Source organism: Schistocerca gregaria, chromosome 3 (genome assembly GCF_023897955.1).
Source record: "Schistocerca gregaria isolate iqSchGreg1 chromosome 3, iqSchGreg1.2, whole genome shotgun sequence".
NCBI lineage: Eukaryota > Metazoa > Arthropoda > Insecta > Orthoptera > Acrididae > Schistocerca > Schistocerca gregaria.
Genome location: NC_064922.1, coordinates 606,815,964 through 607,049,796, shown reverse-complemented (window position 1 = coordinate 607,049,796; position 233,833 = coordinate 606,815,964). Strand labels below are relative to the sequence as shown.

General features: G+C 41.6%; 2 protein-coding genes across 3 annotated transcripts; both read left to right on the top strand.

Moving 5' to 3' along the window:
• Window positions 1-89,760: 89,760 nt before the first annotated feature.
• Window positions 89,761-163,831, top strand: LOC126355769 (UDP-glucosyltransferase 2-like). 2 transcript variants are annotated; one of them, XM_050006174.1, is made up of 7 exons: window positions 89,761-90,038; window positions 122,279-122,460; window positions 127,958-128,139; window positions 129,925-130,381; window positions 132,432-132,654; window positions 145,153-145,372; window positions 162,843-163,830. In XM_050006174.1, the coding sequence occupies exons 2-7, from the start codon at window positions 122,287-122,289 to the stop codon at window positions 163,117-163,119; spliced, it is 1,533 nt and encodes a 510-aa protein (XP_049862131.1). In that variant the 5' UTR covers window positions 89,761-90,038; window positions 122,279-122,286; the 3' UTR covers window positions 163,120-163,830. The 2 variants fall into 2 exon arrangements, with proteins under 2 accessions (XP_049862131.1, XP_049862130.1); XM_050006173.1 differs by having other exon boundaries at window positions 89,976-90,071; window positions 162,843-163,831.
• Window positions 163,832-172,693: 8,862 nt separating this feature from the next.
• Window positions 172,694-223,413, top strand: LOC126354631 (UDP-glucosyltransferase 2-like). Its single transcript, XM_050004401.1, has 7 exons — window positions 172,694-172,769; window positions 184,061-184,249; window positions 186,977-187,155; window positions 211,319-211,775; window positions 211,854-212,076; window positions 218,343-218,562; window positions 221,781-223,413. The coding sequence occupies exons 1-7, from the start codon at window positions 172,764-172,766 to the stop codon at window positions 222,055-222,057; spliced, it is 1,551 nt and encodes a 516-aa protein (XP_049860358.1). The 5' UTR covers window positions 172,694-172,763; the 3' UTR covers window positions 222,058-223,413.
• The last annotated feature ends 10,420 nt before the right edge of the window (window positions 223,414-233,833 follow it).

The window sequence follows — 233,833 nt, the reverse complement described above, 5'->3', positions numbered from 1 at the left end:
CTTGATTTTCTGCATTGTTTTGTCCTTTTTTTTCAAGTCCTGTTGGTTCAATAATTTCACCGAGTGTCTGTTGGTTTCACCATAATTAGTTTTAAGTTTTGGAATGTCTAACTTAGAGCACATTAATTCAGTCTTCTCAAAGCAGGGCAATCTTCTCTACACATTCTTTGAGGGGCTCGATTTGTTTTACTGTAGTTTCTCCACTGTCGGTTAGAATCGCCAAATCTGGGAAAGCTAAGTATGGAACATTCAATTTTCGTTGACTTCTTCCTAGCTCGACTGATTTCCAAAAGTTTCGTTTTCTTAGTTCTATTTCACATTCTTTCATTACTTTGTCTAAAATTATGTTGAATAATAGTGGCGAGATCCCATTACCTTTTCTTATTCCTGTTTTCACTAAGAATGGATCCGAAATTTCGTCTAGGAATTTAATTTTTGATTTCGTTTCTGACAGTGCTTGCATCTGTTTTTGAGTTTTGGTGTCTTGTTCGAGTTCTTCTAGAATATTGCATAGAGATTGTGTATCTGTATAATTGTAAGCTTTTCTAAAATCAACAAATGTGCAGACTATTGGTTTGCACGTGACTGCTTTAATTTTTTAAATAGTTTCAAGAGTAACGATCTGTTCTGGGCATGGTATGTTTGGTCGAAAGCCTGCTTGGTAATCTGAAATTATCTATTCTAGCTGTTTTTGTGCTCTCTTTACAAGAGAAACGGATAAATCTTTGTAAGTGACCTGCATAAGTGAAATGCCTCTGTAGTTATTTACATCTGATCTCTGTCCCTTTTTGTGCAATGAGTGAATTAGTGCACATTTCCAATCCTCTGGAATTTTTTCTGTCTGTCAAATTTCTTGGATGACTTGAGTGATCTCTTTTAAGGAATTTGGACCAAGGTTCTTCAGCAGTTCAGCTACAATTCCATCATCTCTCGATGACTTTTTTTGAGCTTTTTAATGTGACTATAAATTTCTTCTTGAGTTGGTGGTATGAAGTTCCATTCATGTGTTCTGGTTGTAAGCTAGGGAATATCGTAATAGGTTGTTAGAAATTTAGAAGTTTTGAGAAATATTTGGCTAATTCTTGATAGTTTTCTTTGTTAGTTAGTGCCAATTTTCCATTTTATTTACCGAAACAGAGGTTCCGTGGATCGTATCTTTGGATTTGATTTGAAAACGTTTTGTAAAAGTAGCGTGTTTTGCGGTTCCTAAAGTCTTCTTCAACTGAGTTTAGTTTTTCGTTAATATATACTATTTTAGTTCGTCTAAGTATTTTAGCTGCTTATTTTCTGGCTTCGAAACATCTCTCTTGTGTGTTTTCTGATATGTCATAATTATAGTTTAATAAGGCTCGCTGTCTCTCTTCTGTTACATTATCTCAGTTTGAATTCCACCATGGATGCTCGGAATTTTTCTTTAATGGGATCAGTTCTCTTGCTTTCTGTATAATTTTTGTTTGGAACTCTCTCTAGTTGTTTGTAGGTTGTTTTTCCCATACTTCTGTAACTTTTGATTCTTGGATTTTTTCAAATCAAATTTGGGAATTAGTGGTGTTTTCCTTCGGCATTTCCTTTCTAGTGTGAATTTAATTTTGACTCTGGTAAGATAATGACCAAAATCTATAACTACCTTCTGCGGACTTCAGAGTCGTGTATTTCTTTTTGGAAAACAGGAGACTGCTACATGGTCCATTTGAAACTCACCTAGCTGAAGGATCGGGGATCGCCAAGTTTTCTGCTTCTCAGGGTTCTTTAAAAGTGATATTGATATGATTTTGAGACTGTTTTGTTGGCACAACTCGATGAGCCTGACACTGTTGTTCGTGAATTTGTTTTCAGCGTAATTTCCCACTGTTTGTTTTAAATATTTCCTCTCTTTGCTAATTTGAACGTTGAAATCACAGAGAAGAATTTTTGTGTCCTCCTTAGGAATTTTGGAATTTTGAACATTTCGGTATCTAGTTTTTCCCAAATTTTTCTGACTTTTCAGGTTCTTTCTTGTTGTCAGTATTATCAGATGCGTGAACAGTAACAAATCAATTTGTTTTGTTGGTATGCTCAATTCGCATGGTCCTTAGTCTGTTGCTGATTTGATTTACATCTGTGACAGAGTCCAAGATAGCATTAGTCACAATAAAAGACATACCAAATAATGCAACTTCTTTGGATATTTTCTTGTCTGTTTTGTTGTTAAAGATACTATAGTTGTTATAGTCTGTTGATTTCGAATCAGTGAATCAAATCTCTTGAAGTGCGAGGACTTGAATTTTCTGTCTGCTGAGTTCTGTTGTACGATTCTGAAATCTGCCTGCCTGAATAACTGTTTTAATGTTAAAAGTTTCAATATATGTGTGATATCTTCATGGAAATTTGCCAGAGAACTCCTACTTTCTCTCTCGTACGAGTCCAAGCTCCCCAGACTCCGACAGCTTGGTTATAATCACAGGGCGAGTGGATTCACCACCACTTGTACGAATCATTTCGCTTGTGATTTTGTTCCAGCTAATACTGGTTTGGTAGAAGCAGAGATTGTTAGTTCCTGGAGCCCAGTGTTCAGCCGCACCTTATATGGTGAACAGACGCTGGCCAGTGTGCCGGTGCATGCCACACAGACGTGTCTAGACTTTTAAATACGCAGTATATTGTTTATAAAGCTTGCATCTTACACCAGTACCACCGTTTCGATGATCTGCATCTCCGCTTTCACTGCCATTGAGGTCTTCACCGTTATCCTGGCAAGGAACCCTTACCACGTACTATCACCCGGGTCCGGTGAACAAAGGTTTTTCTAACGATGTGTTACTCCTCCCCATCCTCCTTTTTGAACTGAAATTGGGACTTGCTTAGGCAGGGTTATCAAATTACATAATTATTAATTTATAATAATTAAATTATATAAATTATTATTTTAATTTAGATTTAATTTATAGAGTCCAATTCCACTATTTCAATATACTTCCTGCTCAGGTTAACGCACGTTAACTTAGGCTTCGATTAATCCTTTGTCACATGCAATTGTAAACTGTGTTGCAGCTTGCGACACCAATAGGCTCAGCGTTTTTAATTATCTGTGCTGTAACTACAAGCATAATTTACCGACATTGGCCAACCATATGGCTCAAATAATATCATTGTCTACCTTTCAGATTCATCGTGTACTATATTTTCTGGCGCTACCATCCTTTCACTAATTTTTTTCTTTTTCTTGTGCCATTTTATTAAGAAAGGTATATTGCTCTACTATCATATTTAGCCAATTCACATTTCACAGTTTTATTATATTTTTTATGTTGCACTGTTGCTACATACAATTGTGCACATACTTTTAGACTCCCATGTTTAGGTATGAAGAAGTCTGTATTTGTGTAACAAAATAACTCATTAAATATCTTGCTATTGCAGATATATAAATCTCACCATTCATGCTTGATGGATATGTGCTATTTAATTACAATTCATTTATTATTCACTTTATTATTCACTTGACAACCCCACGAAATTCTGTTCTGGCGAACGGACTAAACTGCTTCACCCAAACAACTTTTCACTAAAAATAAACATAGTTTGCGATACACATCGCAAACAATTTGCATACTAACGTGTAAAGAGAACAGTCTCAGGAGCTGACAGCATGCTTTCTGCAAACATCTCCACAGTAAACAATGCCTGCCTTCTGCAGTTCCTGATATCATAACCAATGAACACTAGGTATCCCTCTACAAATGACAAATAGAAAGGTAAGCTACTTTAGATACATGTGACAAAAGCCTAGATCACTTTATGTTCATCAATGTATTAACGAGTGAGTGTCATTGATGAGACGAACGTCAAACAAAAGTTGTGAGGAGTACACATTCATAGTTTCACGGAGGGCTGTCTTATGAAAATACTTGGTTTCCAAGAAATGTATAGTGAAATACTGCTGACTACTTTATTGTGCCTCAGAAATAAAACATTCTGTGACTTTTGAATGAATTAGTAACGACTTGGCTATTTTTTTCATACTAGTAATTGGGAAAAACGATGCAGGACAGTTACATAGATAAACTAATTTGAATACTTTATACTATCAGTAATATGCTGCGAATACGTTGTCTGTCTGCCTAACAGATTTTTTGTACATTGGATAATACTTCAGTGGATGACGTCTCTATAAGGTGAAAGTAATAGAAAATACTGTCTATATATAAATACAAATAAGAGTATAAATGGAGATGCAACGTTTGCATCGCTCACCAGAGAGTTACAAAAAAGTTCTTGAAAACTTGCTATAATGAACGTTCATCGCCTGTTTGAATGAAATGTGTTAATATTGCAAGTGAGAAGTACAGACTGTGTTTCACAAATAACGTTTCAGTGTATCAGATACATGATGCCTCCTGCGATAAGAAAAACAGTTTAATTGCTATGAACATAGAATTATTAAATTTTTTTCGTATTCGTCATATTGTCCAGATATCTGAATAATTCATTAAAAATGGTTGAATGTTTCAAGTATTTCCTTGGAAACTATATTATTTGTGCAACACTACAGAGTACTTTCTGTAGGCTTGTTAGTTGATATTATAGAAAAGTCGTCACCACGGAAACACGTAACATCGAATTCTGTCTATTTTTTGAACTTAATTTGCTTCTGAACAGAGCTCTGTGGTTGACTGTCAGCTGTCTGTCATAGACGAACTTCCTTCCTCTACGATCTAGCGGAAAATCATTTGTGCGCACTGGAAGAACTGCATAACAAGGCATACCAATTACGACTTCGAAACTAAGAATACCCTCTTCATATGGTAATGAAGCAGCTACTATTATTATTGCTAATATACGAGAGCTAGGTAGCAAATCCTCAAGAGTCCAGATGGGTAATAATAAGCGTCGTAACGTGCTTCATTACAATTTTTTTCAACTTATTATGGTGACTATTGTTGTTGGGACTCCACTAATAAAAATTTTACCTCATGACAGACCACCTATCGGTACAATATGAGCACTGTGGTGATGAACGTAAACACAGCAGTACATTAAAGTGGAGTGTACACTGAAGGACCACAGATTATCCTGAATTACTTTCGGTCGGATGGAGGAGCACATGTGGAAGTTCTTCTCCAAATTGCCAGCAGAAAGCGCTGTTCCGATTCCGTTGAAAAATCTTTCACGAAGTTTTGTAAAACGCAGATATATTGAGAAGTCGATAAACACAAATATCACAATTGGAAGGATGTACAACACAATGCGACGAATTACAAATACAGTACCGCTGTAAAACCGAAAGCGCTCTGAAACAAATGAACCACAAAAAATGGAAAACCTAACTCAATCCATTAATCACTTCAAACTCTCACTAATTCTAGAGTAGAATGGTTTATCGTACAATAAGGAACAATAAAAACTTAACAAGGAGTCCGATATCGTATTTTTTATGTTCTTATCTGCAATATGGAAGACACTATAGAACAAAGATGTCGATGGACGAGGAAAAATGTGGTCACCATATTTAACAGCGGGAAATACTAACACCTCTAGAGATACAATAATCACAGACGACACATAGTTTCCACAAGCACAATGGATTGGGTACCGCTGATTGTAGGCCATTAGCACTAGTTACTTAGTTTGCAGGAAAGGAAGAACAATCCTACCAAATTATTAACACTACCGAACAACAGAGCACAATAAGCTAACGCAACTTCCGTAGTACGAAACCCATTATGCACGTTCCTTAACAGCACCCTACTGAACAGAAAAGATGAAACACAAGCAGATGTTTAGGCTTCAAAATTCCACAGGACACTAACCGTTTCATGGTAAAATAAGATTCAGACAAAGAAACCTTAAAATGACAAGAAAAGAAGAACATTCTTTTATAAATACAGTAAAACGAAAAATACGAATCAATACAATGATTTATTACTGTTCTTGTTTCTTCTTTCAACTACTCCAGAATATATAAATAAATGAATAAATAAATATAACACTTTCTTGCTAAGTTGCTGGCTGTTCTTCATTAACAATGAGTCTTATTTTATTAGTTTTAGATAGAAACCGGTCAAAGAAAGGACACTTGGAGGGTTTAACACTGGGCTAGAGAGGATCGAGGCAGGTTCTATAAAAAATGGGTAAGAAATGTCAAGATTTCTGGTTCCAGTCACGATCTGGCATTTAGTTTTAATCTTGTTGGAAGTGGTAAATGAGCATATCCTCACGAGATTTGAACACCGCTTGCACCAAACGAAATCCGATGTGGAAAATATTGGTAATTTTATGGGTGTGAACTATCATTTTACCGGAATGCAAGGTTAATTACTTCCCGGTGGTTTTGTTACTCACTATGAAGAAACCCTATCGGTAATGCAGCTAATTCCTAATTTCATTCAAACAAGTCGTTTCTAATGCAACGCACAAAGCTTATTACAAAACGAATGTTTATACATATCGTATACTGCATCTACATATACACTCCGCTAGCCATCAAGCGGTGTGTGGCGGAGGGCGCAATTCGCACCAAAGTAACACCCCCTCCCCCCCCCCCCCACCCTCTGTTACACTTGCGGATAATTTGAATTATGATTATTTGAGTCAGAAACACACATAGATGTTAGATCTGTCGAAGGCGAAAGTTTTTAGGTCTCAACTTTTGCTTCCAGATGGTGGAATAACAAGCCTCAGTTATTTAGCGCCCTAGATAACTAACGCATTTGACGTTACCCTTTTCCTCCCGTCAAGACCTCATTCTTACCTTTCCTCAAACAAGACAGTACGAAGTATCAGTATTATTTTATAAAGATCTAAGGCATAACAGCTGTAGGACATCAGAAATTTAATTTCTTAAATAACGTGAAATGTAATTATAAACACCAGGAATAACGTCACAATTGCAAATTTATTAAGTGTTATAATTATGTGTACTCAAAACTGTATGAAATGTGCAGTGTAATAGTAGCTGCAGTGGTGGACTATCATTACAATACATTTCATACAAGAAACAATAATGTTATCGGCTGTCCTTCAGCTACCATGACTGCGTTCAGCCGCTGTATCAACGCCAGTTTTTAAATACATCTCTGTCTCCGGTAACAGCTTCGTAGCAAAATCGAAATTTTTTATTTGGTTGAAAACAAACTGAAAGTAGCGGATTGTTACAATCAAAGTGCAGCTACTTACAGAGGTCCAGTCGTGCTGTAGTTGTTGCATGGCAGAGAAACTTCCTAGATGTTCTGATGCGTAAATGTGGAACCGAGCTACGCTGGAAAAAGAATTTGTACCAGTTTTGGCCACCACGTGCCAATCTACTGCTGTGAATACAAGAAAGACGTATAGAGATATTTCCATACCTTCTGGATTACGAATGGGACGTGTGCAGAAAAGGTCAAACAACCGAGATAGGCTTAATATTAATTTTATTATTAACAACCGCTTACTCAGTTTGTTGATTATGGGCACCAGGGATGTTGGCGAGATGCTGCATCTGTCACACTGGCCTTCAGATCAGATAGAGGCCGAACGGCTTTCTGGTAAATGCATCCTTTTAGATATCACCAGAGTCAAGAGTCATACGGTTTCGGATCAGTTGATTCTGCGGCGATGCGTTTAGAAAATCTTTGGAGAAAAGGCGTTCTTGGAAGGTTGCATTGAGCAGATCTTACATTGGGCGAGCGACATGAGATGTTGTCCCATCTTGTGTGAAGACAATGGTTTCCACACAGCTGCGCACTCCAACGCCAGGAATCACCTGCCGTCCGTGAAGGTCTCGACATAGTGCAGACGTTACGGTACAGCTGATAGGCCCTCTGAGTGTATTCTCTTCAAAGAAGAACGGACCGAGAGTAAAGGTGTTTGTGAATCCATACCACACAGTCCCACATGGCGAGCGCAATCGCACTTCGTGCGCAATACGCTGTTCAACAGTAACCAAAATTCGGCGATTCTGTGTATTCACTGCACCCAGTAATGTGAAATGTGTCTTGTTACTCCATAGGATATTGGCCAGGTACATGTCATCAACTTCGATCCGAGCCAAAAACGAAAGATAAAATTCAGAGCGTTGCTGCAGATCACGAGCTTTCAGTTCTTGCACCATCTGTATATTCCACGGTTACCAGTGTAATACAGACAGCAAAACTTTCCATTCTATTGACCATGGGATGGACAATTCTTGTGACAGTGCGCGACCACTATCACTTACCGCGACACTTGCTGCATGATGAGTTACAGGAAGAACTACGTTTCTAACTGCCACCGGAATAGGACGTCTTCCTCTCCCAGATGCCCCACCAAGCTTACCCGAATTTTCGAATTTCATTATCATCTTCTTCAAATCTCTTAAAGACATCGGGACTCCTCGCGCATCTTTCAGTCGGCGATACTCTCTCAACACAACACTGTAATTACTGAAATCCACATAAAAGTGTTTCACTAACAGCGCAAGGTCTCTCTTCTCGAAGCCGAATTGACACTCACGTTATGGCTTCTCAAATGACAGCATGGACAGCATACCGTCATACAAACAGTTTAGTGCGCCAGATTTGTACATCGTTGCCAAAGTTAGAACGATTTTTTTCCCCAACGTAAATCGGTTCCGCATTAGCGCGTTGGTATATATCTACCAACTTTCGCTGCCATACGATAGGTGCAGCCCACCATGGACCTCTGTGAGTAGGTGCTGTTTAATTACGACCTCTGGGTATTTCGTGGTGTTTGTACAGCATAAGAGCCCTTGTACGGCATGGGATTCAGAAGATCTACAGATCTGTAAGATAAACCATCAACTTAAAATGTAACTGAAAAAAGAAATAAAGAAGCTTACAGTTTATGTCCAGTCAAAGCCTATGTCATCAAAGATGGAGTACACTCTCAGACTGAGGAAGCTTCTGGAAGTCAATCAGCAATCTCTTCTTCACAGGGACTGGTGTGGAATTTCCCTTAAGCGATTCAGGGAAACAATGTAAAGCCTAAATCAGGGTGGCCAGGAAAGAATTTGAGCCGCCAGCCTTCACTTGTTTTACAACTGCGCTACTCCGCTCGATAAGTGGCGAGGATGAATGCGTGAACTGTTAAAAAGAGTTCGATGCGCTTGCCACACATCCACCCGTTCCTCCAGTAGTGAAAACAATAATCAGAAATCAAGCTTATTCGTACTATCACAAGCAAATTAAAGAAAACACATTGGAATTGCAAACAATAGGAAATTACTCTTAATATATACAGGGTGAGTCACCTAACGTTACCGCTGGATATATTTCGTAAACCACATCAAATACTGACGAACAGATTCCACAGACCGAACGTGAGGAGAGGAGCTAGTGTAATTGCTTAATACAAACCATACAAAAATGCACGGAAGTTTTTTTTTTAACACAAACCTCCGTTTTTTGAAATGGAACCACGTTAGTTTTGTTTGCACGTCTGAACATATAAACAAATACGTAATCAGTGCCGTGTGTTGGATTGTAAAATGTTAATTACATCCGGAGATATTGTAACCTAAAATTGACGCTTGAAAATTCCCACGTTCAGTTGCGTGTTGTAACAAACACGGGCCACGGTCGGCGAGCAGCATCTTCAAGGACATGTTTACGATGACAAACCGTGTTTACGAGTGTGGCTGTAGTGCACTGTTGTGGTTTGGTCTAGCTGTCGTAGTGTTCGCATGTAGTGCTTGCTGCTATTGTTATTATGCATTCGTCTCCGGACGCAGACCAACTGTAGTACCCCGTGTTACCAGACGTCTGTGATGGCGAAGTGTTGTAGGAACTGTGACCATGGTGTTTTCGAACTCAGAAAAGGCGGAGATGATACTCATCTATGGCGAGTGTCGACGAAATGCAGCTGAAGCCTGCAGCGTGTATGCAGAACGGTACCCGGACAGAGAGCATCCAACGTGCCGCACATTGCAAAACATCTACCGCCAACTGTATGCAACCGGTATGGTCGTAGCACGCAAACGGGTCCGTAACAGGCCCGTCACAGGAGAAGCGGGTGGAGTTGATGTGTTAGCTGCTGTTGCCATGAACCCACACATGAGTACACGGGGCATTGCGAGAGCCGGTGGACTGAGTCAAAGTAGTGTCATGCACATACTGCATCGTCACCGCTGTCACCCGTTTCATGTGTCGCTACATCAGCAATTACATGGTGATGACTTTAATCATCGAGTGCAATTCTGTCAGTGGGCATTAACAGAGAATGCGTTGCAGTTCTACCTGTTTACCGATGAAGGGGGTTTCAGAAACCACGGGGCAGTGAATCTACGGAACAGGCATTACTGGTCCGTGGACAATCCTCGCTGGCTCAGACAGGTAGAGCGACAGCAACCGTGGACTGTAAATGTATGGTGCGGAATCACTGGTGACCACCTCATTGGTCCTCACTTCATTGCAGGAGCCCAAACAGCTGCAACATACATCGCGTTTCTACAGAATGATCTGCCAAGGATGCTCGAAAATGTCCCACTGGAAACGCGTTGACGTATGTGGTATCAGCATGATGGTGCACCTGCACATTCCGCAATTAACACTAGGCTGACCCTTGACAGGATGTCCGACGGGCGTTTTATAGGACGTGGAGGACCCACAAATTGGCCAGCCCGTTTTCCTGATCTTACACCTCTGGACTTCTTTCTGTGGGGTACGTTAAAGGAGAATGTGTACCGTGATGTGCCTGCAACCCCAGAGGAGCTGAAACAACGTAATGTGGCAGCCTGCGGCGACATTACACCAGATGTACTGCGGCGTGTACGACATCCATTACGCCAGAGATTGCAATTGTGTGCAGCAAATGATGGCCATCACATTGAACATCTATTGGCCTGACATGTCGGGACACACACTATTCCCCTCCGTAATTGAAAACGGAAACCACGTGTGTACGTATACCTCACCCCTCATGGTAATGTACATGTGCGTCAGTAAAAAAGACAAATAAAAAGGTGTTAGCATGTGGACGTAATGTTCTGTTCCAGTCTCTTCTGTACCCAAGGTCCATCACCGTTTCCTTTGGATCCCTACGTAATTCGGTGCTCTCCGATACACACGATCGAACAGTAGGGGAGTGGTACTCAAGCGTCAACTTTTGGTTCAGTATCTCCGGATGTAATAAACATGTTACAATGCAACAAACGGGACTGATTACGTATTTGTTTATATGTTCAGATGTGCTAGCAAAACTAACGGGGTTCCATTTAAAAAAAACGTAGATTTATGTTAAAAAACATAGTTCCGTGCATTTTTTTATGGTTTGTATTGACCAATTACACTAGCTTCTCTCCTCACGTTCGGTCTGTGGAATCGATTCGTCAGTATTTGATGTGGTTTACAAAATATATCCAGCGGTAATCTTAGGTGACTCACCCTATATAAAGCACTATTAAAATACACCTTGTAGTTTTTAAAGTTCTGTTGGAAATACTAGCGCATGGCGTTACATGTACGTGATATGTGATGCATGCATGACCGTACGAGCAATGCTTTTATTAAATGTGCATCACCAAAGAAAACAACTAACAATTAAAGGGGCAAGAGACACCAGCTGTTCCAGTTTTTCGAATTTAAGCTCAAAATTTGGCACCCCTTACATCTCTGTGCCGTAGAAATCTTCTTGGTTCGCTTGTATGGTGGATCCAGCGCTCCAATAAAGTAAAAGCCGGATGACGCTGGTATTGACTGAGGTGACAAAAGTCATGCGATACCTCCTAATCTGGTGACGGACCTCCTTTTGCCCGGCTTAGTGCAGTAAATCGACGTGGCCTGGACTCAATAAGCCAGTGGAAGTCCTCTGCAGAAATGTTGAGGCTTACTGCCTCTGCAGCCGTCCATAACTGTGACGGCGTTGCCGATGCAGGATTTAGTGCACTAACTGACTTCTCGATTATTTCTTATAAAAGTTCGATGGGTGTCAGATTGTTCTTCCGACATGCTGTCAGCAATTGTGGTCCGGTGAAGCGGCGCATTGTCGTCCATAAAAATTTCATCTTTGATGGGCAACATGAAGTACACGAGTGGCTGCAAATAGTGTTTTACAAGCCAAACTTAACTATTCCCAGTCAATAATTGTTTAAGCTGGGCTAGAGGGCCCAATCCATTCCAGGTAAACACAGCCCATACGATTATGGTGCCACCGCCACGTTGCACAGTGCCTTGGTGATAATTTGGGTCCACTGGTTTGTGCGGTCTGCACCACATTCGAATCCTACCATCAGCTCTTACCAACTGAAGTCAGGACTCACGTGACCCGGTCACGATTTTCCAGTCGTCCGGGATCCAACCGATAAGGTCAGGGCACTCGCGTCTGTCTGCTGCCATAGCCTATTAACACCAAATTTCGCCGTTCTGTCCTAACGGATGCGTTCTTCGTACGTCCCACATTGATTTCAACAGTTATTCCAATCAGTGTTGCTTGTCTTTTAGCGCTCACTGATAACTCTACGCAAACGCCGAGGATCCTTGTCGTTAACTGAAAGCCGTCGGCCACTGCGTTGTCTACGGTGAGAAGTAATGCCTGACATTTGTGCAGTACAGTGCAGCGAATCGTGATAAAATGCTTGACGTCACAATACGTGTGTTGCAGTTCCATCACACGAAACTAGCAGAGTAAGAACTATGAACTTTGAAACAAGAAATTTTAAAAATTCTTCTGCTAAATACCCTGTAAATATATGCACGCAGACTGATTAAATAAAATTCCAAACCTCAAATTTCACACACACGAATGTAACATTCCAATATAAGAGTAAGTATGACATGTGAACTGAACTTTACCTAAACTGACCCTGATACTGGTTTTAAAATGCGAAGCCTGACTGAAAGATTTTACTGTGTCCTGACTGTAACATTAAATTGCCCCTGACAAATTTTGTGAATTAACTAGTGGACACGGAAACTCAGTACTTCTCGAAAGTGATGACTGTCAACCAGCTAAAGAAAAGAAATCGTGCCCAAGTGCAATGCAAGGAAAGGCATCGATGTGTGCTGTGTCGAATTGTTTGCATGTGTTCTTGGTCTACTTATCGTCAGAACATGTTTGCAAAGTTCTACATCTACATCTACATCCATACTCCGCAAGCCACCTGACGGTGTGTGGCGGAGGGTACCCTGAGTACCTCTATCGGTTCTCCCTTCTATTCCAGTCTCGTATTGTACGTGGAAAGAAGGATTGTCGGTATGCTTCTGTGTGGGCTCTAATCTCTCTGATTTTATCCTCATGGTCTCTTCGCGAGATATACGTAGGAGGGAGCAATATACTGCTTGACTCTTCGGTGAAGGTATGTTCTCGAAACTTTAACAAAAGCCCGTACCGAGCTACTGAGCGTCTCTCCTGCAGAGTCTTCCACTGGAGTTTATCTATCATCTCCGTAACGCTTTCGCAATTACTAAATGATCCTGTAACGAAGCGCGCTGCTCTCCGTTGGATCTTCTCTATCTCTTCTATCAACCCTACCTGGTGCGGATCCCACACTGCTGAGCAGTATTCAAGCATTGGGCGAACAAGCGTACTGTAACCTACTTCCTTTGTTGTCGGATTGCATTTCCTTAAGATTCTTCCAATGAATCTCAGTCTGGCATCTGCTTTACCGACGATCAACTTTATATGATCATTCCATTTTAAATCACTCCTAATGAGTACTCCCAGATAATTTATGGAATTAACTACTTCCAGTTGCTGACCTGCTATTTTGTAGCTAAATGATAAGGGACCTATCTTTCTATGTATTCGCATCACATTACACTTGTCTACATTGAGATTCAATTGCCATTCCGTGCACCATGCGTCAATTCGCTGCAGATCCTCCTGCATTTCAGTACAATTTTCCATTGTTGCAACCTCTCGATACACCACAGCATCATCTGCAAAAAGCCTCAGTGAACTTCCGATGTCATCCACCAGGTCATTTATGTATATTGTGAATAGCAACGGTCCTATGACACTCCCCTGCGGCACACCTGAAATCACTCTTACTTCGGAAGACTTCTCTCCATTGAGAATGACATGCTGCGTTCTGTTATCTAGGAACTCCTCAATCCAATCACACAATTGATCTGATAGTCCGTATGCTCTTACTTTGTTCATTAAACGACTGTGGGGAACTGTGTCAAACGCCTTGCGGAAGTCAAGAAACACGGCATCTACCTGTGAACCCGTGTCTAAGGCCCTCTGAGTCTCGTGGACGAATAGCGAGAGCTGGGTTTCACACGACCGTCTTTTTCGAAACCCATGCTGATTCCTACAGAGTAGGTTTCTAGTCTCCAGAAAAGACATTATACTCGAACATAATACGTGTTCCAAAATTCTACAACTGATCGACGTTAGAGATATAGGTCTATAGTTCTGCACATCTGTTTGACGTCCCTTCTTGAAAACGGGGATGACCTGTGCCCTTTTCCAATCCTTTGGAACGCTTCGCTCTTCTAGAGACCTACGGTACACCGCTGCAAGAAGGGGGGCAAGTTCCTTCGCGTACTCTGTGTAAAATCGAACTGGTATTCCATCAGGACCAGCGGCCTTTCCTCTTTTGAGCGATTTTAATTGTTTCTCTATCCCTCTGTCGTCTATTTCGATATCTACCATTTTGTCAACTGTGCGACAATCTAGAGAAGGAACTACAGTGCAGTCTTCCTCTGTGAAACAGCTTTGGAAGAAGACATTTAGTAATTCAGCCTTTAGTCTGTCATCCTCTGTTTCAGTACCATTTTGGTCACAGAGTGTCTGGACATTTTGTTTTGATCCACCTACCGCTTTGACATAGGACCAAAATTTCTTAGGATTTTCTGCCAAGTCAGTACATAGAACTTTACTTTCGAATTCATTGAAAGCCTCTCGCATAGCCCTCCTCACACTGCATTTCGCTTCGCGTAATTTTTGTTTGTCTGCAAGGCTTTGGCTATGTTTATGTTTGCTGTGAAGTTCCCTTTGCTTCCGCAGCAGTTTTCTAACTCGGTTGTTGTACCACGGTGGCTCTTTCCCATCTCTTACGATCCTGCTTGGCACATACTCATCTAACGCATATTGTACCATGGTTTTGAACTTTGTCCACTGATCCTCAACACTGTCTGTACTTGAGACAAAACTTTTGTGTTGAGCCACCAAGTACTCTGAAATCTGCTTTTTGTCACTTTTGCTAAACAGAAAAATCTTCCTACCTTTTTTAATATTTCTATTTACGGCTGAAATCATCGATGCAGTAACCGCTTTATGATCGCTGATTCCCTGTTCTGCATTAACTGATTCAAATAGTTCGGGTCTGTTTGTCACCAGAAGGTCTAATATGTTATCGCCACGAGTCGGTTTTCTGTTTAACTGCTCAAGGTAGTTTTCAGATAAAGCACTTAAAAATATTTCACTAGATTCTTTGTCCCTGCCACCCGTTATGAACGTTTGAGTCTCCCAGTCTATATCCGGCAAATTAAAATCTCCACCCAGAACTATAACATGGTGGGGAAATCTACTCGAAATATTTTCCAAATTATTCTTCAGGTGCTGAGTCACAACAGCTGCTGAGCCCGGGGGCCTATAGAGACATCCAATTACCATGTCTGAGCCTGCTTTAACCGTGACCTTCACCCAAATCATTTCACAATTCGAATCTCCGTCAATTTCCTTCGATAGTTACGTAAATAATCGTAAATTACGGAGTAAATTAATTCAAAATTGTATATAGATAATTGTTTATAGATTTGTACTAAAACCTATTATAGAAATCCGGTACGAGGATGGCTGCTTCCGAAAAACCGACACAGCAAAGCAAAGAGCGAGGCATGAATTTACCTATTGTAAATGTCTCTGACTTTAAGCGAACAGGTTCCTTTTATGTTTAATTGGGAATGCTGGTGCGTGATAGCTCATGCTGTAGCTAGGGAGATCTTCTTAAGCGTTGATGTGAATAAGTAGATTAATACAAAAAGTTTAGTTTCTGCAGTTCTTACTAATTCCCGGTCTTTTTTAAATATCGATTGTTACCGTGGTTTTGGTCAGCCGGAGTATTCGATTTGTTTCCTTTAAAGTGAAGCTAGAGGATCTGTTGGCCCACTCAAAAGGAACTGAGTGTGAACTTTCTTTTGATTCAATGACTGATGGAAGTTTGGGACTACTCGAGCAATATGACGTCTCGAGGCACGTAAGTGGTTATTGTATTTGATATAACAGTTTGTAGCAATGAGAAAATTAGGAAACTAAATTATGAAATACTACGGAAAGCACCGAATAGTGGTACAGCTGTGATCTTCCCTAGCTGTGATAGCAATTTGGAACCATATTCGGAGACTGCATGTGTCTGTGCTGCAATTTCGTGACAGTGACGAGTGACCGTCATTAATCTTGAGTTCCTCAGTGAGATTCGCGATCTGTCAACGCCTGAAGAGGCTTAGCTTTGTCTATGAATTATCGTAAGATTAGTGTAAAGTTGTGGTTACACTTAGGGTTTTTGATTTATATCTGTTGTCCTTTCGATTCCGTTACAATGTATTAAATTAATTTGATGGCACTCGGTCACTACCTTTTGCAAAATGTGTAAAATACAGAACTTAACTGTCAAAATAAACTATAAGCACAAAGGAGACCACATAGAAGTTAAAAACCCAAATCAGTATTCTTATTTCAGCCCAAAAGTTGCAAGGAAATTTAGAGTGATATATTTCGAGTTCTTTACGTAGTAAAGTGACACACTACAATGTAATTTATGTGGCTTCTTTAATTACGACAAATGAACTCGCGTGGAGAAAATCGAATATCTTCGGAGGTATCAGAACAAGATCCCTCACGATAATTAGTCCTAAATAAGGGAATAAATTCAATTGTCTCATTTTCTTCATAATACATACTCAGCGGTCATAGATAGTATTGGTTTCAGTGAACAGAAGTAGAGAAATATACTATTAACATCGCTGATATAAACAAAAGTCAAAGAGAAAATTTTCATTCACAGAAGTTGAGGATTTCTACGAAGCTACTTAATATTACATTATCAAAACTAATCTATTTACCACAGGGAGACATCGGTTCTAACACGGTAGAGAGTTTAAAGGAAAATATTTTAAATTTCTTTGTTTATTAGCAACAGAGATGAATAACTTACAAAGTGGTCATCGAAATTCGACTAGGTACTCTGAATTTAGACTAATAAAAGGAAGATTTAAGGTTGTACATGAATTTTGTAGTAACAAAAACATTTGTAGGTTTTGCAATGAATTATTGATAACTAGTTGATGTTACAGTATATTTTACTTGGATTAATCATTCGCCGCGCAGACGGGGTTGCAGGGATATGTTTGATTCTGTAATAAGCTTAACGAATTCCGAAAGTGCAGTTCTAACAAAAAGAATAACTAGAAAAAATAGATTAAGTGTCCTCAGCTAAATCCATACCAAAAACTAAATGGTTCAGATGTTTGATTCTGTAATAAGCTTAACGAATTCCGAAAGTGCAGTTCTAACAAAAAGAATAACTAGAAAAAATAGATTAAGTGTCCTCGGCTAAATCCATACCAAAAACTAAATGGTTCACATGGCTCTGAGCACTATGCGACTTAACTTCTGAGGTCATCAGTCGCCTAGAACGAAGAACTAATTAAACCTAACTAACCTAAGGACATCACACACGCATCCATGCCCGAGGCAGGATTCAAACCTGCGACCGTAGCGGTCGCTCGGCTCCAGACTGTAGCGCCCAGAACCGCACGGCCACTTCGGCCCGCACCAGAAACTACAAATTATTCTACTGCGTACTGGAATCTGTGAAGTATTTCAGGTCTCTTGCCCAAATTATTTATCAGAGAATTTTTTTCTGATGTACGTGGTGCGACTTATTATAGTTGAGTGCAGTGTAGGTATTGTTCAATAACACCGTCGTTAACATCAAGGTACGGAACTACATAAATCGTATTAAACGAAAGTTGAACTTATAAATTTCACTCAATAGACAGGGCAGGTGGACTCAATACATATGTTAACCATATCATACATTAAGCATGAGAAAATGTATTCTGCTATGTACAGCGTGGTAACTCACGATTTAGAAATAAAACTTTAGTGAGGAGAACGTGGTAGCAGCTGAACGTACTGAATGTTGTAGAAGGGACTAGCATTCATATATGTATTCTGTGTTACGCAACTCATTCCTTAATAATTACAACATTCTTCACAAAATTGATTTCTTATTAAAAATATTACTCTACCATATATACGTTACTGAAATGGTAAAGGAGTGATGAAACTATAGCTATGAGTCGAAGCTATGTGAGAGGGATAATTTCGTTTAATCACGTCTCGACATTCAAACTAACTGACCCGAACGAATAAGGGGAAATCATCTTAAGTCTTTTTCAAAATCATGTTCAATTAAGCGCGAGCAAGTATATAGCAAGCAACATTACCTGAATATGGCCACACTTCTCAAATGAATCGCCAAAAAGGACATCTTCTGCACTTGCAGCTCTGCGTTATTTTCAAACCGCTCAGCAATGTGACCAATATCCGACTCACTCACTTTCTTCTCACTGAATGCTGCACTGCCAACGACAATACTAACGACAACAAGATATCAAGTTGCTTGTACTCATAATCTCTGTGGTCTAACATATCGACTATTGAAGACTTCTGTTTGAAAAGTATCCAGTGTAGAGATACGATGTATGACACATCGGATAAAAAGAGAGCTCATATCACTTTCAATGAATACCAATAATAAGCTATCAACTTCAAAAACGTTTAAAAAAATCTCTCAAAAATAATAACAGTAAGTCGCCATTTAAGTCCGAGTTTGATAACGTGAATATTTTTTGTGTTACTTAAAATCCGAAATGTTCAGTCTTTCATAGATAATGACTTCCTGATTCACTAATATAACAATGTAGTCATACCATTTAGAGACCACTTTATTATAAGGTTGCCACAAAACTATTTAACGGGGCAGCGAATTCAAGTAGAAAGAAAGTAATGATGTCATATGTGTCAACGTGTGAATGATGTTATGTAAAGTGTGTCACGTATACAGGGTAGCGCAGTTAAATTTAACCTGCCTGCCCTTTGAATGTGAATACAGTATTTCGACATCTGAAATAAACAGTTACAACAATGGAGAGACATATGGAAATAATCGTTTGTTAGGATTCTTCTGTCAGCACTTCAGTTTATTTCGTTAGGGGAGTTAGATATTTCTCTTTGCGTTTTGCAAAATGACTTTCGATAAAAGAAAGAATTGACTCCGTTCGGGGTAGCCGTTCAGTCTTAGGCGCCATGTCACGATTTTCGGGGCCCCTCCCACTGGAGATTCAAGTCCTCCCTCAACCATGGGTGTGTGTGTTGTTCTTAACGTAAGTTAGTTTAAGTAGACTGTAAGTCTAGGGACCGATGACTTTAGTAGTTTGGCCCCTTAGGAATTCACACACATTTGAGGAATTTTTTTGTCTCAATGTAAGCTCAGGATGGCTTGCCACGAAGGGTAGCAAAACTGACGATCTAATGTGCCAACTCGACAGCTTTTGGCACGATACCCCTCAGGTGGTTATCCAAAAACTCTGTCAATCAATGCCCAATCGAATAATTGCTTGCATAAGGACCATAGGTGGATCAAGCATTCATTGATTTGCTCAAATTGTTAAGCTACTTCACTTGAATAAATCATCCAGTTTCTCCAAAATTTTAATTATTGGTTAGTCTTTCCATGCCATTCGAATTATTATTTCGTGGTGCATCTTTTTATTTATTTATTTTTCTTCTTTTTTTCTTAGAATGTGTTATCACTGTGCTTAAAATGTGACAAGACCACTAGAGACGCCCTAAAAATTAATTGGCACCTATAAACATGTAGTTACACAATTATGTAGTTACGTAAATGTTTTCAGGTCTATGTCCGCTGTCTTGATACACAGCAACTTCACAGTGTCATAGTACAGCAGCATACTCACTAGATCCAAAAGGAAATGGTTTAGCCCATTGACAAAGTGGAGTACTGCGCGCTTGGAGGGCAAACTTGCTACACTCCTTGTGAATTAGTGGAACAAAGCACCATGTCTCAGTGGTTAGGTGATGCAGACGATCCCAGTGTCATTAAACAACTATGAATGACGAAGAACGAAGTGGCAGACGATCTATTTGTGACACACTGGGAATAACAAGAGAAGTGGAGGTCCTGGTGCTCGAAGGCTGACGTATGGAAAAGGTGAAAACGTCGCCATCCGCTTCAGTCCGCAAGTGCTCGCAGCAATTCAGAGGGCCCGCCGAAGTTCGGCAGCAGCAGACACGTCCCAGATGTGTCAGTCCAGATGGCTTCTTTAGACGACCAATCACCGTGTAAGACGGGTGTTGTATGTACGAGGTTCATTCAGTATGAAATGCAATACATTCATCTTTTTCTGAAAGGAAATTGGTTTTATTCAGCATTCCAATACACCACACTATTTCCTCTTCCCTCTTTTTCAATCTCCGTTCAATCCGATAACCATTCTATTGATCGACGTTGGAGACATCGTCTTGCTGCACCAATAACCTCCCCACCATACATCATCCACTCCTGTGGGCAGACAAATGTAAGTCTGAAGATGTGAGACCCGGGCTGTAGGGTGGATAAGGAAAACAGTCCAATGACGTTTTCTGATGTCCTCTTGGGTGTTCAGACTCTTGAGAGGCCTTTCGTTGTCATGGAGACGCAGAAGCACATTTGCATTTTTGTGGCGACCAACACACTGAAGTTGTTGCTCCAGAATCATGAGGGTTGATTCCTGCGCCGTGAGGAATGAAATAAAAAAAAAAAAAAGAAAATCCTTTCAGATACCCAGAAGACGGTCACAATGACTTTACTGGGTGAGAGTGCGACTTTGAACTTTTACTTCGTAGGAGATGCAGTGTGGCAGCACTTCACTCATTTCCATTTTGTTTGTGATTCGAAGTGACAGACCCATGTTTCACTGCCTGTGACGATGTTCGACAAAAATTGTCAATATCAGCCTCGTAAGGCGCAAGCAACACAGTACAGATGATCCGTCGTTGCTCTTTAGGTCTTCTGTTAGTCGGCCAGGAAGCCAGCTGGTATACACCGTGAGTACACCAACTGGTGGACGAGTGTGTCAGAAGTGCCAACAAAGACGTCCAGTTGTGCCGCATGGTGTTTGATTGTGATTCGCCGGTCAAGTCGAATGAGAATGTCCGCACACTCGATTGTTTCAAGAGTCACAGCTATGACGGGCCGGCGGGCACGTGGGACATGGGAAGGGTTTGCGCGACCTTGTTGCGGTGATAACGGACGCCCCGCCCAACGACTCATCTTGATTTTTTTCACCACCAGGTCTCCGTAGACATTCTGCAAGCGCCTTTGAATATCTGCGATGCTCTAGTTTTACACAAAAAAAAAGAAAAAAAAATCAGAATGCATCTCCGTTTGAGACATCACTTTGAAGGTCATGTTTAGCGTCACTACCTCTCGGAACTTCATGAAACTATAAGGTCTGAAGTGGGAATATTCCACGACATCCCACATCTTATTCAGCATTTTTTCGACCGAAACGTACCAAGAAAAACATGTTTTGTATTACTTATTGAGCGACACTCGTATCACTATTAACTCGAGATAAATGAACAAGTCATACAATGGAATCATGTGGATTCACGATGGCCGAAAAAGTTTGAGACCTAACCATCATCACGCAAGCTGATGTCGAGTGTTTTCTGGTAATAAAAAGTAAAACGCTAACACAGTATGCTCGTAATGGACAAACAAACACAGGAGCGTACTACCCATACCTTTTGACGGTCGTATGGGAGGCTGACAAGACGAAACATCTCGGGAAATGATTCAAAGCTCCAAGACAAATCCCAGCTCAGTGGGACCAAAAAACACTGTCACACATATCTCCCTTATGTTTACTTGTCTCTAGGAACCTACTAGTACGATTTTAGACCTCAACAAATCATTAAAAGATTCCATGCGAAATCCTAAGTTGGTCACACTTAAATGTTTCATACTTGACCAGATGTCTAAAGAAACAGGAAAAACGAACGGTTTCAAGAGATGTTTGATATAGTACTCTGGGGGAATTTCGAAACACCAATATCCTAATTGCTATTTCCCCCTCCTAGATTACTATCTTTCATCAGTAAGTATCTGTACATTCGTCGAAGTGATAATGTTACCGTCAAAACCCGTTAGAACGCATTCTTACTACTTAAAACTAGTCCATACTGAGCCACTTCGTCAAAACGCCTTTTGCCTTGTTGAAACTAATTTTAACTGACTTTCGCTTTTGAGCAGCTGTAAATTCAAGTTGTAATTAAGGCTATCAGTATCATCTACTTTCAAATAGTAAGAACGCGTTCTAACTAAGCTAGACAGAAGTAGTATTCACTACATTTATTTAGGGGTGAATATTAAAATTAAGACCACTTACGTATTGATTGAAATAAAAAACAGCAGTTTTGTATTGTGCAATGCAATATTTGTTGGAATATTGATCATACATCTAAGTCTTTAAAGTTAACTACAGTAATACAAAAATAACCTACACTGAAGAACCATTATAAGGGACATTAAAGAGACATATTAACAGTAGTAGTTACATAAGTGGAAACGAAATAACCATACAGTAAAATTATATTAATTACTCATACATTTGACAGAAGTTGCTACAGTCTCAATAAAAGAGAAACATAACAAAAAAATTTAACAATTAAATTTTGATTACTTCTTATTTCAAGGCAAATTGTCGTGACATTTTCAGTTACCAAATTTTCCCTTTTTCCTACAAAAGCACCTTTTTGAAATACATACCTTCTTACACACACAGCTAACAAATCCTTGTCCTAATCTTAAAGCTGCCATCTCGGCAGTTCTTTATGATACCTCTGTCTCTGGCACGTCTTCCAGCAGCAAGAATTTTTCTTTGGTCACGTAGAATTCAGATCTGAAAGAGAACTTTTAATTAGCTTGTTTGAAAGGAGATTAGGTACTTAACATATATTATAAAATATATTACAATGTAAGTATTAAAACTCAAAATATTAATTAATTTCTTGAATAGTTATCAACATTTTCAGTGAATTACATCAATGAAGTAATGAATTTGTCTGACATTTGTCCTTAATTATTGAAATCTATTCAGAATTTCATACCTGCAATACAATTTGTCGAGTATCCTATATTTCGTTCCAGTCTTGTGCAAGCCATGTTCATCTTTCTGAAGAACAACTCCCATAATATTGGAGAGATATGTTTGGCTCTGTCGATAACAGGAATCGGTATAATTATATTGTCACTGGTTTCTACAGTGGCATGTATTGAATCTGAAGCCATCTTCATTCTTTTGGCCTGTTTCGTCAGGTTTTCATGAGCGTTTTCTCTAGCTTTTCGTACTTGTCGTTTCGTAATAGCTTCAGCTTCTGGATCTTCGTGAGAAGCTGGAGTTATTTGAGGCTTTGCACTCGTACTAGCTACGGCTTCTGGATCCTCTTGATTGGCTGCTTCTGTTGTTGGAGACTGTATATTTGTACTGGGCAAAGCTTCTGCATCTTCTTGTCTGGCTACAGCTGTAATCTGTCCATTGCTACTAGCCATGACCACAATCTCCTCTAAGTCGTGTGATATTTACAGTTCATCAGGTGTCTCATTTACTGCCTCTACCACATTAATTTTATTTAAATACTCTTTAAGATCATCTTCATCTTGTATCTCCTTAATAACATCTAGAGGCAAACTCGAAATCAAAAGCCCTACTCGTGGTTCTGTACCAAACATGGCTTTGTAAGATGTTTTCTTGATACCAGAATGATATGCCCGATATTTCATGAACTGTACAAAGCGAAGACCGTTTGACCAGTTGGTGGTAATGTTGTTTTGCATCCATGGAGCCAATATTTTTTACAACATCTTGGTTGGCGCGTTCGACAGAACCTTGGCTTTCGCTGTGCCTCTGTTTTTCGTGAACCAGTTTACACTCTGGCAAATATACGAAAGAATTAACAAATTATCTGCCGTTGCCACAGTGCAAAATACAAGGAGCACCAAATGTTAAAAATATATCTTCTAAATGATGTGCCACTTCCTCTGCCCTCTTGCTCTGCAGTGCACGTGTCCAAGTGGTCCTGACACACCATTATATACTTAAATCTTCTTGAGTTTGCATGTCGATCAGATCAACTTGGCAACGACTGTTCATTTCTGAATGAAATATGGGTTTTGAAACACGCCCCCTTTTCTTAATGCTCCTTTTGCACTGACAGGTTTCACAAATAGATAAATGTTTATCATCTCCACTGTTGAGTTTGCATATTTTCTTGATGTTTCAGACTTAAATCTGTCTCGACCTCCATGACCAACGGCCTGATGAGCTGCTTCAATAATGTCGAGAATATTTCGACACCTAAGTAGTAATGCACAGGCTGTTTTCTTGTCACTAACTTCCGGGTCCCACAAATATTAATAACCTTGAATCGATTTGATCTTCTCTACTGCTTCTGTGTCTTTTTCTCAGCTGATATTTCGTGTACTAATTTATCGTAAGATTCTTTTGTCATAACATTGTAGTGGTTTTCTCTTTTGTCGTGTTCTTCAGTCTGTAACATCCTTCTCACAGTCTTCTTTCCATCGCTTTTCTTGATCTGCCATGACAAATACGTACCAGCTGATCTGCACGTGCGTAACCCCTTGACCGTGTTGTTTGTTGTGGAGAAAAGCGCCCAGTGGCGGGCTATTGTCGGCCGCTGCAGCGATGCTAAGGCGAGGAGTTTTGGCGCCTAGAAGTGTTCCCGCGCGTGTAACTCTTTCTGCGACTCTAGCGCTTATTGTTGCGGCGAGTATTTGACTCGCTTATGTGCGATTGTTGTGGGGGCAAGTTATTATCTAACAGCTAAATACCTAACAGTTCGAATGTTTTCACAGTAGTAACGCTCCTGCAGAATTAAAAATGATTTATTATTAATTTTTATATAATGAGGAAAGGGTTTAGTGGTAGATCTAAAGGAAACACGGGTTCTTGAAAAATATGTATTAGAAATGACTGTTTGTATGGTACAGCTCAAAGCATGGTATTGCACACAATCCAACATCGCACTCTTCACAATACACACGCGTTTATCTTCTTACGTTTTTCCCGTTGTCATCCAGTTTGCAGCAACACACGCGATTTTCATGTCGGCGCCTTCTTGTTTTCACTATATGAAATGTATTTGGATGTATGATCAATATTCCAATAAATATTGCATTGCAAAATACAAAAATGCTGTTTTTTATTTCAATCAACACGTAATTGCTCTTAATTTTTATATTTGCCCGTAAATAAATTTAGTAACAACTAGTTCTGTCTAGTTTAGTTAGAAATCGTTCTTACTAGCTGAAACTAGTTGATACTGATAGCCTTAGCTACAACAAGAATTTACTGCTGGTCAAAAGCAAAAGTCAGTTGAAACTGGTTTTAACTTGGAAAAACGCGTTTTGAGGCTCAGTAAAAATTTGTTTTAACTAGTAAGACCGCGTTCTAACTAAAAACGGGTTATGACTGTAAGAATAATATATTTGAGCGAGACACGGAACAGAATGTGGGCTAACCGCATCAACTGATGCAGTTGGCGTTTAAATCATGAGAATGACGCACCAAGAGTGATAAGGAGCCATAACTTTGCGAATTCGCAGTCGACCTCATTTCTATTTTTCACACACTTTCAAATGTACCGCCTGTCGTGGTGCGATCCATTTTTGTTCATAGTACACGTACCTGAGTGAACTGCACAACCCCGCTATCACATCATAGCTAATGTAATTGATTCAAGGAAAGGCTGAATGTATCCACGGTGTCCTTGAACTGCTATCTGTTGATAGCTAATCTATTGTAAATTTGTTTTCACTACGTTTCTAGGTTTACCAGCAGACTGAGGTAAACTGAGAAGCTACTTCAAAAACATGCATTGCATTTTAGTGATGGATAATCTAAATACTGCCACCAAGTCCACATTGAATAACAAAGATACTTCCCCAATGCACAGACTCTGGTAGAAATATTTATGTTTACCAGTTTTTTTAAATTTTCACCGAACTCAAACTACACACTCTTGCTAACACCATCCACACACAACAAAAAAAGTTTTGGATAACCTAGGTTCCGAGAATTGCGGAACGTGTACAGAAAATTGGAATAGAGATCGATATAAACATCATTTCCGCCCTTTTTATTGCTAATGAAAACCACACACAGCTTGTTGTACCACCATACAGTGAAACCTTCAGAAGTGGTGGTCCAGATTTCCGTACACATCGTTACCTCTAATACCCAGTAGCATGTCCTCTTTCATTGATGCATGCCTGTATTAGTCCTGGCATCCTATCAACATGTTCATCAACGCACTGTTGCTACCGATTGTCCCACTCCTCAACGGCAATTCGGCGTAGATCCCTCAGAGTGGTTGGTGGAGCACGTCGTCGATAAACAGCACTTTTCAGTCCATCCCAGGCACGTTCGATAGTGTTTGTGCCTGGAGCACATGCTGGCCACTCCAGTCGAGCGATGTCATTATCCTGAAGGAAGTCATTCACAAGATGTGCACGACGGGATCGGGAATTGTCGTCACGAATTTCTCCCCAATATTCTGCTGATATGGTTACACTATCGGTCAGAGGATGGCAATCACGTATCATACATCCGTTAGGGCGCCTTACATGACCACCAGCGGCGTACATCGGCCCCACATAATGCCATCCCAAAACAGAAGGAAACCTCCACCTTGCTGTACTCACTGGACAGTGAGTACAGCCCTACCGGGGTGCCTGTAAATAGGTCTCCGACGACCGTCTGGTTGAAGGCACATGCGACACTCATCGGTGAAGAGAACGCGATGCCAAATCATTAGACGTGTTGTTGGGCCCATTTGTACTGTGCTGCATGGTGTCATGTTTGTAAGGGTGGACTTCGCTATGGACCTCGGGAGTGAGGTTGCGCATCATGCAGCCTATTGCACACAGTTTGAGTCGTAAAGCGAACTCCTGTGGCTGCACGAAAAGCATTATTCATATGGTGGCGTTGCTGTCTGGGTTCTTCCGAGCCATAATCCGTTGGTAATGGCAATTCACTGCAGTAGTAGCACTCGGGCGGCCTGAGCGAGGCATGTCATCAATTTCCTGTCTCTCTGTATCTCCTCCTTGTCCGACCAACATAACTTTTGCTCACGTCTGGACACTTCCCTTGTTGAGAGCCCTTCCTGGCACAAAGTAACAATGCGAACGAGATCGAACGGCGGTATTGACTATCTAGGCACGGTTCAACTACAGATAACACGAGCCGTGTACCTCCTTCCTGATGTAATGACTGGAACTGATCGGCTGTCGGACCCCCTCCGTCTAATAGGCGCTACTCATGTATGGTCGTTTATCTCTTTGGTTGGGTATAGTGACGTCTCTGAAAAGTCGAAGGGACTGTGTCTGTGATACAAGATCCACAGTTAACGTCTATCTTCAAGAGTTCTGGGAACCGTGGTGATGCAAAACTATTTTTATGTGTGTATATCGAATCATTGGCATTCCGATTAGAAACTGCAACGAAAATCGGTCTAGTAATAGTCGGATCTTCACACGAAGTTCAGTAATTAGGTTTACTGGCCGAAATGTTACACATTTCCCTACTTCTCAGAGAGCCAGTGCCTCTTAGCAAGGCCATACAATACACCATAATGTGTTACGGCTTTAAGTAAGAGAAGCAAGTTTTTAATTTAACTAAGAAGATTCAATGGAACGTCATTCAGATCGAACGTCGGCTTTACACTGATCTCTAACACCCCATTCCTCACCTAAAGACCGGTGTGAACAGTTTACTGAAATCCTCAGAGTAACAAGAGACACAAGCTTCCTTTCTGACAACTAGATTCTCTCTCATTTGTTGACGGGGCCACGACGTCACAGCTTGTTGCAGAGCTCCCTCAAATCAAAGTTAAGTCGCCGAAGGTGTTCTTGACGTTTTGGAAAATTATGACAATCGGATGCGGCGAAGACGGGACTGATATGTTCAGATGCTTCAAATGTGACAAAAATTTCATAAAAATCTTTGACTTTGTTACACTTTGGGACCACGAGCATTGAGAAATGCACAATATTCCCCTTGAGGATCAAATCATTTGCTTTGATAACTTAATGAACTATCAAACGAATTCTTACTTTCGGCAATCGCGTTACACGGCGACGTTTACTTGGTACAAATGACGCACTCCGTGAATGACTGTCTTCTCCTCGCGACATATTTGCTATTGTGGGCTGTAACTTTCCAAGTGTAGTGTTCTTTAAAATAAATGTGAAATAATAAAACATTACGATTACGTTGAATGAAGTCTTAACTGTGGAAAGGATACAGAACTTGAATTGTCATCTTGCGTTTTGCAACTGCGAGTTGTGTGCTACTCTGTGTTATTGTTAGCAAAACTTTACGAATCGACTGAGCAATGCAACTCCCAGTACCAATAACGAAATACAGTCACTGCAAAATACATTCAGCCCCTTAAGCACTGAACCCTAAGGCACCGTTCACATAACAAATAAATTAAATTGTCTTACCTCTAAAGCAGCAACGGAGTAACACGATACATTGTGGTCTCTCACAAAAATTATGAGTGTTATGTACAGGCTCAGCAGTGTGCAATGCCGGCCGTAATACTTTAAATGCACCTGAAATTCGTTTGGCTGATAAACGAGAACATTTAAGAAAATTCAACTTCCTTGAAAATTATATGACGTGGCTTGGGAAGCGGTACTGATTACGGTGAATTACTAACATTCACTTTTTTTTCAGCAAAATTATATTGCCAGTTAAGTTTGGCTTTTCACAAACATCTGACTATCGCAGTTGCATTACTCACAATTGATTCTCAAACAATGAGATTTAAACAGCAAGTATTATCTAGCTTTTTTAATCAAACATAAATGCAAACCATCAAATTACACATAGTTCGGTTAACAAATCTTAAAAACATTACAGACATGAAATATGAAACTAGTCTTTTTCTCAAAACAGTTTACGTACATTCTTGGGTTACTCAACAATTACAAACTATCAGCCAACTCATCTATACTAACGCGCTGGAAAAAAACAGAAATCATAATTATTTAACAAAAAAATGGTTCAAATGGCTCTGAGCACTTTGGGACTTAATATCTGTGGTCATCAGTCCCCTAGAACTTAGAACTACTTAAACCTAACTAACCTAAGGACATCACTCACATCCATGCCCGAGGCAGGATTCGAACCTGCGACCGTAGCAGTCGCGCGGTTCCGGACTGCAGCGCCTAGGACCGCTCGGCCACCCTTGCCGGCAATTATTTAACATCTTTACCTTATTTGCCTGAAGACTTCTGCTTCCATGTCCAACAATATTGACGTACCTACATTAATGTAACTCTTGGTGGCTTCACACAGCAAACCACAGAAACTGCCTACTCATGGTCTTTCGCTCACAGGCACCAACTGTGACCGGCGCTCTTTTACTCCAACAAAGCACTACAGTATCTTTGGCTCTCTGGTCGCGCACAGTCAGCGATTCACATTATCGTTCCCATCAGAGATATTCATTGTTTATAGTACACTAGTTTTATTTTAATTTATTAATATTCTTATCCTATTCTGGTGTCACTTAGAAGTGTGCCCCATTATACTACTTTCAGGGCATCAAAGCTTTTTGCAAATAATCGCTGCGAAACTAGTCCTCTTTACACAATTGCGGCTTTCTCTAACTCGTATACACTTGGAGATTGTATTGTTACCGTACCACGGCCGCTTGTACTTCAGCTCAACAACCGTCAAGTGGCGCACTCACACTTTAGTTGCTTACCCAGGTCGGTGGCAGCCTTCGAACGAATGTTTTTCACGGGAACGCCTGTGTGCTCGGCGGCCAGTACTGCGACGCCGGCGGATGGGTTGCCGGCCGATAGGCGCGCCGCAGGGCGGCCGTCTGTGCTGTAACTCAAAACACGTCAAGTCATCGCCAGTGCAAGGGCGTACCGCCTCAGCGTAACGCCAAGTAAAATCGGCTCCGTGCCAACGTGTTAAACATTTCTAGTATTTTGTCAAACTATGGTACCCTAGAGAGATAAGTAAACTTTAAATAATTTTAAAAGTATGAAAAATTGAAGTAACGAAATGGGTTCCATAATGTAAATAACGCCCGTTTTACTAAATGGCCCCGACGTAGAAATGGGTGACGCAGGTTAAAACAGCCTGAAATTATAAAGGGAATGCAGTGAAATTACAGAAAGTAAGAGCTAAAATTGACTTGAAATTTATTTACGGTGAAAAATACAGTGAAAAATACATTTATAGAAGATGTTGAAAACTACCCCCTGCAACATCAATACACAGTTGCGCGAGTCTAAGCATATTCAGATAAACCCGGTGTAAAGTTCGAATATCGATGGCGGCAACTTCACATCCGATGTCGTTCAGTACCTGTATTGTGTGTGAGTTTGATTGCAGACCTTGCTCTTCAAGTGTCGCCACAGCAAAAAAAAAAAAAAAAAAGAAAAAAAAAAAATTTAAATAAATAATAGACAGAAGGAAGGACAAGACATGTAAAACACAGTTCTCCCCAAAAGTGTTATTAATGGGATGTGAAGATTGCTTAATTCACCAGCGTATGGGAGATCCATCTTTTGCATTGTTGAGGTTACATGTAATATATACAAATAGAAACTAGAAGAAACAGTTGGTTTCCCATATAACAACCAGAATTTGGTATCACTGCTTATTAAATAAATAGTGGACAGAGGTAAGCACATGTGTTGCTGTTAGAATGTGAAGACTGGATTTCCCAAGCATACATCTAGAATTTCAAATAAATGTTTATTAAATAAATAATGGACAGAAGTAAGCACTTGAGTAAAACACAGTTTTTTCCAAATCTATTGCTGATGGTTTGTGAAGACTCCATATTTCAACAGACTATTTCTTCGGTCACATCTAACATACAGAAATAGAAACTAGAAGAAACAGATGACCCGAAAATGTTAGTCATCTTGTAATAAGTTGGCACCGTTCCATTGAACAAACTACGATTAATAACGTGCATCTCTAATGAGATGAGCGCACGACAGTCTGTGTCATAACTAGTATAGTTTGTAAAATAATATTTACAGTTGTAAATATATTTAATTTAGGTACCTAAAAAATCGCCGATTCCCGATCTCTGTCTAAAAACACGACCCAGAGCATACCACATAAATATCGGGACCATCGTTACAGCTGCTTCCATCTGAGACAATAGTACCAAATAGGGGTTCCATGTGAGAACACCTAATTATCTGAGTAACAGCAACATCTGATGCATCCTCTGCTGAAGTCAGGCCTGGAATAGTCCGTAAAGAAATAGCCCAAGTTACAGAGGACGATGCTGATAAAAATATGCAATAGCTCACATGTTTTATCTTCGGATTCAGTTGTTAGGTAAAAATCTTGAAAATGATCCACGAAACTGTAAGTATCTCAATAAGTAAATAACTAAGGCATGTAGAACAGGTTAGTTACCAAGACATGTATACATTCTTTGTTTGCATATATGATTGCATGATAACAATTTACAGAATACTAAACATCACAGTGTCTGAAACTTAATGACTATGAGTACGGTGATCCGTGCTACTAGACAGGCTAAGAATGAAACAAAAATTAAGTGACAAAGTAATTGCAACTCTCTACGAAGCTATACATGGCATTAGTGGCTAATTAACTATTCATACATGGTACAAAATGAATTGTTCAGGAGAAATAATTTCCGACTAGATTTAAAATTTGTTTTCTTATTCCTTGGCCAAATAATCGAAGATTTTTGTAGCTAGGCGTTGAATCCTTCCTCGAGCCCCTGACAACTTTAGAACTCATGTACGATATTAATTGTTTTTCTCTTATGTAGATTTGATGTTTCCTATGAATATTGGTATATGTGTGTTAAAATGTTCTTTGACTAAATGCATATCAAAACAAATATTCTTCTTTTATATGAAATTATTTAATAAGAATTATTTTGTGAATGTATATCTTAAAACTATGTTCTTTCCTAATGTAAACTTTTTGAATTAATGTATGTGTGAGTGGTTCATGCGCAGGGCATGTAGGATTGTATCACAAGTAAATCCTGGAAGGAAATCCCACCGCAACGAAAAGCTATGTGTGGAAGAGTAAAATATGGATTGGCGTGAAGTAGCACAAGAGTTATTTGCAGCAGATGTAGTCTGTGGCCAGCATCCGACCAGCTAACGTCCTAAGTAGTTAATGGGACAATAAATGTAGCAAAATTAGATTAAGTATGAATTTATATGGTCTACTAGAGAGTGGCATTTGTTGGTTTTCTCTGAAGCTTAAAATTCCGACACCAAGAACATTGTTTATAGAGCATTTACATCAAGAGCTATGATTACGTCTGACGAGTTTTCTTTTGCCACAGAAGATCGCCACTGTCACCATCTTCACGACCAGTAAAGTTTAGTATTATATTCATTTGCATGGACCAGTAATTTACTTAATGTTCAAGTAATACGTGTTCTAAATTCAAGCCTGTATGGAGAATACTCAGTCATTTTCCTATACAGATTCCTCTTCGTAGTGCTGAAAATATACCAGTGTCCTATTATAATGGTCTATAAAATTATTACTGTTTAAAAGAATTATTAATCTCGGTAGAGTAATAATTTTCTCATGTGCTTAGTTGTTTGCATGAAATATTCCACATGGTTAGTAACGTGAATACCAAAAATTCTACAAAAGAATAAGTGTTTGAAGAAAGCCTTATTACAGTACTACTTTCAATCTCATTCAAAGCTTGGCTCAATGCTTAATCTAACATAATAGGACACTGACTGAAAAAAATGAAGTACAGGCCATAGCAGTTAAAGAGTCTGCACTTATCTTATTAGTGCTACAGATATTTAATAATGTATAACCTATTCGAAATAAGTTTCTTTCGACAGTGAAGATTAAAGGCACCTAATGTCCAATTTATCCGCTTTTATCTCATACTAAATAGTAATAGGTAATGATCTTTATGTTTCGCAGTTCAAAACAGTGTTTTTTAGTGGGAGAAAGTTTGTTGCCAACACATTTAAACTTTTATCTTTGTTGTTCATAGTTAGCTGCTTTACCGGTACAGGGTACGGTGTGCTGTTGTTTACGTGTCTGATTTCCAAAACAGATTTATATCCCGATTCATACTGTACTTAGTTTACTTTATTAACAATATATTGTAACTACCTTGCCTAATAAGTCTGGAGTCCGATTTGGTTTATATTATCACACCATTACTTTATCAACTTTAATACTGTTGGTTTGATCCCCACTAGTATCACTACTGCGCCCTTTCAATAAGCAATCTTTCTGCAAGACGAAACACAATTCATTTGCTTCTCCATTTGTAAACACTCAAGCTCAGACCTTTGATTTCTATCAAAGAAGTAACGTTATGGGGGGCTTGCTCTTGTAGTAATAACCAATAACGTTATATATAAGTTTTCTCATTTATTTACTTATTTAGCGTGTGACATCAAATTACATTTCAATGTTGAATTGTATTCATTATTTCTAAACACTTAACATTTAGTCACAAACAGGCATCTAGTCCTCGTATAAAGGGTGTAACTAAATTCCACTTACACACTTTGAGGACGGGTTCCTTACACAACAAATGTCTGGTTAACATGGAACCTAAATTGCAAACCTTAGAGCTACGAGCACTTGTTCATCTTCGATACTGTGCAACACATTTTTTCTTCTGATAGCTCGTGGTTTTCCATAATTTTTAGTTGATGTGAGATTGTGTTCTCGAGTGATACAGCTAACTTCCACTAATTTTTTAAGCAGGGATCATATTTATATAACGAATACTTAGAAATCCATTGCATAAGTAGTTTCCGTCCATTTTTGTTGTCGCGCAATATCTAGGCTGTGTATCAGATCGTATGAAATTTCTTTGTAACCGCTATTTTGAGAATCATTACAGACTTCTTGACATTTCTCATCGCAGCCTCGAATGTGCTCTTTTCGATATCCGTGAGTTCTTTTTGATGTTCTGATAACTGCTCCTACATCAGCAGTTGGAGGACGTACTAACCAACCGATGTTGTTGTTATCTGTGACAAAACAAATGTCTGGGTAGTACTCTTGTATCCATATTGTGGACCTGAAGGTGAATGTTGTTTCCTTTTGCCAAGTTTACTGAGGCTGCACTATTGGTATGAGTTGTTCTACATCACCAGTGCGTGTAGTTACCTAAACTCTCACAAAGATTATGGTATATCGGCATATTTGAAGAACATGAGTCGGCCTAGGACAAATTGACGGTTTGTAGATACTTCGTATTGTCAGATCCCCGATTTTGATTGTTACTAATTGAGTACTGTCTTTTGTGGAAGTGGGTATGAGGCGAGTGTTCTCTATTTTATTCCGGGCGTATGTGGCTATTCCTTAGCCACGCGGTACGTTGCGCCAGCGATATCATATTTTGGTATTCTTGCTCTATGGCGTACCTGGTATTCATTAACCGTATGAGTTTGCTGTAGGGCAACCACGTGGATGTTGCTCTTAATCAATAACTTTTGTAGTATGTGGCATTCGGTTCTGCTAACGCCCTCAATGTTCGGTTGACGTAGTTTAATAATTGATCCAGCTTCTCTCTCTGGATGTTCGGTAATTAAAACCGTGTTTGACGCAGTGTTGAAGGTCTAAAAATTTCTATGGCAGCCAGTTGATTTCTTAGCACTACCCAGGGTCTCGTGTAGGCCACAGTGAGGTTTACACTCATGGAAATGAAGCAACATAAACTCAATTTTTTGTTCTCTAGTATCGTAATTATGGGCATTACTATTCTTATGAAATATTGATTAATTATTTATGACTACATTCATCAGTAAATACACACTAAAACCAAATAACGACGCACCACGAACGAGTTATGGGGATTAGCCACAAACTGATATTCACACAGGTATTGACGGAAAATGCAAAACTGTAAACGTTGGTGGCCGATGGATGGATGTTTGACGCTCGAGCGGATCTTCGCCATGCAGCTGGCAGGATACTAAACAGGGATATATCAATAACAGGGCATAAAGTCTTTACATGTTTCTTTCCGTGTACCCAGTTGTATAGTAACTTTGCTAGCAGAAAGGTACTTGATGAATCTACACACATATGAGCATTTGAAAGAGAACCGATAGTACTCGTGGTTGTGCTCAAAGAAGCCAGTTGGAGTAATCAGCGAATTGTTCGAAATTTAAATAAGAGCGATGCCACTATTCAGTGTTGTTGGCAGGAATTGGTGAACTATGGCCAGACACAGCATCAAGAAGGAAGTGGTCAACCCAGAGAGACGACAGAACTTGAGGCTCGAGCAATCGTCAAAGAGGCACTCAGAGTCTCGGATTCATCATTATCGTCGATCCAACGTGCAGCTCGTGCTTCAGTGGTAACAAGGGCTATTTATAGACGGCTCACAGAAAGGAGGCTGATCTCATGGTGCCCCTTGCAGGGACTACCATTGACATCTGTACACCAACAAGGGCATTTGCAGTGATGTGAGCCACATTGGTCCTGGGATCTCACCGACTGGAGTAGAACTGTCTCATATGATGAATTCCGATTCGAACTGAGCCTCGATGACAAGCGAAGACGAATCAGGAGAAGTACCAACTTTACTGTCACCCACCATGTGGCCCGATGACCAGGAGTGATGATATGGGGTGCATATCATAGCAGGGCCCTTTGGTTGTCAGCCGTGGCACCCTCACTGGACAGCGATATGTAGATGATATTCCTTGCCGTGTTCTGTTGTCTTTCATGGTAATCCATCCTGAACTTACATTTCCATAAGACAATGCCTGGCATACACAGCGAGAGTTTATACTGTTGTCTTTGTGCTTGCCAAACCCTACCATAGCCAGAAAGTTCGCCAGATATCCCCCCAACTGAGAAGATTTGGAGTATTAAGGACGGAGTCTTCGCATTTTGACATGCCAGCTGGACAAAATTTGAATCGATACCCCTGAGGACATTCAACAACTCTACCAATCAATAAGAAGCTGGACTACGATCACTCAGCGAACGTTGCTGCATATGGGTCTCAGTAGAAGACTCCAGTCTCATGCACCCTTGCTCACTTCTGTTCACCGTGCCAAACTGGATGTCCTGGAATGACATCTTCTGTCACCGAACGTATCTGGATGACCATATGTAGCAGGAAAAGGTAGAAGGTACTGTATTAAGACTCATCTGAGCTTTACAAGCAGTTTATTGTTTACAACTACAGTGCCACCATTCCTCTCGATCTGCGTCACTGGTTCCCTCAATGCTGAGGACACAATTTCTCTTTCTGTGAAATGGCTTGGTGAGAAATGGCTGCCTCAGCGAGCCGTGCACACAATGCTGTGAGTCGGCCTTGTACGGCAGCGGAGTTGCGACGTTGTCAGGATACTGGCAGTCGACTCAGCAGTCTGTGTCCCTGCTGACTCAGCACTTGTCAGTGTGAGTAGCAGGCGGCCAGCTGCGTCCTTCTCGCAGGCGTGGCTAAGGTCGCGGTGACTACAAGCGCCCGAGATCCAGAGTCCGAATCTGCAGCTCTAGCCTCATGATGCCTCCAACGTATGTTGGAAGCCAGGGCGACTGCCTGCGGTCACTCCATCAATTATTGGCTATCTTCCTGAGTCGTCATCGCTCGTGTTTGTGATCCTGGCATTCGTTCAAATTCTATCACCAAAAATGCTATACACTTCAAGTACGCAGAAATTCAAAGATTGGTATTCAGGTATAAGAACAAGAAGAAATGCCTACAGTCATTATGGAGAATACTTAATCACCTCGACACCCTACACTGATGCACGTTTTGCCCATAACATCAGAAAGTAATACACACTGTTGGCACCAAATGCTTATTAGCCAACCTGTGGCCTGCCATAGTACAATGCTGGTATCTCACTGGTCCTAATTAGTGTTTCCTATGTTTCCGTAAAATGATACACAAGCGTGGTCCTTCTGGTTTCACAAATCACACCTGCAGCTTTCTATGTCCCCTCATAGTTCTAGAAATATTCCTAGTATTATTTACCTTAAGTGATACACACAATAAGAATCAGTTACTTCGTGTTGGTTACCTGCAGCAAATATTGTTTCTTATTTGACTTATCCTACATCCAATTGGATCATTTCTTTTATGATCCATAGAAGGAACATTAGCCTATCATTTTCCTTGTAAATATGTCTCAGGTGTTCTTGTATTATGACACGACCTAGTTCCCTAAGGCTTTCCAAATTACAAATCTATGGAACACAAGTGTTTTTAATTTAATATAATATAAATAACAACATTAATAACTTCAGAATTTCAGTATTCTATGTTTATCTTGCTGTGTCCCACTCTTTGTTTGTTAAGAATACTAACAACACTCTCACATGGGGACAGTGCATTTACTTAAAGATAGGTAAGGTTTGTTTGAGGGTACAGCGTATTTCCTACAGAAACTAAAGAGGAGAGGAGTAAAGACGACAGTAAAATTACCGACAGTAAAATTACCGACAGTAAAATTACAGAATATGAACCATCAGCAGGAATTCGGGACGAATGTAGCAATGATTTGGCCACAATGTTCTAGATGGAGGTATTCTCCTATTTTCCTCTCGGTGAAGAAGAATACAAAAGGTTCAAGACAAAATTGGTTTACTGAGAAGGTGAAGCTAGTAGATTCCGTAAACTTCTCAGTTTACGACTGAGCTATGTCACACCCTTCATTTCTCCATAATTTTCTGCTGCTCATGATGAACTGTCGTCTGTTATTTGTCTCTCCTATTACAGTACTGATGTATCCCAGGCTTGGTACCATTTAACCATACAAGTTCACCGAACAAAAATTGTTGGTAGTGTACAGATGGGAAGGAATGAAAGACAGGCCATCCCAAATTCGTCCACAATGAGTGAATATATTGTGGTTAGGTTTTCGCGAGGCTACAGCTGACAATGTGGCGAATTCTGTAACGTGCACAAGCAATTTCTGACCTTGATAAACTCTGCAGTCTTACACCGGTTTGTTCTCTTTTTTTTTCTCGTTTTTTAAATGAAACTAAGTACATGCTCCCATGGCACTTTAGAGTTCAAATAGGACTTCAGTGACAGAATATGATTAGAACTTGATCACTCGGTAACAAGATAACAACGCCGCAAACTGAACTGCTGTCAGACGATTTCCAACAAACGTCTGCCTTATTGAACCAAATATAAGCAAGCACTTACCTGAGACGATTCGTTTATTATTTTTGCTGCCATATCAACAGCTCAAAACGTTTGCTTTGAACGCTGAACAAAGCCATAAAACAATTCAGGACAAACAATAATGGTAGCCGAACTCCATCTGCAGTTATCACAACATAGGTCTGTGTTATACTGTATTCATGTCTTCGGGAGTCTTCGAAGTTCCCTTGTAGACAATTGGCGTCTTGCAATTTTAAGCGTAGGGAATGGCAAGTCTGTTTCAATACGTATAAATGCAAGTACCAACGACTATGAAGACGATAGTCTCCTATTACAGGAATGTAATGAACTCCTAAAGTCTCTCATACAGTGATTTGGCGTGATTTTAGGAACCCAAATTATCTGGACTGAACACATCAAATCAGTTGTAGGGAGGTCGATTGAAGGCTCTGTTTGGTTGAGAGGTTTCTGGGAATCTGTGGTTCTTTTGTAAAGAATATCACATGAAACGGAGTAGTATTACGTATTATACAGTACTGTTCTACAGTATGGAGTTCTTACTAAATAGGCGTGACGGAAACCACAAAAGATCAAGAGACGCGCTGCTAGGATTGTAGCACGTATAGTGAGTATATGAAACATTAACGAAGATGCTTAGTTAACTTGAATGGGTGTCTTTCGAAGAAAGGTGACATTTTCTCGAGTAGCTGCTGGATTAATTTACAGCTCGAATTATACGACTTCATTACTGACAGATGACAGACGTCGGCGGCAGTATTGCCGACGTGCAGCCAGCCTCGCCTGACACGCTGCATGGGTACAATAAGTACAAAACAGAACCAATCCAAAGAAAAAGTTGCGCTCGAGATAGAACGATCTACCGATTACAAATCACAAAACTATTTTCATCGAAGTATTGAGGATCCGCGTGCGAGGAATTTTGCCCTACCATTCTTCGTTGTTTATTTCTGTTAGAGACCATGAAAAAAGATAAGAGAGGTTAGTCCGTCAATAATGGCATACAAACAATCAGCCAATTTTATTACACCGTGTGTTGTGTAGAGGCTTTTCGGTTATATATGTAGACAGAGTACACAGAATGGAATCTGCTGCTCGTTGGAAACACAAATTCAAAATTTCAAACAAGGTGTTCCTCGCTTCAGGCAATTTCTTTCAGACGTCTTGTGACAGAGTAAACAGCTGAGTAGGCGGCATTTTATACAAACAACTTGTAAGACATAAGACTAACTAAATTAGGAATACTGTAAACGAAGCACATAAGACGTTGAGTTCAATCCGTTTACCAATGACACATTGCGGTTTAAAAATATAACAACTTTTGGGGGGCGCTACGATACAATGTTGGGATACCGTAGAGCAATTGAGCTTGTTAACTGCTGTTGAGCGTAGAATGGATGGTAGCTATGCTTCTCGGTCTTGTTGCCGCCGCTGTGGCCGAGCGGTTTTAGGCGCTTTAGTCCGGAACCGCGCAGCTGCTACTGTCGCAGGTTCGAATCGTGCCTCGGGCATCGATGTTTGTGATGTCCCTAAGTGTTAGGTTTAAGTAGTTCTACGTCTAGGGGAGCTATGACCTCAGATGTGTAGTCCCGTAGTGCTTAGAGCCATTTGAACCATCTGAACCTCGGTTTTGTTGCATACATGTTGTGCGTTTGAGTACGCATGGAGTACCACGTGCAAGGTGTGACTCATATCCGTCAGTGTCGTAATCGCACAGGCACATACAGGTAATCCGGCTCTTAGGCAGCACGGATGTTGATAACGTCCATCTAACGTTCTGTGGGCTCTAGAACGCGTCTTCTTGCAATGTCACTGCCGTTCTTGTTAAAACTGGTTTTCAATACCACAGTGTTGAATGTAGCAATGAGAGAACGTATTACTATCATGCTACCGAAAAACTGAAGACAGTGTTTAATGTCAATGGCTGTAGTCTGAAACAGTGATGCACCTGAGTATTTAATTCGCCAAGATATTAAGTGGAATACCCTCGTATAGAAATGTATGCAATATGGGAACATTTGACGTATTTTCTACTTACGTTGAGAAATGGACAAACAAACGAAAATCCTCGTGCTACACCTGAGAATACCCACGGCAGTTCCACATCATTCCCTCCGTTAGTTGTAGCAAATAGCCTAAGGAGCCTACACGATCAGTAGTACGATCTGCAGCAACGTATATTACACCACAGTGAACTTCCGGAGTATCACACAAATGCATTCTTCATGTTGCTGAGCTGTAGTAAAACAAGGTTACATTTTTAAAATATAATATGCGCTCTTATGAATAGTATTAAATCATGCACTATACCACGATGAAACATTAAATACTTTGAAGATGCGTTGAGTAACTTTTCATAGATCATTTTTAGAGGTCTTACCTCTCGAAAATAATAAGTGATGTAATCACTCTGTGTAAATATTCTTCTAGTATTTATTTAGTCAGATCTCGCATCTATCATTAAAAACAGAATTCAACAGGTTTATCTTGTTTTATTTGACGACATCTGTTACATCTTAAAATCCTCAACTGTGGGTAAAATCGTTGTTTTCTGGCAGAATGAATGATGCTGGGGGCATCAGGAGTCGTGTCGGAATATGTATCTGAAAATATTTTATGTTTCGACGGAACTTCTGCTCGCCATGCTCATGTGATGTTGCGAGCTCAGTAGGGCGTTACTATCGTATCGAAATACGAGAGTTCATGTACAAAGCAAAAATCTTCAGCTGCGAGACCATATTGGAAAGCAGTAAAAATAAGCTATCCAGTTTATTTTAATATATTTACATATTTCCATTTATTAACATCATATGGAGTAATTGTCTGGGGTAGCTCACAATTTAGGAAGAATATATCGTTTAAACAAACACGAGTAGTAGGAGTAACACACATTAATGTGAGCACCTGTTAAAAGCCTGAGTAACGTCCTTCTGCAACAGAGCCCGCTGGGAGACGTGCAGGAAGGGCTTCAGTGAGCTTATGAAGAGTACCGACAGGGATGTGGAGCCACGCAGACTCCCGCGACGGTGCAGGATGTTGTGCGCGAACTGACCTTTCAATCACGTCCCATTATTGTAACATCTCCTCGAGTTGATGGATGAATGAAGGACGCACAAAAGTTTTCAGGGAAATTCAGAAATAAAGAAATACAACCCGCTGAGGAATGAAATAAAGAGGAAGTGCATGGAAGCTAACAGGAAAAGGCTGCATGAAAAACGTGTAGAAATTGAAAAATAAATGATTGTTTGAAGGACTGACCAGAATATAGAAAATTCAAATGGTTCAAATGGCTCTGAGCACTATGGGACTTAACTTCTGAGGTCATCAGTCCCCTAGAACTTAGAACCACTTAAACCCAACTAACCTAAGGACATCACACACACCCATGCCCGAGGCAGGATTCGAATCTGCGACCGTAGCGGTCGCGCGGCTCCTGACTGTAGCGCCTAGAACCGCTCGGCCACTCCAGCCAGACACCGTGCCGTGGCCACCTGCGCTAGGTTTCTCGGGTGAGGATCCGAGGCGCGAACAGCCCAGTCGAGGTCATCCCACATATTCTCGATTGGCTTTAAATTGGGGAGTACGGTAAACCCACCCTGGTGCTCTTCGAACCCCGCATGTGTACGGCGAGTTGTGCGACAGGTCGCGTTGTCCTGATGGTAGATGACATCTTGCCGAGGAAAAACAAGCTGCTTGTACATGTGCACATTGTCGCCAACACTAGAGGCATCCTGCTGTTGATCCATTGTGCCTTAGAGAATGAATAGATCACCCAGGGAATGCCCTCCTGCTTGAACCGTCCCGACTGCTATGGCTGGGCTTTTGTTTTGAGAAGTTTCACGCCATACATAACAACAGCCATCTGACTGACGGAGCGTAAAACGCGATTCATCTGAAAAGGGCACCTCTCGTCGCCCAGTGGACTGTAGCAGCTCCACCATTTAGAATAGGGAAAGTTAGTTTTGTGCAATATTTTGAGCACAAGTCACAGCCAGGTGCGGGCTGGATTGCACTAAGTTACGCATACCAACAGTTGCGAAGTGGAATAGAGGCCATAGGGCCGTCAAATCCCTGAAAGAGTATCAGTTTTGCATGACACAAATCACAGGCAGATGGGCCCACAGGCCAAACTAGCATGTAACGAGTACGTGATGTGAAGTGGCACATATGGCAAAACAGAGGCGCCCAGCCGCTTATAAATAGGTGCGTGTGTCGAACGTGATTCATTCAAGTGTGGCAGCTCTCCTGGATTGTGGGACGAGTCACACCACTAGCTACATGCAGCAGCAGATGGTGTGCAAGCTGGTACGACCCTCTGAAACCGACGTAGGGTCAGTAGCCAGCCAGCGGCGGTCGACTCCACGAATGCCAGGATCAAAAACACGAGCGCTGACGACTCGCTGAAGATAGCCAATCATTGATGAAACAGATAGCTGATCTGAAGTAAAAATACTGCTTTGCAATGGCAAATGGATATTTCGACGGGAGGCTTCGTGGGTAGTCAGGGTGTACAAGCTGGGGTGACAGAAACAAAAGTTCCTTCACCGTACGCACGCCTTTCTTGAATTTGGCTGCGGATAGTCTAGTGACCCCTTTGTCGAGTCTGGGTAATTAGGATGTGTCAGCATTTATTCTGGAAGCTGCCACCAGTCCGGGTGGTTGATCGGAAGAAGTATGTTTGCAGATGGACAGGATATGGCTAACTGGTGAAGCAAAGACGTACCATGAGGGATTGAATAAGGAGCATACATTTCTGCATCTCAAAATGGGAGTCATTCATCGCTACCATAAAGAGAACACTGTCAGATTTCTTAGGGAGCAGCTGAAGGAAATACCCTGGTGATGGGAAGAATCTCTGGAAATATTGTCCCATAGGATTACGAAGATAATGACCAAATTTATGAATTGACGCAGAAGGATGTGATGGACGAAATTATCCTCCAGAACATGGGGCGAGAGTATGATATGTTTTTTTAAGGGGGGGGGAGGGGGAGGTAGCGACTTCGATAGAAAATTCGAGGGAACTCCTGCGATTAAGGTTACTACGCACCCACAGGATGTGGATATAGCAACATGAGTGCAGACTAACCAAAGTGTTTCTTCCTCGGAGATAAAATGTTAGATATATGTACCTGTGGGCCACATTTGGAAAAAAATGCTGCCAAACACAGTGCTACGATTGGCAGGGCTCCGGTTTCGGGAGTTTAGCACTAAGAGATAAGGTGGAAGAAGGTCTTTAAACACTAATGGGAATTACGCAACCGGAAACAGCGTTCGATGTTACGAGGACATATGCGGAGGCGGAAAGTTGCTTATCTGGTATGTTGAACGGTAAAAACACAAGTTTTTGGCGGACATAGGGGCTCATGTGTCGGTGGCGAGTCTGAACCTCATGCGTAGGAAGAGACTTGAGTTGTAGATTCTGTTGAGTAGGAGGCAATGAAGAGCATAATTAGGATCAACGTTCCTCTAATTGTGAATTGGGGTTAGAAATTTTTGGAATCACATGGATGTGTAGCCACGTGTTGGTGGATGTACTGAATGATCCTGGGGTTAACATTGTTCCAGATGGGAGAAACTGCTGCAGATGATACGCTGACGCATGCGTCACCCAGCACGTAAGCAGAACCGATTACAATGCTTACTCATTCATTAAGAATAACTCTGCATGATGAGGTGCGAAAAGATACCTGCAAACTACTTTGAGTAAGCTTAGCTACTAGTTTACCGAGTGATGTTTTGGGTGTTATAGAGCCGTAGCAACACAATGACGATTTGGATATGTCACATTGTTTTTTGTGTGGTAATGTGAGACATGTGGAACTGATGATTGGTGGAAACAGGGTTCCAGTTGGTATGGATAATTTTGGCACCAATAAAGTGGTTTTACTGAAGGGTGGTTAATAGCCAATCTGGATGTCCTGATCCTGACAGGTCAGGCGTAGACCTTTGCAATAAAAAGTACTTCAGTGCATCTGCGTTACGTGATAAAAAACAGCGTCTGAAAGAGAAAGATAGCGTAGCCACAGAAACCCTATTTTTGCAGTACGCGGACTTAGTTAGTTGTAGCGCACCATTGGCAGCGATCTTCTTGCTACAACGCACGATCCCCATGGGAGACAGTCCTTCTGTCTATCAGAAGCCATACAGAATACCTCATCACCTGAAGTTGATAATGGAGGAGTTCATCAAACGATAGTGGAGGGGTAACATTGTTGAAGAGTGTGTCTGACCCTGGATAGCTCAAAATTCAGCAGATGTGATGAGGAAACTCAGATTCCGTTGGTACTATCATTACTTAAATGCCAGAACTCTGACAGTCGCACATCTAATACCAAATATCACAGAAACATGACAACCTAGATCAGTGCTAGCATTTCTTAACAATGGGTCTGAAAAGCGGTTCCCATGGGGAGATTACGAATATTAGTGGCCACCGTTTGCACTTCTGAATACACCGGCCACAGTTTAGCGATTTTTGGATGGAGCGTTGTTGTGTTCTTCAGTCCTGAGACTGGTTTGATGCAGCTCTCCATGCTACTCTATCCTATGCAATCTTCTTCATCTTCCAGTACTTACTGCAGCCTACATCTTTCTGAATCTGCTTAGTGTATTCATCTCTTGGTCTCCCTCTACGATTTTTACCCTCCACGCTGCCCTCCAGTACTAAATTGGTGATCCCTTGACGCCTCAGAGCATGTCCTACAAACCGATCCCTTCTTCTAATCAAGTAGTGCCACAAACTCCTCTTCTCCCCAATTCTATTCAATACCTCATTATTAGTTATGTGATCTACCCATCTAATCTTCAGCTTTCTTCTGTAGCACCACATTTCGAAAGCTTCTATTCTCTTCTTGTCAAAACTATTTATCGCCCATGTTTCACTTCCATACATGGCCACACTCCAAACAAATACTTTCAGAAACGACCTATACTCGATCTTAACAAATTTCTCTTCTTTAGAAACGCTTTCCTTGCCATTGCCAGTCTACATTTTTTATCCTCTCTACTTCGACAATCATCAGTTATTTTGCTCCCCAAATAACAAAACTCCTTTACTACTTATAGGGATTAAAATCACGCCAATCTATAGTCTACTTAAAGTACATGATTGTTTTTTCATAAGGATCAGAAGGATAACAAAAAGCAGCTAGTTAATTCCATGTCCCTTCGTCCTCAATTATTTGCTGGATGTATTCCAATCTCTATCTTCCTCTACAGTGTTTTCCACAAACTCCTTTATTCACCGATTCTTCGGAGAACCTCCTCATTCCTCACGTTAGTCCACTTAATTTTCAACATTCGTCTGTAGCACCACATCTCAAATGCTTCGATTTTCTTATGTTCCACTTTTCCCACAATCCCTGTCTCACTACCATACAATCTTGTCCTCTAGCGTACAGTCTCAGAAATTTCTTTCTGAAATTAAGACCTATGTTTGCTGCTAGTAGAATTCATTTAACCAGGAATTCTCTTTTATGCGGTGCTAGTCTGCTTTTGATGACCTCCTTCTCCGTCCGTCATGGATTATTTTGCTGCCTAGTTAGAAGAATTCTTTAACTTCATCTACTTCGTGATGACCAATCCTGATGTTAAGTTCCTCGCTGTTCTCGTATCTCCTACTTCTCATTATTTTCGTCTTTCTTCGATAACTCTCAATCCATATTCTGTACTCACTAGACTGTTCATTGCATCCAGTAGATCTCGCAGTTCTTCTTCTTCAGAGTATAGCGATGTCATCAGCGAATCTTAACATCGATATCATTTAACATTTTTTATTTCCGTTACTGCTTATTCAACGCATAGGTTGAACAACGAGGACGAAAAACTACAACCCTGCCTTACACCTTTCTACACTCCTGGAAATGGAAAAAAGAACACATTGACACCGGTGTGTCAGACCCACCATACTTGCTCCGGACACTGCGAGAGGGCTGTACAAGCAATGATCACACGCACGGCACAGCGGACACACCAGGAACCGCGGTGTTGGCCGTCGAATGGCGCTAGCTGCGCAGCATTTGTGCACCGCCGCCGTCAGTGTCAGCCAGTTTGCCGTGGCATACGGAGCTCCATCGCAGTCTTTAACACTGGTAGCATGCCGCGACAGCGTGGACGTGAACCGGATGTGCAGTTGACGGACTTTGAGCGAGGGCGTATAGTGGGCATGCGGGAGGCCGGGTGGACGTACCGCCGAATTGCTCAACACGTGGGGCGTGAGGTCTCCACAGTACATCGATGTTGTCGCCAGTGGTCGGCGGAAGGTGCACGTGCCCGTCGATCTGGGACCGGACCGCAGCGACGCACGGATGCACGCCAAGACCGTAGGATCCTACGCAGTGCCGTAGGGGACCGCACCGCCACTTCCCAGCAAATTAGGGACACTGTTGCTCCTGGGGTATCGGCGAGGACCATTCGCAACCGTCTCCATGAAGCTGGGCTACGATCCCGCACACCGTTAGGCCGTCTTCCGCTCACGCCCCAACATCGTGCAGCGCGCCTCCAGTGGTGTCGCGACAGGCGTGAATGGAGGGACGAATGGAGACGTGTCGTCTTCAGCGATGAGAGTCGCTTCTGCCTTGGTGCCAATGATGGTCGTATGTGTGTTTGGCGCCGTGCAGGTGAGCGCCACAATGAGGACTGCATACGACCGAGGCACACAGGGCCAACACCCGTCATCATGGTGTGGGGAGCGATCTCCTACACTGGCCGTACACCTCTGGTGATCGTCGAGGGGACACCGAATAGTGCACGGTACATCCAAACCGTCATCGAACCCATCGTTCTACCATTCCTAGACCGGCAAGGGAACTTGCTGTTCCAACAGGACAATGCACGTCCGCATGTATCCCGTGCCACGCAACGTGCTCTGGAAGGTGTAAGTCAACTACCCTGGCCAGCAAGATCTCCGGATCTGTCCCCCATTGAGCATGTTTGGGACTGGATGAAGCGTCGTCTCACGCGGTCTGCACGTCCAGCTCGAACGCTGGTCCAACTGAGGCGCCAGGTGGAAATGGCATGGCAAGCCGTTCCACAGGACTACATCCAGCATCTCTACGATCGTCTCCATGGGAGAATAGCAGCCTGCATTGCTGCGAAAGGTGGATATACACTGTACTAGTGCCGACATTGTGCATGCACTGTTGCCTGTGTCTATGTGCCTGTGGTTCTGTCAGTGTGATCATGTGATGTATCTGACCCCAGGAATGTGTCAATTAAGTTTCCCCTTCCTGGGACAATGAATTCACGGTGTTCTTATTTCAATTTCCAGGAGTGTATAATCCGTGCACCCGTCTTTTCCTACAGCTTACCCCTATTTTCTCAGAATTTCGAACATCTTGCACCATTTGACACTGTCTAATGCTTTTCCCAGGTCGACAAATCCTATGAACGTGTTCCTGTTTATTACATTCCTAAGAGACTTGCAATTCTGTTTTCCTGAATTTCCTTGAACATTTATGCACATCCTTCTTTCGTCGATCAGTTGAAGTATTTCGTCTGTTACCCATGGTTTCCTCCCAGTGTCCTTCCCTGTGCCTATGTTTTTCCTTCCCACTTGTGCGACTGCCCTTTTCAGAGATGTCTATTCCTCTTGACAGGAACTGCCTACTGAGCTGTTCCTTACAGCAACATCTATTGCCTGAGCGAAGTTCAAGCGTACACCTTCATTCCTTAGTACTTCCGTATCCCACTTCCTTGTGCACTGATTCTTCCTGACCAGTCTCTCTAACTTCACTCATTTCTTCATCTCTACTAATTTGTGATCTGAGTCTATAGTTGCTCCTGGGTGCGTCTTACAATACAGTATCTGATATCGGAATCTCCGCCTGAGCCGGCCGTTGTAGCCGAGCGTTTCTAGGCGCTTGAGTCTGGAACCGCGCGACCGCTGCGGTCGCAGGATCGAATCCTGTCTCGGGCATGGGTGTGTGTGATGTCCTTAGGTTAGTTAGGTTTAAGTAGTTGTAAGTTCTAGGGGACTGATGACCACAGCAGTTAAGTCCCATAGTGCTCAGAGCCATTTGAACCACTTTCTTCTCCGCCCGACCATGATGTAATGTAGTTCAAATCTTCCCGTATCTCCCTGTCTTTTCCAACATACCTCCTCCTCTTGGGCTTATTGAACAGAGTATTCACTATTACTAACTGAAATTCATTGCAGAACTCAATCTGTGTCGTCCCTCATTCCTTGTACAAACCCCATATTCTCCCATAACCCTTTCTTCGACTCCTTCCCCTACAACCACATTTCAGTCCCCTGTGAATATTAAATTTTCATCTTCCTTTACGTACTGACTTACCCGTTCAATATCGTCATATGCTTCCTCTATCTCTTCATCTTCGGCTCGTGATATCGCATGTAAATTTTAACTATCGTTGTCGGTGTTGGTTTTCTGCCGATTCTGATGAGAAGAAGCCTGTCGCTGAACTGTTCACAGTAACTAACTCTATGCCCTACCTTCCTATTCATAACAAATCGTACTCGTAACATACCATTTTATGCCCCTGTTGATATCACCCTATACTCATCTGACCAGAAAGTCCCATGTTCGTTCCATTGCACTTTTCTGACCGCCCAACTATATCTAGATTGAGCCACAGCATTTCCCTTTTCAGATTTTCTAGCTTCCCTATCACGTTTAAACTAATGACATTCCACGACCCAACTCGTAGAATGTTATTCTTTCGTTGGTTGTTCAGTCTTTTTGTCATGGTCACCTGTCCCTTCTCAGCCTCCTCCCGGAGATCCAAAGGAGGGACTAGTCGGAATCTTTTGCCAGTGGAGAGATCATCATGACACTTTTTCAGCTACGGGCCACATGCGCTCTGGATCACGTCATGTGTCTACAAAGCGGTGATTTTCATTACCTTTTGACTCCTCATGGCGTTTATTAATGCTGCTTTTTCTGTCTTTAATAGCTATTTCTCACCACAAGGGCAAGAGAGTGCCCTAAACCTCTGTTCGCTATCCTGCACTCTTTGACAAGGCCGTTGGCAGAATGAAGGTGACTTCTTATGCCGAAAGTCCTCGGCCATCAGAATTTAAGCGGAGGCGGGAGTGAACCTGGGACTGAGAATATTTTAATTGTAAATAAAAGATGCCACCCCTTTTTCTCACACGCGAGCGGTGGCCTTATAATTTCTTTATTTTTTACTTATTTATTTCCTCAGACCTCTTCCACTTACGCCGTCGGCTCCTAAAACCCATACTACCTCCAAAAACCTATCTAACCTACAAACAAAATCAATATCTAGTGCCACCATAACTTTCATCCTAGAAGGTAACCAGGGTGTGCGTTTGCCATCACATCATGTTCCGTCCACGAACAAAAATGGAATACGCCTCTGATAGTTTTGTGAAAAAAAGGGGGATAAAGGAAACGGAATATATGACATGCAACATACAAGCACCAAAGTTTTTGAACACGAAATATGGGAAAATAAAAAGAGTTTCTCATTTTAAATACTTGGGGGAAATCGTACAAGGGAACGGTCTGGAAAAAGCTACAAACGAATTTCGCTATCAAATAATGACAGTTGCATTCAGATTGACACAAAATATTTATAATAAAAAATCACTTTCTAAATTCAGTAAACTTAGGCATTACAGCACTGCTATCAAATCTGAATGTCTTTATGGAGCAGAAACTTTAATTTTAAATAGAAAGTGGGGTACTGAAAAAGAAAACAAAAGAAACAAAGAAAGATTATTAGGAAAATATTAGGGCTCAGAACTACTGATGGAGAAACTTATGAGCTGAGAATTAATAAGGGAATACAAGAATTTAAGAACTCTCAGCATTGCAGCGCGTCAGCAATAGTAAGTATAGAAATAATTATGAAAAATCCGCCTCAATTGCACAAACTTCCTCGTGTTTACCTAGGTTTCAGCGTGTGTAACCACGCCTTCTTCAGAACAAATGTGAAATAGCTTGCCTAAATAGGCATAGGCATAGGCAAGCTGTTTTATATTTGTTCTGAAGTAGGCGTGGTTACCCACGCTGAAACCTAGGTAAACACGAGGAAGTTTGTGCAGTTTTTCACAATTATTTAAATACAATAATACACAGACATACATGGTGACATGAGAAAACGAAGACTTAAATTTTATGGACACATTAAAAGAGTGGCACCAACTATGTAGACAAAACAAATGGTAGAATTCTACGAAAACGGAAGTAAGGCCAAAACAGAGGGAATTGAATGCATCGCAGCGTTTAAGGAGAATCTTAACCCTTGCACTGCACACCGGGGTCCTAGGGACCTCAGAGTAATTTTTGTTGTGTATTACAAGGAGTATGTTGGTTTCAGTTTGTTAAAACTTAGTGTATATTAATTTAGCAACGTTGCCTACTTGTTTGCGATGTTAACTCAAACATTTGCATTGTTGTTGCGGTAGTGTCAAGCTGTAAAGATTGTTCTACGTCGCTGAGGTCTTGATTACCCCAGTGTGCGTTCCGTGTAGCTCATTTATGCAGAATGAAAATAATAACTTGGTAAGAATACAATACTGAAATACATATAGTGTGTAACTTATGTTTCCTTTCAGTGTAGCCCTATACTATTTTATTTTATTTCTCAGGGACAATGAGTAAAAACTCATAACCGATGACGATATATACAATGCACTTATGGACGAGATGTACCAGGAACACGATTCATTCGGAGGCCTAGAGTATGATGAAGATCCTGATTTTGTCGAAATACAGGAACCATCAGCTACGGAAGAGAGTGCAGAAAACTATGATGATAGTCACGGCAGTTCTTCCAACTCAAACATATTTCTAGGTAAGAATTGCTATAAGTGGTCTTCAGCTACACCATTTAAGAGAGGAACAACTAAATCAAGAAATTTAGTTACTCACCTCCCAGGACAAGAGAGTCAAGCAAGGTCTATTTGTAGTCCAATTGAAGCATGGCAATTATTAGCGACAGACGAAATGGTAGACATGATTTCCACTCACACGAACGAAGAAATTACTCGGAAACGTTCTTCAGTCGGAAACCCGGAAACTTACTATAACACTACAAATATTGTAGAGATAAGAGCTGCCATTGGACTGTTACATCTCTGCGGTGTAAACACAAATCTAGAAGTACTCTGGTCTCCTAAATTTGGCAATGCCCTGTTTCGCGCTACAATGTCAGAAAGACGATTTCAGTTTTTGACTGGTTGTCTAAGATTTGTTGACAAGCAACCATCATGCAAAGGAAACAAGAAGACCAAGTTGCACCCATTCGAGACATCTGGACAAAATTTATTGATAACTGCTAAACCCCGTACACCCCTTTCGAATACTATAGAATAGATGAGCAGCTATTGGGCTTGCTTGGCAGATGCCCACTCCGAATATACATGTCTTCAAAGTCGGACAAATATGGAACTGAGATTTTGATGTTGAATGATGCTAAGACTTATTATTCGCTGAACGTAATTGGGAAGATAGTAACAGAAAAAAAGAAGATACCCTGTCGTATTACGCCAAAAAAGTTATCAGAAACCATTCATGGCAATAACAGGAGCCTGTCTGTTCACAACTGGTTTCTGTCACTTCCTCTTCATCAGACAATGACTAGAAAGTTTGGTTTGACAATGTTGAGAAAAAGTTAACCTGAAATACAACAATCATTTTTACATTTTGAAAATGTCGGAGAAACACAATTTATCTTTTATGTGAATAAGACGGTACTGTCATATGTCCCAAAAAAGAATAAAGTTGTACTCTTGCTGTCTACCATGCACTACTCAAACGACATTGACAAAACAGCATGAAAACCTGAAACGATAATCTCATACAGTAAAACAAAAGGTGGTATTGACACTTTTTATCAGCTGTGCAAAAGTTAAACCACTGCACGTGCAACAAGAAGATGGCCTATGAGGGTTTTCTGTTACATATTGGATCAAAGTAGGATAAACGCCATGGTTGTGTTTACCCTTTCCAGCACTGAAGTAAAGCAGTCACAAAGAAAATTTCTGCGTGAACTGGCATGGAACGTAATTGCGCCTCTCCTAAGGGCTAGATTGAATATAACTACATTACGAAGGAATATGAAAAGCACTATAGAAGAAATATTGGAAACAGATAATGTGTCACCAGACAGACCAGAATCTCTAACCAGCAAAGTGAGATGTTCACTATGTTCAAGAAAAAGGGACAGAAAAACAAAAATATGCTGTGAGGACTGTAAAAGGGCGAACTGTGATGAACATGGGGTCCTAATTTGCACCGAGTGTACTATCTGAGAATACGAATGGCGACTGATATATTAGTTACAGTTATTCATTTGATTCTAGTATACATTAGTTTCATCCTTCTAATGCGTTTTTGCACGAATATACTATAATAGTTATGTAAACACCCTATAGCAAAATATCCTGTAAAAATCAAATAAACCATTATATTACACTACATTATATTACTTTATATATTCAAGTTCAGACTAATGTTGAATTTATACATTAATAAAAAAATATATAAAAACTCATTTTCAGTATAGTATGGAAGTGTAACATGGATCAAATTTGTAAATACCGTTTGTTACTCACTGTAATAACTAAGTAAAGTCAAGTAAGACATTCTGTTGCATTATACACTTTCAAATATGAGAAAGATAAACATAAAGAAGTACAAAACATTATTTATTAATAATACTACTCACATTTTAGAACTACCATGGTTCAAATGGTTCTGAGCACTATGGGACTTAACATCTTAGGTCATCAGTCCCCCAGAACTTAGAACTACTTAAACCTAACTAACCTAAGGACATTACACACATCAATGCCCGAGGCAGGATTCGAACCTGCGGCCGTAACATACCGTAACAGACGCGGCTCCGGACTGCAGTGCCTAGAACCGCTAAAACTACCATGTGTTACTCATTGTTGTAGTAACAAAAAATCACTACAGGTAACTACATAATTATTTACAACGTCCCATATACATAAGACAGTCCAATGTGTATATTAATGAGTTTGGAACACATATGATAAAGTATTACTGGGGTCCAGCGGCTCCTAGTGTGAGGTGCAAGGTAATTCATATCAAGTGTGCAGTGCGAGGGTTAAAGCAGTCAGTATAACTCAGGCTGACATTACAGACAGAGAAACATTCAGACAAAAGAGGTTTGATTAGAAAATTTGTCAGAGGGAAATTACAAAAACGGACTTGAACAGCGTAGTCTGATGTAAGAAAGAGAGTTCATTCTGAAAGAATGAAACAAATTTATACACAAAGGAAGGCGAATCATCAAAACCGAGCTTGATTAACTGTACCTGTTGGGCTCATAGGTCAATAATAATAATAATTTTTATTTAATTTTATTCGTTTAACTTTTTTAAACTTTCTTCTGGCGGTGACTGCAGATGCCAGACGGTGTTGGGTCCAGATCGTCGTCTCGTTCAACGGAAGTTATACACCCAATAATTACCTTTGCCGTATCTCCTCAGTCCATCCTGCGCTATATCTTCAATCTCTTCTAACACCTGGTACTCCCCAATATTCTGGAGGGGTGCGTAAACAAATACTTCAAGAAGTTAGCAAAGAGCAAACCATACGAAGCGTAAAAATCTAACAAGTCTGCAATGCCCTCAATAAAAAAGTATGACAACGTCGTACCTTCAACCCACACCGTCGTGTTGTGAGAGTTGTCTGAAGTAGTGGAGTGAGAACGTTTGGTGGGGCTTACTGAAGACTACATGACTGGCCCTTACTTCATTAAAAACAATTTGTAACTGATAAAATATACACACAATTTCGTATTAAAATGCCACCGACTTGCCTAGAGGAAGTACCATATGAAATACATACTTGTGGCAAAGAAAACACTTATCCAGCTAATTCGTTGGATGAAAGCGTTATCATTTGACCTGCATGTTCGCCTGATTTGACGCGTCTGGACTTCTTTCTCTAGGATAAATTCAAAGATGAAATCCATGCACACCTTCCGATGGCTGCAGTCGATTTAAAACATCGCATTGTTGCAGCATGTGTGCAGTGAATCAAAGGAATCTCTTCAGTCCTTGCAGAAGTCCTCGCACCAGCGACTGCAAAGGTATATTGCAGTAGAAGGTGGACAGCTCCAATAGTTGATGACACATGGAATTTTAAGCAAGTGTTTATGACTAACAGTCGTTTTCAATTCCCTTCCTGTTGCTGTTGCTGATGTAATTCAGACATAGTACAGAGATTTACGTGTGCATGAATATATGTATGTATGTATGTTCCATGTTTCACGTCTCTTGCTATAACAATGGAACGAAAGACACACCATTTACTGTCTGGAATGAATCGCTGTGGGGGTAAGACCCACTCACCTATCAAAGCGGTGGGGGTGTCGGTGAAAAATAACTATACTCCACGACCCGCGAATATCCTAGTTTTATTAATCAAGTAAATTAGAATATGAGTAGTGCCTTGCAACGGATTTCACACATAATTCCAAAACCTTTACGAAACCTTTCACGCTAACGACATGTACAAAACTATGAAAGAAAAAAATTATCGGTTGCTCCTTTATTGTTGCACATGCGATAAAACTGCCGCATCACGCAAGACGTTTAAATTTATTACTGCTTTATTACTAACTGTGCTTTTGACACATTTTTTCAGACAGTATCACTGAATATAACTTCAAAATTATATTGTGGTACGACACACAGTTCACAAGATATGACGTCATAAACACTAACATGTGTATAAAACTGCTGTATCCTTCATGACGTTACAATGTGATACTTCTTTTCTTCAATATCCGTTTGCAAAGCGTAATGTAAACAGTCTCCAAGTATGGCACCGAACATACCTACGAAAATATATCACTGTTCAGGAGATATGACGTCATAAAGTTTCAAACAGAACCTTTCTCCACGTTTCTTCTTTTAAATGTATACTACGTGACGTTAAGAACTGTGTTATGCAACACACAGTGTAACAGTATATTTTATTAGAACCATCGATTTCGGTCTGGGATCAGATCATCACAGGACCCAAAAACCATGTCAGCTATGGATTTGCATAATTCGAATAACAGTTATCAGATTTGCGTTGTCACTGGTAGTAGCGCAAATATTTAGCGTTACATTCTATACGTAACATTATGTCCATTTAACCTAATAGACGTTTGCGTGTGGTATACTCACGCAGTGAACAGTCTCTAATCAATACATGAGTACATTGCGCAGAAACATCTATGAGGTTAAATGGACATAATGTTAAGTATATGCAGCTGCTGTAAGGATTACTCTATTATTCGAATTACGCAAATGAATACCTGAGATGGTTTTTGAATCCGATGGCTTTTTCACTTAGACCAACTTGTCACTTCCACAATTGTTACGAGTTTTCCTTATCGCTTCTGCCATCATTATTCTCTACAGTACCTTATCATTGCCCAATTTAATCGTACACTTAGTTATTAACAATTACTTTAATTGTCTACTTAATTATTAACATTCTTCTGTAACACCATATTGTAATACTTCCCGGTTTTTATTAAACTTTTCAACGGCTTCAAATGTAGTTCCCAGTAGAACAAACCAATTTTATTATTTAATGGTGATAGACGTAGTTCCCATGAGTTTTTATCAATTTGCTTTCTACATGCAGCTAACAAAATTGTTTGCCCTCCAGCGTGTCTTCCACAATTTTGAAGCTTATCGAGTCTTTAAGCAGCTTTTCCGTATTTTTCTGTCATGTTAGTATTTATTTTGCTATCCATAACCCAAAATGTATCTTACTGAAATGACAAGATAGCCAGGAGCTATGTAGTGGAATAGTGAGAAGCTGGATTATTAAATAAACACATTTAATACAGATAAAATTTCTCAGGTGATAAACAGGATCTTAATTATACCTTTAATTCATCATGATCACAATGGAGTTAAACAGACAAGCATTACAGAAAAAACTCAATCTTAATTTCTCTTTTAAGCCCGAAATGCTCAATTGACTTTAAACTCCAGAAAATGACTGCCGCTACAAGCCAAAGGGTTCAACAGTGACAACATTTGCCAGTGACTAAAGTAAAATTGCAAAATTAAAAACCAGTTAAAACATCACACAATATTCCATTAAATGACGTACTTTCTGAGCTACTAAAACAATTAAATTTTACAGATCAGTTTGGCTGTAGTATTTCTTAAGAGTTACAGTAACAGCTAACTTAGGCGTCACACCCAAAATCAGCGGACGTAGGTACTGGCATCAGCTGGTATGATGAACACACGTAACGGTAATAAAGAACCACCAAGTCATCACACACGTAACGCTCGTCAGCCGTCAGTACAATCTCTTGGATTTACGAACAGGGTCGTTAAGCTACCTAGAACACATGAAAGAAATGTAAGCACAGGCTCAGAACAGACGAACGCATTTAAAAAGGAACCCATTTAAATTTCCACAAATGAACAACTTGTAACTACTTGGACTTCGGCAGCTATCGTGCTGATTAAGGAACCATCTCAAAATAACTATTTAAAAGTCGCAACGGCTCCGAACAGTCTTTCGCAGTAGGTAATTATTCAACCACAAACTAGCCCGCGCTCAGTGCGCTTTAAGTACTTCACAAATCTCAGGACAAATTTCGTCACAACCCAGATAAATACACTCAGCTTGATCCCGGATTCTTCCTTTTTTGAAAGCCTCACGATGGCAGACAACAACAGTGCGTTCAGGCTGGTAGGGAATCCCGCAGTAACCACAACTTTGCAAGAAAGTCTATCAGAGCCTACCATTAAACTAAGCAAAATTCCGCAATAAAACTAGATCCACAGGATGTGTACGATCAAAGAGAGAAGTCACGGTCGCACTGCTGTAACACAACAGCACTGCTGGCCCCTCCCAAGGCGTGCAATAGAAGCTTCCGTCCGCTGTGACCCAGGTCAGCGAGGTCTCTCGGCGCGACGCGCTTCGACACACCACGGCAACACAGGCGTTCTACACGCTATCGCCGCTGCAGTCTGTAGCGCAGGAAGGAAGGCATCCAATATTCGCTCGCCTCTCCGTCGCTCACCAAGTGGGCACTCCTGAGCATTCACTCCTCTTCATCGTATCCTCTGTTCGCAACCAAAGAGTTTACCACAATCGATATATATTAAGCATGCCGCATTATAGCACAGTTATCTTTCCTTTCAGTTACTTTCAGCAGTACGTTTTGATTCTTTCTTCTAGGCAGGTGGTGCTTTCCGCGAACAGTAGGATCCTACCTTTCCTTACTTATGCTCTAACTATTTGGCCTACCTTCCTAGACATATTCCTAAGATGACAGTCTGTGGGTGCACCTATAAATGTGTTTCGAGCGGCAAGCGAAACTATCATTTCCTTGTCTGTAGAGAACAAGACGAACAGGTGGACTATTTTGTTGTATCTTTAGTCCAGCATCTTTTCACTGTCAGGCGGCCCCATGACCTGATGACTGTTGCAAAAATCTTCGCCTTTTCTACTTTAGTGGATTTCTGCACCACTCGGAGTCACACACACACACACACACACACACACACACACACACATACACATATGGCCCTGACATGTAATTTAATATATGAAAGTATTTAGATCCGATATCTTTCTCCAGTGAATCGCTTTAAGCACATGCTATAGCGGCACTATAATTTAATAAAAAATTCATCTATTAATATCATAATTTATTAGTAACAAATTAGAAGAAAAATACTTTTCAGTGAAATGAGACAGTGGAAGGAGAAGATGGAACTGAGAATTAACAGATATGAAACTGAGCTTCGTAGACATTTTCTTCGATCGTTGATTAATCGATTGCGGTTGTAACAGTGGCCAAACTGTTATGGATCAGTGATTTAATGTACGCTGTTTTTCATAAATAAAAGCTTTGCTGAGCATTTTATTAATTATGGTATATCTGCTTTATTTTGCGTCTAAAACAACTAAACAAATCAATACACGTACAATGTGTATGTTTCGACAATCTTTCTACTCCAAGTTTTTTTGTCGATAAATAAATACGGTTAGTTATCTGTGAGAAATATCTCGATTATCCGATGTCTACTCCTGTAAGTAAACAGTATATACAGACGACCGTCTTCAGAGTTCTTACTCAATTTGCACCTAACGTCGACAGAAGGACTATGGTTTTCTGTATGTGCCACTTTTACGCAGTACACATTTATACTGTTAAATTAGCCTTCATAGACATTATATGTCATTAATGTAATGTAATTTCACTATGGTCCATAGGTAGGTGTTAAATCTGGGACATTCATGTAAATGACGTAAAGAGGTTGTTTATTGTCTTTTCATCAGCGTATGGTGCAGCGTCCCCCCCCCCCCCCCCCCCCTCATGAACCATGGACCTGGCCGTTGGTGGGGAGGCTTTTGTGCCTCAGCGATACAGATAGCCGTACAGTAAATGCAACCACAATGAAGGGGTATCTGTTGAGAGGCCTGACAAACGTGTGGTTCCTGAAGAGGGGCAGCAGCCTTTTCAGTAGTTGCAGGGGCAACAGTCTTGATGATTCACTGATCTGGCCTTGTAACACTAACCAAAACGGTCTTTCTGTGTTAGTTTTGCGAACGGCTGGAAGCAAAGTGAAACTACAGCCGTAATTTTTCCCGAGGGCATGCAGATTTACTGTATGGTTAAATGATGATGACGTCCTCTTGAGTAAAATATTCCGGAGGTAAAATAGTCCCCCATTCGGATCTCCGGGCGGGGACTACTCAAGAGGACATCGTTATCAGAAGAAAGAAAACTGGCGTTCTACGGATCGGAGCTTGGAAGGTCAGATCCCTTAATCGGGCAAGTAGGTTAGAAAATTTAAAAAGGGAAATGGATAGGTTAAAGTTAGATATAGTGGGAATTAGTGAAGTTCAGTGGCAGGAGGAACAAGACTTTTGGTCACGTGAATACGGTGCTACAAACACAAAATCAAATAGGAGTAATGCAGGAGTAGGTATAATAATGAATACAAAAATAGGAGTGAGGGTAAGCTACTACAAACAGCATAGTGAACGCATTATTGTGGCCAAGATAGACACGACGTCCACGCCTACCACAGTAATACAAGTTTCTATGACAACTAGCTCCGCAGATGACGAAGAGATTATGAAATGTATGATGAGATAAAAGAAATGATTCAGATAGTGAAGAAAGACGAAAATTTAACAGTCATGGGTGAATAGAATTCGATAATAGGAAAAGGAAGAGAAGGAAACGTAGTAGGTGAATATGGAGTGGGGGAGGGGGGTGTAAGAAATGAAAGAGGAAGCCGCTTGATAGAATTTTGCACAGAGCATAACTTAATCATAGCTAACACTTGGTTCAAGAATCATAAAAGAAAGTTATATACATGGAAGAGGCCTAGAGATACTCGAAGGTTACAGATAGATTATATAATGGTAAGACAGAGATTTAGGAACCAGGTTTTAAATTGTAAGACATTTCCAGGGGCAGATGTAGATTCTGACCACAACCTATTGGTTATGAACTGTAGAATAAAACTGAAGAAACTGCAAAGGGTGGGAATTGAAGGAGATGGGGTCTGGATAAACTGACAGCATCAGACGTTGTAGAGAGCATTAGGGAACAATTGACAGGAACGGGGGAAAGAAATACAGTAGAAGAAGAATGGGTAGCTTTGACAGATGAAATAGTGAAGGCAGCAGAGGATCAAGCGGATAAAAAGACGAGGGCTAGTAGAAGTCCTTTGGTAACAGAAGATATATTGAATTTAATTGATGAAAGGAGTAAATGAAGCAGGCAAAGAAATACAAACATCTCAAAAATGAGATCGACATGAAGTGCAAATGGCTAAGCAGGGATGGCTGGAGGACAAATGTAAGGATTTAGAGGCGTATCTCACTAGGGGTAAGTTAGATACTGCCTACATCAAAAGTAAAGAGACTTTTGGAAAATAGAGAACCACTTGTATGAATATCAAGAGCTCAGATGGAAACCCAGTTCTAAACAAAGAAGAAAAAGCAGAAAGGTGGAAGGAGTATATAGAGGGGTCTGTACAAGGGTGAGGTACATGAGAACAAAATTATGTAAATGGAAGAGGATGTAGATGAAGATGAAATGGGAGATACGATACTGTGTGGAGAGTCTGACAGAGCACTGAAAGACTAAAGGCAAAACAAGGCCCCAGGAGTGGACAACATTCCATTAGAATTACTCATAGCCTTGGGACAAAGCTCAATCACCTGCTGAGCAAGATGTGTGAACAGGCGACATACCCTCAGACTTCAAGAAGAATATAATAATTCCAATCCCAAAGAAAGCAGGTGTTGACAGATGTAAAAATTACCGAACTATCAGTTTAAGAAGTCACAGCTGCAAAATGCTAACGCGAATTCTTTACACGCGAATGGATCAACTGGTAGAAGCCGACCTCGGGGAAGATCAGTTTGGATTCCGTAGAAGTGTTGGAACACGTGAGGCAATACTTACCCTACGACATACCTTAGAAAATATATTAAGGAAAGGCAAACCTACTTTTGTAGCATTTATAGACTTAGAGAAAGCTTTTGACTATGTTGGATGGAATACTCTCTTTCAAATTCTGAAGGTGGCAGGGGTAAAATACAGGGAGCGAAAGGCTATTTACAATTTGTACAGAAACCAGATGGCAGTTATAGGAGTCGAGGAGCATGAAAGAGAAGCAGTGGTTGGGAAGGGAGTGAGACAGGGTTGTAGCCTATCCCCAATGTTATTCAATCTCTATATTGAGCCAGCAGTAAAGGAAACAAAAGAAAAATTCGGAGTAGGAATTAAAACCCATGGAGAAGAAATAAAAGCTTTGAGGTTCGCCGATGACATTATAATTCTGTCATAGACAGCAAACGACCTGGAAGAGCAGCTGAACGGAATGGACAATTTCTTGAAAGGAGGATATAAGATGAACATCAACAAAAGGAAAACAAGGATAATGGAATATAGTCGAATTGAATCAGGTGATGCTGAGGGTATAGGATTAGGAAATGAGACACTTAAAGTAGTAAAAGAGTTTTGCTATTTGGGGAGCAAAATAACTGGTAATGGTCGAAGTAGAAAGGATATAAAATGTAGAGTGGCAATGGCAAGGAAAGCGTTCCTGAAGAAGACCAATTTGTCAACATGGAGTATAGATTTAAGTGTCAGGAAGATGTTTCTGAAAGTATTTGTATGGAGTGTAGGCAGGTATGGAAGTGAAACGTGGACGATGAATAGTTTGAACAAGAAGAGAATAGAAGATTTCGAAATTTGGTGCTACAGAAAAATGCTGAACATTTGATGGATAGATCACATAACTAATGAGGAAGTATTGAACAGAATTGGGGAGAAGAGAAATTTGTGGCACAACTTGATTTGAAGAAGGGATCGCTTGGTACAACATATTGTGAGGCATCAAGGGATCGCCAATTTAGTATTGGAGTGCAGCGTGGAGGCAAAAATTGTAGAGGGAGACTAAGAGATGAATACACTAAGGAGGGTTCAGAAGGATGTAGGTTGCAGTAGGTTGAGGGAGATGAAGAAGCTTGCACAGGATAGAGTAGCATGGAGAGCTGCATCAATCCAGTCTCTGGACTGAAGACCACAACAACAACATGGTGCAGCTAGCAACTACGTGTAAAAAGACACAGACCACAGAATCGCTCATAACAAACAGTGATAACAGATGTAAGCAACTGGTAAAACAACGAGAATTATTAAAGAAAAGTACAAATACACTAATTTGTTCTGAAAATTGCTACATTATCTTATGATAACGTAATGAATTTCATTATCTACGTCAGAACCGCATGACAAACAGTCCACGGAGTGCTCCCCTGCACGTCTATGGCAGACCAAAGACAGTTTACGACTTGTGGGGGGAGACGCCACATAAAAATGCACAAAATGTGGGAAGTGGTTATGTCTATCATGAACGAGGAGGAGCAGGGGATTAGTGTTTAACGTCGCGTCAACGACGGAGCACAATTAGTTCAAATAGTTCTAAGCACTATGGGACTTAACATCTGAGGTCATCAGTCCCATAGACTTAGAACTTATGAAACCCAACTAACCTAAGAACATCACACACATCCATGCCCGAGGCAGGATTCGAATCTGCGACCGTAACAGCAGCGAGCTTCTGGACTGAAGCGCATAGAACCGCAGGGTCACAGCGGCCGGCGACGGAGTGCAAGCTCTGATTAGGGAGCCATGGGGAACGAAGGGGTTGTGCCCTTTCGAAGGAGCCATCTTATCATTAACCTTAAGCGACTTAGAAAAATCATGAGAAACCTAAATCAAGATGGCCGGCCTAGTGTTTGTACCGTTGTACTCCAGAATGCGACTCCAGTATGCTAACCAATGCGCTACCCCAATCGGTTATCATGAATGACGCTTGGGGTATTGCACTACATCATCACTAGAGGATCTGGACGGCGGGAGAGACCGATTGGAACCAAAGAAATTATTTTCTTAACTGGACTGACGCTTAGAGTCTGTATGAATATCTTTCTTTTACTCTGTGACGTTTACGAAACAACCTTGTGACTAATATGAATTTTACCAATAACATATGACATGATACGTACAGGTCGAGTCTAGAAGTGCAACATCTACACTCCTGGAAATTGAAATAAGAACACCGTGAATTCATTGTCCCAGGAAGGGGAAACTTTATTGACACATTCCTGGGATCAGATACATCACATGATCACACTGACAGAACCACAGGCACATAGACACAGGCAACAGAGCATGCACAATGTCGGCACTAGTACAGTGTATATCCAACTTTCGCAGCAATGCAGGCTGCTATTCTCCCATGGAGACGATCGTAGAGATGCTGGATGTAGTCCTATGGAACGGCTTGCCATGCCATTTCCACCTGGCGCCTCAGTTGGACCAGCATTCGTGCTCGACGTGCAGACCGCGTGAGACGACGCTTCATCCAGTCCCAAACATGCTCAATGGGGGACAGATCCGGAGATCTTGCTGGCCAGGGTAGTTGACTTACATCTTCTAGAGTACGTTGGGTGGCACGGGATACATGCGGACGTGCATTGTCCTGTTGGAACAGCAAGTTCCCTTGCCGGTCTAGGAATGGTAGAACGATGGGTTCGATGACGGTTTGGATGTACCGTGCACTATTCAGTGTCCCCTCGACGATCACCAGAGGTGTACGACCAGTGTAGGAGATCGCTCCCCACACCATGATGCCGGGTGTTGGCCCTGTGTGCCTCGGTCGTATGCAGTCCTGATTCTGGCGCTCACCTGCACGGCGCCAAACACGCATACGGCCATCATTGGCACCAAGGCAGAAGCGAGTCTCATCGCTGAAGACGACACGTCTCCATTCGTCCCTCCATTCATGCCTGTCGCGACACCAATGGAGGCGGGCTCACGATGTTCGGGCGTGAGCGGAAGACGGCCTAACGGTGTGCGGGACCGTAGCCCAACTTCATGGAGACGGTTGCGAATGGTCCTCGCCGATACCCCAGGAGCAACAGTGTCCCTAATTTACTGGGAAGTGGCGGTGCGGTCCCCTACGGCACTCTGTAGGATCCTACGGTCTCGGCGTGCAACCGTGCGTCGCTGCGGTCCGGTCCCAGGTCGACGGGCACGTGCACCTTCCGCCGACCACTGGCGACAACATCGATGTACTGTGGAGACCTCACGCCCCACGTGTTGAGCAATTCGGCGGTACGTCCACCCGACCTCCCGTATGCCCACTATACGCCCTCGCTCAAAGTCCGCCAACTGCACATACGGTTCACGTCCACGCTGTCGCGGCATGCTACCAGTGTTAAAGACTGCGATGGAGCTCCGTATGCCACGGCAAACTGGCTGACACTGACGGCGGCGGTGCACAAATGCTGCGCAGCTAGCGCCATTCGACGGCCAACACCGCGGTTCCTGGTGTGTCCGCTGTGCCGTGCGTGTGATCATTGCTTGTACAGCCCTCTCGCAGTGTCCGGAGCAAGTATGGTGGGTCTGACACACCGGTGTCAATGTGTTCTTTTTTCCATTTCCTGGAGTGTATTTTGAAGCGCCTTTTGAGGTTCTGTCGCTACTGCATCTTCTATTTAAATGGACATTAGCGTTCATAAGATCAATAAAAGGGATCAGAGTCTATCAACTTAAGAAGTGGAACTCACACACAGATAAGTATGACAAAGTTAACAGCTGTAATGGTCTGATTAGTACCCATGCCATGTCTCTGCTTCGATTTGAATACAGTTTTAGTATTACACATTTCAATTCATTTACACAATACTACACGTATGGCTCATTTTCAGTAAATAATTACGAATAATATATGTAAATATATACTTAAATGAAGCCATTGTTTTTCTGCAAGCATTGAATTCTAACAAGCTACAATTCATGAAAAGTGTCCGCAGCTGCGAATTCGAAAATCCATCAGCTGTATAACAAATAGTGACAATGCCTTCTATCACATGTGTTTCCCTGTATGTCGCCACGAATATGTCACCAAGTATGGACAAAGTGAAAGTCTCACACCACCCGTTACACTTCCTGTCATGACCTTAAGTGCGGAACTTGATCCTAGGGTGACAAGACGCATGTGAAGTTTTCCCTACGATGATCTGATGGAGGCGTGCCTCGGATATGAGTGCGAGCTCCCCCACAATAAAACGTCGAGTAATTTCTCCTCCTGTCCGTACCGGAGCGGGCATACACTTTCACGATCCTGAAGGCCTGATATGTAATAGCAAGTCCTTGTACAGACGGGATGCAGGTCACACCACGTCAAAATGCCTTCCTTTGCAAAAATGGCGCTACCGCTGGTGTTGCCCATGTATGGCGGCTGCTAAATGCCGTGTCCATAAATAGAAGAGAAACTGGTAGAAGCACACTTCCTGAAGGAGTGTGACGTCTAGAACCCTACCCGCAGCATGTCGTGAAACATCTGCAGCTTGATCGTGGAACTGGAGGTATTGACGCTGACGGTCCTAAATCGGTAGGTGTGGCAAGGGGAGGCGGTATTGTTGGCTCCCGTTGGGATGGATGGAGGTGGCAGACACAAAGAAGGCCCTGCCGTAGATAACGGATCCCCTCGTATGTCCATCGGCATTTAAATGTCCTGATATGAATCAACTGCAGTCACTTTACCTACGCCAGAAAATGTCGCGTTCTCGTCATCGTCGTCACACGTAGTTAAGCTTGTGCAGTCATTACCTCTCGGAATTAACGGGACATCTGGAGGTTGCAACACGTCCGTGATGTGGGCAGAGACGGAATCCGTCTGCTGTCCATCATCCAGAAGCATGACGGTGTGAGAGGTCTTCTGCGAATCCCCTGCCGATCGAATCCCACGAGGGGAACCGACGATAATACCATTCTGCTGGGGATTGTCGCCACCATTGAAATCTTTGTACGTCGCCGACATTACCTGCAGGTATCAGATGGATCGTATATTCTGTCTCTTCGGAGAACGTTGTTTTCGAACATAAATGTCAGTACCCAACAACGACTGGGGGTCGTTGCCATCAGGGACAAAAGTGTCGGTTCTCCCAATCAACTCTGCAGCTGCAAACCTCTCCTGTGGGCTATTCCCCTTCATGTTGTAAGACCAGTGCCAGGGGAGTTTTCTGGCAGTGCTCACTGTCCATCCGTAGTGCCCTGTCGATGCAAAGGGTGGTACTCATTGTCGATTGGAGATGACAGTTCTGTCGAAAGTCGATGATCAGATGTAACAGATTGAAGAGTCGTCACATAAATCAATGGGAGCACCATTAGATTGGGTGACATCTTCTCTTCCTGCATTGGTATTTGACTGATGCGACGGTGTATACAGCTTGATCTGAGACGTCCCTCTTTCTTCGATCCTGAATGACTTATCACAACATCATAGGGTGCCACTTCTGCGATCACCATCTCTGTTGGCGCCTCAGACTGCAGCTTGAACACATAGGAGGTCATCTGGCTGAGACATATATGTTCCACTATCGCAGAGCCAATGTGTCCATCCAAATATTTGAATTGAAGGTCGCTAGGCTTATGATCCTTTCACAAGCCACGTCGTCCGCCAGTTAAACGTAGACCACGCTACTCACAGTGAAGAGGTGAATCCCTGTTACTTCATGACAATCGATGAGAACATCATATCGTAAAAGTTGTTCAGTTTAAAACACTTTTGGTTGCTCATACTCGGCTGTGAAACTAAACTTCAATGTCTATTTTCGTTGTGAATATGTCATGGTGCGTCGAAGGAAATAAACTGCTCGGAGACGACTGTTATCGGCAACAAAAGCTTACGTGCATCAATGCGGCAGAGACATAAACAAAACGTCCTGGCTGCTCCACTGCCTAAGGCCGACTGCTTTGGCTATTGATGCAAGGCGCTCTGCCAGACCCAAACTTCACTATGTTGCCGTTCATGAGTCACAACTGATACTCATACACACCTTATGTAATTCCCGTACAGAGGAGTGCATTTTGAATGAATACGATATTGCAGTACCTGTATTATTGCGAATTACGATGCAAAGTTACTTCGGACATACATGCATGTCTGAAGGAACAGGCACTGTGGCGACTACAGCCATTATGAAACACATGCAATGTTTTCACAGTTGCGGATATGGACAACCATCAGCTGTATAAGGAAATGTTTACACTGAAAATTTTTGCTGGACCGGAAATAGACACCGAATTTCCCCCCTTACACAAGTGGCGGCCTTAACTGTCTTGGCTATATGTAGATGAGTCACGGCAGGACGACCTCCCATGTATGGGGATTACATAATGTGTGTACAAGTTGTGAAGCAGGAATGAAAGAAATATGGAAATTTACATCTGGCCATAAGTCATGCACAGATACCCAGAGTGGTCAAGGCATCCGCACGCATAAATCGGGAAATCCCGGTTCGAGTCCCAGTCTGGCACGAATTTTCATTGTCGTCATTCCCTTATACAGCTGATGATAGTTCTTTCAGACACGTTTGTATGTCTGAAGGAACACGACATTGTTCTTCTTAACGACACGGGCACTGCCATATCTTAACTGACAGGCAGAGTTCGTACTCTTCGCTCATCACTATTGTTACAGTTATAATGCCTTTTTTTACCGAGGACAGTGCCATTGTGGATTATTCCCCATGAAAACCATAACAATTTGCATCGATCAAAGCATACAGCCATTAATGTTTCTCATCTTTCAGTGCAACTTTTAAGTTAAACCACTTGAGTCACATAAAGCTAGACACTACTTCGGTAACAACAGGTTATTATCATCTTTTCCATCTCTGTTACTAGTCGAAATTCTTCGTTTCATCACCTTTCCTCCTATATATTCGTTGTCATCATCAGTCTCACATTCGCATATTCATTAATATTGCATGTAAAACCGTCCCTCACAATTGTGGCACCCACTGACTGCGTGAAAATGCTCTCACACGCGTTTGAATGTAAAACATCGCACTGTCAATAATGCAGAGACCAATGAACGTGAGTTTGGCTACCAAAGAACCTGTGAAACGTCCCCTTTGAAAAATTATACAAGACTGTGCTTAAACTGACACGCAATATTTTTAGCGCAACGCAATCTGACTTTCAAAAATCCCTACGAAAGAATGGCCCTGACTAACATTAACCTATACGTTTCACAAATCACTTACCTCACAAAAATCTTCGTTACTCAAGCTACTGCAAAACAGCGAGCACCACTACTGCCAGCTAAATAAAATATTCAAACTACTGAAGGCACTAACTACTGACAGGCATAGTTAGCAAATGAAAGATTTTAATACAGAACAGACAATGTATTTACCTTAATAGTCATAATATATAAATCAGTTCGTGACACCAATTCTTACAAATTTCAAAACTCCGCCATCTCTCTACCCACGTCCACCACTGCTGGCGGCTCACCTCCAACTGCGCAACGCTACGCGCTGTTAGTATCCAGCTGCCACTGCCCAACACTACAATGGCGAGTATTACAACAATGCCAACCAGCCACAGACTGCACACGGCACAGCCAGTGATTTTCATACAGAGCGCTACGTGGCGGCAGCGTTACCAATAAAAAAACTTAATCAGCCTACTTACACCTGGTCTCAACAGATATGATGCGATTACAGTGTCATAGCGTAGTTTATTCAGCATATTCTCAACATTCCTCGCGTCACAGACAAAAGTGTGAGTAAATATTGGAGATTCTATTTGAACCTTCTATGTCTCTTATGTTAAATTTGTTTTGCGATTCGATAGTGCTGTAGACATATAAAACGGGTCAGTGTTTCTTATAAGGTTTTAATGAATTTCCCTTGTGTTCGTCTTCGCAACGTCTGCCATCATAAATTTCTTTTGAATAGAGGATACGTGCTTCTGGAAGGTGCGAATGTTTCACTACCATCTTCGTCACTTCTTTAAAACAACATTTTAGTCATTGATTTTAGCATTCACAGAAGGTTTCAACTTTGTGATGAAACGGTATTCGCGCTGGACATTTATGTTTTTAGAGGGAGCGCTTTCCTACCCGAATAGTCAACATGCACCTCCTGGGGAGACTTACGACCTCAACGTGCAACCCTCTGACGCCTTCCAAGCTGAGATCAGCAGAGTCGTTGTGCTCCGCTGCCTGACTATCGCTGCTGCCCCCTTTGCTCCCGGCTGCCCGTGCTCTAAGGTGTGCTTGGCGAGAAACGACTGCGTCGAGTTTACCAAGGAAGGAGTCAAGTACTGGCACACTGGTGTTCTTTCTCCTCTCTTCGTGTCTGTCCTAGGAACGTCCATGATCACCAATGTGGTCCACAACATCTCAACTACCTTGAGTGACGTGCTCCATACACACCTTACGTAATTCCTATACAGGGGCATGGAAACATGCTAAGTACCTAACGTACCAAAGGCTGTCAAAAAGCTAGCGACCAGTCTGCGCAATTTAGTGTCATATCTAAACTATTTCAGAAGTTATGCATTTATATTAAGCTGGTCATTTTTGAAAAGCCACTTAATTTTCAGAACGGTCATATCCAAACACTTCGGCACAAACTTCATCACAGTATCAATACAAGGTAGTATGTATGCTGGTACGATAATCAGCGCTACTAATGAGAGTTGAGCAAGTAATAACGAGAGACAGTCAGCATTCTGGAGCAGTATTTCACGCGATCCAGATTGTTTTGCAACAATATGATTTTGCTGCACGACATAACTACACGACGGTTGGTAAAGGAAACACGTCTTTTGCAGTCCCGGATCAGCCTCTTACATTCATACAGACATTTATATTTTTTATCATTTCATTCTCTGTACGAGGAATATTGCAATCTTGTTTGAAATCTGGTCGATTAAAGAGATTAATTTTTATCAGCGAAACCTAGCTATCCTGGAGTGAAGCAACGGGGTCCTAACTGGCGTCAATTTAGGGGGATCTCCAGTTCTTGCATTTTACTCATAAATGTCGAAAATTGCTGAAACAGCTTAGTCAGAAATAGGAAATTGGTACTATTTTCAGTCTTTTGCTAGAACTATATGCCCCTGTCAAAAATATGAATATCTAATATGTGCAAGTGTAAAAGGGTATCATGTATTCGTATAAAAGGATACAGTCGAATATGGCTCGATATGTTTAAATATTTGCGTCTATCGCAAATTAATATGCTTCATTTTCTTTTTTCCCCTTCAGGGCCCCATCGAAAAGCAGGCTGTTTGAAACCTTATACCTTGTAGAGCTAGGTCCCATCAGCGAAAGCAGTGGAAGTGGAACGGTAGCCTCATTAATGGCAGACTTTCAGACAGATCACTGACCTTCCAGCCCTATACTGAAAGCAGCTCTAGGCAGCTTCAAGTTCTGCTACTGTGGGAATGAGGACGTATCTAACTCGCTGTTTCATCATGATTCATATTAATAGCATCTCCAGTTATCTGTAACTAATTATGTTATGAAAGTTTTCACGAATATGTAGTAGACTGGTAAGATTTCAAAGTATAGTTCTAACTGATAATGTGCCTAAAATGTTTTGAAATGTAAAATTTTACGCCTTACTACACCAATAAACTTCTGACTAAAATATCAATTAGGAACAAATCAGTCAACTCATACAAACATATTCGTGTGACATTTTGTAGGGAAATGAAATACAGTTACACAGGCGCAGTGGTGGATGAAGCACATGGTAGACTTCGGTTCATTGGTACGATACTGGGACAATGCAGTAAGTACGCTGAGGAAATTGCCTAAAAAACACTCGTCTAATACATTTCAGTTTTGTATCACACAAAGGTTCATTATAACATAAACCTTGCTACAGTGTGAAATACTCATTTCAATCAGTCACTACTTTACAGATTTTCGCATTCAGTTATGTACAACCTGCGAAGATCACGACACAGAGAAAATGGTCAATTGCGGTGCTCTACCAAATTTCGCATGTGACCAACGATTCCGATAAGTAACCCTCACCATTGGATACACCGCCGATACCACAACCTCCCTCCCCCTACATCTACCTCTACATATATACTCCACAATCCACCATACGCTGCGTGGCGGAGGGTACCTCGTACCACAACTAGCATCTTCTCTCCCTGTTCCACTCCCAAACGGAACGAGGGAAAAATGACTGCCTATGTGGCTCTGTACGAGCCCTAATCTCTCTTATGTTATCTTTGTGGTCTTTCCGCGAAATGGAAGTTGGCGGCAGTAAAATTGTACTGCAGTCAGCCTCAAATGCTAGTTCTCTATATTCCTCAGTAGCCATTCACGAGAAGAACGGCTCCTTTCCTCCAGAGACTCCCACCCTAGTTCCTGAAGCATTTCCGTAACACTCGCGTAATGATCAAACCTACCAGTAACAACTCTAGCAGCCCACCTCTGAATTGCTTCTATGACCTCCCTCAATATGACCTGATAGGGATACCAAACGCTCGAGCAGTACTCAAGAACAGGTTTTATTAGTATTTTATAAGCGGTCTCCTTTACAGATGAATCACATCTTCCCAAAATTCTACCAATAAACCGAAGACGACTATCCCCCTTCCCCATAACTGCCATTACATGCTTGTCCCACTTCATATCGCTCTGCAATGTTACGCCCAAATATTTAATCGACGTGACTGTGTCAAGCGCTACATTACTAATGGAGTATTCTAACATTACAATATTCTTTTTCCTAATCATCTGCATTAATTTACATTTATCTATATTTAGAGTTAGCTGCCATTCTTTACGCCAATCACAAATCCTGTCCAAGTCATCTTGTATCCTCCAACAGTCATTCAACGACGACACCTTCCCGCACACCACAGCATCATCAGCAAACAGCCGCACATTGCTATTCACCCTATCCAAAAGATCATTTATGTAGATAGAAAACAACTGTGGACCTACCACACTTCCCTGGGGCACTCCAGATGATACCCTCACCTCCGATAAACACTCACCATCGAAAACAACGTACTGGTTTCTATTACTTAAGAAGTTTTCGAGCCACTCACATATTTGGGAACCAATCCCATATGCTCGTACCTTAGTTAGGAGTGTGCCACCGAGTTAATTGCTTTCTGGAAGTCAAGGAATATGGCATCCGCTGATACCCTTCATCCATGGTTCGCAAGGTATCATGTGAAAAAAGGGCGAGTTGGGTTTCGCAGGAGCGATGCTTTCTAAAGCCGTGCTGACGCATGGACAGCAACTTCTCTGTCTCAAGTAAATTCATTATGTTCGAACTGACAATATGTTCGAGAATCCTACAAAAATCCGATGTTAAGGACATTGGTCTGTAATTTTGAGGATCCGTCCTTCTTATATACAGGTGTCACCTGCGCTTTTTGCCAGTCGCTCGGGACTTTACGTTGGGCAAGAGATTCGCGATAAATGCAAGCTAAGTAACGAGCCAATGCAGTAGAGTACTCTCTGTAAAACCGAATTGCAATCCCATGAGGAACTAGCGATTTATTTATTTTCAACCCATTCAGTTGCTTCAGAACTCCAGGGATGTCTATCAGTATGTCCTCCATACGGGCATATGTACGAGACTCAAACGACGGTATGTTTGTACGATCCTCCTGCGTGAAAGGTTTCTCAAAAGCTAAATTTAAAATTTCAGCTTTCGTTTTGCTGTCTTCCGTTGCCAAGCCAGACTGATCAGTGAGTGACTGAATGGAAGCCTTTGACCTGCTTACCGATTTTACGAAAGACCAGAATTTCCTTGTGTTTTCAGCAAGATCTTTTGCTAAGGTATGACGGTGGTAGTGGTTCAATGCTTCGGGCATCGCTCTTTTTACAGCAGCACGAATCTCTTCTAACTTTTGCCTGTCCTCATTCTCCCGATCTTTCTTGTACCGTGAGTGCAACAGCCTTTGCTTCCTGAGCATTCTCCGAATTGCTCTGTTAAACCACGGTGGGTCTTTTTCGTCCGTAGCCCACTTTTTCGGCACATACTTATCCAATGTGTGATTTGCAATGTGTTTAAAATTTGCCGATAGTTCTTCCACGTCCATCGTACGGGAAGTAAATGAAGTCGATTCATTTACTAAGTGGGATGCTAACAACTGCTTATCTGCTGTTTCTAGTAAGAATACTCTCCTAGCCTTCTTTAACGACTTTTTAACTTTCGTAACCATAGTCGTAATGACAACATCATGATCACTAATCCCTGTCTCAACACTGACACCGTCGATGAGCTCTGGTCTGTTCGTGGCTACCAGATCTAAAATATTTCCATTACGCGTTGGCTGTCGATCGAGCTGCTCAAGACAGTTTTCGGATAATGTGTTCAAAAGTAATTCACACAACGGCTTGTCTGTACCACCTGTAATGAATCCATAGACAGCCCAGTCTATACAAGGTAGGTTCTGCGATATAGAATGTAGACTTTCTTTGAATGATTCTAGAACTGTCACGGTGGAACCTGGTGGCCGGTAATAACACCCTACAATTAACTTTATTTCTCCTAGCCCTGTTAAACGTGTCCAGATAACTTCACAATCACTCTCTACTTCGACCTCAGTAGACACAATATCTTTGTCAACTGCAATGAAGACACAACCTCCTACGGTGTCTAATCTGTCTTTCCGATACACGCTCCAACCCTCACTAACTACTTCAGAACTTCCTATCTCAGGGTTCAGCCAGGTCTCAGTCCCAAGAATAATTTGCGCGCCACACGCTTCCTGGAGGGCAGTAAAATCAGGAACTTTATTCCGAACACTCTGAAAATTTACTGCTACTATCTTGATAGCTGAAGTGTCATTACACTGAGCGCGTCCTGATTTCCTCGCCTGCACGTCGACTGGTGAGTGTTCAACAGGACACCTCGCACTACTGCGTAGCCTAAAAAAAACCCCATGAGCACGCCACAAGTACTCTGCTACCCGAGTAGCCGCTTCCTTTGTGTAGAGCACACCTGACCTATCTAGGGGCGTCCTACAATTCTCCACCTAACAGCGCAAGTCTAGGAATCTGCAGCCAAGACCGTCACAGAGTCGACGAAGTCTCTGGTTCAGACCCTCCACTCTGCTCCAAACCAAAGGACCCCGATCCACTCTGGGAACGACGCTGCAAATAGATAGCTCTGCTTGCACTCCGTGTGCGAGGCCAGCGGTCTTCACCAATACAGCATGCCCAACGACCACACGAGCAAAGGGTAAACTTTGTAGAACATAGGGGGATCCCTTCATAGCGTGGTCCGACGAGACTAATTATACCAACTAGAACACCGCCTTCCTCTTTCTCCAAGGGGCTCAGCTCCTACATTCGACAATTTCATAGATTCAGTCAACAGAGTGATGCCAGGACTAGTTTAACGCAACAAAACCAGGACACACATAAGGAAATGGCAATGGAATTTCTGTGTCACTATCACCGATGCGTTGTTTGTACAGATGGGTCCAAGTCTAGTAAGGCGCGGGTAGTTTTTATTGGGTGCCCCGAAGATAATAACAAGGCCTGTACAATTTGGATCCACACTTCACTTACACGATAATCGAGCTGATTGCCATTTTGGAAGCCCTATTATTTGCACAGAAGTCTATAGCAGACGCAATAGTGATCATCTCTGATAGTAATCCAGCCATACAGCTCAACAAACACAAATCACAACACCATCCCCATAGTTGCAGCAATTTTCGATGTTGATTTTAGGGTGCACAGGAAGTGTCTCGACATCGTAATGATATGGATGAAAGACCACGCGGGATGCCTGAAAATGAACAAGTAGATGCCTTAGCAAAGCAGGCATCTTTGCAAGGAGCTATTAAATAATATCTCACAACTATGATACCGTTACTCAGAAAGCGGTTGTCCTCGCATTGGCAAGAGAAATGGTAGCGGACATTTAAAATTCAAACGCAATCATTATGCACTAGGTTTTCAGAAATTACTGCAACCAGTCGCCTTTTATGTAGATGTATTTTATTTAACCATGACCGGTTTCGAGCTGCCTAGCAACTCATCATCAGATGGTATATACATTTAGTGCTTTTTTTGTACCCATTGTGTGGGTGGTTGAGTATCTGTGGAGATAAATCTTTCTGCAGGTATATATATCTCTTTTAGGATCTCTTTTAGGCAGCTCGAAACCGGTCATGGTTAAATAAAATACATCTACATAAAAGGCGACTGGTTGCAGTAATTTCTGAAAACCTTTTCACACCACAGTCGCAGTGTTCCACATCCACAATGGATAAAAGTCTCATTATGCACTAGTTCATTCCACGATTTCAAGAGAACCATGGTATAATAAGGCACAAGCATCTGGGAGTTACACGACAGTTGTAGCATGGCTGAAATTTAATCATTGTAAGTTCAACAAACACCTTTTTCGGTTGAAACTAAGTACCATCCGTCTTTGTGTTTGTGGAAAGGTGGAAGATCCAAACCATATACTTCTACAGTAACTTTGGAACAAATATTACATAGACGTCTTTGCAAGTACGAGTTCGTCAACAATTCCAACATCAAGATACAGTTCCCTGCGCTGTTAATCTAATGTTCCTGGTACTTACAATTCCATTGGAAGGCCAAAACTCAGGTAATTGACTATATATCCCCTCCTGCTAGTTCTGCAGAATATGTAACGCTCAAGCTTGATATGTATATCATTATGTACCTCCTGTCTGTACATGTCTGATTACTAGTGTATCTGTACGCTTGGCTCTCAGACATGACTCTCGTTCTTGTAAACTGTTATCCTGTTCTGTCGAGATGGTATTTAAACACCTTCACAAATATTGAATTCTCTATCCATAGCATTTGAAGCAATTTTCATAGAACATATGAAGAATATTTTGTTGTTAATTTAGATATATAGTGATTAATGTGTGGTAATTTGAGAATAACCCATATATTTACCAACGACGATTTATCGTTTCTTATTGAATTACCAGTAGGCTTTTAATAGTATACTACCACTGTGTATGCTGTGTTCCATTTTCGTCCTGTTTAGTTGGTTTCGTACACTCTGATTGTAAATCTTGTTTTATGTCTTTTGTTAATTCCATGTTACATGGTATCATGGTACGACTTAAAATAATATCTACCTCGATTTGTTAAACCTAAGTGTAATATAATATTTCCTGTGTTGTTCTGGGATATTTTCTGTTTTTTGTCTCGGATGACTCTCTACCGAGAAATTGCATTTCATTTGTTTTCTTGACCCCATTAATTTTTTACTTACACATGGAAAATATCTGCGCAATAATGTACATATCGACAGTATGCACTGTGTCTTGCTTGGAAACAAGTTTGTTTCAGTCACTCAAAGTACATGCTAACCCCCGCGTATAGCCGAGCTGTCTAACACTCCCCACCGCGCTGGGTAGCCGCGCGGTTCGAGGCGCCTTGTCATGGTCAACGAGCCTCCCCCCCGTCCGTGGTTCGAGTCCTCCCTCGGGCATGGATGTGTGTGTGTTGTCCTTAGAGTAAGTTAGAATAAGTAGTGTTGAAGGTTAGGGACTGATGACCTGAGCAGCTTGGTCCCATAAGATCTCACCACAAATTTCTAACACGCAGCTTCCGGAATACGGGGTGAGGGGGGAGGGGGGCATGGCGAATTTTACCGGATCGAATCCACTTGCGGACTGACAACAGGGCCTGTTTAGCTTGCCAACCTGGATGTGGTTTCAAAGCGGTCTCACATATCTAAGTAGGTAAATTCGGGGCTGGTAATCATGTCCAGCCTCAAACACACGCCAGGCAAAGACCTGTAAAGCGTTATCTCACTTGAAAATGAACTAACGACTATCACTAACATTTTCTCTAACTGTACAACAGAGCTGACTCCACAGCAAAACTGGGTAAAGCAAAAGAAGAAGAGGATTGGCGGTACTTCCTATTAACAACTAACAATGCCCATTTTACTCTTCGCCTTACAGCTTGCATTCAGTGCTACTTGGTAATGTCTCGGGTTTGTGTTTCTTGAAGTTGTAGTTGTATTTAAAGGTGATACTCAGGAGAGTGAAAAAGTTTACTAACGAAGCGTTGGTCTAAATGCACCTGACGTACGGCTTCTCTGCGTGCCATGGACGAGGGACACAGCGACGCTCCTGCGACCTGTTGCCGCGGCAGTGGCGTCTCATCACAAGCCTCTGGTATCTCTATGTTTTGCCGCTCTTCAGCAGTAAACCTGTCTGTACCAGTGTGTGTCACTGTTAACGTACAACGGTCAATGATACGAAAACAAACATAGACACTACAGAGAAGTACTCAAGACGATCTTGAGGGCGAAGTGTAAGATGAGCATTACTGTTGTCAATAGCATTAACGTGACTGAATGGAACAAGTTTGTTCCCAAACAAGTCATACAGGGCACACCTTTGATAGTTTGTCTGTTGAGCACATTTTTACAGTTCAAAACGGATAAAATCGTAAATGCGGGTAGGAAATGAAACTCTGCAAAAAATCAGAAGCAATTCAGGAGAAAGTTTCTGTTCTAATTTTGTCATGTTACACGACATGGTGGGTAATAGCAGATATTCTGTATTTAATTTTTATATTCGGAATATCGGATTTAGTACTCTATGGTTGATTAGGTGTGAGGCAAGGTCTCATGATCCCACTATTACTGAGTCGAGAAACTCACAACCAAGCAAGTGTGCAAATAACTACATCGTCCGTAAATTTCACTGACGATGTGGAATCCGATAAAATTCTTTTTCTCGGACTGTAGAGCTATTAAACTTCTTGGCACACAGTTTTAATCTGCCAGGAAGTTTCATACCAGCGCACAATCCGCTGCAGAGTAAAAATTTCATTGTACAGCTGTTATTGTAATTTAAATATGATCAACAGTTCCAGTACAGCACTCGTGGCTACCTCATCGAGGTCGCTAAGTGGGGCCGAGGCAGTTCCGGATAAATTTTATAGTCTGACGATAATTTATGGATTTGTAATTTTAGCTTGACGATGTCCACTATGGACAAACGGTAGTTAGTGTTATTCACAAGAAGGTTGGGTTATCCTGACTGAAACCTAGGTAAATTCTGAGCAAACGGTGCAACTGAGGCTGTTAATTATTAAAATTAAAATTTTAATTTTGCTGACCCTCTGATTTATTAACCAAACAAGCGTTGCCACTAGGTCTAAAAATGCAAACTTTTTCTACGAGTAGTATTTGTAAGTAACAATTTTAGTTTGTCAGAAACTAAAGCGCCTATTGGAGGTCAAATTACACGTTAGTTCAGAAACCGAACTGTTTATGACACCCCTCTGTTGTATAAAACTGATCTTGGATTTCCAAATAAAGCTCTGTGTTGATCTAAGTCACAGCTATCGACACGATTATTGCGCTCCGTCGACAGATATTAATTGTACATCATAGATGCTCAGTGTTTATTACTGAAGGTGTCATGTTATATATGGACGGAACTAAAGAGAAATCGAAGAGATCCTCAGACTTCTCCCCATGCGAAAAAGACTTGTTCCTGGAAACCGAGATCGTGACTGGAAGAGCTTGAAAATATGTTATGCAAAATTAAGAGAAGGATGAAGAAAGGATTAGCAAATGAAAGAGTATAATTTTAGGATGGGTTTTAAAATTATTACATGTCATCTTTATGTAACTGAATGTAGTGTGTAAACTGTAGCAGAAACAATATCAAAAGTTTTCAAGGTTGAAACGCATAAAACTGAAGGTTGTAATTTCGTCAAGCCTACTGCTATGGAAAGTGGACTCCAGATAATTGAAGCCCTGAAGCCACAATTTGTTGTCATTTCCAATCCCCGAAGTTATAAGCGTTGCTTTGTATACATTTTCCTACGCTCTGATTGAAGTTTTGAGACATACTTGTTGCCTATAAGACAGTTTATATTATTATTCATGATGTTGTTTTTCATTCATTTTTCTGATGAAGAATTAAATATCACTGCAGATAATAGAGAATTATAACTGAAAGAAAAGAAATTCATAACTTCAAAATTGTAACTTGTTAAATAAAGAGTTGCGTATTAACATCACTGAGCATCCAGCTAGACTACTTAATGACTTCACCTAAAATTCTGTGTCTTGTCCACATAAGGCACATTTCCATCAAAGATCAGCCATCCCCCCCTGACATCCGTCATGTTAATATGATTCATTTGCTTATTAATAATTACCACCTGAAGTTATACATTTTTTGCGGAAGTTTCTACGATCTGCTAAGGATCAAGGGCAGAGCCTTGTACTGACTGAAATCTTCCCACCCTCTGGTTCCATGTGTCTCGACCGTCCATCTGCCACAATACAATAGGTAAGCTGCCTCCTACCTTGTGTGACATCCATAGCCAGTTTAGTTAATCTGACTCTGTGTCGATATTAAATTATGATTCATCACATGGCCATGTGGCATAATCTCATGCATAAAAACTCTAATAAAGAGGATTCTGAGGAGAGTTCAAAAGATGGAGAAGGATATGCTGCGTGAAGGTGAGTTTTTATTCAGAAGGGGATTAGGAACAAGAGTGATGATTCTGTCACTGAGGCTTCTTATCTGAAGCCAACAGAGAATTAAAGCAGCTTACGTTGCCGCTCTGGGCCTGGAAAACGTATCTGCTATTGTTGTCTGGCATGAGATGATATAAAGCTGAAGAATGTCGGCCTAAAATACAAAGGCATGCAGGTGAAATTCTCTTATGGTGGGACCGAAGTGCTATATTAGGGAAAGGAAGCAAAATTACCCAAACGCGTGAAATACTGATGTGCTCTCTCTCCTCTTACAGGGTGTTTCAAAAATGACCGGTATATTTGAAACGGCAATAAAAACTAAACGAGCAGCGATAGAAATACACCGTTTGTTGCAATATGCTTGGGACAACAGTACATTTTTAGGCGGACAAGCTTTCGAAATTACAGTAGTTACAATTTTCAACAACAGATGGCGCTGCAAGTGATGTGAAAGATATAGAAGGCAATGCAGTCTGTTGGTGCGCCATTCTGTACGTCGTCTTTCTGCTGTAAGCGTGTGCTGTGGACAACATGGTTTATTCCTTAGAACAGAGGATTTTTCTGGTGTTGGAATTCCACCGCCTAGAACACAGTGTTGTTGCAACAAGACGAAGTTTTCCACGGAGGTTTAATGTAACCAAAGGACAGAAAAGCGATACAATAAAGGTTCTGTTTGAAAAATTTCAACGGACTTGGAACGTGACGGTTGAACGTGCTGAAAAGGTAGGGCGACTGCGTACGGCAGCCACAGAGGGCAACGCACAGCTAGTGCAGCAGGTGACCCAACAGCGGCCTCGGGTTTCCGTTCGCCGTGTTGCAGCTGCGATCCAAATGACGCCAACGTCCACGTATCGTCTCATGCGTCAGAGTTTACACCTCTATCCATACAAAATTCAAACGCAGCAAACCCTCAGCGCCGCTACCATTGTTGCACGAGAGACATTCGCTAACGATATAGTGCACAGGATTGATGACGGCGATATGCATGTGGGCAGCATTTGGTTTACTGACGAAGCTTATTTTTACCTGGACGGCTTCGTCGATAAACAGAACTGGCGCATATGGGGAACCGAAAAGCCCCATGTTGCAGTCCCATCGTCCTTGCATCCTCAAAAAGTACTGGTCTGGGCCGCCACTTCTTCCAAAGGAATCATTGGTCCATTTTTCAGATCCGAAACGATTACTGCATCACGCTATCTGGACATTCTTCGTGAATTTGTGGCGGTACAAACTGCCTTAGACGACACTACGAACACCTCGTGGTTTATGCAAGATGGTGCCCGGCCACATCGCACGGCCGACGACCAGGTGTACCGCCAGAATCCAGAAACAATTGAACAGCTGAAGCAGTACATCTGATCTGCATGTGAAGCCATTCCGCCAGACACGTTGCCAAAGGTTTCGGGTAATTTCATTCAGAGACTACGCCATATTATTGCTACGCATGGTGGATATGTGAAAAATATCGTACTATAGAGTTTCCCAGACCGCAGCGCCATCTGTTGTTGACAATTAAACTACTGTAATTTCGAAAGTTTGTCTGCCTGAAAATGTACTGTTGTCCCAAGCATATTGCAACAAACGGTGTATTTCTATCGCTGCTCGTTTAGTTAGTATTGCCGTTTCAAATATAGCGATCATTTTTGAAACAGCCTGTATATTCAGTGCTTGCATCGAGGAAGCTGTAGATGAAGTCCAGGAAACAGATCAGGTGGGGATCAAAGTTAATGAACAGAAGATATAGACGTACTGCGTTACACAGATGGTACTGATGTGGCCAAGGAGACGAAAGGTGAAGGGAAATTTCTCAGCAGAGTGGAATGGATTATTTGGAATCGTTGTAGTAAGATAATAAACTAAGAAATACCAAAGCAGTGTTATGCAATAATGAAGAAGGATATGATTCTCTAAGAATGATAATCGGAAGAGCGAAGTTAGAAGCAATAAAAGAATCTACACAATTGATAATGTTGAGCACAATTTATTGTAAAAAGAGCAAAGAAGTTGAGAGCAGAATATCACCGGGCAGAATTGCATTTCATTTAAGAAACAACGCACTCACCAGCAATAAACAACAGTATGAAAGTAACGAAATGCGTTAAGAAATCATTTGTTTGAAGTGCAGCCCATTTATGTACTTATCGTATGGCAATAGACATACAAAGATTACAAAACTAGATGTCAATATTTAAACACAGATCTATAGCATAAAATAACATAATTAACAACAGTTATGTTTGGACATCAAGGTTTTTTGTGTATTTTATCACATCATTCGTCGCTGCCATGAAATCTTCGAAAGGACCTTGGTAGGTGCACGTGGGACATGTTGAGTCAGCGTGAACAACTGTCTATAGTTCTGCACCGCAGCCACACGATGGTGATGAAAATTTGCCTCCTTGTGGATGATGTCTCCACATCTTGCATGGCCTGTTCGGTTGCCGTTCAGGGTAGTCCAAATAGCCCAAACTGCCATTCTGGATGCATGGCAGTTCCAGGCATTGGTATTGAATTCAGTTTCCGTGTGCTCTGGGTGGTGCTAAAGAATTCACTTCATGGAAAATATCTACAGCCAAGTAGCAGAGGCAGCCAGATAATCTCAATGATCTACTGACTAAAGCAAATTTGTCACAAGACTTGGATAGTGACAATATGTGGGTGTGAAAACTTGACACTACGAAATCAAAAAGAGAAAATGGATAGAAGTCCTGGAGATATGGTGTTACTGAAGGATTATGAGGATCGGCTGGATAGACAGAACCACCAATGAAGCAGTGCTGAGAAAAGTACAGAAAGTCAAGTCGCTCTGGCGTCACATCAAAACAAGATCACGTAGGACACACTTTAAGATACAATAACATCATTGGAACAGTACAAGTAAGAGCTATTGCGGGATGGAATCGCTGTAGACGACCAAGTACGTCAGACATGCAGCAGAGTAAGAATGATGTAGGATGCTCTACAAATGAGGACATGAAGAAGAAAGGAAAGATACAAATGTGATGGAGTGCTATTGTAAACCAACTTCAGGGTTCAACAGCGAAGAAGATTTGAGCTAAACAACACACAGTGTCTCATCACTCTGATACCTCGCGTGGTAGTTGAGGAAACGGTTACCGCATAGCCCAAAAAAGAGTACTCGCTGTGGCGAAAGACGAGCTCTATCTGCTGAAAGTGTAACGTTATTGCCGTCTTTCAAATTCTTGTTGTTGTTGTTGTGGTCTTCAGTCCTGAGACTGGTTTGTTGCAGCTCTCCATGCTACTATATCCTGTGCAAGCTTCTTCATCTCCCAGTACCTACTACAACCTACATCCTTCTGAATCTGCTTACTCCATTCATCTATTGGTCTCCCTCAACGATTTTTTCCCTCCACGCTGCACTCCAATACTAAACTGGTGATCCCTTGATGCCTCAGAACATATCCTAACAACCGATCCCTTCTTCTAGTGAAGTTGTCTCTCCAATCCTATTCAATACTCCTCATTAGTTGTATGATCTACCCACCTAATCTTCAGGATTCTTCTGTAGCACTACATTTCGAAAGCTTCTATTCGCTTTTTGTCCCAGCTAGTTATCGTCCGTGATTCACTTCCATGCATGGCTACGCTCCATACAAATACTTTCAGAAACGACTTCCTGACACTTAAATCTATACTCGATGTTAACAAATTTCTCTTCTTCAGAAACGCTTTCCTTGTCATTGCCAGTCTACATTTTATATCCTCTCTACTTCAACCATCATCAGTTATGTTGCTCCCCAAATAGCAAAACTCCTTTACTACTTTAAGCGTCTCATTTCCTAATCTAATTCCCTCAGCATCACCCGACTTAATTCGACTATATTCCATTATCCTCGTTTTGCATTTGTTGATGTTCATCTTATATTCTCCTTTCAAGACACTATCCATTCCGTTCAACTGCTCTTCCAAGTCCTTTGCTGTCTCTGACAGAATAACAATGTCATCGGCAAACCTCAATGTTTTTATTTCTTCTCCTTGGATATTAATACCTACTCCTAATTATTCTTTTGTTTCCTTCACTGCTTGCTCAGTATACAGATTGAACAGCATCGGGGAGAGGCTACAACCCTGTCTCACTCCCTTCTCAACCACTGCTTCCCTTTCGTGACCCTCGACTCTTATAACTGCCATCTGGTTTCTGTACAAATTGTAAATAGCCTTTCGCTCCCTGTATTTTACCCTTGCCACCTTCAGAATTTGAAAGAGAGTATTCCAGTTAATATTGTCAAAAGCGTTCTCTAAGTCTACAAATGCTAGAAATGTAGGTTTGCTTTATCTTAATCTTTCTTCTAAAATAAGTCGTAGGGTCAGTATTGCCACACGAGTTCCGACATTTCTAGGGAATCCAAACTGATCTTCCCCGAGGTCGGCATCTACCAGTTTTTCCATTCGTCTGTAAGGAATTCGAGTTAGTATTTTGCTTCCGTGACTTATTAAACTGATAGTTCGGTAATTTTCACATCTATCAGCACCTGCTTTCTTTGGGTTTGGAATTATTATCTTCTTCTTGAAGTCTGAGGGTATTTCACCTGTCTAATACATCTTGCTCACCGGATGGTAGGATTTTGTCAGGACTGGCTCTCCCAAGGCCGTCAGTAGATCTAATGGAATGTTGTCTACTCCCAGGGCCTTGTTTCGACTCAGGTCTTTCAGTGCTCTGTCAAACTCTTCTCACACTGTCGTATCTCCCATTTCATATTCATCTACATCCTCTTTCATTTCCATAATATTGTCCTCAAGCACATCGCACTTGTATAGACCCTCTATATACTCCTTCCACCTTTCTGCTTTCCCTTCTTTGCATAGAACTGGGTTTCCATCTAAGCTCTTGATATTCATACAAGTGGTTCTCTTTTCTCCAAAGGTCACTTTAATTTTCCTGTGGGCAGTATCTATCTTACCCTTAGTGAGATAAGCCTATACGTCCTTACATTTGTCCTCTAGCCATGCCTGCTTAGCTATTTTGCACTTCCTGTCGATCCCCTTTTTGAGATGTTTGTATTCCTTTTTGCCTGCTTCATTTAATGAATTTTTATATTTTCTCCTTTGGTCTATTAAATTCAATATATCTTCTGTTACCCAAGGACTTCGACTAGCCCACGTCTTTTTGCCTACTTGATCCTCTGCTGCCTTCACTAATTCATTCCTCAAAGCTACCCATTCTTCTTCTACTGAATTTCTTTCCCCCATTCCTGTGAATTGTTCCCTTATGCTGTCCCCGAAACTCTGTACAACCTATGGTTCTTTCAGTTTATCCAGGTCCCATCTCCTTAAATTCCCACCTTTTTGCAGTTTCTTCAGTTTTAATCTACAGTTCATAACCAATAGATTGTGGTCAGAGCCCACATCTGACCCTGGAAATGTCTCAAAATTTAAAACCTGATTCCTAAATCTCTGTCTTACCATTACATAATCTGAAACCTGTCAGTATCTCCACGATCCTTCCATGTATACAAACTTCTTTTATGTTTCTTAAACCAAGTGTTAGTTATGATTAAGTTGTGCTCAGTGCACAATTCTACCAGGCGGCTTCTTCTTTCATTTCTTAGCCCCAATCAGTGTTCACCTACTACATTTCCTTCTCTCCCTTTTCCTACTACCGAATTCCAGTCACCCATGACTATTAAATTTTCGTCTCCCTTCACTATCTGAATAACTTCTTTTATTTCATTATACATTTCTTCAATTTCTGTGTCATCTGCAGAGCTTGTTGGCATATGAACTTGTACTACTGTAGTAGGCGTAGACTTCGTGTCTATTTTGGCCACAATAATGCATTCACCGTGCTGTTTGGAGTAGATTATGCATTATTAAACCGACTCCTGCATTACCACTATTTGATTTTGTATTTATAACCCTATACTCACTTGACCAAAAGTCTTGTTCCTCCTGCCATCGAACTTCACTAATTCCTACTATGTCTAACTTTAACCTATCCATTTCCCTTTTTAAATTTAGTAACCTACCTACTCGATTAAGGGATCTGACATTTCACGCTCCGATCTGTAGAACGCCAGTTTTCATTCTCCTGATAACGACGTCCTACTGAGTAGTCCCCGCCCGGAGATCCGAATGGGGGACTATTTTACCTCCGGAATATTTTACCCAAGAGGACGCCATGATCATTTAACCATACAGTAAATCTGCATCCCCTCGGGAAAAATTACGGCTGTAGTTTCCCCTTGCTTTGAGCCGTTCGCAGTACCAGCACAGCAAGACCGTTTTGGTTAGTATTACAAGGCCAGATCAGTGAATCATCAAGACTGTTGCCCCTGCAACTACTGTGGTTGTTGCACCTACGGTACGGCTATCTGTATCGCTGAGGCAGGCAAGCCTCCCTACCAACGGCAAGGTCTATGGTTCTTCGGGGGGGGGGGGGTCAATTTGATATCCCTTTTGAACCTTTGTGTCTAAAAACAAAAGTCGTATACAGAGCTGTCTCAACGCTGAGACCCTGCCACACAGATACATGCAACGTCGCGTTGCGTGACTGATTGTCGCAAATGCATGTATCAGTCACGTTAAACTGCAAGAGCGCTGTTGCAAACAGCCCGTCTCCGTGGTCTCGGTGTAGCTTCGCTTTCTTATTTAACGCAGTCGGTCTCCCCTCTCGCGTTTCAAATGACTGGCTCTTGTTACACTTTTTCGTCTCTACTAAAAAAATGTGTGTCAGCTCCTAAGGGACCAAGCTGCCGAGGTCACCGATTGCTAGACATTCACACTATTTAAACTAGCTTAAACTAACTCAAGTGAAGGACAACAAACAACACCCTTGCCGAGGGAGGACTCGAACCTCCGGCGTGAGCGGCCGCGCAAGTCGTGACACGGCGCCACTAATCGCGCGGCCGTCTCTACTGAATTAAAACGCATTGGTATGTGACGAGGAGAAATACCAGCGGTACAAACTCTTAAGTAGCAACGTATAACGCGTCGACTGTCTGTATCAGGACTTTGTGCTGAGTGAATAAAGTGTTTGCGTTTATTGCAAATTTGACGTCCAACCGCACCATCCGCACCTGTCAAACTTACCTGGCGCCCCATTCTGTGAATTCTGGGTACAAAAATACTCCAAAATTAATACTTTAGGGAAGTAGTTAAGTTCGTCAATAGACCACAGAAAAAACTGGTAAAATCTTGATACACTATATGACTAAAACTATCCGGAAACCTGGAATGAGATTTTCATCCTGAAGTGGAGTGTGCGCTGATATGAAACTTCCTTTCACATTAAAACTATGTACCAGACCGAGACTCGAACGCGGGACCTTTGTCTTTCGCGAGCAAGTGCTCTGCCTGTTCGCAGGAGAGATTCTGTAAAGTTTGGAAGGTAGGAGACGAGGTACTGTCGGAAGTAGAGCTGTGAGGACGGGTCGTGAGTCGTCATTGGGTAGCTCAGTTGATAAAGCACTTGCCCTCGAAAGGCAAAGGTCCTGAGTTCGAAACTCGGGCCGGCACACAGTTTCAATCTGCCAGGAACTTTCATATCCGTGAACCGTGCAGAAAATGACATAAATTCGTGCGCACTCCACGGGAACGCTGAAGTCAATACGGTGTTGGCCCACCCTTAGCCTAGATGACAGCTTCCACTATCGCTTCCCACGCACGGGTTCCCGGGTTCGATTCCCGGCGGGGTCAGGGATTTTCTGTGCCTCGTGATGGCTGGGTGTTGTGTGATGTCCTTAGGAAAGTTAGGTTTAAGTAGTTCTAAGTTCTAGGGAACTGATGACCATAGTTGTTAAATCCCATAGTGCTCAGAGCCATTTGAACCTTTTTTTTTAACCACTATCGCAGGCATACGTTCAGTCAGGTGCTGGAAGGTTTCTTTGGGAATGGCAGCCCATTGTTCATGTAGTGCTGCACTGAGGAGAGGTATTGATGTCGCTCGGTGAGGCCTGGCACGAAATCGGCGTTCCAAAACATTCCAAGGGTGTTCTATAGGATTCAGGTCAGGACTCTGTGCAGGCCAGTCCATTACAGGGATCTTATAGTCGTGTAACCACTTCGCCAGAGGCCGTGCATTAGGAATAAGTGCTCGATCATGTTGAAAGATGCAATCGCCATCCCCGAATTGCTCTTCAACAGTGGGAAGCAAGAAGGTGCTTAAAACATCAATGTAGGCCTATTCTGTGATAGTACCACGCAAAACAACGAGGGGTGCCAGCCACATCCATGAAAAACATAACCACACCACAACACAACACCACCGTCTCCGAATTTTACTGTTGGTACTACACACGCTGGCAGATGACGTTCACCGGGTATTCGCCATACCCACACCCTGCCATCGGGTACTGTAAACGTCACTAGACACAACGTTTTTCCACTGTTCAATCGTCCAATTTTTTGGTTTTTTACACCGAGCGAGACGTCGTTTGGCATTTACCGGCGTGATGTGTGGCTTATTAGCAACCGCTCGACCATGACATCCAAGTTTTCTCACCTCCGGCCTAATAGTTATAGTACTTGCAATGAATCCTGATGCTGTTTGGAATTCATATGTGATGGTCTGGACAGATGAATGCCTATTACACATTACGTCCCTCTTCAACTGTCGGCGGTCTCTGTCAGTCAACAGACGAGGTCGGCCTGTATGCATTTGTGCTGTACGTGTCCCTTCACTTTCATATCGGAAACAGTGGATCTAGGGATAATTAGAAGTGTGGAAATCTAGCGTACAGACGTATGACACAAGTGACACCCAATCAACTGACCACGTTCGAAGTCCGTGAGTTCCGCGGAGCAACCCATTCTGCTCTTACGATGTCTAATAACTACTGAGGTCGCTGATATGAAGTACTTGGCAGTAAGTGGCAGCACAATGCACCTAATACGAGAAACATGTGTTTTTGATGGTGCTCTGACATTTTTGATCACATAGTGTACATTGTGTACACCCAGTGTCCTCCAATTTCTCATGTATACATCCGTTACAGCACTGGTATAAAGTATCAGCTGCTTCAATCAGATTCACAGTTCACTAGCGAATATAACCTTATCCTCTCGCCCCGAAAGTACCGAACACAAGACCAGTTACTTGCACCATTAAGTACAATAATAATCTCTCCTCATTCTACTCTGTTTGTGCCTGCTACACGTGTCCTGATACTATACACTGGAGGGATGGTTTTAGATTTCGTGGTACCTTTGCAACGAACACAAAAGGACTGAAATATTTCCTATCATAGTCTAATGATCATCAGCGACGGTAATTGCACAACAAACACTGAGACAGCACACAGTGAAAACAGTAGACAACCAACTTAAGTACTTTCCAGCCTTCGGACTGCCCAGAAACCGCATCTGCACCCATGCACAGATGACTTGCATTTCTCGGCCGGCACCGACCCACGCCGCGACGGTTCCGCCTCCTGCTCTTTCCGCGTACCCACGAAGTAAGGTCGACCAGCCGAATAATAATGTAAATATCTTGTAGTAACGGCTCACGTAGCTGTTTCATCCTCCAGCAACCTATTAAAATTCTCTATGTAACTAGATTTTGTTTGCTTATGATTTCTTTAATTATTTTAATTTACTTATATCTGGACGAAGAGTACAATGAGTACGGACAGCGGACAGAACAGAACTAACTGCCCCACGTCTTAATTGGATCCCACATGATGCATCTGTCTCGCTTAATATACTGTTCGGCAGACTACAGATATTCGTAATCTATTTTCAGTAACCGAATTGTCATTACGGCTTCATAAAATAACGAGTATCGTGTTTGTACACTTATTAACCACCGGGACGTGCGTATCAAATTAGTTTCTCTTTCTTTTGCTTGCAGAATGTGAAACCTGTTAGTCAAGGGACGGCAAGATTCGGTTACGATTGTGGACGCGGCCGTTTACGACGAGGTCGTGCACCCTCGTGACCACAGCCCTTCCATCCGGCAGTCCATGCGCGCCGCCAGCGGTCCCGGCGTGTTCTCGCACTGCGCGGACCTGGCTCCTCCTGAGTCCCCAACCGAACTGCCACACTCACACGGCATGGAGAAACAACAACGTCGCCCCAAAGATAGGGCAACAGTTACTGCCGCTGCTGCCACTAGCGGACAGACTATGCTTGCGAAACGAGTGGCGCCAGTCAAGAGGATAAGAAGACAAACAACCGCAACCATGCCAAAAGATACGGTCTGGCCTCCAACAGAGGGCGCAAACCTGCAGACAGCACCACCCTGAGCTGCAGCACGGCTCAGAATGTTTGTTATAGATGTGTTCTACACTCTTTGTGCATTATCTACAAATGAGCACAGCGTCCTCCTAATTCTCGTGGCAGTGACAGTTTCTGATTTTATTGTTAATGATACAATTGTTTTAGGGAGTAGAGATAGATGAATCCAGTAACAAAATTTAATGTTACTAGAATCATGGTGTGATGTAAAATAAATGTAGTTGTCATTTGAAACGACCTTTTAGTAGGTAATCTGTATAGTTTCAGTCCAAGCAATACGTTACACTACTGCTTTTGGAGAGTGCGAAGAAGCCAAATTACCTTCAAGTGACTGTGCAGGTATATTTGGAAAACGTTATCTCTTTTAGCCATTACCAGACACATGAAATGCAAACGCGCAACAAATAACCAAGTAGTGTGTTTCGAGAGCTGAAAATATTTATGTTGTATGCGCTCGGTATCACTCGTGTTGAGAGTTTGCGTTATCGCTACATGGAATGTCGAGCGATTACTGGAACAGCTGAGGCGCGCGAGAAAGCACTCAAGTAGTCATTCTTCCCAAGGCAAGAAACGCGAAAACGGCATATAATGCAGATGTAGATAGCGCCAAGCGTCCAGTGCCGTATCCAGTCTGTAGCGTCTGTATCTCGGCCAACGCCGGCAGGCGGCTGCCGTCCGCTGACTGAGTTCCTTGCTGTTGGGGGACTCCTGCTCAAGGCCCCTTGCGTTACGTCACTGCGGTCGGCGCGGACCGCCGGCTCTTCCGTTTTTGTGAGCTCGCGCCTGTCAGTAGTGCAGGCGCCTCTCCCGCTGCAGCCTGGCTTCCAGGTAACAGCACTCAGCACGTGCTCGCTGCTATTGGTACGTAAACTTTAAAATTTGTGTTCTGTATTAACTGGAATACAAACCCGGTCGTAGGCTCTCGATCTTAGCCCTGCTTTTAGCTTGCGCTCTGACTTTCCCCATCATGGAACCATTCTGAAGGGCTGTGCTAGTGAGGCGGCTGTATACTACATGCCACCACAAGCGGCCAACAGCAGAACTGTTTGTAAAACAGAGTCGCTGTCTCTAGGAAGTGCCACTGGAATTTAATCAGTTGAATTGCTTTCAACCTTTTATATTTTTTGAGCGTTCTACAAGTACCCCTTGATTAAGTACTTAAAATATGAGTTACAAGTGATCTGACGTGTACATGTTATCTATTACACAAAACAGTTTACATGCAGACATTTAAAACTGCGTTATGGTGTTTGCAAGTACCTAATATATCTGGAACAGTGATTTGCTCTGCAGCCAAACAGGTAGGGTTTAACAGGTCAAAACTTGTTACGCATAAGCACTGGATGAGCTTTGCAAATTTCATGACATAAATGAAATATTGATTCACATACATGTAACCAGATATTGAAATAACTCTAGCAAATTTTCTCTGCAGCGGAGGGTACTGCGACTGCGAGATAATTTTATTTGAGCCATGTAAATTCTGGGACTGAACAAGTAGGTCATTAAGCTAGATATCGCACTTCAAATACATCGACTCGAGCGGAAATTAAGGAATACGTTCGCAATGAAAAACTACAGTCATCTGTTCGCCTAGCAGACCCTGAAGGCAGTCTGTCGGCCGCCATGTTAATGCCGTGTGCCTTGACTTCCAGAGTTCATTCGATGCAGTTGCATACTGTCACCTAATGATAAAAATACGGGCTGCTGGAAGATCAGCCGAGCTTTGTGATTAGATTTAAGAGTTCCTAGCAGAACGAACACAGCGTGTCATTCCGTCGGAAGTTATGCGAGATTGCTGTCGCCGGCTGCGTGTACCTCGCGATAACACCAACAACGTAAAATCATGGAGATGGAGCCCACACGAAGGCTGACCAGGAATCGTTCTTCCCGCGCACCAGTCCGTTCGGAACTGGAAAGGGGTGTGGTGAAAGTGTTGGTGCACTCGTTACGAACCTTAGAATTCCTTGAAGATTATACATGTTGCCTACGCCTAAGTATAAATCAGTCACTGAACAAGTACAGTGTTTCAGTTACAGAATCCTGATGGGTCATGTCTGACCGACAGCTGACTACCTTGATAATCTTTGGCAAACATATTGAGCATATCAATGAACACAAAGAACAGCAATAAAAGGTTATGTAGAACGGTCTTCATCCCATAAAAACATATGTTTATTAGTGGTGATCAATTTCATCTCAATGTGTATCACCTTCCGACCAGACTCTGTAATTTAGAATAGAACAGAGTAGAGGGAAACATATAACAAATACTAGGATAAAAGTACGTTATAATATGATATACTAAGTAATGACGTGTGGAGACGTTGACACGGAGGACTGTGGATACCATCTCAACTGTGGATACCATCTCCTGATGTCGACTGTTGATAGTGTGGCGGTATCACATGCCCCGCCCCTTGCCTGTCACCATACGTCCTTCTTAGTCAGCAGGGTACAACGTATGCCAAACAGCATAATATAAACCTTAATACTATGCTCGGCATTTTCGTTAAGTTATATCTGAATAACAATTTATAAATAACACAATTAGAATTGTACATAATATAATGTGAAAAAGTGTAATTGACCAGCCATTGACATCAGTTAACATATTGGTGAATTGTCCTCTGTGGGGCTTCGTGTACATCGAAAGTGTGCTGCAGGACGTCTCCGGTTGCCTGGTAGCGCGGACGACTTACTATCAGCACCCATAGATGCTAAGCCTCTGCCATATTGCATCCGATTCGGTCACGTATGGTCTTCAAATTCCGCTTGATGCAAGTCGTCTTTCAGCGCTAAGTGTTGCCATTGGCTTGTCAATTATACTTCTTCATGTTATGTTATATTATATAAAACATATAGGCCCAAACTTTATTTAGATATAATTTTGCGATAACACCCGGCATAGTATGAAGGTATTCATGGTGTTTGACATTTGTCGCTTACGTCGTGTTCTATGGGCTAAAGATGATGTATGGTGACGGGTAAGACAGGGAACTGTATGAGATCGTCACATAGTCAGCAGTCAGCATCCGGTGGAGAGTGGGGGCTACCAGCAATTCCTGCCCCATACCATTGTCTCCATACGTTGACCCAGGGTGTAGCGTCGTATAACTGAATTTAACAAAGTTTTTTTTTTAATTTATATATTTTATTGTGTCCTGTTAGACTCTGAATTACAGAGTCTGGTCCGAAGATGATCGACATCGGATTGGAACTGTCACCAATTGTGAATAAAAGTGTTTTTACGCGGTGAAGACTGTTCTTTAAAATATTTTGAGATCCGGTAATTTCTTGATTTCGTGGGTGTATAGTTCATTTTCCAATAGTTTAACTTTTATAGTAATCGTTATTAGTTATTTTGGTATGTAAATGCGAAACAAGTGAACCACAATATAAATTGCATGAAAGCAGCTCGAGTGAAGTTTTACGATACTGAAATGCAAAAAATAATAAATAAATCAAAGGTCAAATGTACAAAAAGGAAAAAGTTATAAAAAAACAAATTTTGAGAATTAAATGAAGGGTTCTTAGGTTTCAAACTTTGCTTGCTGTTCTCTACAAAAACATGTAAACAACAGTTGTAAACGCTAGACACTAATTGTTGCGTCGTGCCAACTCATCTAATTCAGAGTGCATTGGAACCCTGCTCACGCATCGCTAGACAATAATTCAAGCAAATCGTATTAATGAATTTTTATTACAGTAAGATAAGTGACAATACATAACTCTGGGACCTGACAAAGGTGTGTCGCAAGCAGTTGGCGACAGTCAAATAAGAAGTCTCTTCAGTGTATACAACTCCTAATACAAGTGAAACAAAGCAGTTCAAAGTCACTGCTTTAGAGCTAGTTTATCGGCTAGACTTCAACTCTTTCGAGGCAAAAAATAGGGAAAGCGGCCTTGATGTCATCAAATTCCATCAATACCTGTATGGCAGAAAATTCTACTTAGTAACGGATCACAGGCCATAGCATTCATTATTTCATCCGACGAAGCCGGTTCCTGTACGGACTGAGCAAAAATCGCAACGCGCCATTCGTCCACGAGACTCAAAGGGCCATAGAAACGGGTTCACAGGTGGATGCAGTGTTTCTTGACTTCCGCAAGGCGTTCGATACAGTTCCCCACAGTCGTTTAATGAACAAAGTAAGAGCATAAGGACTATCAGACCAATTGTGTGATTGGTTTGTAGAGTTCCTAGATAACAGAACGCAACATGTCATTCTCAATGGAGAGAAGTCTTCCGAAGTAAGAGTGATTTCAGGTGTGCCGCAGGGGAGTGCCATAGGACCGTTGCTATTCACAATATACATAAATGACCTGGTGGATGACATCGGAAGTTCACTGAGGCCTTTTTCAGATGATGCTGTGGTGTATCGAGAGGTTGTAACAATGGAAAATTGTACTGAAATGCAGGAGGATCTGCATCGAATTGACGCATGGTGCACGGAATGGCAATTGAATCTCAATGGAGACAAGTGTAATGGGCTGCGAGTACATAGAAAGATAGGTCCCTTATCACTTAGCTAAAAAATAGCAGGTCAGGAACTGGAAGCAGTTAATTCCATAAATTATCTAGGAGTACGAATTAGGAGTGATTTAAAATGGAATGATCATATAAAGTTGATCGTCGGTATAACAGATGCCAGACTGAGTTTCATTGGAAGAATCCTAAGGAAATGCAATCCGAAAACAAAGAAAGTAGGCTACAGTACGCTTGTTCACCCACTGCTTGAATACTGCTCAGCAGTGTGGGATCCGTACCAGATAGGGTTGATAGAAGAGAGAGAGAGGATCCAACGGAGAGCAGCACGCTTCATTACAGGATCATTTAGTAATCGCGAAAGCGTTACGGAGATGATAGATAAACTCCAGTGGAAGACTCTGCAGGAGAGACGTTCAGTAGCTCGGTACGGGCTTTTGTTAAAGTTTTGAGAACATACCTTCACGGAAGAGTCAAGCAGTATATTGCTCCCTCCTACGTATATTTCGCGAAGAGACCATGAGGATAAAATGAGATACATTAGAGCTCACACAGAAGTATACGGACAATCCTTCTTTCCACGAACAATACGAGACTGGAATAGAAGGGAGAACCCATAGAGGTACTCAGGGTACCCTCCGCCACACACCGTCAGGTGGCTTGCGGAGTATGGATGTAGATTACGGAGCAAAGGTGGCCCCTGAGGGCCGGCAGCCCATATTACAACACAGAGCATGAGGTTGTCTAAGCCCAAGGCGTACCAAGAGCACCATGGTAAACACCGACTATTTAAATACAAGACAAAGGAAAAAGACATTCCGAGCACTACTTCCTGCAGGGGGAGCTCGAGCCACGGCCTGCAGGAAGTATCACTACGCCAAAACCTGGTTGCCTGGAGTCAGCTATTTAGGGGCTAGAACCAGCCCCAAAGTTCAGTTCACGCCGGATGCCGACCTCGTGTACTGCGACCGTTGAAGATTACTTCTTTGTCTCTGAAGGGGACTGTTACTAGTGTGTGCAGGAACGTTTGTGGAAAATTAGCAGTGAACTTTTGTTTGCCTCAATTAGGATACTTTTACTGGCATCGTTATTGTTACCTTTCGTTTGTTGTTCAGTCATCAACCTAGTGAACTTATATAGAAGTTGTGTTTCTGAAAAACTGCGAATTGACAGTCACAACAATGGACTTTCTTGTTGTCTCAATCGCAGTACGACATTGTGTATGGTCCGACGGCTAAACATGGAAATGCAGACGCACTTTCACGTCTTCCGATTGGCCCTGATACGGACTTTGACGCTTCTGCCGCATCTTGTTGTCACATTGATGTTCATTATTCTGAATTGCTTCAGTCTTTCCCACTGAACTGTCGGAAAATCGCACAAGCCACGCAGGCTGATTCAGATTTGAAGAGTAGGCAGGGTATAACACTAATCATGATGCTATGTCAATAAAAGCACCTGGTATAACACTCTTTTAAATAGCAGTACACTGAGACGGAAAATAAAAGGTATTTAACAGCTGCTGCGGATGATGTTATCCAGATAATCATGTTTGAAAGTGCTGTCGTCAAATGTTTCTCCGCATACTTAGCGTTAAGAAAATGAAGTAGCTGTTACTCCCAACTTAAGAGCGAGATCAGAAATCCGCCGAGCAGCTTGGGTATTCTTTCTCACTTTCCTACAGCTCTACAAATGTTGAAATTTTGTCCAGTAGACACGTATATCTTGTCGTCTCTCTCACGGTATTAAAATGGTATTCCAATGAGTGACTTTTCGCTAGAACATAATAGTATTATGGTATATTAACATTAAATATTAAGAGTACTCTCCACCTCACTTCCGCTTACGCACGACACACTTGGCAGGAACACGGCCGGTGCACTTGCACCCGAAAAACGTAGTTTGACTTGGCGCTATAGTTTCATTTACCTACTTTTCGTTTTTCTAGGGTTTATGCAATATTACTGTCAACAGCCAAAAGCATGTTACAATTATAAAAACATGCATACAGAGACACCACAGTACATAGGGTGCCCTAAGAGAAATGGCTAGTATTCATGGATACGACAAGAACGATCAACTGAAGCAAAATGTCTGTTGAACATGGGTTCTAAAATGCGTACCTTAGCAGCTATGTGCACTTCTTCACCTTAGGTACGGTGAAACACATATCGTTTACAGGACAATTGCTCATAGGTCTTAATGTAGGCATTTTAGGGTTCATGTTTATCAGACTACTTTGGTTTTTGGCTCAGGTGATATTCATGAAACTTGATCATTCCTCCTGGGACGCTGTATATAGGATCTGAACAGTTATTTCAGATTAATTTACAACATTTACATAGTTACAAGACGTCTAGCTAAAGAATCTTGAAACGAAGCGAAATGTAAAAAAAAATAGATATGAAAAAACTCAACAGAAATTAAAGAGTACAGACCTAAAGATTAAAGTGTTAATGTAGCCACTGACGGTATAAGAGGCTATCAAAAATTTGCAGTTTGAGGGCGTTTCTATAGCGTATATACAACATATCCCGATTCCGATGCGGGTATGTAAGTGCCGACTTGTAGACAAAGGTTTAGTGTGGCCCTCTTGTCTTTCGACGTGCACATGGTAAATGCGGTAACGTGAGCTCTGCCGACGTCATTACCAAACGCGTCCAGGCTGGGGCAATGTGCTGCTATTCTTTTCTTGGCTGTCGAACTACAGGCACCGGTAGACATCCACGGAGAATGAAGAATGTGTTTGAGACAGCATATCTGAGGAAAAGAATCTTAACCCGTGGTCTAGTAGTATCGTCTTTGACTAGTAACCAAAGCGTTCTCGGTCCTGGGTTCGAAACTCGATTCCGTTTAAATTCTGATTAATAATCGGAATGGCAGCCGAAGACTTCCGACATAAGAAGTCACCCTCATTCTGTCAATGGCCCTGTAAAAGAGGGCGGAGAAGCGGACAGAGGTTCACGGCATTCTCTTGCCCTTGCGGTGGGAAGCTGGCCCTAAAGCCGGAAGAATCAGCAATGATCAACGGCATGAAGAGGCAATGGAAATCACTCCATTAAAGATGCATTGCTTGAGTCCACAGGACATGGGGCCAGTAATTTAATAATTGTCCTGATGATCTCTCCACTGGTAAATGATTCCTGGCAGCCCTCATTAGCATCTCTGGGAGGGGACTGCCTAGGTGGAGGTGACCAAGAGAAAAACATTGAATAACCAAAGACAAGATAACGTTCTACGAGTCTGGAAGTGGAATATCAGATGCTCGAGCGTGGTGGGGAAGCCAGGAAACCTGAAACGGGAAATACAAAGGCTCAATCTAGTTATTGTAAGGGTCAGTGAAGTAAAACGGAAAGAAGACATGGATTTCTGGTCAGATGAATATAGAGTAATATAAACAGCAGCGGTAAATGGTATGATGGGAATAGGATTTGTTATTAATAGGATGGTAGGGTAGAAAGTGCGTTACTGTGAATAGTTCAATGAAGGGGTTGTGCTCATTAGAATCGACAGGAAACCAGCTCCAACAACGATAGTTCAAGTATACATGCCGACGCCGCAAGCTGACGTTGAAGAGGCAGAGAAAGTATGTGATGATGCTGAAAGGGTAATAGAGTACATAAAAGGGAAATAAAGACCTAATAATCGTGGCGGACTGGAATGCAGTTGTAGGAGAAGGAGTATAAGAAACGGTTACAGGAGAATATGGGTTTGGGAAAATGAATGAGAGAGGAGAAACGCTAATTGAGTTTTGCAATAGGTTTCAGCTTGTAATATCGAATACCCTTTTACGTATAGCTCTCACTGTAGACAAGACAGTTCCTCACTTTCTTGATCGTTCGTGTTAGTTGCTCATCTTAGTGGCTCGGTGATTCATACGGGAAACAGACTAGGGTTGTGGAAGCTCAGGGTCCAACTCTACGACCGGCCATCCAGATATCGGTTTTCCGTAGTTTCGCGATTTAATATGTACTTCTCACCTAGACGCCTTCGAAAACGTGCACACCTATCAGTTTTCACCACGGACAGCCTTCACTCGTCTGTGTGCGTCACAGGACCCTTTAGTGAAGTTGCCGTTTGATATGTGCAGATATGGAAAAAAAGGAGTGATCTACGTAATGTTCCCAGCTCGCACATGGCAGATACTCCGACAGGATTGTTCGAAAAATTTATCTTACCGCGCTGCCGAACACCTTGGTCCCAGTGGCTCAGTGTGTGATGCTGTTGCTGCTCGCTGACACAGCTGAATAAAACGGGCATCACGGGGCCTCGTCCAGCTGTCCTTGTGACGTCGTCTGTTTATAGTAGCGAGTCCACGGTCCAGAAATCAAACATGTCGACACTCTGATATGTGCGGCATCGCGACCAAATGTCTACCTGTTCTGGACTTAAGTAACCAGTTTTGCCACTTGCCGGCCAATAAAATGATGCTTGGCATATGTTACACTGAATGCACATTACACAAATAACTTTAATCTCTCTAAAAACTTTCAATACTCTTCCACATCGAGAGTCGCTTTGTTCTGCCGCTTCATATGTAACCTTAGAAAGGTGGGAAGAGTACTTTTAAGTCCTCTAAGAGGGGGAAGATTTGTTAGATGTGATAGAAGATGGAACAACAGTCGATTTAGAAGAGACAGGGGATCCAGTATTAGAATCAGAATTTAAAAGAGCCTTGAAAGTCAAATAAGGAAGAAGGTATAATTAATAATCCCTGAGAATTTCTAAAATCAGATGGGGAAGTAGCAACAAAAGCACTATTCACGTTTGTGTGTAGTACATAAGAGTCTGGCGGCATTCCATCTGACTTTCGGAAAAATATCATCCACATAATCCATAACAGTGAAAGAGCTGACAAGTGCGAGAATTATAGCACAATCAGCTTATCAGCTTATGTATCGAAGTTGATGAAAAGAATAATATACCGAATAATGGAAGAGAAAATTGAAGACACGTTAGATGACTATCAGTTTGGCTTTTGGAATGATAAAAGCACCACAGAGCAATTCTGACGTTGCGATTCATAACAGTGAAAGACTAAAGAAAAATCAATACACTTACATATGACTGGTCGATCTGGAAAAAGCGTTCGACAATGTAAAATGTGCAAGATCTTCTACATTCTGAGAAAAACAGGGATAAACAATGTGGAGAGACCGATAGTGCACAATATGTAGAATAGCCAAGAGGGATTAATAAGAGTGGACGACCAAGAACAAAGAGCTCGGTATAAAAAGGGTGTAAGACAGGGAGGTAGTTTTTCGTTCCTACTGCTCAATCTGTGTATCGATAAAGCAATAATGGAAACAAAAGAAAGTTTCAGGAGTGGAATTAAAATTTAAGTTGAAAGGATATCAACGATACCATTCTCTAATCACATTGGTATCCTGAGTGAAAGTGGAGAAGAATTACATGATCTGCTGAATGAACTAAACAGTTAAATGAGTACAGAATATGGACTGAGAGTAAATCGAAGAAAGAAGAAAGTAATGAGATGTAGCAGAAATGAGAACAGCGAGAAACTTAACATCAGATTGATGGTCACAAAGTGGATAATTTAAGGAATTCTGCTACGTAGGCAGCGAAATAACCAATGACGGACGGATCAAGGAGGACATCAAAAGCAGATTAGTGCTGGCGATAATGGCATTCCTGGACAAGAGATCTCTGCTAGTATCAAACACAGACCTCAACTTCGGGAAGAAATTTCTGAGAAGTATGTTTGGAGCACAGAAACGAGGATTGTAGGAGAACTGGAGCAGAAGAGAATCGAAGCATTTGAGATTTGGTGCTACAAACGAATGTTGAAAATTAGGTGGACTAATAAAGTAAGGAATGAGGAGGCTCTGCGCAGACTCGGAGAGGAAAGGAGTATGTGGAAATCATTGATAAGGAGAAGAGACAGGATGATAGGACATCTGTTGAGACATAACTGAATGTCTTCCATGGTACTAGAGGGGACAGTAAAGGGTAAAAGTTGTAGAGGAAGACAGAGATTGGAATAAATGCAGCAAGTAACTGAGGAAGTTGGTTGCAAGTGCTGTTCTGAGGCGGAGAGTTTGGCACAGGTAGGGGAAATCGTGGCGGGCGGTATAAAATATAGGTATAAGTAGGGGGAAGCAATATATTCGATACCTCATCCAGAAACGTACCCTCTCGAAACCTGGACAGCAAGCTACACTGCGACGCAGAGCGCCTCTCTTGCAGACTCTGCCACTTGAGTTTACTAAACATCTTCGTAACGCTATCACGCTTACCAAATAACCCTGTGACAAAACGCGCCGCTCTTCTTTGGATCTTCTCTATCTCGTCTGTCAACCCGACCTGGTACGGATCCCATACTGATGAGCAATACTCAAGTATAGGTCGAACGAGTGTTTTATAAGTCACCTCCTTTGTTGATGTACTACATTTTCTAAGGACTCTCCCAATGAATCTCAACTTGGCACCCGCCTTACCAACAATTAATTTTATATGATCATTACACTTCAAATCGTTCCGTACCCATACTCCCAGATATTTTACAGAAGTAACTGTCACCAGTGTTTGTTCTGCTATCGTATAATCATACAATAAAGGATCCTTCTTTCTATGTATTCGCAGTACATTACATTTGTCTATGTTAGGGGTCAGTTGCCACTCCCTGCACCGAGTGCCTATCCGCTGCAGATCTTCCTGCATTTCGCTGCAATTTTCTAATGATGCAACTTCTCTCTATACTACAGGATCATCCGCGAAAAGTCGCATGGAACTATAGTAAAAAGCAATGGTCCCATAACACTCCCCTGTGTCACGCCAGAGGTTACTTTAACGTCTGTAGACGTCTCTCCATTGAGAACAACATGCTGTGTTCTGTTTGCTAAAAATTCTTCAATCCAGCCACACAGCTGGTCTGACATTCCGTAGGCTCTTACTTTGTTTATCAGGCGACAGTACGGAACTGTATCGAACGCCTTCCGGAAGTCAAGGAAGACAGTATCTAATATTTTCTGGGTCTCATGAACAAATAAAGCAAGTAGGGTCTCACACGAACGCTGTTTCCGGAATCCATGTTGATTCCTACAGAGCAGATTCTGAGTTTCCAAAAACGACATCATACTCGAACAAAAAACATGTTCTAAAATTCTATAACAGATCGACGTCAGAGAAATAGGTCTATAGCTTTGAGCATCTGCTCGACGACCCTTTTTGAAGACTGGGACTACCTGTGCTCTTTTCCAATCATTTGGAACTTTCCGTTCCTCTAGAGACTTGCGGTACACGGCTGTTACAAGGGGGCAAGTTCTTTCGCGTACTCTGTGTAGAATCGAGTTGGTGTCCCGTCAGGACCAGTGGACTTTCATCTGTTGAGTGATTTCAGTTGCTTTTCTATTCCTTGTACACTTATTTCGATGTCAGCCATTTTTTCGTTCGTGCGAGGATTTAGAGAAGGAACTGCAGTGCGGTCTTCCTCTGTGAAACAGCTTTGGAAAAAGGTGTTTAGTATTTCAGGTTTACGCGTGTCATCCTTTGTTTCAATGCCATCATCATCCCAGAGTGTCTGGATATGCTTTTTAGACCCACTTACTGTTTTAACATAAGACCAGAACATCCTAGGATTTTCTGTCAAGTCGGTACATAGAATTTTACTTTAGAATTCACTGAATGCTTCACTCATAGGTAACTAACGCTCACAGGACATATTTAAAGCAAACATTATTTGTATCCTCAAAGCGGTGCTACTAGCCTCAGTCATGTGCGAAATCTGAATAGACATCATCTCTCAGATGTATAAACACGCCTACCAGCTTTCCTTTATGTCACACAACTCTTAATTGGTGCTGTGAATTTTTCGCCGTCAGCGTAGAGGGAAAACATAGGTGATGAAGAATAGTCACTTACTTGACATGAAAACTGAGGACGACACGCTAATGAAAGAAGTGAACACTCCCTTATAGGTAGCAGGATTAAACAGGATTGCCGAAGAAAGGAAGATATCACATGCGATGATTATAGGCGAAGAAAGCTAGCTTCAGTAACAGAACTCTACTGGGATTAGATATCGACATGGAATTTGGGAAGAAGCTCCTGAAAGTGTACAGAATTGCGTGCAAGTGAGACTTGGATCACTCGAAATACAGAGAAGAAGAATTTGTAATTTAGCACTAACACTGCGAGTTAAAAATTAAGTGTACAAATTAATTACGAAATAAAGATGTAATACAAAGAAGAGATGAGGGATGGAGTCTATAAAAGACACTTATCAGAAGAAGGGGCAAGTTAGAGGGACCTCTGCTTCAGCATCCAGGAATAGTTAAGTGGGCGCTGGAAGGAGCACTACAGGGGAAAGCAGGAGGGACAGGCAAAAGATAGTTATAGTTGATATTATAGGAAAGATAGAGGGCAGAATTAAACCAATCGAAAATGTGATGACTTGAAAAAAAAACATCGATGTCAATCATCTCGGACTCCCACGTCTTGTGCGAAGACGAGAAGTGTAACGATTAGTCAGCTAAAGTTCTCCCATCAAAGCAAATTCGTTAAGTAACTGTGAGAAGAGCGTGAGGTGCAAGCAGTAGAAAACTCGAGTCTTACAGGGAATGTTCAGTTTCAAAAACCGTATGCTGAAGCAAACATTATCAATCGTCCCGCCGCTCTTCCCTCCAACACGAAATAGGTGATCGCTCGATGTATTAATGTGTCCTGTCAGTCAGTCTTCTAATCAAGCTGTGTCACAAATTTCTTTTCTCTCCAATTCTGTTCAGTACCTTCTCAGTAGTTAAATGATCTACCCATTTCATGTTCAGCATTCTTCTGTAGCACCACATTTCAAAAGCATATATTTTCGTCTTAACTGATATCATCCATATTTCACTCCAATACGCGGCTACACTCCATACAAGTACTTTCACCAAAGACTTCCTAACACTTAAATTGTCACAGATTCGTAGGTAACAAATTTCTTCTCTCCGGAGACGCTTCTCTTGCCTTTGCGATCCTGCATTTGAGATCCTCTCTTCTTCGACCACTATCAGTTATTTTGCTGCCCAAAAAAAGAAGACTCATGTACTACTTTAAGTGTCTCGTTTCCTAATCTAATTCCCTCAAAATCACCTGGTATATTCGACGAAATTCCATTATCCTTGTCTTCCATTTGTTGATGTACATCTCATATCGTCTTTTGAAAACAGTCCATTCCGTTCAGCTGCTCTTCCTAGGCCTTTGCTGTCTCTGACGGAATTACAGTGGCACAGCGGACCCCAGAGTTTTTCTTTCTTCTCGTTGAACCTTGATTCCTGCTCCAAATGTTTCTTTAGTTTCCTTTACTGCTCTCTCAGTCTATAGATTGAATAACATTTGCGTTAGGCTGCAACACTGTCCCTCTCACTTCGCAACGATTGTTTCTTTTAATGCCCCTCGCCTCGTATAACTGCCGTCTCGTTTATATACAAGTTGTAGAACGCCATCAAGCTCATACATTCTACTCACCATAATGAATGTTGGTTTTGTTTTCACTTCTCCCAACGATTTTAGAAATTTTGATGAAATTTTACCTATCCCTTCTGCTCTATTTTATCTTAGGCCCTCCAAAGCTCTTTTAACTTCTGATTCTAATACTAGATCCCCTGTGTCTGCTAAATCGTCTAATGTTTCTTCGTCTACCACATCAGACAAATCTTCATCCTCTTCAATGTACTCTTTCCACCTATTCGCTCACTCCTCTGAATTTAACAGCGGAATTCCCGTGGCGCTCTTAATGTTACACCCTTACTTTTAATTTCACGCAAGGTCGTTTTGGCTTTCCTATATGCTGAGTCAGTCCTTTCAACAATCATTTCTTTTTCGATTCCCTCTCATTTTTCCTGCAGCCATTTCCTCTCTCCTTCCCTGCACCTACTTATTTCGTTCCTCAGTGTCTTGTACTTCTATAATCCTGACCTTCCGTGAGCATTTTTGTACTTCCTTCTTTCATCGATTAACTGAGTTTCATTACTTTACAATAATTATTTTTTGCTATTGGGACTTTTTTTACGTGTGTGTAAAATGAATTATCTAACTTTCATTCCTTTCTTTTTTCCATAATTTTGTTGGTTGTAGTTATTACGGATTGGAATGAACTCTAGTCAGCAAACCACATATTAGATAGAACGTAACAAACTCTTCCCTACAAGAGAAACTGGCAAATAAGTATTTCATATTATTCTGAATATTTTAACGGAACTTGAAACGGTGATTTCTCGGAATGGTGTCCACCTCGCAAAACCATATAGGATGGCGTAAGAACAGTGGCCCTAAAAAGGTGCACTCCGAAAGGAACCAGATGCCTCATCAATGACAGTGGGATTCCAACCCGACAGAAATTGCTGCTGTTTGTGACTGTAGGTTCTTCTCAGCTAGATTCCTAGCGAACGTACTGAACGATCAGTATGCAGTAGACATTAGGAAGGAAGACTAGAGTTCAACGTCCCGTCGACAAGTAGGTCACTAGAGACGAGAGACGTGGGAGCCGTACCCTTTGCGAAGGAACGGGGCTGGGCAGGAATCTGCTCGTGCGGAATTCACTTGCTGTAACTGTGAGCGGCATGCATGCACTTCTGCTTCTCTCCCCTCCCCTCCTCACCCTTTCCCTACAGTCTCCGTGCTTTTTCCTCTGTAATGCATTTTGTTGTTTATTTCCTAGCTTGCATTATTAAATAAGGGAACCGGATTTAATAGAACAGCTGAAAACAAATAACAGTTTAGAAGAGTGTTCCGTAAGATCCATTTAATTTAATTATGACAGGTCGAATGTACAGCGAGGTTAATGTGCCGAAAAACATTTCTACATACAGACAAACACAAACACTTATATAAATATTCATCAATGAAGCTTTCTCTTAACCGAGATTTATTAATTTTCATAACAGCAAATACTCTCTCATAAACTTGCGCCGAGCCAAACATTGACATTAATTTCGCGGCTTGAAGGTGGAAAACAAGAAACTCTTAGGAGTTAGGAAGAAGTGTCATCAACTTGCGAACAAAGCACTCACAATGACGGCTGAAAAGAAACAAAAGAAGCCTGCACGTATTTGAAGACGGCAGAATCATCTGCGACCGCCACTAGTGAGCGCTGCATCTGCAGCTTGGGACTTCTCACGTACGGAGAGTTACCATCACCCTGAGAAATGCACCATGTCTGTACTTTAAATATACACATGCCGTTTAGCCAAGGAAGTACCACCATACTTAGAATGCCATGCTCGGGGACTACAAATAACTACGGGAAATCTTCTTACGTGTCAGACAATCCCGACCAGTCTCGCGGCGACGGCGAATTTCCTTCCCGCTGCCTGCGGATCTCCGAAACAGGAGCTGAGAAGTGCCCATGTGCCGCCGACACTTAATAAGGTGGGTAATGTGCCACCTCCCAAAAGCACTCTGCAGCCAGTGGACGCTGTATCACGGCACCTGTACGATGTTCTAATTTTATTTTTGTATTATACGAGAAAATCACGTAATATGACGCATTTTTGCGTAACACACCTGAAAACTACAGTGAAAATTCGAACAATTTCCGGAAACGTGGCATTAAAGTGATACGTAACTATGTAGATTACACAGATCAGGGACTGATGACCTCAGATGTTAAGTCCCATAGTGCTCAGAGCCATTTGAACCATACACAGATCATGATAGGCAGTCACAGGTAATTCTTACGGTAGTATATTGACATTTAACTTAGTGTGGTGCAAATGTGGCACAGTTTCAGATATAATATTATCTGTTCCAGTGCCAGAACAGTGCTTAAAACACACAGGTAAGCTGTAAAAATAGGTGCGTTACTTTGCTTGTATTTATGCTTCTTGTGCTTTAAATCTACAACAGCAAATTCATCTTACATTTAGGCAGAGTAAATGGACGATTCTCTTTTGGAAGAGTTACCCTTATTCACACACACACACACACACACACACACACACACACACACACACACACACACACACACATCACGGAGAGAGATATAGATGCATTCATTACTTTGTAATCTTGCAAATCAGTCTTAATCCCATCCTTAAACTTCTTGAACTTTGCTCTCCCAATGGACTTATCTTCCACCGAACGATGAGAATCACATAACTCTTTTCATTAAGGGTAAACATCGAGCTGTGTATCACTCCAGGTTTGAAGCACGTAATGTTATTTGTTGCAGACAGGTGCGTTACTTTACTCATCTTTATGCTCCTTGCGCTTTAACTCTACTACAGCAAAATACTCGTATATCCTAACGCCGAGTAAACGGACGTCTCTCTTTTGGAAGAGGCACCCTTATTAATGCAGAAATATCTCGACACATTGGTTGAAAAGTACAATGCAAATAATTTCATCACAAAAAGATGTAGGATAAGAAATACATTTTATTTTAAAAAACTGTGATGTGAAGGCATACCTGTATCATTGTCCTTAGGTATGCTGGGCTGACGAGACATTATCGCTCTCTCGACTACATACAATAGATAGAGCGTAGAGCAGGACTTAACCACTCGCCAAAAGAAACACAAATTATTGCGAAGAAAACAGACTCAGTCTTTATAAATAGAAACTCATTAGAAGACAGACTGTATTAACTTTAATTACATATCTCCAAGAGCAATACTAGTTATGAATTGTTACAAAAATTCCAGATACTCGAAAACTTAAACAAGTAATTGCCTAAGCTGCTAGACATGTTGACTTCTTTGGGTATCTATATATTTGTCATCAAGTCAGTCAGGTCTTTAGCAATGTACAGCTTCTCTTTGTATTCTTTGATTTACTGTCGCTAGAGTTATTATTCTATCGAAACTCTCTGGAACGCTATTGTATCCTACACTAGAATTATTATTCTTAACACTACCGAAACTCTCTGGACCGCCATTGGATCCTACACTGATTTGCTTACGACAAATAGTCATCCAGATGTAAAACAAAGAATACCATCAAGATATAGTCTACAACAGAACTGTCAGTATAGCTCTTTGGCAGTTCCTATAATCAACTTCCACGCTAAATAACTAAAACTATAGACGTACAGAGCGTAGGTTTGTAAGCAGTTATCTCTGCTGATTACTGAAACGAGTGTACATATACACAAGCCAAAGTATTTACATAAATTCTCTGGAAGATGCAGGTTTAGATACAATGTCAGTCTACGTTAGTGTTCATAAATTTATAGGCGAAACATTGGAAAGAATTTGAGAATAGCGACATGATCAGAATACCCACCAACAGGAAATGGTAACGTTATTCATTTGCACTCTGAATGCTGTCATATTCTCTCAAAATATATGTGAGCTGCACGTCATACATAATTGGAACGTCAAGTATTAGGATGCAGTTTAAAGTGGTATTGTACACAAGGATCACATATTGAATCTGTTACAAATGAAATCACTAGAAGTTTACTGATCATAGGTCGCTTATGTTTTATCTACATGACTTACATTAGTACCTAATTTGCCCAATTTTCTGAATAATTTATCTTGCTCTTGACATTTTCTTTCTTCTTTGATCAGCTTCAGTTGTAGGAAATACACTGCTTTCGACACTTAGACAATTGACTGATATTTACTTACATTGAAGACATGCACATTATTTTGACCAACTAAAGGATTCTGCACATGATTTGCTGACAGGGTTTTATCAAAATATTGTTATTAACCTACCTCTTCCCTTTCCAGATAACACTATATTTTGTTTCAGAAAATTTTAAAGTGTCACAGAGTTTAATGTAACTGCTTCGTTGCAATGTCTATGCACAACAGTATATTCTCTGTCCTTGAAATACATTACAGTTTTTAATACGAAAATATTTTTCAATACTGATTGTTTGACTTTTCTTCAAAAGTTACACAAAATGTGATATATTTTATTTTATAATGATAAGTTTCAGAACGTGTCAGTTTACAGCATCCGTATAAATGACCATTGCTAACGTTAATGAACACATTATTTTTAGTCCTCGTCATGCAACTACGCTTAATTTTGTTTAACTGGCTACCAGTTTTTAAGGGTAAATTCCTCAATAGAACAGAACGAACTATAGCGAAGAAATAATTTTAAATTAGATTTAAAATTTGCTTTCCTTCCAGTCACACATTTTATTTCATTGGTAAAATGATCAAAACTTTGTTATTGTTGCGTATTTTAATCATTTCTGACTCACTGACAGCTTTAACAAAGGGTAATAAACGTCATTTTTCCTCTAGTGTTGTAGATATATAAATCACTGGTCTTCTGAAATTGTGATGTATTACTTATGGCGATTTTCATAAGGGAATATATGCACTGTGATGGTCCAGATAAAATGCCTAGCTCCTTGAATAGGTACCTACAGAGTCAATTATCAGAGAACCACTTAATAATTCCTTGCAAATCAGGTTTTACCAACACTTCTGTTGCTTTCTGTTTAACGGGGCTTATTATAACACTAGTATTGTATCAAAAGTATAGGTCATTCATACACACTAATATATGGAATATGTGTCCCAAAACTGGACGCTGTGAAACTCGCTTTGTCACTACAATTTACTGTCTTTCCAACATTGTCTGAATTACTCAGTACGACTTTTTGAACTCTGTCTGTCAGCTCCATAAAACTTGAGTTTCCTAAGAGTATCAATCTCACAATAAATTCCTTGGAAAGATCACAACCAATATACTATTATTTAAGGCTTGTACCATTTGATGAGTACATGTATCAGTAGCTTTCTCAGTCGTGCGGCCATTATGGAGTCCAAACTATGATATGATAGGTAAATTGTTTTCACATAAAGTGTGCTACTTGTGTTGAGGGCATTATCTTTTCGAATATATTGGAAAACGATGTCAATAAGACAACTGGACTATAGTTGTTTAAGTCTGCATTTTCACCTTTCTTAGGAAGTTGGTGAGGCTTCTAGTTTCTTAAAGTATTGTGGAGTTTTCAGTTGTATCATTAAGTGTTCAGTGTAGACAAAAGTGCACCGGATCCGTAGAGATACAAATGAGATACAATGTAAAATAGTCTGCCATCTTACTATTCCGTAATGCTACTTGGTCCACAAAGTCGCAGTGGGACACAAGTAAACTAACACGACGTTTGGAAAGCGATGATTTGTCTTTTCTCACCGTGTGAAAATTGCAGTCACAGAGATATTGCAAGTCCGCTGATTGTACCAAAAAATACAGTTGAGGGTACTGAGAAGGAAGATCGCTTAGAATCCGTCTCACAATAAGCGTAGCCAGGGACCCTAGACAAAAGAGGCAGACGCTTGCGCGTTAAACTGCAACCCAACTACTGCAAGAATATTGTAATCAAAAGGGAACAAGTTGCACTGAGGAGTATGTGAGAAAAAGCGCTCAGCAGAAGACTCATGAGGAAAAAGCCGTAAGTCAGCAAATACAAGCGGGGAAATAGTCTCCATTTCGCAAGGGACCATCTTAACTAAAGGGCAAAGACATTAAATGATATTATGTTTGCTGAGGAGAGAAAATTCAACGTCGTTCGTAATAACTATCGTCTAGCGAAAGCCAAACGACGAGCTATAGTCGAAAAACTGTGATCAAATGTAAAACATGGTAAGAAGAATGTCTTAATGCCGTGCTGTGCTCGTTAAAGAAGAAGGAACATCGGTCATTCTGAAGCAAAACGATGACAGAAAAATTTAAACTTTTACAGGATAGTGAGCCGAAGCACACTTCTCTGGTAACATCCATTGGATAACGGTTGTGAAACAGAAAGACCATCTCAAGAAGTGTTGAAAACCAATATTGTTCCTGCAATCGAGAACAGTTTATATTGTGACCAAATGTTAAAGACACTACCGGCTTATATGGAAAATACACTCCTGGAAATTGAAATAAGAACACCGTGAATTCATTGTCCCAGGAAGGGGAAACTTTATTGACACATTCCTGGGGTCAGATACATCACATGATCACACTGACAGAACCACAGGCACATAGACACAGGCAACAGAGCATGCACAATGTCGGCACTAGTACAGTGTATATCCACCTTTCGCAGCAATGCAGGCTGCTATTCTCCCATGGAGACGATCGTAGAGATGCTGGATGTAGTCCTGTGGAACGGCTTGCCATGCCATTTCCACCTGGCGCCTCAGTTGGACCAGCGTTCATGCTGGACGTGCAGACCGCGTGAGACGACGCTTCATCCAGTCCCAAACATGCTCAATGGGGGACAGATCCGGAGATCTTGCTGGCCAGGGTAGTTGACTTACACCTTCTAGAGCACGTTGGGTGGCACGGGATACGTGCGGACGTGCATTGTCCTGTTGGAACAGCAAGTTCCCTTGCCGGTCTAGGAATGGTAGAACGATGGGTTCGATGACGGTTTGGATGTACCGTGCACTATTCAGTGTCCCCTCGACGATCACCAGAGGTGTACGGCCAGTGTAGGAGATCGCTCCCCACACCATGATGCCGGGTGTTGGCCCTGTGTGCCTCGGTCGTATGCAGTCCTGATTGTGGCGCTCACCTGCACGACGCCAAACACGCATACGACCATCACTGGCACCAAGGCAGAAGCGACTCTCATCGCTGAAGACGACACGTCTCCATTCGTCTCTCCATTCACGCCTGTCGCGACACCACTGGAGGCGGGCTGCACGATGTTGGGGCGTGAGCGGAAGACGGCCTAACGGTGTGCGGGACCGTAGCCCAGCTTCATGGAGACGGTTGCGAATGGTCCTCGCCGATACCCCAGGAGCAACAGTGTCCCTAATTTGCTGGGAAGTGGCGGTGCGGTCCCGTACGGCACTGCGTAGGATCCTACGGTCTTGGCGTGCATCCGTGCGTCGCTGCGGTCCGGTCCCAGGTCGACGGGCACGTGCACCTTCCGCCGACCACTGGCGACAACATCGATGTACTGTGGAGACCTCACGCCCCACGTGTTGAGCAATTCGGCGGTACGTCCACCCGGCCTCCCGCATGCCCACTATACGCCCTCGCACAAAGTCCGTCAACTGCACATACGGTTCTCGTCCACGCTGTCGCGGCATGCTACCAGTGTTAAAGACTGCGATGGAGCTCCGTATGCCACGGCAAACTGGCTGACACTGACGGCGGCGGTGCACAAATGTTGCGCAGCTAGCGCCATTCGACGGCCAACACCGCGGTTCCTGGTGTGTCCGCTGTGCCGTGCGTGTCATCATTGCTTGTACAGCCCTCTCGCAGTGTCAGGAGCAAGTATGGTGGGTCTGACACACCGGTGTCAATGTGTTCTTTTTTCCATATCCAGGAGTGTATTTTCAGAGTCCTTAATGTCGTAAACCATGAGTGAAGCCAGGCAAACCATCGACATCCACTGCAAGACCCAATCGCTTTGGAAAGTACACGATGCTCTGTGTTTGGTGGGATCGGAAGAGTGTCATCTATTGTAAGCTGCTAAAACCTGGTGAAACCGGTAACACTAATATCTACATCGATTTAAACCGATCATTATGTGAAAAACGACCGGAATATGGACAAAGGCAACACAAAGTCATATTTGTCAATGATAACTACTGACCCCACACAGCAAAACGGGACAGAGAAACGATCGAGGCGTTCAGTTGGGAAATTCTAGGGCATGCGGCTTATTGTCCACACTTGGCTCCGTCCGGTTGTCATCTACTTGCATCACGGGGACACGCTCTCGCTGAACAACTCTTCATTTAGTTTGTAAACATACGAAACTGACTCGCTAACTGGTTCGCTTCAAAAGAAGAACTGTTTTTCTGGCGTGGCATTCATAGCTTGCCTGAGACATTTATAAACAGCAATGGGTATTATTTTGAATACAATATTGTTTACCAGTTTCAAACAACAGACGTGTAATTACTGCTACCAAATTCCGATTTCATGCTTCTACATCTGGTAACAGTATACGGAAATGTTCTTCGTTTCTTTTCAATTTAACAAATTTGCACACACATTGCGACAACTTCTAACGTGCTTACTGTGTGATGTGAACACAATACAGGCCTGGCAGCAATACAGGCCTGACAACATGCTGTGAATAACGTCATCAATGTCATGTTGAGGAAATAATGTTCATTCTTCCTACAGGGCTGCTCGCAAGTCTTAGAGAGTGGTTGGTGGACGTTGATGTGATGCAGCTTGCTTCCCTAGTGCATCCCAGACATGCTCTATGGGAATCAAAGCGGGAGAGAGAGCAGACCACTCCACGCGTGCAGTATTTTCTGTTTCAAGAAAACATCAATCACTCGATCTCTATGAGATAGAGCTCTATTGTCCATCAATAGGAAGTCTAGCGGGAGCACAGCACCTCACAACAATTGTACATGACGTCCCAAGACCTCGTTACGGTATCTGACAGCACTTAAATCTTTCCAGTTCAACCGTACAATTTCATGAAACGGTGTTTGAGTGGTCAACACAGTGCCTGCCCACACCATTAACGATCCTCCTCGATATCGGTATCTTTCCACAATGTTCGGGTATCGAAATTGTGCTCAGATTTGAACCCATCAGCACTACTGGCGGTAGCGATACAATTTTGATATTCAATTGATATGCAAATTAGTTAAACTGATCAATTAATTACCCATGACTATGCCCACCCGAAATCCTGGATGATGTCAAGTGATTTTCTCAACCTGTACATGGGTCCCAGTACTCTCATGAAATCATAAGTGTTTTTATTATTACTGTCATTGCTGTGTGTTTAAAAAGCAGGTGTCACCACAATCCTGTGTTATTTTATACTTCTTAAACTCTAATTATAAAATAAAAACAGCACTTGAATTATTGCTCATTGTAGATCCTAGAAATGATAGTGTTATCTTTTTTCCTGACATGTGAGTAGATTGCATGAAAGAGGCTGTGATGATCAAATTGCTTAAAAAACTAGAACACAAGAATCTGCGGTTTGATTAGAAGCTTTGCAGACATGCCGGGAGTTATGGAGCATACGGTAACTTATTTCGATGTAGTGGCAGAGAGAGAGATGCTGTGAAATATTGTAGAAGGTTCTGTTACAAGACAAGTTCTCACAATTTGTTTCGTAAATGCAAGAGTGATATAGCTCTGCATCGATAAAACGGGAGTTTCCATAGTGTACAAAGTAGCAGCATCCTGTTGAACGTAAAAATGATTGTTTTGTCCAACATGTGAGCCAATGGTGTGAAATATTGTATTCTCTAATGTTGTGTGTCTGAACTGTTTGTAATACACACATGCATGACAATTTATTTAAGGACATTTCTTTGAATACAAGAGATGCTCTCAAATCATGTAATTTGTCCATGTAGCCGAAAGAAATTTCTTAACATAATTGTTTTCTCTTTGGAGTTTATATTCGCTCTTTTCCTTTAATGATGGTTTCGAAATTACGAGAATATTATGTGGTGATCGGTAGCTTTCGCAGCAAAATAGTGGAAGCTTTCTTTTCCCTCAATTTTATGCAGGGTGGGCATGTGCTGTAGGCCAAATGTATCCTGCAGTCGAATGTAAATAGAATGCATTTTTCCTTTGTTGAAATTGTATTTGTTTGAAATATGTGCTTGAAATAAAATAGATACTCGTGTGACTTTCAAATTATGCTTCTAACACTTCACCGTTTAGTTGCCACAGCAGTCTCATGCGAGTTCTTTTGTGAATGTGGAAGATACTTAGACTTAACGACTTGAGTGTATTCGATCGACGCAACACAATTTACCTTAAGGCTCTGGAACTTTTAGTAAAAAGGACGGAAGGTTAGGGTTTAGCAACCCATCGAGTTGTAGGTCATTGGAGACGGACCGCTAGCTCGGGTTGGGGAAAGAGGGGAAAGGAAATTTGAGGTACTCTTCCCGAAGAAGCTAACGCGACATAATCGATTTTGTGACACTAACGAGACTCAAAATGTCAGTACCTGAATTAAGTTTTTAAAGGATGAAGGTCAGTACAGTGCTTCAGGAGGCATCATCGTCCTTCATTTACGCGTTATTGAGGCTACCGATAAGAAAACTTGATTACGGGAAGACAATTATCTCGCTTTTATCTAACGGTATCATATGACCCATGTGTGTTGCTCAGTTTTAATGCGTGCATGGCTTCGTGCAATCTTCATAACAGCTTGGCATTTGTATGTACCGACATTTACTGTATATTCCCTCTAAAACTGTTTTTCTCTGTTTTAGTATTTTAGTACTTTAAAATGTTACAGTGGTGCCATTTGAGACCATGACACCCGTTTAAAGTTTTGGGTACTTGTCGTAATACGTTTTAAGTTCCATGTATATTATTATTTCCTATTCAGCTACGTGGAACTTGAAATTAATTCTAATTAGGACTTGCGAAACATGTTCACGACCTCTTACTGCCATTTGTAGGATCCGGGTTCAATTCCCGGTACTTTCAGGGACTTTTGTTTGGGAGAAGGCTGGAGCAATGGTGTGCAGCCTAGTGAGACCATTTGATTGAGGTGGTACCTGAAAGAGGAGTAGGGGTTCGCGGTCTGGAAAGCTGGTGGCATTCGGGAGAGCGGGTTGCTGACGACGTATGGCAGAGGATGACACGGTGGCCGGCCGTAATTACGTGTTTCTCTGGGAATGATGACGGAACTACTTTAATAAAATGTCGAACATTACTGATTTAAAAACTGAGTACACTCCTAAATTACGATGTTGGCATTCATTTTAACTAAAGCTAAAACCTTTGATTCATAGCATTTGAAGAAACAAGAACATATTACAGCTGAATTTTAACTAATGGCCCTCTTCAGTGAAAGTATGCTAGATGTATGTCCACATGATGTTATACGTTCAATAACGGAACGTTTCATACCGTATTTCGAGTAAGATGAGATGTTCTTTCAGTGTAGATAGAGCTGTATTCATCCCGTAGAGTTCATGTGCAATGCAGTTCGATACTTTGGTGTACCTTCAGAGGGTGGGGATTATACGCAACGTCCTCCAACTACCTCGTCAGGTGGACCCTGGTAATATTTTCTGTTAATGGTGTGCACGCTTAAAATTGTAGTCTTCCAAGGGCATGTCACGGATAGTAATTCCTGAAGTTTTTGTTTTATGTGATGTCTGGAAGCCAAGTGCTCTGAAAAGTCACCAGCAGAGATCGGCAAAGCTGCAACACGAGAGTTCCCGCTTTCTTTCGATGCTGCTTTTTAGTCAGGTATGAGGAGCCGCAGTACCCATCGGTTGATGGTATCTAACTTACCGATGGTTTGTGACTTATGTTGTTAAGGGCTATAAACTATAATGCTTTCCTCCTCTGCAAACGACTCTACATAAACGCGAAGATTTTGTGACACCAGAGCCTCCATCATTTGCGCCGTAATTGCTGAGTCACTCCTGGGTGGTGGGCTGTCATTTAGCGGCCCAAACTGGGGCTTCATGCTCGCCAGCATGGCTTCCATATACAGTCATTTTTTTCTGTGAATTTAGGTCATTTCCTTCTTCCCATTTTTAAAACCATAAACGAACCACCACCAAAGATTCATTCCCCTCAAGAAGATCATAGTAGATCTGGTGGATTTTGAGTGTTGAGAGGCTGCAGGTGATGGATTTATTTACTCACTCCGTGTGCATCTATGTGTTACTGAGGAACTGTCGTCTGCATTATTAGCCGCTACCGGTGCATCGACATCCTATTCATCCTACACCCTCCAGTAACTTAGAGGGAATTAGACCTGCACTCCTGCAAGAAGAGAGCAGATATTTCAAAAAAAAAACTGCCGCCAACCTAGTCTGTACAAATGTGGTACAGGTTTTAGTATAGCTTTCGTGTTTGTCACGATATGCGTGAATATTTCATAGGACAGGCCGTCCTGGAGATAAATAGCTTTATGTGATCAGTTTAGCTATGGATGCCTTTGGATGCGGATTTGTTTATGAGTTTCAATTGCGTCTTATTTGTGTTGTTTTTAGTCGCAGGGCAGCAAAAATTGCTCTTTTGTGAGTGAAAAACATTAAATTATCGTAGCGCGTTACGAAACGCAGTGAATTTCATAGGGCAACTAGTATCAGCGAATTCATTCGTACATTATTGGTGTTGGGCATATGTTGTGTTGTGCTTGTGTCATTAAGTCTCGTGAAAAGGTTAGGAACTAGAACAACAGCGGAACTGTGACAGAAAATATTAGGAATCGGAATGTATATAGAAGAGGTTGTGCGACGGGCTAAACATTCTCTTGCTGTAAACCAGTCTAGGAATAAGAGCATTACATGGTATAACGCTAAGTGTACGTTATAAAGCAATATTTTTAAACTAATAATTGTGTGTGTCATAGAAGAAGTTATTGATACAGATTCAGCTTCATCAGATGTGCAAATATTTCTTCTACATCTGTACAAATAAACAACACAGTGGCGCATGTTGGAGAGTGCTGGAGGCCGGTGTTAACACGGTAGAAAAGTCTGACAAAACCGAAGCGCCAGTTAGCTGTGAAAGGGGTAATCAAACGATCCTTGTATCAGGACATTTCGACCTACATCTTTATCCTTACATATTTTATGAGGCATGCAAATAAAAACTTCTAGGTCAAAAAGTGAGCGTCTAGCTGATTCTCCGTAGCTATCTATGTTAACTCACGCAACAAAAGCCACTGTGCATTAGAAACTCTACAAAAGCGTGTTGAACATCCGTTACGTATTGATAAGGTTTTTGTTTGGTTTGTAGTTTCTGAACCAGTTTTATTCTGGTCTTCATTGTTTTTCGTTATGCAATTTTCCTCTGCTTCTGCGCGACGTGTAGGTTTTGAAAATTTTCAGTTCTAAAAGTAAGTGCAAAATACAGTAGGTCTGTCCAGTGCTATTGTGCCAACGGCAAAATTCATTCTACGATTCGTTTCAAATAATCGAGACATATACCAGCTGCAAGTAGTCATCATGATGAAAAAGGGAAACACAACGACTGTAAAAACTCATGAAATCAGTCTTCTAAACACTAGATGCTGAGTATAAACGAAGATGATCAATAACCGCAAGAAGAACATCACGAAACCTTTAATTTCTGAGGAGAATATGGATTTAGATCAGGTCGTTCATGCACAGCCAATTTGTTTGCAATTACGAGCGTTATAGAAAAACACAGAGAATTTAATGTAGAGAACTATGGGGCCCTTACCATCTTCGGGGAGACTTTTTATGGTGAGCCGTTATGGCCTATGGAAGATTATGTCTGAATGTGAATATACATATCATCAAATAGAGCCAAGGAAAAGTCTTTACAAAAATACACCAATTGCGATAAACACACGTGTGAGCCAAATACGATAAATAATTATTTACAAAGTATAACAATTCTGTGTGGACTACCACTTACGCTTTTTAATATTTGTATTGTTTTCATTCTTTCTAACAGGAAATGTTAACAAAAAAAAGAAAGGAATTAAGATAGCGGATGAGGAATACTTCAAACTGCTTTTGATTGCAGATGCCTTCGTTATTATTTAAACGAATGAAGATGACATCTAAACACCAGTACATCAGCTAACGAAACACAACATGAAAGTTTGTAGCAATTTCTACGGAAATGATGGCATTCCGAGGAAAAAAAAACCAATCAATTAAAAAAATGTTTTACATAATTCAGTTTTCGAACAAGTCTTTCAAATCTCTTATTTAGAAGTGCTACTGCTACTAGTTTTGATTATTTTGGTACTCAAAATAAAATATTCCAAATTTCAAGCTGTACGTGGTGTCATTAGCAGAACTTGGGCATTAATAAATAGAAAGAGACCGTCATGATATTCCAGACAGTCTTGGCTATTCCTGTGTTGATCCATGGAAACGGAAGCTAGGTTACCATAAAATAACAGGAGAATATAATTGAAGCATAATAAATGGGGAGGATGAAGGTGCGCACAAGACAAGACATGAATAGGAATGAAGGTATCAGAGCAGAATTAAATATTTTCAACACGAATGAAAAAACGCAGAAGTATCGTGAAAATTATAGACAACACCTCGTCAAAGATGCAACAATATGCTACTGCTATACAGGTTAATTAGCTGTATTCTGTAACCATCAGTTCTGAGAACTTCTGTTTTAGTAAAGTACTTCTCCACTCTGGTATTACGATAATCCAGTGTGCTACAAATGAAAGCACACAAAAAATTTCTTCTCTGTCCACAGCAAAAGCTACAGACTCCTAACGAACCCCAGTGAGGTGTTCGGAAATCCCCGTTAAAAACTTGTAGGGCTTGTAGAGAGGAACGAGTACATAATATTCTGAATATGAACCCACGACCGGAAGCGTATACTTCCGTTGTAGCACGATGTCAGTTCAGATGTTTAACTCATCTATATCTGCTCGAGAAATTTAGTCAGGCGTGACGCAGAACAATTATTAGGTAACATTTTGAAAGGAGACATTACGAAACACACATTCACACACATAAACATATTTGTATTAACACGTAAACATTACGTGTTTACAATATTCCAAAACAAAAAAGAACCCAGCATACTGCACGTACGGAATAGTACGGACGCATTACAACAGCGGCTTGATGTGGCAACCACCAACGTTGTTACGGTCAATGTACCTACGAAGAACGTTCTGGAATGCACTTACCACCGCACCTGATGTCACTCCAGTTTTTAGTGCAGCCGCCAAAACACGTGCCAGCAGATCTTCCTCTCTCTCTACAAGAGTCTGTTGCTTACCAGGACAAGCAACTCAGACTTTTCCCTCAGCAGACGTGCACGCATTTTATACCTGAAAAAATGGGGGGGGGGGGGGTGTTCCGGACGTGGGCTTCCATTCAAATTATCGTGTACTCAGTACCCTACGAAAGATCTAGAAGTTTATAACGGAAGTTCGCAAGCACCCTGTAGATGGCTGGCATGGACTAAAAACAAATGGAATGATAGCACTAAACAATAAATCCAAAGCGAAACACACTTCAGAGCTTGCGTCTTCCCCCTCAGTTGCACCAAAGTCTGATTCAGATTGTGCAAACAAGATACTTTGAAACAGAAGAGGTAGACAGATCTACATTAGTGTAGTACCTCAATGAATCCCTCCGTCAAATGTGCACACACCTGGAAATATATGAGTTGGGGCGTATGGAAATCACTGAGTAGGCTTAGAATTGATGTTCGTAAGTGCTACGAAAAACTTCAGAAGTGGTATTCCCCTAGACATAGCTAGGCACTACTCTTCTCCTTGGTGCTCTGTTCAGCGACCGTGGGCAGATACGCCTGTGCATCCCACTGGAATGTACTAAACTACGGAATTCCTTAAACCTGTTATACATTTTTCTGCTGTTTAATCTGATAACAGATGTATTATGTATTTTTGAGTAAATTATGCTTCTGAAACAGCTACCACGTAATAAAACTAAGACACTGTTTCAGACATACATCACGTTTTATTCCTAACTCTACCATATTACGCTGAGGTGACAAAGGTCATGGGATAACGACACGCACATATGCGGATGGCCATAATATCGCATACACAAAGGTATAAAAGGGCAGGCAGTACACTGGCGGATCTGTCATTTCCCTGATTCATGTGATAGGGTTTCCTACGTGATAATGGCTACAGGACGAGAATTAACAGACGTTGAATGCGGAGTTGGAGCTAGACGCATGGGACACTCCATATCGGATCTCGTTAATGAATTCAGTATTCCGAGATACACAGTGTCGAGAGTGTGCCGAGAATACCAGATTTCAGGCATTATCTCTCACTATCAACAACACAGTGGTCGATATCTGGGAGCAAGGGCCTTTGCGCAGAGATTTCAGTAGTAACAGACAAGCAACAATACGTAAAATAACCGCAGAAATCGATGTGGAACGTCCAACAAACGTTTCCCTTAGGACAGTGTTGCGAAATCTGGCGTTAATGGGCTATGGCAGCAGACGACCGACGTGAGAGACCAACAGCACGACATCGCCTGCAGCGCGTGGTTTCGTGACTCTTGGCAACTGGACAACTGTGGCCTGGTCAGTTGGGTGCCGATTTCAGTTGGTAAGAGCTGGTGGTAGTTAGTAAATACGTAGAACTAAGGTTTTTGGAGAGGAATTCCGGTGCTACTAAATAATGCAACAGAACTCTGATAAAAGCAGTTACATTCTAGAGACTCGTTGGCCTCAAAAACCTTTGATGCAATTTTTTACAACCAAGTTGCAAAATCGTAGTTTGCACGCCAGAATGCAGACAGATTGCGGTCAGACGGATGGGTTTAAAACCACTGTCGGATGGCGATTGCCTTTCGTTGTTGTCTCAATCAGGTTAATCCCAATTGTGATCGTTTTAATATCATTCACTCAGCGTCTTTTAGTGCACAAGGCCAGGTTGTTGTATTACTGGATGCCACGGAACTCAGTCTTTACTTACACTTGATAACCCACATAAAAATAAGCATGAGCATAACCAATTGGTCAGAAAGATCATGGGCACAAAACAATTACAGAACTGCAACAGAAGGAGCGAGCACAGCACCTGACTTACTGTGCTCAGTGACGGTCGTGTTGTTGCATGCACTAGGTTTTGCTCAATTAACTATTTGCTACTATACCTCAGTAATTGTCACACATTAAGATAAACATTTGTTCACAGTCAAAATAACTTCACCCCCGTGTCACGGTGTTGTGCAGATGTAGCCAAAATGCAAAGCTTAGTCTGTAGTCTTGCGGGGGCGCAACTGCCGGCCATCCGTACTGTTGCCCGGCCTAATCACTAGTCCTCAACAATGGCGAGCTGTGCGCTCCTTCTCCCTCCCTCACAAAACCGCTTGTGACGTCAGCCACCACCTCTGCCCTTAAAAACAGACACCTTTTTACCTTATACTTTCCCTCTTGCTTTTTGCGAAAATGCACTTTTGGTTTACACTCTTGTGCAAATTTTACTCTGGCCCCCTGCTCTAATTTAAGTTTTTCAAACGAATTGCTTCTTTTGCTCTTAGGGACCCTCTGGTAGGACCAATCCACCTTCTCAATCCCGAAGGGGTGCCCGCCTGTGGATGCTGCGTCATATTTCTAAGCTACCCCCGGCTTTTCTGTGTCCTTCCGCCTTCACGTTCTTGCAAGTCACCGTGCTGGCCCACAGCGCCCGATTCGGCTCTTATCGCAACACGCTACATCCGCTCTGGCCGTCTGTCTGTCTGTCAACTCGCTGCTTTCTAATCGACTCTAGAGTAATTAAAAACGCTAGAACTTTATTTTTATTTCCCGTATCATAACCGGGTTTCTTTCTGAAGCCACTTCATATTCTTAGGTATCACATGAAGTTCTTCAAATTATTGCTTATATGAAGCGTGGTCATTCGTGCACAGCATATTGCCACGTTTCACGTAGTATTTGTGTAGATTTTAAACACAAAAGAGACTTTTAACTACTACAGGCAAAAGGGTATGATGGATGCCCAACTTCGCACCTATATTTTACGAGCTACTTTATAAATCAAGAATAAGAGACTCCCTTTCCATATTATCTTATTAAAAATACCATTCCATTTTAACAGACTTATTAACTGGATAATTTGTAAATAGCATTGCCATAGATAATAACCATCATCATTACGGTAGTCCATTACCTCTGCCTCTCGTACATGTTGACTTTTGTAAACGAATACACTTTCCGAAACGACAAAAAGTATTTTTCATTGTCGTCAACTACCCTTGTCCCAACAATAACATTTATTGCAAATACTGTTATTATTTACAACTATAAAAGTACGGAAGTTTCGCACAGGTCTCCTGTTGTTCAACAAAGCTTCACACAATTTAAAGATAACACCTGTAATGGCACTGTTTGAGCTACCTGCGTGAATAACGAGTCTTAATTGTCTCCGTTCCCCGTAGTTGTCTTTTTCAGAGATTCAGTGATACTGGTCTAAGAACGATAAAGGGGAGAAACAAGAACAAAAATGAACATGTTTCACAAGTATTAGTGGGGTACTTCGGCGGTTATGATATAGTCATCTTTTCTGATGAATACCGACAGGAATACATTACATTTCTTCTCTTTAGAGCACTACAAAACGCCTGTCTTAATATCATTAATGAAGGTAATTTAGAATGGGATCTGTGGAGTTATTCAAGCTGTATGGGGGGGGGGGGGGGGGGGGGCGTGTGAGAGAGATGCGTGATAGTGTCGCATAGAGCCCTAAGATTAATTACAATCTTTTGGAGCATAATTTGTGATAGAAGCGATTATCGATGGTAGTAGTAACGTAATTAAACATTTGAGAAACGAAAATGTTTCATATTACGATTCCCAGCATTTGTTTGGATATGAACCTAAAAGCATTTTCAATTCGGAGCTAGTCTCTTGCCTTAAAATAACTACATGTGGTTGTCGTAGATACTTTCATTGTACTGCTCATTCTGGATTGTACCAAAAGAAACCTACTTTTCGTTAATGCAATTCTGTACTTCCTCTACTACAAACGAAACCCATATCTGTGCTGCTGCTTTCTGAATTCTTTTCAGGTAGTACATGAACGTAAGTTGAAACTGCAGTATCCCACTAGTATTCTCGCATTATGAAAAGTGTAACAAGGGCAATTAAATAACGTAAATTACTTCCCCACTCCGTTCCGAAACAGCACTAAAATTATTTGTGCTTGGCTCTTTGCATCCTGAATATCAGTAGCGTAATGTGGCTACTTTTCTTTCAGCATACGACATGAAGATCGCCCTGCTGCTTTTGCCGCTGCTGGTCCATGCGTGCGCATGCGCGAGGATCCTGGGCATCAACCCCACGCCATCCATCAGCCACCAGCTGCCCTTCCTCATCATCATGCGAGCTCTCGCTGAACGTGGTCACCACGTCACCATCATCACCACTGACCCTATGAAGGTAAGGAAATACAAAACGCTCATATGGCATTACGAAAGGTGTAATTTTGTGTATTTCATTCAAGGAAAATTGGTATTTGACGTATTAAGGGAACACTTATCAAAGCAAATTATTCTACGGGAAAAACCTCTCCAAGTTTCCATTTACCTAGAAAACTTACTGTAAGTCTTGATACAAGGCGAGTAAAGAGTTCTTTACTACGTGAGAGAAATAAAAGCTCTCCAGACGAACACACTTCTTCATCAGTTCCAAAGCATAGCGAGAAATTTCGACTGCAGGGTAGTTGGTGAATACCTGTGTATCCTTCGTGGAGTACGAAATGTGCCGTTAGCTGCTGGTAATTCGAAATAAAATGCTGTGCAGTACGTTTGTGTTACGTTCAGCTTCTGTCTTCTTTTGCGTAGTCTGTTGCCGTAGGTAGAGAAACCGTACTGTATGTTCTACAGATAAAACTATTCCGTTAAATTTGGCTTTCCAACCTTACCAGATCACATAATCAATAAACAATGCAAATGAAGCAAGAGAATTAAAACATTAATTTACAAACGCTTTCATACCATTGACGTGAAACCAAAAACCTTAACAATGCATGTAGCGAAGGCCCGCTGCCAAAAGAAGAATCTCTAATACAAGGCTCTGCCGTGCCACTCCTCTTGTTGTAGGCTATTCGAAACATGAAAAGAAGGAATACTACAGTTTAACGTCCCGTCGATGGAAATATCATTAGAGACAGAGCACAAGTTTAGGTTGGGGAAGGATGGAGTGGAACACGTGCCGTATATTCTGTGAAGAAGTCTTATTAGCATTGTCCTTAAGCAATTTATGGAAACTAGGATAAACCAGAATCGGGGTTGCGGGACGACTATTTGGTCCATCGTCCTTCCAAGAGGCAGTTCAGCCCAGTACCACTGAGTCAGCCATTTCACTAGGGAGAAGCTCCTCCAAGCCTAGAGTTTGTGCCGACACATGGCAGATTAGGATCACCAATCTATGGGGTTTAAAGCAGAACTTAAGCTCAGTCTGACAGTGTGGGGCATACCAGAGGGTTGGTAGTGAACTGAAAGCGTATTTCATGTCTTGAGTTTCGATGGAACTACTGGAGAGTAATAGATTGTATGCTGGCCATAGGCGTCTACCCGTCTCTTTCTTTCGTTCCATGTTCGTCGATAACAACTTCAGCATGTCAGTATACGGCACAACTAATTCTCATAGTCATCTAGGCCATACGGAAAGACCAGCTCGCAGGGAGTGAATGTTCAGTTTCTTTCATTAAGACTATACTTAACATGGCGATCTTGAGTTCCCATGTTGCCTTAGCACTTTTTGACGACTTTCGAGTTGAGTTTGACTTGATATTGACCCAATTTAAAATAAATATTTAAAAATAAAAAACTGGTGTATTTAAACCTTTCCTTTTTCAGGAAATAACTGTGCAGCATATTAATTAAAGTGGCTTTGCCAACAGAGAAATATAAATTCCTACTATAAATTTAACAAACATTTCTATACAACATCTATTGTTTAATACTAACATGTAAAGAACTATGAATTTTTCACCCTAAGTATGAGAAGAAACAACTTTATCATAAATTCGTAAAGGATCTAGGTCGTTGTTAATTTTAATAAAACCCTTTCAGGAGAGTTAAACTACTCTTTAGTCTATTATTTAAGAGACTTTCAACAGCTCGAATATATAGTTGTTTCATAATGATGCTGCCTGATGTCCAAAATGCTCTCATTAAAAAAAAGTCGTCGTTCCCCTGATTGCTTGCTTCAGTGGCATTCCTTTTTTCACATACTTCGCTCCTTACAGATAACTGTCTAGTTTGTGACGGGAGCCATCGACGTTATAAATGTTTACAGCCTCCTCGCAGTATTCAGGTTTCCTGCATCCGACAGGGCGAGGAGATTCAGTGGTTAACAAGCTGTACTCACATTTAATTCGGCACTCCAAATTTATATTTTTGTTGAACTTTTTTAAGTACTTAAGATTATCTGTTGACCCCCTTGTTTATCGTCGTCCAACCAGAGATTATCTTCCGTTTCTTCCCGTGTACGGAAGGTGTCGACGTTAAGTGACTTTGGGAGGATGCAAGATGGTTTAGACAGAATTTCTAGTTAGTCTCATGAATGGCAGCTTGCTCTAAATGTATAAATATGTACGTTAATGGAGACTAGCAGGAAAAACTATTGTGCAATGTTAGAAAACAGCTTTAGTAACGTGCTTCTTGATACCAACAGGTCGATTAAACATTTAGGCGTAACATTACAAAGTGATATGAAATGGAACATGCGCTTTAGGAGGGGTTTAGAGAAAGTGAATGGTCAACTTTGGTTTATTGGAAGAATGCTAGTAAAGTAGGGCGGACTAACGAAAGACATCGAATCAATTCAGATCCGAAAGCTAGGTTTGTTATCCATAGGTTACATCAACACGTGATTATTATGATGATGCTTTGTCAACTTAAATGGGAACCCCTGGAGAGAAGACTACTTTACTTCTTGCGCGAAAGTTGAGAAAATTTAGAGAATCGACATTTGAAACTGACTGCAGAATGATTGTACTGGCGCCAACGTACATTTCGCTTAAGGACCGCGAAGATAAATGAAGTTAGGGTTCGTCGGAAGCATACAGAGAGTCGTTTTTCTCGCGCTCAATTTGCAAATGGAACAAGAAAGGAAATGGGTAGCAGTGCTTCAAAGTAGCCTTCGAAGTGCATCATACGCTGGTCTGTGGAATACGTATGAGAGCTGGTTTCTCCGCATGGGGCAGGATAAGGCTACGATTGTCGGTGGAGCCATAATCAGCTACCCTCGGTTGCACAACAAATACGTAAACTTTATTTAACGAAATTAAAATTTTAAAACAATCTCTTAAAAAACACACAATTGACAGTTTGACGGTTGAGGGCCTTATCACAGGTAAAAAAGTTCCACAATTTTAGGGCCGAATGCCACCAACAATAACTTCAAACAACAAATGGCTGCAAGCCGGTATTATAAGTCAGAAGAACAATTCCAAATAGCACATACTAAGATAAATACTTCGTTTTAAAACAAATTGTAACACGGCTGAAGACGTTATTATAAAAGATGTGAAATTATTACTAGGCTGAAGGCCACAAACAGTTTCAAATTACAAACGGCTGAAGGCCTGAATAGGAAGTCAGGAAAACAATTCCAAATAGCACTTTTAAAGTAAATCCTCTACTTTTAAAACAAGTTTGCTTAAAAAAACTAACTGTAACACGGCTGAAGGACTTACCACAAAAGAAGTGAAATTATTGCTCGGCTGAACGCCACACCAACAATAATTAGAAAATTACAAATATCCTTAAAACAAACATCACCATCTAAGGAATCACGACAAGCGGTCCTCAGCAAGTGTTTCAAGGGTCAGCCTGGGAAAGTAAAATATAAGATAAGGTGAGACAGCCAGCCAAGAGTTGAACTCACTAACAGGATGGCAACTGAAACTAGGGGCAGCTTATGTGCCGACCGACCGACTAACCAATCTGCCTAAAGTCCGATCACCGATACATCGAAGGAATATTTTTAGGCAAGGGTGAAGAGGCAGACAACACAACACTACGTCTTCAGTAAACACCCATGGCCGAAGGAAACACTAGAACCAACTTCCCAATATATATATATTCAAAGTACAATACAGGAGGCTGTCGAACTACATGCGGTATCGGACAACATCAACACGTCGAGGAAAGGTACACTTCCGGAAAAGTACGCTAACCTACAGGTCAGGCAACTGGGGTGTTAGCGGCCACAAGGCAGAAAATGCCGCTGGATGCACTTCAATAATAAGAATAATACTAAATTCAATGATTACTAACAAATAGAGAAAGACGTCTGCAATATTGCACTGCCTCGAAACACGGCAATCGTTGGCTCCAGGCTCAGCGGCCATGGCAGCAACAACCCGCCGACGAAAGCCGAGATCTCAGAATAGTCGATGTTGCATTAGCAGTTAACTCTTCACTCAAAAGCCCAGGGTACGGTGTGCAACGAAGTCGTCTCGCAGCTACCCCTCCTCGATCCGGCAGTGACAGCACCTTGCCAGTGGCCCCGTCTTGCCCTCGCGCTGCACAGACCTGCTCGGTGCTGCGCTCCAACCGAACTGATCTCCGTTCGCAACTCTCCACTAAATCCAGTACGCAGACAGCATTAAAATGACTGCTCATCAAAACCAGAGTACACACACGGATCCAGGAACACAATTCCAACAACAACTCACAATACTAAAACCAGTCACAGTGAAACACCACGGACGAATTACATACAAGTCGGCACAAACAGAGAGAAGCCAGAAACACACACACACACACACACACACACACACAGATGAATGTTGCACTACCTGAATACCACGGTCCATTCAACAAAAACTATCTGAATCAGGTCCTTTGACGTGGTCGTGCACTCTCGCCACCACATCCTTCCTGCAGACAGTGCATGTGTGTCACCAGCTGTCGGGCGAGTACTGGCTGTCCGGACCTCACTGCTGCTCCGTTCCAACTCCATTCCCTCGGCACACGACGGCCCGGAAATAATAGAGGCCGCTCCAAAGATGATTCCACAGTATGCGCCATCGATAAGCGCTGCTGCTGCCACTCACGGGCAGGCAAGCCAGTAACTTAGTGATGCCAGTAAATCGAATAAGGAACGAGATGCCACAGCCGCAATGACAAGATACCAAGCAATAAACGTCATGAACACGAGCCGCGCACGGCTCAACGTGCTTAGATGTGGGCTAGTAAACTTTAAAGAGCTTTTTTTTGTGTGCTCCCGATACGCGATACAAGAATGAGTTGTAAATTTGAGGTCCTTTTTTAGCTACAGTCACACGAAACTCTCACATAATTTCCTATCTGAAAGCTTTCTAACCACAGAAATGGGAAATACATCCACAGATCTTCTTATAAAGTACCTTCTTATCTAGTATTACTTTCGTTGCCTAATGTCCGACCCCGGTAGCTCAGTGGTTCGCCGGCACGGTAGCGGAGCGTGTTCGGTCAGAGGGTTAGCAACCCTCTGTAATAAAAGAACTGAGCTAATCGATCAACAACGAAGTTAAACGGATGTCTCACGACGTCCGCCCCGAGCAGATGCAACGAACAATCGCGAACAAAATGAGATTAAAAAATAAATAAAAAAATGTGGTCAGCGTCACAGAATGTCAGTCCTAAGGGCCCGGGTTCGATTTCCGGCTGGGTCGGAGATTTTTCTGCGCTTAGGGACTGGGTGTTGTGTTGTACTCATCATCACCATTTCATCCCCCTCGACGCGCAAGTCACCGAAGTGGCGTGAAATCGAAAGACTTGCACCCAGCGAACGGTCTACCCAGTGGGTGGCCCTAGTCACGCACATTACCCAACAAGATTATCCAAGGAAATAAGCGCGAGAGAAACTTTAGTGTTTTCTGAACTTGTTTTTCAGGGGAATCCTATGATTTGTATTGATTTATATTTTACTTACCTTGCAGGATCCACCGCCAAACACTACCCAAGTCGATGTATCCTTCATGTACGAAAAGTGGAAAAGAGATGTCGATTTCTTCCAGTTGTCTCAACTTCCGAAGTTCGATGCCGCGAACTTTATGGGAGGAGTTGCTGTATCTGACTGTGAAGCTCAGTTCGAATTTCCGGCTGTGAAGGAACTAGTGCAGTAAGTGTAATCTATGTATAAATCATGATACATTCCAGAAAGAAAAGGCCAAGAAACAATGATCGAGTACAGAACTTTTTGTTTCCCTTGTGCTAATTTATCAGTTACACTGGAAAACCATTACAATTGGCATTTTATAGAGACAATAAATTTTATTTACTATCATTTCTCATCTATTATCTGAAGCCAACGAATGTGATAGAGGTCCTCGAGTGGTTGTATAGAAAAGAATTAATTTCTTCGATTTCAATTTTTTGATAAAGCTGCATGATGCGTTTTCCAGAATAAATTACTGTCTTGTGTGTATGAAACGTTACAAATTCATTAATATATAAAACATGAATTCTGCCACTTGACAACTGCTTTATAGCTAGGTATTCTATTTTCACACCTGCATATTAGTTTTGTGCACAATTACGTTGTTTCAATCCTTCGAGTTTATTTTTTTATTTTTATTTTATATTATTTTTACAGTGAGACTTAAACCTGTACTCGTTCATATATCACTGTAAACTTTTATCTTCTTCTCGTAGGTCACAAGGTCTTTTTCCAATTTTATATATTAAAAGCTTATAGCGACCTATTCTGCATGAGATTTAGTTATCATTTTGTGATTATTCCACAGATTTTACACGCATTCAGCTATTCGATCATTGCACTCAGCGTCTTCGTGTACATGGTAGTTCACGTCTTTGTCGCGATACATTAGCCGTACGATGTCTGTTGCGCAAACACAGATACTTAAGATTAAGAAAATGCCGGGGACGGACGATATTCAAAATATTAATATTAATGAGTATGGTACCACCTATTACGAAAATAAGACATTGCAGACGTCAACCTTTTGAATTTATGCTATGTTACGGTTCTTCAGGGCGTACATTGTCGGCCACCGGTAGCTCAGCGTATTGGATCACAGAGCTGCTCGGCCTCTGTAATAAAAAAAACTGAGTGGAAGGATCAACAAACGAACTTTACCGGATGTCATGTGACGTCCGCAACGACCAAACACAACGATCAACAACGAACAGAATGAAAAAAAAAGTGGTCAGCGCGACAGACCGTCAATCCTAAGAGCCCGGGGATCAATTCCCGGCTGGGTCGGAGATTTTCTTCGCTCAGGGACTGGGTGTTGTGTTGTCCTAATCATCATAATTTCATCCCCATCGACGCCCAAGTCGTCGAAGTGGTGTCAGATCGAAAGACTTGCACCAGGAGAACGGTCTACCCGACGGGAGGCCCTCGTCACACGACGTTATTTATTATGGCCTACATTGAAAAATTAATAGGATTTGTTGAACCCATTGCTTGACTGGAACTTCAACGCATAGTTTAAGTTTAGTCCATCTCTTTTATATGCTGAGTTCACAGTAACTGTAGTTTATAGTACATATTGCTACTCTCAGCGCTAAAGCTACTGAGGATGACTGTCTATACCTACAACGGCATTTCTGGTAGAGACAAGGTTGCATGTTGCAGAGTTCAGATATTTCAGTAAAATTCGACCATGTAATGCGCTTTGGCTGTTACACCTCATTGAGAGATGACTGCCTCCGCCACAAAACGGAGACGGTAACTAGTCCCCTGTTAGAAAAACACAGAGTCGAAAGATTTGCATAATTATGCCTAGGCAACAGGGAGCAATGGGACAAAAATCATTGTCGAGAGAATGTCGAACACCTGAAGTATTCTACGAAAATTGTTTTGGAAATAAATCATGTGTTTTTGTCGGTAAGAATTTTAGGCTGAAGCGCTTAGTAATAGCATCGTCGGCATTTGCTGCAGGTCCGGTCAGAAATTCGACGTGGTGATCATGGAGCTGTTCCTGCACTTCTGCTACCTCGGCATGGTGCAGAAGCTGGGCGCTCCTCCTGTGGTCGGTTTCTGGTCGGCGGAGCTGTACCCGCACCTGCACCGCATCGTGGGCAACCCCGTGAACCCGGCCTACTTCCCGGAGTTCCAGTCCACCTACACGGACCACATGACTTTCTGGGAGAGAGCTCACAACGCCTACGATACCCTGCAGTCATTCCGGATGCCCGGAGACTTTGGGCCAAGGCAGGATGAGACAATGAGGAAACATTTCGGCAGCGAACTCCGCAGCATTCATGAGCTGCAGTACAACATCAGCCTGCTGCTCGCCAACAACCACTACTGCACCGGCTATCCAAAGCCGCTACAGCCCAACGTAATACAAATGACAGGACTTCATATCACAGGAAAGAGTAATCCACTGCCACAGGTACTTCCATTTTTATTGATGTAGCGGTGATAACACTGAATTATTTATGGCCTCGAAGGACTACTATACTATCACCATCTTTCCTATCTGGTTTAGGATGAAATGGACACTACATAACTTCATTATATTTCCCTTCTTCACTTTCCTATTCCCAGTACGTTAAACGTCAACAGATTACCCAAAGCAGTCATTAATTATGCGTGTGAATCATGTGTTTACTTGTTCATTGTATAGTCTTCAGAAAATAACAGTTTAAAAAGTACGGTCTTGCTGCAAAGCTACAAACGGAAATTTTTCTAGCGGTGCATCAGAGTTCCGTGAGAAGCTTCGATGGATGACCTATCAACGGCCAACCGAAAGGTCCATTGCGCGACGTGCAATGCTATCTGGCAGCCTATTAACATTATTAATAAATAGCTCCTGATCCAGATAAAGGATATCTCTCCTGAGAGGCATTAGAAGCATTTTTCCTGGTGATTCAATAGATATTTTCAGTTTCTGTTGGTCTGTTGAAATTACTTTTTCCAAGAGGCATACTGAGTCATTTTATCTTCGATAATGATAGAAACTAAGGTAATTAATTAAAATTTGTGCCAAGCACGGGACTTTAAATCACTACTTTGGCTTCTGTCCTTATGGAAGAGGAAAACCCTTAGTTAGCGATCCTCAGAAAACTTGTGGAATTTACATCTAAATCTATATGTTTACTCGGAAGCTAACACTTAAGTGCTCTGCAGAGGGCTCACAGAAGTATCTTGAGACTACTTCCCTACCGTTCGTCTCTCGATAACTGCGTGGGAAAAATGAACACTTAAATGTCGCAGCATGAGTTCTGTTAACTCTTATTTTATTGCTATGATCATTTCTCCTTATGTACGCTAACATCAACAAAATACTTTCGCATTCAGAGGAGACGTTTCGTGATTGAAAATTCGTGAAAACAATTCATTGTAACGAAAAGCTCTTTCCGTCTAATGATATTCAGCCCAACTCGCTTATCATATCCGTGGCAATCTGTCCGCTATTTCGCGTCAGTACTAAACGAGCTGCCATTCTTTGGACTTCTTCGATGTCCTATGTCAGTACTATCTGGCAAGTGTCCCATAGCACACAGCAATAATCTAGCAGTGTAAGGACGAGCGTAATGTAGGAAGTCTCTTTAGTAGGCTTGTTCCATCTTCTAATTGTTACACCAATAAAATGCATTGTTTGGTTCATCTTCGCTGCAACGTGTTCTCTGTGATGGTTCCAGTTTGAGTTGTTTGAAACAGCCATATCTAAGTATTTAGTCGAATCGACAGCCTTTAAATCTATGGAATTGGTTAATCGAAAATAAACGGATACCTTTTAGTGCTCACGTGCAAGACCCCATACTTTTTATTGTTTATAGGCAATTGCCACTTTTCGCTCCATGTAGATATCGTGTCTAAGTCATTTTGGAATTGGTTCTGATCTTTTAAAGACTTATTAGACCGTAAATGACAGCACCATATGCAAAAATTCTTAGAAGACTACTCAGATTGTCTCCTAAATCGATAGTATAGATCAGGAACAGCAGAGGGCCTTAAATACTTCTTTGGGGACCGCCAGATCAGTTCTCTTTAACTCGATGACTTTCCGTCAGGCACTACAAACTGTGACCTTTCTGCCAGAATGTCACGAATTCATTCATACTGCACTCCATGGACAAGCAGTATGATTGGAAGTCTCTTGTGAGGAACAATGTCAATGTGTAAATGTGGTGTTAGCGGTAGAGACACATCTTCAAGTACAGTCAAAAATACATATTGGTAAACAAAGCCACTACCAGGATGCAAGTCATCCCCGAATCTAGTGTCAGGTTCGTATAGCGCATTAATTATGGATATAGATTACCTGGTGCTGGGTGGAGTATTTCAGTCTTAGATCATAATTCGGAAAGTGCCGTCCAGCGTCTTCTGACGTTTCACTGTGTAGTAAAATGACATTAGAAAGCAAATAAAAGTATTCTGTGAGGCACATGACGGTCGGAGGTAAACAGTCTTCCCTGCTGAAATTATTTGTCTAACAGGACATACAGCGCTTTCTTGACGGAGCGAAGCAGGGCGCCATCTACTTCAGTCTTGGCTCAAACGTGAAGAGTAGCAGCCTACCCGGCGACACACTCCGAGCCCTGCTGGAGGCTTTCTCACAGCTGCCGCAGAGGGTGCTCTGGAAGTTTGAGGACGACTCCCTGCCGGGAATGCCGGCCAACGTCATGGTCGCCAAGTGGCTGCCTCAGCAGGATGTGTTGGGTAAGTCCTCCAGTAAGCCGATGATTTGTTTGTCTCCAAGAAGAAATTACGGTTACTTGCAAACCGTATGGTTGATTCGCCATAACTTGCGTTCCAGGTCAGGATTTCAGCCTGGATACCTGCTTATCGTTGACAGTTCTTCTCCAACGCGGTAATGATTTCAAAGTACTGTTACTGTACTTAGGAGTAACAGCCGTAGTTTTATTGACCTTTGGATCAGGATATTGGACCTGTAATGGTATTGCAGTTTAAGAACTAAAACATAATTCACACATTTAAGCAGTTACTTGCCTCCAGGTCGTGCTTGAGAACGATATGATACGTGAAACTTCCTGGCAGATTAAAACTGTGAGCCCGACCGAGACTCGAACTCGGGACCTTTGCCTTTCGCGGACAAGTGCTCTACCATCTGAGCTACCGAAGCACGACTCACGCCCGGTACTCACCGCTTTACTTCAGCCAGTACCTCGTCTCCTACCTTCCAAACTTTACAGAAGCTCTTCTGCGAACCACGCAGAACTAGCACTCCTGAAAGAAAGGATATTGCGGAGACATGGCTTAGCCACAGCCTTGGGGATATTTCCAGAATGAGATTTTCACTCTGCAGCGGAGTGTGCGCTGACATGAAACTTCCTGGCAGATTAAAACTGTGAGCCCGACCAAGACTCGAACTCGGGACCTTTGCCTTTCGCGGGCAAGTGCTCTACCATCTGAGCTACCGAAGCACGACTCACGCCCGGTACTCACCGCTTTACTTCTGCCAGTACCTCGTCTCCTACCTTTTTCATGTCAGCGCACACTCCGCTGTAAAGTTTGGAAGGTAGGAGACGGATACTGGCAGAAGTAAAACTGTGAGTACCGGACGTGAGTCGTGCTTCGGTAGCTCAGTTGGTAGAGCACTTGCCCGCGAAAGGCAAAGGTCCCGAGTTCGAGTCTCGGTCGGGCACACAGTTTTAATCTGCCAGGAAGTTTCATATCAGCGCACACTCCGCTGCAGAGTGAAAATCTCATTCTGGAAACATCCCCCAGGCTGTGGCTAAGCCATGTCTCCGCAATATCCTTTCTTTCAGGAGTGCTAGTTCTGCAAGTTTCGCAGAAGAGCTTCTGTAAAGTTTGGAAGGTAGGAGACGGATACTGGCAGAAGTAAAACTGTGAGTACCGGACGTGAGTCGTGCTTCGGTAGCTCAGTTGGTAGAGCACTTGCCCGCGAAAGGCAAAGGTCCCGAGTTCGAGTCTCGGTCGGGCACACAGTTTTAATCTGCCAGGAAGTTTCAGCTTCTGTAAAGTTTGGAAGGTAGGAGACGAGGTACTGGCTGAAGTAAAGCGGTGAGTACCGGGCGTGAGTCGTGATTCGGTAGCTCAGATGGTAGAGGACTTGCCCGCGAAAGGCAAAGGTCCCGATTTCGAGTCTCGGTCGGGCTCACAGTTTTAATCTGCCAGGAAGTTTCATGTCAGCGCACACTCCGCTGCAGAGTGAAAATCTCATTCTGGATATGATACGTAATAGAAACCAACATGGCGATTGCCTGAAGTAATTTAGAGAAATAGCGGAAAACCGAGAACATGATGGTCTGTTGGGGTTTACAATCTCCACCCTCATGAATAACTAACTGGTTTATTAAAAACAGCACATCCTATTCCAGTTCATCCTTAGTGTACAATGCTATTACACTAACATAGTCTTGCTCATTTCTCACCACAAATCACTGCACACACTGGACACGCAATACACACACTGTCGGCTGACACCAGAACCGCGACCATGATGTTTGGCTTCCATTTTATGTAACGCAACTTCCTATATGATTGCCTAAAAAATTAAGTCAGCATCCCCCTCCCTCCCCCCTCCCCCCCACTACCACCCTCACTTACCATCCCCTCCCGTGATGTGTCAATATTGAGATCAGAAAAAGGATAAAATTTTAATAGTATCAACTGCGAATCTTTGGTGGAAGACATTTCACAAAAAAGAAACTACGTAGTAGGGCGAAAGTGTGTTTCGAAACGATATTTTTCATTGTTATTAACTAGTGTTACATTATTTTATCAAACTTCTGTGTTATGTGAGCATTTTCTCACTGTGTAAAACGTATTGCTTAAATGTTCTGTTTAAAAGTATTTTAAATTAACTTGGTCTCAGTAGTCTCTTTTTATACACTTAGCAAAATTTGTTTAGTTTTTTCGTTGGTGAAAATGATGTTTTGAGTTACTGTTTATTCTTTTTTGATTAATTTATGTTCAGTCTAGATGTTTTTCCAATGTCATGAGAGAGCAAGTTGCACAATAATAATCAAGGATATTTTTAAAATGTGTAACTGACTGGTAAATACATTCACATGGTGCAGCTAAAATGTCCCAAGTTTTGAACGGATCTGTGCAGTGGAAGTGGTTACTGTTTTTGTTAATGTTATGACTCATTATCAATATCACCTACATCTACATGACTACTCTGCAATTCACATTTAAGTGCTTGGCAGAGGGTTCATCGAACCACAATCATACTATCTCTCTACTATTCCACTCCCGAACAGCGAGCGGGAAAAACGAACACCTAAACCTTTCTGTTCGAGCTCTGATTTCTCTTATTTTATTTTGATGATCATTCCTACCTATGTAGGTTTGGCTCAACAAAATATTTTCGCATTCGGAAGAGAAAGTTGGTGACTGAAATTTCGTAAAAAGGTCTCGCCGCGACGAAAAACGTCTATGCTGTAATGACTTCCATCCCAACTCGTGTATCATATCTGCCACACTCTCTCCCCTATAACGCGATAATACAAAACGAGCTGCCCTTCTTTGCACCCTCTCGATGTCCTCCGTCAATCCCACCTGGTAAGGATCCCACACCGCGCAGCAATATTCTAACAGAGGACGAACGAGTGTAGTGTAAGCTGTCTCTTTAGTGGACTTGTTGCATCTTCTAAGTGTCCTGCCAATGAAACGCAACCTTTGGCTCGCCTTCCCGACAATATTATCAATGTGGTCCTTCCAACTGAAGTTGTTTGTAATTTTAACACCCAGGTACTTAGTTGAATTGACAGCCTTGAGAATTGTACTATTTATCGAGTAATCGAATTCCAACGGATTTCTTTTGGAACTCATGTGGATCATCTCACACTTTTCGTTATTTAGCGTCAACTGCCACCTGACACACCATACAGCAATCTTTTCTAAATCGCTTTGCAGCTGATACTGGTCTTCGGATGACCTTACTAGACGGTAAATTACAGCATCATCTGCGAACAACCTAAGAGAACTGCTCAGATTGTCACCCAGGTCATTTATATAGATCAGGAACAGTAGAGGTCCCAGGACGCTTCCCTGGGGAACACCTGATATCACTTCAGTTTTACTCGATGATTTGCCGTCTATTACTACGAACTGCGACGTTCCTGACAGGAAATCACGAATCCAGTCGCACAACTGAGACGATACCCCATAGCTCCGCAGCTTGATTAGAAGTCGCTTGTGAGGAACGGTGTCAAAAGCTTTCCGGAAATCTAGAAATACGGAATCATGTAGGCCACCTTTGTATTTTGAGTGGTTATTCCCCAGAAGAGTTTCGTAGCTAACAACGAAACATACATACGCATAGGATGGAACAAGAGTTTGATAATAAAACTTTGTTGTTATAATACTGTAGTCTTCTAACAGAAAAAAGTTATCTTCAGGAAACCGCTAGTCTTTATTTTTGCACACTTCTTGCTATCTTGATTACAAACAAGGATGATGATACACATCTCTGTCCTTTTTTGGAAATACAATCTTTACTACAGAGAGGTGAGATGATTTATTTAAACAGAACAGTCTCTTACTTCCATACTCAAACGCTGTGTAACACAGAACTACAATCACAAGGCGTATATTCCGAGCCAATGTTTCCTAAATGTTCTGAGTAGTAGGTCTGTCATGCAACAGTTTTATCGGGTGACAGTCAATTATGAACTGTCTTCCCACTCTTTCTCTAAGCATAGTGAACCAGAAATTTTTTTTAAGTGTTAATATATGTGTGGTTCACTTGGTCAGTATCAACTTAATCACTAATCAGTATTAATGAGGTCCTTCTTTAATCCAAGACCCTAACAGATACTCTCTACAGTAATACAGCAATTAATATAGAAATTAAAAATTGCATCACATATTAGGTTATTATTATTATTATTACAAAATTATTACATATTATGAATACTGTTATTATTATTATTATTACATAATTAAAATATGTTACATAAATTATTAATTTAAAAATAAAAAAATTAACGTATTCTGATGGTGCAGGAGTAATATGATGAAGCTATTATTGTGTTCTGAGCGTTCCGGAGGGAAAGAGAAGTGACAGACGCTCCAACAGAAATGTTCCGCTTTACGAAGTAGCTTGGTTCTGAAATTCCGAGAGCGACGTTCAAAGAAGAGAAGAGCAACATAGTCTTTCTTCCAGCACATGTCTCGCGAAATGACCACGATGATAAAGTCATAGAAATTAGATCTCTTACAAAGGTTTAAAGACAGTTGCTGTTTCCGCGTATCATCCACGAATGGAACAAGGATGGGGGAAGGTGACAGTGGCACGAAAGGTATCCTCTGACATACACCATAACGTGGCTTATGGAGTATAGATGTGGATATTGGTTAATGAGAAAATGATAAAAATCACATCGCTCTCCGAAATCATTTCTAAGGAAACCAGGGTAGCACGATAACGGCCCAAGCGAAAGTATCGTAGGCCATATAACAAGAAGAGTTATGAGACAGTCAGTATATATTCACTCATCTACAACTGGATAAAAGATAGCTGCTGCGCTGAAGAGACAGCGGTCGCACCACTATGGGGAATGGAAAAGATCAGTGACCACACAACCCTAACGGTGTCGGATCTCGTTGTGGCCGGCGGGTGAGAGTGGAGCACAAAATTATCGAAATCGTTCACGCTCATGTAATGGCCTTCCGACTCACAGGGCACTCTTCCGGAGACAGTGTGTTTTTGACGAATGCATGCTTTCGCGTCGATTTCCGTTAATAAGACATCTCGGGTTTCAAGCCGCGTCAAGTGGGTTGCTGGGCACGACCTTTCACAGAGATCTCCCTTGCATTGTCAAGTGGATGACTGTCATGCGGTTGTCACTGCCGTGCCTATATAGCCACGCAGTCGCTCGTGACGTTACTGTTGCTCGGTCCCGCACCATGGATGGTAACGTTTTGGCCGCTCGACTGCCGGGCCCGCTTCAGCTCCCCCAACACCGGATCCCAGGCTGTATTCAACTGCAACCGGCTGCTTTGGCCCAGCGCTTCTAGGCGCTTCATTCTGGAACCGCGTGGCCGCTATGGTCGCAGGTTCGAATCCTGCCCCGGGCATGGATACGTGTGATGTCCTTAGGTTTAAGTAGTTCTAACTTCTAGGGGACTGATGACCTCAGATGTTAAATACCATAGTGCTCAGAGCCATTTGAACCATTTTGAACTCAGCTGCGATCCAATGGTGCGAACAGTTTGGCCGGCATAGAACTGCCCACATCTTGTAAATTCCTGGCGTTCTGAGGCACACATCGTTTTTCACAGATTGCATTAGTTGCCATATCTTTGCCGGAGGCCTGAAGATTGTTTTATGCCTCTTCAGGAGCCGACTAATCTTCCCTTTTGTCGAACCACAAAACGGTAAGAATGCAACCTGCTTGGTGTCTTCTTCAGATATCTTCTTCCTTTGAGGCTTGGATGATACTGCTTGTGAGATCTGTTTGTTGTTGTAACCGTTTTCCTTAAGAACTATGCGTAAGTGGATCAATTCTCTCGCCAAGTTTTCAGCGTCTGAGACGGTTTCAGCTCGATGTGCTAAGGTCCTCAGAACTGACTGTTTCTCTGCTGGGTGATGGAAGCTGGTGGCGTGCACATACCGATACGTGTGGGTGGGCTTGCGGTAAAAGTTATGACCTAGAGGCCCATTGGGTTTAAGGCGGACAAGCACGTCCATGAACGGCAGGGAACCCTCCTCCTCTACTTCCATTGCAAAGTTGATGTGGTCGTGGATGCTGTTGAGTTACTAAAGGGTCTCTTGTAACTTTTCTTGTCCATGTGGCCAAATAACGATGGTATCGTCGACGTAGCGATAAAAGCAGCTCGCCTTTGCTCCAAGGAGATGTCTTCAAAATGCTCCATAAAGATGTTGGCTACTACTGGAGCTATTGGACTTCCCATCGCCACTCCGTCAGTTTGCTTAAAATATTCTCCATAATGTAAGAAATATGATGACGTCAGAGTGTGCTTAAATAAATCCACAATGGCGTCGTCAGAGAGCTGGGACAGCAAGTCAGTAGAGTCTGTGATGAGGACGCACGTGAATAAAGAAACCACATCGAAGTTAACCATAATATCACCTTCAGCAAGTCTCAGACCTGTAATCCGACTGATGAAGTCGGCCGTATTCTTTATATGGTGTCCACAGTGTCCAACGTGCGTAGAGAATAGGCTGGCCAGATGTTTAGCAAGTTTATAGGTCGGCGATCCGATGGTACTCACTATCGGCCTCAACGGTGTGTCCTTCTTATACACCTTCGGCAGACCATAGAACGTGGGCAGTCTTGGTGCCTTGGGGAGGAGTTTCTCTCCGTAATGATTCTCTCACCGTCGTCCTACCAGCTGACAAGGGCAATGCTGCTGTCTTAATGGAACGAGCCGAGACGGATGTTGGAGGAAGACACATACCAAAAATTACCTCGGGAACAAAAATCGAGAATGGTGAGAAAGACTTCAGAGCTTCTCAAACGGTTATCGCTGAAAGAGAATACTATTAAGAACCTCCTCCCCAAGGCACCAAGGCCGCCAACGTTCTATGGTCTGCCGAAATTGCATAAGAAGGACACACCGTTGAGGCCCATAGTGAGTACCATCTAATCGCCGACCTATAAACTTTCGAAAAGCCTCCTCTCTACGCACGTTGGAAACTGTGGACACCATATAAAGAATACGGCGGACTTCATCAATCGGATTAAAGTTCTGCGACTTGCTGAAAGGGATATTATGCTTAGCTTCGATGTGGCTTCTTTATTCACGTGCGTCCCCATCACAGACTCGATGTTTGCTAACCGCCCCAGTCTGTGTTGCCTGGCCACCAAGAGCTGTTGCATAACGATTTGATTCACGAGATCCAGTTATATGGCTCCTTCCTCGTATAGCGATTTTACGACTATGACGTGTGGGGCTTGAAGTAGGCATCAATGTAATGCCGAAACTGGTAGCACATAAGAACTTCATAAAATAAATTTCTACAATACACACGGCTCGTGGTAAATTATTGCATCAAGAAATACATGCTAGCCGTTGTTCCATGGATCAACGAAGACAGGGAAGATTAGTCGGCTCCTGAAGAGGAATAAAATAGACAATCTTCAGGCCTCCGGCAAAGATCCGACAACTAATTAAACCTGTGAAAGACGGTGTAGACCTCAGAACGCCAGGAATTGACAAGATACCGTGTGGATGTGGGCAGTTCTATGTCGGCCAGACTGTTCACACTATTGAACAGAGCCGTATAGAACATGAAAGGTGTTACCGTCTGCGCTCTCCCTAAAAGTCAGATGCAGCAGAACATGCTCTGGAAAACGGACACCGAATTGCATTCGATCAGACGTCTGTTATTAAGCGGACTAATGGCTTCTGGTATAGCGTGATAAACGAGGCCATAGAGATTAAGCAGGCTGGGGTGGCCGAGCGGTTCTAGGCGCTACAGTCTGGAACCGAGAGACCGCTACGGTCGCATGTTCGGATCCTGCTTCTGGCATGGATGTGTGTGATGTCCTTAGGTTAGTTAGGTTTAAGTATTTCTAAGTTCTAGGGGACTGGGTCCGCAGCTCGTGGTCGTGCGGTAGCGCTCTCGCTTTATACGCCCGGGTTCCCGGGTTCGATTCCCGGTGGGGTCAGTGATTTTCTCTGCCTCGTGATGACTGGGTGTTGTGTGATAACCTTAGGTTAGTTAGGTTTAAGTATTTCTAAGTTCATGGTGACCATACATGTTAAGTCCCATAGTGCTCAGAGCCATTTGAACCATAGAGATTAGAATTTCTGACAACACCTTCGATAGAGACGGTGGATTGTGGCTGAGTACGGCGTGGGATCCGGTGTTGAGGGAGTTGAAGCGGGCCCAGCGGCCAAAACATTACCATATATAGAGCGAGACCGAGCACGAGAGACGTCACCAGCGACGGCGCGGCTATATAAGCACGCCAGTGACAACGCCACTTGACAACGGCAGAGGAGATCTCTGCCGAAAGCTCGTGGGCAGTAAACCACTTGACGCGGCTTGAAACCCGAGAATGTTTTATTAGTGTGTTTTGCCTCTGAATATTTCAGGTCAAATTGTGTTTAGCACTATGAATATCACGATTCACGGAATACCTCTGCTACAAAACTCTTTCTTTGTTATTAACTGTAATACTTCATCACCGGATGCTGCTGACAACACAGCTGATGTGAGAGGCTATCTCAAAAGCCAGACAGGGATGACCGGACTGAAGAACTTGTCTCGTTTGAGATGAGTTGCCCCGTATAAAGCCCGGTGGATGGCAAAAGGGATGCCGCTAACTAACAAGCATGTGCAGGTACTAGAACAAACTGCAGGCGTTCCAGTTACAAACAAATAGGTTTGTTGTTGTATGAATGATTTTTAGACAAGTATCGAATGCAGAGAAACACTTGAAACAATTCTCTTGGTAGACTGCAGTCAGCAATGGCAAATGGTACGATGAGAACACGATGGGAAACTTTCACCCTGCATGAAGACTGACAGGTATATTTAAGCAGTGCCTGTGGGCTTGTAAACTGGACCCGCCAGTGGCAAAGTCGATACGATGGAAAAGACAGTACCCTGGAGTACACAGTGGGCTATACGAGTAAGGAAAGCTGAAATATTAAATTTTATATTTAAGAAATTACGCGAGAAGTTGCACACACATACCGTCGTGTTGTACAGATTCCCTAATGGAGGACATAGAAACATGCATCCGTGGTGTAGAGAAGCTACTGAAAAAGTTTGGAAGAAATGAGCCACCAGCTCCAGATGGAATCCCAGTTCATTTTACTGAGAGCACTCTGCGGCATTGACCGCTTGCTTAGCCCGCGTTTACGGTGAATCTCTCTCCCAACGAAATGTCCCCAGCGAATGAAAAAAAACTTAGGTAACTCCGATATAAAAAAAGTAAAAGAACTGTACCACATAATTACAGAGCAATACCTTTAACATCGGTCTGCTGCAGAATTTTTGAACACGCTCTGAGTTCAAAAATGGGTCGAATGGCTCTGAGTACTATGAGACTTAACATCTGAGGTCATCAGTCCCCTAGAACTTAGAACTTTAAACCTAACTAACCTGAGGACATGACACACATCCATGCCCGAGGCAGGATTCGAACCTGCGACCGTAGCAGTCTCGCGGTTCCGGAATGTAGCGCCTAGAACCGCAAGACCACCGCGGCCGGCAGCTCTGAGTTCGAATGTAATAAATTTCCTTGGGACATAATATCCTCTGGCCACAAATCAGCTCGCTTTTAGAAAGCACCATTCTTGCGAAACTCAGCTTGACTCTCTCTCACTTGATATCATACAAACCCTTGATGGAGGGTAACAGGGAGATTCCATATTCCTAAATTTTCGGAAAGCATTTGACACGGTGTTTCTCTATAGATTGTTGACGGAAGTCTGATCATACAGATTAGGTTCGTAGATATGTGAGTGCCTCGAAGACTTTTTCAGTAACAGAATCATGTGCGTTATCCTTGACGGCGCGTATCCATCAGAGACAAAAGTATCTCAGCAATGCCCCAGGGAAATGTGGCAGGACCGCTTTTATTCTCGATGTACATAAAAGACCTAACAGACTGGTGAGCAGCAACTTAAGACTGTTTTATGTTGACGCTGTAGTGAACAGGAAGGTATCGTCGTTGTCTGACAGTAGGAGTACACAGGATGACTTATACAAAATTTGCAGTTTTAGTGATGAATGTCACTCTAAATGTTGAAAATTGTAACTTAATGCAGACGTGTAGAAAAACAGTCATGTATTGTTCTAATGCAGCAACAGTAAGGTGCAAGTGACACAGTCACTTCGATTAAATATCTAGGTGTAATGTTACAAAGCGATATGGAATGCAATGAACACGTCAGGTTTACAATAAAGAAAGCGAACGCTCGACTTCGTTTTATTGGGAGAATTTAGGAAAAGTGTAGCTCTTGCAAGTAGATGAAGTTAGGGAATCCTACTACCTAGGTAGAAAAATAGCCAATGACGGACGGAGCAAGGAAGACACGACGAGCAGACTAGCACTGACAAAAAGGGCATTCCTAGCCAAGAGAAGTCAGCTAGTATCAGAGGCCTTAACTTGAGGAAGAAATTCCTAAGAATGTACGATCGGAGCACAGCATTGTATGACAGTGAAACATGGACTGCGGGAAAACTGGAACAGAAGAGGCTCGAAGCATGTGATTTGGGGTGCTACAGACGAAAGTTGAAAATTAGGTGGACTGATAAGGTAAGGAATGAGAAGGTACTGCGCAGAATCGGAGAGGAAAGGAATCTTTGGAAAACACGGACAAGGAGAAGGGACAGAATGATAGGACATCTGTTACGACATCAGGGAATAACTTCCAAGGGAGATGTAGAGGGCAGATATTGGAAGACATCCAGCAAATAATTAAGGACGTAGGTATCAAGTGTAACTTTGAGAAGAAGGAATTCGTGCCGAGCAGCATCACACCAATCAGAAGACTGATCGCTCAAAAAAAGAAGAAAAAAAAACTTATCCATAAAACAGGAGGCATATAGAACGCTAGTGGGATCTATTCTTGAGCACTGTTTGTGTCTTTGGAATCTCTACCAGGTCGAATTAAAGTACGACGTTGAAGCAATTCAGAGGCGGGATTCTAGATTTGTTAGGGGTGAGTTCAATCAGCACGCAAATGTTACGGAGATGTTTTAGAAAATTCATGTTTACTTTGCCATATTGTATTTTACATATTTATCCCGAACAGTTTCGGTTCTCAACCATTAACTAGAGGAAATTAAAAAAAAAAACAACAAAAAACAATATGACTTTTACAGCCGGCCGGTGTGGCCGTGCGGTTCTAGGCGCTTCAGTCTGCAACTGCGTGACGGCTACGGTCGCAGGTTCGAATCCTGCCTCGGGCATGGATGTGTGTGATGTTCTTAGGTTAGTTAGGTTTAAGTAGTTCTAAGTTCTAGGGGACTGATGACCTCAGAATTTAAGTCCCATAGTGCTCAGAGCCATTTGAACCATTTGACTACAGCCACGCGATTCCAGACTGAAGCGCCTAGAACCGCACGGCCACACTGGCAGGCTGACTTTTACATTGCATGTACTATGAAACAAACAAATGCCATACTATAAGGCATATTGTGATACACATCAACAGTTGTCAATGATAGCTGTTGATGGGCTACATAATATGGTTCAAGTATAAAAACCAGCCACCAGATGACGCTTGACAGGAACAAGTCGTTGACATCGCATTGAATGCGCATTCTGTGCTAGGTATGCCGATATATTATAGAATCGCGTCATCCATAACCTGTCTCATAAACATTGCCGGAAGGTACGACTTACAGGTACGATGGCGCGCTACCCCATATTGCTACAGGGGTGAGAGACTTCTTGCATACATCGTTTGGTGAGGATTGCGTGCTGTCGTCACTTCCTTCATCCTCGGCCTCCCAGGTCCCCAGACAATCTGTGTGATTATTGATTCTGGGGTTACCTGAAGTCGTAAGTCTACTACGAACGTCCGACCTCATTAGGGATGCTGAAAGACAACTTCCAACGGCAGTTTCTCAACAAACCTACTGATATGATGTAGAATGCTGTTCACAACACTGCCAAGTGGCTCTGAGCACTATGGGACTTAACATCTGAGGTCATCAGTCCCCTAGAACTTAGAACTACTTAAACCTAACTAACCTATGGACATCACACATATCCATGCCCAAGGCAGGATTGGAACCTGCGACCGTAGCAGTCGCGCGGTTCCGGACTGAAGCGCGTAGAACCGCTCGGCCACCAGCGGCCGGCTCACAACACTGTCCCTCGACTATAAGTATTGATGATGAATGTCGGCTAACAGGTTAAGCATTTGTTACAAAGAACATCGTTTCGCTAAAAATCATTTCTTATGTTACTTACTGCATTTGTACCATACGAAGTCATTTTCTACACCTGTTTTGTCTCAATAAAACCTCACGTCATTTCAAGCATATATGTCAATTTCTGCCTCTCTATCTACACTATTCCGTGAAGTACTGAATTTTGAAATGTTGGGGAACTTTTCGGGTCACCTTGCATATGGCATAGAAGTACCACGCATTACTCAGTTGTACAACTACTCGCTAATGTCCGACTTTCAGCGCCAATCCACTGACATGTTTCAATTGCCGATATTTTTCATATGACTCAGTATGCATTCTGTAAGATTAATGCGTGTTCTGTTATGTTTCTGATGCAGCTCACCCAAACATGCGACTATTCATCACCCAGGGCGGACTTCAAAGTTTCAATGAGGCAGCATACTATGGAGTGCCTCTCATTGGAATACCGTTCTTTGGGGATCAAGGATACAACGTGGCAAAGATGGTCAGTGCGGGAATAGGGGTGAAACTGGATTTCAAGAGTATTACCAAAGAGAAGATGCTACAAACCATCCAGACAGTACTGGAGGATAAGAGGTGAGTTGCAGGGACTTCTGCTAAAATAATCTTCCGTCTTTGACATTTATAGGGAACTAACAATAATATGAGATGAATGGTAGACGTAAAGACTGAATATTCATGAGGACTATCTATTTTCCCATTGGTCCATGACGTTCAGTAGCTTCTGTCCATAAAATTCCGTTAACCTATTAACCTCATGATGTAATAACTTCTACATGGCTAGCTCATTATAGATGAAATACTTGCCATCAACTTTTGTCATATGTCTACACAAACCTTCAGAATGTAAATAGGTCACCCACATATTAACTGCAATGCACTTCCCTTGGAATTGGCATTGAGTTTCACTCCCCAATTTCGAATTCTCTTAACCATACATTTAAGGATATACCGATTGTATAGTTACATTTTATACGATAATCAATTTAAAGAAACCCCAATTGAGAAATCTAGTAAAAGGTTTAGAGAGAATAAGTTGGAGGAGGAGGAGGAGATTAGTGTTTAACGTCCCGTCGACAACGAGGTCATTAGAGACAGAGCGCAAGCTCGGGTGAGGGAAGGATGGGGAAGGAAATAGGCCGTGCCCTTTCAAAGGAACCATCCCGGCATTTGCCTGAAGCGATTTAGGGAAGTCACGGAAAACCTAAATCAGGATGGCCGGAGACGGGATTGAACCGTCGTCCTCCCGAATGCGAGTCCAGTGTGCTAACCACTGCGCCACCTCGCTCGGTGAGAGAAGAAGATATTTTCTCCACAAGCTTACATGTCACGTTTGGAGTTGAATGAGATAGCGATCATCAATGCAGTCAGGGCTTGCAGTGGGTGGACCAAATTGTGTTGTTTCTGGCGAGTCGTCTTGACCATGAATGAACAACTGGTCAAAGGTGGAAGGCTGGTGATAGACCGCAGAGACAGAAAAGCGCTACATGGGGCACTGTAGGTAATAGTAGATTCTCTTCCAACGACCCAGCGGCACGGAGAACGATGCAGAGAGCACAAGGGTAGTAACATTACTGACCCACAGATTAAACAGTCATCATGTTATACCAAATACGCTGTATTTAGGAATTGCGATCGGACTTAGTAAATATACGACTGTTAATGACTTACGCAGCGGAATATGAGACAGTAATACAAAAATGACGACGGAACAAAAAAAAAGAGCTTCAGCATTCATCTCCACCCACCCCCTCCCGCCCTTCTCTTAAATACGTCACACTTGCCGATTGTGTAAAGAGATGTATATCGGACACGTCGGCTGTGAGAGAGTTAATTATGTCACTATCACCAATTAGTCAAGTAGCAGAAAATACGACAGCAACACATAGCAAAAAGCTAAAACTGCCCGCTTGCAAACGGCTACTACTAGCTCAAGTCCATTGCAGAGGACGGGGTGAATAGGACTCACTCTGGTGCACGTATGCCATTGACACATCTGGAATACTTTTACTTCTGTTGTAACATGTTGAACAGTGCCGTTCATGAAATATACAAACAAACGAAAACACCGATCACGTACAATATAGCGATGTGATATGACATCGCACGTGTGACAGAAGATTTTTATTCAATATCACGACATAGGCATATCAGATAAAATATTTTACTCTTTACTTGAGCAATTAACACTGAAAAACTCCTAAGTAAGTGGAGTGCTGTATTTATTGAGTACACAGCAAAGGCAAGGATAACAACTAGTGTTTGGAGCGATACAAGGGAATCTAATTCACTAAGGATACCGATTTGTTAGTCTGGATGATTTATCGCTTAATGCCACACGTGTAAGCAGTAAATGTAAACCGGAGAACCTGCAACAAATCAAGGCAGAACTTATTTGGTCTGCTAAAAAGATCGATGTTTTTCTGATGGTACAAGGTATTCTTGATAACTTTGTGATGCTTTAACCGATAGATGACGACAAATTCATAACTCATCTACTAAAAGAAAATGGGAAGAGTCCAGGATTCTAAAGAAAAGTAATCAGGACATGGCTTCTGTAGGAAAAATCACTTGGTCAGAGGAAAACGGAGGATCCGAAGCGTGAATTGTTAGAAGATGTAAACTATTCACCAGAAAGTTCAACACAGCCCAAGTAAGCAAAACAGAATAAATTTATTAAGTTTATTAATGAATACATAAACAAATGCTCCTTTCTGGCGTAAGTCATTTACAAAAATTGTTTGTAGCAGTTTGTAGTAATCACTGATTTTACACAAGTTCGTATATGGGCAGATGACCCCAATGAATGGTTAAGTCAAGGTCTGGCTTCACTCTGTAATGGAACAGTTACAATGTAAGATAATGGTGATGACCAATATCAATGTCCTTTGTTGTCTCCTGCATAGAGGCTGCTTCCTGACGACTCTTGGAGTAGTCACTGGTGGCCTCAGATTAGGCGGTGACTGACAGTTGTGTAGCACTGACAGTTCCGATGGTTTTGTCAGCGAGAGGTCTGTGGCTGTGAGGACTAGAAGAAAAAGACTGGCCTAGATAGCCTCAGTACCAGTGGTGCAAGAATACAACTACACCTGTTTATGACCATGTGACATGCGGAAGTAAGTAGGTCTGCTGCACCAGTGATCGCTGGTGCTTCCCATGAAGTCCCTTGCCGGTCTATTGAGCTTGGGCGATCATCTGTCTGTCGTCTGCTAAAACGGCCCCTGTGGCTTCACTGGTTTAGGCCACTCGCATGACACTGATCTAAGAATCGTTGTTATAGAGAGGATGAACAACTCTCACACATCATCCCACCACCACCTCGATGGACGAGTGGGTGTGGTACGCACTAGCTTCCTCGTCAACTGATCGCGGACTTGGCGAACCAGGAGTGTTGTGGTTGATGTACGCTACAGTGGGCGCCTGTGTCAGAAGAGGCCAACCCTGCTGAAAGCTGCAGGCCACATAACTATTGAGGTGGCAAGAGGATGACGTTGCCTATGGTGTTAGGAGGGAAGTATTCCAACCAAGGACTGAAAGAGTATTGGTAAAAGGAGTTGGTGTGTTAGAGGAGTACAGCTGGTTGATATGTTTGCAACATGTGGAGGAGCCTTTGTAGTTGCACTCATAACATAGCTTGATCCAATAGATGTGTGTTCATCGCTGGCACCTATCATTAGTGTTTCTTGTAGAAAACCAGCACCCAGACCTCGTCATTGACAGAGTAACAGTGGCAGCGTTACTGCCAAGGAGAGGGGTAAATAAGGTTGTATGAAGTATGAAAAGCTGCAAACGATTTGGTTGTCCATGTAGTCTCTTGGCTGGACTGACTCCGTCTTATGAGGTGGAGTGATATGAAATTAAAAGAGAGTGGGTGCTTCGTCCAAAGGATGGTGTAGGTGCAGTTTGTCTAGTTGTGAACTGAAAGTGAGGACAAACTGTTCTGCCAGCCAGTTGGGTGCTAGAAGGAAGTGCGCCATAGAAACAAAACTGGTGCCATTTCTTGAAAAAAGAATGGAAAATTGAGAAGATGTGAACAGGCGGCCATTGCTTGTGCCCTCAACAGAAAAAATGCATTCCAGTGCCTGAATCGTTTGGACTGTTGAGTTGTTGCATGTGTGACACATATGCAAAGCCACTACCTGCACCAACAACTACACTCCTGGAAATGGAAAAAAGAACACATTGACACCGGTGTGTCACACCCAAAATACTTGCTCCTGACACTGCGAGAGGGCTGTACAAGCAATGATCACACGCACGGCACAGCGGACACACCAGGAACCGCGGTGTTGGCCGTCGAATGGCGCTAGCTGCGCAGCATTTGTGCACCGCCGCCGTCAGTGTCAGCCAGTTTGCCGTGGCATACGTAGCTCCATCGCAGTCTTTAACACTGGTAGCATGCCGCGACAGCGTGGAAATGAACCGTATGTGCAGTTGACGGACTTTGAGCGAGGGCGTATAGTGGGCATGCGGGAGGCCGGGTGGACGTACCGCCGAATTGCTCAACACGTGGGGCGTGAGGTCACCACAGTACATCGATGTTGTCGCCATTGGTCGGCGGAAGGTGCACGTGCCCGTCGACCTGGGACCGGACCGCAGCGACGCACGGATGCACGCCAAGACCGTAGGATCCTACGCAGTGCCGTAGGGGACCGCACCGCCACTTCCCAGCAAATTAGGGACACTGTTGCTCCTGGGGTATCGGCGAGGACCATTCGCAACCGTCTCCATGAAGCTGGGCAACGGTCCCGCACACCGTTAGGCCGTCTTCCGCTCACGCCCCAACATCGTGCAGCCCGCCTCCAGTGGTGTCGCGACAGGCGTGAATGGAGAGACGAATGGAGACGTGTCGTCTTCAGCGATGATAGTCGCTTCTGCCTTGGTGCCAATGATGGTCGTATGCGTGTTTGGCTCCGTGCAGGTGAGCGCCACAATCAGGACTGCATACGACCGAGGCACACAGGGCCAACACCCGGCATCATGGTGTGGGGAACGATCTCCTACACTGGCCGTACACCTCTGGTGATCGTCGAGGGGACACTGAATAGTGCATGGTACATCCAAACCGTCATCGAACCCATCGTTCTACCATTCCTAGACCGGCAAGGGAACTTGCTGTTCCAACAGGACAATGCACGTCCGCATGTATCCCGTGCCACCCAACGTGCTCTATAAGGTGTAAGTCAACTACCCTGGCCAGCAAGATCTCCGGATCTGTCCCCCATTGAGCATGTTTGGGACTGGATGAAGCGTCGTCTCACGCGGTCTGCACGTCCAGCACGAACGCTGGTTCAACTGCGGCGCCAGGTGGAAATGGCATGGCAAGCCGTTCCACAGGACTACATCCAGCATCTCTACGATCGTCTCCATGGGAGAATAGCAGCCTGCATTGCTGCGAAAGGTGGATATACACTGTACTAGTGCCGACATTGTGCATGCTCTGTAGCCTGTGTCTATGTGCCTGTGGTTCTGTCAGTGTGATCATGTGATGTATCTGACCCCAGGAATGTGTCAATAAAGTTTCCCCTTCCTGGGACAATGAATTCACGGTGTTCTTATTTCAATTTCCAGGAGTGTATGAAACATGGAAACCTGAAGAGGGTTCCTCGACATTTAAACGGAGGTGCTTCCATAGAGATGACATATCTTACCAGGGGAAGTATCGCCGAGCCTGTGCCTGCTATTTACTCTGGCAGGTGTCACATGCTGCTGCCATGTTGACAATGTTGGTGTCACTCCATTGACAATATACATGTTGCATAGCCAACCATTCTTACAGAACAATCTCCCAATGTCTCTCATCGAAGAGTGAGAAAACATGGTATGACGACATAGGTATGACCGTCACCCATGCCAAAAAGGCTTGTGCTTCCAAGTGGTCCAGGTATTTATGTTTTGTTGGCCAACTGTGGTTCAGTAGACAGAGAACTTCTTTGATGAGCAGGTCCTCAGAGGAGTGTTGCACGATGACTATAATGTCTAAAGGGAGAGCAAACACTGCGTCCTCTACTTTGGTATGCCTGTGGAAACAGACATCCAGTGCTGAGTCAAATTCTGCGTCCTGTGCCAGCGGTAAACTGGAGAGTATGTCTGCAAGTACATGTTGAGCAGTTTAGCATTAATTGATGCCACAGAGAGATTAGACGGGAACAATATCTACCGTAATGTCTGCCATGGTAGGAATATCTGAGTCGGCCTTCAGCAATGGAAAAAGAAGCTTATATATTGTCAGTCATATGTGCACTTTTGGAGTATTTTAGGGCAGAAAAATGGGGCTTCCTTTTCTATCCAGCTGTAGTTTCGTTGTACCTGCATTAATGTTTTGGAGATAAACACAAAACAGCACTCCACACCATTGACTCCGAAAGACAGAAACACAGCCTACGCCATAATCTGATGTGTCAGCTGCCATAGAGAATAACTCGGATGAGTCATAAGACATAAAACATACTGGGCAAAGAGGAGTTTGTTGTAGGTCTCTGAAGGCTTTGAAACATGATGGAGTCCAATTCCACATGGAATTTTTCCTCAGTTTCTGCTGCATTGGGGATGGATTTTCTATAGTAATTTAGTTGGCGTTACACAGACTGAAGTGGGCTCCAAATGGCTCTGAGCAATATGGGACTTAACTTCTGTGGTCATTGGTCCCCTATAACTTTGAACTACTAAGGACATCACACACATCCATTCCCGAGGCAGGATACGAACCTGTGACCGTAGCGGTCGCGCGGTTCCAGACTGTAGCGCCTAGAACCGCTCGCCACCCCAGCCGACCCGACTGGAGTTGTCTAGTGTCTTTAAGTACTGTAAGTTTCTAGGAGACCTGAATTTTGTGTGGTGTGGGCTACATTCCTGAAGCACTTAGTATTTGGCCAAGGTATTCGATTTGTGGTACAAAGAAACAGTATTTGTAGTTGTTGCACTTGAGATTGGTTTGCCAGAGCACTGAGAAAAGAGCGTCTAGGATGGTTGCTAAATCATGAGCATGTTTGCAAGTTTTCTAAGTATTTTTAAAAATAACTAGGGTACTGGCGATGCTGAAAGGAAACTTGTTGTAGAGGACTAGCCCAAATAAGGTGTTGATCATTAACATGCTACATGATGTCAAAAAGGACTTGAAGATAAGTGCCCTGTACGTCAATGTTCGAAAATATCTTCCCCATGTAAAGTGCACCATGATGTCTTCGAATTTTGTAATAGGGCCGGTATTGATGACAGTTGGGGTATTAGTGGTGGCCTTGAAATCTCTGTAAATCCAAGTGATCCATTTGGTTTTTCCACAGTGACGAATGGGGTAGCCCACTGAATGTTAGGTACTACAGCCAGGATGCGTTCCTTTTTGAGGCATCGTGTACCATCTACAGATTTTCCTTGAGTGCAAAGAGTATGTTGCATGTCTTGAAAAACTGGGGCGTGGCTGATAGGTGTAGGGTCCAAGGGCCTCAAACCCTGTGACGCCAGTAGAGAGTCGAGAAGAATCTAGCTCATACCTGTTGCATAAGTCCCATAAATAGGAACTGGCCATTGATGGCCGGACGCTGTTGGTAGAGCAATCGGCTTCCTGGCCCAGGACGTTAAAAACATAGATTCTGAGGATGTTCGTGGATCACTTCATGTCAACTACCAGCATGCATACCATGAAGACGATTGACTGGTAAGGAATTCGGGCAGTAAACTGTCCAATGACTTCAATAACATCGTTTTTATACCTGAAAAGTTGTCTGGAGAATTCCTGAAGTAGGAGGCCAGGTGCCAACTAGTCTCTCAATAAATGATAGTCATGGAAGAACGTGCATCACTCTGAAAAACCATGGGGCCAGCATTAACTTGTGCTACAAGAATTAAGAGTCTGTTAGATATGGGGAGCACGGCATGGATGTATAGTGCATAGGCATTTTCCTAATCTTGGATTTGGGGGCCCATATGGGCACGATGAAACAATTCCTGCATGAGGGTAGGCATTGTAGGTCTTGCGCACCTGCAGGAGGTTTGCCATTAACAGATGACTCAGTATAGTGAGAAGGCCATGGTTGGGGCTGGCGCCTATGAGCCTGGCAGATATCAAACTCCTGAGAAGGCACGTGGAACACTGCAGAAGACCATAGAGATTGTTAAAAAGCTCGAATGATGGAATGGCACATTTCCAACATGCAATCCTTTAGTCTGAGGAGGTTTTTATGAAGTCACTGATGAGTGGACAAGGACCTTGTCCTGGACTAGATATGTAAGATTGTTTGCGGTGGATAAAAGTACACTGGAAACGGTAGTCCACTGAGCTTATGGTAGCAAAAATACCTGTCATGGGTAGCTGCAATGTGCACTTGCAAATCGAAATATTCGGCGAGACAGATTTCAAATGTTCATATGGGCATGAGACTGTATCTGGGTTGTGCCATTGTAGCAACTGATAAATTTCTGTACACCCATATGGGGAAAAAGCACGTGCTACTGAGTGTCACCTGTGATACCACGTGCGAGAAAATGTTACTTCATTCTGACCAAGTAGTTTGTCCATCGCTCGATCCTTCTGTCAAACGCCTGGAATGGTGGAAGGGCTATCTGGAATCCTTTCGCAGTAAATTGACGCATGGAAGGGGTTGGAGATTTCATGGTTTCACGTTTGAACCTGTGCCACTTTATGGAGCACCAGCACTACCCAGACAGTAACATCAGTTGTGTTAGGATGGAAGGTCAATATCAGTGCACTTTCAGCGTCGATGACACATGCAAGAGAATACTGTCTATCTGGGGCGTTAACCAAGTGTAATAAACCAGGCTCACAGAAAAGTATAAGTCCTGAACTGGTTGAGATGCAACGGGAACACAACCCAGGAAAACAGTTTATTAATAAATTTATAAACAAATGCTTCTTTCTAGAGTTAGGTATTTACAAGAACTGTTTGTAGCTAGCAGATCGTGGCAATCACTGATTTTAGGCAAGTTAGTGAATTGGGAGATGGAGACAATTATGATAAAGTGAAAGTCTTCTTACCCTTTGGAGTGGAACAGTTACATTGTAAGATAATGGCGACGGCCAGTACCAATGTTCTTTGTTTGGAGGTCAATTCCTTGAGATGTGTGAGGTAGTCAACGGTGGCTCCATGTTCAGTGATGACTGGTGGCAGTGCGACGTTGACGGTTCCAATGATGTCCTTAGCGAGAACTCTGACTGAGGGACCTGTTCTGCGGCAATGCCTGGCCCAGAGGACTCGAGGGTAAAGACTGACCTGGAGATGCCCCTGTGCTGGCCTAAATACGTAGGCGACGCCAGTATAAAGCTGGATCTATCTGTAGCCACCTGAGCCACGGGAGAAAGCAGTTCCGAGGGGCCAAGGACCTCCAGTGGCGCACTCACTGCACGACCTTCTTTCTGTCGTCTGCTGGGTTACATTACACACATGACGATGGTGTAAGAAAGATTTCTGGTAGAGAGGGAAAACGCCTTGCACGCAGCACGGATATGTCCTCAAATAAATCAGCCTGTGGAAAGAATACATTCCGAATTCAGTGAAGAGTTGCACATCTCTTCCGACAACCCTCCAGTTGCATGCATCGGGGGGCCAGCGGTTCGTGCACCCATCCACTGTGCTACGGCCCCTTTGATGTACACAACTCACCAAGTCTTGAGTCAACACGTCGGCGTCCTACATACTGCTCAATACTGTGGTGGACAACCACAGTTCATTTACTACAGTTCTACTAATATAAATTGTTGATTATTATATATTTCACTATTTATGTACAAGAAATTTAAAATACGTCACATCAGTGGCTTTTTTCCTTACTATTTTTCTACATAAACGTTTTAATGTCATGTTACCTTGTTTCTTTCAGCACCTATGTCTTTTAGTGAGAGATGACATTCATTTTCATCAATAATTTATTAACTTTATCGGCAGTTACAGCTGATTTGTATTTATGGGTCACTTTTAAGTATATTTTACGTAATTTTTATATAAAAGCGAAAGACACCCATTGAATACATTCTGATCTTTTGTAATTTTACGATTTTCATTTTCCATGACTGTCTTGTAACTCCTTCACACGTTACCTTAGCAAGCACGAGAACGCATGCCCTTAAAGGATCATGAGATTCTATAGTATATAACATTTTGTAAGATTAATTTAAACACACTCTTCCATAAAGCTAGGTTTTGTTTGTTACCCTTGATTGTATTTCTTTTTCTTGTTTGTAGATTTGAAAATGATTGTGCCTATAGTCTCATATAGTCGAAACCTGTCATTCCAGGACTCTAATGCTTGGTTGTCATCTAGGTAAATAAAATACAGTAGAATATTTATATCAAACTTCTTCCAAACAACACTTATGTCATAGTTAACATTTTACTGAAGTGATTGTAGCAATCATATGTGGGTATTATGCGGACCTTCCAAATTCGCCCTGTAAGAACTTAATCTATTGACTGGAAGAACGATGGGCAATGTGCATGAAAAGGGTAACAAGATGAAAAGTTAATATATGTTTGAGTAGATACTATATCGTCAGGATGAAAAATATTTGTTAATAATTCTCGCAAAAACTGTTGCTTGATTGACTTCTTTGTGGTCCAGTTCTATTCCTTGTTCTTGGTCACAGCTCTCTGATCGTCCGACTGCGACATTTACTATTGCCTCCCACTGGCAGCAAAGAGGCAGCAAAGACGCTTGTAACTTACACTTGACCAATACTGGGAAAAGCAGTAGCCCCATACGAGCTGCTACTGTAGGCTGCTCACAAGTGTTATGCCTTAAAACTGCAACTTCACCGTCGGAGCAGCTCTGTCGTACGTGTATGGACATACTGTTGTTTACTAAATGGTTTCAACAAACTACTTTGAAAAATTTTGATTCTATTCTTGAATCCATTATTTTTTATTTACTATGATGAATTGTTCTCCAATCTCTAATTGCTTTAAAATTGGAATAATAAAAATGTTCTTTCCTAAGAGAATTCTTTCAGAGTTCACAAAAGCTACTCTTTATCTAACGTGAAGAAATTGTCTAGTAGTTACTACGGGTAAGGTTCAATGAAATTTGTCCATCAGTCATAAGAGTCTAGTGATTTAGATTGCCAGGCGCTACGTAACATGGACGCCGTTACCGAAGACAGTCAACACAAAGGTTCAGAATTATTCACTCGACTGATACGACGCAATTTCGACATTATAAATCACACACAAGTTGCAACGAAAATGTACCAAAGTTCTATCAGGTCTGTGGAGATGTAGAGACTGTATCATCGGCTGACGCACCCGACTCTGATCTAGCGGCCCACTTGGCACACAGGCACGGGGGGCGTTGAGAAACACCCCGCTGTGAACAGCTTGTGTCGACAGCTACCGCCATCAGTTATCTGACCATTATGATACACCCTTGCGTACATATTTTAGTGATTAGATCTTTTACTGAAAAAGAATTTTTTCCTGAGTGGAGCCCAGTAAAAAAAATCAGCGTATCTAGCAAGATAAAACTAATCTAACATTTTATAGAGAATGCGTGGACGCCTGTGCTCTCCAAGAGATTGCAACTGAGATAGATTATGGCCAAAATCTACATCTACATCCATACTCCGCAAGCCACCTGACGGTGTGTGGCGGAGGGTACCCTGAGTACCTCTATCGGTTCTCCCTTCTATTCCAGTCTCGTATTGTACGTGGAAAGAAGGATTGTCGGTATGCTTCTGTGTGGGCTCTAATCTCTCTGATTTTATCCTCATGGTCTCTTCGCGAGATATACGTAGGAGGGAGCAATATACTGCTTGACTCTTCGGTGAAGGTATGTTCTCGGAGCTTTAACAAAAGCCCGTACCGACCTACTGGGCGTCTCTCCTGCAGAGTCTTCCACTGGAGTTTATCTATCACCTCCATAACGCTTTCGCGATTACTAAATGATCCTGTAACGAAGCGCGCTGCTCTCCGTTGGATCTTCTCTATCTCTTCTATCAACCCTATCTGGTGCGGATCCCACCCTGCTGAGCAGTATTCAAGCAGTGGGCGAACAAGCGTACTGTAACCTACTTCCTTTGTTGTCGGATTGCATTTCCTTAGGATTCTTCCAATGAATCTCAGTCTGGGATCTGCTTTACCGACGATCAACTTCATATGATCATTCCATTTTAAAACACTGCTAATGCGTACTCCCAGATGATTTATGGAATTAACTGCTTCCAGTTGCTGACCTGCTATATTGTAGCTAAATGATAATTGACCTATCTTTCTATGTATTCGCAGCACTTTACACTTGTCTACATTGAGATTCAATTGCCATTCCGTGCACCATGCGTCAATTCGCTGCAGATCCTCCTGCATTTCAGTACAATTTTCCATCGTTGCAACCTCTCGATACACCACAGAATCATCTGCAAAAAGCCTCAGTGAACTTCCGATGTCATCCACCAGGTCATTTATGTATATTGTTATTTAATGTTATTTAGAAACTGTAACTCGTTCAATCTGAGTATGCCTGGTTAGGTGTAAGAGAGGGCCTGAAGGCCCTAATCTTGCCAGGTAAAATAAATGCATAAATAAATAAATAAATAAATAGCAACGGTCCTATGACACTTCCCTGCGGCACACCTGAAATCACTCTTACTTCGGAAGACTTCTCTCCATTGAGAATAACATGCTGCGTTCTGTTATCTAGGAACTCCTCAATCCAATCACACAATTGATCTGATAGTCCGTATGCTCTTACTTTGTTCATTAAACGACTGTGGGGAACTGTGTCAAACGCCTTGCGGAAGTCAAGAAACACGGCATCTACCTGTGAACCCGTGTCTAAGGCCCTCTGAGTCTCGTGGACGAATAGCGCGAGCTGGGTTTCACACGACCGTCTTTTTCGAAACCCATGCTGATTCCTACAGAGTAGATTTCTAGTCTCCAGAAAAGACATTATACTCGAACATATTACGTGTTCCAAAATTCTACAACTGATCGACGTTAGAGATATAGGTCTATAGTTCTGCACATCTGTTCGACGTCCCTTCGTGAAAACGGGGATGACCTGTGCCCTTTTCCAATCCTTTGGAACGCTTCGCTCTTCTAGAGACCTACGGTACACCGCTGCAAGAAGGGGGGCAAGTTCCTTCGCGTACTCTGTGTAAAATCGAACTGGTATCCCATCAGGACCAGCGGCCTTTCCTCTTTTGAACGATTTTAATTGTTTCTCTATCCCTCTGTCATCTATTCCGATATCAACCATTTTTTCATTTGTGCGACAATCTAGTGAAGGAACTACAGTTCAGTCGTCCTCTGTGAAACAGCTTTGGAAAAAGACATTTAGTATTTCGGCCTTTAGTCTGTCATCCTCTGTTTCAGTACCATTTTGGTCACAGAGTGTCTGGACATTTTGTTTTGATCCACCTACCGCTTTGACATAGGACCAAAATTTCTTAGGATTTTCTGCCAAGTCAGTACATAGAACTTTACTTTCGAATTCATTGAAAGCCTCTAGCATAGCCCTCCCCACACTACATTTCACTTCGCGTAATTTTTGTTTGTCTGCAAGGCTTTGGCTATGTTTATGTTTGCTGTGAAGTTCCCTTTGCTTCCGCAGCAGTTTTCTAACTCGGTTGTTGTACCACGGTGGCTCTTTTCCATCTCTTACGATCTTGCTTGGCACATACTCAACTAACGCATATTGTACGATGGTTTTGAACTTTGTCCACTGATCCTCAACACTAACTGTACTTGAGACAAAACTTTTGTGTTGAGCCATCAAGTACTCTGAAATCTGCTTTTTGTCACTTTTGCTAAACAGAAAAATCTTCCTACCTTTTTTAATATTTCTATTTACGGCTGAAATCATCGATGCAGTAACCGCTTTATGATCGCTGATTCCCTGTTCTGCATTAACTGATTCAAATAGTTCGGGTCTGTTTGTCACCAGAAGGTCTAATATGTTATCGCCACGAGTCGGTTCTCTGTTTAACTGCTCAAGGTAGTTTTCAGATAAAGCACTTAAAAATATTTCACTGGATTCTTTGTCCCTGCCACCCGTTATGAACGTTTGAGTCTCCCAGTCTATATCCGGCAAATTAAAATCTCCACCAAGAACTATAACATGGTGGGGAAATCTACTCGAAATATTTTCCAAATTATTCTTCAGGTGCTGAGCCCAGGGCCCTATAGAGACATCCAATTACCATGTCTGAGCCTGCTTTAACCGTGATCTTCACCCAAATCATTTCACAATTCGAATCTCCGTCAATTTCCTTCGATACTATTGCACTTCTTATCGCTATAAACACGCCTCCCCCTTCACTGTCCAGCCTGTCTCTGCGGTATACATTCCAATCTGAGTTTAGGATTTCATTACTGTTTACATGTGGTTTCAGCCAACTTTCTGTCCCTAGTACTATATGGGCGTTGTGAGCGTTTATTAATGAGAGCAGTTCTGGGACCTTTCTATAGATGCTCCTGCAGTTTACTATTAGCACATTAATATTGTTAATCCCTGTTGCATTTTGCCTACTCCTGCCTTGCCGCGTCTCAGGAGGCGTCTTGTCGGGCCTAGGGAGGGAATTCTCTAACCTAAAAAAACCTCATGTGCACTCCACACGTACTCCGCTACCCTCGTAGCCGCTTCCGGCGTGTAGTGCACGCCTGACCTATTCAGGGAGACCCTACATTTCTCCACCCGATAGCGGAGGTCGAGAAATTTGCACCCTAGCTCTCCGCAGAATCGTCTGAACCTCTGGTTTAAGCCTTCCACTCGGCTCCAAACCAGAGGACCGCGATCGGTTCTGGGAACGATACTACAAATAGTTAGCTCTGATTCCACCCCGCGAGCGAGGCTTTCCGCCTTCACCAACTCCGCCAACCGCCTGTACGAACTGAGGATGACCTCTGAACCCAGACGGCAGGAGTCATTGGTGCCGACATGAGCAACAATTTGCAGTCGGCTGCACCCAGTGCTCTCTATCGCCGACGGTAGGGCTTCCTCCACATTTTGGAAGAGACCCCCCGGCAAGCAGACAGAGTGAACACTGGCCTTCTTCCCCGACCTTTGCGCTATATCCCTAAGTGGCTCCATCACCCGCCTAACGTTGGAGCTCCCAATAACTAATAAACCCCTCCCCCCGTGTGCCTGCTCGGACCTTGCTGAAGGAGCAGCCACATGTCCACTCACAGGCAGAGCGGACGATGCCACACGGCCAGCCCCCACATTTACCCTCCGCCTCGTGCGCCGCGAACGCCGCTGAACCCGCCACTCCCCTTGGGGAGAGGGGGGCCCAGCCGCGCCCGGTACCCGCGAAGATGTCTCGACAGCAGGGACAGTGGGTGAAGCATGTAACACCTGGGGTGTACCTTGCGACGCACCAGACACCCCACTGCCGCTACACTCCAAGGCAGCAGCCTGAAGACGGCTGACCGCGGCCATCAACACGCTCAGCTGTTCGCGAAGAGTGGCCAGCTCCTCCTGCGTCCGTACACAGCAGTCACACTTCCTATCCATCCTAAGGAATCAATTTACTGAAGAGACTTAATCAACTTTTAAGTAGACTGCTAATTCACTAAAGGCGGCTGATTATTGACTAAACTGTGATTGCTAACCACTTCTTGTAGAAAACAATGAAAATAGCACTACCTGTCTCTGACCTGTATTCAAAACAAACACTAGCACTACTAGCACTATGCCTGACTAAAGGGACTCTATCTGACTGTATTCAAAACAAACACGAAATCTATGGAACACTATTAATAGCACTCGACAATTAAAGCTTCCTAAAAGCAAAAACATACGGAAGAAGAAGTGACAAGTAAGAAAAATACTGTTAATACTTAAATTAAGGTAGCTCGCTGCACAGCAGACGTGAAGCAGACGGCGGTTTAAGCTCCAACAGCAAAAGGCCTTACAATGTCGTTAACGACTTCAACATACTGAATATTCCTACATGTAAGTCTAAATCAAAATATAGTTACGCTACACAGATACTGGAAAAGTCTGCAGATCAGTACCTTTTATTGAATTCACTCATTCAGAATGTTTTACAGAGAAGAGTAAATGTACTGTTTTGTATATAACACATTGTATATAGCACATTTTCAGTACACGTGATCTTGATACCTCAGTTTCCTGTCGCCAGTAAGAAAGAAAAAGGAAAAATTGGATAGCTTCGAAAATCATTACTTTGCTTTCTTGAAATTTTAATCAACGCTATTTGTCTCCATCTTTCACAGCTTGATGATATAAAAGTAATACTTAAAAAGCTGTTATTAATGTTGTATGACTGCACTATAACAGAGATGCCATGCAGCTGTGCTAGGTGCTGACGTCATAAGGGAAGACCGGCTCTCGAAATCAAAACGTTTCGGCGGAGCAGGCTGAATACAGAGCTCCACATAAATGTCAAACGATAAGGTAGGGAGGGCTGTACGTGCTTCCACACATGATGTACTAAAACGCAAACAGGTATTTTAAAACTGAGAATGTCACATCTCATCTTCTGCTTTTATGTAAATGTTGCAGTGTCACCTCAAACAGTGTTAGTCAGCCTTCTATGTTATAACTCCGTCTAGAACCATTCTAATGGACGAATCTGCACCATTCTTATCGTTATTTCAATTCCTCATGTGAGGGGTGTGTAGAAAGTGGGTAAAACCGTTATATGGCCAGAAGTTTCAAATGTCCAAAAACTTTTTTTTAATCCTATAAAACAGATGAAATGAGCTCTGTATCAAAATATACACAGGTGAGAATTCTTCTAATTGTACTAAAAATTTTTACATTACTTTGCCGAAAAGTTGTAATTTAATCACGGATAATGATGATAAAGCTGCTACTGTGCAAGATGATTCAGCTGTCCCTGTTGCTGGGCTTTACACAACCTGGAATGCCTTCAAATAATATACCCAAGATTTTCATTTTCTCTCTCTCACTAAGTGCAAAGTATTAGTTCTACATAAAGATTAATAGTAATGCAATTAAATTTTTTTCTGGGATACGATTTTGCTATAGGCCGTAGTTTTCGATTTATTCAAGAGAAACGTACAATGGTAACCTCCAAATGCTTTTTTTTTCGAATGGCTCGGAAACCGAGGTCTCCAGCGATAACGTGTCCGGGTGCAAAATTTAACTACAGTAGGACTAATAGTTTGCATGTAGTGAGCGACAGAACACGAAAATCTTGCATTTCGTACTGTGTAATGGAAATTATGGTGGTGCACGCAGACAACTACGTTCACGATGAACATGCAGTGATCACAGCTGCACTGGGGTGCACTGGGACAGAAGGAAGCAACTGTCAGTTATTGAAGGGAACAACATGTTGCGTTTATGTACCCACATGGAGAAGAGCATTGTCTGGCTCTAGAACGAATCGAATGTGTTTTATGGTTTTAAACTGTGTATCTAAAAGTCACAGGAAGGGTTGTCTCATTTCAGTACATGATGTGTACGTCGATAGGAAGTTGGGGCTAGGTGTGGTTAGGGCTCTAATGTTGATATGATATCTGAACAGGATGTGACAAATACGAGTGCAGTGAATATGGTATTACGTCGCGAGCAAACCGACGTTGAACATAAACTGATAATCATGAAACATGGAATACCCAAGATTACAGCAGGATTCACGTTTTAGAGGTCAAGAGTGTGTAGAAGAAACCTCCAGAGGGTATCTTCAACATCATTACAACCATATTTCGATAAGCGCAGACTGATGTACTGGAGGATAACAAGTGTGTGCTGAACGGACAAAGCACCATACAGCTAAATCTTGGTCTGCCGTGAGTCAACGTGCCGCCGACTTGAATATGGGGCACGAGGAACACATTTTTCCTTAAGCTACATGGATACTCAACAAATCATACTTAAACGCCTGGCAGATTCACTCTAGAGGGAAAAACGCACCGTGCAGGTTCCAGAAATACTCCTACTACTCATGTCCCTTTTCCTTTCGATGATTTTTCGTCAATCACTGTAGTATGCCTTTAAGATCATTTTCTGTACAAGTTCCTACATCGGCATAAGTGACATATGTCAGAACATTTTTAGTTGAAAAAGCGTTTCCGAGTTAGGAAGGTAGCTAATTGGCTTTTCTTTCCAGCTATCACGAGAACATGAAGCGCTACTCTGCCGTCTACCGAGAACACCAGAGCACGTCCCTGGAGAGGGCGGTGTGGTGGGTGGAGTACGTGATCCGCCACCAGGGGGCCCCCCACCTGCGCAGCGCAGCCCTCGACCTGCACTGGTGGCAGCTGCTGCTGCTCGACGTCATAGCCTTCATACTGGCTGTGGCGGCCGGGGCTGCGTTTGTCATCTACAGGCTGATGCGCTGCTTGGTGTCCACCGTATCTCGACCGAGCAAGATTAAGAAACAGTGAAACACTATTTGCAGGAGCTTATCTACACGTGGCCACCAACCATACGTTGCAACTATGGACACCTGAGGTACTATGAACTTAGTTTACATCCGGGTATTGTGAAGAAGTCCCTGTTGCACATAAGTGACATTTGGAGTGGTTACAGTATGGAAAATATCTTCGTAAGAAGATGAACCGATACATCATCAGCTGCATACACTTTGTTGGTGAGATGGTGCTTCTACTGCGCATCCCGCCCTATTAGTGCTACCACTACTCAGGTAACAGTGTTCGAAAACTGATGTTCTTGAAGAAATTCTCTAGTATTTATTCTGAGCTGCTGCTATGCAGTGCTATAAAATTCTCGTCGCCAATTCGAATTCCAGTTTGAGAAACGAGACCGGCAGAACCTGCCAGCATCCAGCTCACACTCATCTTCAGTGTGATGAATTACCAGTATTCTGACAATTCCATACTTAAAAACAGTGTGCAAGATTTATATATCTTCTGCAATTTTTCACACAACAGTATGAACACGATGGTTCTGCGAGCTATTATGTGTGTATTTGTGTGTGTGTGTGTGTATGTGTGTGTGTGTGTGTGTGTGTGTGTGTGTGGAGTGCATGTGTGTAAATCTATGACGCTCAACAGCGATGTTATTAGTGGCCTTGCCAATATATTCCGCGGGGAATATAATTAAAACATTTAAAATAAAAGTGAATTATGCATCAAGGTATTGTTTCACTTACAGTTATAACCACCTTGTCCCATTATGCAATCACATTCTGCTATCCAACATGCCCAAGCACAAAGAATGTACAACTGCGTAAAACGTGATATGAAAATCTTAACTAAAATATAGAATAAAAGCTAAAAAAGCATAACTCAGGAAAGTATGACTGGCGAACAGCTAAAAAGAAAAAAAAACAGGGTGAGTCTGCCACACTGGTAGAAAATAGCAAATCAGATATTTCACAAAATGTTGAGAGTCGTACACGAGATTCACCTCGTCGTCTACTAAAATAGAATAATTATCGGCCAGTAAACTACCCTCTGTCCTTTAAAATGTATCATACAGAAATATGTTTTCCATTGCAGGGTTTTTCCGTCAGAAGAGGAACTGTGTACAATCAAATTGTGGCCCATCCGAAGGCGAGTGATAAATACACTCCTGGAAATTGAAATAAGAACACCGTGAATTCATTGTCCCAGGAAGGGGAAACTTTATTGACACATTCCTGGGGTTAGATACATCACATGATCACACTGACAGAACCACAGGCACATAGGCACACAGGCACATAGACACTAGTACAGTGTATATCCACCTTTCGCAGCAATGCAGGCTGCTATTCTCCCATGGAGACGATCGTAGATATGCTGGATGTTGTCCTGTGGAACGGCTTGCCTTGCCATTTCCACCTGGCCCCTCAGTTGGACCAGCGTTCGTGCTGGACGTGCAGACCGCGTGAGACGACGCTTCATCCGGTCCCAAACATGCTCAATGGGGGACAGATCCGGAGATCTCGCTGGCCAGGGTAGTTGACTTACACCTTCTAGAGCACGTTGGCTGGCACGGGATACATGCGGACGTGCAATGTCCTGTTGGAACAGCAAGTTCACTTGCCGGTCTAGGAATGGTAGAACGATGGGTTCGATGACGGTTTGGATGTACCGCGCACTATTCAGTGTCCCCTCGACGATCACCAGAGGTGTACGGACAGTGTAGGAGATCGCTCCCCACACCATGATGCCGGGTGTTGGCCCTGTGTGCCTCGGTCGTATGCAGTCCTGATTGTGGCGCTCACCTGCACGGCGCCAAACACGCATACGACCATCATTGGCACCAAGGCAGAAGCGACTCTCATCGCTGAAGACGACACGTCTCCATTCGTCCCTCAATTCACGCCTGTCGCGACACCACTGGAGGCGGGCTGCACGATGTTGGGACGTGAGCGGAAGACGGCCTAACGGTGTGCGGGACCGTAGCCCAGCTTCATGGAGACGGTTGCGAATGGTCCTCGCCGATACCCCAGGAGCAACAGTGTCCCTAATTTGCTGGGAAGTGGCGGTGCGGTCCCCTACGGCACTGCGTAGGATCCTACGGTCTTGGCGTGCATCCGTGCATCGCTGCGGTCCGGTCCCAGGTCGACGGGCACGTGCACCTTCCGCCGACCACTGGCGACAACATCGATGTACTGTGGAGACCTCACGCCCCACGTGTTGAGCTATTCGGCAGTACGTCCACCCGGCCTCCCGCATGCCCACTATACGCCCTCGCTCAAAGTTCGTCAACTGCACATACGGTTCACGTCCACGCTGTCGCGGCATGCTACCAGTGTTAAAGACTGCGATGGAACTCCGTATGCCACGGCAAACTGGCTGACACTGACGGCGGCGGTGCACAAATGCTGCGCAGCTAGCGCCATTCGACGGCCAACACCGCGGTTCCTGGTGTGTCCGCTGTGCCGTGCGTGTGATCATTGCTTGTACAGCCCTCTCGCAGTGTCCGGAGCAAGTATGGTGGGTCTGACACACCGGTGTCAATGTGTTCTTTTTTCCATTTCCAGGAGTGTATTTCTTCCACTTTGCAGCTGAAAGGCGAGACAACACAGTAGCAAGTTTTATCCGCCGCAACTTCTTGTCCATTACTTCCAGCCACTTTTCTTCCCAGTGAGACATGACCTGTTCCTCAAATCTCTGTATTGACAGTACTGTTGAGTAGAGTTTTAAACATTTAATATGTTGCCATCGGGGTAATGAATATCTGAAGACTCACTTCTTTTTTGAGTGGAAATAATAGTAATTGGGAAAGCAAAGTAAATTAGAATTTAACGTCTCGACGACAGTTTGCTCGTGGAGTACAAGTTCGGATTACGAAAGCATAGGGAAGGGAATGGCCCGTACCCTATTCAAAAGAACCAGCCTGTCATTTGCCTGGAACGATTTGAAGAAATCACGGGTAATCTAAGTATGGATGGCCAGACGGAGGATTTGAACTATCATGCTCTCGAATGTGTGGCCAGCGAGGTAACTACTGCTCCACGTGCTCGGTAGTAATAACCGAAATAATATGTTACCTCTGGTGGTTCATCTGTACTTTAAAGTAGTAAATTGTTTCTCACGCAGAACAAAAATTACTAGGCGGACAGCATACCGTGGAGTCGGCCGCGACCATAAACAAAAGAGAACTTTGACTTCCCGAAGGGAGAGGAGCGGTGAGGGGGAATACATTCTCCCACTCTCTCGAAGATCTGCCATCCTACATCCGCGTTCTGTGCTTCAACAAAGCAGAACTGACACAACGGTCGTAGAGATGGACGATTCGTTTTGTTGCGGTGAGAGTCCCATTCGAATCCCTTTATGTACCAGGATTGGTCTCTTCACGCATTTCAATATTAGAAAACGAAAGAAAAAATTGCGTCACCGATTGGTGGCAGTAGCCAGTTTCGCACATTCCTCTTAACTGATACATAGTACTATGTTGATCAAGAGTATCCGAACGACTTGATTAACCTCCACCATATTCGAATGCTACCCGTATAATGTATTGTATTGTGCGTAACTGGGGCTTCGACCCCGCCGTAGCCCTCAGTGTTTCACAACCCCACAACAGGAAACAGTAGTCCACTCACCCCACCACCGCCCAACACACAACAAGGGGTTATTGTGCGGTTCGGCAGCCAGTAGATCCCCCGGGAACGTCTCACACCAGACGAATGTAACCTCAGTGTTTTCGTGGTAGAGTAATTATGGTGTACGCGTACGTGGAGACAGTGTTTGCGCAGCTCAGTGTAACTGAGGCGGAGTAAGGGGAGCCAGCCCGCATTCGCCGAGGCAGATGGAAAACCGCCTTAAAAACAATCCAAAAACTGGCCGGCTCACCGGACCTCGACACTAATCCGCCGGGTGGATTCGTGCCAAGGACGGGCACGCCTTCCCGCCCAGAAAAAGCACTGCTAACCGGGCGGGCTCATATAATCTGTCTTGTAGGTTCTGTAATTTCTTTTCGGTTCTGGTTCTTCAAATATGCAAAATGCTTACCGCCAGTGACCACTGCTCTGAATGGCAATAACTCCAGATATAAATCAATATCACGGTGCTACTAGTATCAAGAAACACTTTATTACATTTAATGTACAATTACTGTCAGTACAAAACAGGTTGTTGTTGAAGAACAAACACCAAAAAAGATTCTTTTACTCTGCAGTGCAACGGAAAATAGCTGTCAAATACCGCTCAGAGCGATTCAGTCTGTATCAGGCTCATGTGTTGTACCGTGCGATATTTTGGTTAGCCGAAAATATTTTATATTCTGAATAGCACTAAATAACGTACTGTGATCCTCCATGCCACCCACCCAAGAACACACTGTTTCGTGTTTGCTCCCCTGTCGATTCCTGTTATCGTGGTGAAGCCTTCAGCGTCAGCACTGCAGTCGGCAAAGAAATTATTAACTTCGACAACTACATCTACGTGATTACTCTTGCGTGGCAGAGGGTACATCCAACTACCTTCAAACTGCTTCTCTACGGTTTAAATCTCTAACGGCTCGAGGGAGAAACGAGCACTTAAAACTTTCTTCGCGAGCCCTGATTTTTCCTATTTTATCATTTCTTGCTATGTAGGTGGGAGCCAACACAATATTTTGCATTCGGAGGAGAAAATTGGTAATTGAGATTTCACGAGAAGATTCTGCCACAACGACAAACACCTTTGTTTTAATGACTGTCATCCTAGTTCAAGCATCATGTCCGTCACACTTCCCCTCTATTTCTCTCTAATACAAAAGAGCTGCCCTTCTTTGAATTTTTCGTTATCCTCCGTCAGTTCTGTTTGATGCGGATACCATACCGCACGGAAATAATAGAGAAGAGGGCCTAGAAGCGTGTTGTACGTAGTCTGTTTAGTCAACCTGTGGCATTTTTTAAGTGTTCTATCAATAAATGGCAGTCTTTGGTTTGCTTTGCGCACTGCATTATCTATGTGATCGTTCCAATTAAAGTTATTTCTAACTGTAATCCCTAAGTGTTTGTTGAATTTATAGCCTTTATATTTGTGTGATTTTTCGTAAAACCTAAATTGAGCAGTTTTCTTATAGTATTTTCTTTATTTAGAGCAAATTGCTACTTTTCGCACCATGCAGATATCTTGTCTAATTCATTTTGCAGTTGGTTTTGATCATCTGATGACTTTATAAGACAGTAAATGACAGCATCATCTGAAAACAAACTAAGAGGACTGTTCAGATTATCTTCTATGTGGTTCATGTAGATCAAGAGCAGCTGAGGTCCTATAACACTTCCTTGGAGAAAGCCACATATACTTCTGTTTCACCGTACCGTTAATTGCTACGGAATGTGTCCTACGTGACAGGAACTCACAAATCGAGTAACACAAATCAGACGATACTCCATACGCATGCAGCTTGATTAGAAGACGCTTGTCAGGAACTGTGTCGAAAGGCTTCAGCAAATCAAAAAATTTGGAATCAATTTGAAAATCCCGATCGACAGCAATCATTACTTCGGGAGTACAGCGAGCCAGTTGTGTTTCACAAAAGCGATTTTTCCTGAGCACATGCTGATTATTAGTCAATCATATGGTTTTCTTCGAGGTAATTCATTATGTTTGAACAAAATAAGTGTTCCAAAAGTCTACAGCAAATCGACGTTAGTGAAATGGGTCTGTAGCTCAGCGGATTACTCCCGTTTTCTTTCTTGTGTATTGGTGTGACTTGTGCAACTTTCCAGCCTTTAAGTGCAGATCTCTCGATGAGCTAGCGGTTGTATATCATTGTTATATCTGGAGGTAATTTGTCAGCATACTATGATTGGAAACTGAATGGTATGTAAAATGGGCCGGAAGCTTCGCTTTTATTAAGTGATTTAAACTGCTTCACTAAACCGAGGATATCTACCTCTCAGTTACTCATGTTGGCAGTTGTTCTACATTCAAATTCTCGAAAACCATGTTTAATACCTCTGCTTTAGGCAGTCATCAATGTCATAACCTTTGTTATCACTCAGCGAAGGTATTGGTTGCGTCTTACTACTAGTATACTTCACATATGACTTGAATCTCTTTGGGTTTTCTGCCAGATTTCGAGACAGAATCTCGTTGTGGACACTATTAAAAGCATCTAGAATAGAAGTTCGCGCTAAATTTCGAGTTTCTGTAAAATTTAGGCAATCTTGTGGATTTTGCATTCTGTTAAGTTCGAGATGTTTTTTTCGTTGCTTCTGCAAGAGTGTTCTGACCCGTGGATACCAGTACCATCGCTTATTAATTTATGTGGCATACATCTCTCAAGCCGACGATACTATTTCTTTGAATTCAGACCACATCTGGTCTACGCTTAAATAGTAAGATAAGAAGAAATGGAAACTGTCTCTTACATAGGTGTCACGAGAATTTTTACCTTTTTTTTTTTTTTTTAAGCAGATGTATTTTTGCGTTTAGTTTTGGTCGGTTTAAATGTTAGGGCATTCAGTCTCTCTATAACTGCTTTTGCTCACTGATCCCTATATCCGACATGACGTTCTCCATTTTCTCGGGATTATTTGTTGCTAATGCGTGAAGCATGTTTTCACAACCATTTACACTTCGAGTGAGCTCCTGAACTAATTGCTCAAAATAATTTTCTGAGAAAGCATTCAGTAGAATTTCGGAAGACGTTTTATGTCTACCGCCGGCTTTAAACATGTATTTTCCCCAATATATCGAGGGCAGATAGAAATCACCACGAACGTAAATTGTATGAGAGGGGTACCTAATTGTAATGAGACTTAAGTTTTCTTTGAACTGTTCAGCAGCTGCATCATCTGAGTCAGGAGGTCTGTAAAACGATCCAGTTATTAATTTATTCCGGTTGTCAAGTATAACCTCTACCCATATTAATTCACAGGAACTATCTGTTACAATTTCAGTACAAGGGAAACTAATTCTGACAGCAATAAATACTCCACCACCAACTGTATTTAAGCTGTCGCTTCTGAATACGATTAGGTCCTTTGCAAAAATTCTGCTGAACTTATTTCCGCCTTTAGAAAGCTTTCTGTACCTGTAAAGATTTGAGATTAAGTGCTTTCTATTAGAACGTGGAGCTCTGGGTATTTCCCAACACAGCTACGACAATTTACAATTAAAATATAAATATTTGCTATCTCTACCTTCCTCTGTTTTCCCTGCATCCATTCAGACTGACATCCTTTCTGTACTTTCCCGAGACCCTTTAATCTATAGAACCGCTGAGTCCCTTCCACTAAACTGCTGCTATACGTATAGCCGCTTCCTGTGTGTAGTGGACTCCTTACCTGTTAAGCGGAATACGGAAACCCACAGCCCGATGGCGCTAGTCGAGAACTGTGCAGGCTACACGATCGCAGAACTGCCTGAGCCACTGATTCAGGCCCTGCACTCGGCTCTGTGCGTAAGCATCACAGTCGGTCCTGTCGACGATGCTGCAGATGATAGCTCTGACTTCATCTTGCAACTAACACTAGAAGTCCTTACCATTTCAGCTAGCCGACCGAATCCAGAAAGAATCTCCTCTGATCCAAAGCGACAGAGAATCTCTTCTCATCCGAAGCGACACACACTGTTGGCACCTACATGAGCCACCACACTGCGGCACCCTGTGTTCTTAATGTCATCTGGAAGCACCCTTTCCACATCTGGACTCCTTCCCCTTCTTGGCAGACATATCCCTAAGGGACCCCATTAAGCGCCTAACGTTGGAGCTCCGAACTACTAGCAAACCCAACCTCTGTTTATGCCCAGACCTTGCGGGTCAAGAGGTTTCCTCTGGGACAGTTGGAGCATCTGCATCTCGCTCAGGGAAATAGTCAGTCACAGATAGCGCCTGAAACCTGTTCTTCGGACGAACGAGGGCGACCTTCCGTTCGGACTCATGGATAGTCTTTCGCTGCTTGTCAGTCCCTGGAACGACCTCCCACACGATCACGGGTGAGGGGTCAGTCTTAGCGCAGGCAGTAACCGGGCGGCCACAGCAGTGGACCGAATGAAGGGCATGTGGGGTGTAAAGAGAACGTTATGCCCTGTCTGTTGTACAGAAAATATCTAACAGGAAGCAGCTTTGCGTTATAATACATAATCCAGCCATAAAGGCTGTATCGTTACACTTTGTCTTTCCACTCATCCACTCACTCGCTCATTCACAACAACAACGATACTGTCAAACATGCAGTTGTCTTTTACATGAAGATGATACAACCTATCTATAATGCAACTTATTTGTGGGCGATGGTATAGAGCAGTACTAAACATTTCATTTATCGTCTTTACAACTTTATACCACACGTATTTTTGTTCATGTGATAATCTTCTTACACCGTCTTTAATGAAACTTAGAACTCTAGCGGTGTCAAGTCTGGGGAGCAGTTTTTGAGGAAACCTCGAGATGAGATGTTCCACCGTGCTGCTGGTAGTAAACCGTCCCCTCTAGGTTATCTTAATCCATCTGTGGAATTAAAATGTTTACTGACGATAGCCATTTTAACTCTGCGCTACGCTGGTGCTCCCGGTGCTGGGATGTGGTACTGATGCACTACGTGAATCAGTTTTGAGGTTATTTGCTACAAAATATCTACCGATTCTGCATGTTACCTCAATAAATTTCTACAACATTCCAAAGTTGTAAAGTCCTATTTGACTCACCCTGGATAATTAAGGTGGGGACGAACGATGATGTCTTCAGTGCGAAGGCACACCAAGGTCCAAATCTTATGGGAACCGGCGAGAAGCCTCGTGTAATGACGGTAATGGGATAAGGCGATTACATCGGTAGCGTGTGGTTATGTCGAGAATTTGTGTCTGACGGGAATCTGCTGCGACGAGGACTGTGTCTGGATGGCGCAGTGACCAGCTCATGCAAAGTAAGCAGGAGACCCGGGGTCGAATCGCGGTGCGGTACAAACCTTCAACTTACGCCATTGATTTAAAACAATGGCTACTCGCAGCCTCTAATTCCGTTGTGCCTTGTGCTGAACAGCAGTAAATTCTTCCTTGAAGGTGAGACTCTGCAATAGATATAATGCAGATCCACAAGAAACTGGCTATAAGCCAGTAACGAACAACATTTCGCCATTTAGTACACTGCGCAATACAAGGCTGAAAGTTGTATCTTATACTAGCTGGAGGCCTGGTTCACGCGCGCTGTGTGTTTAGTTTCCACCTTTGCATTATTTGCTTTCCATTATGTCATGTGGTTACTTCTCGTACTATCGTCGTAACTCCATTTGTAAATATAACGAATAAAAAGCAGTTATTTGAAATTTTTCCTTTGGGAAGCCAACAACGTTCTTACAGCAGCCGAGAGGAAACAGGAAACCTATTAACACACAGGAACATCCGCATGCCGGATAAAAGACTTTAAAGCACAAATTTTCGACCGTCTCATAAGTTCAGAATGGCACATTATAGACGCTGTGCCTTTTATAGTCACCTTATACGACGCAAAACATCAAAAGGTAGTAATCTGACAAGGATTTTGCCGCATCATATGGACCGATAAAATGTTAGCCGCTATCGCCGGTTATGCCGTAGGCATTATATAACACAGCAGAAGCTGTGAGCGGTCGTCAGTAGATGTGCCACGCTGTTCCTTTAGAAGTGTTGGTGTGCAACCGGGCAATCTAAACGCAATGAAGGTATGTTCGTGTTATTATACTGTCGTTTTTCTTCCTGTCTCATAATACACTTCATTTTATTTGATCGCAGAAAATTTGCGTTTCAATACTATTGTTTACAATACAATACCACAAAAGTGACTCATTGTTCGCGTTGAGTTATTTTTTCGAGAATGTAATACATTATGTATTGTCTCAAATGGTCGATCCGGGACTGCGCCAACAACATAGTGCGCCCCGCAAAGTCTTACAGCAACCATACCGGCGGCCTGTTTTGCCTTATTGTTGCAGACGCTAGAGACATGATCGATATAAAATGTATTCATTAGCATGTGGCGGTATCTTTATCAGACATTTTAGTTATTTACCTATTTTTGCATTCATACACGGAAGGAGTGTCGTGAATAAATAAGGCGGTTTGAAGGCATTCATCTCACATGCAGAAGGCATTCAATGTTTTCCTCTCGGGCTCTGAATTCCAGAATTACATTACACTAAATTCCTTCCCTTACTTGTGACTAAGGTTCTCGGTTTTCCTGCCTTGGTTGTAACGCATCTGCTAGAACTTGAAATCCTCTGTCGAATATTGCCAACTGGGGCTCCCTCTGGTCCGCTTTGATTCTGCAGCTGGTCGTTAGTTGAACAGCGCACTCTAATTACAAAATAAATAGTCTAAACAAATTATAGCTTAGCTACGGGACAATACTACGTTCTAGGAACTTGATTTCAACAATTAACGCAATCTTGAGAAACAAGAGAAATTTGTTCAGTTGTATTAATTATTCAGCAATAGACATCTTCATGGCAATTTACAGAGAACATACTTCACGAAAGCTCATTACCGGTTATGTATATGAAAAGTTAAATTGACTAATAAACAAACTTTGAAATATATGTAAGCAATAAACCATTACTACAATGACAAGTACATGGAGCTTTGTTCCTTTCTGTCTGTAATCCGTAACACAATACATGAAAAATATCATAGATTTTTCAGGTGTGTTTTGTCAGTATCTTGACGTAAGGACCTATGCAGAGAATTGCATTTCGATTGATTTCTGTATGAAATCACTGCGCTCATCCTTACTCGGTACGTCAACACCCCAAAACTTCATGCTCTGATACTACTAAACTAACAACGTTTTGTGTTCTACGTGTTTGGGTTTTAGTTGACCTCTGTATGATCGTTCTCCTATCTGATATCGAAAAAATTGTTGTTCTCAGTGTCATTTTCATCGAGAGTAGTGATTACCGACATGTCACTTGTTTAAGAAAGTACTGTAAGACTGCATTTCTATGGTGATTGAGGCAAGTGCGAATAAACGACTAGATGCGTCAAAAGGTGTGTTGTAAGTAAAATTTGCGACTGTAAAAGGTCGCTAATATGCTACCAGCCTTTACAAAATAGTTATTAGCGCAATATTTCTCTGTTTTAAGACGAATTTGAATTTAGAGAATCATTAAAATTTCTGTGCCGGAACGAATAAATCGATTGCCTAGTATTTTTATATATGTAAAGTCTTAATATTAAATAAGCGTTACGAACACAAATTCCATGAGTGGAAGTGCTTATGTAGGTGAATAAGAAAATAGAAATACGGGTGACGTATAGTGAACAGCGCAATGGAAAGCATCACTGTAGACAAGATAGACACAAAGCTAACACCCACCACAGTAGTACAAGTTTACATGTCTATTAACTCCGTAGTTGATGAAGAGATTAAAGAACGTATGATGAGATAAAGGAAAATGTTCACATCTCTAAGGGAGAGGAAAATTTAACTGTGATGCGAGATTGGAGTTGAATAACATGAAAAGAAAGAGAAGCCAAGAACATGGAGAAATGAGTCAGTAATGAAATGAGAAGACACCTTGCGTAATTTTACACAGACCACAATTTTGCAAACACTTTGTTTAAGCGTCACGAAATAATGTTGTATACCTGGAATACGCCTGAAAACTCTGGAACTTTTCAAATAGATAAGGGGATGATAAAGAATTCTAAGGCCATTTTTAAACTACAAAACATTTTCATGGGCAGATGAGCACCCTGTACATAAGTTGTTGGTTATGAACGATAAATTAAGCTAAGGAAATGGAACCTGGATGTATTGAAAAGACTGTGGTTGTTGTAAGATTGAAAGGGAGTCTTGGGCAAAGGTTGACTGAAACCGGAGAAAGGGACAGAGTACGAACTGGGAGATGAAGTGGTGAAGAAAGAGAGGATCAAATTGGTAAAACCAAGTAATACAGGAAAAAATCATTGGTAAGACGTTAGGTGCTGAATTGACGAAACATAAATATTCATCAGTTCATCCTGGGATAAGAGAGTACATACTTCTAAAAATGAGACTGGAACAAAGTACAAAATGGTGATGCAGGACTGATTAGAGAAGAAACACAAAACAGTTAAAGCATGCTTAACTATGGGAATGGTAAATACCGCCTGAGGGATAATTAAAGATACTTTTGAAGAAATGAACAGGAACCATATGTATATGAAGGGGTCGGATGGCTAAGAAATGTGGAAACAATGTAATCTTCAACTGTAGATTGAAGTCTCACTTGAACCATTCTTGCATAACAGGTGTAAAACTGAACATAGGTCCATATAGAGAGTTGCTGAATGAATCACTTTCGGCCCTCTTGAAGGCTATGTGTGAAGGCTACCATGACTACCGTAGTAGAATCATATTTCAAAACTGGCACAGAAATCAAAGAAATTCTATTCAAATATAAAGGATGTCAATGACATCAAAGTTAGTGTACTTACAATGAATCTCCCTACGCTCCATACGTGAATAGATTGAGATGGCCATCCCTAATCTCGGAGTTTCAAAGCTGACAATCTGCACCATTGTCTGCAGAACTGATCCGGGCCCTCTAGCCTATAATAGAAGACTTGAACCAGAGACTTCTAAGGTTGTGTTACAGACTAGGCAGTAGATCTGGACCTCCGCCATAGGATTCATACATTTACGGTTTGCTTATATGCGTCAAGGGTCCACTACACATCATACGCTGCTACCAATATAGTTCATTGCGTATGGACTGCACGCAGAGGTTTTTTACCTTAGGTGAATTTCCAACCAATTCAGAAGTAGAAAGCTGCATGAGAGATCAAAGTATGAGGCTATTATGAAAACAAACAGACTAAACAATTATAATTCTTTTCATCCGCTTCGGAGGTATTCGGAACAATGATCTAGAGTTGAAAGTAGCCCTAAAATAGAAGTGAAGCTCGTAAAATACTAGGTAGCAATTGCTGGCTAAAATCCGGTACTGAGAGAGTGATATTCTTGGGAAAATTCTAAGTGTATATAGAAAAGATAGGCTAATGGGATGTCGATGTTAGTGTATTTGGCGCAGCAGAAAATAAACTCAGCTCCACTGGGACAGAAACTGAAGCTAAATGCGACATTGTATGGACAAGACCAATTGTCAATCGTTGACTTAAACCGGATATTTCTATCGACCACAGAAAATCTTTGTTCGCAAGTACGAATGTTTCCCAACGACGGCGCTATAATTGGAGAGGATTTCGATAATCCTGCAAGCCACTGGGTAAATTAGAGTTTTGTAAACTGAGAATGTGACAGACATCCTGCAAACCAGTACCAAATAGATTCTCTGAAAACTATCCAGAACAGATAGTTCTGGAGTCCCCTCATCATGGAAACAAATTATACATACCAAGGTTGAAAGATTTGGATATTTAGTAAGTTATGTAAAGAGGCAGTCGTGTCACATCTCACTGAGGAACCCAAAAACATTTACCTCAGGGTAGGAGTGAGATGAAAAGTATGGCTTAAACTCAAAAGAATAATTGACTAAGCACGGATAGATATGTTCCTAACAGGATAGTTCAGGATGGGAGGGGCGCTCCGTGGTTTTCGGTCCCTGTATAGGCACTTTTAAAGAAACGGCAACTTCTTGCATAATAGGTGTAAAACTAAACATTGATCCATATAGAGAGATGCTGAATGAATCACTTTTGGCCGTCATGGAGACAATGGGTGAAGAAAATTGGAAATCTGTGGAAAGTTCCTATGGGACCAAACTGCTGGGGTCATCGGTCCCTAAACCTAAGCACTACTTAATCTAACTTAAAGTAACTTACGCTAAGGATAACGCACATTCCAATGCCATATGGAGGACTCGAACCTCCGACGGGGGGAGCCGCGCTAACCGTGGCAAGGCGCCCTAAGACCGCGCGGATACCGCGCGCGGCTATGTGCTTCAATAACTAGTAGAACCGTATTGAAAAAAGTAACACAGAAATCAAAGAAATTCTATTCAAATGTAAAGGATGTAAATGGCATCAAATTTAGTGTACTTACAAGTTATTCTTCCAGCGCTCCATACGGAATGGAACAGAAACAGGAAGAAACTCTAATAACTGGTACAATGGGGCGTATAGATGTGGACGTAGATGGATGGCGTAGTAATTAAAAGTGAGGGTAAGCTGAGAGGTAAATTGTTTGCCCACCATGCACCGGGGCCGGGTTGGAGATTTTGTCCGCCCGTGGACTGGCCGTTGTGCCGTCCTCATCGTCCAGTCATCATGCTCATCAACGAGCAAGTCTCCCAATGTGGCGTCGACTGAAACAAAACTTGCAACCCGCGGCCGCACTTCCCTTGGGTGGGGCCTTCTGCTGAACAAGGCCACACGAACATTTCATTTATTTTCACTGGACTCCATTTCTCAAATGTTCGTTTACTACGGAAGACACAGATGTAGTACCCCAGTTTAATCTTGAATCACTCCAAAGATGATGAATAGTATATTAGTGTCCCTGGCGTTGACAAACTGTTAAAATTGCAAAAATTAAACAAGAGTCCTGGAGCGAGTGGGATTTCTGTCGACAAAGAATTTTCAGCTAACTCCAGTTTTGACCATAATACATTGTAGATCTCTTGAACAAAACACTATGCCCAGAGACGGAATAAAGCACTTGTCAAAAAATGGTTCAAATGGCTCTGAGGACTATGGGACTCAACTGCTGTGGTCATTAGTCCCCTAGAACTTAGAACTACTTAAACCTAACTAACCTAAGGACATCACACACATCCATGCCCGAGGCAGGATTCGAACCTGCGACCGTAGCAGTCGCACGGTTCCGGACTGCGCGCCTAGAACCGCGAGACCACCGCGGCCGGCTAAAGCACTTGTCACACCAGTAAACAAGAAGGATAAAATAAATGATGCACAAAACTTAAGTCCAACCTCATTGACGTCTATGTGTTGACGAATTCTGGAAGATATTCGTTGTTCAAATATAATGAAGTATTTCCGAAAGAATGGCCTCCTGTCTGCCAAGCAGCATGGACGGCGAAAACATGGCCATCGGGAATCCAAGTTCCGCTTTTCTCACACAGCATCCTGAAAGCCATTTATCAAGGAAATCACATAGCTGATAAAGTATTTCTAGACTTGCGAAAAGTATTTGACTCTGCATCACAACATCGGTTGTTAACTCTATGGTGGACATCTCCACCGCAGTGCAACTTCTATTGTCACTTCTTTAACGTTTTCAATTAGTCCCGTTGCTGCAAATACTTGCAATCCACTCCATCGGATACTCCCTACTGGTACTGTGCTCTGCGAACATTTGTTGTGATTGTAAACGCCAAAGAAGCAGTCATTACCTTCTGTCCACTGCAGTCGGCATGTACATCACAGGATTAACCAAAATACTATTGTACGTGATATCAGCCAATATTTGTGACAGGGTTGATAATTTCCTAGTAGGCAGGTCGTTATCTTCTATATCGAAACATTTTCGGAAGCAACTTCAGCTGAGTCGCAGGAAAGTGTGTTGAAATTCTTGTTGTTCACTTTGCACATTAACGACGATGCTGACAATATTACTAGCAACCTGACCATAGCAATATTTCTATACAACAATTTATAGGTATATGAAGTGGAATGATTACATAAGCTCAACAGTACGTGATTCAGGTGTCAGACTTCGGTTCATAGTAAAATGCATCCCATCTACAAAGGAGACTGACTAAAAATCACTTGTGCGGCCCATTTTACCATACAGACAAAATATGTGGAGCCTGTGTCAGACAGGATTCACAGGAGGTACTGGAGGTATACACGGAAGAGTGACACGAATGGTCAGAGCTTTAATTGTCTCACTTTAGAGTGTAGCGGAATTATTGAATAACCTGAATGGGCAGACTTTTCAAGAAAGATGTGAATTATGCCTTGAAAACCTAGTTATAGAATTTCGCAAACCAGTAGTAGATGAAGAATGTTCTTCATATACCTACGAAGCTCACTAGAAGGGATCAAAAAGACAAAATAAGGATAATTACAGTACACACAGAAGCATATAATAAATTGTTGTTCTTCCAACGCTCATCCGCGAGTGGAACAGGAAGAAACTATGAAATATGATACTGTGCTGAGTACCATCCACCATATGCTTGACAGTGGTTTTGCAGAGTGTGTAAATGGATGTAGAGAGGTAGCTGCCTGCAGCAGGATGTCGCACGCTTCCTTTTCACCAGAGATAAGAAACATATTGATTCATTGACAAGCAATATATGCTGAAAAAATGAAACTTCCCACTACGCTTGAGGGGCACGTGTAACACAAACAAATATATACCACCAAATACAACTTGGAGTCACAAGACATTATGAAATAATTAATGTACTATTCATAATCAACATAGTGAAGCACTGATGTATGCAGGGTATTTCTTTAATTTCCTTGCTTCATTGAAAAAAATAATTAGTTGTTTGCTTTAATTTATTTAGTTACTTATTAGCTCCATTACCTTCGTGTAGTTAAAGCCTAACTTACTAAAGCTGATATTTCATGGTTAACCTTCAGTATTTTTGGTATTAGCAATCGTTCAAAACTGCAATGAGTACCGCTATAGCTTTTACAGCATTTCAAACCAAACGTATTTCCTTTATTAAAGTTTAAAGGGGAAATAGTGAAAAAGTCAAAATTGTGAAACGTAGCTGATTGATCTGTTACTGAGACACATTATAAGGTCTTACCTTTTAAAAATTGGATCATTACAGGAGCAAAGGTTACAGTGGCTGTCTGCAGATATCATTTTCGACAGTATGAAGCACACGTTCTCTGTGCATGAGTACTCAGATTTTTCATAGTATTGTTGCTTCTTTCTTGTTTGATGGTGATTGAAACTGCCTGTCAAATTACATGACTGCAGTGTGATTTGCCTTACAACTGAGAGGTATTGAGGAGTCTTATTTTTATTCGTTTGGCTCACATGCAGTTTACAAATACAGGTATATAACATAACATAAGGCACAAGTACATAACAGGACGATGAAAATACAAAACTACATATAAAACTAACTAAATGTCAATATCTAAGTTCCTAAACTACATAAGAGCCGTATCATCAGCTTTCATGAGGTCGCTCCAAGTCCCCTGATAGGAACGCAAGGGACATTCATCTATAATGTACTTGATTCTCTGGTTCAGAGCCCTACGGTCACAAACCAGAGACTCTGTAGCACTCCATTTCTAAAGACAGTCCATGCCCAGTATGAGCTCTCTTCAATTTGACCCTTAGTTTCCTGTCCAGCTACATTCGTGCAATATCACATTTATACTTTCGGAACCAATCACGCCCTTCAGGATTTTCAGTAAGTTGACAGCTCTGGTCCCACAGGTCTCTCGCCCCAGTATATCTGGCATCTAGCTGTTCTGCTTGCCGTAATGGTGGGCCTTTTGAACGGAGTCTGTTGCGTCGTAGACTTGGTATGTCTTCCTGTATGGGTAATTTCAGGTTCTCCTGTAGCTTGCAGTATTCCCTGAGCAAGGCCTCGCTTCTGCGGATTGCTGGTGGATAGAAGCTGTTTAGCACAGGAAGCCAATAAATTGGTGTTGGTCGAGTTGCCCCAGTTATTGACAGCATAGTGTGGTTCACCTGAAGGTCAATCAAGTTAGTGTGGCAGCTGTTTTGCCACACTGGGGAACAATACCAGGCCATTGAGAAAACCAGCGCAATGGATGATGTGCGCAAGGTATCTGTTGAAGCTCCTCATTTCATTCTACACAATTTTTGAGTAGCATAGTTACGGGTTTCTATCTTGGCAACAATATTTTCAACATGTTTTCTGAATGAAAGGGTGCTGTCAAGGGTGACACCGAGGTACTTACGGTGCTCCTTATGCAAAGAATGTTTCTGTTAAGTTTCACTCTGAGCTCCACATTAGCTTGTTTGTTTGTGAGGTGGAATGAACATTGTTCAGTTTTACATGTAGTAGGTTTAACTCAGCACTTTCTAAAATATGAGATCATAACAGCTAGATCTTCTGTGAGAATTGTCTCCACTCGTCCAAGATCCTTGGTTCTACAAGAAAGGGCGATATCGTTCGCAGAGCACAATTTTGTTGACTTGGTATTGGGGAGATACGAGTCGAATAATTGGGGGCCTAAGATGGAGCCCTGTGGTAGACTATTACTTAATTTCCTCTCCTTGCTCGTATTTTCTGGCAGGAAAACACGGAAATATTTACTGTTCATCATGGTGCTGATGAGAGTAACAGTTTTTAGTAATTTGTATGTCATATCTTCTCTCCAGACTGTGTCATATGCCGCAGTTAGGTTTACGAGCGTGACAGATATCTTCCCGCTTTCTCGGAAATCAGCTTCTATACAAGTTGTTAGGGCCAGTATCTGACTGCAGCAACTTGTCTGTGGAATGAAACCCGCTTGCTCAGCTGGGATATAGTCCCGAATGAAGCTGCTAATTCTGTTACAGATGACTCTCTCCAAGAGTTTATAAGTACAGCTCAAAAGGGAAAATGATCTGAAACTTTGAGGGTGGTCAGCTGATTTACCTGTTTGTATATTTTTGGTCTTTTTAGCTCGTTGGGAAATGATCAACTATCTACGATCTTGGAGAAGAAGCGGACCAGCCATTTTTTCACCATTACCCACGTTTATCAGAAATTCCGGGTTTATATTATACAGACCAAGTGCTTTACCGTGTTTCTTTCGTTTCAAGATCTTATCCAATTCAGCCAGTGAAAACGGTGAAGAGAAATTGGATTATATGGTACATTGAGCTTTTAAAGAGGTGAGTTCTCGTTTTATTTTTGAAGTATGTTGTTGGTCATAAGACAATCTAGATGTTTCAACTATGTGACTTTCTAAATGGTTCAAATGGCTCTGAGCACTATGGGACTTAACATCTGAGATCATCAGTCCCCTAGAACTTAGAACTACTTAAACCTAACTAACCTAAGGACATCACACACATCCATGCCCACGGTGGGATTCGAACCTGCAACCGCCTAGAACCGCTCGGCCACACTGGACGGCCATGCCTTTCTACTTGAATGTCTAAAGTTTACATTGTCTATCATCTCACACCATCGTATTCTTCTAGCAGCGTCAAGGCTTTGGAAGAGGTCGTGTGCAATATAGCTGACGACAGTTTCACTATATTGTTTATAAAGTTGTTCACAATGTTTATTCTAGTCTGGTATATATTACTTTCCGTACCCAATAAGGATAAACTTCTCTGCAGTAGTAAGAACATCCCGCTGAATCGATGGTAGTTTTTAGGTTCTGGTGGAATGAAACAGATATATGTATCTAGGTGGTCAGTAAAACTCCTCCAGTCAGAGATCTCGCTATTGGGACTGAGGGCCCCATATCGAAGATCTCTGGCCAGTGCTGCCTGTGTAGGAAATTAGGTATTACTTTTCTGGATATAGGCACTGGGTGCCCTCTGCAGTCCCAGGACACAAAGCAGAGATGCATAATGTAATCTCTTCGGCAAGTGGCCGTTCTGAAAGTTCCCAAATCCTTGGCATTATAAACCCGGTATAGATTTTAATTTTCATCCCAGTCATTGAGCGCAATACCACACTCATTGTCACCTGCATAGTTCCCGTGACCGCCGTGACTATTAAAATCCCCAGCATTAATCAATGGGTGGACAGTAGTTGGCAGAACATCCAGTGGCCACAGCACATTTGGTGGCTTGTAAATATTGTTTATAATGGTACCCTCCACTTGTGTAGAGACATAATGGATCTAATTTTCTGTATTTGTGGAAATGAGACGAGCATGCTAGATGTTTTTCCTTACATAGATGGCAACACTTTACGAACTGTGATATGTAGCGCCCATAATATCGTAGCCATGGATCCTACCTCTTTTAGGCTGGGCTTCCATAGTCGAAGCATGTGTTTCCTGGATTAGAAGTACGTCAAAATAATTATCTAGAACTCGCTTTTAGCTCGGGTAATGGTTTCTACGTTAAATAGCATACTCGTATTGAAGGACCAAGTCTTTTAATCAGACAATCCTGAAAGGCCCACTTTTTAATGCTTTTTGAGTTTAATTTGTCTGTATGTTTGTAGTCAGGAAATCCAATATCTAGTGTCGCTGCCCATTCGTTCTAGCTCATTTAGCATTACATGTAGTATTCCATTACGGACGCGAGCTATTTGAGGAGTTATTATCTAGTACGATGGCTCACCATGAACATTGATATTCACTGAGGGCGATAACTTCAAACACACTCTTCCGCGCAAACCACAGAAACTGTGCTTTGGTGACGAAGGCGAGTGCTTTTGGATGATATGAAACCATCAAAAAATTCAGTAACATCTTAAATTAATTATCAAAACTTTTGAAACTGAGAAGTGCCTCTCAAAATCAGCGGCTCAGCTGCGTAATTATGGCTTCGGGCAATGCACGTTCACAAACAGCATCAGGAAATTCGGAATTTCTAGTGGAAGTTATTACGATAATTCCTTACGGTCAGGATTTCTCAAGCACATATCAACACATCTTTCCACGAGTCGTGAAAGTGCTTGCCTCTCTAAGATTTACTCAGTTCTGAACTGACTGAAAACCCAGGTAACCGTATGAAAACTCATTCTACGCTGAATGGCGTGGAGAAACAGTGTGTGGATGTAACACGATTTTGTGGTCTGTAGCTATCATAATTTTTTGTAGCCAATGAGTAGTTAGTTTTGCGACCTACTTATAACCGCACAAACTCTTCCTTGACACTGAATACATATGCTCAGCAACACGGGTCAGTATACGGATTTCATGGAGCTCTATTTTCGTATCACTACCTGTGACTGTCTCCTGATAGGAATATTTCAGCTATTGTAACGTGCTTTCTAGCATCTGACGTCAATATACGTGCGAATGTTATTTTTCGGGCACTCCCGATATCTATAAAGCCACAAAACTGTCATTTTCTAATTTAGGATAGATATTGGACAACTTAATATGTAAAGTATAACTGAACGGATTTTCTTTTCCCACTTTCTCTTGAATCTAGTACTACGTGCGGGAAGCCACGGTCAGCCTGCTGCTTCTACTGCTTCTAGTTCATTCGTGTGCATGCGCAAGAATTCTGGGTATCAACCCGACGCCGTCCATCAGTCACCAGCTGCCATTTCTTATAATCATGCGAGCTCTCGCAGAAAGGGGGCATCAAGTCACTATCATCACCACCGATCCTATCAAGGTAATAATGCATAGTGTTACTGTTTAAAATTGTGTTGCTTCACCCGCCCATCTTACTACCTTCCCACAATGCTTTTGGCGCCACAATTGCAAACTACAATGTGAGGAACATTCGCAGCAGTCAAATTCTTTGAATACAGAACTCAATGTGATACCGTGTATCATGAGGAGATTCAGATAGGTGTCTAGCTGACTCTTTTCAGATACTTTGATACCGACAGCTTCAACTTAACATTCACGGCGGCGGAATTTTTTCACTCTTTGGCTGTAATGACGAGAGAGGTTGCTATGATCGCTCAACATTTTTGGCACTGAAACTGATTTTTATTATTTTTTACCGGTCCTGTATTCTGCAGCAATTCTCTGCATCATCAATATTTTTTCTCGTTAGAACGAAAAGTTTAAAAATCTAAGCAAAGTCTTGCGTCCAGTAACTGCTTCACAGTTTCTGCTTATTGCTTTACAGTAACACTTTAAGCGTGCCCATCTTAAATATATAAATGTCATTAATTGACGTGTAGGAGTGAACTGTAAATTCTGATTTTCACGCTGTAGATACACTCATTACATCTACAACTGTCAATAGTTTTTACATTCAAAGTGTAGCCTATTTCATTTAGCTCTATAATATCATTTTATGGCAGCTTCTGTGTAGTACTTCAAAAGTGTGTAAGTACTTGTATATAAATATTTTTAAAACGTACTACACATTACAATATATTAAAAATTCTGTAAATTTATAAAAGAAAGTTATAGAGGAAAGTACTGTTTCTTAAAAACGCATCTATCTTGACGTTTGTTATTAGGTGAATTATCAGACTCTCTTGACTTCCCATAACTTTTATCGTCCGTACGACGTGTAATATATTTTGCAGTTGTAGTTTTATGCTAAAAAAGCTTAAGACAGTCATATTTATTCATCTGTTCCAGTTTTAACAACTTTTCTTGTAGAAATACTGGGTGCAGAACAGAATTTGAAGGGAGATCTGTAAGTAAAAAGATTTTCATTGACTATATTTTTTCCCACTTATTGCGGAGGCGAATATTCCAAAGAGTGGTGAATGTCTCTTACGACTGATTTATGTTATTAGTTACATTTCATTCAAAATTCTGTTCAGTACCCAGGACTTGTAACATGACGGTCATTACAGTGTATGACAATTTCTCACACGACCTTGCTCTTGTTTTGTTCTTTTCACAGCAGGGACTCGACTTTTCGCAAATTCTCGCAGGTATGGTTGAACTCATTTGTATGCGTGAGATGGAACGTCAGTCAGGTCCCCCCACACCATTTTGACAGTATACTTACGGAGATGTAGTACGTCGGATCGTTGAGTAACAGATTCGTGTTGCCACACACATTTTTTATTTAGAATATGTCGACATCTGAAAATGTGTATCTTCTCTTAGCAGAGTGTAGTGTTTCCCCACGTTTAGAATGTTTGTCGTTGTTTTCCAAACAGTGTCAGGTAATTATGTAATACGTTGTCTGTGATTTGCAACTCCTTCTTTTATGGACATATCAGCATTGTTTCTCTGTCAGAACGAAGTATATACCTTGTAAATCATCTTAAACACTCCAGACTCTTTTCGCAGGTGACTAAATGTCGAACAGATTCTGTATATACTGGGCCTATAAGTGTGCAGGCTGTCGTGGCCCGTCGTCATTGACGACACGATCTTCTGAGTCGTCCGGCTTCGTCGTATTACTCATCAAACGTCTTCACTGCTTGACGTTTCCATCCCTAGGATGGGGTCCTCTTCAGGATACAGTGTCCTAGGATGAGCTGCGTTTAGCCATTTACAGTCGAGAGGCCGTAAGAATGTCCCTGACAGCTCGTAGCACTGTTGCCAGCTTTCAACTACGAAGAACTAACGTCTACTGGTGAAAACAGTATCCGTCTATAGAACTGCGACAACACCAAGTCGTTGCCATAGAGATGTTTACAAAATCGTTACTGGGTGAGGTAGGATCACGAAACTTTCTCGCCCAACCCACTGCAGCTGTCAATAATCAGCTTACGCCGACTCAGCGATAGGGAAACCAGTGTAATCGGAAAGAAGTTGCCAGCGGAGAGACAGACACGTCGATCAGTGAAAAAGTTTGAGGTAAATATGACACAGCCTAACGACTCAGTAGATTTTACCCTAAACTATCAGTTACTTTTGTGGTTTACTGTGCCCCTGGATCAGTTGCTAGTTTTGAGAACAAGTGGTAACATATGCCTTCGCCTGTTTTGTTTGTTTGCTCGATAGTACACTGTTGTTAGGTTGGGCTGGTAACATCTGTTTCGAGTTTTACAGCTATGCAGTTCAAGTTCAAAATTAACTGTGCAAGTAGGAATTGACAGAATTCGGTCTACCACGAAGTTGAATGAAGCAGTTTCATGGGGAACTGGGTGCCCTGCTGTAGTCTGAATGAAACATTCTGTGAGTATGCTGTTCCTGTGTATTTCAACTGATAAATTCATATCTTGATAATTTTTCTTATCCACGAAGATAATTGTTCAGAAATGTTTAATGGAAGTGGTAGTTACAATTTACTGAAAAATATAAAAATATGCATAATTAATCATGTCACCAGATATACAGTATAGTCATTGTTGAATTAACAAGAAACACATTCGAATAATCCTAGCAAGTGCTCTAAAACATTAAGCTGAAACTTTCTTTTACATTCAAGTTTTGGAGAGGAAAAATTAACAATATATTCTGTTACCTGTTTCAGGACCCGCCTCCAAACATGACTCAGATAGACATGTCGTTCATGTACGACATGTGGAAAGAAGATATCGATTTCTTAAAAAATTCTCTCATATCCAAATCAGAACTGATGGTCATTATTGAAGAGCATGTTAAGAAGGCGTGTGATGCCCAACTAAAAATTCCAGGTCTGAAAGAACTTCAGTAAGTACTATTTATAACGTTTCCCATCGTATACTGAGATGATGTTTAAAAGAAACTTCGTCACCTCGTAATTAATATGGAGAACACGGTTCTGGACCACTTTTTCTGTTGCACATAGTACAAATTAAAGCGCTTTAGGTTTACACAAATTGTCCCTTTACCACGCATGGTCTCTTGACGCTCCACTGACTGCACGCTTCATCACATCGAACAAAGAACCCCGCAACACGTAAGTGCGTTGACATAATAGAGTATTTCAAGTCAGAAAAAATTATTGAAAAGGTTTTTATGAGTCTAAACTATGCACGACAGTTTAGGCTTGCAAGTAAGAATATTATGTCAAAGATATTTCACAGTGTTATCTAACATCCAGGTTTACCATTGGTGAAGTTATTGGAATTGGATCCCAATCATTACTCAGGTGGGCCTGAGGTATTAGCTGATGGGAACCACTGAAGTGTAAATATATACACATCATTATCACCTGTTTTCAGTTATTTCGTTCGAATTCGGTTGAAAGATTCGTCTGATACAAGAATTTCATGACAGTATGCCCAGACCGACAGCTTACTCGAACATCGCTCGTACGATTTTTGGTTTGGAACAATGGAAGATCATGCGCCTGCGAACGAAACAAAACTTAATCAGCTGTTATCGAAGTGAATAAGGTTGACGTACCGAACGCACTTACTGAAAGTGTAATCTTAAATTTTAGGCTGAACTATAGCTTTGGCTGCACGCTGGATAAGTTCATCCCATCACTCAGCAATTGATGTTACTTCAGAACAAAAGGAAACAAATTTCTCTTTTCTTGAATCAGAACCGAGTGGAAAATATTATTCCACAATTAAATGTTGTAAATGTAGCAAAATTATGTGCGGAGATACATTATCAAGTATTAAACATAAGTGGAGGTGGATGAGCACACCGGATTTTGCAGAGTGGTAATTAGATTTGGTAGATTCTCTTAGCTAACAACATCTACGCTCACAGGAAAAGAGAAAAGGGAAGAGAAAGAACTAGCTACGTGACATAGCCGAAAGTTGTTTCTACACTTTTCCGTCCTCTGCTGGAATACTGCTGCTCGTTATGGGATACTTACCAGCCAGGTAGGATTGACGGAGCACATCGAAAAAGTGCAGAGAAGGGCAGCTCGTATCGTGCTATCGCGCAGTAGAGGAGGGAGTGTCAGTGGTGTGATACGCGAGTTGGGGTGCCAGTCACCGAAACAAAGCCGTTTTTCTTTGCGGCGAGATATGTTTACGAAATATCAGTCACCAAATTTCTGTTCCGAATGCGAAAATATTTTGTTGTTACCCGCCTACGTAGGAAGAATTGATCATCATAATAAAATAACAGAAATCAGAGCTCGAACGGAAAGATTTAAGTGTTCCTTTTTCCCACGAACCATTCGAGAGTGCACTGGTAGAGTACTAGTATGAAAATGGGTCGATGAACCCTCTGCCAGGCAATTAAGCGAGTATTGCAGGGTAACCACGTAGATGAAGATGTGGATGTAAATGTAGAATGATGACGTCTATTCATATTTCGCGCCAGTTGCATAAGAGTGACGGTAGTGGCGCCACTCGAGGATGGAAGTCAGGTTTTCTTCAAGGATATAACGGTTGTGAGCGTTATTTAACTTTGAGAGCCGACTTGATGAATTTATGTTAGTCAACAATGTCTTTAAGACGACAAAGACGCCATTATAAACACGTCACTGAGTTTGAATGGCGTAAGAGAAACTTGATGTTCTTTTTGTGATATTGCAGAAAAACTCAGCAGGAATTTAACCACCTCACATTGATTCAAGAGAATTTATGTTCACAAGAAGACCGGGCTCGGCACAGCCACGTGGCACTACCGAGAGAGAGGACCATTGCGACTGGTGTGTGTCTCTGGCAAGAGATAAGATACTGAATCTGTAGCAGCAGTCGGAGCATCCGTTTACACCACAGTGACATAAAGAACTGTTACAAATCGATTACTTCAAGAACAGCTCACAGCCAGACTCCCTTAAACACGCATTCCTCTGTCCCGAGAACACTTTCATTTGCGACTTCAGGGTTGTTAAGGGAGAGCTCACTGGAAGGCAGGGTGGAAACCTGTTACATTTTCTGATGAACGCTGGTTCTGCCCCAGTGCCTGTGATGATCTTGTGTTGGTTAGAAGAACGCCAGTTGAAAGCCTGCCACCAATTTGTCTGCATGTTAGACACATTGGACCTACACTTAGAGTTATGGTCTGGGGTGCAAATTCATATGATGGCAGGAACACTCTTATGGTTATCGCAAGTACCTTGACTAGAAATTTGAACACCAGTCGGGTGATTCGACCTGCTGTGCAGCCACTCATGAACAGCTTTTAAGGGTTGTTTGCAACAGGATGAAGCTTACCCACGTGACGCTGTTGTAACCCAACACACTCTACAACGTGTCTAAATGTTACCTAGGCCAGCTCGATTACCAGATCCGTCTCCAGTAGTAAGTGGGTTCGTTGAGAGCAGTTAGCTATTTTTTATGCACAATCTTCTTATTGATGAATTAATTAAAATACTTGTATTAAATAAAACATTTATATTAAAATATACAATTTAATATAAATATTTCAGTTAATATAAATATTTTGGTTAATATTTACATTAATTTGTCGAAAACAAGCTGCACCCTATGTACTCACTTACTACTATATAAAGGGTGGTACACTGATCGTGACTGGGCCAAATATCTCATGAAATAAATGTCAAACGAAAAAACTACAAAGAACGAAACTTGTCTAGCATTAAAAATATTTGTTTACCTGAATATGTGTATATTACAGCATTTAATTTAAAATCTAGACTTAATTCTGTTTAAGGCAGAGGAGTGCCAAATCCTGGGATTCATTGCAATGTATTGTCTGTCAGGAAATAATACAACTTCACCTATGTCTCTTTGATATATTCTGTTTATTTTCTTGTAAATTCTGTAGTAAAAATGTTAACCAATTTGCGATTTCATGGATATCCACACCCACTCATGTTTAAAACTGTATAAAATTCCATTAAAAAATAACAAGTTGTCAAACTTCTTAACTTGAGGTAATAATTCACATGGTTTGTATGAAACACCTCGAATTCTTTATGATACTGTTTTTTGTGTTGTTTACATTCATACTATTCCAAATAACCTTTGAATAGTATCGATATCACCCTGAAATAATTCTACATATGAACCATTACCAAATGGATAGATTATTGCTGCATTAATATCTGTGTTCCAAACCGATTAATAACCAATCTTATGAACCAAAACTTAAAATAAATTTGTTTCGTATTTTGGTTTATTATAATCAATTTACAATCTCATATTCATCCAGATGTATTACTACTGGATCATTATTCATATTTGGGGAAAATAATTATGTAATACATTACCTTTTCCTTCTAGATCCCATAAGCTTTGATGACCAGAATTTTAATACGTATGTGTTCTTATTTTACTTGTAATTATAATATCAGGAGTATTACTGTCACAAACCAACTGAATAACAATACACTTTTGCTACACACAAAATGCTACAGCTGTTACTTCTAACAGATTTTTAGTTGTACCTTTAAACTCTAATTTTAAATTTTTATTATTCCATTTACACCTACTGCTATGATAGTTAACAAATGGCTCCTTTATATGATGTCTATGTATGTTCATAAATTGTGTTGCATATTCACTAAATTCAGCAGTAATCTCAAGACTGTGTGTTGGCTGAAATAACATTAATGATTCTCTGAATACTTTTTCACTCACTTGAGTAAGTTTTGTATTATCATGATTATCCAAATAACCAAAATCCTTCACATATTTTGTTGTTTACTCCTTTCATCTGTGCTGCAGATACCATTTTTACAAACAACAACAGTAGAAGCACCTTCATTTACACATACTTAAAAAAATATAAATTTGGTAAACGTATATTTCTAATAAAAATTATTGTTATTAGTAGAGGTCGATCATAGATATCATCAACATCAAGTTACATACAATTGTATGCAAGTGTATGTAAACCCTTAACTTAACATTTGGAATACAAATGAGTAGACAAACAGTTCAAACATTCTGATAATGAAGATATTATTACATGAGAAAAATTAAACCCCTCTGACTTGGAGGAATTGAAACAAAATGAGAATTCGTCTATTTTTGTCAATGAAGGAGGTCTCTGTTTTTTAGTTTCAGAGTCACAAAAGGAAGAAAATTGTTAACATAAGAAGTTTAACATTTAATTCGAAAATACAGAAAGTAAAAAATAAGAAAAGAAGTGAAACATATGTATCAATGTCAAATACCTCGCTTGAAAAATGTGAACAAAGTAAAGGTTGAATGAACAGAAAATTTAAATCGAATAGCTGATACTGATACGGGAATAATGTAGGTGTTGACAGGCCCAAGCAAGCCATAAAGCATTTTGTCATGTAATTATGTGTACAACTAAATATAGATATGAAACTTCCTGGCAGATTAAAACTGTGTGCCCTATCGAGACTCGAACTCAGGACCTTTGCCTTTCGCAGGCAAGTGCTCTACCATCTGAGCCACCGAAGCATGACTCACGCCCGGTACTCACAGCTTTACTTCTGCCAGTACCTCGTCTCCTGCCTTCCAAACTTTACAGAAGCTCTCCTTCCTGCGAAGGAGAGCTTCTGTAAAGTTTGGAAGGCAGGAGACGAGGTACTGGCAGAAGTAAAGCTGTGAGTACCGGGCGTGAGTCATGCTTCGGTGGCTCAGATGGTAGAGCACTTGCCTGCGAAAGGTAAAGGTCCCTAGTTCGAGTCTCAGTCGGGCACACAGTTTTAATCTGCCAGGAAGTTTCATATCAGCGCACACTCCGCTGCAGAGTGAAAATCTCATTCTAAATATAGATACACTGAAGAGCGAAAAAAATTATACATGAGTGGGACTTCGCTTCTGAAAGTCCATGTTGATGTTGTTTCACTGAATGGTTCCCACACTGACCCATGTTAATGGCCCAGCATTGAAATCTGCAACAATTTTCAGAAGGGTGGCACTTCACCTTGAACAGTTGTCTTCAGCCGTCATTTGTACCATTCTTGCAGGATCTTTCTCCACCTGCAGAGGTATCAGAGATTTGATATTTTACTGGATTCCTAATTCTCGCAGTACACTTGTGAAATGGTCATATGGAATAATCCCCACTTCATCCCTACCTCAGAGCTGCTGCATCCCATCACTCGAGTACCACCTATAACACCACATTCAAACTCACTTAAGTCTTGATAACCTGTCATTGTACCAGCAGTAACGCATCTAACAACAGTGCCACACACTTGTCTTATACAGGCGTTGCCGACTGCAGCGGCATATTCTGCCTGTTTTTGCATTTCTGTATTTGAAAATACATGCCTATACTAGTTAGTTTTTCACTACAATGCATTGAAACAGTGAAGAAATATTAAGATTTAATTGGAATCCCAACTCACTAAGTTGTACAAAAATATGAAAGAAATTTTAAGAACTGTATGTTGGCACAGTTATTTGAACGTATTGGATGGATACACACAAGAAGAATTGAATTATGATACCATCACTCATTCAAATTTAGGTGACATAAATATATACCATCCTGTGAACATTTTAACAACACTTTCATGAACTGGACGAGAAGAATGACCTACTATTCATCAACACATTCCTTATGGAACATATGATTACACATAGTTTTGACAAATCTTTACATTCTATCTAAAATCTTCAGAAAAAACTTGATCGCTTGATATAGTGCCCCAAATTACTTCATCTTGAAATTCTATCATAAAATTTTCAGATAAATTCTGAAACAGTGGTATGTTCCCCCAATTCATTCAATTTTGAAATTTCTCTTAAGCAATTTGCAGAAAGTGTTTGCCTATCTGATGATTAATACAAGTTTATTTTGTCTTGAAATTTTCTCATAAAATCTTCTGATAATGCTTGTTCACTTGATATATACTGCCAATTTACTATATCCTGAAATTCTCATTTCAAACCTTCACATATTTTTTGTAGATATGATATGCTATCAGAACGTATTTTATCTAGAAATTCTATTACGAAATCTGCAGGTAATCACTGAAATTTTGTCATAAAATCTTTGGATAAATTTTGATACCTTGATACATTATTCCTGTCTAATTAATATTTAAATTCACCTTAAAATTTTCAGATAGCTTTTGATAGCATGTTATATTACTTAAATATAATTTGTCTTCAAATTCTCACACTAAATCTTCAGCCTACCTATATTTCTTTGATATATATGTCCAATCAAATTTTGTACTGGATTTCTCTTTTTATATAAGCTAAACAACTATACCTCCATTTGTTTCATTTGTTAAATACAATTGATATAATTTTTAAACACAAGATGAATCACTTAAACAAGTCATTGGTCTTTATCTGTTAATTCATTATTATTGTTATTGTGAATATTATTATTGTTGTTACTGCTAATATTATTATTGTTGTTATTGCTAATATTATTCCTAATAAAACCTATAAGTCTAATGAAGGCCATAAAATGTCAATGCATTTTGACTTATTGCATTGACTTACATTAAACTGCAATGTTGCTATGTTAACCACTTACAAATATTACGCAGATGGATTTATTCCTGAAATTTCATTACTCTGTCTTAATTATATTTGTGTGTTGCAGTCTTTGCCTGTCAATGTATAGATGTACTACCTATTTGTGTAGCTAATTCAGCAACATATAAGTCAATGCTGTCGCTGGTATACTGAGAAGCAAAATACGGTGTTTTATGAATAGTATCTCTTCAACTTGTCCTAGAACGATAAGCGCATACACTTTAGGTGCTACAGTGTCGAACATAATACAAAAGCAAGTACTGTGTAGAGGCATAGTGGCCAAATACCAGTTGAAATGGTTTGGGATGTGATTGTATGCAATGTGCGATCTAGACAAGTGATTCCCAAAGAGCCTATAATGAACCCTAGGGATTCACGTCAGCGAAAAATAAAACTTTTTTTTGGTGTATCAGATGTAAATCTGGGTCCACGAAAATTCATCTCATTTAGGCAGTTTGCGATGAAAATTCCGTATTCCTCTCAGAGTGCTGAAGGTTGCTGCTGTGGGTGTGAGTATTCACTTGCTCAGATAAGAGAGAGGAGAGAACGATTCTTCATTATCGCCTGCTCACGCCCACCACCCTTCCCCCCCGCTTGCAACAATTCAGCGAGAATGAGATTTTCACTCTGCAGCGGAGTGTGCGCTGATGATATGAAGCTTCCTGGCAGATTAAAACTGTGTTCTGGACCGACACTCAAACTAGGGACATTTAGCCTTTCACGGGCAAGTTCTCTACCATCTGAGCCACCCAAACACGACTCACGACCCGTCCTCACAGCTTTACTTCTGCCAGTACCTCCTGCCTTCCAAACTTTGCAGGAGCTCTCCTGCGAACTTTGCAGAACTAGCACTCTTGATAGAATAGATATTGCAGAGACATGGCTTAGCCACAGCCTGGGGGATGTTTCCAGAATGAGATGTTTAATCTGCAGCGGAGTGTGCGCTGTATATGAAACTTCCTGGCACTTGCCCGTAAAAGGCAAAAGGTCCAGAGTTCGAGTCTCGGTTGGGCACCCAGTTTTAATCTGCCAGGAAGTTTTAATATTCAGCGATTTTATAATTTTTCGTACTTCACTCTGGAATGTACTAGCCAAGACGAACCTGATTATGATATACTAAAAGAATTCCTTTTGAACAACAGCTTAGTGCAAAGACGTATCCATGAATTGAGGTATGATATTGAATGCATCTTGCGTAATTAGCTGCAAATGTCTCATTTCTTAACATATCTGGATCATCTTTACCTAGAAATTAAGCGTTATTACTGGTGAACATTCGTTTTGTTATGGAGAATGTAATCCCTTTAAATTGCACTTACCCAGAACTGTGACAACAGATAGTAATGGTGAATCAATATTTAATGTTTTGAACGATTATTTCGAGATAGAAGCATTTCCTTTATCAAATTTAACATCAGTCGCTGCAGATGGAGCACCTGCCGGGATGGGCACGTTCGTGAATTTGTAAATCATCTACCTCGGAAGTTTGCAGTACATTCGTCATCCATCGACACGTTTAGTTGTTTGAAGTCTTGGTGGTAGGTTAGACCAGTCTTAAATTTATAATTACCGCAGTAAAAAATTTCGCCGAGATGCACTGAAGTCTAGGTTATTCCCGCGGATGTGCGAAGAACATGAGAATTTTGATAGATGGCTGATTTACGCTGAAGTACGCCAACTGCCAAAAATCTCAAGTCTGACAAGATTTGTCTCGCTTTTTGAGACAGCTTTAGAGTTTTTGGCTGCTAAATATCTAATTTTAAAAGAAAATTCGATCAGGTGGAAAGCAGATGTCGTTTGTTTGCCAGATTTGCTTACTAAATTTAATGACGCTAACTTGCAGGGGACAGTTTAAATTTAATAAAAACAAAATCCTTCATTTTGTCTTATCTAGCTTGAAGCGAATTAATGAAGCAAGCAATTTTCCTAGTCTCCTAGTCTGTCATAGACAAACTGCCAGGACATCGATGTTTCAACTTATGGTCAACATTTAAATATGCTTCGCGCAGACTCTGAAAGTAGATGTTACGGTAATTTAACTACAGAAATACCACTGTCGATTATCAGTCCTTACCGTGATATTGAAGAAATGGATTTCATGTTACAAGAAGAAGTGATCGGATTAGAAGCTAACGAAGAACTTAAGAGACATGAGCAATTCTGGCTTTGGAGAGACATACCTGTTAGGTACGTATCCTGTATTATGGACTCTCATGAGAAAATTTTTGATAGCTTTCTCATCTTCATAAGTCGTATAAAGAGTTTCGAGGGTGATTTCCAATCTTCTAAAAATTTGTCAATCGCTGACTGAACAGATTTAATGTTAAACAAAACTGAACTGAAGCCAAATAATGAAAATGTGCTACTAACTCATCATACTTGGCCCTCTCATTTACTAGTTTTACATTTTATCTCGTTTAAAGTAGTAAAGGCATAAAACATAACATTTCCTCTTTAATTTTTCACTCGTCAGTTCTATAGTTAAATCTACCGAAGCAAGTACTAGTGTATCAGCTGTTGCGAACACATTTAAAATTGATGACATTGTAAAAATTCAATGTATAAAAGTCGCGGGTATAGTGAAAAAAGGAAGAAATTGGCACGAGGTCCATGGGACAAAAAGACTTTGGAGCCTATGAAGTGGACCATTCCATACTGGGGACACCTACATCGAGTTCTTAGATTTCGAGATAGTGATAATTGCAGCCTGACGGACTCGCTGCGTGACGAAATGGTGAGTTTGGCAAATCATTGGCGCATTCTGCCAGGACCCGCCGCTCCCCCGAGCACGCGGTGCTGCTGGAGAAAATGTTTGCTTGCTTGCAGGGTGCAGTCAGACCGCCCCTCTACTGAGAGCGTCTGCGATCGTTCAATCATCCAATAACACCATTTGAAAATACGACAGACACTGGAAGCTTGAGGTGGACAGTGGCTCCCATTGTCAACACAAGAGGTATGTGGAATAAGACGAATGAAATTATGAAGTGTCACTGTAAACATATATTACCGGTACGCTACATAAGAAACAAGTACACCGCATAAGGTACACGAATAAGCAAAATTCAGTGATGATAACGGCTTCTGGGTATAATATGTATCTTTTATACTATAAATTTTCGCATTTGTGAATAACACGGTAGACAGTCAATCTCATGTATCAGTTAACGTAGAATCTGCCAATTAGCTGTGGTTTTTTGTCTTGGTAGCGTGTGTGCAACACCGTTTATATCATTTGTGAAAGATAGTTTGTTTAAACAATTAGTTCTGTACTGATCGTACGTCTTCTGATGCTGATTTGTGACATCAGAATTAACTGAGATGGGAAAGCATATAGGCAGGAGGCAACGAAAGACAAGTGAAACTAGTCTTACCGAACTAGCTGAATTGGCTTTCGGAAAAGGCAGTAGTGGGGTAGCGTTGGGCTGTGGTCTGGTCGACAATTCAGCCGTGTTCGTTAGTATTGTGGATACCCTAAAGTTCGTCGATACCGTAGTATCGTGCTGGACTTAGTAAAAACCGCGAGTAAGGTTGAGCATTGAATAGCATGAATGAATAATAATGTTAGTTCGGTGACAGAAATGGTTATATGGAACGTATATTACAGAGCAGCAGTCATTTACTACATATGACACTCGTCTCTCGGTCCTGCCGTTAAGACACAATGATGGTATTTGGATATGGCACATGGAACATAGACTAACGTGCCCAAATGTTCAGGCAGTTCTAACAGCCATACTACAGCAGGAACAAAACACGAACGTACTGAGTATCGTACCAGGCATCCTGGCAGGCAGAGCTCAACACGTCGTTCACAATCGAACAAAATCATTTGAAGTCTTATAACGGCCTGTAATTCAGCAAATGTACAACAGTAGACTTGGAGAGGCTGAAAATATCAGTCAGCCAGTTGCAAATAATGGTTTACCGGAACACTTGATCTGGGTATCGATAGTTGTAAAATTATCTTCTTTGGAAGATGTAATGGGCCGTAAAAATTACATCAGTGGGTACAAAAATATTTAAACAAAACAAAGAAGTAATAACTCTAATCAAAAAAGTGTCAGGTAAGTGTACTCACCTGTTGCATTACAGGCTGATGAAATACACTGAATAAATCCGAACGGCTCTTGTCACAAGAGACCTTTATCTTAAGCACAAACTATTGCTTAAGACAGTAGAAACATAGCATTTCAGGTGTGAAGATAAAATGCCAAGTGTTGTAGTCCACTGACATAACGCTCTTGTCAAAGTGAAAATTGACTTACACTACACAATAATGGTATTTGGATATGGCACATGGAATATAGACTAACGTGCCCAAATGTTTAACCTTCAGCTGCTTACAGCGGGCGCTAAAACTACGCTCCTAAGAAATGCCCGTTGACTCTATTGAGCAGCTTATGTAAATTAAAATAGAAAAAGAAAATCGTGCCTTGTGTAAGGCCACCGTTAAACCGTTAATCTAAACTGATATAAAAGTTAAAAAGATAGATAAGAGCATGTCAAACGCCATCTGAAAACATTCTCATAACAAAGAAACTCTGTCCCGATTTTTAGCCTTGCATCTAGTAAAAAGCTTTGTTAACAGTAATAAATACTGTTAAATGGTGAGGGATGAGAATCTGAAATAGAATATTATTAAAACATTATTACTAAAATCGAAAAAACGTCCGCTCAACATTTAAAAAACTTACAAACAATACATTAAATAGAATGGCCGAAGAATTCCGGATTCAGATTAGGCTCAAAAACAGTCAAGAAAATATATCTAAAGGCTGAGTATATATCAACGTATATATAAAAATTGGCCTACATATGGGAAATGGTATTAAATCGCTGTACAGAGAAAGTAGCCGCCCAGGGCAGCTGTGTGCTCTCAGGCGCCTTGCCACGGTTTGCGCGGCTACTCCCATCGGAGGTTCGAGTCCTCATTCGGGCATGGGTTTGTGTGTGTTGTTCTTAGCATAAGTTAGCTTAAGTTAGATTAAGTAGTGTGTAAGCCTAGGGATCGATGACCTTAGCAGTTAGGTCCCATAGGAACTTACCACATATTTCCAAATTTCCACATTTTGCAGAGAAAGTGTTTTGGGGAAAACGACCTACTCACTGAAGACGGGAGTGGCCGGTACACACAAGCTAATCGGCCTTGAAGAGCGGCTTAACAACTTCGCTCTTACTTCCAAGCCGGAGCTTATCATTCAACATTGTACTATCTCTTTTAGCTGTACACCTGGACATTTTACGTTCTTCCAACGAATCTATTGATTTGGCGCATATGTTCGTAGCGCTTTCGTTTTCTTATAGGTATTCCGGTTGCTATGAGTTTATTTACTGACTGTCATTTTTTATTTGTAGTTCACGGTTCCTATCTGAGTTTACATGATGCCACTTCGTCATTTGAAGACAGTCATCTGGAGATAGTGAGTGGCGCTGTGAACACTAGTGCCAAGTGGAGAAATCGGGACGTTTCCGGCATATTCTTCTGTTTGAGTTCAGTAAAGGGGTGCACCGTGCATGGGGAAAATGCCATTGTACAGAGCGCCGCAAGAACATATTTTCTCGTTTTAAGGAGGATCGTTTTTACATTAACGACTCCCCACGTTCAGCAAGACCTTAGGGTTTGACGCAGACCGTTTAAATGCAGTAATCCACAATGATCCAGGTCAGTGTACTCGAGAACTGGCGAATGTGTTTAAATATGATCACTTCACCATCTCGTGATATTTTCATGTTACGGGGAAGTTTCAGATATCGGATGTACGGGTACGCATGCACTAAGTCAAAATCACAAAAATCAGCGGGCAGCCTTATGTACATCTCTCCTTGCTCGCCATCAATTGGCTCTCTATCGAACAATCTTCAAGGAGCTTTCTTTTCGGATGAAAACGCGCTCCGAATTTGGCTCGACAAATTCTTCGCCTCAAGACCACGTGATTTCTGCAGACGAGGAATCGAAAAGTTACCACAGACGGAGGACAATATATTATTGATGACTGAAGACTCTGTTGTGTTTATTAAACGAAACGAAAAACCGATGAACTTATGCATCAATCCAATAATGAACAGCCTGCTACCGCTTTACGTAAAGTAACTTTTTCTCCGGTTTCTTCGGAGATTGATCACAAATAAGCAAATACTCTGCAAAAGAATAATTACATACGTTGCCAGGTTTCTTTCCATGCAAGTGCTTCTTATATTGGACATCGAAAGCCCTTTAAGTCTCTCCTATATCATAATTGCATAACATTTTATAGATACCAGTTTGTAAAGGGATATTCCTCAGTTTTTAGAATGTGTATTAAATTTTTCTTTAAACTATTGTTGGTGGAGGAAGTAACCTCACAGCCTCATTTTTTCTCAAAAGGCGGCTGATCCTATAAGATGTATTACCACGAGCTGGAACTTTTGTTTGACACCTTTAACAGATTTCATGAGAAAATTAAATTTACTAAAAAAACGTTCAAAATGGGAACGCTGACTTAAATATTCTTGATTTGAAATTATCCGTATAGAATAAAAGTGCTAACTTCGATATTCATCGTAAGCCATCTTACTCCGACAATATTATTCCAACAGACTGCTTTCACCCACAGGCCCATAAAGTAGCCTTTTTCCACTCCGTAAATTGCGTTTTGATAAAGCCACTTTCCCGGACAATGTACAAAAAGAAATTAATCTGATTAAATCTATCGCAAGCAATAATGACTAAGAGCAGGGTGTGGTCGACCAGGTTCTTTGTAATAAAATTACAAAAAAAATTCGGGGTTAAATGCCCCTAGACTAAAAGATTTGGCCAAAACGTTGCTTCCTCAACCAACAACAGTCTGAATAAAAAATTTGTATACGTGCCGAAAGCAGAAGGAAATTATTTTACAAACCCAGGCAGGAAGAAAATCTGATCTAACAGCTTTCATAGTTGTTATGTAGGAGAAGAGTGAAAGGCCTCTTAACACCTGTAAAAACTGGCCTACAAATGAGAAATGATATTAAATCACTGTACAGAGAAAGTATTTTGAGGAGAACGACGTGCTCATCGAAGGTAGCAGGCGTTGGTAAACGTATGCAACCTGCTGGGAAACGAAGATTGCAGTGTATATGTTGTGAATGACACTTCGCAATTTTTTACAAAAACAAATTTTATTAAGGTAAGATCACAAGGTTGATGACTGAATAACAAAAGAAAAGATGACAGGAACGATGAAACTTCCTGGCACATTAAAACTGTGTGCCAGACCGAGACTCGAACTTGGGACATTTGTCTCTCATGGGCAAGTGCTTTACCATGCAACCTCTAGGCTGTGGCTAAGCCATGTCTCCGCAATATCCTTTCTGTCAGGAGTGCTAGTTCTGCAAGGTTTGCAGGAGAGCTTATGTAAAGTTTGGAAGGTAGGAGGCGAGGTACTGCGAAAGGCAAAAGTCCCGAGTTCGAGTCTCGGTCCGGCACAAAGTTGTAATCTTCCAGGAAGTTTCATATCAGCGCACACTCCGCTGCAGAGCGAAAATCTCATTCTGGAAACAATAACGATGGCAGTAAAAGTCGCTTAATTGAGGCAAACAAAAGATCACTTCTAATTTTCCACAGAGGTTAGTGGTAACACACACACACTAGTAAGAGTCCAGTGTAGATACAAAGACGTAATCTTCAGCAGTCGAAGACACCAGGTCGGCATCCGGAGTGAACTGAACTTCAGGACTGATTATAGCCCCTAAATAGCTGTCTCCAGCGAGTCTGGTTTTGGCGTAGTGATACTTCCTGCAGGCGTGGCTCGAGCTCCTCCTGCAAGAAGTAGTGCTTAGAATGTCTGTTTCCATTATCTTGCATGTAAAAAGCCGGTGTTTAGCATGGTGCGTTTGGTAAACCTTGGCCATAGACAACGACGTTCTCTGTAGTGTAATATGAATTGTCGACCCTCAGGACCTACCTTGGCTCCGGCATAACGGTATATAATTCTTGTTTTGCTGAATATTTGCTTATTTCTGATCATTCTCCGAGGAAACTGGAAGAAACAATAATTTTATGTAAAGAAGTAAAAGGCTGGAAATCAGATTTGTCAGAAGAACATGAAACATTGAGGTATTTAGGTAATAGAAATGGTAACATATTGAATGATAAACTGCAGCTTACAAATAAAAACTCGCCTTGACGGTTTTAAGCCGCTGCTCACGGCCGCATAGCACGTATTTACCAGCTCCTGCTAGCTTTGATGAGCATGTCATATCCTTAAAGTACTTTCTCTGTACATTGATTCATTATCGTTTCCCCTTTGTTCGTTAGTTTTTACATATACGTAGTTGTAGTCTTAACCTTTCGACATATTTTTCATTACTGTTCGTAATTTTTTTTAAAATTTTAGTACCTTTTCACAGTATTTATTACTTTTAGCAGAACTTTTTACTGCGTACAAGTCGAAAGCTTGTTGAAATGTTTCTGTTTTATAAGAATATTTTCACGTTACATTTGACACATACTTTAACATCTGTCTCACGTTTATAAAGAATTAGATTACAAGGGCATTACACAAGCAGCAATTTTCTTGTTCTGTTTTAATGGACATTAGTTACTCAACACAGTAAAGCTGCATTCCTCACGTGCACATATTTAGTGCCCCCTAAATGCAGCTTTCCTTTGCGCTTTCCGCAGTTGACTCTTGCTACATGTCATACGCATACGTTTATAATCCAGATTTCAAAATTATATTTTGCTATACATATGTCAACTTTCACTACGACAAGAGTCTTATGTCAATGGGTTACTACACTTGGGCACTTAATCTTTGTGAGGTTTCTCGTGCTTTGAACAGTATTTATTCTTCCAAATATAACGTTTACTGGAACTCGGAAGGTAGCCGAAGTCAGTTCGCTGCACTGAGCTGCATTAATAACACGGCCGCAAGTGGGAAGCTGATTCGCACGGAGGCAGAGCTAGCGACCGGACCATAATGCGCTTTGGCGAATCACAAAAGTGGGGAGAGGAACGCGATCCTTGAGAACAGATGTTACTCGGCAGTAAGTATGCAGTAAATCTACTAGTATGCTGGTGCGAAACGCTCATTTTACATTAATAAAAATTATTGATTGAGGTTCTTCTTTGGCGTAACTTGTACTACGAGAAACCTAGGGGTCATCTGTGCTTCAATACAGTGACTGGATGTACTTGGAGCCTCTTCATACGTAATAGTTGGACACAGGATGTACTGGGAGCCTGCTAAATGTGTGACAGTCGGCAGTGGAACGTACACGTAACTTTTCCCATGTGATTGTCGTCTTTACCACGCTCTCAGGATTTGTTAACTTTCAGAGAGTAATCGTTTCATGATAATAAAATGTTACCGTTTTACGGTATTTGGAAATAAATGCATCTTTACGTCATTCAAGAACATACTTCTTATAAATAAGCTGTCCACACCACCAACTAAAATCACACGACGCCTGTTTGGCTGTTCTGCGCTACCAGAGCTGTTTTTGCGGACATCGCTTACGACACCTCCACAGAGAACAGTAAATCCAACGTGTCGATTTATTAAGATAATCCATGAAAGTGTCGTCTTAACCAACGCAGTCTCCAGTAGAAACCTAAACCAGTTTTTGTGGAACCGCGGATGAACTGAGAAAGTTGAATGGAGGTTAGTGACTGCAAACGAAGCCTGCATCTTCCCACCTAAAATGCTACTTTGCTATTGTTTTAAACTGCAGGTTGTTGTTTTGCCATTGAGACAGAGGTCTGATACGCCAAGAACATTTGGCTATATCCAGTGTACTGTACCAGCATGTAATGTACCAAGTGAGTAAGCTTTTAGACAATTTTTCGAATGCAATTGTTACTTCCTCGTTTTGTTAAGATCTTCCTGTAGCCACAGTTGCCATTTTTAAGGTCCATTGCGCCTTCTGAAGAAGATAATTTTTCAAAAATCGAATCCTAGATGAAAGGTTCCAATAAATCTTTATTTGCAACTCATTAATTAATTTTTCAACATTTCGAGGTGGAAGAAAATCGACAGATACCGAGGTAATTTGAGAGATACTTTAAGAGAGTTTTGTTGGACAGAAGCTGTTTATAATTTACTTAGGTTACTGATATAATGAGGTACGTTGCTGGATCCATGAGATTATTCGCCGACTATGCTACTGTCGGTAGAAAGCTTGCGATGTCAGAAGTCTGTAGCGAAATTCAGGAAGCTCTGCAGTGTATTGACGACTGATGGAGACACTGGTATTTTGCAATTAACGTAAATAAATGTAGCAGATTGCGCACATATGGGCGGAGGTCTCCATCACTGTTCGATTACATCATTGCCGACAAGCCACTGCGTACAGTAACTACTTCAAAATATCCTGAGTGCCTAAAGTGAAGTAACCAAACGAAACAAACTATAGGAAAAGCATACTCCAGGCTGAGATTCACTGGGAGAAAACTAAGAAAATGTAATAAATCGATGGAAGAAGGGCCTCACAAAACACTTCTCCGATCTGTTGTTGAGTATTGTTCATCTGTCTGGTACCCACATGAAGTTAGATTAACAAGAGAGTAGAGAAGATCCGACGAAGAACTGAGTGTTTTGTCAGGAAATTACTTTGACTGCACGACACCGCCACGGAGGTTCTCAATAAACTAAAATAACGTAGTTATAAGACAGACGTCTTCTAAAACGACAGGGGCTTGCTATTGAAGTTACGAGAGCATATGTTCGAAGACGAATTAGAAAACACATTATTTCCTCCCACATATGCATCGCTAAACGATCACGACGAGAAAATCATAGTAATTAGAACTCATACGATGATTTCTCGACAATCGTTCATGGCCTGTGCCTTCCGTGAACAAAACAAGGAAGGAGCAAAACGTGGTGGTACTAGAAGTACGCAGTGCAATACACCGTCAACTGGTTTGCTGTATGTAGGTGTAGTGGTGAAATGTCCATCTGTATGTAGTGAAGAATATGCAAGGCTATTCGAAATCGACTAGCACCTGCACCTGACATGTCTACCATTGTACAAGTTTCAGATGATCGGCAGATCGTCCGCCAGAGTCCTCAAGCTACTACTGTGCATGCATTGAGGTCTCGCAAACAAACCAGGTAGCGGGTTACATCTAAGCATGTATCGAGGACACCTTTGCTTCGTTACGCTAGTGTTTTCGCCTCTGATTACAACAGCTGTGGTAGTAACATGAAAGTTTCAACGTATGAGATCACGTACAGTTCTACAATCGTTATAAATTACGAGGGTCAGTCAAAAAGTAATGCCTCCTATTTTTTTTCTACGTTTAATTGTCAGGAAATTTAAATGCAATTACATAGGTTGAAAACCACAACATTGAGGATCATTTTGTCATTTTTCAATGTAATCTCCCCCCATCTCTACAGTTTTGGTCCATCTTTGAACAAGGGCATGTATCCCAGCACGGTAAAAATCACAGCTCTGCTTCCTAAGCCATTGACGCACGGATGTTTTGACGGCCTCCTCATCTTCAAAATGAATCCCACGAAGAGCTTCTTTTAGTGGCCCGAACAGATGGAAGTCTGATGGTGCCAGGTCAGGGCTGTATGGGGGATGAGGCACAACTTCCCATCCAATTTTGACAATTTCGTCAGAGGTGTGACGACTGGTGTGTGGTCTTGCATTGTCATGCAAAAGAAGAACATCTGCCATTGATTTTGTTGGGCGAACTCGATGAAGACGTGCTTTAAGTTTTTTGAGGGTTGTGACATATTGAACAGAATTTATTGTGCATCCCTGCTCCAAAAAATCAACCAGAATCACACCCTCTGTATCCCAGAAAACTGTTGCCATAACTTTCCCTGCCGATCGCACAGTTTTGAATTTTTTCTTCCTCGGCTAGCTTGTGTGACGCCACTCCATTGACTGCCTCTTTGATTCCGGTTCAAAAAAATGCACCCATGTTTCGTCCCCGGTCACAATTTTTTTTCAGAAACTCATCTCCCTCCAAACGGAAGCGCTGCAAGTGTTGGGAGGCTATTGTTTTCCTTGCCTCTTTATTCTGATCGGTTAACATTCTTGGAACCCACCGTGCACAAACTTTTGAGTACCCCAATTGTTTAATAATCGTGATCACACTGCCTTTACTAAGAGAAATAATGCGACACACTTCATCTGCAGTCACCCGACGGTCACCACGAATGATGTCATCAACTTGCTGAATGTTGTGTGGAGTCACTGCACTCACCGGCCTGCCGCTCCGCTTTTCGTCAGTCAACGGTGTTTGCCCTTCATCTTCCTTACAACGACGAACCCATCGTCTAACAGTGCTGACATCCACTGTCACAACACCATACACCTTCTTCAGTCTTTCATGAATGCGTATGGGCGTTTCACCTTCTGCATTCAAGAATTCAATCACACAACGCTGTCTCAAACGAACATCGATGTCGGCCATCTTACAAACTTCTGCTGTGCTGCCACCTGTTGACACAGAAAGTTACTACTGCAGTGGATTGCAGAAGAAGGTTTGAGGAATGGCGCCAAATTCAAATTTTTCACTTAACTTAATTTTTGTAAGTAGAAAAAAAAATGGGAGGCATTACTTTTTGAGCGACCCTCGTATTTATGATTATGTATCTGATACGTCGTTTAATGTGCATATCGGAGAAAGCCATCCTCTTTTGAGTTGCAAATTTCACAGACGTAAGTAATTCCGTGAACGGATCAAAAAATCGAAAGAAATTGCTCAGTAGACGATAACATGTAAAGAGACAAGTAATTTAGTGTATGATCTGTGTTTGCAGCTTTTTATTCTTCGACATACCCGTATTGCAACAGTAATCATATACATGGTTTTCACCCCCTGGTCGCAACTTTTTCTTTCCTTTTATATTTGTATGGAGTTCTAATCACCTAATCAAGATACACAGTTGTTTATAATAGTGTATTTGTTATTTGAAAGTACGTTTATATGTGATAGTAGAACTTACTCTCTTGCAGACTTTTCTCCCTAATCTGTTATGAAATGTCTTCAGTCAGGTGTGCTGCACACACAGTTGCATGCTGCAGTTTTCATTTACTGTTTTTATAGCCTTTTTTTTAGCTCATATCCAATTCATGACTGTCGAGCTACGTGGGTATCAATGTACCTACTGTGTGTGGTTGCTTTACTGATCCCGACAATGGTCTACTTCCACCACCGACTACACACTTGCTAGAACAGCACAAAGAGTATCTATACATCACATTATTGTGTTCAGTTCTTACAATGTCCAACTGTGAAAAGCATTTGTTTGAGAACTTACGCCGAGTGGAAAGGTTGCTAGTTTACAGCCTCACCTCGCTGTCGTGCGCGGCTGGACAACTTTTCCTCAGTGTTGTTTGTGTCTTCGTGTGGGTCATATTATCGTTTGGTCCATAGCGTTAGTTGTTCCGAGAAAAGAAACGTAAGCTTTTGTTTCGGAAAATCCACGCATTCTGTGCGGCCTAGGTCCTTAGGGATTCATTACTAGCTATTTGATATCACTCGTGTAGTATCTGATGAGGTTCATAGTCCTGTTTTGATTCTGATAACTATCTGATTATGTCTTTCTCGCAAAGTTTTTCGATCCACTACAAGTAAATAGATTGCTTTTGCGTCATAGTTCTCACGCTCCCTTGAAGCATCGCGATGGTTCCGTAACTGTGGTCATTCTTCCTCACGCGGAACTGGATTACATAAATGTCCGAGTGCTCAATCTCCCACCAGAGGCTGACGACATTTTGCTACCTTGCGATGATGTGAGCGGTATGCAATGTGAACGCCGGTCATTTCAACACCAGCTGCAATCTTATAGCGGTATCCATTCAGTGGAGGTGGTAGCCAAACCTAGCATCCCTACCCATCTACAGGTCTGTGGTTGCTGATTTCTTATAACTTATAATGGTCATGTGGTGACCTGCTTTCTCTGTAAAGTAGCATTCCAACCAACTTACAGGTATGTGGTTACCACTTTCACGTAACTTACAGCGATCATGTGAGGACGTGTTTTCTCTTCAAAGTGGCCAACTTAGATATAACTACGGTATTGCAGTCCTTGCAATGATACTTTGGAAATGCATGTATGTCCAAAGGGACAGGCACTATGGGAACTACTGCCGTTATGAAATACGTGAAATGTATTCGAAATTGAAAATATGGACAACTATCAGCTGAACGATGAAATGACGACAGTAAAAATTGTTGCCCGACCTGCAGTCGACCCCCGATTTTCCGATTGTCGCGAGCGGTCATCTTATAATTACGCTATTCGAACATGGCTCGGGGCCAACCCCGAACTTCCATACGTCTGCAACCATGTGTCTACAACTTATACATCCGTTATACTATGTACCTGGTATCAAAAAGTCAGTATAAATCTGAAAAGTTAATAAACCACAGAATATTGTAGATAGAGAGGTAAAAATTGACACACATGCTTGGAATGACAGGGGTTTTTATTAGAACAAAAAAAGTATTGCTAGACCCGTGAAAGATCTCTTGCGCGCGTCGTTTGGTGATAATCGTGTGCCCAGCCGCCACTTTCGTCATGCTTGGCCTCCCAGGTCCCCAAACCTCAGTCCGTGCGATTATTGGCTTTGGGGTTACGTGAAGTCGCAAGTGTATCGTAATCGACCGACATCTCTAGGGATGCTGAAAGACAACATCCGACGCCAATGTCTCACTATAACTCCGGACACGCTTTACAGTGCTGTTCACAACATTATTCCTCGACTACAGATGTTGTTGAGGAATGATGGTGAACTTATTGAGCATTTCCTATAAATCACATCATCTTTGCTTTGTCTTACTTTGTTATGCTAATTATTGCTATTCTGATCAGATGAAGCGCCATCTGTCGGACTTTTTTTGAACGTTTGTATGTTTTTGGTTCTAATAAAACCCCATGTAATTCCAAGCATATGTGTCAATTTGTATCTCTCTACGTTATTCCGTGATTCGTTCAGTTTTCAAATTTATACTTACTTTTTGATCACCCAGTATACAAATAATATGAAATCAAATATAACAGAATTTGTTGTAGCACACTAACCGCCATCTGGCGTGGGAAGTCAGAGGTTCAAATTTTTTAATTTACGTAATATATTACGTTGAAACCAAGAAGGCAAATACATAAATAGTGGTGAATGTGCAATATATGTCACGATTTAACAAGTCAAAATGTCATGAAATACATTATGCTTTATAAAAAAATCTTTAGGATGCGACTAACAATTTTTTATCCTATTTAACGACGTGATGATACACGCATCTCAATCGTCACCTTGGGACATGTTAGCAAATTATAACTATTTCTGAGGTTTAATTACAAAAATCATCGTAATTATGAAAAGGATGAAGGATATAAAAGCACATTTTGGATGCAGCGATCGTTTAGCGCACTCATCAGTAAGAACTACTGTTACAAATTGTAAAGAATTAGTGATATGTTGGCTAGAGACCCAATTGTACGAAATACGGTAGCCTAGTAGAAACCTCCAATACCACACCTATTATTTATAGAAACAATTTCCTGATATGATTCAAACATAACTTGGGTAAAAGGAAACAGTGTTCTCTTTAAAACATAAAGTGATTTATTTTGTTGGGACAAACTTTGTTTATACTTTAAAGAGAACACTGTTTCCATATACCCCAGTTCTGTTTGTCTACCGCTTAGCACACAGTTTTAATCTGCCAGGAACTTTCATAAGAGCGCACACTCTGCTGCAGAGTGAAAATATCATTCTGGAAACAGCCCCCAAGGCTCTTGGTAAGCCATGTCTCCACAATATCCATTCTTCTAGAGTGCTAGTTCTGCAAGGTTCGCAGGAGAGCTTGTGTGAAGTTTGGAAAGATGGGAGACGAGGTACTGGCGGAAGTAAAGCTGTGTGGACGGGTCGTGATTCATGCTTGAGTAGCTCAGTTGGTAGAGCACTTGCCAGTGAGAGGCAAAGGTCCCGACTTCGAGTCGCTGTCTGGCACAAAGTTATATTCTACCAGGAAGTTTGATAACAGCGCACATTCCGCAGCAGAAAGGAACTTTCATTCTGCAAACATCCCCCAAGGCTGTGACTAAGCCATGTCTCTGCAATATCCTATCTTCCAGGAGTCCTATTTCTGTTTGTATCGCAAAACTGCTTCTGTGAATTTTGTAAAGTAGGAGACGAGGTAGTGGTGCAAGTGAAGCTGTGAGGACTGGTCGTGAGTCGTGCTTGCGTAGTTTAGATGGTAGAGCAGTTGACCGCGAAAGGCAAAGGTCCCGAGTTAGAGTCTCGGTCCGGCTCACAGTTTCAATCTGCAAGTAAGTTTCATAAAATCGCACACACCGCCGCAGAGCGAAAATTTCATTTTGGAAACATCCTCCAAGGCTGTGGCTAATCCATGTCTCCGCAGTATGCTTTCTTCCAGGAGTGCTAGTTTTGCCAGGTTCACAGGAGTGCTTCTGTGAAGTTTGAAAGGAAGGAGACGAGATACTGGCGGAAGTAAAGCTGTGAGAACTGGTCGTGAGTCGTGGCTTGCGAAGCTCAGATGGTAGAGCACTTGCCCATGAATGGCAAAGGTCCCGATTTAGCGTCTCGGTCCTGCACACAGTTTTAATCTTCCAGGAAGTTTCATAGCAGCGAACACTTGGCTACAGAGTGAAAATTTCATTGTCTCATCAAGAATTATTGATTGCAACGCTTTCACTTGCTCTATTTTATGTCATCCATTTTATATTGTTGCCGGGCTCGTATTTTATCGACCTATGACATATGTGCTCCTTTCAATTCGATCTCTTTTTCCCGGTTATCTGGGTCTATTCGCTCACATGTGAGTCGCGTAAGTTGATTCCTGACAGCTGTAGTATGCTGGGCGCGTCAGATTGACGGGCCTACCTCCGCCAATGCGGCAGCACAGTTTTGTATACGTCTCCACAGTAACGCCTCAGTGTTGTCATAGCTCTTTGACATACGTACTGTTTTCGCTTTCAGCCGTTAGCGCTTCACAGTTGAAAGCTGGCAACAGCATTGAGAGCTGTCAGCAATCATCTTATGCCGGCTCGACGATAGTGATAGGTTCTCTGTTACAGGTTGTTAGTTCCACTGCGTGGTAGATGTAAACGGTGGCAGAAACTCTACACTGCCCTCGATAATATTACTCGGTTTAACAGTTAAGACGTGCTTCATTTTATGTTATCCACTGAAAGCTTTGTCAGGGTCATTCTGCATCAACATAGTACGATGTTCCATAATAACAGTTCTTTTAACCTCGAAATTTGAGACATTGTAATTATTTTGTTGGCTCTCAACTAGCATTATGAAATCTTTCGCTCGTGTGAGTGATTTTACACTGTAACTGAATTTTGGAAGGTATTTTCCTTATGTTTAACTGTGGAAATCTTTACAGGGATCGCTCTACATTCTACCCTCTTTTTCTATGAAAATTTGTACCTTGTATCTATTGGTTACATTATCTTTCATATTATGATCGCAGCTTATCTAAATATTACACCTAGGCAATGATGCATCCAAGTGAATGGCTATAGTACTAGTAGAGTTGATTTGTAATGGATATTGCGCATTGTTGTTGCTTGTTACAGATTTGGAGAGAAATTCGATTTGGCGATAATTGAGACGTTCTTATACGACTGTCACTTTGGCCTCGTGCATAGACTAGGTCCTCCACCAGTTATTGGTTTCTGGTCAGCTGAGCTATACCCACTTTTACATATCATCCTGGGCAACCCAATTAATCCTGCTTATTACCCAGACTTTGAGACAAGCTACACGGACCATATGGCGTTCCTGGAAAGAGCTGACAATGCCTACGAGATGCTGCAATCCATCAGGCGGTTCGAAAGAATTTCGACATCACTGGAAGAGGTGATGAGAGAACATTTTGGAAGTGACCTGCCCAGCATCCTCGATATGCAGTACAATATCAGCCTCTTGCTGGCCACTACTCATTTCTCTTCTGATTATCCGAAGCCAATGCAACCTTCTGTGATACAGATGACAGGACTTCATGTTAAGGGAAAGCCGAATCCCCTGCCAAAGGTAGGTCACGCTGTAACATTCTGTTTAGTGATGACACAACACGCTAATCACCGTTTAATGATGTGACTGTCGTAGTAGGAGATACAGTCTTTTCTGGATGATGCGGAACAAGGGGCCATATACTTCAGTCTTGGGTCTAATATGAAGAGCAACAGTCTTCCAAAGAATATAAGGCAAAGTCTAATGGATGCTTTCTCGGAACTCCCTCAGAGGGTGCTCTGGAAGTTTGAGGATGATGACCTTCCAGGGAAACCGAGCAACGTCATGATTGCGAAGTGGCTTCCTCAACAGGACGTTTTAGGTAACGTTTAATTTATTTGCTGATTATTAATTTTATTCTCTGTAGTGTTCAATTATTGAAAGATAATTACCGCTGTTTACATTATTTAAATTACTGATCAGGGAATACTTGACTTATGTCAGATCTGTTTGCTGTACGCCACCTAAAATTTGGCGTAAATTCCAATGAAAACGAGCTCTTCCACAATGACAATAAGTTCCTTTATGTAGTTTTACTTTTGCTCTTATTTTACATTTCAGATTAAGACAATGATGTGGTGCCTAATGTCCAGCCACGCATCCTTAATAACATGTGATTGGTATACATACAACTTAACAATAATTATACACTGAGGTGACGAAATTCACTAGATTCCTGCTAATATCGTGTCGGACTTCTTTTTGCCCCGCGTAGCGCAGCAACTAGACGACAAATGGACTCGACAGATTGTTGGAAATACTCTGGAGAAATACTGAGCTATTTCTGATAATCATTTACAATCTCTTTTCCCATAAATCTTTGGCAGTAGGTTATACTGAGCAAACATTTCTTCCACCAAATTTTACTTTGGCCTTCACTACACATTAAAACATAGGAATAATGTCAGTCTTAATAATACTTTCAACCAGAGAGTCTTAGAAAGGTACAAAAATTAAATAACGGAAAGTAAATTAATAGCAAAATATAATTATACACTCCTGGAAATGGAAAAAAGAACACATTGACACCGGTGTGTCAGACCCACCATACTAGCTCCGGACACTGCGAGAGGGCTGTACAAGCAATGATCACACGCACGGCACAGCGGACACACCAGGAACCGCGGTGTTGGCTGTCGAATGGCGCTAGCTGCGCAGCATTTGTGCACCGCCGCCGTCAGTGTCAGTCAATTTGCCGTGGCATACGGAGCTCCATCGCAGTCTTTAACACTGGTAGCATGCCGCGACAGCGTGGACGTGAACCGTATGTGCAGTTGACAGACTTTGAGCGAGGGCGTATAGTGGGCATGCGGGAGGCTGGGTGGACGTACCGCCGAATTGCTCAACACGTGGGGCGTGAGGTCTCCACAATACATCGATGTTTTCGCCAGTGGTCGGCGGAAGGTGCACGTGCCCGTCGACCTGGGACCGGACCGCAGCGACGCACGGATGCACGCCAAGACCGTAGGATCCTACGCACTGCCGTAGGGGACCACACCGCCACTTCCCAGCAAATTAGGGACACTGTTGCTCCTGGGGTATCGGCGAGGACCATTCGCAACCGTCTCCATGAAGCTGGGCTACGGTCCCGCACACCGTTAGGCCGTCTTCCGCTCACGCCCCAACATCGTGCAGCCCGCCTCCAGTGGTGTCGCGACAGGCGTGAATGGAGGGACGAATGGAGACGTGTCGTCTTCAGCGATGAGAGTCGCTTCTGCCTTGGTGCCAATGATGGTCGTATGCGTGTTTGGCGCCGTGCAGGTGAGCGCCACAATCAGGACTGCATACGACCGAGGCACACAGGGCCAACACCCGGCATCATGGTGTGGGGAGCGATCTCCTACACTGGCCGTAAAACTCTGGTGATCGTCGAGGGGACACTGAATAGTGCACGGTACATCCAAACCGTCATCGAACCCATCGTTTGCCATTCCTAGACCGGCAAGGGAACTTGCTGTTCCAACAGGACAATGCACGTCCGCATGTATCCCGTGCCACCCAACGTGCTCTAGAAGGTGTAAGTCAACTACCCTGGCCAGCAAGATCTCCGGATGTGTCCCCCATTGAGCATGTTTGGGACTGGATGAAGCGTCGTCTCACGCGGTCTGCACGTTGAGCACGAACGCTGGTCCAACTGAGGCGCCAGGTGGAAATGGCATGGCAAGCCGTTCCATAGGACTACATCCAGCATCTCTACGATTGTCTCCATGGGAGAATAGCAGCCTGCATTGCTGCGAAAGGTGGATATACACTGTACTAGTGCCGACATTGTGCATGCTCTGTTGCCTGTGTCTATGTGCCTGTGGTTCTGTCAGTGTGATCATGTGATGTATCTGACCCCAGGAATGTGTCAATAAAGTTTCCCCTTCTTGGGACAATGAATTCACGGTGTTCTTATTTCAATTTCCAGGAGTGTATAAATGAAGTAGTAGTGTTTTGTTCAGTGGTTTTTACATTACGATGGACAGTTTCTCTGGTCTAGTGTCTATTTACCGAAGAAACTTTTGTTCCTGTTCTTCTTAATGTCCTGCATGGATGTCTATTTTCTAAATAATTTCTGTTGTTGATGACTAACTTGAAGTATACTGTGTGACCATGAGCTACTTTCATCCTCCCATCATCTCTGTAATTAAATAAATGCATGACATAATTTTCTTTCTCTAGATTCACGGGATTAAACGCCACTGTTGATAGACGGGTTTTTCAGCACTCTTGTACTGTCTTTCTGTTTCCAAAATCGGAATGATGTATATAGACCTTTGTATGTTAGGAGCGTAGTACTGAACCATGTGCACTGTATTTCCTGACAAAATATTTCTGAATTTTAACACGGTACGTTGGCGATGATTATTTGAAGCTGCCTTGACATGAGCACCCGGTACGCTAAAGTGAGCGAGAAATGCTGCGTGCCCACTCATCAGTAACGCTGTCCTGACCTCTGAGAATGAGATAATTCAACAGAAAATGGGACGAAGATTTTTCATACCCCGCTAATTAGTTACATACGATCTATAGCCGTCCATCATTGCGAAAGTGTCACCGATGCAGGAATTTGTTCAGGAAATGACCACTCGACTACGTCCCACAAATGTTCGATGGGATTTAGCTGGTCAATCTCGGTGGCCAATAGAAAGAATTCTATTTGTCCAGAACGTTCTTCAAACCAGTCGTGAACAAATGTGGCCCAGTAACAGGCTGCGTTATCATCCATAAAAATTGCATCGTTGTTTGGGAACAGAAATTCTATGAATAGCAGTAACTGGTCTCCAAGTAGCCGAACATAGCCATTTCTAGTCGATAATCGGTTCATTTTGGTCAGAGGCCCCATTCCATTCCTTGTAAACACAACCAACACCATTATGTAGCCACCAACACCTTGCACAGTGCCATGTTGGCAAATTCAGCCCATAGTTTCTTGGGGTCTGCACCATGCTCGAACCCCACCATCAGCTCTTCCCAATTGAAATCTCGCCCAATTGTTGTACTTAAGCATCGTCGGTCCAGGTGACTACTTGGATGCGTGGCCACCTGGGAACATGAGATGTATTAGCCCAGGGAGAAGCGAGTCACTGCAATTGAGTGCAACTGAGAAACTGGCGCCAGGCCACTCAGTTGCCTTTCTTTCTTCGTTCCAAATATTGATCACCACTTATTTGTTTTGCAATTTTTTCTCCTACCTAGAAGTAGTTAAACATTTACAATACCTCTTCAACATATTCCACCAAAATTTCCATATATTTTGTTCTTTTCAAAATTATACCGCCACTTTTGTCTTTAATGTCACATGTGATTGGTATATATCCTCTTCTGAAGAACCTAACAGACCTTTAAAAGTCACTTATATACCCTGAAGTTTTATCCTCTTCTGCTCTTTTGATTAGAGTTTCCATAGATTTTCTCTTTTTTCTCCTGAGAAATTTTTTGGTTTCCCTATCACCATTTTCATATGGTTTCTTGCCTTCGTTGAAATACTCCTCTTTTTCGTTTAATATGCTTGACAAATAACCAGAGATTTTTGGAAGCATATTTAATTCGCTTTTTAGTGATGTATAAGCTTAGTGAAGCGACGAATGAAAATGTGTACCAAGGCCAGGATTTGAGCCCAGGTCTCCTACTCACTAGGCAGATGCTGTAGCCACTACAACACCCTGACACAGTGGCTTTGCACAACTGCACAGACTGTTCTAGGAAACTTCCCTCTTCAATCCAAATTCCTATTCACACCTCAGTCCACTTGGTATTTCTCCTAAATTCGAACAACAGGAATATCAAGTGCGCCGAGGAATGGATAGGAATTTGGATTCAGGCGGGAGGTGTGCTAGGGTAGTCCACGCTGCTCTGCAGAGCCACTGTGCTGGGGTGGCGTAGTGGTTAGCAAATCCACCTAATTTGCAGAAGGCCTTATTTTGAATCTAGGCTTCAGTACAAATTTTCATTTGTCGCTTCAGTCTACACATATACATTAGAGATATCTGAAACTTGAAAAGAATCATATAGTCTCATTTCAGTTTTGAATCAATGATAATGTTAGTAGTGACTACTGAGTATCACTGTCTTGTCTAGTGTAGTTGCTGTGGACATCTCAAGTTACAAAATTAAGCCATAAGCAAATAGCCATTGGAACTACGCAAAATATGTTAACATGTACATGTGTTCGATTTCCAAACCAGAATGAATGTGCGCAGCAGAAGTAATTTGGAGCATTGAAAATTGTTCATAACTCATCGTCATGAGCTCAGCAACTGCTGATGTTCTTCTGTACGATTTACAGATCTACTGAATAGAGTATTAATTTTAGAAACCATCTAATAATTGTTTTAAAAATTGTTCTACAATTCTTCTGTTACTTTCTCTCTTACCACATTATTTGTAGCGCTAGAGTCATCCGCAACTAAATCCAACTCTCCCTGATGGGATATTATCAAATAATGCAATTTTTGATTTCATTATATATATTACACTATCATATAAAGGGTGTAACAGATATAAGTGCAGATTATTTTATATGTAGTACCTTAACGTGCACTCACATGTTTTGTTTTTCCTCTGTGTCAAACAGTCTTCCCACAAACCGTTCACTAACTTCATGACCTGGTGTTTCTTGCACAGTCTTATCTACACCTCTAAGTGGACTACACTTGTCAGTATTGATTGCTTTACATTAACAGGACCATACTTCAACACTGCGCTACTGCTCATGGGGAAAAACCATTAATGGCCTGCTTCTGTTCGCATATGTGAAGGTATTACAAAACTGAACACATACGATTTGTAGCAACTATAATTATTAGACTGAAAATGATGTAAATACTGGGCAGGAGTAATGAAGTAAAAAATCAAAATACCGCACGAAAACAACGGAAATGTTTAGGTTTGGGAATTATATTACTTACCTCCAAGCCGAACTTCATGTCTTTATTTGGAACCCATGAAATTTAATTTTGTTTCCTCCTCCTTTTTCGTTAGGCAGTGAAAGTGATATTTAACATTCAAGTATAACAAAAATATAGCACTAGTGTACAAACTAAAATGTCTCAGGAGCCAGTAATCTTTGTATACAGATCAAATAGAGTGTACTATAATATCATCATGTAATTATGATATTTGAGATACAGATTTATCATAAAAATTTGCTTAAATGAACTTGTGTAAAAATATAAGTACTTTAGTGTGTACCAATGGCGCTTCTTTCTTGATTTCACATGCTTTTCTTCTGTGTATTTGTTGGTCTCTGTATTATTTTAAGTTTTTATGATACTATGACGTATTTGAGCTCTTGGATATTATATACAACTTTGCACTATCTTTAGTATCTACAAGTTTTCGGAAAAGACTAAAGTGTTATCCCTACTTTTTTATTATTTAGAATTCTTTGAATTTTCACCTAAACATGTTTGAGCATTGAAACGAGTAATAGTTCACTGACCTGAATTTCCACATTTTTTTCTGCAAACACAAGTGCTCTGAAAGCAAATGACGATACTAGCCAATTTATTTGGTTCTAAATTTCTACAAAACTGTACACACTGTTCAATGCTTGGTGAAGTATAATGAATCAGATGTATGTAAGATGTTATATATGCAGTATAGATATTTTTACATAACTACTGAACAATTCTCATAATTTGGCTAGTCCTCTGGAATCATTTCATGAAATTTCAGTTTTTAACTTTTCTTAACTTCAACTAACACGTCACAGGAAACTGAAATAATGCCCAATAATAGTAATACGAAACTGTAAATAAAAATTTTTGCTAAGCAAAGTCAGTCAGTATTGTTGAATCCTAAATTCACTTCAAACGATATAATGAAGTCGATGAGTACTAATGTGTTAAATTATTTTGGTTGTACATTTTCTCATTCACAGCAGTATGCAGTGGCTGATTTTAATTTTTATAAGGAAAGGAAGGAAATCAAGTTTTGATGAGTAGTATTTTCGTAAGTGCACTGTGTGCGATAAAAAGGCCATGCTGAATAACCACTTATCAAGTCTATAACTGTGAAAACAACAGTACATACCACTCATGACCTGCAAATCCTACACCATTAGGTACAGTCTGTGTGACTAACATCACGATCTTGTTGCAGCTCACAAGAATGTACAGCTTTTCATGACTCAAGGTGGTCTTCAGAGCTTCAACGAGGCGTCCTATTATGGTGTGCCTCTTGTTGGGATACCATTCTTTGGTGACCAGGGACACAACGTAGGAAAAATGCTAGAAGCAGGAATTGGTGTGAAGCTGGACTTCAAAACAATCACTAAAGAGAACGTTCTAAACGCTGTGCAGACAGTTCTGGACAATCCTAGGTAAATCACAAAATTAATTTTTCTGAAAGAAAATTGTGATATTACTTCTGATTTATATATTTTCCTTTAGTTTGTGCATTGAACAAGCTGTGTAATTAATTTTAGATGAAGTGCTGCAATATAATGTATGTACACCAAGCATTGAGCACTCTTGTAGCAAGGAGATTCGGTATAAACAACGCAATTTGTCCCATGTAATGTTAAATGTGTTATCAAGAACAATGTTGATAGAGACAGGTATAGGTTAGGTCCAGGGAATGTAACATAGCATGTTATTTCCTTTGATTTTGTACACATTTCTCTGTTCTGAGGAACAAATCCACTGTTGAGCCTAGTTGTCTTCAACCCAATACCAGGTAAGCTACCAGTGGAACAGACACAAGGGCTCATTTGATTATTGTTGATTGACCCAGCTCCAGCAAGTGTCTCAAGGGAAACCTAAATATAACGTTAGAAAATCCAGAATTTGATTGCCTCGGTGTTTTATTGTTAAACAAAAACTTGGCTAGAACTGAAGAGTTTGGGTTTTTTTCTGATACAAAAAAAAGGCATTCTCCCGATGAAAGGTTCATAGGACAGTATGGTTATTTGAAATAGAACAGATAAAATAATTACTTTTAATATATTTTAACTACTTGATTCTTACATGGAAGTATATTTTAATAGTATGTATGCTACTATTAAGTAAATGTTTCCGTAATACTAGGTATTTTAATTTATGTTTTTAATGTGAAAAGTAATATTTCTGATACACATTTATATGTCATTGGTAAACATTTATAGGCCCTTTTCCAAGGTTAGAATGAGTAAACATTTCTTTCACCAAATTTTATTTCAGCCTCTTGAACACATTAAAACATAGTAGTAACGTCATTCTTAATGATACCTACCATGGGGGAACCGTCATAAAGGTAAAAAAATTAAATAACAGAATATAAATTGATAACAAAATATTACTGTACAAATAAAATACCAGTGTTATGTCCGGTGGTCTATTCGTTATGACGGACAGTTTCTCTGATATAGATTCTAGTTACCAAAGGAAGTTTTGTTTGTCTTCTTCATCCTGTCCTGCATGGATGTCTTTTTTCTAAACTAAGTTTGATTGCTGGTGACTAACTTGAAGCATATTGATTGACGATGAACTATACACAAGCTCATAAATGAAGGATAATGCTGATAAATGGTGAAACGACGCTCTGGTGGGGCGGTTTGGGTGTTTAAATCACCTCAGGTTATGACCATGCGGTGCATTTGACCTGCTGTCGTTGCACGGTGTTGCTGGCAGCAGTGCACATACGCAGAGGTGTGTTGGTGCATGCCAGAGTACAGTGCAGCGAGTAAGTGTGCAGACGTTTTCAGACGTGCTAATGGTGATTGTGGGTTGAAAATGACTCAAGTAACACATATTGACGACGTTATGAGGGGCAGAATACCAGGACCACTGGAGGCTGGCAAACACAGCAGCTCGCAGCATGGGCCCTCTGTGTGCCACAAAGTGTGATCTCAAGATTATGGCAACGATTCCAGCAGACAGAAAACGTGCCCAGGCGCTACAGAGCGGGACTTCCACATTGTACAACATCACAAGGAGACCGATATCTCACCATCAGTGCTCGCAGACGGACATGGAGTACTGCAGGCAGCCTTGCTCGGGACCTTACTACAGACACTGCAACAGTTGTCTCCAGACACACAGTCTACAGACGACTGAACAAAAACGGTTTATTTGCCTGGAGACCTGCAAGGTGCATTCCACTGATCCTTGGTCACAGGAGAGCCCGTAAAGAGTGGTGTCAAGAACACAGTACATTGTCATTGGACCAGTGGTCCCAGGTTATTTTCACGGACGAGTCCTGGTATAGTCTGAACAGTGATTCTCGCCTGGTTTTCCTCTGGCGTGAACCAGAAACCAGTTACCAACCCCTTAATGTCCTTGAAAGGGACCTGCATGGAGGTAGTGGCTTGATGGTGTGGGGGGGGGGGATTATGATTGGTGCATGTACACCCATGCATGTCTTTGACAGAGGAACTATCAGGTCAGGTGTATCGGGACGTCATTTTGCACCAGTATGTTCGCCTTTTCAGGTGGGAAGCGGGTCCCACCTTCCTCCTGATGGATGATAACGCACGGCCCCATCGAGCTGCTATCGTGGAGGAGTACCTTGAAACAGAAGATATCGGGCGAAAGGAGGGGCGTGCCTGTTCTCCAGACCTAAACCCCATCGATCACTTCTGTAATGCTTTCGGTCGACGTATGTCTATACGTCTTCATACCCCTAGGACACTTCTGGAGCTCCGACAGGCACTGGTGCGAGAATGGGAGGTTATACCCCAGCAGCTGGTCGATCACCTGATCCAGAGTATGCCAACCCATTGTGCGGCCTGCGTACGTATGCATGGTGATCAATCCCATATTTAAGTCAGGGTACATGAGCAGGAAACAGTGATGTTTTGTAGCACACGTATTTCGGGACGGTTTTTTCAACTTATCACCAATACCATGGACTTACAGATCTGTGTCGTGTGTGTTCCCTATGTGTCTATGCTATTAGCGCCAGTTTTGTGTAGTGCCACGTCGTGTGGCACCATATCCTGCAATTATCCTTAATTTATGAGCATGAGTGTACTTTCATCATTTCTGTAATTAAATAAATCCATGATATAATTTTCTTTTTATGGCTTCGTTGGATTAAACGCCGCTGTTGATAGCCTCTTTATTGTATTTCTGTTTTCAAAGTCGGAATGACGTGCGTGTGGACCTTTGTATGTTAAGAGCCTAGTACTGAACCACTGCTTTGTACATCCCAACGAAATACTTCGTAATTTTAAACACAGGTCCTGTGCGCTAAGTTAGTTGATCTGCGCTATACACGAGCACTTGCTAAATCAAACTGAATGAGAAATGCTGCACCCACAAGTATCAAGGACGCTGTCGTGACCCCTAGCAACAAGATAATAAAACAAAACCTCGGAAGAATATTCTTCATAACCCGCTGATTAATTATAAACGATTTCCATGAAAAGAGCACCTATGGATCCTTCTTCGCGAAAACAGTCAATTTTGAAGGCATGGCACATTTGCGTACTGTTTGCTTGCGTGAATGATCGAAGCTGTTGACATGGACAGTGTTTCTATAATAATTGGACTGTCTTTCGTATTACAGAAACACTTCTGCCACAGCTTCACTGTGTGAAATTTGACTTTTCTGTTGCAGCTATCAGGAGAACATGAAGCGCTTCTCTTCCATCTACCGGGAGCACCAGAGCACGTCCCTGGAGAGGGCGGTGTGGTGGGTGGAGTACGTGATCCGCCACCATGGGGCCCCCCACCTGCGCAGCGCAGCCCTCGACCTGCTGTGGTGGCAGCTGCTGCTGCTCGACGTCATAGCCTTCATACTGGCTGTGGCGGCCGTGGCTGTGTTTATCGTGTACAAACTGATTCTGTGGCTACGATCTGTGGTTACGCCACCCAGAAAATTAAAGAAACACTGAGACTATGAATGTAGAATGCGCCAACAATTTGCCAGTTACCTCTCACAGTGCAGTAGACAGGATTCAGCAGCCACGCCTAGATCTATTTCCAAGTTTTTTGTCGTACATCTGGCATAAAGACATGTAATGTCCATGAAGCACAAGATGAAACTGGAAAAAACATTATACTCTCTATACCTTAACACTGACAGTCGAAAATATTGTCTTCTTTGCAGCCCAGTTTCTCAGCGACCAACCATCCTACTACGGTACTTGTTGCCTTAAGTTAACTGAAGTTACGAAATGTAAGCCTTCTTTTCTTATTAAGGTTTTCTGCAGGCTGCTCTGCCTGTCTTTCCATCCTGCATTGTATATTTCCACTCGCCTTTTAATGTGCTACCAAACACCATTTTTAAATACTTCCAGTATCTTAATATCTAACTATTTTCTATTTTCAAGTTTCACATCAGTACAGTCTTGTAGTTCTCCAACCCGTTTATGGAATTAAAAGACTGTGTTTGTCATTAATATATCTGCTATTTAAAAACAATTTTTCAACTACACTACACTGGTTAACATGTAGTACTTTATTTTCTCTTTTTTTACACCATCATTACTGAAATCTCTGAAGTAGTCTATATTCCTTAATGAATCTTCATTATTATTGCTATTAGGGTTGTTTTAATTCTTCTCTGTTGCTCTCAGTTTCTTTATTTCGTTTCTGAGGTCTGTATTAAGTAGCCAGTCCTTCCTATTTGTTTCTTCTGTTCACCGGAATCTGTCTGGTTATTTCTTATATGGACAGTATAATCCGTCAATGTTAGTACTGGTATTATATCCGCTTCTGCACTTCTCAATACTTCCATTATTTATTACATTCCCTCTTCAATACATCATTTCAGCAGCAGTGATAATAAACAAGACCCATGAAATCAATGGGTTGGTCCCTATTCTATCGTTTTGTTTTATTACTTCATCATGAAGTACACACATGTTACACGCCACAAGATCAGTTTGTTCTTAAGATTTTTCTATGAAACCATTAGGCTGAGTTAGTCTCTTTCTTCAATTTTCTACCAGCCAATACATTCTATACCCACATTGTGGCCTTACATTGAGTATTCAATTCACAAATGAGGTACTTGTCCTTTTTTGTTAGTTCCTATAAATTTTACCTCACTTGTTTATTTATTAAAATCTATTTTTGAATCTAAAATAAAGATGTGAACAGCTGAAAGATCTGTATTTAGACTTAATTGTTAGGGCTAAAAAGAGTATTACAGTACAGTGATTTCCTTATGACACCGTTCATGAATAATTTGTTGAAATCTGTACATGACGTTAGCATAATGAGCATAAAAAACAAATAAAGCTAGCTATTCAAGGCGTAATATTACTCTGTCAAGGAAAACATCAAGTTAATCAGCCATAAAAATTTTGAGCTGTTTGTCGCTAAATTGAATGCTCTGTTGACATGAAACTTTAATAATGGATTAAGATTTTTTAAATTTATGCTTGTGTTTAAATGAATAAAGCGAAGCCTATAAAAGAGTAACGATATTCTAAGTTCACAATATTCTAACTTAATACGATTCACTAACGGAGTTAAAAAGTGGGGAATGTCGTGGTATTCAATGTACCCTGCTCTAGTTATCGTAAAGCGGAAGCTTTAATGTAGCTGTTAGTGTTGATCAAAATGAGTATTTTCCCTGAGACAACCACATTTTTAAAATCAGTTGACATGTGCCCCATCATAGTGAAACATCACGGACATGCTCATTTCAGTATGTAAAAACCTAGCAAAACCAGTAAGTCAGAAAATTTAAGACTTTTTGTCCTTTGTATTATGTAAATGTGAGACCACAACATGAATTTCTTTTCCCTAGTGTCTCTTTCCTCTTACATCGCTCTTGATGATGTTTGTATATCAAACTAGGGGGAACAATTCTACATGACTGAAAAACCTGTTGAATAATCCAGTTGCTTGTTTCGTTTTACAATTCACAGATAGCGCTGCCATTTCTCAAAACTCTGCACCGGAAAGAAATGGAGTGCTATACTAATGAAAATATCATACATGGCACGTCTAGGTCTATAGTTATGAAAATGATAGTTGCTACTCACCACATAGCAGAGACTTTTAGTCACAGATAGACACAACAAAAAGACTGTTACAAGATAAGCTTTCAGCCAACAAGGACTTTGTCAAACACACAAACACACTCACGCAAACACAACCCACACACGCATGACCAGTCTCTGGCAGTTGAGACCCCCCACCCCCTCCCTACCGTCGCTCCTGCATACACAAATAAACTACAGACTTAGATGTGCCGCCATGTATGACATTTCAATCACTAATGCATCTCATTTCTTTCCATCGTAGAATTTGAGAGCAATACACGTATCTGTGCATTGTGCACTGTAAACCGAAACAGGCAACTGTATTAATGGAAAACTTGTGGTCTGTAGTGTGCCGCACGATATTCTCGCTTTCACAATGTAGGTCGAAGATCTGAAAATAATCCATATCACACAGTTCGTGTAATACGACCTGCAATTTCTCCATTGTGATACCGTATAACACATCAGTAGGTGGGTGGAACGTGTTTTAACTTCATCTGTGATGACGGGATCTCGAATTTTTTCAGTAGCTTTGCACGCGATTTACTACATCTGTCGGTTGAACGTGTAAGTGTGAACACACAAACCATTTTCTAAGATTTAGGGCTAACATACAAAGGGTCAAATGTAAAGGATAAACACAGGTCTTTTAGTACACGTCAGTCGTAGTTTAGTACAAGGATGCCGATGTGGATACCATTACTAATAATCAATGATAACCAGCGGTACTATATTTTTCGTCGTGTAGCAGGTTTCGAGACGGAACAGTTTCACGCCAACAGGTGGGGCGCCTCTATCAGACCTCGCTCTCGGGCAGATGCGGGAGTGGCAGTTGAGAATTAAAAGAGTGATCGATGGGGACGATCAGGATTCGGCTTGAGTGTCGGTCAAAGTTTATGTCGCTGAAGAAATTGTTTGATGTAGATATTGAGACGTTACCTGAGTAGAGGAAGTATTTCCGTAAACGCGGAAGAAGGTTTGTGAATTGGAAGATGTACCATCGAAAGTTAAAAGTGGAAAATAGAGCGTGGAATATTACGTGAAAGGCCATGATGCCAAGTGGAAGTCTGAATATTATTAAAGTGACTGTCGACATAATTGGACACAGGAAGAAGTTGCATCGTTAGTGATACTATTTAATCTTTCTGTGCCTCGATCTTTTAGCTGTGACTAGACAGAACTTATACTATAAGATTTTACTTATCTCGAGGATTAATAATCTGCGTTTCAATTGAGCAACTTGTTATGATCCCACCAATATCAGTAAATATGGATCCCTATAAGTATAGGAAGGAGTGAGTAGATCGGTACAGGCACACGACAGAACTCAATAGCCCCTTTAATTTCTGAATTTAATCACCGTCTTATTCTACAAGTCTAGTTAGTAAATAAATAATCCGATTGCTGAAAATAAACAATTAAAATAGAAAGCGGCAGTTACACTGGCCATATATAAATCAAAAGCTGCCTTTTTTCTTCTTGCCCTCATAGTCATTTGATTCTAGACTCGTTTCCATAAATTACAAAAATTACACGAAATACCAATAACTGCGGAAAAATTTACTTATTACTTTTAACTAGCGTTAGAAGCGTCCTCCACACATCAAGCCTATTATTAGATGAGTAGCTCGTGTGATAATAAAAACGATTTATGTGCATCAATACTGAACAAATAATAGCTGATGACAGATCAAAATAATACATCATGGCCATTGGCAATGAAACTTAAGTCTTACGTTACAGAAGATAAAGACCTAAAGAATATTATAAATACAGTACTGTATTTCGAAGTGATATTAATACGAGGGTAAATTAATTATCATCATCAAAGTAGTTATAAAACTTTATTGTAATCAAATAGGAAACTTAAAAGAACATCCTTTTTCGACATAGTCTCCTTGCGTTTCAACGCACTTGGTCCATCGTTGTACTTCCTGAAGCCATCATAAAAGAAGGTTCTCGGTTGAGCTGCGAGCCAGGAATGCAGCGCTTCTTTCAGTGCTTCGTCAGAGGCAAATCGACGGTCCCTTAATGCCTGTCTGAGCGGAACAAACAAGTGATAGTCAGAAGGGGCAAGATCGGGGCTATATGGAGGATGATCCAGTACTTCAGATTTGGGTTTCTGAAACACATGATTAACAGCATGGCAGCGTAACAAAACTAACCTAGTAGCTAGAAAATTGCAAACATATAACAACAAATAAATAAAGCATACGTCTCCAACGTAAAATGACAGTAGTAACAAAATAAACAAAAATATAACCAAATTGCACATAATAATTGTCTTACACTCGTGCATAATTTTCGATTTATACCATAACTTCCAGCGAGTACATATTATGCAATACGCACATAGAAGAATATCGCTTGACAATCCATAGAATGTTACGTAAGCTCTCAGTGGGAACAAGCATTCAGATATACACGGACTGGACATAAATGTGGAAACAACAAAAACGCAACACATTGCTATGCCTTACACGGTGTACGAAAATAGTTGACATTCAAAGCAGCATTCGTTATTCCGGCAAGACGGTGGGAATTTCATGAAACGATGATGTAAGTGGATAGTAATCACACACCTTTCCCTCCAAAATAGACCATAACAGCTTAATAACATTTATATCTGGTCACTGATAAGGCCTGGAGAGATTCGACAATTTAACCTCATGGTCACAAAACCAGTCCATGGAAGACCTCTTCAACCAAAGGGACACGTAATTCTTGGCAGGAACACGACCTTGCAAAGTATCCATTGGGCTAGTGGAATATCACGATATGTCTGTCTAAATCATCACCGAACCCCCACCATTTTTCACTCTTGTGGCATAATCTCGGCCAGATGTTCGAAACAAGACTCATCTGACCAAATGACTTTCGTCCACTGCTCAGTAGTCCAGGATTTACGGCTTCGGCATTTGCCTTGCTGCGTGGAGTAGCCTCACTGTCTTAGGCGTCATGTTATAGTTAGCACGGCTCCCCCTGTCGGAGGAGCGAATCCTCCCTCGGGCATGAGTGTGTGTGTTGTTGTCCTTAGCGTAAGTTAGTTTAAGTTAGATTAAGTAGTGTGTGAGCTTAGGGACCGATGAACTAAACAGTTTGGTCCCGTAAGGCCTTACCACAATTATTTTGCATCGCTGGTGACTGATTTTTGAATTTCATCTAGCCCTGGAATTCCCAGCTAATGGAGCTGCCTTCGTGTCGTTTCGATGTTGACAGAGTTCGGAGTGTGACATTCAGTTCTGCAGTGACTTTTGCAGCTATTGTCCCCTTATTGTCGTCACCATCTTCTTTAATGACCGTCTGCCATCATCACGCAACACACATTTTGACGTACCTTGTGACTTATCGTATATGGTTTCCAGCTTTCCCTGTGTGCTGTGTAACTCTTCGTTATGATGCCTTTTGAAACACCAAACGCTCTGGCTACCTATAGAGTACAAACACCAACAGTTTCCCCTCGTTCGAATCGACTTACCTGCGAGCTGCTACGCAGAACACTGTTCTGATCACTACTGACATTTGAAACTTGTGGAGGATATAGCGCAGCTGCCATTTGTAGTCAGCTACAACAGTGCGACCTGCAGGCTTGGCTAGCATCTGTTTTCAAGCATTCATCGCGGTGTTTTCATTTACAACTGATGAGTATAGGTCTTACAATCGCTTAAAAGTCACCTGTAACACTGCAAGACGTTGCATTCTCTGCGAGGAGTGGTGACACGAGGGGAATATTTGTCTTTCAATCCTTCTAGTGTCTTGCATTAAGTGACCTGCTATTCACAACTAGTCTCATACGAGAGGTGTAAGTGGTTTATGAAATTGAGGAGCACGAACGAGTTGGGGAAATTCTGAAGTCCTAGAATGAAAGTTACTATTAGAGAAACGCATTCCTGTCATGGACTTACGGTGCCGTCCAGCGAATGACCAAAACGCGAATCACGATGCACACAAGAATTTGACACTATTGACCAAATAGTCCCGCTAAAGGATCTATAAACATAATGAATAAGTGGTGCAGCACATGAAAGGTTCCGAACATGTCTAACAAATACGTTGCAGAAGGTAGAGCTGGTAAATACTGTAGCTACGAGCACTCTGGGACGCTTTGTTTACATTGGGAATTCTGACACACTTTGTAAACATCACATGACTGAGGTTATTGACCTAATAATGTCAACATTCTAAGCAGGGATATCATCCTTCTTATCAATAATAATTCACTGCCATTTTCAGTCCCCTCCTCCTATCACCAACCAGTCACACCAAAGCATGACGCATGAATAAGCCAATCAAAAATTCAGGATAAGAAGAGCACTTCAATTACGATTTATGCGCCACACCCCTCCCCAACCTTCGAACCAATTACTGTGAAATAAAGATACATCCGATCAGAATATACGTTTAATAAAAAAATAAAAAATAAAATATCTAAACAGCGAAGTTGTGCTTTGTATCAATCCTCTCCTCCTCTCCAGCAAATCAGGGTGTAGTGCTGGATTTGTGTGTAAAAGTGATACCAAGTTACATTACTTCCAGATATTTTGATAAACACACACTGCACAGTGTGCTAGCTTCGTCACCTCTCCTCCAATCACAGCCTAGTATTTTAGCAGTCATTATAATGAAAGAGTCATTTCCAGTGCAGTCCCAATTGGGCTGTGCTCAAAAGTATCTGAACGACCTGGATTATTGATTAAAGAAAATACGATCCACAATTAACGAAGTATTTGAGTTGCATAAAATAACGAAAATGTTGTCAACTACGTTTGTGCTACTGGCTTATGGACTGGCGCACTAATCGTATTGGACAATTTCACCAGAATCCATAAGCCATTCGCTGTGGAGTATTGGAATGAGTGTATAACACACCCTTGATAAATCTTTAAAAACCAACTTTGGTATACAAAACATAATTAACAAATTGTTGAAGGTGAGTTTAAACAATATTCTGCAAACCCTGAAAACACGAAATAAAATCAAGTGTTGATTTATGCCCCAGTTACTTACTGTCACCAACAAATGTCTACAATGGCTAAAATGTTAAAACTTCGATCTCTGTACCACACGTGGTCTAAGACACCAGTTCGAATTAACTGTTTAGCTTATCTATAATACTTGTCAAAGGAAACAATAATCTATCATATCCGCAATAATGCAGCAGCAAGGCTGCAAAGCAAAAAAATTCAGAATTTACATTTAAATATTACAATGTTTATTTCAAATATCATGTTATTTTAGACACATATTTGTCAAATTGGTGCCTATAAAAACTGATTGTGGACTCTGAAGTACGTGCTAGAGAGAGAGAGCAAAGGAAAGGTATCACTAAGAAAATACCATCCATGACAATTACTGCAAATGGCTGAGACTTAGTTGAGGCTCAAGATAATTATTGTACCTCGTCTATGATGATTATCAAATATCACAATATTCTAAAATACCTGCAAGAAACGTCAACAATGGAAGAATGTATACTATTTACATTTTAACAGTATATAAATACGTGGAGTGTGGTTAGTCTGATGATGTTCAATGTCATCATCTAATTTTTTCTTCACTAATTTAGGAGTGAGAAAAGATAAAGCACCAGTGGAAGAAATACCAAGGATGTCAGTTGTTACGAACGACTGAGAAATTGATGCAGTTGGAATTATTATACTATAATAAACTATACCAATCTGTAATAGACACACACAATACGATTTTACGAAGGAAATGCGTTTCGAGTTTAATGAAGGAAGAAAGCGTATCGTTACGATATATCACGTAAACTGTAGAACGACGATTTTTCCTTATATACCCTCACGAGGTGACCGAAGACGGTAACTGAGAGACGTGACACCATCAAAGACGTTGACAGACTCATCGTCTCGGAAATAAACATTTTTGATAAAATTATTTGTCTATAGTTTTGCTATGCGTAAGATCTCGCACAACTTGCATGCAACGTGAAGATTCAAATTAGATATTACAGCACCTAAATTGTTTCTGTTACTAATTAAAATGCATGCAACTTGCATGTTGGCACTAGTGATGAGACGTCTTAGGTTAAGTAGCATTCATTTATGACGAAAGTTCGATATATCTATCCCACACATGAGTAGCCCAGATGCAAAAGCCGCTAACTGCATGATACGCGAAACTGAGATAATCACGAATAACTCTTCCCATCCAAACTATTAAATTTGAAGACTGGATTTCTTTTTTCAAATTTAAATAAAAATATAATTAATCACTCGGTATTAATGGATGAAATCTGCAATTATTGAAATACTGATTTAGCGTTTTTTACACCCGATTTATGCAGTTAGCGGTTTTTGAAAACGTATCGACCCAATTACGAAACAAACATTTCGTTGCAAAACCTGCTATTCAGTGATATTTTAGGTATGACAGAAGGACAGGATTTAATTATTGCGACTGTAAACAAAACAATTTTTATTTCAAAGAGAAATCTGAAAATTCTACAAAATCGGCATATAAGAATACGAAGGTGACATTATTTTACCAGGAAAAACTGACTTCTGTCGCAGTTGGTGTGACTTATTTAAGATCAAAAAGAGAACAGAAATGAATGTTCATCATTACTTTTTTTAACACCACTGTGATCTCTACACCACAGTGTGTTGTAGAAAATAAAATAAGCTTCAAATTGCATCTTAGTAAAACATCGATAAAATTTTAGAAAATGATAAAATTGGCGGAAAGTTGCCTCTCAGTTAAAACAGTGACAAAAAATTCTAGAGAATGAAACTGACTGAAAGTTGCTTAAGGCTTCTTCCTCTTCTGAGGATTGGTAGCGGCAGTTACGACTTTAGGAGTGCCTTCCTGCTCCTCCAACAGGTCGGTGTAAAATTTGAGTTTGTCATTGCTCACCCACTTTTCACCAAAGTGAAGTTCCAAAAGCTTTTTGATATTTTCGAGTTTTGCTTCTGGAACTTGTACACTTGCTGTGATTGGTGTTGGGCCGTTTCCTTTGCTGAAATTTTTTCCCCTCTTCTGTATGCTCTTCCCTCTCCATCTTCAAAATTGTGGAAGGGCTCTCTACGAACTAGACAAATCTTTTTGTGTTTGCTTTTTGTGAAAATGTTTCTTGGGCTGTTTGAATCTCGAAATTCCAGCTATGAGTCACTTTCACTTAGCCTTCAGCGTCACAACTAGAGTCATCACAATTTTCATTGCGTAGCATTGCTTTAATAAGACATTTCACGTTCTTATTTTTCTGTTTCGGAAACATTTCTTTTCTACCGACCAGGTCCTCGCTTCCTTTTCACTGAGGGATCGTCGCCATCGGTCTCCTTCTGGTCATTTAACAACTGTTGCTACGGGCTCGATTTCTTGCAGAATTCCTATTATTTCAATTACTCCCACTTCGTTTTTTATTATCTTCTGCATTTAAACCATCATTTTCTTCAAAACACTCACGTAAATACGTCAGCACATATCTTGCTGATCCGTTGAACTGTGCTCACTCGCATATATTTCGACAACGCTGCCACCCTAAGTCTGAATAAGAAAAATATCCCTTACAATTCTAACGAACTGAAATATAGCTTTGAATGTCTACATTGGTAAGTCTGATGTCAGCTGGCTTGCTTTGCATCCGGACAGAGCAGAGCGACCTCCGTGTCTGTTAAACTTGGTGGGTTTTGTAAATGTTGGACATTTAGTGCGCTTTACACCTGAAGACGCGAAGTTAGCGGCTTTTTCAAAAAGATCATGATTTTCTACAGCCGTTTTCGACTGTTTATAGCGGGTTTAGCACCCTGAAACCTATTATATCCTGTAGTCACTGAAAAAACCTATACGTCAATGTGCTCATCTCAAAAATAGAAAAAAAATGCAGACAATGTAGGTGTCGAAATATTTAATCTGACGATCGACTGTGCTTGCAAAGTGTGTAAAATCTTACATATAACACGCTTCTATTTTGCTAGAATTTTCGTAGACGTCCTGCATATTACAATAATCGTGCAAGCTGCGTGTATTTTAATAATACAGACTATTTTAGAAGCAGAAATGTTTAATTTTAAGCTCCATGGAGTCTGAAAATGAGATTCTCGTATCTAACTTTCGTCTTAAACGAGTGCTTTCTTTTATCGATAGTCCCGATATACAAGCTGCGATAATGGAGATAATTTAAGTATTGGAATATTTGGTAAATAATTAATTCGAAACTATGTTATGTCTTACACCAAGTGTAATACAGACATCGAAAATTTTACAGCAAGTAACTTGGGCATAAATCAGCAGTATATTTTATTTCACATTTTTGAGGCTTTGTAGAATAGTATTTAAAGGCAAACTCATATTCAGAAACTACAGATTACTAATTTGCGAATTACATCTTATAAGCAAATGCTGCATTTTAATTGTTTATGGAGAGTTTGCCCACATTAGAGTGCCAACATTCTGTAGTGACTGAGATACAGCTTCTGATGGAAGTTACCAATCTGATCGGTGAGTCAGTCAATAAGTGATTTTTTGAAATTACTATAACAAACATAGATGACAACATTTTCATCATTTTACACAATTCAGGTTCTTTGGTAAGTATGGGACATATTTTTAAATAAATAATTTAGGTCATTCGTACATTTTTAGCACAGTGTAGTTACGCTGTACTTGGAGATTTCTTTTACATAACTGATAAAATACTAGGCTCTGATTATAGAAGGGGGGAGGGAGATGGTACATTACGCATTCTACATAAATAGCAAGGAAATAATGAGACTTAGTGTTATTTTCATTGCTCATTTTTATACTTCACTCTGACTGATTGAAGAGTGAGAGACAGAGTAGGGGTACAGGGCACAACTAGGCTAGTTAGATTTACCTTTTTGTATATGTACCATTTCAGTACTTCACTGTGATTGGTTAGAATGAAATGTAAGATAGTAGGGCATAAAGTAAAAATAATTCTTATATCTAGAATTTTAGATAGGCTCTTTCACTTTTCATACTGGGCTGTGATTGGTTGGAAAGAGAAGGAGAGAAGGGTATAAAGTATAGTTGTGCTAGATCCTCCATCTTAGATATTTCGTGTGAGTGCATACAGGGGAAGAGGCATTTTTCTTAATTTGTCACCAACACAATTGGATCTTGAAATTTGTATCGGTTCTTTCATTTGTCATACTTCCTGTGATTGGTTGGAGATAGAGCGGAGGGGGATGGGAAGGGGCTGTGGTTGGTAAGGATGGTAATGTCACTGATAAGACTGATGATTACACTACATTCAGCTGATATAAACAAAGTGTCCTTGATACTGAATGGAAACAGAGATCTATACTGCTATAGTAAAGACGTTAAATGAAATGACATTCTTAGAAAACTATTCATCATATCCAAAATACAAATAAATACAATGTTACAGGAATTTATTCTTCAAGGCAGTGTGTTAGGGACATTATTGTTGACATACAAGTACATGCATGTCTTATCAAGCACTCTAAGGATAGGAGAAAAGTTCTCTTGCGAAATGACAACAATGTAATTAGAGATAAAAACGCAGAACTCTTGGCAGTGACGACAAATGAAGAGCACAGGCGATAAAGTTATACTGTTAAATTTAATGTAGATGACTCTTCCACAGACTGATTAACGAACACAGCATCTCTTGCGATGGTTATTGATTGTCTGTTGAAATAATCACAGAGAGATACTAGCGAAGAGA

Excerpts from the sequence above, each read along its gene's own strand:
- LOC126355769 (XM_050006173.1), top strand. The coding sequence starts at position 122,287 with ATGAAGATCGCCCTGCTGCTTTTGCCGCTGCTGGTCCATGCGTGCGCA. Across the intron at positions 122,461-127,957 it reads TCACCACTGACCCTATGAAG|GATCCACCGCCAAACACTAC; the intron begins GTAAGGAAATAC and ends CTTACCTTGCAG. Across the intron at positions 132,655-145,152 it reads GCCTCAGCAGGATGTGTTGG|CTCACCCAAACATGCGACTA; the intron begins GTAAGTCCTCCA and ends TTTCTGATGCAG.
- LOC126354631 (XM_050004401.1), top strand. Across the intron at positions 187,156-211,318 it reads CCAGGTCTGAAAGAACTTCA|ATTTGGAGAGAAATTCGATT; the intron begins GTAAGTACTATT and ends TGCTTGTTACAG. Across the intron at positions 212,077-218,342 it reads TCCTCAACAGGACGTTTTAG|CTCACAAGAATGTACAGCTT; the intron begins GTAACGTTTAAT and ends ATCTTGTTGCAG.